The 288,358-nt window shown below is 37.2% G+C and overlaps 1 non-coding gene across 1 annotated transcript; it reads left to right on the top strand.

Moving 5' to 3' along the window:
- Window positions 1-157,531: 157,531 nt before the first annotated feature.
- Window positions 157,532-157,694, top strand: LOC117722099 (U1 spliceosomal RNA). Its single transcript, XR_004608498.1, has one exon. It is a non-coding gene; the product is annotated as a U1 spliceosomal RNA (small nuclear RNA).
- The last annotated feature ends 130,664 nt before the right edge of the window (window positions 157,695-288,358 follow it).

The following is a 288,358-nucleotide window of genomic DNA, read 5'->3' on the forward strand; positions in this document are numbered from 1 at the left end:
GTTTTCAAAGATTTCAAATGGGGCCTGAATCTAAAGATAATAACAAATCCTCCATATATTATGTTTGCTCCTATATAGACACATATATGTTGAAATTCAACTTCTCCACTCATCCAAGTAAAATATGGAAATCTACCAAAACTGGAAGAAGTCTAACAACATATTATAATAGCATTTATTTTAAATCTATTAAGTGCTTATTTCTCAAACTGTAATTTAATGTGTCACACTAGAGTGAATCACAAGTGTCTAAAATTTTAAAATTCAAAGGGCAGATAAAGAGGGCGACCGAACAATTCAAAAAGTAATAGCAATTACTACCAGTAATTCATTCGGTCTGATGTGTTTCATGTCTCTCATGTTTGTACATTCCAATATGACAATCGCTGTATATTTTTTTTTTTGCAATGCTTTACCAGCATCATTATTTTATAATTGATATACCATAAAATTAAGCACAGGAAGTTTAGAGTAGAATTTAAGTAATGTCACTGGTTTGTACCGGCATTATCACGTTCAGAAAAACCAATTTGAAACAAACCCCAAATCTTAAGAATCCACTCCACATCTGCCCTCTCCATCTCTCACAGTCTTGTTCTCTCTGTCAACACATTTTCTGCCTTAATAAATTTGTCTATTTAAAATCTTTTTATGTAAATGAAGCTGTGCAATGTGCAGATATTTGTGAATGGCTCCTTTAATTTAACATGCTTTCAAGGTCCATCCACATCACAGCCTGTAACAGCACTTCCTCCTTTTATCCGTCAGGGGACCATCTATTCTGCAGCTCTGTCATGTTTTATTTGCACCTGTGTATAAGGGATGTTTGTACAAATTCTACTTCATACAGCTTTGGAAAATGCTACTATGAGCATTCATCTAACAAACATTTGTGCGCACATGTTTTAATTTCTCATGGGTCTCATTGAAGCCAAGTGCATTTTATCTTAAAATCTCAATAGTGGCTTAACAGTTAAATTTATATAAATATGACATGTTATACTAGCAGAAATAACCATAAGATTATACAATCTCATGATAGATGTTGAATCAGATTCAATCAAATTCAGTACTCATTTAGTTTAACAATCAATAAAACTCTTAATCAGCTGAGAATCAAAGGGGGCTTATTCATCTCTTTCTCCTACATTCCCACAGTCAATTCATTATGCAATTTTCTGATCATAGTTCTTTTGTGATTCTAAACAAAATACTAGAGAAGGAAAAGTTCTTACATGACAGAAATCCATTTTTTCATAGTTCTGAGAATTTGGAAGACCAAGATCAGGGTTGTGGGTAGTGCAGTCTCTGCTTTCAAAATGGACCTTGTGCATTGTATTAGACCACTCAATCACTTTAAAACACTAGGATTACAATGAATGAATATAATTTGTACATGAAATGAGTTTTAACTGTGACATTTCCATACATCCACGTAGCACGCCTCTTATCCTTCTTTTTCTTTCCTCTCTCCCCTCAGTCCGCTTATTCCTTCTTCGTACTTGTACTTTTATCGTTGTGGTTTTATTTTCTTCTGATGACAGGAAGCATGTGATACCTGTCTTCTTATATTTGACTTCTTTTGTGCCGTCTACTTCCTTTCAAATGGAATTATTTAATTACTTACAATTTACTAATAATTCATTTGTGTGCAAATGGTATTTTCTCTAACAACTCATTTATTAACAAACTGATTCCATAATACACTTATCTGTATTGAACACCTCAAGTTCCTTTAGAAGACCTTTGATAAACCCATTCATGGGAAATCCATTTTCAGCATTTACTCTTCTAAAGTTGAATTCTTTAAATATTTCACAGATTATGAAGTTCCAATGCCTGAATCGTATGGCCAACTTTAGACTATATGTCTTGGCAGCTTCATTTTCACAATACATTTCAAACATATCAGCTCCTCTCTCCTGCCATTGCCTCTAATCAGGCCCCTTATATCTTTCATAGGCACATTCTCTAGACTTGTCCAGATTCATTTCTTTCTCCTTTCAACACCCACAAGGTTATGTAAATTGGAATTTGACCCTATTCTTTCCAATAATCTCAAAACATATTTTATTTGTCTTCTGAACAGAAGGAGAGGTACTGTGAGCTTCCCCTGCTCTGTGTCCATCATGTACGCTGACACCCTGACATACTCTTCAGTCTGTTTCCATTTGGACTTCTACAGACATACCAACTTATGAGCAGGAATATGGGGCTCTCAAATGTATTCTCCTCCACTTCGGGGAGGTGAGAGAAAGAAATTCTCTCAGGGCCGTTATAGTGCTGAGAATCCTAGATAGCTGACTCTGCTCTCTTGATTTAGATGACAGAGTTTTCAGGGCTATGAAGTAGACTAGGTTCATAATCTACAAAATAACTATTATAGTAAGTTTGGTAGTTTATGTTTCTTGGTTTATAAAATTTATATGTAGTGACTAAAAGTAACATGTAAATATACAAAGGTTAAAAAGACAGATAAAAGCCTGTAATGTCATCCTCCAACAGGAAGAATTTAGTACTATTTACTTATGGTAACCTATGACATCACAGTTCTTGTATACACTACCACAACCATGGTACTAAACCTATGACAGTCTATCATTAAGACACATCATAATATTTTCTTTTGATATAAATTATATTTTGACTTTTTCTGTTATAAATTATGTTCATGTAGTATGTTCAGCTGCTATTTCCTGGTTGCGTATACTCTAGTTCAAAACTACAATTTTTGGAGTAAGTTTTATATAACATCAGGTCTTTACATTAACATTAAAACTCCAAAACTCTTTTTCTGGAAGACTCAGCTACTGCCCATCTCTGTGTAGTCTTCCTAAGACTGGATTTCTTAAACTTTAAAATTACTTTTTTTGCTGTGTAATAGAAACCATGTTTCAATTTAGGGAAGAAAAACTCTATTTGCTTTATGACAAATATTTTCTATACAGTTTTAAGACTGGGCTGCACTTATTTTGTGTGAATAAATCTCACTATACTTCTATCATAAAAAACTGGTTATAGTTGATAAGCTTTCAGATCCTTGAAATTATCAACAGATGTTGACCCTAGAGGCAGCAGGTAATAGAGAGAGGGAGAGAGAGAGAGAGAGAGAGAGAGAGAGAGAGAGAGAGAGAGAGAACAGGGAACCATGGACATCACTTCTCTATGAAAAGCACTTGAAATGACCTAAAACATATTCATCACACAGTTTATGGACACACCTGATTTCTTCATTTTTTTAATCTTTTGCTACCCATTTCAAGGTACCATAAAATATTAGACAAAGTTTAAGTCATAAAATTCATAAGGCATGGTGTCTGTTCTGTACTGGGGAAAGGTTGCTGATAAGAATCATTAATTAGCAGCTTATCAAGATATCCATGTCATTGTGTATTGTAAAATGCCCATGGGCTGCACTTAAATTATTCATAAGTGAACACTGGAAAAAGCAAAAGCAAGATCAGCAAGTTGAAGGTCGCATTTACCTGATAGACAAAAATGCTAATCAGTGTATGATAATTAAACATGAATATAAATACAAATAATGGTTTCTGAACAAAGAGTAGATACAATAATCTAAACTGGATAGAACTATTCAAGGTGAATCACATTCTTCTTCTAATTCATCAAAATTTTAATAAAACCAACCTACAGGAAAAAAGTCAAGAGAAGCAAGTGTCACTGTCCTTACCTCTGATTTTTTAAATGCACATTTTCTAATTCTATTTCATTTGTGATCTTTTTCATGTAACTTTAGGATTAAAAAATTATTATAGGTCTCGAAAACAGCTACCGTGCAAACAAGAGGACCTTAGTTTAATTCCCACAAGGCTCCCAAGCTAGATGTGACACCAGGTTCTTTGTACCCAGTGCTGGAGGTGTGGAGACAGATCTTTGAACTTCTGACCAGTCTACCTTGTCTAATGAGCAGGCTTTGGTTCAACTAGAGATGCTGTTTTAAAGGTAAGGTGAACAGCATTCCTGGAAAACAATACCAAGGCTGCCCTCTGGCTCACAAATCATTCCTTTAGTATTACCTCAATAATTTTTTAAAATACTGTGCCCAGTTTCAATTTATGGTCAAATGTCTGGGGAGATATCTAAGTGGATAATTCTCTTGCCACATAAACACTCAGACAACTAAATTTTCTAGCAAGAAAGGTATTGAGTGTCATCTTAGTCTCTGTGGAAAAGAGTCTATTACACAGAAAGTTAACAAAGGTCACCACAGACCTTAATGACTATAGATTTGGTTCAGTTCAAAAGTTCCACTGTGGCTATGTCTGAGATCTGATTAACAGTATCCTTCAAACTTCATTTAATGTGCCTCAGATCAATAGTGTCAATTTGATTTTACACGTTTTATTGATGTATTTATTTGGTATATTTTCTGTACTAAATATAATAGGAAATAGTGTGTATGTATGTATAAAATGCACACATTTGGGCTGGAAAAATGGGTCAGTAAGTCAGGGCACCTGCTACACATTCAGAGGACCTATGTTCAGTTCCCAGCACTCAAGTCAGGCACCTTCTACCACCTCTAATGTCAGTCCCATGGGATCTAGGGCCCTCTTCTGGACTCCAGATGTACTGTCAACTCATACTTGCACTGCCTCTGCTTATATATACATATAATTAATAAAACATAGCTACACTTTTATCTGATAATGTAAATATGTTATTTTGTGAAGCCTGCCTACAGTAGATAAACGGGCTAGGGAGCCACTCAGTACATCAAGTTCCCCTAATTATTAAGCAACTTGTTGAGTCAGGTTTCAGGTCCATAGCCTGAGGACTTTTACCATTATGTGTGTCATATGTTTTTTTCAAGGCCAATTCAGTGATGCAAATGCCACTTAACTTCCATAGGCAGGAAGTAAAGGGTTTTAGTAAATATTCTCTATATGAGGGGAGTAAAGAAATCTCACAGGCTCCCAGGGAGTTCTCTAATTTCCTTGTGAACATGCAAAGCTATGGACTTTTCTCTCTTCATGCTGGCAACTGTTTCCTTTCTATTGTATATCAGCTTTGGTTAGGTTCCCATAAGAGAAAGAGGGAAAGACTCAGTTAAACAATAATTTAAATGTGGTGTGAAGTAAAATTACCAATGCTGTGGGGAAATGAGATCCACTTTAACAGTGTCAATACAACATTTCTGCATGCAGCATACATTTAATATTCATAGATTTGTTCAAATCATATTTCTAAAGGCATAACTATGCTCTTGAGAGTTTTTCAGACTTTCAATGGGACTCATGATGCTAAAATAGTTGGTTATTTCTTTTTATTCGTACTGAATTGGCCTCATTCAGCTAACAGGAAATGTATTTAGTCATATGATACCTAAGGCATATGACCGCTTCTGGGAAAGGATGACTCGGTATGGAAAATGAAGAGTGGGGATGAGACCGAGGATGGTAAGAATACTGCAATGTAAGCAAATACAGTGGCCAAGAAACACAATGAGAGTGGGTGCAGAAAGAAACCAGGCTTTCTAGATGAGCACTTGCCCAGAATCATTAGGAATCTCAGATAAGGAGACAAATAAGGCATGAGGTTTACAAAAAGCTCTCTTTTCCAAAAGCACTGACCCATTCATTCGTAATTGCTTTAAATAGACCAACCTTACTTCACAGCTAAGTCAATAAAGCTTTTATGGTCAATTATATGTCTTCAGGTGGGGACCGCCAAGCTAATTAGTGGTACCTGGGAAGACCTGTGCAAAGGCAGAGACCACTGCCTGAGTCCCTGATTCAAGCATCATTATGGCGATCCCATTTCTTCTATCACTATCGTCAAACAAAACGAATGATATCGTCAAACAAAACGAATGACTGGAGGTGAGATTTAGTTTTATATTTCATAAAAATGTAGTGATGATTCTTTTTTAACATGCTGTGATGTCAGTTATTTTTACAGTTGTAGAAATGTGTAAATTATTATGCAAACGTACTGCTTCTTCTGCTACTGTTGTTGGCTCTAAAGCAGTACTGTGTCTCACACCAAGCCCAGTGAAGGAATAGCAGTGGGTAAGTTCTCAAAAGGCACTCTTCAGCTTTTCATATTAAAACAAAATATTTAGTGATATTTTAAAATATTGTTAAACTGATGTTTCAGTCATTTCTATAGCTTGTTGCTGAATATTAAAAACATTTCTATGAAAAGATGAATAGATAATAACTTTTATAGTGATGGGCAATCAATCAAATGAGATAATAAGAAACCTTTGTAAAGTCCAATGTGTTATGCAAAATTAAAATATGGTTTTGATAAATAATATTAAAAGGAATAACAACCAACAGTCATGTACACTTTAATCTTATTGAAACAGGTATATGCTTCTTTGATTTATGTCTATGCCAAATGAAGAGCAGAGAGCATCCCATCCTTGCCCACCAGATGATGCAAAAATTCACATTCAGTTGCATTTTCCTGCAGCTTCAATAGTATGTCATGTTCGACTTCCAAGACTTTTTCCACCATTCTTGGAAACTCTAAAACTTAAGCTTTTAATTGAATGATTCTTTTCTTTGTTCTCAGCCCAGCTATTTTTTGAGAATGTGAATTCATGGGTTTGTGAATTTGGTAGGCCAGTGATGCCTGCTTTTCTTACAAACAAGACACAGAATCTCTTACCCAATCAGATGAACATAGATGCAACAATAAGCCAAGACACAAGTGAGCATGAACATGGATGTTATGTCCAGATTACTCTCTCAACATCTTCTTTATCATCTCCAGTGTTTGGGGTAAGGCCCAGAGACACCTAGATGAAAAGCTTCACTGGTCTGTGGATCCATTGACTTCTCTATCATAGGTTCATAGTCTTATAATTATGTTTGATGAACTCTCAAAACAAAAACAATTGCGTATATACTTATATGTATGCAATTACTTACATTTTCATATATATACATATATGTATATAGATATATGTATATGTGAAAATCATATATGATTATATATATATTATACATATGAAAATCGTGTTTATAGACAAAAGAACAAATAGTATGGCTGGAAAATAAGAATCTATAAAATGCTATCCTAAGATACTAATAATTAAAACTCAACAATATTACAGCCAATTTATTATAGGGCTCAAGTAGACAAACCACAGCATAAATAATTCAGTGAAGTGCCTGGACATGCCATTGTCCTTGTTAGCTTTTGTTTTAAAAGTTTCAAAAAGATTACACTAGTATTGGTGAATTAAATGTGAACAAATGGTATCATGGTGGTTTGAGTAAGATGCCTCCAATAGTCTCATGCATTTTCACACTTAGCTCCCAGTTGATGGAGCTGTTTGAGAGGCTTAAGAGGTGTGGCATTATTGGGGAAGTATGCACTAAAAGTGTGCTTTCAGAGTTCAATCAATGAATCACACCATGTTCTGGATAGTTTTGTGTCAACTTGACACAGATGAAGTAATCTGAGACAAAGGAACTTAAATTTAGAAAATGCCAGTGATGGTCGTCAGCTGTCAGTCATCCTAAAGCCAGGTTCAGAACTAAATGTTTTAGTTAGAATAGATGACAGAGGAGCTGGTTAGTTAACAAAAGGATGGACTGGGTATTAGGACTATCCTGTACCTCACTGGTACAAATTGGCATAATTATGCTCTAATTGTATTTTGAGAGAAAAGTTTCATTTTAACAGGAAGGGTGAGGTGTAGGAGGAGCTAAGGTAGGAGGAGTACTGAGAGGAAGAAAAGGAGTAAGAAGAGGAGAAGAAGAAAGAGAGGAGAAGCTAGGTGATGAAAGAGAGAAAGAGGGGGGAGACAGGGAGGCAGATATTCATGTATCTCCACCAGTCAAAGATAGTTGTTATATCTAGGTTGGTCAGTGGTTTACACCTCTGATTGAACAATTCCAAACTTATAAAGCCTATGATTAACATTATTTTTAAAAAATGTATAAATGCAAAAAGGAAAAGGGGACATGGGATAGGGGTTTCCTAAGGAGGGTGGGGAGGAATGGGGATAGGGGATGCCATCTGAAGTGTAAATAAAATATCTAATAATAATAAAAAAAGAAAATGCCAGTGTAAGATTAGGCTGCAGGCAAGCCTGTAGGGCATTTTCTTAATTAGTGATTGATGGGAGAAGGCCCACTCCATTGTGGTTGGTGGGATTTCAGGGAAGGTGGTACTAGATTCTATAAGAAAGCGGGCTGAGAAACCCAGGATGAGCAATCCAGTAAGCTGCACCCTTCCATGGCTGCTCCATCAGTTCCTGTTTCAAAGTTCTGGCCCTACTTGAATTTCTGTCATAACTTCCTTTGATGATTAATTCTGATGTGAAAGTAGAAGAAAACAAATCCTTTACTTCTCATTGCTTTTGTTATGGTATTTCATCACAGTAAATAGTAACTCCAACTAAGACACACCATTACCAGTTTACTTTCTCTGCTTCCTACATGCAGTTTAAGATGTAATCTCTCAGCTTGCTACTCCAGCATCTGCCTACTGCTTTCCTGCCTACTGATGAAATTTTAGTCTTCTGGAACCTTAAGCCCAGATAGTCTCTTCCTTCTATAAAGTGTCTTGGTCATAGTGTTTATCATAGCAACAGAAAAGTAATACAGGTATATTTGGTAATTCTATTCTCTCTTTGATGATATTTAAAGATGGTTTATTCTCTTACAACAGACATGGAGAGAAACTGTCTAGAGGAATGAAAAGATCCAATAAGAGGGTAAGGAGGATGGAGAGATGTGTCCAATGTATCATATACACTCATACCAAAATGTCCTTCTGAACCATAGTGCCATGTAAAATGATTATATACATTTTTATAGTTTAGTATTTTATTTTCATTTATTGCTTATATCATGTAAGTTAATAAATCTTGAATCATTTACCCTTAAAATGAGTTATGGTCTAGGAAAGCCTTGTGTTTTTGTTTTTTTTATTGAATATTTTATTTATTTACATTTCAGATGTCATCCCCTTTCCCCATTTTTCCTCCCTAGAGCCTCCTATCCCATCCTCTGTCCTCCTTTTTACTTTTATACCATTTTAATTACATGCAAGTATTAAGGTCAGTTCTAGGTTGAGGGACTAGCAATACAATAAATGCAAATAGTCAAGGAACAAGCAAGACAATAAACACAAATAGAGAAGAACAATGTAATTCACATAAACTAAAACATTATCATGAATGTTTAAATTAAAATTTTAATGAAAAGAATAAGTGCCCTTGTGATGTGCATTTCAGAAATTCATGCTAATTTTTTAGGAAAAGTATGTTTTATACAATCCCAGTAGTTGTACCTTGTAGAAAATACCTCGCTCTGATTCAGGGAAGTCAGAAATGACTGTAGCAAAAACTGTCAGAAATAGTGACTGTGCCAAAGGCATTAGCAGGATGTTTTGCTTCACAAAACTGATGAATTCTACAATTTTTCCCCAAACCCCCAGGCTTGGTGGAATTTTTAAAATTACAACTTTATAAAACAAAGTAGTCAGTGACTTTTATCATTAATGGGAGGGGTGTGGACATGACCCTGAAATCTCACCACCAGCCAGGGTAAAATTAACTTATGGTTCAGTATATTCTGCGTTAACAAGGTTCAATCAGAACCCCGAGAAGCACCTTCAGAACAAATAGTAGTGGTCTCCTCTGTGACTATTCTCCCAGTGTCAATTTGTGCAAGAACTTTGAAGTCACAAGAGCCAAGTTTCTATTAAGTCTCACTTCCCAGTAATTATGCGCCTCTAAACATCAATTAACATGTTCAAGCCTACATTTTATCTGTAATGGGAGAATAATTATAGTACCTACCTCACCCATAAGTGTATGTGTGATAACAGCAACTGCCTCACAGAGCTGCTGGGCTTAAAGAGAATAAGTGTAAAGCATTTAGACCAACATGCAGTGATCAGTGTCTTAATCGTGTTAAGATTAAGTAATAAAACTGTTAGGTTTTTCAATATTCAGACTTTGCAAATAAGCAAGCCAAGGGTCAGAAAAAGCCCATGCAAGAGCTGCAAAATAGGCAACTAGAAGGTAAACAGGGTGAGGATTAACACCCAGATGTACTTGATTACCAGGCACTTGCTTTTTACCCATCACCAGATTACAGGACTACCCATGGGTCAAAATAAAAGATTTTTAAAATGAAGATAGAAAAGAAACAGAAACAGAAAAAGAAACAACCACCCAGTAGCCCACTGTTCTGAGGAAAGTGATGGGGGCAGGGAGCTGATTAACTGTAGAATGGTGAGCCGAAGACTCTCGTCTACAGTTATTTGAGCCCATGACTTGATTTAGGATATGATTGTGAAAATGAGCAAGTTAAGAAAGCGTAATCGCAGTGGCTACATCTTAAAAGCTACTCCAAATTTCACTCTATCGTTGAGTCTGCGATATAGGATTACATACAAATCTTTCCACGCTCTATATCTGAACATTCTTGTTAACTAGAGACAGATCAAATTGTCCTTTAGTTCTTTTCTCATTTAAATCTTTGACTCAGTTATACACAATTGGTATACGGTTTCTATTTCACCTAAACTTCTCTCACACATTGAACGAATCCTTGATGACTTCTTAAAAAATATGTTTTTATAGTCTTTAGTAAGAATGTAAGCTAGAACAACATTCAAATATCTAAAAACACACACACATACACACACACACACACACACCTGCCATCCATAACTCTGCAGACTCACATATTATAGAAGGAAAGCAAGTCACTTAAACAAAAAATATTCAACAGAAACCACTTGTTTGTCTCTCTGTCTTTTGTTTTGTTTTGTTTTTCAAGACAACGTTTTTCTGTGTAGTCCTGGCTGTCCTGTAACTCACTCTGTAGACCAGGCTGGCCTCGAACTCAGAAACCCACCTGCCTCTGCCTCCCAAGTGCTGGGGTTAAAGGCATGCACCACCACTGCAAACAAATCTCTAGTTTGTTTGTTTGGTTGGTTGGTTGGTTTTGTTTTGTTTTGTTTCTTTTTTGTTTTTTTGTTTTTTTGTTTTTTTGTTTTTTTGTTTTTTTGTTTTTTTTTTGTTTTTTGTTTTTTGAGACCAGGCTGAGCTGGAACTTAGAAATCTGCCTGCCTCTGCCATTTGTTTCTCCTTTGAAGATACACATGACACATGAAATTTGTGCCTGAGTTTGGAATTGGAAGAGTTTTTCAGATCTGCTGTTCAAATCAATTACACAATTCACAGTGTGGACAGCAGAAGGGGGCAGAGATATTGTGATTAAGTTCAGAGAATATGAGATAAACAAACTGAAGCAGACTAGTTAGAAATTAGAGGATGTGAAAGGGGTAGAAGACAGGCTCCAGTTTCTCAGTAGTGGATTTTATTAAACACCAATCAGCCCTGTGGGGTCAGTGGCTTAGTTAATGACACTTTTATGCAGAATAAAACAAGCCAGAGCTATAAATTCATAAGAATATGTGCTATATGGATTGGAGGATAAAAGAAACATCAATTAGCCAGACAATTAGAAATTGCAATAACTAAATAAAATGCTGCATAGACAATTCAGCACCATTGATTAATTCACATATAAAGTGCCAATTGAAGGGGCATATAATAGCTTAATGTTAATAAAAATAGACAAATAGCTCAACCAATTCATAATAAAATGCAAAGTACTAAAATTGACAAAGGTTATAGCACTCCTGACAAAAAAAAAATATAATGGAATTACAGTAAACAAGTTAAAAAACAACAGTATGTTTCCCCATAATATAAGAAATATAATATAATACATTAAAATGTCTCCATTATTTTCAGAACATCCTTGTTTAATATTTTATTTTAGCTTATTTCCATAGATGCAATCAAGACTCTAATAAATTTTACATCTAAACTTGTGTTATGAAATATGATAGTCTGGCTGAACAATACTGCAATTACATGGGCTTGCAATATTTACACTAAATCAAAGAAAAAATTCCTCCTTAATTTGTCGCAAAATTAATTGATGATTCTTTCTGCAAAGTTTCTCCCCTGCTCCACTTGAGTGTGTATATAAAGGAACTGAATTATAATACTAGATGAAGTAAGTCATTTAAGCATTAATTAGCACGAGTCCTCATTAAAGTACCCTGCAAATAAAGACTCTACAAAGTAATATTCTTAATAGCTATTCTCTCCTTAAATGTATTTTCTTGTATTAGAGCAGAACACTGTTTTTTATTTGACCTAGGAGTCAGTTAACACTGCAGCTTACAGAACTGCCAGCTCTTGTGTCCTCAATGGCTATACAACTTTCCCTTTCTCCTTAGGCTTCTGGATAGATTTTATGACTTTTGTTAAGTGATCAACTATCTAAGGATGAAGGGGAGTTTTGTTCCTCAGAATGTCCTTTGGAACCAAAGAGATGTTGCTCCTAAAATCTTTCATCCACTCCAGTTTTCATATCTACTCTGATATCTAGAAATCAGAAAAGACAGGAGACTCTGGTTTTGAATGGCTTCCTACTTCTGCTCCTGTATAATCATAGCACCCAGTCAGAGACCCAGGAAGTACCTCCTAAAGTAGAAGGACTTCTTGTTCTCCTATCTTGTTCCATCAACACTTACCATTACTAATTATTCAAAAATTTTAATACAGTATAAAGTTATTAGAATTGACACTAGTATATCTTAATATTTTATGCATCAATTTACTTAATTGTTAATATTTCTTGAAGTTTCTCGGTATGGGTTGAGAGACTAGACATTCTTTTTTTTTTTTTTTCATAAAACCCACCAGAGTTCTAACATTTGAGGGTTAAATACATTAATTTTCCCCCACACTAGTCTGTTTGTCTTTCTTAGATATAATTTGTTAAATTTAATACTTACATTAGTATGTTTTTCAAAGCAAATCTGATGGAGAAATGACTCAGTTTCTTAGTCTTATTCTATCACTTCACTAAGCTCTTCATTAAAATATAAGAGCATTATTAAGCCAAACTAGAATATATTGGGTCGAGTAAAAAAGGCAAATAAAATCTGACAAGCATAGAACTCAAGCAAGTATTTTTGAAACTCAACACTGAAGATCAGACATTTAGACCTAACATTTACATCATTGAAATAATTCATAAGATGCAATCGCATTTTGATTTCAGTGATTTAAAATGCTGTTTGCTCATAGAAAGTACTTAAAATATTTTGTTATAATGTTACAGATGGGATAAAGGCAAATGTATCAGTATATAATCTTACAGATTATTTACGTATGTATATATTTTACTCACACTTTTATGAATGAGTGCACATATAAACATATTTTCACCTCTGTGTGAAAATTCTAGATGTCTATCCTCATTTTTTCAACCCACATCAACATATTCCATCCTCTCCATAGTGTTATAACCTGCCAAACCAGCTTCCCCTAAGTCTGATATAATTAAGGGACAAAGAACAGCTACAAATGAACAGTATCAAGTATTTCTTCTGCTCAAAAGCTTGGCTAGGGGGATATTACATCAGCTTTTTCTAAAGGTCTTGAGAGGCTGGCAAGTTCAGGTTGCTTAAATTACACAGCTGAAAAAAGCATTTGCAAATCACAGTCGCTGAGTGGGTCTCCATGAGAATTCCAGACATGAAAAATAAGTAACTAAAGTCTTGAGTTTGTAAGCAATCCAATGTCGCATGCTTGCTGAATTAGTTGACATGGAAATATTTTACATATTGTGGCTATTTAGGAGAAACAATCTGGTGTATATTCATCAAACAAGATTTTTCTTATATGGAATAGTAACTCATATACATTTGACAGGAGAGGCACATCAAGTATCATTTTAAGATTAATATTAAAAGAAAACATTTTCATTCATAAACAATTAAACCGTATCCATACCTACAATGTTCACATAAGTGTTTAACGTTGTATGGTTTATGATGCAAAAGTTTTCAGAATGCCAAGTATGTATAAATCACATGGTATTTGAAAATGAACCATGTTCTATGTCTCTAGTTGATAATTAAAAAATGTAGTTGTTGCAAAACATGGTGTTTCTGGTAGATAGACATTTAGCAATATCAACTATGTCAGATTCCTAGTTTACTTGATTACTTGGTAACCTGGCTCCAGACGCTTCTTATAAATCATTTTTGGAGACAAGCACATGAACAAGTAAATCTTTGAAATAAACCTCTAGGAGATATAAAATACAGACAAGATTGCACACAGCAGAAAATTCAAGATTTTACAGCTGAGGTTCTGTTCTAGTTGTCTATCGAAAGTAACAATGCTTATTTAGTATAAAGAAAACCAACTCCTGTTTCCAGGTAATGGTAACAAGGACTAGTATTGGGACAAGCAGTTGAGCATATTTCAATTAGCCTGTATCAACTTTGAAAGCTTTGTGAACTGCCATAGAAAAACTCTTCAAAATGGACTCAAGTGTTTAGATACTTTTTCAAGATATCGAATTTCTTTTCCTGACTTTTAGTCTCATGCATCAATGTGGAGATGTTAGAAGAGTCTTGCAGAACACAGTAAATCAACTGAGTTCCTTTCTCTTAGTTTATTATCGGGAGGGCATCTTTGTTAAGCATTACGAACTAGTTACCACCAAGGCTGATGCTTCCCAAATTCGTGTGTAGATTCTTCCTTAGACAATCCATGTAGAAAAAAAGAATTTCAAAGAATTTTAAACTCAACTTATCTTTTGTAATTCTCAATTGTAGAGTTTAATTGGAAGATGAAAAGAAAATAATGTTTCTCTCTCTACATCTGTCATCTGCCAGCATTTTGGAAAAGCAAATAGCTTTAATTCAGGTGCTTAGATTTCTCCCAGATACCTCCTGGAAATGCCCAACCTCATACAGACCTCATTCCTTTTCTTTCTCAATCTACTCCCCTTTTCTCTTTGGTTGTTCTTAAGTTTTAAAATTCCAAGCAGTTGGGAGATCCACGGTTACACTTCTCAAGGTCCGGGAAGTCAGAATTATGCTCGGACCTTTGTTGCGTATGCTGCTGTTAAATATAAATGCAAATCAGCCTTCTTGTTCTTCCACCAAGCCAGAGGATGTGGTTTTACTTAGGAATGTGGACCGGAGAGTGTGAAGGATGGAGTGAGAACTTCTCAAATTTAACTTGGAATTCACTCAAGTTTACCGTTGTTCTTCCTCAGCTCCTTAAAAACACCTCTGAAGATTTACTATTAGAAAAAAAAATGCTTTGCTGTTATCCTTCAAATTAGGTGGGATTTTACTACCACTTCTCCACCCTAGTGAAATATTTGCTTAAATTCTCCGATATTTTTTACATGTAAATATCGTATTTCCCTGTACATAAAGGTTAAGTCAAGAAGAAAGGCTTTGCTTTCGCAGTTAGAAATTTACATCTGGAATCTGAGAGTCAGATCACAGTTCCCCTTTATCATCATCCAGTTCAGTGGCTTCATCGTGGTGATGAGTGAAACCACTTTACAGCTGCCCATTAATGTCGGACACAATGTACCAATGGATGTGCTTGTCTGCTCGCTGGCTGAATGTGGCTCACCTGCTCGTTTAGCTGCGCTCATTACCTTCCTGTGGCTGGCAGCATTTATTAAGAACCCACCTCTGTGTGAAACAGCGTTAGATGCTAAGCTAATGGAATGGAAGCAAAGCAACCACAGGTGAGGCAGATAATACTGAAAATACGCGAGTCTATTAACGCTGAAAGGCTGCATATGGTGAACGTGGGAGCGCAGGGGCAGGTTCTACAGGCCTTCAGTGCAGCACTAAGATGGTCACCAAGCACGATACTTCTAGGAAATGGCAGTTTTGAGCTCATGGAACCTGCTAACCCTTTACAGTGAGTAAAGACCAATTTTGTTAAAAAACCGTTTGATTTTAGAAGTTCCGGGAAATATCTAGGAAGTCTCAGGACTTACTAATTAGGTTGTGTGCCGTTGTCAGCAACTGCTTAAGTATAGAAGCAATTGTCTTGGAAAAATGTCTTCTAAATTAGATTTACACTTTTAATTTGTTCTAGTCTTATATGCAGTAATTTCTTCCTAATTTTCAAATGTATAGCACGTATTCATGGTTGATAACCACAAACAACTTTACCTGAAGTTATATCTCCACCTCTTGGAAATATTTGATTAAGTAGTCAGAAACATTTTTTGTGTGAAATGAAATTCTTAGAATTGGTGATTATAAAATCAAAATATCAATCAAATTCTGAAAAACTTTGAAGATATTTTGTCCTCTAGTATCTAATATTCATCCACAACTTAATTCTGTATGTGTGAATAAACAAGTATGTATATTCATTTAAAAATTATTGTTCTCTTTCCTAAAAGAGAAACGTCTTCAAATGGTGTTCAGTTACAGCTGCCCGTGTGATGTATTTTGCTTCTGGAAGAAAAAAAGGTTTAAAGTTTAAAACGTGAAACAAGCGCCAATCCCTGACAATATTAATGATTCGCCGCTATGCTTGCAGACAGGAGCATACCGTAGCTGTCCTCTGAGAGGCTCCAACCAGCAGCTGACTGAAACAGAAGCAGGGACACACAGAAAAACATTAGACAGAGATGGGGGAGTCTTATGGAAGTGTTAGAGGAGGTATTATAGGACCCAAAAGAGATAGAGACTCCACAAAAAGACAAACAGAGGCGATTAACCTGGACCCTTGGAGTCTTTCAGAGACGGAGCATACAACAGCTGGACCTAGAGGCCCCTTGCAATTACATAGCAGAGCGCAGCTTGGTCTTTATAAGGTTCCTGCCACAACTGGAGCAGGAGCTGTCCCTGACTCTCTTGTCTGCCTGTCGTTCCCTTCTTCCAAAATGGACAGCCTTGACTAGCCTCAGTGGAAGAGGCTGTGCCTAGCCCTGCAGAGACTTGATGTGCCAGGATGGGTTGATACCCGAGGGGGTGGTGGTTGGGAGAGGCTGGCTCTCCATTCTCTGAGGAAAAGAGGAGAGGGAGGGGAGTAAGGGCTGTAAAGTGAATAAATAAGGGGACAAAGTGAAGTCAGACAGAACTTGAAGCAGGAGAGTGCTGTAGACTGACAGAGGACAACAAGCAGATACATTCTAAGTAGAGAATGAATGGCATTAACATGACTGCCTAGCAATGATACAGGCAGCACATTTGTGATAGAAACATAATACACTGCCTCTATAAATACATAATCAGAAAGATTTAAATAAAATGTACGTTAATAAAACTCAAACACCATATAAAAAGAAAATAGAAGCTGCATTTCTTACATTGTATCTGTAGTCCCTAGTAATGACATCAGCTATTAATGTTTATTTCTTTTCAAAAAAGTCCCAGGGTTGTCTCCATCTCTATTTCTGTACCGTGTGTGTTCACCCATTCATCAGCTCATCGTTCAGTCTATCAATGCATCTTTTAATATATGGTTATAGATATAATGCCGTTTATTTTAGGCTAATGAGGATTTTTTTAAGATATGAAATCATTACACAGTCAGCTCTTGAATTATCATTTTTGTTTTAAAGTTAACAACATGTTTTGGCATCTCTACAAACCCTGACATACATTTTACCTCATTTCCCCCCAGTTTCAAAGTGTACCATTCTTTGAGTATATTCTTTAACTAATAGCTTCTTTCCTGACTGACATTTACATCATTCCAAACGGTGCGATTAACTTCTGTGAACATTTATTTCTGAGATTTGGAGTGTTTCAAAGGCCCTTAATAAGAAGATTAAGCTCCACACTTTGTCTCTGTATGTCCTCCCATGAGTATTTGTTCCTCCTTCTAAGAAGGACCAAAGAATCCACACTGTGGTCTGTGGTCTTCCTTCTTGAGCTTTGTGTGGTCTGTGAGTTGTATCTTGGGTATTCCAAGCTTTTGGGTTATATCCACTTATCAGTGAGTGAATACCATGTGGATTCTTTTTGTGATTGGGTTACCTCACTCAGGATGATACTTCCTAGTTCCATCCATTTGCTTAAGAATTTCATGAAGTCATTGTTTTTTTATAGCTGAGTAATACTCCACTGTGTAAATGTACCACATTTTTCTGTATACATTCCTCTGTTGAAGGACATCTGGGTTCTTTCCAGCTTCTGGCTATCATAAATAAGGCTGATAAGAACATAGCGGGGCATGTGTCCTTGTTATATGTTGTAGCATCTTTTGGATATATGCCTAGGAGTGGTATAGCTGGTTCTTCAGGTAATACTATGTCCAATTTTCTGAGGAATGACCAGACTGATTTTGGAGCAGAGACTGAAGGAAAGGACATCCAGAGACTGGCCCACCTGGGGATCCATCCCTTATACAGTTGCTAAATCCAGACACTATTGTGGATGTCAAGAAATGCATGTTGATCCGGGCAGTGGTGGCGCATGCCTTTAATCCCAGCACTTGGGAGGCAGAGACAGGTGGATTTCTGAGTTCGAGGCCAGCCTAGTCTACAGAGTGAGTTCCAGGACAGCCAGGGATACACAGAGAAACCCTGTCTCAAAAAACCAAAAAGAAAAAAAAAAAAAAGAAATGCATGTTGACAGGAGCCTGATATATAGCTGTCTCCTGAGAGGCTCTGCCAGAGCCTGACAAATACAGAGGTGGATGCTTGCAGCCAACCACTGGACTGAGCACAGGGTCCCCAGTGGAGGAGTTAGAGAAAGGACTGAAGGAGCTGAAGGGTTTTTTAACCTCATAGGAAGAACAACAATATCAACCAACTAGCCCGGCCCCCAGAGCTTCCAGGGACTAAACCACCAACCAAAAAGTTCGCATGGAAGGACTCATGTCTCATGCCACATATGTAGCACAGGCCTAGCCAGGAATCAATGGAAGGAGAGGCCCTTGGTCCTGTGAAGACTCAATGCCCCAGTGTAGGGGAATGCCAGGGCAGGGAATCAAGAGTGGGGAACACCCTCATAGAAGCAGGGGGAGGGGAATGGGATAGGGGAATTGGGGGGGGATAACGATTGAAATGTAAATAAAGAAAATAATAAAAGAAAACAAGAAGATTATGGGGCAACCTAAGAGAAGCATATACCTAGAAGACCTAGAAGGAAAAAAAAAAAAAACACTCAGTAAACATGATTTTAACCTAACTTGAAATACTGAATGCAATCAGAGTCAAAATCACATTGCACAGAGAAGCAGGAATGTGAAATTCCTCATGATAAGGGAGTTAGTTTTAGTAAAGGCCAAGGAAACACTGAAATATCCAGCCAACACTGACTGTGTAAATCAAGCCATCTCTCCGTATGTTATGAGGCGTTAGGTTTAACAGAGTGAAAATGGATTATAGAGAGTTAGCCAGAGCCCTTTTGTCTGAGCAGAGCTTTCATGTATTTGTTTTAACATGAATCAACAATGAGTCTGTACAGAAATTGAATTCCATGCTAGTTTACACTCTACTTAACTGTTGGACAGAACATCCAAAACTATGAATTGTTTTTCACTTCAAGCTTGATAATTCCTGTTGATATTAGGACAAGGAAATTCCATTTGGGGTAATCCTTTCAATAAAATTATAGCTCATTCCAGATCTTAAGTTTAGGAAAAAGCTCTCTCATGTGGATATAGATAATGCTTAGACTATTGCTGTATTTATAAAAACCATTCATAGTAAACACATTTTATACTGATCCCACATTAGACATGATAGTGCACACCTATAATGCCAGCCCTCAAGAGGCAGAAGCAGTATAATTACTATAATTGCTGTAATTTATACACAAGCTTGATTTATGCAATGACTTCCATGCCAGCTGAGGCTTCATAGTGAGACACTATCTCAAACAAGAAAAAAAATAGTGACTTTGGTTATGTACAAAATGATAAAGGCAATCAAGGGGAAAGAAAAAATATGTTTTATTCTTCAGATTTTTAAAAATTATACTTTTCTTTATCTTTTTATTTTCTGCTTCTTTTCTCACACAACATAGTAACATAGTCTCATCAGCTTCCCCTTTCTCTACTCCTCCTAGCTCCTCCCGGCCTTCTCTCCCTTTTAGATGCCCTCCTCCTTCTGTCTCTCATCAGAAAACAAACAGCTTTCTGATGATAATAATAAAATTAAAATATATCCAATGGGATTTTTAAAAACTAATACATTGGAAACAGAATATATAAAACAACAGAAGAGTGTAGGAAAAGACACATGAAACAGATATAGGTGACATACACAACTGTTCAAGAAATCCCATAAAACACTAAATTCTGAAGCCATGATGTACATGCAAAGGACACTCTTTCTGCCTCCTATTTTCCAGGATTCTCTGATCCCCAAAGGGAGGAATTTGATGGGGATAACCAGTTTAGGCCTGAGAATTCCAAAACTCTTTTGACTCTCAGCATAATCTCTGGCTATGGGTCTCTGTAATTGTTCCCAGCTGAATGGCTGCTGAAAGAGAAAGCTTCTCTGATGATGGCTGAGCAAGGCACTGGTCTGAGTATAGAAGAATGTTATGAGGAGTCATTTTATTGAGTCAATTTTTTGTTTGTTTGATTTAGAACAGTAATCTTTAGTTTTACTCCAGGCCTCTTTGCTATTTAGTCTCAGGTTCTTGGTTACCCAAGCAGTTTTGGGTATAGATTATATTTCTTAGAGCGAGCATTAAGTCCAATATTGGTTGCTTTTCCCCTTCAGCTCTGTGCTACCGTTGCACTAGCATACCTTGAAGGCAGTACACCATTGTAAGTCAAAGGATTTGTGGCTGGAATGGTGTTTATATTTCTCCTTTGGTAGTATGCCTAGTACCTTCCTGTACCAAGGATGCTAGGATATAGGGATGAAGGCTCTAGGTAGACGCTAGCAAAACTTCTGTGTATCCCATGAGGAGTACAGATGCTATCTTCAGCAATGGGGCCTTTCTGTCAGTTTGTGGAGAGCTATATCTAACAGTCTTGACAGCAGTCTGGGTTGTTTGGAGATTCCTGTGGGACCCCTCTGGTGAAAAACTTAATTAGATGTGACCCAGTAGCACTACTGAAATCCCCACTGGGTGATAGGAGTTACCCAGTTGGGGTTCTGTTTCCTTATTTGTCAATTTCTTTTCGAGCCCTTTTATATATGTATATATTTTATAAAACTTCTATTTATTTGGTTTTCATACCAACCTTCAAATGACCTTAATTTTAGATATCTTTTTTATAGTCTCTTCCTCATCCCCTTGTCCTTCTCCCCACTCGATCCTTCCATTCCAATCCCTCCCACCCTCTATCCATCCTTAATTATTAGCCTTTCCTAGTGAGATCTATCTGTCCCATCCTAGTCCCTTACTCTATACTTTACTTCTGTGGATTTATTGATTATAGCTTGGTTACCATTGACTTAGCTAATATCCACAAATATGTAAATATATGCTTTATTTGTCTTTCTGGGTCCATTTTACCTCACTCGGGGTGATTTTCTTTTCTAGTTCCATCCGTTTACCAGTCAATTGTGTGATTCTATTTTTTAAACAACTAAGTAACAAATGTTCTATTGTGTAAATGTACCACATTTCTTTTATAGAGGAACATCTGGTTGTTTCCAGTTTCTGACAATATTAATAGAACACCAATGAACATGGTTAATCAAGTGTCTCTGTAGTAGAATAAAGTGTCCTTTCAGTATTTGTGGAAGAGTAGTGTAGCTTGATCTTGAGGTAGGCCTATCTCTAGCATCTTGAGGAAGCATAATATTGAATTTCACAGTTGCTACACAAGCTTCCAGACTCATGGGCAACTGATGTGTGTTTCCCGTACCAACACCCTTGCCATCATGAGCTGTCATTTGTTTTATTGAGCTTGGTCATTCTCATGATATAAAATGACCTCACAGAGTCATTTGCATTTCCCTTTTGGATAAGGATATCGCACATTTTTTAAGTGTTTCTCAGCCATTTGAGTTTTCTTTTTTGAGAATTCTCCATTTAGATTTATACCCCATTTTGAAATTGGGTTATTTGTTTTCCTGTTATCTAGCTTTTTACATTCTTTATACATATTTGACATGAGGATATAGATGTATAGTTGGTATTTTTCCATTTCTATTGATTATTGATCTATACAAGTGATGGTAGTTATGGTGTTCTTTGTCATGCAGAAGCTTCTCAGTGTCCTGAGGTCCCATTTGTTAATTGTTGATCTTACTGTGTGTGCTAACAGTGTTCTGTTCAGAAAATTTTTTTCCTGTGCCACTGAGATCAAGAATCTTCTCCACTTTCTCTTCTATTAGATTCAGTTTACTTGGTTTTATGTTGAGGTCCTTGACCCATTTGGAATTTGAGTTTTGTGTAAGGTGATAAGTATGGATCTATTTGGATTCTTCATATTGTCACCCAGTTGGACAATCACCCTTTATGGAAGACATTGTTTTGTGTTTCAGGGTGTGTATTCTGGCTTCTTTATAAATACAATCAGGTTTCCATAGGTTTGTGAGGATTCATATCTTCAATTTAGTTCCACTGATATATGTATTTGGTTTTGTGGCAATATACTGTTTTTATTACTATGACTTTATAGTAATATTTGAGGTCTGGGGTGATAATATCTCCAGAAATTCTAATGTTCAGAATTATTGTAACTAGACTAGGTTTTTGTTACCATATGAAGCTGAAAATTGTCTGTTCAAGTTATGTAAAGCATTGTTTTATTATTTTGGTGTGGATTGGTTACACTGAATCTGTATATTGCTTTTGGTAAGATGAACATTTTTACTACATTAATCTTACTGGTCTATGAGAATAGGAGATCTATACATTTTCTGATTATTCCTCAATTTCTTTCTTCAATGCCTCAAAGATTTTATCATACTAGTCTTTCACTTGCCTGGTTAGAGTTACCCAAATATATTTCATATTATTTGATGCTATTGTGAAAGATATTGTTTCTCAACTTCTTTCTCAGTTGCATAGAGAATTGAATAGTAATTTTGTGAGTTAATTGTTTGTCCAGCTTTTTTTGCTGAAAAAGTTTATCAGCTGTAGGAGTTTCCAGTGGAATTTTATGTATACTATCATATCATCATCAAATAAAGATACTACAACTTCTTTCTAATTGGTATATCTCCAGGTCTCCTTCAGTTTTCTTGTTGCCCTGGATAAGACTTCTAGTAGTATATTACGTAGTCATTGAGAGAGTGAACAATCTCCCCTTATTTCTCATCTTGGCAGAATTCTTTTGACTTTCTCTTCATTTAAGTTGATGTTGGCTATGGCCTTGCTGTAAATTACCTTTATTATATGTAGGTACATCACCTTTACCCCTAATCCCTCTCCAGGACTGTTACCATGAATAGTATTGAATTTTGCCAAAAGAAAAAAAAAAGTCTTCTCCACATCTTATGAGATGATCATGTGGTTTTTGTCTTTCATTTTGCATTTGGTTGATTAAATTTATTGATTCTTTTTTTATATTGTACCACTCCTGACTCTCTGGGATGGAGCCCACTTGGTCATAGTAGATGATCTTTTTGATGAGTTCTTAAATTTGGTTTGCAAATATTTTATTCAGTATTTTTGCATATATGTTTATAAGAAAAATTGTTCCGTAAATCTCTTTCCTTGATGGGTTTTTATGTGATTTGAGTATTGGGGTAACTGTGGTCTCATAGAATGAATTAGGCAATGTTTACTATCTATTTTGTGGGGTAATTTTAAAAGCATTGGTATTAACTCTTTTTTGAAACATCTGGCCCTGGGCCTTTTCTGGTTGGGAGAGTTTTAATGACTGTTTCTATTTCACTAGGGTTTATAGACCTAATTATGTTGTTTATCTGATATTGACTTAACTTTGCTTAGTGGTTCCTATTGAGAAGATTAGCTATTTGCTTTAGATTTTCATTTTATTTTTTAAGTACGCACTTATGATTTTCTAGATTTCCTCAGTGTATGTTTCGATATCTCCCTTTTCATCTTTAATGTTATTAATTTTAATGTTTCTTTCTCCACCTTTTAATTAATTTGAATAAGGGTTTGTTAAGTTGAATAATTTTCTGAAAGAAACAATGGCTTGTTTCAGCGATTCTTTGTATGGAATTTTATTTATCTCAGGCCTGAGTTTGATTATTTGTTTTCTTCTATGCCTTTTGGGGATGATTTCTTCTTTTTGTACTAGGGTTTCAGGTATACTGTTCCATTCCTAGTATAAGATCACTCCAATTTTTTCATGTATGCAAAAGTAAAGTATTGAAGTTTTCCAGGATCAGTGTATGAGCGTCCATATGTGATTTAAACTATAAAAGTGTTTCTTTAATGAGTTGGGTACACTTGTGTTTGGTATATAGATGCTAAGAACTGCAGTGTCCTCTTGGTGGATATTTTTCTTTGATGAGTATGTGGTGTCCTTCCCTATCTCTTCTGATTAGTTTTGGTTTAAAATCTGTTAGGTATTAAAATGGCTACACTAGCTTGCTACTTAAGCACATTGGAATATCTTTGCACATCCTTTTACTCAGGGTTGATATCTATCCTTGATGTTAAAGTGTGCTTTTTTGATGCAGCACAAAGTTGGATTCTGTTTTTAAATCCATTCTGTTACTCTTTGCTTTTTTATTGGGGAACTATGACCATTGATGCTAAGAGATGTCAATGTGCAATGTTTGCTGGTTTCTGTTATTTAGCAGTAATGGTGTGTGTGTGTGTGTGTGTGTGTGTGTGTTTTCCTTTTTGACTTGCTAGTCTATGAATATTTATTTTTTGTGTTTTCTTGGGTAGGTTAACCTTTTTGAGTTGGAATTATTTTCTAGTGACTTCTGTGGGGCTGGATTTGTAAATGGATATTGCTTTTAAGTTTGGTTTTATCATGAATTATCTTATTTTCTTCATTTATTGTGATTGGAATTTTTCCAGAATATAGTAATCTGGGCTACCATTTGTGGCTTCCCAGAATCTGTAGAACATTGATGCAAGCCCCTCTGGCCTTTAGAGTCTCCATTGAGAATTCAGATATTATTATAAGAAGAAACAAGCCTTTATGTTCCTTGGTCTGTTCCCTTTGGGGCTTTTAAGATTCTTCCTTTGTTATATACAATTTGTGTTTTGATTATTATGTGCCAAAAGCAATTTATTTTCTGGTATAATATATTTTGTTTTGTGCATCCTTTTTGTAACTTAGTAGGCACCTCCTTCTTTAAGTTACAGAACGTTTCTTTCCACGTTTTTGTTGAAAATGTTTTCTGTGCTTCTGCCCTGGCTTTCTTCCTCTATTCTGATTACTCTTAGATTTGGTCTTTTCATAGTGTCCCAGATTTCCTAGATATTCTGTGCTATGATTTTTTGAAGTTTAGCATTTTCTTTGTACAAGGTGTCCTTTTCCTCTTTCAGGTCTTTAATAACTGAATTATTTTTCTATCTCTTTTATTCTGTTGGTGGAGCTTTCCTCTGTTCAAGTTCTTAAATTTTTCATTTCAAGATTTCCGTCAATTTATATTTTCTCTATTGATTGTCTATTCATGTCTTGAATGTTATCCATTCATTTCCTTTCTTTGTGATTTTATAGATTTCCTTAATAGATTTATTTATTTTATCTTTAAACACCTCTATCATGTCCATAAAGGTTATATTAAGGTCTTTGTTTTGTTCTTCAGCTACGTTGCAATTCTCAGGGCCTACTGTGGTAAGGTTGCTGGGCTCTAGTGGAGACATATTGTCCAGAATATTATTGATTGTGTTTTCATATTGATATCTAGGCATCTGGTTTTGTAATTATGATTCTAGGTCCTTATATCTGGTCTTGTCTTTGTTAGGTGTTTTTAACTTGGTGTTTTGTTTTGTTTTGTTACCTTCTTTGATTCTTAGCAGAATGTGTTGGCTGGTGAGGAATTCATATGGGACCTTGGTAGGTGTCACTACTTGGTGTTCTTAATAAAACAAAAATTATATGTATTGAGGCTTAGCACTTAAGATTGGGGATGGGCTAGGACAGAATATTAGAGGGTCTTCAGGTGTGAGGAAATCAAGGTGTTCCATCAGGATTTGCTTAGTTCTCTGGAAATAGGGTCACTGGTCTACTTGCTTCTCTGGCTAGGTTGGCTGAAGGATTCCGAGGAAATGTCTGGTGGACTTTGTGGCTGGGATAACAGAATGAGTGGAGAAGAAGTTTGAAGAAGAAGATTTTCATCATCACCTGGAAATAGAGACAGAGAGGAAGAGAAGGCCACAGCATGTACAGTATAGTACAGAGTTGTGGATAACATTGAGGGATTGGATTTAGAAGAGAGGGCAGAGATCTGAAGATTGGCAGTAAGGATACCTGCTTCCCTGGCAGGAATGGATTGTGAGTTCCTATGGAAAATGAGCAGGAGTTGGAGTCTGGGATAACTGGATGAGAAGTGGGGAGCTAGTTTGTAGGGTAAGATTTGAGTGATCCACTAGAGGTGGGGGAAGAGAGAGAAGGGAAGCCATAACAGGTGGTCTATTCCAGAGCTGGTAGTAACACTGGGGGATATGGAGGAAAGTAGGGAGAGATAAAAATCTGCAGTTAGGGTACATTCTTCTCTGACAAGAGTGGCTAGTTTTCACATCTTAAAGCAATTGTTAAAACATATTATTCCTTTGAATGCAGTACCCTTCCAGGGGGCACATGGAACTGAATATAGTATATCTTTGTGATTATGAAATTTGTAACTGGATTCTTCACCTTGCCCCAGTGAAGGGCTATGAAAAAGAAAGGAGAAGGTGTAAATAAAGTCTTTCAGGAACAGACTTCTATTTATTCCTAAATGTGATGGCATATTACCGATTCGATACAATTCCTCAATGTTAAAAGTTTTTAAGTTTAGATTGTTTCTGACAAGAAAATTGACATATATTATATAGGACTATAATTCCTTCATATTTTGCCGTATCGTCTGCTAAAGCTACAACTAAATATGTCCTTTATGCTATGCCTAAATATCCATTAAGGTCTGGCATTTTACAGTTGTTGAGGAAGCATATTTATTAGCTAAATAAGACTCTAGAATTTGAAGTGCTTGCATTTTGAAAGGAACATAATTTTAAAATATATTGACTTAAAAATGTTCTGTTTTAAAAGCTTTTGTATTTTACATATTTTATTCATGTGTATTTTACAATTAACTTCTTCTTTTGAGCAAAATTTGATGAGTCCCTCCCCTAACATTACTTTTAACAGGAATAGATACCCCTGGCACTTTTGCTTGTAGTCAGATTCTAAAACCTAGACATAAAGCTTTAAATGTGAGAGACGATGTCTCTCTCTCAAGAGAGAAGCATTAGATAATTTAAGAAAAACAGGACCCTTTGCATTTTCAATATTCACAAGTCCTATGGTCTTGGACTCTCTTGGCAGCATATTGAAAGGACTTACACTGTTTCTACCTGTATCAAGAAGTTAAAATATCTAAGCTTAGAAATATACCAAAAACATCCTAAGTTTTCCCAATTGAGTTAGAAAGGAAATTATCAATCAACAACATTTATTGAGCTCTTAGAGTATTGGGGATAGATCATATGGGAAAGTGTTGAAAACACTTGGGCATGTAATAATCTAGAATAGCTGATTCTTTCACAAAGGGCAGAGTCCTTTAGATGTCAGTGAAAAACTAGGACAGGATGAGAGGTGAGAAACTTACAAAACACTCATAGCTAATGCAAAAGTGCAAACAGATAATACCTAACTTAATTATCATGGTGCTGACTAGTAAAAAGTAAAAGTAAAAATAAACTTTGTTCCCTGCATCCAGAAATCTAAATCAGAGAAAAAAAAGAGAGAGAGAGAGAGAGAGAGAGAGAGAGAGAGAGAGAGAGAGAGAGAGAGACACTAGCTATGAGAAATTATGTGATTTGGGAGGAGGGGTGCTATCTGCATATATACTTTCCTATTTGCCAGGTAGCTATCAAATTTCTTCTATTGACAATCAGAATCTAAGTACAGTCATATTTTTCTCCCAGCCTTATGACTTAAGAGGATTATCTCAATACAACTAATAATAATAATAGTCTAAGGAAGTTATTCTAGGGGTGGAGAGAAGTCTCAGTAGATGACATGATTACTGTGCATCATGAAAACTGAAATTGGAACAATCAGAACACATGTATCGTGGTCCACACATACTCATAACACTCTAGAGCAGTGGTTCTCAGCCTTCCTAATGCTGCTGGGACCATTTAAAACAGTTTCTTAGGTTTTGGTGCCTCCCAAATATAAAATTACATCATTGCTACTTCATAACTGTAATTTTGCTGCTGTTACGAGTCATAATATAAATATCTGATATGTAATCCTTGTGAAAGGGCCATTTGATCCCTCAGATGGTCAAGACCCATAGGTTGAGAACAATTGCTCTAGAGTCAGAGAAACAGGGATTTTCTGGGACAAGTAGGTTAGGTAAATCAGCAAAAAATGATGAGCTCTGGGTTCATTAAGAGACTCTGCCTCAATAAGCAAAGTAGCACATGATTAATGAAGACATGACACATCAACTTTGAGCATCATAGAGATGCAACCTACATGTATATAACTTTGTCCCCCTTCCCAACAAACACACACTTTCTACTCTTCAGTAGCATGGACACAGAAAAACTATAAGGCTACGCACTCTACTATCCTCATGTGTGAATGTCTATTTGAGAGTCATCGTGTTGAACATTGCTTTATAAAAAATAGAGTATTTTTTGTATTTTGCTATATTACTCACTGTAAAATTTCTATAGTTATAGTTCTATTTTACTTATTTGACTCTAGACATTTTAAAATCAATAACAAAATTATCTAAAATGCAATACAACTTGTTTTTGAAGCCACATTTTAAAAAATGTGTGGACAATATCGAATCATACTGGAAATACACAGGAAATAACATAATACTGCATTAGAACTCTGTGTATCTCTGTAAAGAGTTCACGATGTTTTGTTTTTATTGGTATATTTATTTCATTTCTCAAATCACCTCAGTACAGTATTAACAAGCACAATTCATGTGCAGGATTCTAAGTTTGTCTTCACATTCTCATCGGTTATCATTAGAAAATGATTAAAATCAACAACAACAAGTGGAGTTGGTGTTGGCAGTATTAACAGCTAAAATGATCTATATCACTAAGATTGATGCAGGCTAAGTAGTATTATCATGTTTCTCTTTTTTTTTTAAAATAAATAAGAACAGCATAGGCATGATGTTTACATAATAAACCGCAGGCATTGCTTTGTTCCTCTGAAGCACAAAGAATTTGTCATGGGAAAGCTATTGCTAAAATCTCTGGAAATACGCCAACAGCAAAGAATACAGAGAATTTCAAATTCTGCTCTGCTTGCTTCTGATTTGTTTCCGTCTGCTTAAGGCACAATCTAAATGTACTTAGAATTTTTGCAGAGTCATTGTCAAGCTTTGATTGTATCTTTATTACATTCTCGGATTTTGATATCTATGAAAAGTAAAAAAAAATAATTTAAATATAGAATCCTTTGACGTCTTATGTGAAGAACTTTACCTACAGGGTTATGATAAAATTGTCATTTATTTACCTTTTTTTTTTTGTTTTCATAACTATTTGCATAGAAGAGATTTTGCCTTCTGCAAAGAGATTAAAAAGGCCTTACATTAAAAACTGCAATGAAATTTTGTCAAGAAATGAGAGGTCATCTAATGTGAATTAAGAGGTTCTTTCTTCTTTCCATCTCTCTCTTTTTTCTCTCTCTCTCTTTCTTTTCTTTCTTTTAAGCACAATGAACAAAGCCATTTTGATTTATCTTTCAAAGGACAGGTAACATTTCTTGCAACATCGACTTGAATTCATAATTCCCTTCTGGAAAGTCAAAGAGAATTACTATAGGGAAACTATTCACAGTAGAATAGGTCCAAGAATGAAATCTACAGAACATGTCACTTCAGCCAAACCAGTAAAATCCTTTCATTTCCAATTTTTCTTTTACATTTCAAAATTGGTCTCTCAACAAAGATTTAATTCATATCATTTAAAAATAAGTCTAGTGTCTGCAAAGTATAAAATTTGAGCTGTGCTGTCAATGTTATGAGCGCTTCCATTTATGAGTCCAGGGAGAGCTTAGAATCCACAGACTGCCAAAGTTCCCGATTCTGTGGTAAAATTTGTCATAGAATTTATAAATCTTATTTAAAATATGCATACAAGTTATACTTGACAAAGAAAAATCACTGCATATATTTCATGGCATATTAAACAGTTTTAGCTCCATGCAGGATATATATTTAAATTAGGACATGTCCATTTTCTCCACTTCTATTCAATGCAGTGCTTGAAGCCCAAGTGTGATTACAAAGAGAAGGAAATAAAAAGATACCACTAGGAAAGAAGTCAAAGTAGTCATATTTGAAGGTTGATATGATTTCATATGTGAGACATAATTAAGAGTCTATAAAAGTCTTTTATACTTGAGAGACACTTTCAGCAATATAGAAAAATATAAAATTAAATTTAGACAACCAGTAAGTATCTTATATACCAAAGACAAGCACAATGAAAGAAAAATCAGGCAAACAATTTCATTGACAACACACACACACACACACACACACACACACACACACAACCTAGGAGACTTGAAAAAGAGACCTGAAAAGAGACTTGATTACATCAGCCTACAACAGCTGAGCACACTCTGATAACATCTTGCTTTAGATACCCAGGATCTTCCCTTAGGTGTGTGAGACTTAAAGCTGTGATTTAGAGCTGAGACTGAAGGGCATGACTTAGAGATCAGATTTAGAGATAAGACCTAAGGGTGTGACTTAAGGGCATGACTTAAGGGCATGGCTTAGAAGTGAGACATATAAAAGGCGAGAGGCAGACAGAAGAAATTATTATCAGTACAACTTGGAACTAGGAATTAGGTTAGAGAGTACAACTTGGAGTACAACTTGGAGTACAACTTGGAGTACAACTTGGAGTAGGAATTAGGCATTGAGGAAGAAGACACTTGGACTAGAGAACTTGGAAGAAGATTATTAGGTATTAGGCACTTGGCACTTAGAGGAAGAACTTGAAATTAGACATTAGGCACTTAGCACTTGGAAGAAGTAACTTGGAACTTGGAGGCACTAGAGACTAGGAACTAGGGACTAGGAACTCAAGACTTGGGACTTGGAGAAGAAGAGAGACTGAAGAATAAACGGGATTGAATCACACCCTGCCTTGTCTCCATTCCTCCAGTCCATCCTCACTCTCTCTCTTGCTGAACCCCGACCTGCAGACCAGAGCAGCCTGGAGCAGTGTGGGCTCTAACAACTTAGCCCCCAAGGCATTTGGCAGTGTGGGTTCAAACATTGATAGAGTGGTCCCCAACAAAACATAATCAAAGAAAGGAAAGAGTTCTACACTGAAACAATGAAAATTTTTTATATTGAAAAAGAAAGTGAGGAATCAGTGAAATATGGAAGTTCTCTGATGTTTGTAAGCAGGATTAAAATTATAAAATGTCTGCTCTAAGAAAACCAATCCTATAGATTAAGTGCAACCTCAATTAAAACATGAGGATGTTTCTTCAAAGATGAAAAACAAACAAACAAACAACCCTTAAAACTTGTATGGATGCTCAAGGGTATTCAAAGCAATCTTGACCAAAAAGAATACTACAGAAGTTACTACTATACCTGCTTTCTAGTTATTCACCAAAGCCATAGCAGTAAAGTCAGCATAGTACTGAAACAAAATCAGATATGCAGATAAACAGAATAGAGCAAAGAACCCAGATATAAAGCTGTGCAATTACAAATACCTGATTTTTGAAAAAGTGTCCAAAAGATAACAATACCATGCACTTGAGGAATGACAGCATCTTCAACAAGTGATATTAGAATAACTGTATGTGTACATACAGATGAATGAAGCTAGATCTGTGTTTCTCACCCTATACAATAAGTGGTACTCACGGATCAGTGGAAACAAACAGTTGTATACTTGGACTTAGGATATGATGTCTCACAATGGATAGCTAGCCAACTTTCTGGGGCTAGTGATGCTAGTGATGTCATTTATCTTAGCACTGATCTTGCTAGCCCTACATAATTCCATAGTACATTCTAAATCTTATGTGTATACCCTCAGATAAGTCTAGCTATGAACCCTAATCAAAGATGCATCTCCTTACAGTAAATGGAGAGCATTGCAGAAACCCACAACCAGACACAAGGTAGAGTTCGAACAGGGTGATCCCAGCTCCAGTAAGGGCACTTACAATACTGCTCTTGCATTTATGGCACTGAAACATTGGAAGAGAGGAGGTGAAAGGATTTTAAGAGGTAGAATACCAAGAAATCTGTTGTCAAGCAATTTCTCTGAGAAAAGGCTGCATACACCAGAGCAGAAAAATGGCAATATCAATGGACATGTTAAGACGGAAGGGGAGAGTTATACAGAGTCCAACTCCTACAAGAAACTACTGGCAACTAATGGCTGCTGAAAGAAAAATTAATCTCTCCCAGGCATAAACCTCCTTAGTTGTGGGCTATATATATTTTATATATATCCACAAATATAGGTATGTATTTTATATATTTATATATAATGTATATGTATAGATTTATACATGATATGCATATGTATAATATATATATATACATACAAAGTACATGTATACAAAGTAAGTCCTGAGACTTTAAAACTACTAGGTAAGAGAGATAGGTATTATTTTTTTTTATCAGATATAGGCTTATTTATTTATTTATTTATTTATCCATTTTGTGTGGTCTCTCTGCGTGTATATTTGCCCACCAGAAGAGGGCATCAGAACTCATTATAGATGGTTGTAAGCCACCATGTGGTTGCTTGGAATTGAACTCAGGACCTCTGAAAGAACGTCCAGTGCTCTTAACCACTGAGCCATGTCTCCAGCCCTTTTTATATGTTTATATACACAAATAATTGTATACATATATTTACAAACATACATGTAACAATTTTAAAGGGAAAGAGACTATCAACTTGAGCACAAGATTGTTGGAACATGGTCAAAAGACTGATGCACAATGAACAATGCCTTGAGGAACTATGAGAGAGTCTCCTGGAAAAAAGGCAGAGGGCCTTTACCTCAGGTACATTTTGTTTTCTTAGTTGTTCTTGGACATGGTTTTGTGTTTCATGTGTTAAAATTTACATTCAATTTATAAGACATGTTTATTCTTGTTAGATATCAAAACACAACTAGAGAACCCAATCTGATCAATGTACCCTGAATCTGGACATGACCTTCTGCCTCTGCCTTCCTGCTTTCCTAGATACAGTCTGTACTACATCTCAGACAATTGTGTTTAAATTGGTCTGTTCTGAAAAAAAATTCTAAGAAAGGACTGTTCTGTTAATATTTAGCAGGTGGTTACTGGCATTTATTTACATGTTTTCTGACCATGTTTTTCAGAACCCAGACAACTACCCTTGAATCATTGCTTTCTTTATTACATTCATGTATAAACGTACATTGAAACTGAAGTAACATTGTCTACAGCATCACACCTGAGTATTCCCCATTCTTTCAGGTACTCAGATTCCCAGTCCAACAGACAAAATCTGATTAGGTCAGCCAAAGTGGTCAAAGGGGATTTGGTTAGAGTTTCAGAGAAGATATGTGGGATGGTCTAGAGGGAGAAAAGGAGGAGTGTAAAGTGATGTAATTCTATTTCAATTAAAAACAGAACTCTAAAGAGATTAAAGATCTCAAAGTAAGTCCAGAGACTTTAAAACTACTAGGTAAGAGAGATAGGCATTTTTTTAATTAGATATAGGCTTATATAAGGAGTTTCTTTTTAGGACTGTGGTGTATTTAAAACACCACAGAAACATCCCTCATAGGCTCAGATATTTGGACTTGATTCTTATTTGATAGTGCTATTTGAGAAGGTTATGGAACTTAATTGGTGGAGCCTTGCCAGAGAAAATGTATCAGTGGGCATGGGCTTTGTGTATTTATAGCTTAGCTCTTCTTCAATCCTACTCTGTCACTTTCATGTTTGTGATAGAAGAAGTGACCATTCAGCTCCCAATTATGCCAGTGTTTCCACCTGCTGCCATTCCACCACCCCCAACTACCATTTGGGCTCTCTGATTGGCATAGAAGAGGAAATAAACTCTTTATTCTATAAGTTGCCATTGGTTATGGGTTTTTATTACATCAACAAACAGGAACTAGTACCTAATACAAGAACTCTAGTTGCCCAAGTAAATAAAGTCAACAGTTGACAAGATCTAATGAGTCTGAAAAGTTTTTGTACAGGGAAGAAGACAATGAGTGAAGAGGCTATTCACAGAATGGGAACTAATTTTTGGCAGCTCTATATCGGTACTGGCTGACTTTGTGCATCAACTTGACACGAGCTAGAGTCATCACAGAGACAGGAGCCTGCGTTGAGGGAATGCTTCCATAATATCAACCTGCAAGGTATTTTCTCAGTTCATGATCAATGCGGGCGGTCTAAGCACATTGTGAGTGGTGCCATCCCTAGGCTGGTAGTCTTGAGTTCTATAAGAAGGCAGGCTAAGTAAGCCACAGGAAGCAAACCAATAAGAAGCACCCCTACATGGCTTCTGCATCAGCTCCTGGTTCCATTTTGAGTTCTGTCCTGAGTTCCTTCAGTAATGAACAATATAGAAGTATAAGCCAAAAAAAATTATTTTCTCCTAAACTTCCTTTTTGGATGTTTTGCCCCAGAAATTAAAACCTTAAGTAAGATAATATCTAACAGAAGATTAATTTCTAAAATATATAATGAAGTCAAAGTACTAAATATCAGTAAAACAGAAAATGCAATTAAGAAAAAAAGACAGCTTATAGAACTTCCTCAAAAGAAGAAATAAGAATGACCAGTAACTTTTTAAAAACTATGCACAGGTCCTTTAGCCATAAGAAAAGTGGGCATTAAAACTACTTTAAGATTCTGTATTAGTCCAGTCATCCTCCAGAATACAAATGACACCAGATACAGTCATGTATGTGTGCTAAGGGGAATGAACCTTTATCTAGTTTAGGGAGCAGTAAGAAAGTAGTACAACCATGTTAGAAAGATGTTTGGGGGTTTCACAAAAACAAACAAAAAAATTCTAAAAGTAGAGCTAGCATATGATCTAGAATGTACTGGATCCTGACATGTAGCAACAGACTTTAGATCTCATCATAGGGACACTTGTTCAATTGTGTTCATTACTGTTCTATTTCAAGTTGACAGGAAATGGACTCAACTTAGACATCCTTCAACTGACCAATAGACAACAGAAATGAGTAGCTATATGCAATCAATTTTTTTTCACAAAATTAAATAATAGAATTTACAGATAAATGGGTAAAACTTGACAAAATAATACCCAATGAGACAACCTAAACACAGCTAAATAACATCACGTGCTCTCTCTCTCTCTGTCTCTCTGTCTCTGTCTCTGTCTCTCTCTCTCTCTCTCACTCTCTCTCTTATATATATGAACCCTAGTTTACTATATTTTGTTTTGTATGTTCAATTGGGAATCCATTTGAAAGCCAGAAATCTGGAAAGGAGCCATTGGATGAAGCAGATGCCATAAGGCAGAGGAGGCAATACGCTACACATAAAAGCAGGGAAGAAAAATATTGGCGATCCACATGTTTAATTGTGGAGGGAGATGGTATGTGAGAGACAATGGGTAGAGGCAGATATGATTAATCAAAATCAAGAGTATATGAAAATGTGTGTGGAAACTTCTTATCTCAAAACCCAGTTACAAATGGGGGTGAAGAGTAAACACAAAAAACACACAAAAAAGAATAAAAACAGTAAAACACAAGTGATAGAAAAGAAGAGGGAGGGGATGCTGATGGTTACAGGTTAAAAAGCGGGGAGACGAGGGAGTAAGGGAGATGGGTTTAAGTTCACCAAAACAAAGGATTATGAAAAAGCTTTGTGGAAAGTAACTTGTGCGTGGCTTTAAAAAAAGATAATTAAAAAATGAGGTGTTGAAACAGGCGCCTCAATAGGTAGGAAACGCTGCTCCCAGAAGACATGCTATTAAATAAATATCACAGTGGTAGGGATGGGATATGTCCTTTTGAGTCATAGCTCAGGGAGGTCCCAGGGTCCCTTGCCATTACTCAGGTGACTCCAATTGTTCGCCATAGCTAGATAATATGACTTTATTGCTAAAGACACTACATAGGGTTGTAGAATACTTAATAATGAATCTAGGACCGAGAGAAAAGCTTTCTCCATGATGGCTGGATTTCATAGTACAAAAAGGTACTATTCAGACCTTTAGAAGGTAGAAGACATCATGACACAAGTCTCTGAACAAGTCTCTGAATGCTTCAGTACTTCCAGGGAAGATGTACCCACTGGCACAATGATGGCATGACACTTATGGGAACAACCAACTGTTTTCTCATCAGACTTCATGCCTGATACCCAGGATAAAATTCACGTCAGGTTTAATAAACCTGGTCAAATGCCTAATGCTTTGGTGTTCACAGGCCAGAAAAGGAGAACCTGCTAAACTGCCATGTTGTCAAGCTTTATTTTAAATAAGCCTCTGCTCATAAATCTAAATTGTTCTCAATCTTGGTCAGAGGAGATTTTCTCTGCAGTGGGTATTAGTTAATGCAGACATGTAAAACCTTTAACTGTATACAGGAAGAAACCAAGGAAGAACAGAAGAGGAAAGGGATGGAGGGGAAGGGATAGAGAAGGGGAAGATATAAGAGAGAGAAGGAGAAAATATTGGGAAAAATACAGGAGTCAGTAATGGAACAGCAACAGCAACAGCATACCGTTCCATGGAAGTCTACCTAAAAGCAGCAAGGAGGCATCAGAATGAGCAGAGTGCAGGCAAGCAGCTCTTGATGCCTTTACTTTTCAGTCATAGTACCACTGATGAAAACACCACCATACTCCTCTACTGTGAAAGGATCTATGACATTTGCATATTTTGTGATGCTGCCTTTAAAAACAAAAGTTATGAGAAGAACTTTCCTGGATTGCACAGACTAGGCATCAGAAGAGGCTCCTTCCCAGAAAACAGGTTCCTTTGCCTTTTAACTAAAAGGCTTTAGAGGCAGAAACCTATGTTCATAGTATTAGGTTTTCATTCAATGGCAGTCTGTCAGAAGTGATCTTGCCTCCTTTTATTAACAAATAAAAAGATTTATTTATTTATACATATGAGTGCTCTACTTCCATGTATGACTGCAAGACAGAAGAGGGCATCAGATCCCATTATAGATGGCTGTGAGCCACCATGTGGTTGTTGGGAATTGAACTCAGGACCTCTGGAAGAGCAATCAGTGTTCTTAACTACTATGCCATCTATTTAGCCCCTATTTCAATCCTCTTAGTTCCGCCTTTTGTCAAACATGTGACTTTGTTTCTATGTGCTATGGTGAATTATATTCAGGTGCTATGGTGAATTAAAGATGAGGCTTGCAGTATCTTTCTCTGTTTCATAACAGCTAACTCTTTAGAAGACAAACAAATGGTCCACACTACAAGTTTTTTCTCTTTACTCTGCCAGTGTGATGATGCCAGAGAGTGAACATGGGGGCACTCTTTGGTTGTTTAGTTAATTCAGGCCTAGGTCTAGTCAAACCAAAAGACTGAATAAATACTGAGCGCTCAGGTCTTTGATAACTAGGCCATGCCAATGATTACATGTGTTTTGTATCTTCAAATCTTCTATCTAAGATGAATGTTTTAAGTGTTCTTCTAGAGAAAGATATACTCCATATTGTTCAAGTTTTCATCTAAAATCAAGCAGTAATTATATCCAGGCTGTTTAACTGATAAGTTCATGACTTTAAGCAAGATATTTTTTACTTCTTATGTTTATTTCATTTTGTCTTTATAATCCTATTAATTGTGCCCTGTTCTGCAATGTTCTTTGGCCAATGTTTTTAGCCTATGCATTGAGAATGTTAAGACTATCTTGTCCTATGCTAAAGTAACTGTTTCTTGAATTTATATTAACAAGGTTAGTTAGCACTTAACCAGCCTTTAGAATTACTTCATACACATGAAAATCAACAAGATATAAACCAGTACAATCCAGTCACAATTTTTAAAATTGCTATACACTGAAATCCTTTCAGAAAAGAAGAGATGGAAATAAAACCATAGTTTACATTCGGAAGCCTAGAAAGTAAATTCTTTTTGTAGTTATTGCAGCACTCCTTACAGCTAAAGGTCAGGAGGAAAAAAAAAAAAAAAACACTCAAAAGGAGCCTGCAACTCTGAAATGACTGAGCTGAAGAAGAGAATTAGGTTGTGGTGAAGGGTAGGCAGATAATAATGATAAAGATATGAAAAGGAAAAAATAAACAAGATAGGAGAGATGCAATATGGTCTGCTAATATTGGCAATTTCATCAAGAATTCTGCCTCAGAGGGTAAGCCAAGGCCACATAAATAACCTCCGATCTTAATCTCTTAAGGGTTTCTGGATAAAATATTCCACAAAGTAACATCTCTTTTAAAAGAAGAAAATTTATTATCTGCATCTGCCCCGAGGATGCTCAAATCCTCCACACTGGGAGCTGTTTTTCTTGAGTTTGAGAAGTGGGTTGTTCTGTCCATGGCTTTCCCATTTCATCTCTTGCTGCATCTTAGGCGCAACAATCGAACAGGTGAAGTGGAGCCGGGTGAATGGGAGCAGCTCCTTAGCATGAGAAGGAAAATTTCTTTTATGAAGGTTTTTATTCATGAGAAAGCAACCTTGTATTGTTCTTGTAATTAGATAGTAAACATTGAATTTGTATCTTCTGATATCACTGTGTAGTCTTTATCTTATGGCTGTTATTTATTTCTTGTTTAATTACTTTCTTATATTAAATTACTTTCTTATATTAAAATTGATTGGGTTTGTGTAAGGATAAGAATTACTCTACAAAACATGTCTATGCTCCATCTTGGAACATGTAAAAACAGTCTGTCACATTTGACGGGACATTGCAGGTATGTTTATGGATATAGACTTCAGATAGAGAATGGATCCTGGATTCTTCCTGTAGAGTATAATATAATCAATAAAATTATAAAGTCCCAGCACTTGCAGAGGACGGTAGCATGCTCCCATAATCCCTGCACTTTGGAAGTTCAGGCAGAAAGTTATATCATTCAAGGTTAGCAGTGGCCACATAGTAAGTTTGAGGTCAATTTGAGCTGCATAAGATCCCATCTCAACAGAAAACAAAATAAACCTAAGTAAATGAGTTAGATTCAATGTAGGAGAGATTAAACCTGCTACAGCTGGTTCTGTTGATGAAGGCACTGGTTAAGGGACAAGGAATGAGAGGCAAGAGTAACTTTTATCTGAGTATGACTTACATTACTTAATGCAATACTTTTCCTAATTTAAATGTTTTGTGGCAAGTATAATAATTTTATTATCTATAACAACTGAATACAATTTTATTACATATACATAATGACAATGTCATAAGTAGTTCTTATCCTTACACAAATCTCATTCATCTATTGATGGACATCTAGGCTGGTTACATTATTGCGGTAAGTGCAGTTATAGACTATAAAACCAGAAAGGACACTATAAGAGAAAACCATGTTGAGGAAGAATGGCAAGAACAGAGTGGTTGACCTGAGAGAGAATGTGAGGGATGAGTGGAAGGGATGAGCTGTGAGGGATGATTGGGAAGGTACCACAGGGAGATGGAGAAAAGAGGAGGCAGTAATAAACAAAAAACAAATTATGTTTTAAAATATGAGAGTGAAATATAATACTGTATATGCTGATGAATCTTTCAGTTACAAAAATCAGAGAAAAGAAATATAGCAGCCTTTCAAAGTCAAGAATGACCTTATGTCTGAGATTGACTTGAAAGCAGGTACTTGTGTCTTAGAACCACAAAGAAGTGAGAAAAAAAAAAGACTCTGTAACAGGAACTACAAATAGGAACTTGGCTATTATGACTTAGACTTTAAACGCTGAGAAAAAAAGCAATAACTCTGTGAGCTAAATAAAAAATAAGATTACCAATTAATGTTTAAGCTATAAAACTCATTTTTCAGTCTATAGTATAAGTAACTGAAAATATACACAGTTTATTTACTGTATCAGACTTTGTATATCCTATATTTTTAAAGACTTGGAAGTGATGTAAATATATACAATACTAATAAAAATAGCAATATGATTTATTGTTCATGCATTCTAGCATCTTAAGAACAAACACAAACAGAATCTCCAGTATTCTCATCCTCATACTACTGGTACAGGACCAGGGCTTAGAAAGTTCTTCCAGTCTTACTTATCTACGTATTTCAGTTTCCATTTTAGATTTTCAGTGCTACAGAAATCACTTCTGAATGTGTCCATAATGATACATCTAATTAAAAGACCTTTTATATAATACCGAAAGTCACCACCCACAGCTATGCTAACTGTGTATATATGAATTATAAGTATGTAAATGTAAAACAGAATATTCTTATCAATACTGAATTTAACCAGCTGATATAATTTATTTTAAAAGCTAAAGGCATTAGTTGGGGCACTTAAGATTAAGCTTAATAAATTAGTCATATTTTATGATGTTCACTCAGATCTAATTTATAATGCTAGTCTACTTCCTACACAATCAACATTTTACTTCAAACCTAAAAGAGGTTTAATAGAGTTATCTTACAATGGTGGTAGGGCACAATTTACCAGTTAAATATCTTATGCTATTGAATAAAACCCAAGTACTAGGCATAGAGTACCATTCTTTGAATGCTGGCCATGGGGCTTACATAGACCACCCCACACACACACTAAGATTATGGGTTATTGCCAATGTTTGTAGGTACCTCCCATAACTTGAGTGTACGATTCTATTGTTGAAGATAATACACACTTGAGTCACAGAATATGGAAAATTCCACCTGGTCCTTACCTAGAAGCTTCCTTCTTCCTGGCTAACTTTTATGATTCTGAAAGGTGTTAATTAGTCCAACAGAGCATAAAAGTAACCATCATTCTTATCCAGTTATGAGTCTTGCAAACTATAACAACTGGCCTAAGATAAATACTCATTTGTGTAAAAGTGGCATAAATGATATAGTGCAAGCCAACCACATCTCATCTCCATGAGATGAAATCATTCCTGATAAAGAACCTGGGAGGAGGTACTACTGCTACATGAGATGGAAGCCATTCCAGATACTGTGCCAAGAACCTGGGATTATGTATTACAATTATATTATAGTGGATATAGTACTAGTATGACTACTAATGATTTGTTAGATTACCTATAGCTCAGAGCATCCCTCAACTCTCATAGTTACTGAAGTAGAAATAAATTAACTCAGAGAACTTCAACTAGTCAACATACAAAAATTAGGAGACTGTGACATTCTCCCTAAATATGACACCCATGTCACATCACTTCCCCCAAGGCTTAAGGATATTCCTAGAAGAAACAACAAACAATTTGAAGAACCGTAAGTAGTGGGACATTTCAAGAAAATAGTGTTTTTCAGACAGAATAGGTTAATTGCACTCAAGGTGATTGTAATAGCCTGCGTAAGACCTGAGCAAACTCAAGCCAGAACAAAATTCCAGCATAAATGGGGAAAGGTAGATGCAAAATTCCACCAGTAATACAAAAGATTTTTCCTTCCTCTCTTCGTTCGTCCCTTCCTCCCTCCCTTTCTTCCTTTTTCCTTCCCTCTCTCCCTCCCTCCCTCCTTCCCTCCCTTCCTTCCTTTCTTTTCAATTTTTTGAGATGAAGTCTCTATGTGTAATCCTTGCTGTCCTGGAACCTACTCTGTAGACCATATTGTCTTCAAATTCAGGCGTTGACTTGCTTCTGTCTCCCAAGTGCTGTTATTTAAGGTTTGTGTCACTGCTGCTTGGCGAGAGCCTGTTTTCTTCTATGCTGTGACTCCTGGTAGGTTGGTCCAATTTTAGGGCAGGCACCATTCCCAAAATTAGGTAGGTAACACACAAAGGACTTGATGTGTATGGAAGTAGAACATTCAAACTTGGGTGCAAAAAGGATGGATGAATAGAGAGGTTGTTTATGGGAAGAGTTTGGGGAAAGGATGAATATGTTTAAAATATATATATGAAATTCTCAAACAAATGATAAAATATTGCCTTTAACTTGTATTCAATTTGAATAAATGTACATTGCCAACCTCATATCCCCTAATTCTGTTCATATTCCCTCTTGCATTGAGAATGTTGTGAAAGTATTGTTAAACAATACTGGAAGGCCTGCAATCCAATTACTGAGAAAACCTAAGGCAGGATCTTTTAGAAATACTATCTGTATGTTAAGATTGGTGCTTGCATAGGCTAACAGATATATTGAATAAAGAAGAAATGCAAGTTTTATCTAGTGAAGGACTGTAACTTGTGTGTGTGTGTGTGGGGGGGGAAGAACAGATGTGGCAACAGTAACACAGAACATCTCAGGATCAGAACACTGAAACAGAGAAGACTACAACAATCTACTACAATCGCACTGTGTGCTGATTTTTCTTTTTGGATTTCCCATGAAATTCAAGTATGTATCTTCAGCAACATTTTATGAGTCAAAATCTCGACAATGTAATATTGTGCTTATCATATATAGGCAAAGATAAAGCACAAACTCTAGGCATCAAAACCTATCAAACTTTAGCTTGGAGATAGCACAGCAGTAAAGAGTACTTGCAATTCTTGAATAGGACCTGAGTTTTATTTTCCCCACCCATGGAGAGGGGACTCACATCTGCAACTCCAATTCCAAGATATCAGACCCTTCTTCTGAACTGTACAAGCATATTCATTAACAGAACACACACGTACACACACACACTTTAAAATAATAAAATACATCTTTAAAATAAATTCGACCATCTCTGCATATTTCCAAATTTTATAGTGCCTCTTACTCTAAATGATTCTATCTTAATATTGCTTGAGATCTCTATTAGGGCAAAAACTAATTAACTCCGTTAGTGAATGACTAAATCTTACTTTCTGCTGCCTAGAAATAAAAAGCCTTGCTATGCTACTTAAATAAATTATGTTCTTAGAAATGCATTTATCACAATTGCTTTTAGTAAAGTCCTACATGTACTGTTTATGACCATTTCTGTAAAATAGTGAACATGTCTCAAAATAAAACATCAGATGTATTATTTCTAAGTTAATAATTAATATGCATTTTAAATAAAAATATGTGCATATGTATTTATGTGAATCAGTAAAAGTACATGAAGTATATAACTGAAAAACAAGTCAATGAAAGATATGAAGTTATTTACCTAGAGCATGTATATCAAGATTATATATATTTATTTTTACTTTAAAGAAAATACAGTATCTAGTTGTTTCCAGAAGTTTTATCTAAACATATTATTTAATAATTCAGAATCTTAGACTCCAAGCTCTCTACTGACCAATACTTCATTTAATATTTATTCACTGTTAACTGCTTATGTGGCTAATTTTGTTAACAATTTGGTTTTGAGACACATGTTCTGTACAATATTATATAAGTGCACTACTCTAGCAAGATTCGCCTCATATAAAACAAAGTTTGAGTAGCAAAACTCCAACACTCTCAACTGAGTTCTCAAGAATTGGATGTATGGGGGATGGAGATAGGGCCTAACAGTTAAGTGCATCTGGATAAGTACATACACTCTGGCAGAGGATCCAAGTGTGTTTTCTTTCATCATGTTGGGAAACTCACAACCCAGTAACTCCAGCTCTAGGAGATGTGATGCCCTCTTCTGAATACTGCACGCACCTACACTCACATGCATACACTCACACACCAAACAAAAGTACAGACAAACAAACAAACAAACAAACAAAAAAGGTATCAATTACGTTGAAAAAAAGAATGGGGTGATTTGAGAAAACAACCCACCTCCTTAAAATGCATAAAATACAGGTTTTAAGGAGGATTTTAAAATTTTGTTTTATTTGTTCTGTTTTTCAAGACTGAGTTTCACTACATAGCCCAGGCTACCCTTAAATTCAGGGTGCTCCTATAGCCTCTGGAATGCTAGGTGAGAATGTGTTACCATGCCTGGCTGTGATGAAGATTTTGCAAGAAATCCTGAACTTTTCTACTAGTATAAGACTTGTAACTATTTACAATAAAATACATAGACCAGATAAGCAGATTATTTCCTAATGTATATAAATATAAATATTTCTATAGAAATAGAATACTTCTATAGAAATTTATATATATTATTTCCTAATGTATATAAATATAATATAAATGTATATAAATAAAATATAATTTTTGATAAAATAAATGGAGTCAGACTGATATTCAATAATGTCCATATTTAAGTGGGCTAAACTAGTACAAATGTTTTGTCCAACTTTTGTACATTGTAATATAATGAGAACTAAGTGTTCACATTTAATTTTTACCTCAGTCAGTTATTCTTGACTGTTAAAACCCACTACTAGAAAATGCATGTAACAGAAAGTAAACCTTCTGTCTGATGTCTGCAGTGAGATGATGCTTTACTAAGAGTTCCTGGGGTTCCTTAGAGATTATTCATTCTCTTTGTAGCTTGGGGTTGTGGTCTCTCCCACCATGTTAATTTCCCAGGATAGCCTGAGAGTGTAGCATAGACTCAGTGCTTCAAAGCAACAAACATGTCTTCTCTTAGTTTACCAGGCTTTAAGTTAGAAATCAAAGTGTTAGGAGACTGAGTTTTTTCTAAAGATGAATGTTTCATGCCTCTGTCCTGACGTTGGATGTGTGCAAAAATCTCTGGAAACTCGTGGCTTACTAACACTCTACTCTTTGCTATGACTTTATTTCTGCTTCACCTTTTCTGGAACTCTGTGTCCTCTCCTCTAATTAGAATACCTGTAATTGTATCAGGCCTTACTCTAAATCCAGGATATACTCATCTTCAGATCCTTATCCTTGTTAAATCTTTAAAGACTTGTTTTCAACCAACATCATGTTCACAGGTTTTGGAGGTTTGGATTTAAAAGTATTTTTCTAGGGACCATTATCTTACTTTCTGCAGTGATAATTACAATTCTATAGAACCCTTGTTCCTTACCATGCACCCAATTATGGGACATTGGTTTTATGTGTCTTGCCTAAGTAGAGAAATGTGATTGTATGGATAATAAGCATGGGCTCTAGTGACAAAATAGCCTGTTCAAATCTTGGCTCTGCTGTTTTACCAGCAAAAGAATTTTAGAGGAATTCTTAGCCTGAGCTTCCTTCTCTATTACAACTGTGCATAATTACTGTACTTATCCCATAGAATTTGCATATTAAATTATTTTATATAGAAGAATGCATACACAAGAGTGGTGGCAGTTGACAATAGGAAACAAATTTCAAAAATTAGTAGCCTTAACAGGAGAAAAATATTCTGAGGTAATTTCATTGAGCTGAGAGAGAACTTCAAGAGAAAAGGTTATGGCATTGATTCATAAGGCAGATACTAGGAGTATGGGATCCTCACTGGAAAGTCTATTAGAGGAGAAATGAAGAAGGTATAAAGGATAAATGTAGCCTAAGGTAACAACAAAATCTTTGATGGCATACAATTGAATGAAAGAGAAAAAATATCCATTAAGAAAATAAAAATATCTTTTCAAATATAAAGTTCATAAGACAATCAAACTCTTAAAAATGGCATGTAGTTGTTGAGACATGGCAAACACACTAAGTTACAAAACAATACTCTCGACACATCTTAAAGATCTGATATTGGTAATTATTCTGTACTTAATCATAGAAATACATAAAACCTTTGCAGCAGAATTTATTTTTTATTAGTGGAAATAGATCCTTCTCTTATAAAATACATCGTGACCACAGTTCCCCCCTCCATTCCCTCCTCCCAGCACCCACCCTCCCCCCACCCATCTTTTCATTCCTGGAATCCACGATCACTCTTTAGAAAAGAGTAGAAAGAGTAGGTCTCCAAGAGACAACAATCAAACATGACAAAAATAAAATATGGTAAGAGAAGGCAAAAGCACTTACACTGAAGCTCAGCAAGGCAACGCAGCAGGAGGAAGAGTCCCGGGAGCAGGCAAAAGAGTCAGAGACATAACAGATCCCACTGTTATAGGAGTCCCACAAAATATGAAGCTAACAGCTAAGAGTTGTGGCAAACAAACCTCTGGGATTTATTCTCTAAAGCTCTTTGCATATTTGTAGATGCTGAAGATTAAGTTTAGGAGATACCAACGATAAAACAGAGAGGTACATTGTCTTATAGACTTGGAGGATATAGAAGACAAAGGACTGGACGGGAGGGAGATAGGACCCAAAAATTGTTCCAAATGTCATTTTGGACAGAATTTAAAGGGTTCTGTTGACCAAGTGAAGCATATGACCACACCTCTCTGTCTCAGGGGATGTTACTGGGCACATGCAGACCAAGAAGATGCTTCCTGGAGTAGAGCTTCTAGCTCCTTTTAAGTGTATTAGTGCAACTTACAAAATGACTAACCAGCTAAAGAATACTGAGGGTCATGTTAAACATAGGTCAAGATTGAATTATGCAGAAAGTTCAGTGTTCTTAACGTGTTAAACTTGTGTTCTAGCTAGTGTGTGGGCTCTTGACCTTAAGATCATTGGCTTTCAGAGCTAAACAATTCAGGGCTAGTTTTTGGTATCTTTTGATCTCAACATGATCTTAGCATCATCCCCACTAAATAGTGACAAATGTGTCTCCAGGAATTGTCTCCAAACTGCCCCAAGCTCAAAGTAAAATAGATAGCATGGGTGTCTCTGGAACCCAGCAAGTTGTGAAGTGATGAAGAGAAGAGAAAGGGCAGAGCAGTGTGGAAACTGAGAGAAAACAAGGGAAAGCCATGATGATAGCATCCTCTTAAGAACCAGGGAGGCAAAAGAAATGAATGATAACACCATCGCACAAAGCACCAGGCGAAATTTCAAGTTCAAGGACCTGTGCTCGAACATAGATTTTGGACTAGTGACTTGGAGTAAAACATTTGTCCACTGAGCCAACTTCCACTGGAAAAAAAATGAGGTTGCAGTTGTTTTGCTTTAGAGTTACATTTAAATACTTCAGTGTTATTTTATACAATGCTATGTGCCATGTTAAAAAAAAAATCACATTAGTCTAATTAAGGCTGAGAACACAAGAAAGGAAGGATGAGTAAGGCAAGACGTGTCAGCCATGGTTCCTGGCTGGCTTAGAGCATACATGCTAATTCCAAGGAGAGTTTATAAAGCCTAGGTGTTCCAGGCTTTGGCCATCTGTTTCTGAGACTTTCTAATGCTTTCCATACTCTCTGAACAATCATGACAGAAGACAGGTTTTGGACAAAGTAAGGCTGTGAGGTTTAGATAGTAGTCTAAAGTTTTGTATTCTTTTCATGTCCTGTGAGTTTTGAAACAGTTGGGACAGTCCTGGTTTATTTTAACATGCTGAAATGTGTGTAACTTGGTGTTATATTTAGGTCTGAGTGTCCTGTGTCCTACCATCCCTAAAGTATCTATGAACTAAAAACGTTCCACTTGTTCAAAAGAATATGAATTCTTACCTCTAGCCTGAGTTTTAGAATCTACTTGTAAAGTGCAGATTATATGGATATATGATGAAAAAGCTGAAAGTTCTTGAGTTCACCAACTCTAACGTTCTAGTGTTGCTGTGAAGGCCACGTGAAGTGACTGATAACTGGTATTCACCATGACCTTTCAAAAACAAAAGGTTTTGAAAAGTTGAGTTTGGGTCCATTCACATTATCCAAAGCAATATGTTTTGACATTTAAATTAGTTTAATACAGTTCTTTTTTTGGTCCTAACTCAGAATAAATGTCAACCTGCTTCTGGCTCTAAATAAGTCACATTTTCCAAATCAGTGTGAAGAAATGCTTTAAAAACCTTCCAAAATTGTGCATAAAAATGTTGCTCTCATTGTCTAAATCAACGTCAAACACCTGTGTGTGTCATTTCTCAGTGCTCTGCTGAGGTCAGATTTGTCTTACTTATCTCCCAGTGTGTTTTGTTTGCATTTCACAGCAGAGAAAAGGTCCTCTCGGGGCATACACATGGCAATACAATTCATCCCTTTTTATGTGTCATTGTCCTAAACAGACCTCTGTGCCTCAACCAAATCAGCAAAAAAATAACTTCATGAGCATATTAGACAAACATAATGCTGCTTTTTTTTTTTTTACTAGTTTCTTTAAAGCATAAAACTCACTGTGAGTACATACTGAACTTTTATGAATAAATCCAATAAATCCTCGGTTTCACATCATTACCATTAATACAAAATTTATTTGCTATTTAAACTTCAGAGTAGGCATCAGACTACAGTTGTTACCACTGTTAATCTTTTGCGGCATTGTGTGCATGGCAGAACTGAGCAGTGGGAGATAATAAATCAATACGGAATGGCTTGTAATATAATTTTCCAAACCACTTATTAAGATCTCTTTTATAAAATACCAAAGACATTATTTCTATGGAGCCATAAATGATGGCGATAATCATGTTTGCTAGTTTGTCTTTCTCGCTTGTAAAGTTGGAAAGTAAGCCACTTATTTGTCCATGAAATGACAGCAAAATCTTTACTCCTGTACAAAACATGGCTGCAAAAAGATTGCACATAAAAAGCAACAGGAAACACCGAAATAATTTTCTGCTCTACTCCTCTGACCCCACCCTAAAAATGGACCCAGGAGAGGAAAAAAGATATTGGGTGTCTTTGGTGAGATATTTTTCCCATTCAAGAAGACTCATTTTCTGTATACTTCATTTTCTCTTATCAAATGAAATTTGCTGGTACCTCAATATAGAGATTCTTTTTCAGTGATTTTGTTGGGGTCCTTATGTTAGGATTTGGTATTCTGTACACAGTGGTCTTTTTATAGACTCCATTCCCCTTTTTGAGTCTGCTGTATTATTCTGAACACTGCCTATATTGCCCATTGTTTGTTGGCAGATCTTGTGGGCATTTTCCCCAGTACCATCCATACAAATTGGATCCTAAGAGACTTTTCTATTGAATATCTCTTTCATTACTGCTTCTTCTATTTAATTTCTAAAAATGTGTTAATACTGGAAAGTGCCAAAAGATTGTGTGAGAGCCATCATGACATTGCATGAATTCATTATTTTTTTTTTTGTTGTTGTTCAAGGAAAAGATGCATTGCAATTTTTAAGCTAATTGTAAGATAGACATGGGGGTGCAGTGAAGTCAAGAAAGAGTGAATGATGGAAGGATGGCTCTGATTGTTATAGAAATTCTGTCAGTATTTGTGTACAAAGTCCTTTTGTTTCCAGATTTCCCTAGATACAACTATTTTATGGTGCTATTTACTTGATGAGTTCCATGTACCCCTCCATTTGTGTGTGTGTGTGTGCATGTGTGCGTGCTCACACTTATATGAGTAGTTGTGGATTGCCATGTATTTATGGAGCAGAGGTAAGACACTCAATTTCCAAGAACCTGATTTCTAGACCCATTGATAGTTGCTTCACCTCTGTCATTGCCAGCTGGCTTTACAAGGGCCTCTGTGGTTTGAGTGCTCATTGTCAACCTGGCTCTCTATTTTCTTCACAGAAGGAATTAACTGAGGATGAAAGCCCAACCCTAAGCATGTGTGGCACCATCCTCCATAAGGCAAGCAAGATAATAGGTTTTTAAAGCCTTAGAAACTTATGCAATGTTGACACATGCCTGGATGCCAGCCTGGAGATACAGACTTGCCGAATTTTAGTATTACTTTTCTGTCATTCCTCCCTCCTGTCCCCTGATTTCTCCCTTGTGTAATGGTAATTTTTGCTCTACACCATTGTATTTGGGGAGCATATATCTTTCCTTTTGATTTTATAGGTGCTGATGAAAAAATGTTTGCCTTGTGTCTCAGTAAGCATTTCATACTTCACTTCAACTTTTTTTTATAATGTTAAGAATACTGAGAATCTTGTTATGGAGAAACCCATGGCTCCAGCTGCATATGTGGCAGAAGATGGCCTTGCTGGACATAAGTGGGAGAAGCGACTCTTGGGCCTGAGGGGGTTGCATTCTCCAGTGTAGGGGAATGCCAGGGTGGGAAGGTGGGAGTGGGTGGGTGGGTGAGCCAGTATCCTCATAGAGGCAGGGGGAGGGATGATGGGATAGGGGCTTCCAGAGGGGAGACCTGGAAAGGGGATAACATTTGAAACGTAAATAAAGAAAATATCCAATAAAAGAAAAATTAATATTGAGAACCCTGGAAATGGGTTACATATGTTTCTCATTATAAGATAGACACAAGCTTTTTGAGGACATTTGTTACTGTGGAAAGTTACTCTTTAAGGAGATTTGCTTGGGCCTCAAGTGACAGGATGTGGATTAATACAGGTGAATACTATTTAGCCATTTAAGTGACTTGAGAAACACAGAGGAAATCAATAAAGCATATCTTTGTGTGTGCCTACGTGGATGTTTCTGGAGAAGGTTAAGCAAAGGGAGGAAGACCTGCCTTGGGGTTGACACCAGTCCATAAGCTGAGGATGGAGATGAATTTCAAGGTAGGAAAAGAAGAAGCTTACATACAGACACTCTACCTTACCTCTATGCGAGGATCAGCTTGTCCACACCATTCTTCTCCACCATCAAGTTCTCAAGCTTCTGGAACTGTTACCAAGAATACTTTTTGTTCCCTTTTCACTGCCTGGGGTATTCTGTTACAACAATGGAAAAGTGGTCAACACAGGCATTTTTTTCCCACTAAGTTTTCTACATTTCAAGATGTTCTTTAAAATGTGGACCTTCCACTCTTAGAATAATTTCTCTCTACTGCCTGATTCCAGGACTGTGTGTTAATGTGGGTTCATTACTATTGTCTACATTACAAACGCAAAGTGTTACTAAATATTTTACTGTGGTTTGTAGTATCTTTATACATCATGCTGCTTCTAAATTGTTGTCAATCATGTAATTTTCAACAATCATAACCCACTGATTTCTTGCAATAATACACTTGGCAAGACACAGTAACATGTTTCATTTATGTATTGCACTTACTACCCTGTTAAATTTATTCTTTCTGTCACAAAGCTCTCAATTGATTCTGTTTGTTGTTGTCGCAGTTGTTAATGTCAGCATTTGTATTTAAGCCCCAATTTTTTTTGGCATTTTCATTTTATTGCAAGTTGGAATTTGGTATAACTTTAACAATTCTCATTATATTATTTTATGCATACCAGTATTTTGCCTGCATGTATGTATACTGGATATTTGCCTGGTGACCAGGTTGACAGAAGAGGGCATCCATTGGATTCTCTAGAATTGGAGTGACATGTGGTTGTGAGCTACCATGTGGGATATAAAGATTGAGCCCAGGTCCTCCGCAAGAACTATAAGTGCCCTTAAACACTGAGGTCTTCCTCCAGTCCTAAAAATTGTCTTTCCCTCAGAACTTTATACATAATCACTGAGTCTACATCACTCCTCCCCACCCTGCTCCCCTTCAACTCTTTCTATACTCCACAAGATTTATGATCCTTTCTTTAGTTACTATCATCACATTTATTCATATCTACAGATATTAGATATATAGATTTGCTCATATATATATATATATATATATTTGCTCATATATACACACACTTATGTGTGTATATATATATATACACACATATATATGTATGTATGTATATATATGTATATAACACACACACACACACATATATATATATATACACACACACCTATGAGTCCATTTGGCTTTGCTTATGTGTATACATATGTGTTTGAGGATAACTACTTTGATTTGATAATCTATGTGGGAGTATCTTCCTTGAAAGGAAACTGATTTTGTTTTCATCCCTGGAGAACTGTTCTTCTGTAGCCCTTTACCTAGGGGTGAGACTATGTGGTAATTTTCCTGTATTTGTTGACATGTAAACTGGTATCATTACCCTGCTCTTGTACAGGCAGCCATCTTGCTGAGACTTTATAGGTGCACATTCCCTGTCATTTCTATGGGATAATCTTTCTGTCCCCTCTTCTATGATTTTCCTGATGAGTTAATACACAGATTGCAGTTCAGATGTTTCCATTGGGGTTGGGAATAGTCACTGATTCTCACACATTGATCTGTTATGCATCTCTGTAATAGTCTCCCTCTGCTGCTAAAGAGACCTCTTTGTTGAGGGTGAAAGGTTCAGTTATCTTTGGACATAAATAGTATTTATGGTAAGTATTTAGAAAGGAGATAGAAACACATATATTCAGGAACCTGGAATAGTAGGTTCTCTTCATAGACCTACAACATCTTCAGTAAGTAACAGGCTAACTTTGTAGTATCAGGGATGGATTCACTCCTTTTGAGTGAGCCCAAAGTCCAATTTGACAGCTTTTAGTTACACCACCCCAAGAGAAAACCATTATCATACTATTGTTGATATCTTGCTAGTCTTGTCTTGTTCATAGGCTTTACAACTGACTAGGACTACCAAGTGTCCCCTCACTTGGCAGCTTGCATAGGACCTTCTGATTCTGTACGATTCACTCTTCAAGGACAGATTTCAAGTTCATTTTCCAACTTGATTTTTCTATGTCCTCTGTCTAAAGTATATTGTTTCTTCAGTAATAGAGTCTTACCTTCACATTCATTTCTGTAAGGTAATCAGGGCAACAGCAATAGCCAGGATTGTTTTGGGGTCTCTTGGACTTCCTTGATCAACAATTGAAGAGCAGGTTTTTCATGCCTGTTACTGGGGTTCTATTAAATATTCTATGGCTATTGGGAGAAACATTATTTCATGACATATGCTTTAGTGACATAACTCTATTATTAAAAAATAGTGTGTACATGCATGCATGTGTACATGTGTGCATGTGTGCGTGTGTGTGTGTGTTTGTGATCATCACAGCAGGTGGAAAGAGGTCAGAAGACAACTTGTAGGACCCACAGATTGAACTCAGACCATCAGTGTTTTGCCCACAGCAAGTGTTTTGCCTACTGAGCCATCTCTGGCCCCACATTATTGTTCTACAGCTCATTCAGTTGTTGTGGTAGGAAGTCAGAGAAATTCAGCTGAAACTTGCTTTTATAGGAAAGGAACTTCAATCACTTGTGAGAATGATGAGTCTTATGATGGAGCAATTGTCACATTAGGGTTGTTGCAAAGGCTTTAAGTAGCTACATACAGAGGGCTAAAAGAGAATGTCACCAAGTCATCTTCCCAGAGAAGTATTTTATCCTTGCATTTTAGTATTATTGTAAAATGATGAAAAATAAGAACCATATTTTTCACTTCAAGATCTCCTTTTCTTGTTATAAACTTTTATTAATAATATAAACTATCTTCATAATTTTATATTTCCAAACATAAAACAAGGTGTATTCAGAGGAGCAGAATTTCCATCTTGTCTCACAGAATTTATTCCATTTCCCTCTTTTTTTCTTTAGGTGGTTACTGATCCTTCTTTAAGAATAAATTTTAATATATATGTATATATATGCATGTATGTATATATATTTGTATAAATGATGAACATACATTCATATAACACAGAACTATAGTATACATTGTTCAACGTTAATTTATATGGTTAGACTATTTGCATTTAACTTAACTAAAATTAAAATTTTATTTTATTAAGTATTATAGTAGCAAGTATAAATATATTTCTTTATTCCCTCCCCCACAAATACATAGAATAAGCAGTACTATGTACAGTTGTGCATAATGTTTGTTATAAATTTTTTAGTTTTTGTTTTTGAGACAAGATCTCACTGTATAGGCTTAGCTGTCCTGGAACTTACAGATACCTCACTGCCTCTGCCCCCTACCATATGTAGATAAATTATCTTTTCTATCTTCTCTACTATGCCTTTTCTAGTCAATATTATCAGAATATAAAGCAGCATGGAGAGCTTTTGTTTTTTCCCTATCACCAGACTAATGTTGATATCTGCTCAAGAAAACTGATTTTTTTTCAAAACAACCTTGCTTATAGGCATCGTTACTTGACAACTTTTGAACTTGTTTAATAATCACAAGGAAATACTGTTTAACTCCACAGTTCTTACTCATCACATACAGTTATCCATTGTGTCCCAAGCATGACACTTATGTCTCTTACCTGGAATGGTTTGCTCCTGTGTATTAATTTCTACCTTAGCACTTTGCCTACAATCTCTGCCAAATAAGCCAGTATGATCCTATCTGTCCTTTCAGGGATGCGGCTGCATGATTTTCCTTGACACTACTAGCATATTGTGTGCAGATTAATCATAGCCATTGCTCCAAGATATTAAACTCCCAATGCCTTCTTCTGAGATCCAAGATTCTCTGGGACAAGACTGAGCCATTCTATTTTAAAACCTTTAACACTTGACGGTCTGTTATTCAACTTGGTAAATGCATGTACCATTGCTGTGGGTTCAGCTGGCAAACTCTGTTACATTCTCTTCTATCTTCTCATCTACTCAACATGACGTGCAAATGCAGATAAGATGTGAGATATTATTTTTGCAGAAAAATGTGTGGCTATGTTCATGACAACACCAATGCCCTGTTGATTGATATATATATATATATATATATATATATATATATAGAGAGAGAGAGAGAGAGAGAGAGAAGGGAGAGAGCTGGTACAACAATAGCAGTGCATTTTTCAGAGATAGTGAGATTTATTTTTTTTAAATCTTCTTTTTCTTAGCCTGCAGTTAAGTATTCTTTCTAGGTCACTGGGCCATGCATTCAGAAGCATTTTTATTCCTTGAACTGAAAATGAATGTGGGACTTTTTTCTTTTTGCTTATAAAAATAAAGATTATTTCTTTAAAAAGCCCCCCTGAGATTATAGAATACCAACCATGCTTTCAAACATTAGAAAATAAAGAACAACAGGAAAACAAACTAGATTCTTAATAAAATGAAATTTCTGTACATTTTAATAAGACTTTCTTTAATTATTTAAAAATTAATTGTTTTGTTTTGCTTAAATGTTTATTATGCAAGAAATTTTATCACCACATTTATAAAACTGTTGCATTAAATTTTTCTACTTTGAAATTAACTTCAATATAAGCATACTCTATAGACAAATATGATACTTTCTTTGATAATTTAATGGTGAAAATTAATTGCATGGGTTTTTTTTTTCAAAAGAATTGAAGAAAACTAATTTCCTGAAAACACAGATAGCAATTTCTCCCAAAGAACACGTATCTTACTCAACACTATATTCAATAAATTTCTTATGTTAAATAACTAACCAAAATAAGAGTTCATAGTTTTTAGACAAAGGCAGTTTATAAAATTTGCTATTTATTTTATTGACAATAAAAATATTCATTATTTACATTGAATTAAGAATTAATGTCATTAGAATATTTTTGTACGACATTATTTTTTGAGATAGCCTCTGGATCTAAAATATGATTTGTTTACTAGAATTTGCCAAAGAAAAATGGCATGCCATCATAACGATGTTAGCCGTACACTTAATTTTACAATTAATAGACAATAGTATTGTGAGAGCTAGTGTTACTTGTCAACTTGACAAAAATCTAGAGTCATTTGGGTGATAAGTCTGTAGAAAGCCTTTGAAGGCTTATTCTAATGGGTTTTAATTGGTATGGGAAAACACATCTTTACTGATGGTGGAAATAGTCCTTGGGTTGAAACATTCTGAACTGACTAAGCACCGGGATGCCTGCACCTGTCTCTCTTTGCTTCTTCACTGTGGGTGTATGTGACTAACTCCCAGAAACCCCTGCTGTTCAACCTTTGCTGCCATGCCATGCTATAACTGGAGCTGTGGACTGGTACTACTAGCCCCTTCTTGTTTAAGTTGCTTTCGACAGAGTATTTCATCACAACCGCAGGCAAAGAAGCTAAGCCAGAAACACATGTAGCTTGCTGTCTGTGGTGTTTCCATACATTGCTCTTTTGGTTTTTTGAGTCCTTCTTGGGTTTTGTTTATATCCTGTGGTATCTACCTTCTTCATATTTACTCTTCCATATCTATTCACCAGTGCTAGCTTTCTTCCCCAAAGGGTCTAACTGACACAAACTAAATACAGATTCCTCTTCTCTGGCATCCTAGTCTGTGAGATCAATGAGGAGCATGGGAAGAAAATCAAGGTGAACGTGAGGTGGAATCAGACTTCTATTCTTCCATTTTCCCTGACAGATGCCCATTACCTGATGGCCAATTCAAGAGAGCCTGTGACTCACTCCAAGTGGTTCCCTACAAACAAAGGTCTCTTCAAAGTTGGACAACAATTACTTCTTGGGTACAACTCTGAGTTGTCAACTCCAACCTATTGTACCAGCTCTTTATGAATTATCTTCAAACAGTTTTCACCTTTGGAAACAGTCATCTATCAGGATCCCTTAAAACAACTAATTTGAATGAGCCATCTGTTTCCAGACAGGACCTTAACCAAGACATGCACTTTTCTACACATTGTCCATAAACACCATCACACGGTCCTTTAATTTTTATGGATATTTATTAGTGTTCATGCATATGGCATCTGAATAGACATCCCATAATGCACCTATACCACAAGTAAAAATGAGAGCTAGCCCTGCAAAATAAGCATGTCAGCAGTCACTTGTAGTCTATAAACTTTATTCAGATGCAAAGCGTCTCACTTGGAGTCACATTTCTCATCTTTAGAACACAATCATAATTAGCTTGTCTCTGTTTGCCCTACCTAACACATCTTATAAACTACAAATTGGAACATAAGAGCCTAAAAGCACACTAACAGCAAGATTAAATGACAGATGACAGCCCAACAACACAAAAGGTGACAGAAAATATAAATAGAAGACATAAGCCTTAAAAAAAAAAAAAACACAGCTGTCTAGAGCAAAAGTAAAAATAAACATTTGCAGACACCTTGGTAGGCTTTGGGGCATCATTATCTCTCATCCAGATGATAAACTCATGTATGCATTAGTGATCCCCAGGTGCATATATTATGCCTGTGTTTTCAGGAAGACTTAAAATGTATCATGAACCATCTTGTCAGTGATAATTGAATTTTGGTTAAAAACTATTTATAACTTGATGAAGCAGTATTTAATTTTCTGAGGAATGGTATAAATTATTTTACTGGAATTTTGTATGAATTCCACACGAAAAGTGAAAAGCACTTAACTGTTTACATTTATTCTTCTACCTCCTACTTCTGTTTATTTTCTCCGTCCACTCCTGGTTTAAATGTTGATTGTTTCAATACATCTGATACTATTCTTTCCAGCTGTCCGGCTTCTCAAATTCCTAACTTCTTGAATAATCTTGTTTTCTACTCCAAGTTAGCAAAAGACCAAACCTTGTGATTACCAATGAATACAAACCACACATATCTTCTATATTTTATGATAACATTTTTCTGACCACGCCCTTCTATATTCCAGCTGTCAGTTTATGATAATAACTCTATTAAAATTTAAATTCAATCTTTTAAATCTCTCTTTAATACATATTCAACTCTCATTTTTTTTTTTATCATTGTGAGGCTTAATTGTAGCCCCACTACGAATTGTTGAGGTGGTTTGAATAAGAGTGGTCCCTATAGGCTCATATATTTGGATGCTTAGTCAATAGAGTTTAGAACTGTTTGAAAGGATTAGAAGGATTATGAGGTGTGTGCTTGTTAGTATAGATGTGGCCTTGCTGGAAAAAGTGTTTAGCTAAGGTGGGCTTTGGGTTTTCTAAAGTTCATGTTAGGACCACTGTCTCTCTCTTCCTACTGGCTACAAATCAGGGTACAGAACTCTCAGCTACCTCTCCAGCATCATGTCTTCCTGGCATGATAAAGGACTAACCCTCTGAAATTATAAGCATGCCCCCCAGTGAAATGTTTTCTTTTATAAGTGTTACCATGGTCATGGTGGTTCTTCACAGCAACAGAATAGTGATTGCTCTGTAATTTTCATATTGCACATCAATCTATGAAACTATTATCATTTCTCGTGTTTTAAAATATCTTAAACTTCAGTTTAGATATGAGTGTGTCTATCTGAAATTTAAATCGAAAAATAAGCTATCCTCTTCATCATCAAACATGTAAATTTCATGCTCAAAAACAATGTAAGGTATGTCACTTATAATGTCAACCAATATGAAGTTAGATTTGACTTATGAAGAATCATGAAACATAGAGTTAGAATATCAAAGAAACAGAACTTCAGAAGATAATCATATTGAGTTTTTTAAATGACACTGTACAACCTTAATTTTACTATTAAAGTCATTTCATGCTCATTATTATGGTTCTTGTTAATCTTTACATGTTGCTTAATCAGATATCAGAACAGATCTGTCATTTGATTAGAAATTTACACTCACAAGAAACCTAGTTAAAAAAAAAGCAAATGTAAGCTACTTCAAGCTGATGCTAGAATAGAGAGACCTAGGACTCACAGAATCACACAACCCCTTCCCCACTGTGAGAAGCCATTGTGCATATGTAAGTAGGATTCTAAATTCAATTTCTTTTTTTAATTTAGGAAGACTCTTCCAAAAATGTGCATTCTCTTGATGGACAGACCAAAGTTGCATAAGTATGTTCATAGTAGCCATTTTTAATACCCAGTCTGGACATTCATATGTTCTCTTCTCCGCTTTAAAGACACTGTTGGCTGCTCCTCTCCCAGAACCTTGGCTAACTTCTAGCACATGACATAATCAAACACAGATGTGAACAAAGTGTTCCTCATTAGTAGGTCTGACGGGATCAATCACTGACTGTTGACTCTTCCAAGAGAATTAAAATGTGCACTTACAAAACAAGCATCCACAGAGCAGAGAAAAATTCTTATTATGCACAAAGGATGCAAGGCTGAAATGAGAAAGAGTGGACAGAGAAGTCTGACTGTATTCACAAAGTCATGAAGATTCTGTCAAGGGATTAAAAAGGTTTTAAATGATATAAATCCATAATTCACTCTTAATAATTGCCACCAAGAAAGTTTTCAAACAATTTGCTTTGTAGTCGGTAAATCACTGTGAGAAATTTGGTACACAGGAATGGGAGCTCCATGTTGAGTTATGAAGGCAGCAGTGTATGGAATCTCTGGCTGGAGTTTCAAAGGCTACAGAGAGCTAGAGAACAGCAGCCTGCTTCCACTCAGAGGCTCCTGGACTCTATCTGCAATTTAGATGTGATTCCCAATGTGTGTTTTCTCTGAAGCTGGCAATGAGGGATTACACATCACAATAAAGGGAACATTATTTTTCTCCAGGTTTTGATGACCTCAAAAGATTGTCTGGAACAATTATTCAAATACAAGCATTTAATTACTCTCAGAAATCAATGGAAGGAGAAATTGACACCCAAACAAAAATAAATATCATGTTTATCCTCATGTTTTCTCACAGTTTCAACTATTAATCATTATAAAATATCTCTATCTGGATAAGAATTTTGGTTGATGTTTTATCTTCAGTTTGTCATACGCTATGCTGATTAGCTTTTCTGGAGCAACATTTTTTTAATCTAGCATCTCTTGTGTATTTTTGCCTAACAAGGACTTTATTGTTGACCAAACAGAACTCATTTCCTTATGCCACCTTTCTCTAACAGTCTTCACAGTTGACTTGCTACATGTTTTGGCTTTCTGTCTTTATCTCTCTTATGTTTTCATAACAAAATACTTGTTATTGGGAGATTTATAGAGACATAGGATAATATAACAATGCCTTTAATTTCATTTTATTCACTTGTGCTTTCAATTTTTTTGTGAGGTTATATCATAACCAATAAATATCCCTGTTATCTGCTTATCTCAAAATATTCTTTTAAATCCTTCATTTAAAAAAATAATTATATTTCATACATAGGTACAAGTATTTTTACCTCATACATCTTCCATGATATCCTCAAACTCACCCCAAGACATATCACTGGACCTTACTCCCAAATTAATATTGTATTATTATTATTATTATTATTATTATTATTATTTATTACTATTATAATATCTATTATTCCTATTATTAGTCCACTAACCCAATTTAGTGCTAGTCATATGCACTGAAGTGATTTGTATATCTGCCAAGAAGTTTCCAAAACACAGCCTTTCAAAGCTCTTTTCCCCACTTTCAAAATAATTCAGCCTATTTTTATATCCCTTGGTTGCCCATCATAACTAAGTGGTAAGACCATATTGCTAAAAACACCATCCATTTTGATTATAAGACATCAAAAAACTCAATCTCAACTTTACAGGAATCTTTTTCCTGCTGGCTAGCTGTCATAGTTCTGGAAGTTACCATGCAGATTGCTTGAGGGAGATAAGACATCAGTCTTGCTACATCTGCTACATCTGCCTTGCTAGGCAAGCTGTGGCCATGTGTAATAGTTGAGTGATGGTTTGGAGATAACTAACTACTTTCTGGGTGGATGTGAGTCTGTTACACTGAAGGAATTTCATATCTGATACTTTGAACCTTGTCAAAGCCCATGAGTAGAGAGTTCACTGGCCCTATGGAAGAACCTACTGGTGAGTTGGCAAAGGATTGTGTTGCACAACTACTTTCTTAATGCTTATAAACACTACATTCTAGCTTTCATTGTTTATGATAGTAAATCAGTGTTAATCTTATCAAATTTGCCAAATATTTGATTAGTTGTTCTTCTCAATATGTCTTTTAAGATTTTTTCTTTAACTTTTTACATTTGTACATTTCTCTGTTTCTACTTTTAAAAAATAATACTTTATTTATTCACTTTATATATGAATATCAGCTCCCTTCTCAGTACTCCCTCATACAGATCCTTCTTTGCTTCATTCCACCTCCCCTTCTCCTGTTAGAACTGGAAGTCTCCCCCCCCCGACCCCCCCCCCCGCCCCAACCCCACACATAACCTCACTGCAGGACTATATCTATCCTCTCCCACTTAGGCCAGACAGGGCTGCTCAGCTAGCAAAACAAGATCCACAGGCAGCCAACAGATTTACAGACAGCCCCCATTTCAGTTTTGGGAACAATGGCATGAAGACCAAGCTGTCCTTCTGCTACATATGTGCAGGGCGTCTAGGTTCAGACCAGGTGCATGCGGCTGGAGCCATGGGTCCTTCCATGGTTTGTGGTTTAGTCCCTGGAAGCTCTAGGGAGTCTTGTTGTTGATATTGTTGTTCTTCCTATGGGTTTGCAAACCCCTTTAGTTTCTTCAGTCCTTCCTCTAACTGCTCCATTGGGGACCCCGTGCTCAGTCCAGTGGCTGGCTGTGAGCATCCACCTCTGTATTTGTCAAGCTCTGGCAGAGGTCCTGTGAAGGTTGATGCCCCAGTGTAGGGGAATGTGAGGGCAGGGAGGTAGGAGTGGATAGATGGGTGACGGAACACCCTCATAGGAGCAGGGGGAGAGGGGATAGGATAGGGGGTTTGGGGGAAGGGGGAAACCAGGAAAAGGGTTAACATTTGAAATGTAAATAAAATATTCAATAAGAATATAGAAATAACAGAGGGGAAAAAAAGAAGAAAACCCGGGTTTAGTAGAGCCTGTCTCTAATCACAATGTTTATATAGTGATATAGGATCCAGAGACAAATGAAATCCCAGAAGTTCATAGGGCAGGTAACTTATCACCCCAACAATAAATAATAAGAAATTCTTCTTTGTGTAAGTTAGAAAGTGAAGATGGACATCTGAGGTTGTCCTCTGAGCTCCACATGTGTATCTTGGCACAGGATGCTTGTATTCACGCAGAGAAACATGATAACATTCATAAACACATGCACATGCACACACTCACAAGTAACTCAAATCTGTTAATCTCTTCTACAAAATTCATATGCTATATTTATTTCCTAATCTCACATCTATATAAATCTCATTTTCCTACTTCTATAATACATTATAACATTTACTGAAAACCAAAAATCTTAGATTATATGTTGTTAACTTTTGGATGTACATTATTTCTACTGGGACTTTTTCTGATATTTTGTTAATTGACATATTTGAATAATTTTGTAATATTTTACATGTCTTTATGAAAAAGTAGAAATTTAAACCACTAGATAAAAACAACAATTTTAGCACTTACAATAATATTTGAAATCCAGGGATCCACTAGTGACATCATTCAAGAATTGAATTTTAATGCTAAGTTTTAAATAATATTGGCCTTGATTTTACATTGTGTATTGAAGTGCCTTTGGTATATAAATTAATTTAAGAATGATTAACTTAAGTTAAACCAGATAGTCATTTAGGAATAATTTACTCATGCTATGGATTTTAAATAGGTAATTAGATATATTGAAATACCCAAAGTAGCTAATCACAGCCTGTATCGTGAATACACATACAGAGAGAGAGAGAGGGAGAGAGAGAGAGGGAGAGAGAGAGAGAGAGAGAGAGAGAGAGAGAGAGAGAGAGAGAGAGTCAAAAACAAAAAACAAATAAAACAAAACCAACCAACCAACAAACAAAAACCAAGAAGGTAGGAATCATTTTATTCTGGAACAGAAGAGAGGTTTTGTACTTGTTTGTTACAGGGACTGTTACATAGTTGTCAAGCTGTTTTTGTTTCCTTTTCTATTGTGTTCTCCTCAGCTTCAAACTCATTTGGACAAAGAAAATGCACAGATAAATATAGAGACATGCAAAGGGTTTCAAACAAAAACTGTGTGAATATAAGAACATAAGCCAGTATAAACCCTTCCAAATTTCTGTAGACATTTAGAATGGATACAAGGATTACTTAAAAGCACACAAAGTTCATTCATAGCTGATTAATAGAGAGCACTCATGGAACATGAAAAACTGGTTTTATTTGGTAATGCTTCTGTTTATGCTATCTTTCTAAGTTCATCATACTCGTTTTTGTAAGTTCAGTCCCCTTATATTGATCTAATCCTATTATTTCTGTTTTAAACTGAAGCAGGACCTCATTTCTAGGCTAATATTTCTCCTTTGTTTTCTATCCCTTTGGTCTTCTCATATCTAGGTTCTTTATGGACAGCTGGTTAACTTATGTGTATCCTTCAATGCACATCATTATATGTTGCTCTATAATTCATTGACTTTGAAGATCTTATTAATATTAATCAGTAAAAATAGTTTTATCCTATTGTGTGGACTTTTTCTGCCTGGATTTACTTAAAGTTTTGGTTCAACAATTACATTTCATAACATGACTAAAATCCATATAATTTCTCTACGAATTTTCCCCAAAACAGTGTGATCTTGCTCTTTAAAACATTTCAAGCCGGGCGGTGGTGGCGCATGCCTTTAATCCCAGCCCAAACCCTGTCTCGAAAAACCAAAAAAAAAAAAAAAAAAAAAAAACATTTCAAATGAATTTATCCACAGGTCTAAAATTATTTCTTTGAAATGTGTGACACATTTGTTACATTGACATCCTCGAACTTTTTTCTTCATGTTGCTATCTGTGTGCCACTTGTTAGGAAACTCTAATTAATCCAATGTGGTAGTGGTTTGAGTGAGAATGGTCAAATGGTTAGTCACTAGGAAGTGAAACCATTGAGAAATATCAAAAGGTCTAAGAGGTATGGCCTTGCTGGAGGAAGTGTGTCACTAGGGGTGGGCTTGGGAAAGCACTCACCTGGCTCAGAATATCTTCCTCCCACTCCCCCCACCCTTCTCTGAATCAGGATGTAGCTCTCAGCTACTGTTGCAGAGCCATATGTACCTACTATGCTCCCTGCCATGATGGTAATGGACTAAGCATTTGAAACTGTAAGGACATGCCCAGTTCGGTATTTTCCACAACGAAAGTTGCTTTGGCCATGGCATCTCTTCACAGCAATAAAAGAATGACTAATAAAAATGTTCTTATCATTTTCCTCTGAATTTATTTAATAACTTGGTCTTCTCAAACCTACTTCCTTTTCACCTTATTTTATTTTTAATAGGAAAGGATCTTATCCTTCCTAACTTTTATTATGATGGGAACCCCTCTTATCGCTTGAGCTCACTGTGACTTTCCCATTGAGATAGCATTTGATTTCACCTGTATCAAATTCATTTCCCCCAAATTATTAGATGTTCTTTCTACATGCTCTTCTCTACCCTTATTCTGTATTGTCATAGACAAAAGAAATATATATTTTGAATGCTCTATTCTCTCTTCTTTAAGACAAAAACTAAAAAAAAAAAAAAAATTACTGTGGAATACTTGAAAAGTTACTGTTTAGCGCTGTTTCTTTGTTTTACTTCTGCAAGTCTTACGAAGGCAGCTTTGTCCAAAAATTCCAATTACAGCTATATAGTAGGAGGATTCATATCGATACCTTCAATTTTTTTCAATTTTATATTAGTTATTTTGGGCAAAAGTTTATGAGATTTATTGATTTTTTTTTTTAAAGAACCAGATGTCAGGCTGTTATTTTTCTGTGTTTTCTTTACATTTCATGATTTCTTTTCTCTCATTTCATGTGATTTTTTTTTGGTTTTGTTTTTATGTGTTTGTGGTTTCTTTTTTTGAATTGGGTGATTGGTTGGTTTTTGTTTTGCTTTGTAATATTTCTTTGTAATGTGATCTAATTTGATTATTTTCCTCTTGCTTTTAACTGCTACTTTCCTCCACCCACCATGATTTGCTAGTATTGAAGAATAGCTTGCTGCCCTTTTCTTTTTTCCCATGTATGCATTTTAAATTTCCCACAAAACACAACTTTTGCTACATTCCACATATTTTCTTCTTTATAATTGAAAATAGATTTAGATTATTTTCTTATAAAATATATCCTGGTTATAGTATCCCTTCCTTCCACACCCCTCATTTCTTCCCCATCTTCCCAGCCCTCTGGATCTACTTCCTTTCTGTGTCTCAATAGAAAAGAACAGGCTTTTAAGAGATACCAACCGAACATGACAAAATAAAATAATAGGATAAAAGAAAAAGTATCATATCAAAGTTCAACATGGCAATCCAACAGAAAGAAAAGAGGCCCATGAGCAGCCAAAATGGTCAGAGAACCACTTATCCTAAGAGGCAAGAGTCAAATTTTTTTTTTTTTTTAGACCAGTAGTGATTAGTTTTACCCTTGATCTCCTAGCTATTAGTCTCTGGTTCTTGGTTACCCAAGCAGTGTTGGGCATGGGTTCCCTCTCACAAAGTGGCCCTTAGATCAAATCAGACATGGGGTGGCTTCTCCCATACTTTCTGTGCCACTATTGACCTAGAATATTTTACAGGCATGATAGATTTTAGGTCAAAGGTTTTGTGGCTGGGTTGGTGTCCATGTTTCTCTTTCAGTAACGTGCAGAGTACCTTCCTACACCAAAGAGACTAGACTGTAGAGGTGAGGACTCCATGTAGGCACCAGTTAAACTTCTCCATCTTCAATTAGTTCTATGGATGTTGTCCTCAGCAATGGAATTTTACTCTCAGTTTGTTGAGAGTAACCTTTTGTTTTAGCCACAGTTTAGTTGTTTAGGGATTTCTATAGACTCCTGCCTTGGCCAACAACTCAATTGAACACAACCAACTTCTGCCACTGGAAGCCTTGCCTGGTTACAAGAGATGTCCAGTTGGTGCTCCATATTCCCTGTTAGTAGGAGTCTTCATTGGTATCACTCTTATAGATTCCAAGATGTTTCTACTGTGCTAGGTTTCCACACCAACCCCATGTTCCCCATCCCAGCTCCAGGTATCTTTCCCCACACTCTGCTTTCCCCATATCCCCTCCTTTTACCACCACACATATCTCTTCCCACCCATACCTAGTCTGCCCATAAAATTTATTCTGTTTCCTTTACTCAGGGATATCCTTGCATTCCTGATAGGCTGTTGGTCTACAGATTGTAGCTTGGTTATTATTTACTTAATGGCTAATATCCCCTTTAAGTGAACACATACCATATGTATCTTCTTGGATCTGAGTTACCTTTCTCAGGATAACTTTCTCTGACTACATCATTTGTCTACAAATTTCATGATGTCATTTTTTTAAGAAAACATCTTTTTTTTTTTTTTTTTTTTTTTTTTTTGTAAATGTACTACATTTTCTTTATCCATTCTTCTATTGAGGAGCATCTATGTTGCTTTCAGTCTCTGGCTACTATGAATGAAACCTCAGTAAGTGGGGTTGAGCAAGTTTCCTTGCAATAGGATGGAGCATCCTTTACATACATGCTCAAGAGTGGTATAGCTCAAACTTGAGGTAGATTGATTCCCAACTTTCAGAGGATGGACATATTGATTTCCATACTGGCTATATAAGTTTTCACTCCTACCAACAATGGGGAGTACACCTTTGTTTCATATCCCCAGTAGAACGAGCTGTCACTTGTTATTGATTTTAGCCATTGTTATTGATTTCTTAGAGGTGTCAGATGGAATCTCACACCCATTAACCTTTGTATTTCCCTGATGGTTAAGGATGTTTAACTCTTTAATTTTATTTTATATTTTATGAATGTATGTATGTATGTATTTGTCAAAATCATTCTATTCGTTTACATCTCAAATAATATCCCACTTCTTGGTTACCTCTCTACCAACCCTCATCCCACATCTGCCCTCCTACATCCCCTTTGCAAGTATGAGGGTACTTCCTCACTCACCCACATTCTCCTACCCTAATGTTTAACTCTTTTTCAGTGACTCTCAGCCATTTAAGATTCCACTGTTGAGAACTGTTTAGATATATACTCCAGCTTATTATTTGTCTTTCTTTTATATCTAGTTTCTTAAGTTTTTTATAAATTGTGTATTAGTCCATTCTTGGAAGTGGACTGGATAAAAATCTTTTCCCTTTCTGTAGGCTACCACTTTGTCCAATTTATGGTGTCCTTTCTCTTACAGAAGCTTTTCTGTTTTATATGATTCCATTTATTAATTGTTGATCTGTGCTATAGGTATTCTGTCCAAAAAGTTGTCTCCTGTGCTAATGCATTCAACACTATTTCCCATTTAATCTCCTATAAAGTTTATTTTGTCTAGTTTTATGTTGATATCTTTGAACCATTTGGAGTTGAGTTTTGTACAGGGCAATAAATATTGATCTATTATTTGTATTCCTCAACATGCAGATATCCAGTTTTACCAGCACCTGAAGATGTCTTTTTTCCAGTGTATTTCTGACTTTTTGTCAAAGATTAGGTGTTCATATATGTGTGGTTTTATGTCGGTGTCTTCGGTTTGATTCCATTGATCCATGTGTCTGTTTTTATGTCAATACCATCCAGTTTTCATAACTATAGCTCTGTAGTACAACTTGAAATCATGGGGGGTGACATCTTCAATAGTTCCTTTATTGTTTAGGATTGTTTTAGCTATCCTGGTTTCTTTCTTTTTCCATATGATGTTAAAAATTGCTTTTTCAAAGTCTATAAATAACTGTGTTGACATTTTGATAGGAATTTCATTGAGGAGGGGAACAGGGATGGCAATCAGGTGTGGTGCAGGAGAAAGCTGAGAGTGAGAATGAAAATCAGTGCTAGGGGGACATCTTTGGTGACTCCTGGGACAGGAAGGATACAGGAATTCTATGGAAGGTGACCCTAGACAAGATTCCTATCAGAGAGGCATATGGAGATTGAACTGGCAACCTCCTTTAGCAAGGTAGAACTCCCAGAGGAAGGAGGAGGACACCATTCCACTCAGAAAACCTTCAACCCAAAATTTGTTCTGCCTATAATACATGCAATGATAAAAATGGAGTAGAGACTTCAGGTATAGCCAACCAATGACTGCCCCAACTTGAAACCCATCCTATTCAAAAAAGCCAACCCCTGACACTATTAATGATACTCTGCTATGCATGAAGACAGGAGTATAGCATGTCTCCTGAGAGCTTCATCCACCAACAGGTGGAGACAGATGCAGAGACCCAGAGCCTAACATCCAGCAAAGCATAGGGAATCTTGTGAAAGAGTGAGAGATAGAAGTGAGCAAGCTGGAGGGGTCAAGAACACCAAAAAAAGACCCACAGAGTCAACTAATCTGTGACCATGGAGGCTCACAGAGCCTGGGCTAACAACCACAGAGCATACAGGAGCTTGCCCTAAGTTTCCTACATATTTGTAGCAAATATGCAGCTTGGTCTTCTTGTGTGTTCCATCACAAGTAGAGCAGGGACTGTTTTAGTCTCTGTTCCCTGCCATTGGATCCCCTTCCCCCTTCACCCCCCTCCCCCGCCAGGGACTGTTTCAGTCTCTGTTCCCTGCCATTGGATCCCCTTCCCCCTCCACCCCCCCCCCCACTACCTGGACTGCTTCTTTGGACCTCAGTGGGAGAGAATATGCCTAGTCCTGCTGGCTCTGGATGTCCCAGGGTGGGATGGCACTCAAATGGTCTCCGTTAGCATTCTGTCTAAACTCACCCCCACAGTTACCTGACAACAGCCAGGTAAGCCTGGCCCACTATAAAAGGGGCTCCTTGCCCCCTCCCCTCTCTCTTGATTTCTTGATCTCTTGCCTTCTTGCTCTCCTTCTGTCCCCTTGCCCTTTCCCCCTTCCCTTCCCTCTCTCTCCACATACTCATGGCTGGCCTCTACTTCTCTCTCTCTCTCTCTCTCTCTCTCTCTCTCTCTCTCTCTCTCTCTCTCTCTCTCTCTCTCTCTCTCTCTCTCTGCCTTTCTACCCTCTTAACCTCCACTCCTCATTCCCTGAACAAACTCTATTGTATACTATACCATGTGGCTGGTTCCTCAGGGGAAAGGGATGCCTCAGCATTGGCCCACTGAGACATCCCCTTCCCCCATACTTCACCACACACCCATAGAACGTATTCTATATCTCTTTATTTTTTTTTTATAAACACATCAGTCTCCCCTTTTCAGAGCAGGGATTTACAAGGCTGGGACTGGGAATAGAAGAAGGAGGGGGCTGTGATCAAAATGTAAAGTAAATAAAAGAGTGAAAACCTTTGTGTTTTAGTTGGTATGTTCAGATCATTTGTATTTAAAGTGGCTATTTATATATTCAAATAATGACCAACATACTTATAATTATTTTTATTTCCTCTCACTCTCTTCTACAAAGCAATAGCTTTGTCATTAACTTTACAAAGAAGTCAACATAAGAGCTTCTTAATAAAAAATTTTTAAGCACTTAAAATAATTTATTTTTTCCAAAACCCTGACAGAAAAGCTTTACAGAAAAAATATATATGTATATATAATCTCCTAAATTCTTATTCCTCTATCTTATACATTTATGGTATGTATATATTTATTATATTATCATATATAGTTATGATAGCTTAAGAAGAAGTGATGTGACTGTTAGAAATATCAAAATAATACATAATTACATCCACTTCACTAATGTTAACACTTACAGAACTAAATATATCATTGGTATCTTTCTCTTCCTCTATAGCTATGTCTCTTGTTCTTTTTCTTTCCAGCTGTGTGTGTGTGTGTGTGTGAGAGAGAGAGAGAGACAAAGAGAGAGAGAGTGTGTGTGTGTGTGCATGTGTGTGATATAAATATTTCAAATTCAGGTCAACAGACTTACATAACAAGAACATTTACCAATTCCTAATATTAACATTTTCAAGAAACTTCTTTTAGTTTAATTAATAATTAAAATAAGAGTTTATATCATCTTCATTAGTATATCTCAAAATGTTTTCCTTCTTATAGTATTTATTTTAGTATATATAAATATGTAACTTATTTTTCTTAATATTAGGAAAAGTGCATCTTATTGTTTCTTGTTAATATTAATACATGAAAGAAAAGACTTTTGTTTGACTGTGAAAGGAGAGTTTTCTTCTTCGTTTTACAGAAATGTTTTCTGATTACAAATTTCAGTGTTAGTGTCCTGGGTTTGTTTTACTTTAACATATTAAGTAAGTCTCTCTATTTTTCCTCCTGTCATAGTTTTGAAAACAGAATCTGTTGTACTTCTTATCCTTGCTCAGTTTTAAGCTGTCCCTTCATTATTCCTATGTTTTCTCTCATGTTTTATTGTGTCATTAATTTTGTACAGTTTGAATGTCATAATGCATGTGAATTTGTGTGCGTGTGTGAGAGAAAGAGAGGGGAGAGGGAGAGAGAGGGGGAAAGGGAGAGGGAGGTAGGGAGAGAGAGAGAGAAAGAGAGAGAGCTTTATTTAGTAATTATTCCTTACTAGCCAGTGAGGTTCTTATATATGGATCCTGTTAATTCTATCACTAATTTTGAAAAATTCTCAAGCAGTAATGGTTTAAATCATTCCTGTATAGTCTTTATTACTTCTCTTTCTTGGATTCCAATTATGTATAAATTACACATTAGAAATTGTTGTATAGTTGTTTTTCAACTGGACATATAAGGAGTGGCAAGCAGATCTCTAAGTTCAATGCCAGCCTGCTTGGTCTATAAAGTGAGTTTCAGGTCTTCTGGTCTATACCGAGAAGCCCTGTTTTATTGAAAGCAAGCAAACGAACAAACAAAACACAATAACAAAAATGTTTTCTCTCTTTGTAAGCTCCTGTGCCAAATATCTATTAGCAAATTTCAAACCCATTCATTTCTCCTTGGCCAAGTCTAGTTTATTGATAATCTCAGCAAAAGAATTTTTTAGCATTGTTAAAATGTGCGCGCGTGCGCGCACAAATGTTAGATGTTGACATCTAGTATCTATCTTCTTTAATACTTCACAACTTATTTTCTGACTAGGGTCTCATTAAACCTTGAGTTCATGGATTTATCTAGTCTGGTTGGTTAGCAAGATCAAGGATCATCCTGCCTCTTGTCTCCCAGAGCCTGGCGTTGTTTTAAATGTGTGTTCCTTGTATTGAACTCAGGTCCCTGGCTCATCCAATGTTTTCATAAATGTTTCATAATCTATACACAGTTAGCTCCTGTTTTTAATGTTGTCTATTATATTAAAGCCTTTACTATGGGATTCATAGATATTTTAAATTTCTTTATCATAACCATAATCTCTCATATGTGAATCTAATTCTAATGCTTTCCTTAACAGGTTATTTATTACAATATGTAACATAGCATGACCTGTGATTTTTATGAAATATTAGAAAATGAGAAGTGAGGCAAATAATCCTTTAGTGTAATATTTTATACTGTTCTATATAGGATTTCAGCTGTGTTTAATATTTCAGATGCATTCAGCTTCCAGGGACTTCTCAACACATCTAGTTGTACTTAAGTATCCCCTGTTGTCTTGGGGATTTGCTGAGACAGCCTTTAATGGAGTCTGTGTATTGCAATTCTTTCTGCTATGACAATTGTTATTATAGTGAAGACGTCCTGGAATGCAGAGAAAGTTTGGGACTGGCAAAAACACTCTATAATCCACCAGTACCCTTTGCGTCCTAGATTGGTTTTTAACTTTTTTTCCAACCTCTCTGTAGATGAGACTTTAAGGATTCAAGAACTAGACTTCTCAATAGTTTGTCCTGTGGAATCTGATAAATCTTTGGTCAAGTCTAGTCCCTTACAGAATATGTCTTTGTCTGTAAGAATTCTTTGGGTGTATTTCAAGAAAGATTCCCCATTGTTATCCAGAAATGTGTATGTGCATGTGTGTGTGTGTGTATGTGTGTGTATGTGTATGTATGTGTATGTATGTGTATGTATGTGGGGTGTGGGGAATCTTTGACTCTTCATTTTGAGAATCTAGTGATAAACTAGAGCAATGTTTTCAAAGACATAATCAACAGAGTGAGAAGTTCCCTGCCAGTGTCATGTCCAAGAGTTTCTCACAGTCTAGCCCCTACTCAGCCTCCATTAAGTTTTTAATTTAATAATTCAGTATTCATATCATTTGTTCTAATGCCTTTCACTCCAGGTAAGCTGATTTCCTCTGTGAGTTTCTGTGGTTACCTCTCCCTTTAGATATGAGTATCTATTATTGCCTATCCCTCTGAATTTTGGTGTTCTGTTTGGTCTTACAACCTCAATTTTCTGAAAGTTCAAGCAAGTCATTTACTTTCTGTTTATTCTCCTTTTTCTTACTGTAAGAGCAGGAATGACAATTTTCAAGCTGTTTATACACCTGAGATAAAACTAGGAATCTCAAAATCCTTCTCTTTGCTCCTGTGAACTGCCTGCTTTTCCTTCAAAGCAGGTTTATGCATACTGAGGCTAGAAAAGGCAGACTTAAGGAAGGCAAGGCTAAACTAAGAACAGATCTTTGGTTAATCCATTTCTCCTTGTTCTTTGAAGTTCTGTTGCTGGAATAAGTTTATTCTCTTGGCATTCAACCTAAATACTAATTTGGTGGGAAGCCCTGAGGTCTTTTTCCATAAGTCTGTTGATATTCCTCAACACTACCTGCCAAAGAGTGGAGTTAGTTAATGTAAAGTCCCCTTATTAAGTTCCTGTGTTCTACTTTTTTCCTCTATTTTTTTTCTCTTACTTCTCAAGACCTCCTCTTTCTCTTAACTGTACAGGCTGAGATTATTTTTGATTAGTTTTCTTAGTTATATTTAGTATATTTTCTCTTAATTTCAAATTATCATAACTAATAATAATAGTTGTTTCAGGAAATATTGCTTTCCTTTGATCCTTCTAAACCTCTATTTCTCACAATACTTCTGCACTTTCTTCTATTGCAGTGAATCATAATACTGTGGGGGGGGGGGTTATAAATATTCCATTTATGATGCAGTTTGACACATATTCTCTGTTCTTTGCCTAGTTGTGAGCGTCTGCATTAACATCCATTGAACTTCTCTGATGATGTATGAGAGTTATATAAATCAACTGGTAGAAAGACATGAATTTAGACAATAGTTTGACAGTATGCCCATTTTGCAGAACAACAATAGTAGCATTACTTCTTGGGACTGTATGTTCTCTAACCATGGGTTCTTATCCAGATTTACAGTATTCATTCTATGTTTTCATCCTATGGAGTATGCCTTAAATCTAATCCTAAAGCTGCTGGCTACCCCCAAGATCTTGCCACTCTTATACTCATGGTCATATCTTGCTAGGTTGCTCATAGCATTCCCAGGTTGGTAAGACTGTTCATGGCATATCTCCCCTTTGGCAACCTGAATTGAGCCTTTCATTACCATATAAGTCAGCAATCATGGGGGAAATTTTCTGGTCATAACAACTACATTTCTCTATGACCAGTATTTCTGTTGTTCTCCACAAAAAGTTCTAATCATGAAGGTCTTGTGTGAAACCAACTAAATGGCAATAGTCTGTATTTTTGAGTAATTTCTGGGACATATAGACCAACAATTCTAGGGACCAGTGGACCCTGGGCTTTTTATTTAGCAACCTCTGAGTTCTAGTATGATGACATCTGCAAAAAAAAAAATTGTAGAGAATATTTATAGTACAGTTAACAGTTGTTTGCAAAAGTTTTCATAATTTTCTATATGGTAAGCAAAAAATATAGATCTTTGCTTCACATTAAAGAAGAAAGCAAACGAGCCCAAGAAAATGGCCAAACCTCAGATTTTGTCATTAAGTGGCTTTTGATGGAGTTGTCTGCATGTATCAAATATTAAGTTCAGGAGAGATGGCTAAGTGGTTAAGAGAACTTGATGTTCATTGGCGAAGACATGAGGTTGAATCCCAGCACATAGATCACAGTGTGATTATGGTTTCACATGTACCTTAAACCCCATTTCTGTGGTGTACAGTAGAAAGATCACTGGGGCTTGCTGGATGCAGTATAATAAGAAAATATGCCTTCTGGGTATATACAGAGACCCTGACTTAAAGAAAGACAGCAGAGTGATATATAAATGGCATCCTTTACTCCTTTCTGACCTCTCTACATGTCTATCCTTACATTAAGTATTATTTTAGTGACTATTATATTCTTATCATCGTAAATGGTGGATTATAATTCAAACTCTTCCTCTTAAGCTTACAATAAAAACACTACAAAATAACAATTAAAATACATACTTTCATAGTCGATAAGTGTTTCTAGAACTTATTTTTTCTGGAGCAAAGGCTTGCTTAAAAGACTGGATCACCTTTAGGCCTAACATGTCTTGATTCTCCAAAAAGAGGATCATAGAAACACCAAATATATGATGAAAATAGCAAAGAATTCTGTCATAGAGAACCCATCCAGGAAACAGAACTCCTGAACCTTCACTTAAAATACTTTAAAGGAAGAGTAAACCCATCAGCATATCATGAGATGTCACTTTCTAAAGAAAAATTAATAATAATGTCACTAAAGAGAGCCATATAATTTCTGAATGTCCTTGGATTCAATTTGGCATTTACATGAAGCAATTTTTTATTATTTCTCCCATGTAATAAACATTGATAAAACTTTGCATTTAAAAGGTACTAAACCTGATACTGTACTCCATAATTCTCAGTTTTATAGCCATCGAAAGAAAATACTATAGAGATTGGACATGACAGGTAGACAAACGGTAAAAGAGATGTTATTAAATCTTCTAATTCAGGGACAAAAGAGCTGCTGTTCCTAAGGATTCTGCTGTCTGGATGGCTGAGTATCATATTCAACAGGGAGGATGCAGAATCAAGTTGTCTTTTCCTCCCCTTATTCAAAAGCTACACGTAGAAGAGCAAGGAATGGTGGATGGGGATTCTGATTATCAAATTTTCTAAGGATGATATGGGAATTCATACAAAATTTGTTTCTGACCTTTCTTGACCTCAAGTTTACTTATTTATTCTATACATGCTTCATTATCATCCCACTCTTACATAAAGGCAAACATCAAGTAGCCATAAGTTTCATCATAGAACAAAATCTTTCATCTCTTCCAAAGGCATTACAAAATGAACAGAAAATGCACTTTGGAGATTTGCTTGTCTGTGTCTCACATAAGGCTCATGCGTACAAACACTAGGATGCTTTGTCACAAAGATGCATGATTGAGAGATGCGGAGAGCAGCTTCTCCAGTAAAAGGAATGTATTTTTGTTAGACTATTGGGAGTTTTCAAATAGGCTGAGGCAATTCTTTAGGCTGGGCCTTCTCATGTTTAAGAGTCTTCTGTACTATCAGTACCATTCACTGTGAACATCTCTTCATCATCACTATCACACTATCACACTGTCATCAACATTGTCACTCCCATAAGCATTAACCATTGTGCTTTTTCCAGAATCAAGTGCTTTATATGTATTAGTTTATGCATGTGCCGTATCACCATGGTATGAGAGTAATTATTATCTTCTTTTAACAAATGAAATGTAAGAAAAGTAGGTGATTTATGCAGAACTATGCAGTTTAAAGTGGTTGAACCAAAAGGGAAATATAGGCATCTTGACTCTAGAGATCTTAGTTTTATTCACTATGTTAAGACTCCTTTTCAAGGCTAAATTTGAGCATCATATACAACACTATGCAGAGTTCTGGTTTTACCCAGGCAGATTTACACTCACCTATATGATAGCAAGCACAATGTGGTTTTGCAACAAACTAGCTCAGGAATTTAGCATGGAAATACCTTTCAGAATATGTAGGATCAAATCGTTTGTGTAGAACTCTTTTTTGTTTTTCAACTGAGATACTTTAAAATTTACCAAAGCATCCTAAAATGATACCAAGAAAAGAGCTGATCTCTTGGAAATAGAATAGAATGCTGGTTAATAAAGCCTGGTAAGTGGATAGATAAAGTACTGATTAGCACAGGCATTGAATAAGAGGAACAACTGCTGTCCTATTTCATGATGATAGAATATTTATGGTCAAAATAATTAATTATATTTTATATAAAATTGCTAGTAGAGAAGATTCTAAATGTTGCCAATACAAATAAATGATTACGATCTGAGATGAATACACCAGTTCCACTGATCTGATCATTAAACTTTCTATCTGGACATTGAAATGTCACACTGTACCTCATAAATACATATAATTTCTGTGCTAATTAAAAATATAAAATATGTCTTTCCAAAAGAAATGATGTCACAGCATTAGAAACCTGGCATCTACCTGAACCAAAGCACCTACCTGCAAAGGTCCCTAAGAGCTCCATAATGCTATCCTTCTATATCCTACTCAAAACCAGGAAACCTCTTTATAACCACAAAAGGCACAGTCTTCCCTTGGCTCTTTACTAGGATATAAACCTATTTAAATTTTACCAATCTATAACTTAAGTTTTTCCAAGTCTACTTTTAATAATGGTTCATAAACGATTTAACCTCCCTTTTATCCCACCACCTACCAGATGTAGTAGAAAAGAAAGAATACTGAAGCAGTGGACCTGTTTAGAAATTGTTCTTTGGAGCAACTCCCGTCTGTGTTGTTTGGAAATCAGCAGTTCAGTTCACAGGTCAGCAGTGGCGGCTCTATCCACTCACAAACACTTCACGGATACACCAGCAGTCCCGTTCATTAGAGTCTGGATAGCAAACAGGGATCTGCAGTAGTGGCACTACTTAGCAGAGACAGCCAGGTTTCAGCCTTAGCCAGAGTCAGCAAGAAGGACCAGGAGGAATGCCAAGAGTTCTCAACAGTGCCTCTCTCAGCAAACCAAAGACCAACAAGCCCTGGTCATACTCCCTCCAAACATCAAGTGTTCTCAGCACATGTGTCTGTCTCAGCTGACATCACTCTGCCAATCAGCCGGAGTCCAAGGAAGTGGCAAGAAACTGCAATACACATGCAGAAGTTTTTTTGTTCGGTTGGTTGTTTTTTTTTTTTTTTTTGTTTTTTGTTTTTTTGTTTTTTTTTTGATACATTTCTTTCCATGGAGTCTGGAAGAACGGAGCTCAATTACAAAATGTAAGGCAGACCAATACATGTGTCATTGGCAAAAAAAAAAAAAAAAAAAAAAAAAAAATGTTTTATCATGTGTCCTTTCATGTGCTTGCTTTGCAGAACATCCTTTCTCCTGTCTGCTTCAGTGAAATGTTTCTTTACCTGTTGGCCTTAGCAAAGCATCATCCAACACAACATACTTTCCAAAGTACCCTTAAGTTTCCACTTCGCCAATCTTTTATTGCTCTAAGGATAAAGGAAGATTATCTTGTTTCCAAGAAGAAGTAACAATATGTCATTTATTATCCTTCCGATTTAGAGTTTTATTATCTTACTTTTATTTATTGTGGCCGTAACAGCATGTTTCATTCCAAATATAGTCTTCTATTCTAAACACTACGTTGCCCACAGTAGAAATCTGTAAACACAGTTTGCAAAACTAAAAGCGTGATGAGTGTGAAGTCTCTGTTGATATGGAGCACTAACAACAAGATTTTATGGAAAGGCCAATAACAAGAAATAGTCATAAAACAACTGAGTGATTTGGCATTGTGTCTGTAAAGCAAGAAGAGTGACACTGAATTCTTGATGCTTATTTCCATAGAGTTTTGCCAAATGCATGTGAAACTCCTCAAATCCTTGTGGAGATGCTTTTTAAAATGTGGATCAATTTCACTGGAAGTATCTGAAAGTTTGATTCATGAGCTGGGAAGAAATAAAGCAAGGTTGGGTGGAGCATTTGGGGAGATAAAAATGCGTAATGTGGTTGGAGTTAGGTTGGGAAGCTATCCTGGAGAGATGAGACTCCTCAACTGGTTAGCCTTAACTCCAATTCTCAGTCTTTCTTTCTTATCCCGGGTTTGGGGAAATCCTAGCAGAGGATAGGATACTATTCTGGGAGAGGGGCTTAAGAGATGTCTCAGTGGTTAAGGGCATTGGCTGCCCTCAACAGAATGCATATTTGATTCCCAACACTCACACAGCACCTCCTAACAGTCTATAATTCCAATCCTCAGAGTACAATGCCATGCACTGACTTCCATGGGGATGTACTCATGTTTCACAATCACCATGCAGGCAAAACAACCGTGTGTGTGTGTGTGTGTGTACATATACATACACATACATGTACACACACACATACACACACACACATATATATATATATATATATATATATATATATATATATATATAACTTAAAATGCTATTCGGGGTCTTTTTGTTTTGTTCCCTTTTCTGGATATCCAAACATCACATAATCTAGAAGATAGAAATTTTAATATTAGTATTGGAAAATTAGATATAAATTAGGATGTAAGCATGTATTCTCTCTCTCTCTCTCTCTCTCTCTCTCTCTCTCTCTCTCTCTCTCTCTCTCTTTCTCCTTACCTCTACCTTATTACTCACTAATACAGTGAGTGCATACTCACTGATGCCTATCGAACTGTTTGTCAAAGACTTTTCATGGTCTTTTCCTAACAAGAAACAAGTGATGCATGTACATATTGTCAGGGGATAAGGAAGTTCATAAAGCATTCTGGTTACACAGACAGTAGTCTCCAGTGAGACTGGCAGATTCACTTTTACCTAGATTCTACTGGAATTTAAAAAAAACAAAAAAACAAAAAACAAAAACAAAAAAAAATTTTTTACTTGTGCTTATTTGGACTGGGTGGCCATCATTCTCCAGCTGACACATTCTTTCAATAAATGATCTTGACACTCTTTTTATGCCTCAGTTCCCATAGCCCCAAGAGATGGGTTCTATCTTCCCCTATCTACAGCCTTAAATAATATTCTCGTCAGCCACAAGAATGCTTGCCTCCAAATACTATGAAATTCACACACAGTGGGTTGTCCTTTTTTTTTTTTTTCTTCCTTCTTACTCTTTTGCTTTTTCATACTCAGTCAGGGAAGGTTATTTTTTATGACTCCTTTATTTTATTCCAAAGTTTAAACTTCTTTCCTTTCTTCCCACATACAAGTCTCCAGGGTTGAAATGAATCATGGCTCTTTGTTTGCTCAGCGTCTCGTCTTGTCTCTTTGGAGAGACCCTCAGAATCTCCTATCTTTCATAAGCTGTGTGAAATATGGTGACATGAAATGTCTTTCATATTTAACTTTCCAAATTTAATAAAATGCATCTCTTTCTGTTTTTCTTGCCTGAGCAACCAACTCCCACCTCACAAATAACCACACAAGTTGGAAATGTACTTAGAAACCTTTTCCTTACTTGGTTCTATGCCTTTGTTGTCCTAATAGTATGCACGTGTGGATAGATTTCCATGATGACTAAACAAAGCATAGTGCATGATTTCTAATGCACATATTTTTGCTTATGATTCTTGGGTATTTCTTCCGATCAGTCTATGGTGGCTCAGTTGGCTTTCTTTATCTTTTCTCCCTGTATAGATGTTGGAAAGCTCAAAAGCTATACCTTCTGTAGCCTCTTGATGTGGTGATTCTGCATTGGTATATTTCAGAAATTTGGAAGTCAGCAGTGACTAGACTAAATCTGACTGATAGTTGAGGATGGACTCACTAACAAGCAAACTCGTACATAATCAACTTTCTTCAGTAGCCACTCTGTGCCCAGTTTGTAGTCTCCTAGACATTGAGGTAATGGTAGCAGAGGATCCTATCTGAGTTTCTTATTTCATATTTTCTGTTCGACCATGGTGGCCTCTGAGGTAATTATGAGTACCTCTATCATTCTCCGTCATTTTGTGTGTAATTCCAAGACTTAAACCCAATCTACTTCCTGCATCATCTACAGATCTGGAAAATATCTCATTTACCATAATAAACATCCATCTATTTAAAATACCTAGAGCTATTTCTGGCCCCTACACTGAATGCAGGTTAATGTATTCCTTCATTGCTTATTTATAGAATATGAATTACTGGGACCCTATATGACATGTTTCTCTTACCAGGCTCTCACAGGCTCTGCAATCTCCGTTTTGCCAGCATATGCATCCTCATTATGCCTTTAAGAATCTATCCATCTTTCTCTATCACTGCCCCTCGGCTGTGCCATTTATGCTTTAATATGTTATACCGACTTTCCCTCTCTTCTTTATCTTCTTTGCTTCTCCACACGATTCTAATGTTTTCAGTTTTTTGAAGCTCTTAAAGCAAAACTATTTCCATTGCATTTGCTATGTAATTCTATTAATGTTCTTGCCATGAATTTCAAATGTGACTTAACCTCTCCTAGACTATCACTTCTTAACCTCAAACACTTTCTATTCCATTTGCTCTCAAATATGTAAAAAGGAAAAAACCCTAATGACAATTACATAATAAATGTCCAATGAGAGGCTCCTGATAATAGCACCTCTGTCTCCTTTCATTCACTCTCCAACAAACTGTAAATAACAAATACCTGTTGGCTTAAAATATTGTTCAGCAATGGCTATTTACCTATCCTCATATATACATTTATACATATTTCATGGATGTTTTAATGTGAGCCTACCATGCTTCTAGCACATATATTATGCATGCATACATATTTTCATGAACTCGCAGAGAGAAGAAACTGAATCTGGTCAGTTTATTTGATATGGGTATGAGATACGTGAGTGCTTTGACATCAAACAGGAGGGTAATAACTACTCCACTTGCATCCCTTGCACATTTGAGGCTTTTGTTCTTGACATGTTGCCTTATTTTCTACTCCTCATGCTCAAACAGCCAAGAGCTGCCTTCTGTTTTGAGAAGCAAACTTATAACATGTGACTATCATATTGTTTCTGAACATTGACATTTTTTATTGGGTTCAATCTTTGAATATGGCATGGTAAATTTCATGGCAAATCTTTGGATAATATAGAAAAATGCTATATTTCTCTATAAAATTTTGCTTTGTGATTTCTTATTCCTTCTGATTATTCCTTTTAAAAAAGAAAACAGGTCTGTAATTATGAAAATGCCAAACCAATGGATATATAAAAATTTGTTATTCTTAAATAGAATTTGAAGGAATCTTGGGTTTTTTTTTGGCAGTATGTATTTTTAACAATATAAAATTAAGTTCTTTAATATTTCTTTTCATTAGGAAAGACATTATTTCAAAGTAACATAAAAGCAACTTTTTTAAACTAAAATTTATAACTACCATTATATGCTTTTATGTTTTCTTTATATGACATCCAAAGCCAAAAGTCAGTAATGAATATGAAATATTTATTAGGAATGAAGCTATAAAGGTAGACTATAATAGAAGACTGACAGATTCTTATATTGTTTTTATAAGCATTTCCAAGCTCCCTGAAGACATACATTTCCTCTCAAAGAAACACATACCAAATGTGGTTTTGTAGATGTGCGATTTTCACATAAAGTACTTTCCAATTCATTTTTACAAACTAGAAATTATTACATGTTTGAATATGGAAGTTGGGCTTTCTCACTTATTAGATAGTGTTGGAAATATTTGAATCAATGAGTATAGTTAATTCTGGTATATTTGTCCTATGCCTTTATACATTTTATGTTCCCTTTGAAAGAGAAATTATTGTGTTTTAACATGAAGAAAAAAAATCTCCTTCAAAATATATGTGTTCACATTTAAGCATTCAATAATGCATTATCATTATGGCCACATTCAAGAAATACAATGGACCTCACAAACAAAATTTAGCCTGCATGTAGGGACTAATGGATGATATACCTTCTGAGGAATGAGATGTCTTGAGAAGAGATAAGAATTCCTCAAGCAGATTGATAAACAAGGAGAGTGTGTAGAAAAAGGAGACATGCTTGAGGTTTTAATTGTAGATGGAGGAAGTAGTGTAGGCAGAGAACTCTGGTGTGGAGAACCTCTTGTTGATATCAAAGAAGAGAATACCTAAACTTCTTATCAGCTACCCAAATATGGGGAAAGAGGGAGAAGAAAGATGGATATATCAAAGCAGACAGTGGCCAGCTATAAAATTTAAAGCAAGTTTAATACAATTAACTTTAGACTCGTCTCTCCTTACTGAGTTCACTTTGGGAATTGTAGTTGTATCCTATAAAGCATTCATTTTAGGTCAACATGATAGACAAAGAAGAGTAATATAGGATATTCTATGTTGTTAATATAATTTTATATTCCAAGCACTATTATCCATTGGCCACTTATGAATACGTTTACTCTCTTTGACTGTTGTTGTTTATTTGATTACATTTTTTCAGATCTATAATGAAAGACAGAACTGTGAAAATGCAGGATGTCTGCCACCCAGCAGAGGAAGAGTAGCTATTGCTGTATTTTACTTGAGATTTTCTTTCCCTTTAAAAAAAAATCTTCATTCACACATTACATCCTACCCTCAGTTTTCTCTCCCTCCACTGCTCCCAGTCCCCCACCTCCCCTCTCCCCCAGATCTACTCCTCTTCTTCTTCCTCTGTTTCATTCAAAAGAAAGAACAGACCTCTCTGACATGGCATAACTCAGTAACACTGAGTTCCTGCCCTTATATTAAGGCTGGACAAATCAACCCAACAGGAGAAAAAAAAAAGTCCCAAGAGCAGGCAAAACAGAGATACCCTCGCATGTACTTCCACTGTTAAGAGTCTCTCAAAATCACCAAACTACACAACCATAAAGTATATGCAGAGGACCTAGCCCAGATCCATTTAGGCTAGCTGATTGCCACTTCAGTCTCTGTGACCCCTGAATGAGGCCTGATTAGTTGATTCTATGGCCTGTGTTCTTGTGGTATTTTTGAACCCTCTGGCTACTAAAATCCTCCCCCTATCCTTTCTATAGGGTTTCCCTAGGCCCGCATAGTATTGTCTGTGGGTCTCTGCATCTGCTTTCATCAATTGCTAGAGGACACTGCGCTGATGACAATTGGCCTAGGCACTAATCTATGAGTATAGCTGAAAATCACTAGGAATCATTTCATTGACTGTTTTGTTGTTGTTTGTTATGTTTGGCCAGTAGTATTTTGTTCTATTCTGGGTCTCTGGGCTCTCCAGTCTCTGGTTCATGGCCATCTAGACAGTGTCAAGCATAGGTTCCCTCTTGTGGCATGGGACGCAAGTCAGACCAGTCATTGGTTGGCCACTCCCCCAACTCTGTCCCGTCATTACCCCAGAACATTTGCAGGCATGAAACGTTAAACCCATAGATACCCATGGCAAATGTGCATAATCCCAGATTGGATAAAAATGAAATGAAACTTGCATCAAAGGTCCACAAAACAAAATGGGGCTCAGTAATGTTAATCTGTAATCATTATTGAGATAAGGTAAAAGTCAAGAGAACAGAAATCAACTTTAAGTCAGGAAAATTAAAATTTACAAAAAGCAGGAGCAGAGGCATTGATTGATCAATGAAATGCATCTGGCTTTGCTGGCACTTACTGAATTTTAGGCTCTTCTTTTCACATAGAGACAGAAACTGTCCTGTATTTTCCAGAAAGGTAAGCTATTTTGGCAGATTTAGGTCTTCTCAAAGATACACTTAAAGAGAGCATAAGTTCATGAGAGTCACATCGCCATGAGCTACGAAAAGATGTGTCCATGCCTGCCTGTCAGAATCTGTAGAGGTCAAGGCTACAGGCTAGCAGGGCAAAGGGTTCAAAGGAACTGAATGGACTGCACTCAGGCAAGACTCTTTCTCTTCTAAAACAGAAATATTGGAAAAATTGTTCAGATGATTTATGATAAACTCGCTTAGATAAATATAAACATTCTTAAATTTATTTAGAGGCAAAATTCTTAACATATGTAGTCATTCCATCAAGTTTGAGAAACAACAGTTTTATTTTCTGGGTATTTTAGGAAGGTAATTAAAATCATCTTTATTTTAAAATAAATATCGACTCATAGGAAGTTTCAAAGAAATGCATGGAAGTATTCATACATAGTTCATCCAACTTTTCTCAATGGTAATACCCGAAATAACCATATAATTTTAAAACCAAGAAAGTGGCATTGGTAAAATCCAGAAAGCATATGGTGACTGCTGCTGAGACTTAGGTTTCTGTAGGAAACTTGAGACTGATTCCACAGTGGAAGTTGACTGCTAAAACTCATAGAAGAACCCACTTGTCATTATTTTCCCAGGGCGAGCTTGGGCGTGTACCCTGCCATCAGACTGTGTTGAGATCAACCACTCCCACACTGAACTCCAAGCTCATCTCTCTTCTTGTTCTTTTCTATCACTTTCTTTTCACTTTTGCCACAACATATTTCGGAATCACATGCACAAGAATTTTCCTACAGGAATTCGTATGTGTGCATAAATACATATATGAATGCACTTGGTGAAAGAAGAGGCCATAACTTTGAAGGAGAACAGGGATGGGTATATAAAAGGATTTGGATGTTGGCAAGAAAAGGGGTAAATATTGTAATTAAATTACAATCTCACAAACAAACAAACAAAGACAAAAAGGTTGCAAGAAATTTACAATGGGATTCTCATAAGGAAGTTACCCATTCTCCAAACAGTGACTTTTTCTCATGTCTATTTTACCCACCCCATCTATGAACATATATATATATATATATATATATATATATATATATATACACACACACATACACACTTACATAGAGACACATGCATTGTAACAAGTTAAAAATACTTCTCTTTCTTTTTAGTTTATAGCATAGAACTTTAAGAAGCCTGGTTGTTTCTTAAGTAAAAGGAATGTTTACAGTATCCAAACATTGAATTCTCCTAGGACAATGCCTTTTTATTCTAACAATGACACTCAAATGAGATTACTACTAGAATTGGTAGGGTGGCCCTGGATCCCGGCAGTGCTTACCAGCTAGGTCGCACCTCTCCTCCTCAACAGGACAGTTAAAAACACAGTCCATGGTGAAAGGGCCACGTTAGAAAGAAAGTCTTCAGTCCTATGCCCATGGCCTCAGCGCTGGTATTAGCTTTAGGCTCAGAGAGAATTTAGGTTGCCAGTACTGTGTGAAATCTCTTTCGGGGAGACCACTTCCTCTAGTGACTGGTAAAGACCTCTTGTACAGGTAGGCCTTCAGCCTTTTCGTTCTCCTAGGAGAAGATGCTGGGGGGAAATCCAATTTCCTAGCTGGAGGAAATTGGAGGGTGGTTTCATCATTACAATAGCCAGTAGAACTTAAGTATCTCGCCTTCACCTGCCAGGAAGGTTATGGGGAAAATCAACAGATGATTAGATGGTTGACTTACTCAGTCTCAGTTCTCCTAAGCAGGAATGGAAGAAAGGCTGGAGATTCCATAACTGTCATGTGTACATGAAGAATCCTTTAAATGATCACTTGCAGCAAGGACGGCCAGGCCCTGATAGAGGTGACCTCGCAACTGCAAAAGCAGCTCCTGCAGGAGGACCTAATTGAGCACTGGCTGAGAGACTGAGGATTGCTGGCACAGACAATGCCAGCCAATCGGGAAATGCTTTTTAGAAAAGATGCTTTCTTGGAACCAACTGGGCACAGGTGGAGGGTATTAAAGGAGTTTGCAGCAGTGTTCAGATGGGTTTTTCTCACCTGCTCCCGGAGTCTGTGTCCTTGACTCTGTGCCACCTCACCTCCAACCCCCAAGGGCAGGTAGGGTCAGCAGCAAGTAGTCCAGGGCACAGGCAGCAGCCACTGAATCACAAGGTTCATGAAGCTCCAGAAGTACCTGACACATGACAGTCCCTGGAGGATGGTGGCCTCATGAGACATAGACCTTTAACAAAGTTTCCCGTCCCTCTGGCCCTATGTGTCTTACCTATCTGGTCATTCATCTGTGCTTTTTATGGGAAACAGATGAACACACATATAGTGTTTCCTTGAGTTGTATGCTAGAAAAAAAAAGACATTAAAATCAAAGAGGAGATGTGAGCACCTGTAGTGATAGCTGGCCAGTCGGAAGTATGGGACCCAAACTGGTTCTGTGCTAAGTACCTGAAATAGAGAGACAGTGTTGTGGGGCTGAGTCCTCAGTTGATGATTCACACTGACTCTAGTTACCATCAGAACTGAGTTAAAAAAGAAATGCCTTGCCAGCCTTTCCCAGGAAGCCAGATGATGGGCAGAAAAGTTATGAGCGCAGACTAGACTCAGATACTGCAGTGTTTACCACAAGACAACAATGCTCCTTTGCTAAACCCAAAACAGTTTCTAAAATGAGGATAGCAGCATTGAGGCAATGCTATTATATACTCCATGAACTATTCAGTCCTGTCCATTGTAGCAAATGTATTCAGTGATCACAGTTATCATGCCTGTTTAATCTGCAGCAATTTCTCAATATTTCTTTTTCTTCCATGGCACTGACATTGTTTAAGAGAACAGGCTAGGTAGTTTTTCAAATATTTATCGCTTCAGGGTTGTCTGTTCCTTCCTGATGTGTAGATTCAAGTTCTGCATTGTTGGCAAAAGATACTACTAGAGAAGCGAACCCAAGTTCTCAGAGCTTTCTATGAGGAGAAGAAATTTCATTTGCTCCAGTTACTGAACATACTAAACTTGATCTGTTGGTAAATATTGCTTATAAAGATTAATGGAAATTTATTTTTATTTGTATTTGTTAGATGTAGAGCAGGGAGCTTCTAAGGGTATATGCTCATCTCGTTTCTTGGTTCCCTCCAGTCTTTAAACCTCAAGTATTTCTTCTTGTATTTATTTATAGCTGTGCTACTAAGAATTGACCCTTATTATATTCTTCATTATATTGAAAAGTATTGTCCCATTTTTCTTTGTATTCAAATAAATTAATAGCCTTTGTCAGCAAGGACTTTATCCTGTCCATCCTTGTACAATCTAGAAAAAAAAAGAAGTTTCTCAATAGCTACTAATTGAATAAGCCAGTCGATGAACAAATGAATTGTATGAGGAATAATGAAGAGTTATTATCTCCTCTATTTGATAAAAAATAATGAAGACCAGTAGCATGATTAAATGAGGCTGGCAAGTTCTAAGCAGAGCACAAAATGAGCATGATCAAGCTAATTTTATTTGAATCTAAGAGCCTGCTTCAGGTTAATAGAGCCCAAGAATGTAAAACAGAAAAAAAAATAACTTTTTATATCATGATGTAAAGTTCAAATCAGATTAGAAAGTATGTGACAAGGACCCAACGGGGATGACATTAGCCAAAATACCCAACAAAGGGGACATAGAGCATGTAGAGACCACCTCCAGTAGATAGGCATGTCCCCCAGTTAAGGGATGGGGCTACCCACCCACCTCAAAATTTTTAACCCAGAATTGTTCCTGTCTAAAGGAAATGAAGGGACAAAACTTGGAGCAGAGACTAAATGAAAGGCCACCCAGAGATCACCCCACCTAGGGATCCATCCCATCAGCAGACGCCAAAACATGACATGATTGCTGATTCCAAGAGCACTTGCTGACAGGAGCCTGGTATAGCTGTCCCCTGAGAGGCTTTTCCAGAGCCTGACTAATACAGATGCAGAAACTCACAGCCAACCATCAAACTGAGCCCAGAGACCTCAATGGAAGAGTCAGGAGAAGGACTGAAGAATCTGAAGGGGATTGCAACCCTATAGGAAAAACAACAATATCAACTAACTGGACAACACTCCCCACCACCACCACCCCGAGCTCTCAGGGATTAAACCACCAACCAAAGATCCATGGTTCCAGCTACATATGTAACAGAGGATAGCCTTATCTGGCATCAATGGGAAGGGGGTGGGGCTTGACTCTGTGGAGGCTTGATGACCCAGTGTAGGGGGATGCTAGGGTGGTGAGGCGGGAGTGAGTGGGTGGGTGGAGGAGCACCTTCATAGATGCAAAAGGGGAAGGGGAATGAAATGAGGAGCTTGCAGAGGGGAGACCGGGAAGGGGGGCAACAGTTGAAATGTAAATAAATAAAATAACCAATGAAAAATACAGTTAAAAGAATGATAGCGGGGAGGCCTTACACTGGCAGCTAGTGAAACAATAATCTATGAAACTACTTCAAATTTAGAGATCTCCAGCAGTATTGGGTATTCTCTGCCACACAGCTAGAATCAGCTGAGGTCCACTGATCTACCCTGGGCTCTGTGGGTCTGGCTCCCAGCCTCAGACTGGATGAAGATACTTTCTGCTTGTCTTTTAGTCTTTGTATCATCAGGGAATCTAAGACCAAAGGAACAACAGGGACATGCCATGCCATGCAAATCCTTCTCAAGGCTGATGTGTAGATCTAGCAAGCTGGAGCCATCTTCTCTCCACTATCCAGTGTAAAGTTCGGAGTGAAACCAAGCTTGATTAGAAAAGGCAAAGCCAACTCCTATAGGTACAAGAGGGCCAGAAAATCTGAAAGAAAAAAAAAAAAAAAAACCCAATGAGGTCTACCCCAGCAATACAAACGGGAGTGAGTATATGCAAACTTCAAGGGATATAGCCAGTCTGAAAATGCAGGAGAGACCTCTTGGGAAGCTGTGTGCCCACATGTAAACATGTAACTTTTCTTGGTCTGCTCTTCTTCAGTCTCCATAACCTATAAATGTCTTAACTCCAACTTAGTTGTTCTGTATACTCTACTGACCGCATAGATGTATAATCTCAGGCTTTTAAAATTTTTAAATTTCACCATATATCCAACTTATGTAATTTTAGGAATGAATACCAAGTGATACTCCTACCACTTGAGATGGTCGGGGGCAGAGAGAGAGAGTGAGGGAGTGAGAGAGAGAGAGAGAGAGAGAGAGAGAGAGAGAGAGAGAGATTTTATAGAAAACAAAGTGTTATAATTTATATCTTAAGTGTTAACTAAAGGCCCAAATATTAATATATTACCCTGACTGGGTGCTGTTTGTAGGTGATGTTGTCCCTAAGAAGTAGAGGTATCTGGAAGTCATGGCAAAGGGGTACTTGAAAGAATTAGGGTCCCAGAGCTGGTTCTTCTATCTTTAGTATCATGGACATGAGGTAACTTATCCTGAGATATTCTTCCCACAACTTGAGACCTGAAAGCATTACTTTTACCATATCATAACCCTAACACTGTGATATAGAATAAACCTTTTGTAAAAGTTGGTTATTATGGGGATTTGTGACAATGACAACAAGCTGATCAACCCACAAATACTTTAGGAATGAATTGCTAACATGTATTTTATGAGACAAATATGAAATACAAATGATATTTTCAAGGACAATGCAGTCAAGTAAAGCATGTAATAAATCCAGGCAAGGTTCATGAAAGTGCTAGGTGTAAGAAATGGATAAAATATTTTTCTCAGATATGGCCATGATTTAATATTTTGGGTCCCTTAGCCATGAAAGTTATGGTCTATTTTATAGTGATATGGATATTCTGGCAACCAAACCAAACATTTAAGTCTTTAATATGAGATTGTGTAATGAAGACTTTGCTTTCTCAAGTAGGCACAGCAGGTGTTTAGATCAAAATGAAAACCAACCAAACTAACATTTGACAGTTTTCTTTTCACCAAGAGAAAACATCATTTCTACATTTGACAGGAGAAAGGATAACAAAATTATTTGCTGAACTATGGAAGAAGAAAAACACACAAGAAGATCTGAAAATAGCTTCTACAAATCATAAATCCCCAGGAAAATGTTTTTTTTTTTTTAACCCTCTGATCTCAGCATCCACCATAAGAATGCACAGAGCTATCATTTTCAAATTAAAGATATGCTTTCTGCTGGGACAACATTCTGTTATCCTTATTACCAACCAACTTTTTGCGGCCAGCCTTATTATTGATGCTCGTTTCCTCAGTGGAATAAAGAATAGCAGTTTTGAAGCTGTTTCCATGGACAAGACTGGTCACCAGGGGAAACCAAATGTGTCTGAGCATGTGAGGTACTCACAGACTTACTTTGGGAGCAGCTCCCTTAAATTCTCTTACTCTAGAGCCTTTCCAACAGATACCATAAGCATATGTTCAAAGATTGACTCAAGACAGTTCCCCAGGTTTCACGTTAGCGATTTGCATTCCAAACCAAATGTATCTATCTCACCCAAATGTAACGGCGAATATAATGCTCTTGGTGTGTGAGATGATACTTCTTCCTATTGCTTCTCCAGCTTCTTTGCCTGTCTGAGAGTTAACACTAATTCCAATCCTCTTTACCATACACTATAGTTACTCTTTGGAGCCAAGTAAATCTCTGGGGACGTGTGGCATGAATCAGAACTGCCTGGTTCTCACTTGTAGGGAAAGAAATGCATGGGCTTCTGGAGCCAACCCTCAGGCCTCACAAAGTTTGTTTCTTGCTTTATCATCTTAACTTACGCATCATTTGCAGTACTGGTTTTTCAGGTGCCAGGCTGTGTGAGAATAACAAGAACGTTGCCAGGTTGACTTCAGGAACTGAGCTGTGTATTGAGACCTGATTTCCACATTTATTTCTATTCCTGCCTTCTCTCCCCATGGTAATTTTCCTCTTCCTTCATTTCTCCCCCAGATATAATTACAAGATGTGATTTATTGGATAAAAGATTTTCCTATGCCTTGCTAAGCTGATATTTTCCTTAAAATAGGTTTTCAAGGTTTTTTAATCACAGAAAGAAGGTGTCTTGAGAGTTCTGCCATTTTCCAGGTCAGGATAAAGTTATTATATTGTATCTGTTTGCACTGTCTTTTCTGTATATCAGTTTAAGATTGCATGGTGAGAATATGTTCAAGGCACCATTATTTGATAGTCTGATTCTCCTGAAGTAAATCTACATATATTATGAATTCCTCTAGGTGAGACTTCTCATATAATGATGTTTTAAAATAAAAAAAAAACCAGTAAATTTACTATTTTCACCCCTTCACAGTGGTAAAAATCATGTAATATAAAATTGATTATCTCCACTCTTTTTTAAAGCTCAGTTGAGAAGTGTTAAGCATATTCACATGTCTATAAAAATAGATGTTCTGGACAATTTTGTCTTGTAAAAGCATTCAGTAACAGTTCTTTTTGCCCCATCTTCAGTGCCTGATAACTTTTTCTGCTTTTTGGCCCTCTAAACTAATGGCTTCAGATAGCTTATATAAGAATAAGCATAGAATATTTGTATTTTCGGGACTGATTTACTTCATGCAACTGAATGTATTCAAATTCTATTCATTTTACAGCATACAACAGGATATGCCCACTTTTGAGGCCAAGTAATGCTCCATTGAAAGTATAAACCATATTTTGTTTCCAAATTAATTCATCTTTATCATTGGGCCCCTGCTATTAGAAACAATGCATCAGTGAATGGGCATGTAGAAGGATTATCTCATGAAAAGAATGAAATTCATCATGGGAACTTAGAAATGTCATCTGCACTAAATCTGGGGAAGAGCTTATCAATTTCTCCAGTGCACAATGGGGCAGAACATTGAGGACTGATTGAAGAGTTATACCTTTGATTAAAAATATGATGATTCACATGACTCAGGGACATTCTTGTAGTCAAATCAGAAGTGAACATCACTGAGGCACATATGAAGGGTTAGTCTTATGTCTTCTTTCCCTTCAGCAGCAGAAAGCTGACCTCTTGTTTCTAGGTCCATTGCCTGCAAAAGGCACCTAAGTGTTTTATGTGGACTCTGACAGTATGTGTATGTGTATGTATGTGTGTGTGTGTGTGTGTGTGTATGTATATATATGAATATTCTGTATATATATTGTATGTATACATATACATATATGTATATATGTAACATATGTGTGTATATGTATGTATATGTGTACAAGCGTATATGTATATATGTAATATATATGTGTATTATATATATTTGTATATTTGAATACATTATATGTATGTACATATATACATATATACTGATCACTCACTCAAGCAATGAGATGACGAATGTTCAGAGAGTGATTATACAGCACAGCACACTGTATTGCTTAAATCTGTTCTGTTGGTATGCTTGTCTAGACTGTATACTACATTGAAACAGTCTGTGCCTTACTCAAAGAATATCAAACATGTTACATCATCAAAACAAAAAAATAGCCTCTGGAATCTTTAAATTTTATTTTGACCCAGATAAGTAATGTGCATATCTAATTATAACAAACCATATACCTTAAAATGGTTCAAATATTATAGAATAGTGACATTACCAGGAAACATTTCTCCTGAGGACTCCTTACTATATTTCAAACTATAAACTACAAACCAGTGTGTTAATTGACAATATGCATTTTTATGTGTGGTTAATACAAAATTACCAAAGTTATTTTCAGACCATGCCTTTAGTAGTAACCCATAACTACTTGGGATCACATTTTCTCTCACAAGGCTGGGAATGTTACAACTTCTGTGACATAAATCAAGGAGCTGTAATGGGCTGAGGGAAGGGAGACTTTTATAAGAAAACAAATTTAAAGCGCACTTTGAAGGTAGCTTGTGAAGGTAACCAAATCCACTTATCCCTTAGATGAACCTCACTCATCCGCTGGTGTGCTCACTTTGTATCAGAAAACTAATTCCAGGTGTAACTTCTGCAATTTGCTTGCTATCACTGAATAGCAGCTAATGTCCAGCAAACACTACCTTCGTTATCTCGCTAATTGAAGGCACACAGCTCAAAAGGGATCTGTGCTTACTTTCAAAGTAATTAAAAGAAATGTCTGAAAGGATGGAGACTTGATAGCAAGCCGTCTGCTGTTCAGAAACACTGAATGACCTCCCGTTTCCTTTCAGTGCTTATGTATATAAATCCCAGAAAGCTCCGGACACAACAAATTAGATTTGTTTAGCTTATTAGTTATAAACACACACACACATGCTTATTAGTTACAAATATATACAGAAAAACACATGCTCAAACACACATATCTTCAATTTTCAACCCCCTTTTAATTGTATATTGAAAGAAATGTCTCAGAGAGAAAAAAATTATATCTTTAGATAAAAGAACATCAAACCAATCACTAAAAATCTGCATATCATGTAGCATATGCTTTGTTGCTTATCTTTGTTTTGAGATAGGATCTCAGCTTGTAGGCGGGGCTACAGTTCAACTCATGGTGATCCTTTTGCCTTGGTCTCCAGCAGGTATGAGACATAACTCATAGTTGGTAAGTGTGCTATGTTTAAAATGAAAACTCCTAAGCAGTCCAGGACAGAGCAGGGTGCAGAGAAGAAGAGAGAGGGGGTCGGAGGGAGTGTGGGAGGGAGAAGGAAGGAGGCAGGAGGGATGGGGGAGGGAGAGGGAGGGAGGATAGAGGGAGAGAGTGGGAGGAAGGGAGTGGAATGGAGGGAGGAAGGGGGAGGAAGGGGGAAGAAGGGGAGGAAGGGAGAGAGAGAGAGAGTGAGAGAGAACAAACTAAGCTCAACCCAAAACTAAACAACAAAAACAAACAAATAAACAACAGTAAAACAAGCAAGTAAAACTGATTCCTTCAGCAGTGAACCCAGAAAACCTTTCTGCCCAGTTACTAGAGCTTTGGGGTGGTAGTGGTATTTGAATTGGTTGCTTTACTGCTCTAATCCATTTATTTTAGAAAACTCTATGTTTAAGGACTTTAAACTGGGGGCTGGAGAGATGTCTCAGTGGTTAAGGGCACTTGCTGCTCTTGGGCAGAGGACCTGAATTCAGTTCCCAACACCTTTATGGCAGTTCTCAACATTCTATAACTTCAGTCCTAGGAGATCCATCCAACACCCTCTCTGGACTCTGCAGGCACTGTACACATGGTACACAGACATACATGCAGGAAAGACAGTCATATACATAAAATAAATATAAATAAATTATTAAAAATATTTATATTAGAGAAATTCTTAGGAAACACAAATTCAAAATCATTCAGCCCAATTTTCAGTGCAGCTATAATGAACATGGAGTGCCTGTAAACAGTCTGAATACTTTTCTAATAGAAAGAAGGCATGCAAAGCAAATAGGATTTCTTACACCTCAATGTGTCTGTGGTGTAAATTACCAACAGCCAGAATGTGGTCTATTATTACAGTTTCTTTAACAATCTTTTCAGCATCTGTACTGGAACATATATAAAGAACCTTCTGCCTCAAATTACTTTAAAATTCCAAGCTCATTAAGGACACTGCAAATCTGTCTTTTCAAATAATTTTAATTTATTTACAAATTCAAGAAATAAACTTCATTTACAGTTTCTATCATTCCTGTATTATATGCAGAAACTCTGAACAATGAATTAAATGGTGAGAGAAACCTTGTGAATGCAGAGTTTGCTGGGCATTAATTTATATTTTGCTCTTACAAAGAATATCTTTGCCATCATTTTGATATACTCTGGAGAGTTTGAAGGCCATCTCTGGACAACTAAAACACATGACAAATAACTAACAGGATTTTAATTATCAAGTTGTAACAATAAAATCAGTTGCACAGCATCCTTGTAGTTTTGGTAAATGGGTGTTGCTGAGAATTGATCCCGCTGCAGCTGCCCTAGCATAATTCACCTAAGTCATAGGGTGCTGCTTTAGAACATTGTCAGAATGTTGAATAATCATATGAGCAAGTATGATATGGTATATTCTTAGGATAAAGTACCTTTAGTTAATTCTTAACATTACCTAAAAACCAAGAAGGGCAAGCAGTAATATTGGAATTTGCCTTATTTTCTATGATTTAAACTTCATCCGTTCTTTTGACCTAAACCAGTCATACCCCCACCCCGCCAAAAAAAAAAAAAAAAAAAAAAAAAAAAAAAAAAAAAAAAAAAAAACATGGAAAAGAACTCTTGGATTGTGTTCAATTAAGGCAGGTGTTAGACCTACTTGGAAGAGAAATATAGTCCCTCAAAACATAAGTTGGTTTTCTTACAATTAGAATCTCAAGTTGCATAAAAATGATTTACAGGGAAATCACATGCTTAACTGGGGAATAAGGCATGGAGCAGCTGGAATAAGACCCCAGTCTTTGAATTATTCCTCTATTGTGAAGCATTTGGCTGTCTCAAATTTCTCTTCTAAATACAAACCCTTCTTGGATTGGGGTATATGTCAGTATATGAAAGCCTTTGATCTGTACCAAATTTTTACATAGAACATTTCCAGCCCTTGCCTCAAATCCAAGAATAGGTTTTTAGCACTATATCTGTCTTGAGGACTTAATGGGCGGTATTAAGAAAATGCAAATTTAAATGACAGAGTGACGTGTCAGATTTGGACTTTTTATTATCTTCATCTCCCATCAGAACACAAACAACAGTCCCAGTCAATTCAACTAAAACTTATAGCACATTTCCTGTGCTTTAGACCTTGTGTTCAGAGCTTTAAAACAGTTACTCTGCTTCTATCTAGCACAGAAAATGCATCATGAAGATCTGACCAGCTGAGACACTGTGCCTTCTCAGTACGTTTCTTATTAGAGAGGGATGAAATGATGTGAGGCTTGGAACAAAACAATCACAACAAAACGAAAATTCTTCAGGTCCCAACAAAGGACTATAGCTAGGTAGATAGATTTCAGAGGAGACACTGAGCGGGAGAGAGTTGTGAAGCACAAATGTAGAAGGCTATGATGACCTGACATTTTGCACACAGTATTTCTTAAAAGAAGTAAAATTATTCTTCTGTTTTGTCTATTTCCTAAGTAAAAGGCTGTGGAAGGCTCCACCCAGCAGCTGACATAGATACAGATACCCACAGCCAAACAATGGATGGAGCTTGGTTATTTTTATAGAAGAACAGGAAGACAGACTGTGTGTCACCAAGGGGATAGGAACATCACAGAAAGACCAACAATGTCAACTAGCCTGGATCCTTTGGGCTCTCTGAGTCTGAAACACCAACCAAAGAACATACAGAGGTTGGGCATAGGCATCCCACTCTTATGTAGCAGATGGGCAGCTTTGTCTTCATGTAAGTCCTGAACAACTGGAGGGGGGACTATCCCAAAAGCTGTTGTCTGTACATGGGATGTGTTCTACTAGCTGGGCTGCCTTATCTGTCCTCAGTGTGGGAGGGAATGCACAGCCTTGAATAGACCTGATGCCTTAGGAAGGAGAATAACCAGAGGCGCCCACTTGTCCAGAGGAGAAGGGGAGGGAAAGAGAGAAGAAGGGAAGGACTGTGGGAGTGGGTGATCAGGACCAGGGGGGTGGGGAGGACCAGTGAGCAGGATGTAAAGTGAATTAAAAATAAAAAAATAAATAAATAAAAGAAAGCTTTGGATTTCAAAGTCACATCGGCCCAAAGACAAGGTTAGACATTGAACAAAGAAAATAAACTGGAAAGTGTGGGACTGTTTGAATGAACAACTCAGCAGTTAGAACCAAGGAAGCAGGAGGCCAGGGTCCTTATAGTACAGAGGGAGGCACGAAGCCCTGGCTGGTTCCTTTTCCTGGCTGCCTTCATGCCTTCTACCTATGAAATCTTCCTGGCAAATCTCTTCTCCCTTCTCCCCTCCAGCAACACTCATAAACATGAACTTCAACATATTTTAGGACTGACTATTTGGATGGAGGATGGAGTTCACGGAAACAAAAGTGAGCATTGTTCTTGGACTACCTGGCCTTTCTGAGAGGTGTTGAAAGGATCCCCTGAAGCAAATGAGAAAATAAGACAGGACAGGAAAAGAACCCAAGGGTAAAAAACAGAAATTAGATTAAAAAGGCTCAGTACCCTCGGAAAATAAGAGTGCAGGGTGGACTGATTTGGGAAAGGAAAAAGAGAGTGTTGGAAACCTAGAGATGGTAGGAGTTCCCATCTGGGAAAAAAGTGAAGAATATTTTACTAGTTTGTAACACTCTTCAAACATAAAGAGAATGGCCATTGCCTTCTGGATGGGAATCTAGCAATGCTGCCTTTAAGCAGTGGCTGTTGCATCTGTTTTCTTAGTTGAAGATTAGTTTATTCCAACAAAGTTTGCCATCTCTTAGCTTTGGTTTCTTTTCTTCATTGAGCTTTGATAAACTTGGAGTATGTGTTACTTCATAGGACCATAAATGATGCATGAGGAATACATTGTTGAGATAAGGCCTAGACAGCTGCCAAGGAGTTCTGTAAAAACATAGGACATAAGACAGCTCTTGAAGTATTTATCTCAGTGATGAGTCTCTATGTTTTAAACCAATTCATCACAAGATGACACAGGAGGGATTGCAGGCTGAGAGAATGTGTGACCAAAAGGAGTAATCTATTTAAAATACCAGCAGTCCTAGTTCTCCTAGTTTGACCTACCATTTATTAGTGATGGGTATTTTCCATTAATTAATATGATGTTTTCTCAAAACCTGTATGACTTGAACACTACTATTCTCCTATGATAAATGAAACAACAAACACACAACAAAAAAGAAGTCCTAAGCAGTTATGGCTGCTAATTATCGTCATGATTTTATGCCGGTATTGTGTTTCTCGATTTGAATCCAGGATTGTGTGATTCCTATTTTACACCTTTCTTTTTCAAATATATGTGGGAGTCTAACAGAACATCTGAGAAGTTGAGAGGTAGTAGTCCTCCAGGCTTGACAGGAGCTACACAGTGCTTTATCTAACTGTGCCCCCCACTTCCCACCTCTGCAAAACTACAACTAAAACCCAAACCCAAACCAAACCAAATCAACAAACAAGAAAGAAAGAAAGAAAGAAAGAAAGAAAGAAAGAAAGAAAGAAAGAAACAAAGAAAACTGAAAAACAAAACACCCAAAATCTAAACATTAACTTTACCTAAAAAGGATATGAAAACACAATTTTTCATTGAAAGCAAGAATCCAGTGAATATATTATCACATGCTACTTCACTAGTTTGATTGCTCGAAAACTGTCCTGACCTTAACATAATTTAAAAGTGGCTTTAACATTAACGTGTCAAATAAAAGTCTATGTTTAACCTATTTTCTTTAATCAAAGTAAATGCTTGTCTACCAAGCAGTCAAGCAGCATTGCAAGCAGGCACACACCAATGGTGTCCAGTTTCTTCCCCCACTAGTAATAGCCTTGATAATAAGTCATAAGAAATGGTGGCTAATCTGAATTTGGCAGGAAGCCACAAAGAAATAAAATAGCAAATACCTTACATCTGATATTTCTACATTAAAAGCCATTTACAACCACCACCAGTTATGAGAAGCTGTGATGGGATACATACCAGTTTCCACATTGAAATCTTCTGCTTTTCCTGACACCCCCATTGCCCTGAGATATGATGAGGGTTCCAAATGCCGAGTAAGCCATTTTCGTAACAATCATCAATATTCACAAATCTTAGTTCAAAGCCAGAAGGAACAAAAACAAAAAAAAAAAAAAAAAAAAAAAAAAAAAAAAAAAAAAGACATAATTTTGCAGGAGTAGGATCTAACCAGGTCGTACAAAGCTCTCAAAAACTAGGAATTTTTTTTAGAAGCCTGGTATGCTCCTACAAGGCAAAGTGGGAGGTAACGACTGGTGGATCCTTGGAGCTTTCTGGCCAGCTAACTTTGCCTACTTGGAGAAGTTCAAAATCAATGGGAGACCCAGCTTCAAACAAAAGGTAGGAAGAACCTGAGGAAAAACACACAGTGTTTTCCTGTAACCTTTGGGTTGATATACATGTACCACTCTCCCATGAAAATACACATGCATGGGCACATGCAAACACACACACACACACACACACACATACACCTCAAACTATAAATAGGTACTTATACAAAAGATTCCTTTTAAAGTTGAAATGGGACTTTATTTACATATGTTTGACAAGAATGTTGAATTTATATAAAGATATCTAGTGTGTTCAATGCAAACTTAGTCCGAAATGGACACTTAAAACAGCAATACTCTTTTGTTCATATTCATGATCCATATTTGATTTCTTAGCCTTTTCCTTCAATTTTTCACAACTTGTAGAATATTTCACATTTACCAAGTTAATACCTTCCTGATGTTGCCATATTCTCACCAAAACACCTCCTATACTGTTTCAAGATGGTGCCACCAAAAGCAGAAAGCCAGTGACATCACTTCACTGTTGAACCTAGGGAGCTTTCCAAAGTCTCTTAGATACACCCACAGTATCAATAGCATCCATAGAATCAGGCCCCTTCATCTGATATGCTTGTCTCATTGTTTTTTTTTTCTTGATGACATCACATCCCCAAATGTATTCATACCACCCCGCATGCTATCCTTACTTTGCTCTTCCATCAGCATCTTTCATCCTCTGTGTCCGTCCATCCTTCTTCAACCCAGAAAAATGTAAGGAACCTGGAAAGCCTGCACATCCCTCAGTACACAGTTCGAATGTCTCCTCCTTCTTAAAAATTTCCTGGACCACTGTTATTTCTTCATCTTTCAATTCACAATTTTGCTAGGTGGTAATCCTGCATGGAGTCTTCCTGTTTCTACCAGTGAAAGTAAGAAGGACAGAGGGCATCTCCTGCTTTCCCTAGTGGTGTTTGAAAGTGTTCTAATGCCAGATTGTGAGAGGGATCACTAACGCCTAAGAAATTGGGCAAGCCATTTGGAAAATTGTTACTACTTGGAAGTCAAGTGCAGGAGCAGTTTTCGTTAATGGAAATGGAACAAGCGTTATATATAAAGACTTAACTTGGAAGAAGTCATTCATGAGAATAGCTGGTTTACCCACACAGTCAGGCAGAATCCCTAAAGTACTCAAAACCTCACTTTGGTAATAGATGTGATTTTAATTACCTGAAAATTGTTTGGGTTTATATGTAACAGAATATGCCATAGGAACCATGATAGAGTTTATTGACATAATTTGAATTATAATCAGATAATAATAAACTATGGATCTAAATTTATAAATAATTGTGTAGCCTGTTCTGAATATCATGAAGAATAAGGCCAAATGATGAGAGGCTTAAGTTCAAGCGTGTTGTCTGACTCATCTTCACGTCATTATATATCAGCTACAGTAGCTGATACTCATTAAATTATCAGCAAGCAAATTTACATGTGAAGACCATGGACTACACTTCTACAACTTAAGAATAGCCTAATTGCATTTATTCATCTAGAAATCACTGTTTAAAAACTGCCACTGGTCATACAGCGTTTTGTCGTTGTTCTTGTTTGAGCAGGAACAGAAATAAGCTCATTGATGGGGCTGGGCTGGGGAAATGACTGGATAATTCAGAGTGCTTGATGCTTTTCCAGAGGACCAGAGTTGAGTCTCTAGCACCCACTTGGGTATAAGTGCATTTGAGTGCCTCACAAATGACTATAATTCTAGCTTCAGGTGATATGATAGATAGATAGATAGATAGATAGATAGATAGATAGATAGATAGATAGATATTGAATAAAAGTAAATCTTTAATAGTGAGTGGAATTAGAGCCAAGTAAGAGATTTTTATGGAAGAAAATCTGAAAATACTTATAATTTCTTTAAGCTGTCAAGTTTTAAGAATGATTATTGATTTTGGAAAATATTGATTACTATGACACTGAATATGTTACTTGTAATTATAAATACTATATGCACACATTTTACTAACCAGAAACATGATATCTTACATAATGTACATCATATGCATACTGTGTCTAATTTCTTCTAAAGAACTGCTTATTTTTAAGAACATAAAGTTAATTATACTTTAATGAGGAAGCTTATAGGAATTCAGAATAATTAATTTTTTCTTAAATTTACATTTAGGCTTCTATACATTTCAAAAGTCATATATTTTATATTAGTTGTAAATTTTTTTCTCATTGATATCATTAGGAAAGCTGTATAGTAAAGAAGGGGAATGAAAGTGGTGAAAACTCATTATAGGAGGTAATCAAAGAATAACGACACACACACACACAGGTGTGTGCGCACACACACACACACACACACATATATTTCACAGAAAAGCTGTATAAACAAAGTGATACCCGTTTATAACACGGGGAGGCACAGAAAACCACATGCCAATCAGACTAAGGTTAAGCCAACAGTTTGAAATCAACTGCACAATGAATGCTTGGAAAATAGGAAAAGTATTGGCAAAGTAAGTTGGTATTATTTGTTCTTTATTTGAACAACCAATGGAGCAGCCAGGACTTTAGGTAGTTGGTTTTTGGATTGACTTTCTTAACTATATACTTATGTAATGTGTGCACATATGGATTGTAAGGGGCTATGGAGAAGCTAAGAATACTATCCAAGAATCATTGATGACTGAAGAACAAGAGAAGTAACATTTAAAACATGAATCTATAGTCCAGTCATGAGCCGAAGATGTGAGAGGAACAGCCAGTAACTTGAAGGACAATGTGGTACCCAGTCAAACCCACAGCTTTCTCAGAGGATGAGCCATCTACACCTTACTGCCTCTTTCATGTGCTTGGTGCACAGAACATCACTGTTCTGCCCACTGCTTATTAAAATTGCTGTCTGTCATTTCAAGTGTCTTATTATACTGTAGAAAGGTCACATTCTATATGTCTTACTTCTTGCCCATTTCATTTTCTTCTGATTTTTTCCCACATTAAAAAAAAAAAAAAAAAAAAAACTGATACTAAACACGTTTACTAAACCACTTTACCATTACTATTCAGCAAGTACTTGAAAACTAATTTCCAACACAGAAATGAGTTTAAAACTTGGAACTTGCTTCCTGTGTGTGTTCCATGTTTGCCTCACAGGATGCTTTGGAAAGCCTACTGCAGCCGAATCCATCAGATAATTGAAGCCGCGGAGAGGAGGGTATTTTCCACATATCTTATTTTGGGCCAAACCCTAAAATTATCCAAACATTTACTTTTGATTTGCTGGAAAGATTAAGATATTTCTTGCAACTTTGGCTAAATGCATCCCATAGCTCAAATTTAAATTGTTGGCTGAAGAATTCGGTTTTACCCAAGTGATGCATAGTTTATAACCAAGAAAAACCTGTTGTAAACACTCACAGTCCTTTGGATTAAGTAAGCTCTGTAACAATTTTTCTCAGTGGGATTAATTTTCTAATTCAAGAAGCAAAGTTGATATAAAAATGAAAACTGTTTTTAAGTTGTTTGTGAATGGAGAAACGACATTTATCTTTATTTTCTTATCGTTAACTACAATGCCATGAACAAAAACAGTTTTCCATCAGTGAGTATCAAACTGAATGTGATTTAGGAAACATAAACAGTCTAAAATCCAAACAAATTTCAGCTCTCTCATGGGATCCATATTGTATTTTCTAAACATCATTCAGCTTCTGCCCACATGATAATAATTTTAGTAGAGATTTATGTTATTGTTAGAATATAATTATGAATTTATTGATCCATTCACCATCAAAAATTAAAAATATAATGAAAAGAGTATTATGCCATTAAGAGCCAGTGCCTTGGTCAATCCATATCAGAAAAGCATTGTGAAGTAGACAGAGATTAACCCAAAAATTCACTAGACAATGTGCACAACAGAAGAGACTTTGGATCACTCACTCATAAAAGGAATTTCTTCATTAAACTCTGACCCTCAAGGCTCAGAGATCTATGCAGAAGAGGAGGCAGAAATGTCATAAGATTCAGAGGTGATGAATGATCCCAGGAAAATGGTGTCCTCCAGACACTTCAGGATCAACACGCGTATAAACTCACAGAGACTGGGGCAGCATGCAAATGTCCTACAAAGGGTTAAGTCAGAAAGGTACCAACACTGAGAGTGAAATGATTCAATGACCACGCAAGAAGCTGTTAGCAATGGAAACCTGTGACAAAGGGGAAATTCATCTTCTCCAAGAACATGTCACTGGGTACATCAACCACACTCCAGAACAGGCCCCATGCCCAGGAGCAGCTGGCCACCATGAAACAAACCTAACAGGTTTGTTTGCTTGCTTTTGTTTCATTTTGTTTTACTCCTGGCAGTTCTGTCTTATGGGTGTTTTGTTTTGATTTTCATTTTTGTCTTTTTGTTGTTTTCTTCTTATTTGTTTTGAATGACATAGAGAAAGAACACAGAATTGGGTGTGTAGAAAGTTAGAGAGGACCTGGGAGATGTTGAAGGAAAAAAAAATGATAAAAATATTTAATGAAAAATCTTTAAATAAAGAAAAAATATTGAATGAGAAAAATACAGGGTGTTATTTTTGACAATGAGCACTATTTAAATTTTTTTAAACAACTATCTAATATTAATTGACTTCCCCAAACATTTTTGTACATGCAAAAAATTTCCAGGGCTCAAAATATCCAGAAAAATAAATTAAGCACAATTAGTGTTTTATTACAAGACTTATACTGTTCTCCATATGAAAGGAGAGAAGAAGGCATGGTGATGTTCTGACTTAATTAATTTACATTCTTCTTTATCTTCCTCTCTCTAGAGATTTTTGTGAAATAATTAAGAGTGGAATTAAAGAACCTTCCAAAAGCCACTATGAAATACTCCTGTTTACTCTATTGGATTGGCATTTGTTTCTGTGACTCGGTAAATAACTAAATTAGACAGGTATGAAGAAAATGCAAATTAATTACCCTAAAATCTACCATTAGCTTACTAAAGAGAATTTTATCAACTACATTGGGTTATTAGCTTTTTTAATTCCTGAGACTGAGACAAATTTTATGCAAATTTATAAAATTATCATCATTTATTATGTAGTTTAATTTTCTGATCAACACCATCAGTGATAATGAACATCTTAAAATATGACTCAAGAAATGTTAATATTTTGATTATCTAATTATATAAAATGATGTATAGTTTTAATTATATTTATCTCGTAATTTTCCCAGTATCATTCCATTAAATTCAGTGCTGCGTTTGGTATTACATTGGGGTGTATTTTCAAATTATAAAATGTTTACATAAAGGTTCATCTTGATTTTCAGATTCTAATGAATATTTAATTCCTAAATATTTAGACACATTTATAATACCATGTAAGTTGCTCTGTAGTAAGAAAAAAATGCATTTAAATTGAAGATAGACATTAGCTGCCTATCTCTATCACAAATAGATTATAATGGCTTTTTAAAATGCTTAAAACCAGGAAGGTTTCAAGAAATCAGAATTTTCTCATATATGCTTTATAAATACTTAAATGGTGCTTTATTGAGCTGCTCAAATAGAACCTGAAATAAGCATATATAATATTGATTCTCTACAAAACACATGATTTGAAAGATGGGTAGATGGCAAAGACTATACCTTTTAGGTGCCTTCTCCCAAAAAGCGATGGGGAAACATAAAAGTTCATTTTAATAAAATTTCTTTAAAATGATATTTGCTTTGTATTTTTGTTTATATTTATAGTGACCCTAATTATATAATTATAATTATATAATTATAGTAACAGTTATAGGTAATTGCATGCAGTTGTGCTAGGGCTAAATGCTACACTTGAGAACTATCACTGAACAATTACGCATTATTTTTGGTATACGTTGTGGTTGAGGAAAGAGGAGTGAGCTGGTTTTGTTTTTGTCAATTTGACACAAATTAGAGCCACTAGGGAAGAGAGGCACTCAGCTGAGAAATTTCCTCTATCAGAATTGTCTGTGCACGTTTCTGTGGGACTTTTGCCCAGTACACTGTGATTGCCATCATGGGCAAGTAAGCTGGGCAATACATGAAAGCAAGCTGAGAAATCAAGCAAAGTCAGCCAGTAGACAGATTTCTCCATGCTGTCTGGTTTGGTTCCAGCCTCCAGGTTTCTGCTGCCCTTGCATCCATCCATAATGGAGGGTAACCTGTAAGCCATCTAACCTATTCTTCCAACTGCTTTTGGTCATTGTTTTATCACAGCAACACTGAATCAAATTACTATAGGGGAGAAATAATAAAATAATTGACACAACTAAGTTATTTATCATTTTGTAATGGTTATGGGCAATGTAGTAAAAAAGCATTTGGGAGCAACCTTGATTATTGTGGTTATGGAAGATCTCACTTAAGTAATTAATTTTTTTTTTTTTTTTGCTGGGGGTGGTGGTGCATGTCTTGAATCCCAGCACCCCAAAGGCAGAGGCAGGTGGATCTCTGAGTTTGAGGCCAGCCTGGTCTACAGAGCAAGTTCCAGGAAAGCCAGGGCTACACAGAAACCCTATCTTGAAAAACAAGCAAACAAACACAAAGAGAAAGTGGGAGGAGGAGAAAGAGGAGGAGAAGGAGGAAGAAGAGGAAGAGGAGGAGGAAGAGAAGGAGAAGGAGGAAAGGGAAGAGGAGGAGGATAAAGAGGAGGAGGAGGGGGAAGAGGAAGAGGATAAAAATGAGGAGGAGGGGGAAGAGGAAGAGGAGGAGGAAGAGGAAAAGAAGGAGAAGGAGGAAGAAAAGAAAGAAGAGGAGGAAGAAGAGAAGGAGGAGGAGGAGAGGAGGAGGGGGAAGAAGAGAAGGAGGAGGAAGAGATTTTAGTATCAACATGAGGATGATAGTCTTATGAATGTAAATATATTAAAACAGAATGGAAAGAACAGAAGTTGAGACAGTATCAAGGTACCAAGGGATATTCTAAGCATTACTAAGTTTGGTATGATTGGTACTAAGATGAGTAAGATGGCTATAGGAAAGTCGATGAAAAAAGGAGTATGGAGTAAGATGACTTATGCCTTTGATTGTGAGATATCAAGCTGCCCCAGGGTGGACTCTGGGTAGAAGAAAGGTATGGTTTGATTATTTTAGCAGGTTCATTCTGGGTACTGGTAGGAATGATAGCACATGAACAGAGTAGCTCATTGTGATTCTAATTCCTATAATCTCAATGTAGGAAGCTGAGAGAAGTAGATGATAAACTAAAGGCCAGCCTGGGTTTCATAGATTTTGTCTCAAAAACATAAAATTAAGAAAATCTTGGAAGATCATGGTTCCTTCACTCAAGGTGCTGACAGTGAAGGTCATGAGAAATACTATAATTCCTGATATATTTTGAAGTCAGATCCAGTAGATTCTTAGTTCATTATATGTGTGAGAGAATTTTAAAACTCAAGGAAGATCACAGTTCTACAACTAAACAATCATAGGAATGAGCCCTGACACCAATTGAGGTAGGAATGGATACTTGTGTGTTTGAGTAGATAGAGGTTTGGATAATTAAGGATATATGAGTTTAAATGTTTTTCTCTTTTAAATCAAGAAAGCAAAAATGTGACTAGGATAACATCTCAAGTTCATTTTGCATGTACTGGGTTTAAGCTGATGATACTTTTCAGATACAATGCAGTGGCCTTGCCAACTCTCAGATGGTTTCTATCATTCTATTTATGGAAGCATTATTCAGGTCCTCCCATCAGGACAAATTTACCTGACTCAGCTCAGAGAACTTTACAATACCCTCGGTTAGAATAAAAGGTCAGAAACAGCTTTCCTAGGTGGTATAAGAGGCAAAAGTTATTTTAAATGTCAATAATCTCAATCCTCAAGCAATTTGTCACTACCAACCTGAAGCTGAACAGAGGCAGAGGCACCTGGTACGTAGGTGTAATGAAAAGTGATTTCCCGATGACAAATGTGAAATATCTCACCATGAAGGGCAGTCAACCACACAGCAAAGTGTTTCCCTCTCAGAATAGCATTATTGAAATCTTATAATGTTATTTTTGCCTGCCTTGTTTTAAAATATCCTTGGACAGCCACAAATCTGTCAGTCCTATTCTTTAGTGCATTGGTTGCATTGATTTTTCTGAAGGTTGGGGTTTATGCTGTAGTGCGGTGGGGACAGAGGAGGCTATGGAGAGAATACCAATCACAATATGGACACAGTTTAATCCATATTTCTTAACCAACATCAGGATCTATCACTCAATAAAAACTGAAGTGATATATATGTATATATATTTCAAGTGTAAACATAAGTTTTCAGAAGATAATGTTTTGGTATTAAAATATTGGGATTTCCAGAATAATACTATAGTTGATGATGCAATAATATAAGACAGCATTTCAAAATATCCAGGATTGCACCAGGATACTAAGTTCATACAGTTGCCATGGATACAACGTATAGAGTAGAAGTTTACTAGAGAGTTTCAGTTGGTCTTCCCCCCTTATGATTTACAAGGAACAGAATGTTAAGGACTACGTAAGACTGTTGGTTTTAACAATGAAAAAGGTCCACAAAAGTCCTTTTATACCCATACTGGCTATGTAAAATTACTTTATGTGATTCACTAAAGAAAATGTGCTAATTTTTTTTTGTTGTTGTTCATTTGGAAATGTGATCCAAAGCCAAAGAAACAAACTGAAGGTAGTGATACAATTGTGGCACTAGAGGCAGGAGGATCATGGCCCACCTGGGCTATTCAGGAAACGACCCTGTCTCCAAAGTAAGGAAGGGAGAAGCACAGAATAAATAAATAAATAAATAAATAAATAAATAAATAAATAAATAAATAAAACTTCTTTACATTGCATTGTATTGGTCAAAAACAAATAAAATCAAAACATAGTAAACATTTAATCACATTTTCTACCTGCTCTCAGCACAATGTCCAAGTCATGGGGTTAAATGACATTAGGGAGAAAAGTTCTTGAGAGCTTCACAAGTTTAAAAAAAAAAGTGCTCCAGAGTGTAAAGCACCCTTCAGTGATTGGAGTGGTCCCTTTACATCACATGCAGGGAGCAAAATGACACCTCACTGGCAATAAATCTGTGATTTTGATTTTAAAGTCCTGTAGGGCAAGGCAATTCTCTTTGTGTGGCTCTTTGTGCAGCTCTGTGCACACTGGAACATTTAATCAGTGCTACTCAATAATGAATACGGGGTTTTACAGCACAGAGTGAAATTGGCCCTGAGAGAAAACTATCTGACTCCGGGCGCTAAGTGCTCTCTTTTTAGCTGCTGAGCAGTGTCTTTCTTAGGCCATCATTGTGCTCAGTCCTCAGGTAAAGAAACAACTTTCATTTACCTTGAACCATCCCAAGGTTAGGTCTAGATAGAACCAAAAATAGAACAGAGATTACATGCTCCATCTCACTGGAAAACCTGGGAAACTGACAATGGTTCTCCAAGGGTCACTCACTTCAGGCCAGTGTATCGGAAGGTCATGTTGCTCCCAGCCCACCACGCACAGAAGCACTCGAGGACCAAGGGTTCTTAAAGACATCTTCAGAAGCAGTTGAAAGGAGAATCCACCTCTAGCATCCAAGGCATATTTTCTTTTAGTACTGGACAGGGTACAATAAGCACCATATATATGCTCATTAGACTCTCAGCTCCGAGTGCAGCCAACAGCCAGACAAAGCCATCAGAGTCCAAGGGCGGCTAGAAAATGCTCAGGAAGGGGAGATGATGGGTCTGCCATCTGGGGATGTTAGCAGCCTATTCTGCGTTTTCCTGAGGTCCTGCTTCCATCTGTTTGTAGGTCAATTAGTCTAGAAATTGCCTAATATTTAATATTTCTTTATAGCCTTTTCCCCTTTCTCTGGGTGCTAACCACAAATTCTTTGTTTTCATTTCTGAACTCTAACTAGCGTAAGTAGGATCTTTGTAAGTGTCTTTATTCCAAAGGTTTAAGAAGGAATTTCTGAAATAATATCCATGAAATGACATCACTTTGCATGAATCAATGGATATGAAAAGGGACAGACATACAGAAAATATTTAATAATGTGTGTGAAATACTCTTGGAGTGTGAAGCCACAAGTATTTTTTGTTGCCAATTTTGGCATTTGTGTGTGAATTTTCACTTTTAAGCCAACATGCTCTTACTAAGTAAGAAATACAATTTCTTCTGACTAAAATAGCTCAGAGAATCAGAGTTTTTCTTCAATCTTCTACTGTTTTTTAAACAATTATGAACTAATCAAAAACAAAATTATGCAGATTAGTAGAATGTCATCTGGCATTTTGATAGATACACATTTTGTACATGCACTCAGTGACCAGGAAACCCACAGTGTACAGTGATCTACAAGAAGGAATATACTTCCTTCTCACTCTGAGAAGCTCACAAGTGACAAAGGAATCCTGCATGGATATTTATTTAAATATTTATTAAATATTTATGTAAATATCTATATGGATATTTACAAGAGTAAAGTTTGAGAATGTTTTATATATGTGTCACACACACACATACACACCACACACACACACACACACACACAGAGAGAGAGAGAGAGAGAGAGAGAGAGAGAGAGAGAGAGAGAGAGGATCAATTCAAATCCACCTACAGTACTAACTTGCAGAAACAAAGTTACAAATGTTGTCAGTTATCTACTTGAAAAAAAAATAGTTAACCTTTCCTCCAAAATTTTGGGTCATTTACTTCCATTCATCCATCCTCTTAGGCAGAACCAAAATGTGCTCCTGTGATCTCTGGTGCCTAGTTTGCTGTTTCTATCTGTCATTTCAGGAGCTGATGGGCCGGTGTGACATTTAAAAGAGCTTCCTAGGAACAGTAACAAGATACAGAAGGAGCCTCTGCCATCTGGGCTATCCTATTCAAGAAAGATATTGCCATAAACAATTTTGTTGTATATGGGTATGTGCCACGAAGCCTGTTTCTACTTTCTTTTCATTGAAAAAAAAAGTCATACAGTATATCCTATCATTGTTTTTTATCCCCCAGTTTCTCCAAGAAACTCCTCCCCAACTTCTCTCTCTCTCTCTCTCTCTCTCTCTCTCTCTCTATATATATATATATATATATATATATATATATATATATATCTGTGTGTATATGTGTGTGTATAAAAGGCAAACAAATAAACCATAATAATATGGAAAAATGATTATAAAACAAGATGTACATACACACACAAAACCCCAAACCCCAAAATCACAAAATTGGAAACTATAATATACAAGGCAAAAAGGCCAGACACGAAGCTCATGAAGAAGAAAGAACAAGTGAGGATGCCTAGGTCTTTCTTAGAAGGAGTAACTAAATAACCAAGGGAGCAAATATGGAGACAAAGTGTGGGTCAGAATCTGAAGGGGGGGTTGTAGGGAGACCATTGTGTCTGGGTATTCATTCCATAGGCAGTCACCAAAAATAGACGCTGATAGGGATGTCAGGATGGGAAAGCTGACAGCAGCCTGATAAGGCTGTCTCCTTAGAGGTCTCTCAGAGTCGGACATACCCAGAGACAGATACCCACAGCTGTCCATTAATCTGATCAAAGTTCCCAATGGAGGAGTTAGAGAGTAAATTGAAGGAACCGTGAACCATACGGGCTGCTGGCCCTGTGAGGAGAGCAAGAATACCAACCAGCCAGAGCTCTCCAGGGTCTAAACCACCAGCCCAGGTGCACATAGGGAGAGACACATGACTCCAGCTGTATATGTAGGGGAGGATGGCCCTGTTGGGCATAGGTGGGAGACAAGATCATTGGTACCCTGAAGGCTGAGCACTGAGGGGGGGAATCTGAGGGTGGGGAGGGAGGCTGGGGGTAGGTGGGTAAACACCTTCATAGAGGCAGGAGGAGGGGGGATGGGATAAGGGGTTCCTGGGTGGTGGAGGAAATATGGTAAGGGGATAAAATTTGAAATGTAAATATTATATCCAATAAAAGAGGGGAAAAATAGAAAAGCGGTTAGAACCAACATTCTTAATAAAATGTCAGCCCTCTTTAAAAAAAAAAAAAACTATCTTGATACTAAAATTTGTTTTGAGAATTGTATATTGCAGAATGATCAGCCTTGGTGTATCTACTCAACAAGCAAGCTGGGCAGACCTGCTCAAACCTCTGAGGTCCGTGAATTCCATCTGGAGGCAGCGAAGACACAGCATCAGAGGATTGTCAACTTGCTCCCCCCCCCCACTCCTCTTCTAACATCTCAACGCCCATAATCAGCTTGAAGAAGCTAATGATGAGTCAGCGCCCCTATTCCCTGGGCATTGGGACTAAGGTGGTAAATGTTGGGCTGTCTCCCTAGGGAAAAGTAGTGGTTTTGTCGGAATAGAGAGGATTAGCTAGGGTTTATTGCATAGCCATAACCTATTAGTAGAAATCTGTATAATTAATATCAAGATGAAGATATAAATTCTTAAATGGCACCAGTTTACTTTGTTTACAAATTTTAAGGTTTTCATTGGCATGAGCTTCTTAGTGATATAAGAGTGAGATGAATATTGTTACTCTCATAGGCATTGTACCAGTATAACACACTTAGGAATACAAAGCTTAGACCCAGTCCTTCTTTAACTTTTTTAACTGATTTGAGATGGTCAGCCTGTGAGTTAAGGGACTATAGCAAATTCATGACTGGGAGTTTATTATAAGGGTGTTCTCTATGTTTTATTTAGAAATAGCTGAGTGGAGTTAACAGGCAACAGTCCAGATTACCTTACATGGATAGCTGGTTTTCAAAACATCAGAAATCCTTAGAATTGACATGACAAACATTTCAGTATTAATGTTCATTTTCATTAGAGACCTGTCTGTTCCGGACAGCTTCCTATGTTAAATTCTAAGAAGAAATTGAGCATCCTTGGAGTTACTCCAGCTGTGGTGAGACAGCCACTAGGCAAGAATTGCCACTTTCCTTCTACAGACAAATTACTGTCCAGAAAAGGACACACTTGCAGAATAGTCGACTGATTATATCTGCCTAGACAGAGTAATCAGCCCTTAATAATTCTGCAGCACTAAGGTCTGTCAGATGATCCTGGGCCAGAAGGCAGAAGAACAGATGCTCCAACGTTTTGAAGTAGAGCGAGTGTCCAGGTGTTCAGAGGTCTCTATAAATTGGCTAAGTTTTAGAAGCTATGCTTTGTGCTTCCCACAATTATAGTCAACTCAGTCATTCTGGATTTCTGATGGGGTTGAAAATTTATAGCTATTTACTTTGAGAGAAAAGATCTGAGTGTATGGTCATCAGCTGACATTCATCCTAAAGCCAAGGAAAAAGCCAGGTTCAGAACTAAGTGTTTTAGTTAGGATAGATGACAGAGGTGCTGGTTAGTCAACAAAAGGATGGACTGGGTATTAGGACTATCTTGTACCTCACTGGTACAAATAGGCATAATTATGCTCTAATTGTATTTTGAGAGAAAAGTTTCCTTATAACAGGAAGGGTGAGGTGTAGGAGGAGCTAAGGTGGGAGGAGTACTGAGAGGAAGAAAAGGAGTAAGAAGAGGAGAAGAAGAAGGAGAGGAGAAGCTAGGTGATGAAAGAGAGATAGAGGGGGGAGACAGGGAAGCAGATGTTCACGTATCTCCACCAGTCAAAGATAGTTGATATACCTAGGTTGGGTAGTGGGTTACACCTCTGATTGAACAATACCAAACTTATAAAGCCTATGATTAACATTTCTTAAAAAAATGTATAAATGCAAAAAGGAAAAGGGGGCATGGGATACGGGTTTTCTAAGGGGGGGGAATGGGAAAACGGGATGGTATCTGAAGTGTAAATGAAAGATCTAATAAAAAAAATGTAAAAAAAAAAAAAAAAAAGAAAAGAAAAAAAAATCCAAACAAAGCATTATGAGACAAAAAGTCTACAAAAATACCATTGAGTTTTCTTTGTGTTAGCCGTCTATTACTGGTCATCGGGTGTTGGGGACTGCTCTGCCAAATGTTGGAACCTGCACTGCCTCAAGCTTTGGAGGCTAAATTGTCCCAGCTCGTACTGCTGCTCCGGCCCGCGGGTCAGGGTTCAGCAAGAGAGTGATCCTAGTCCAAGTCCCAAGTCTCGAGTTCCTAGTCCCTAGTTCCTCCAAGTTCCAAGTTTTCCAGTCCCTCTTCTGTCTGCCTCTCGCCTTTTATAAGTCTGACTTCTCAAGTCACACCTTTAAGTCATGCCTTTAAGTCACACACACCCATGGGAAAATCCTGGGTATATAAAACAAGATGTTATCAGAGTGTGCTCGGCTGTTGTAGGCTGTTGAAAACAAGTCTCTTGTCAGGGTATATGGCTCAAGATAGCTGCAAGGATGATAGCCGCCTTCTGTTGGCTCCCCACAATGGGGCACATCCTTAACTATGGTATACTTTCCCAGTGAGACTCCTTTGGGGAAATTCAATTTTTCCTTTGCAAAGCATAGCAATTAAAGATAGCTTCTTGATTAGGGATAGTAGTTCCTATGTCCTCTTTCCCCTCTTAATGCTGGGATCCCATCTGTCTTAAACCTGTGTAAGTCCTATTCATGCTTCCACAGTTTCTGAGAGTCTATGTGTGTATTGGTCATGTTGTCTGGAAGACAGTTTCTGTGGCTTCATCCATCACCTCCAGCTCTTCAAATTTGGCAGCTTCCAGGGGACTACCTACTAATGCTAAACAAAAATCACATCTCTCTGCTGAATGCCATTCACCCCTTCAATCCTGGGAGATTTATAGCCTTCTTTACACTAAATAAAGAAGTCCTTCCATTATCCCACAACTTAACAGGAAAGAGAGGTGTACAGTGGTTAAAAGGGAGAGTTGTGTTAGCTTTTTCTGGCTTTTAAAACATTTGCAGAAATCAATGTAAAGGAAGGGAAATCTAATTCAGTTGATCATTTCAGAGGCTGTCTCATGGCCTATTGGTGCTACTGCTGTTGGACTTTAATGAGGCAGTGTGTCTTTGAGGACACAATCACCAATAACCTAACTTCCAACAACCAGGCCTCATTTTACATCTGTGCCAACTCGCAATAACACTATAACATGGAGACCAAGCCTTCCATACACAAGAAGGATGGGAACACTCAAGATACAAACCACAAACGATGTTCATAAATGACTTCAGATATAACCACAATACTCAGACTAGGGACTCTAGATTTTCTCTCCTCCATTGTGATACTCATTAGATAGATGACTCAGTTTAAAGTACATTAGTTAAGTTAAGTGGAATAATTAGTGGTTGACTAAATAACTCTTTTCAGAGGGCATGCAGTTTGAGGGATCATGCTTGATGGGTTTTTTTTTTTTAATGCTCAAGCTGTTTTGGTATCTAGCCTCACTTACAGTCCTAGTTCTTCTATCAAATGGGCCACTTAGAACTGCACCATCTCTGTAGCTGGACAGAACTAACTGGTAGCCATGGAGTGATTTCATCACTCATGCTAAGCACATACTTATCATGTCACTCCTGAAGTGATTAATAGCAGTATTTAAATTCACATTTTCTGAGAAAAATTAGGAGTCACCTTGTGTTGAGAACCCTTGAGCTACAAATTCTCGGTTGAACATTGGGTGTTCTGGGAAGTATTCCTTAGCAGGTGTTTAGGACACAGGCTGGTCCTCTGTGAGAATTCTTCCCACTAGCATCAGTGGAAAGGCAATGAAGCGGCATGGAAGAGGGGGAGATGGTGAGCTGTGGAGCTAAAATGATCTATCATAATTGCCTCAGGCAGGGTCAAAATGTCTAAGAAGCTACACTCTCATTTTCATTAGCCATTAGATATGGACTGACACTTAGAAGGATCTGACCTTGAGGTGCAGTGGCTCAGAAAAATGATATCTGGGAACATTTGCAAATAGAGACTTGGTTCTGACAGTTCTAGTAGCATCTGTGGCACAATAAGACCTAACCTGACAGCATATCTGTGCAGAGGATCTCGAGTACAGGAGCCAGGACACTAACCAGTATCCTCTAAGGAAAGACATCCATCTAGATTATGTGCATAGTTAAGAAAGTGTTCTGAGCTGCTCCAAAGCTGACTTCAAGCTCTGCATGCAGAACCCAGAATGGCCAGGATGGAATATGCAGTCTCTTAGTAAGTTACTGGAAATAGTAGTAAAAACAAACCAATAACCCTTATTCCATTCCTTGTAGCTCACTACCTAATTTTCTAACTATATAGGATACTGCTATTTAAAATGTTTAATGCAAGCTAGATGCTACGTCTTCGATAGATTTGTAGTCCATTCTCATCGAGCATTGTCACCAAGCTAGAGCTTCATCTGTACTATTAGCAGACTTCAGAATCCTCTAATGCCTACAGCTCAGGAGTACAATAAGTAATATGATCAGTGGATTTTATGGGACACTACAGTTATTATTTAATCATGAATGTGCTCCAAAGGCTTATGTTTTAAACACTTGGTTCACAGCTAGTAACCCTGTATTGATAGTCATTATCGATCCTTTGGGACTGTATTCTAAGTAGCAGAAAAGGATTATTGGGGTAAAGCTTTGAAGAGAATACTAGCCTCTATTCAGGACTTCACTGTCTGGTTCTAGGTTGACCAAGAAATAATAATAGTTTACCACAATCAAAGCCATGCAAACCCTATGTCTTCCCCATGAAAATAGATTGAATCTATGAGCCAAAAAAAATCAACCTTCTCTCTCTTTAGTTGTTTCTCTCAGGTATTTTATCAAACAGAAAAAGAAAATGTAACTAATATACCTAATTCAAATATCCTTTGATGTAAAGCAGAAACACTTATCTGATATACACTATCCTATGGAATTCTATCCCAACAAATCTGTCCTTTGATCAGTTCCCAGAGGAAGAAAGACAGCCAAACGTGGACTCATGCCTACTTCCTTAGAAAAACAAACAAACATGTCTATCATGAGGAGAGAAAAATCTGTTCTCAAAGTGGCTACTGGACTTCTTGCAGTATGACACTGTGTTGGTCTTTGTTGTTTATATGTTTGACATTTGGTAAAGAGAAACAGCTTCTCCAGCCTTGGCACATGGAAGCCAACAAGTACAATTATTTCAGGATCACCATTTTGTACTTGAACTCACTGTGCTTATAAACAGTGTAGAATTGCTGTGCTTATAAACAGAAGTTGGCTCACACCGATTAAACAAGATTTTTATGCTTATGTGGTTAGTATGGCTCCTGTGGTGGATATTCTCATAAATTTTGTTTATTTCTTTGTTTGGGTGGGTCACTTGTTTGTTTGTTTTGTTTATTTGTTTGTTTTTTGCTTGCTTGCCTTCTTGACATTTCAGACTGGCACTCACTTTGCAAGCTGGCATCAAATTCTTAGCAGTCCTCCAGTTCCAGACTCCTGACCACTGGGATAACAGGCATGCAAGCACCATCCAGAAAGAACCAAACTCTCTTTTAACAAAATGAGAGTCATTGGATTATCTGCTCAGTGGATTTTCCTTTTAATGCTCAATGGATAAAGAGGACCCCATTTCAGGGTACACCAATGAAGATCCTCTTACTTTTTTCCAAGCCTGTTCTGGAAAGTTGGGGTTTATCACTGGTCCAGAAAGCCATAGCCTCTTCATAGGTTTTAATAAGTGACTTCATGGATTTTTATACTTGTATACTGTTTCATATGACCACTCACATGCCTTGTTCTGACACTGCCTCATTGCTGATAGCTTAGTCTTTTCCCCATGGCTTTCTTTCTGAATAGTGTTACCTGCCCATTTGCCACCAGTCATGTACTTGGGTTTCTTTCTCTGATTTCTCAAAGCTTTCCTCAGTGGGGAATATTTCCCATACCTTTCTCTTCCAAGAGCACTCTTGAATAAAGCTACTGTTGCTGTCCAATTGGAATGCACCGATGTTGTGAATACCAGTTTGTGAATCAGTCGTGGGTTTTCCTTTACACTTGCATGTCACATATTTATAAGACTCCCCAACTGTCCCGACCTGACCCCCCCCCTACCATACCACCCATGGGAAAAAGTGTGCACCATGAGGAAGAACTTTTGTTCTGTGATTGCAGGTAGTATTCTATCTGACTACGTACTATCTGACCATGAAGTTTGCTTGTGTCCTTTTTTTGGCTCGTGCTAAAATGTGAATATATTACTTCTGGCCTACAGTAGGCTCTTTTCAATATCCATCTGCCTTAGTTCCAGACACTGGTCATTTAATGTATCATGGTCAGCTCCTCTGTTTACATCAAGGCCTAGCCATGGGCAGACATTGTTTTTCACTTCATTTTCTGCTACAGATGGCTTGCCTTTACTGCAGACCATTGGAGCCTGCTGTTTTTTCATTGGAGCCTGTCACATAATTATCCTAGAATTTTGTGTATACCAGAAAGCTCTAATATCACAGGATCTTATGAAATGTATGACCCAAGTGCAAGGAATTCCTATTTTAGTTGGGACCTGCTATCACACTCTTTGTTCAGGGACCTAGTCTAAACTATCAACCTTGGTGTCACTATTGCATTGTCATTAAATACCAGGTGCTAGTATGAGACTTCTAATACCTGAAAAGCTTTATGAAACATTGTCTCATCTTCACGCCAAACCATCAAGATTCATCTGATCATATCTTTTACATTTTTAAAATTAGTATTCATGATAACTGACCATTTACGTTATCATGATACCAAAAGTGCCCTGAATATAACAATAAAGCTTCAGAAGTTGGTTTAACTATTTAGCAGAATAATAGTTATAAATTCTCTCTTTGAGCCTATAACCTGCCTTGCCATGGACTTGTGGCACTGCCATTTTTTATCTCGAAAGCCATAGATGAGTGCATTTCTCAACTCTTACAGTGAAGCCATTTATCTGCAGTTGAAGGTGACAGACACAGGGATCAACAACTAGTCTACATGAAGAGAAAAAGAAACTGAAGAGGGCTCAGGTCTTAACTGTACATCTGTCCAACATGCCCTTTAATGCCAAGGCTCAGGGATCATCATGGGAAATGAAGCAGAAAGATTGGAAGAGCTAGAACCAATGGGTAACTACAGTGAAACGGTGTCATCAAGACACAATAAGACAACTGAATGGATGAAGCCACAGTGGCTATGACAACTTGTGTAAGACCTATACAAGACTAAACTAGATAAAATCCAAGTGTGTATGGGGTGGTGATCACAGAACTGGATGCTTTCTAGGGAGTTACTACTGATTAATTACTGCTAAGAAAGGGAGAGTCAATATTTTGGAAGTTTTAATTTAGATAATGTTTTTTATTATTACTATTCACTTTGGATCCTGATTACTGTTTCCCCTTCCAAAGTCTCTCTCTCCATCCCCTCCCTTTTCTCTTTTGACAGATGGATATGCCCCCCAACACACCCTCTCTGACACATCAAGTCTCTGTAGGGCTAGGTTCTTCTTCTCCCCTTGAGGCCAGACAATACTGTCCAGTTAGTGGAATGGGTTCCATAGACAGACAACAGCTTTAGGGATAGCCCCTGCTCCTGCTGTTTGGGGCCTGTAGAAATAAATATTAGAAAATTAATCCCAGCGGCAGATTCACTACTCTCAATGCTTTATGTTCCCTAATGAAAGACACAGCCTTTATATTTTGATGTGCCTGAAACAGCACAATAGCTGGGCCACTGCCTAAACTCCACATTGTAAATCTCAAATTATCCCTAATTCTATGGTCTATTTTGGCTACTCTGGACCCAGAGGGCTGCCCAACTCTGGGTCTTGCTCTCCTGGCTCCTTCAGATTGCGACCATACGGTTCTGTACTGCGCTCTTCTCAGGCATGGTTTCTCTCCTCTCCTCCACACTCTGCAGGCATGGCTGATCTCTCCTTCTCCTCACAGGAATCCTGAAATTCTGCCTGTTTGTACTGCAGAGCTATTATTAGCTGGTGGCATCTTTCAGAACCAACTAGGGGCAGATTCCTAGGAACTACTTGCAGACACTCTCATAGGAACAGATTTGGGGGTGGGGGCATAATTAGTATTCATAATACAAGCAGCTACAGGGACCTATAAATCTGCTACATAAGGGTAGAAGGCCTTGGTCCAGTTCGTGTATGCTCTTTGGTTGATGGTTCAGTCTCTGAGACCCCCAAGAATCCAGGTTAGTTGACTTTTTTGATCTTCCTATGGAGTTCCTATCCCTTCTGGGCCCTTAAACTTTTCCCTAACACTTCCATAAGAGTCCTCAAGCTCTAGCCAGTGTTTGGCCGTGAGTCTCTGCATCTCTCTGAGTCAGCTGCTGGTTGGAGTCTCTCAGAGAACAGCCATGCTAGACTCCTGTCTGCAAGCATAGGAGAGTATCATTAATAGTGTCAGGGATTGGTGCTTACCTGTGAGATGGGTCTCTGATTGGGCCGGTTGTTGCTTGAGAATTCCCTGAGTCTCTGCTTCATCCCCGATCCCTGCATTTTGGGTCAGTTTTGTGGGTGGGTTGGTGTTTCTATCACTCCATGAGTTTCCTGCCTGCGTACAGGAGGTAGTCTCTTCAGGTTCTATATCCCCACTGCTACGAGTCTCAGCTATGGTCACCCCCATTGGTTCTTGAGAGCCTCTCCTATCCCAGGTCTCTGGCAAGTACTACAGATGCCACCCATTCTTCCACTCCACCAGCTGAATATCCCATTCATTCTCATGGCCATTAGGCAATCTCCCTTGTATCTATGCACACACAGGATGATATTCTTAAGATCCATCTATTTGTCTGCAAAATCTATGATATCTTTGTTTTTAATACCTAGATAGTATTCCATTGTGTAGATGGACATCATTTTCTTTATCTATTTCAGTTGAGGAACATCGAGGTTGTTTCCTGTTTCTGGCTATTATGAATAAAGCTGCTATAAACAGAGTTGGCTAGGAACCCATGTGGTATAGTAGTAGGGCATCTTTCGGTATATTCCTAGGAATGGTATAGCTGGGTCTTTAGGTAGAACTATTTCTCAGTTTTCTGAGAAAAAGCCAGATTGATTTCCAATGTTTACACTCCCACCAGAAATGAAAGAGTGTTCCCCTTGCTCCACATCCACTCCAGCATGAACTACCACTTGAGTTTTCGATATTAGCCACTGTGACTGGTGTAAAATAGATTCTGTTTTCACACCAATTCTGTTAGCCTGCATCTTTTTGTGGGGGAATTGAGTTCATTGATTTTCAGAGGTATTAATGACCAGTGATTGTTACTTCTTATTTCTTTGATGTTGGTGCAGTTGTGTGTGTGTGTGTGTGTGTGTGTGTGTGTGTGTGTGTGTGTGTGTTACTCTCTTTTTTTGCTGTTATAGAATTCCTTTTTTTTAAATGTGTTTTCGTGGATTTAGTTATCTTTTTTTGGATTGGAGTTTTTCCCTCTAGTATTTTCTGTAAGGTTAGATTTGTGGATAGATATTGTTTAAACTTGAATTTGTCATGAAATACCTTATTTTCTCCATCAATGGTAGTTGAGAGTTTTGTTGGTAGGCACTTGTGATTTTTTTTTTTTTTTGAGGTTGTAAGATATCTGTTGAGACCCTTCTAGCTTTTAGAATCTCTGTTGAAAAGTCAGATGTAATTATGATAGGTCAGCCTTTCTATGTTAACTGACCGTTTTCCCCTGCTACTTTTAATATTCTTTCTTTGTTCTGTATAATTTGTGTTTTATTTATTGTGTAGCAGGAGAATTTTCTCTTCAGGTCCAATCTAATTGGTATTCTATTCTTCTTTTATGTTTATAGGCATTTCTTTCTTTAGGTTGGGAAGTTCTTTTCTATGATTTTGTTGAAAATATTTTCTGGTCCTTGAAGCTGGGACTCTTAACCTTCTTCCATTCCTATTATTCTTAGGTTAGGTCATTTCTTGGTTTCCCAGATTTCCTGGATATTTTGTGTCATGAATTTTTTTTTTAGACCTAACATTTTTTGACTCATGTATTAATTTCTTCTATTGTATCTTCTATGCCTGAGATTTTTTTCATCCATCTCTTGTATTTTGTTGATGATGCTTGCATCTGTTTTCCATCTCCAGGACTCTCTCAGTTTGTGGTTTTTTTTATTGCTTCTATTTCCATTTTCAGGTCTTGAACAGTTTCACTTATTTCCTTCATCTATTTAATCCCTTTTCCCGATATTTTTAAGAGATGTATTTGTTTATCTCTTTAAAGTCTTCTACCTGATTCATTGTAATTTTTTTTTGTATTTCTTTAAGGGTTTATTCCTTTCCTCTTTAAAGGCCTCTGTCATCTTTATAAGATTGGATTTAAGGTCATTTTCTTGTGCTTTGGTTGTGTTAGGATATCCAGAACTTGTTATAGTAGGGTATCTGTGCTCTGAAAGTATATTGCCGTGATTTTTGTTGATTGTGTTCTTTTGAGGGCCTTTAGCCCTCTGGGTGGCTTTAGTCTCTGGATGTTCCTATTCTGATATATGATATGGGGCGGGGGGAGGTTAACCTCAATGATCCTGGTGTGTCAGTTCTCTGATGGGTATCCTGGGGCTGTATGATTCTAGATCAACAGGTCTCATGAAGATGGGTTAAAAGGTGATGGGGAAATGGGGGTCCAGTGGGGATAGCAAAAGCGGGGAGGGAAGTAAGTATAGTGTACTACTCAGTGTAGTAAGGGAATCTAACCTATATACTTTGGCATCCATAGATGTGATGAAGGTGGGTAGAGACGTATCAGAGTAATGAAGGTCTACTGGGGATAGCAGGTGGCACAGGGTAGCTAGGGGTTGTCCCAGAGGACTCAGCAGGCAGGGAAGGGAATCTAACCTGTATGCTTCTGAATCTGCAGATCTGATAAAGATGGGTAGAAAGGTGGCAGGATAATGGAGTAAGAGTCAAATTTTTACAGGGCTGTGACCCCTAGGAAGCTCACCCAGTAGATGGCCCCATATCCATGCACGTACTGACAGCACTAAGTGAACTTGTGATGCTAGAAGAGAAACAGAAGACATGACATCTTGAGGAAACAGTGAGGAGACATTGGAGGAGGGGAAACAATAAACCTATATTATATGCATATATGAAATTCTCAAAACGATAAAGAAGAACTCTGACTCTTCATCAGCTTTTACTCACACTCTCTGGAAACCACATGTCTACACTAGCTCTCCGACATGCTTGTCCTGCTTTTCACACATTTGACTTGATTCGCAGGATACATCTATAAATGCATTCTTCTACTTAATTTACAGACAGTTCATATCCCTGCAGATTTCATTGTGACAGAGGGAGGATAGATTATACACCGCTAGGGAAAAACAGTAAAGTATAGTTCTGTACATTAAGTACAAATTTTCTGATTTTTCTTTCTGATGAGAAGAGGGAAATCTCTACCAAGTCAAGAACACAGACTAGCGCTGTAGGCCATATAGTTTTAGTACTTGTAAAAGTACTGGCTCTGTTGTGGAAACTTCACTTGGAAGACTTAGGTTCTTTCTGCTCTCTAAGGGCTTCATATCCTGCAGACATGAAAAAAATGGCACTCAATTCTTCCCTGTCTTTCCTCACCCTGCATGTAAGCATAATTTTATTATTGTGGAGGTGTATATGTGTGGGAGGGGGCAGGATGACATTCAAAAAGTCTTCTCTGGTATTTCCATTGTAATAGCTTTTTTAGCTATAGGCAAATGACTCACTTTGAGGCTGTACCTAATACATGTCTATCTCAATTAGCATTGAAAGGAAGCTTACTCACTCTCACACATTTCTGTGACAGTGTAGGCTCACTCTGAGCCTGGCTTCTGGGGCTGAGCACCACTTTGAGTTGGATATTTTGTAAATAAATAGCTATAGGTGCTTTAGGTAAAAGACAAAATTATTATTGTACCTCTTGCCTTGATTCTGTAGGACCCTTGCTATTGGAGACCCGATTTCCTTTTAAAGAAGAGATTTAAGTTTAAAAATCTATCTCAGGTTCAGAAATCAGTCATCTCTCTTTATCACTTCAGCATGGGAGGCACCAAGCTTCCACTGTTTAATGCTAGTATACTCAGTGGATTGTTGTGTTCATGACACATTTTCCCTTATTTTTACAACAGAATTCTCATTGGGAAAACACATGAGTCCTAAGCAACTTCAATTAATACCGCCTTTAGAAAATTACATGAGGTTTAGTGAAAAGGGAGACAGAAAACAGACTCAGTGATTATGTCTGAGGCTGTGGTTTCACAGTGGCAAGTGTTAGATATCAATCCCCAAAACGCCTTAAAGAGCATCACTAAAAACAATGACTGAAGGATGATATTGTCAGATGAACAGTAAACGCATACAAAAGTAAAGAAACCAAAGAACCCTAATGCAATTGCGATGCCATGGGAATTGACAACTAGAGGGTTTGACTGTACATTCAGTGGCAGTATCTTATGCCCTTTTAAACATTGCTGCATCTCAAGCAGTGTCAACACAAGTAATAATCTTAGACTATAAAATCATCATCATCATAATCAAAGATGATTCAAGAAGTAACACTAGGACATGGAGTAATGCTTGTTCAGTAAACTGCTTGTACACTGTGAACCTGAATTCAATATTCAGCACCCATGTAAAAAAAAATCTGTACAACACATACCTTTCATTAGAACACTGGGAAAATGGCCATAGAGAGAGGCCTGGGCTTGCCTGCCAGATAATTTAGTCAAATCTATGAGCTCCAGATTCAGTGAGATACCTGTCTCTGAAAATATGCAGGAAAACAATTGAGGAAGACATTTGATGTCATATTCTGACCTCCCCATGGGACTGTGTCTGTGTGCTAGTGTGCTCAAACACACATCAGTGCTCACGCAGAGATACACACTTAGAAAGAAAATACCATCTGCAATAAACAATCTGTGATCATGATAAAACAGCTGAGTTTGCCTCCCAGTCTCCCCAGAGTGAGAGATGCTTTGTGACTGTTGTGTCTATTACGCATTCTCCTATGAGTAGTATGGTAGCAGCCACTCTGCACTGTTTTGTCCATGGGATGGCTTCCCAACCTTTGTCCTGAGACCATTACTAGTCTTCAATTATACAACCACATAGGTTGCCTTGACATAATCAGTGATGTCCTTCACTACTACTAATTCAATCTATGCAGAATCGAAGTGTTAGTCAAACAGTATAAAGAGCAACAGCAGTGGAGAATGGAATCTTGTAAAGTGTAAAGAAGAACTGGGGAGATCAAAAGGCGCAACGAGTGAGCTGGAACCTAGAACTGCAAAGCAAAGTTGGAAGAGTGTGTCCAACATGGCATTCCTTAAAACTGCATGCATTTTGCCTTTTTAAGCATTTTATTTTATGTGATACTTTGGGCCTCTGTAGATACCTTTAAGAAATTTCATTTGCTGGACAGTTAGCCTGTTTACTTACGTTTGTAAGAATCCTGTATACTTTAATGCTCTCCTAAAGCATTTATTCTTGGCTGTGTATTGTCCCAAAATACAATTAACACACTCCCAACTCAATTTACCCAGTATTTAATAGCAAAACTGGATAGAGTGGGATTGAAGGGGGATTCTGAGAGCATACACATTGTCATTGTGTTACTAAGAATAACTTCAACTCATATTTTAACCCCTCTTAAGATTGGAGTAAAATCAAAACTTTTATAGTATTAGCAATAATAACTGGTATTAGTATAGTGCACATGTTTTTTTTTTTTTTTACAAAGCTGGATCACAGCCATCCCTTACTTCTTTTTTCAATAACTCTCTGAAGACAGCTAAGCATTACCAAAGAAATTCTTGGTACAATATTGATCTGACTAGGGAAAAATGAAAAAAAAAAAAAAAAAAAAAAACAGTCATTTATCTTTGTAATACTGGTAAGAAAACCTAGCATGGCTAACCTGGCTTGTAAAACACTGAAGTTCACACTCTCGGCTTAATTTTTATTTTTTAGCATTTTCTATTAAACTTGATCACCAGGTTTTTCTTATCCTAACATATTCATCTTTTTATTTTTCTTATCTTATAGAAGCTGGTCATTCTTTACACAAATATGAAAAGACCGAAGTTGATCATTTAAATTTCCTGACAGTCAACATCTGCTCATGTAAAACCAAACTACACTGAGCCACCATGTCCAGCCCATGATCACCTGGCTCCCAGAAGTCACTATGTGTCTTCATCCCATTAAATGACTCATCTGTCATTCTTTCTTGAGAGCATAATACTTATTACTCTAGGTAGAGACCACGTATCCCAGAGGCCACATCAAGGATATGCATATGTCTTTACTGTGATTCCCTTGAATCTCTAGAATTCCGACCCATTAAATAAACCAAAAAAAGCATATATCATTATAATGGCTAAGTCAACATTGTTCAGTCAGCACACTTTATGTTACTCCTAAGAAGAAAGACTCAAGGAAACTCATTTAGAAGACTTAAGCTCAGTGTATTTAACTATACCCAGATTTGTTAAAGATACCATCATGCTCAAGTGATGGCTCCAAGGGTAAAATTATTCTCCAGACAAGACTGTCCACTTGAGTTACAATCCCCTGGAGCATATGTAAAAACACAAGGAAGTACTTCACATGGATCTGTCATTCTAACATGCCCCTACAGGGAGATGGGTAGTAGGAACAGGCATATGTCTACCTGGAGATACTGTTTCCAACAGGGTAGAACATTGTAGACATCTGAACATTGTCCATTGACCAACAGACCTATGTGAACCTGCATACACACAAGCAAACACACACACACCATATACATTTATACATCGGACACGCATTTAAAACATTGTTAACATAATAGCAGCATATATTTCTATTTCTCACCGTCACAGACTGACTATACTCTCAACCTATGAGGCAAGTAAACCTCCCTTCTTTAAGTTGTTCTCATCCAGGTATTTTAGCACAACACCAAGAAAAGACAACTCAAGTGTCTATTGAAGTTGTGAGCTTACACTTCTAGTCCTTATTTATTGAGGAACTCACAGTGGACTCAGTGGTATTTCATAACAGACAGCAATTGCCATAACACCTGACTTGGGGACTGCTGGACAAGGTTTGGAATCTTCTTGAGTTTAGAGTCCTCTCCCTTCTGCAGGTGCCCTCTTCACAGATGGCTGCAGACTGAGAAAACGCTATGTTCCAGATTTTGAAAATGTCTAAGAAATATTTGCATGTGTTGATGAATTCTAAGGCCCTGAGGAGCACACCATAAGGCTTTATCCTCTGAGGATATATTTCTCATTTCTAACCTTAAAACACAGAACTTCTCAAGACTCTGCTCAGGTTCTATGGAGATGAGCTTACGTTTTTCTGAAGGTTACATTGAGATCCTTAACTGAAGTCTTTATGAGAATATTAGTTCTTGATAAATTCCTTTCTATTTTCCCTTTCAAATTTTTGTATTGTTTGTTATTATCTAAAGGGCCCTTATTCTTTGTTTTTCCAATCAAAGATGAACAAATTGCCAGGTAAATGTTGGAACTATATCTATCTATATAAGGAGGTATATTCACTTATAACATGACCCAGATAAACCTTTCAATGCAAAAAAAAAGAGTTTAATTAGCATACCAAATACACTATGAAAAATGTTACTGTACTTATTTTAATTAATTTGGCAATAGACTAGAGTGCAAAGTGCAAACTAAATCCTATTATCATGTCTTAATTCAGGTCTCCCCTAAAGCGAGGCTATTATTTTATTAGCCAATGTAAACTCAGAGAGACAGGGATGTGTAGAAGAGAATAGAAAAGAAGAAAGGAGTAGAAAAAATGAGAAATAAATGTTCTCTTCTTAGTATCATCATTTACTTTGTATTACTGAGAACTAAGTCCAATGCCTTACATATGCTAGGCAATAGCTCTACCACTGATCTACATTTCCAGTACTCTTTTTCTATATGCTCATTTTGAATTAATTTATAACTTTTAATGAAAATATGCTTTCATAATTCCTCCTTCTCCTGCTTCAAACCCTCCCTTTCATGGGCACCCTTGCTCATTCTCAAGTTCAGAGCCGTTTTTTCTTTATTGTTTATTCCCTGTCTCTGTCTCTCTATCTCTCTGTCTCTCTCTCTCTTCCTCTCTCTCTCTCTCTCTCTCTCTCTCTCTCTCTCTCTCTCTCTCTCTCTCTCTCTCTCCCTGTGTGTGTGTGTGTGTTTACTATTGCTTATATGTATAATATTTCAGGACTGACCAATTAGTATTGAATTATCAATTAGAGGCCTTATCCTAGAAAGTTAATTCCCAGACATCTCTCCCTTTCAACAGTCATTAGTTGCATGTAGGGTTTTTTTTTTTTTTTAATGTCCTAGGATATGGATCCAAGAAATTCCATCTTCCACATCGTCATGTATATTAGTGTTGCCATTTGGCTTCGGCCTTATTCAGACAGCCATTTTGTTGCAGTATCTTAAATCCTTTTTATTTTCTAGAAGACACAATCTCAACACAATTCCTGAACCTCTAGCTCTCACATTCTTTCTCCCTCTTTCTGAGATGCTCCCTAGACCCTTATCTATGAGATATGTGTTGTAGACATATTAACTAGGACTGGGCACTTTATGATCATTTGTTTTCCAAATTTTGACCCATTATGAAGAGTATCTCAGTTTCTCAGGCTGAAATTTACATTACTCTACAGCTCAGGTTAGCCTTATAGTTACAGTCATCCTGCCACTGAGTCCAGACATTACTCATTTTTGATTGTTCAGCTTCCAGCACATATCTGTGTCCATAGCAATCTATGCTTACCCAGTGGTGATTAGTAATGATTCATACAACACGCACACATGCATGCACGTGCACGCGCGCACACACACACACACACACACACACACACACACACACAAACACACACACACCATGTGGGGGTATGTCCAATGGGAAGTAAATTATAGTTAGATGGAAGTTCTCTTGACTTACTGATGTTAGGTAACTATTGACAGTAATTATACATTTCAAAGAGGCAGAGAGTATTTGAAAGTTTTCACTGTAAAAGAATGGCCAGAATTTGAGAAAATAGATATATTTCACCTGATTGAAGAAACTGATGTTATTCTCATTTATATTGGTAATCTTTATATTCTTGTTTAATAGCTAAAAATAGACTTTGATTTAATTTTGATAGCATCAGGGCATAGCTCTTTTTATCTTTCAAAGCAATAAAATGATTAATATTTTTCAAGCTTGATGAAATCAATAGACTTGAATTAGTATCAGATTTAAAGCCAAATAGAGAACTTTCTGACCTTTTCCTGCATTTATTTAGAAACCTGTGCTCCTTGTGCACATGCTCACATGTGCATGTGAACACACACATACACCCATACATACACACACATACATACACATACATACATAAACACATACATTACACACATACATACACACACATACATACACATACATACACACACAAAAAAATCTCTTTGTAGTATGAGTAGAAAGCATAGGAAATCATACCTGCAATGTTTGTAAGAACACTGTATAATATCTATTTTCCATAAGCCCCAACAAAGTTTCCAAAGAAATTGAATATGTCATATGTACACACTAAGAAAATGATTTCATTGATAGATTCAATGCATCTCTGAATAGAAGGCTAAAATTAGAATCAGATAGAAGGCTGCAAATAAATTCTATTGAGACTCTGGACTTGCTTCACTGTGTGATCTTACTCTACCTGGTTATTTTACTATTCAAAGCTAGCATGCAATATACTTATCCTGTACTTATCCTCAGTAGTTAACACTTAACCTCACTTCTCATGTGTGTTTTTCGAATAGTGAAGCATCTGGGAATCAGGCATCACCACTGATTTCCCTGATTCATAATAAGCACTTCTGCTCTTTCAAAGTTAGGCTTCTCTACCCCAAGGCTAGATATGATCTAATGATTTGACCCCTCTTCCATGATTCCTTTCAAAGATGAACAGCAATACTCTTTCATTACATCCATAATTATGATCTAATTTTATAGAGAATTTGCAGACAACATGTCTAGAAGGAAAACCACACAGATTAATAGGTCTGATAAGAGATTATTTCTGCAAGTTTCTATACTATCAATAGCATGATACTGGCAAAGGGCAGTGTGATGAAGGAGGAGATTCTGAAGGAGTAACAATTAGGTAAATGGACCATTTACCTGAAGTGAAATATAGAGCAAGGCTTTGTGCTCCTCATACCATTGGGAAGGTGATATGTTAAGTAGCACAAGCAATCTTTCCTTTGGCTTTCTGAACAGTAAAACCTCTCTTTGACCCCATCCTTGTACTTACATCAGATATATATTACATTCACACATTTGTTTATTTCCTTCCGGTCTTATTTCCATTGAAGAGGTGTTGGATGAAGGAAGATATGTAGATTGAGGGATGGAGGAATCTGATAGGATAATTTGACAAAAATTCAAAGATAAATAACTCTGAAAACAAATGGAACTCTGAGTAGGAGTCTTACATGAAACAATTGTTTCCCTGTGTTCTGTTCTGCATGCTTATCCTTACTGGTTAATATTCTAAATGGTTAATGACTCTTGAAAGTTCTCACTCGGAAACTTAGCAGATCTACCTGAGGAAAAGTTCGGAAGACGAGGAGGGAGGGATCAATAAAAATCAAAGTGTGATACACTTCAGAAAAAACAAAGTACCTGACAAGGAGTGAATGCTCTTTAGAGACAGGGCAGGGTTGACTTCTAAAGGGTGGCTATAGTCTTGTCTCCCCTTGTTTCAGTGAATTCAGTGTTTCTGTGTTCAAAGGGGCAGATAAAATAGTGTTGTTTCTTGTTTTGAATATGATATTTTATATGTCATAGCATTAGCATACTATTTCACTGAATATTTCAAACACATCTGTACATCTCTTTTGTACAGTTAGAAGGAAAAAATTAACACTAATTCAATTCATGATTGCCAAGTCCTTTTCTTCTATGTGGTGTGCTTTGAAAAGATGTGTTTACATTTATTGTCAACTAAAGAGATCTAATGAGGGCTGATTCCATTGAGGATTATGTGTTAATTCCATACTTGTCATTTCATTTCTTTTTTTTCTCAAAAGGTTTTATATGATAATAATCTAAGAATTTAAAATATGATCAAATAATTAAATATGTTCTGATTAAATAGAACAATCTATGTCTAATGTAACAAAATTTAACAATATATAAAGGACTGTTTTATAGGTCTTTGATGTTTGCAATTTTTGGTTTGCTTATTTCTAACATAAATTTGAACTTTTGTGTCATGAGTACTGGATTATATCTTAACTATTAATGTTACCTGGACAGCACTAACAGGGCTGGTGATAGTTACATCCCTGAAAGTCCCATCCTCAAACCTAAATTAGAAGGCCAACTATAGTTAAGGCATTAAGTGAAGATTTATATGTCTATAAGTAGATGTGCACATACATTTATGTAGTGTGTTCACACATACATATTACTTATGCTTTCATGGGATGGGTGATTCCTAATGAGATTGGGAATATCTTCAGAAAGAGCTACAAGGCAATATTTCTTTAGCTATGTTACATCTCTGGTGACTGTAAAAAGTCAAAGAGGACAATGCAGAAAAACAGACAACTGTGCATACTTCAGGGACAATACAAAAAGACTAATAATAGTGATGATAATAATAATTGTCTTCTATTATTTGCTTGGGAAAAATTCATTGCTTCACTAATCAACAGCCTTGTGCTTGCTCTAGTCAGTGGTTCTCACCTTGTTAGTGCTGTGACCCTTTAATGCAGTTCTTCATGCTGTGATGACCCCAACCATAAAATTATCTCATTGCTACTTCATAACTATAATTTTGCTACTGTTATAAATTTAAATGTAAATAACTGATATGCAGGATAACTTATTTGTGACCCCAAAGTGGTCACAATCCACAGATTGAGAACCACTGAGTCTTAAGTCTAGATTGTGATGTTTTATTTTTTGGTTTTTGGTTTTTCATCAAAGGTTTGTTTGTTTGTTTGTTTAAATCAAATCTCCTATATTTTGTTGTACAACCTCATATGGTTTACTTGTACAGACTCCCTTGAATTTATAATGTTCACATGACACTAATAAAATAGTCTTGAGGGTTTTTTTTTCTGCTTTAAGTGTGTGTGTTTCTATGTACATATGCATGTCTGTATTCTTGTCAACTCCCTTTTAAGAATTCTTACACAAGTCTCTGATGTAATGATGGGATAATGAAGATACATATTGTGTCTCTCAATGATGTATCATCCTAATACCTAAATTGAAAACCTGAAATTCTCTGTTCTTTATTTCTTCTATTTGTCTGTGACTCTTATAGAAGAACAAACACATCTTAATCCACTGAGGGACAAAGATTAGATTAAAAACATTTCTTAAAATAAGGATATGCAAAAAGGGGATAAGAATACATTGGTTCAACTTTACCACCATTACAATATATTATAGTTAATGTCCCCCTGAAGACCATAATGCTAGTTTAAAACCTTAGGTGATCAAAGAAACTCATGGACATGATATGAAATGACTCCCCAACTTCTTCACAACTGCACTGCCAAAAACCATGATGGCCTACTTCAAATATCTGAAGGTTCTATACAAGTGAATCCACCATCATTCATAAATTCCTATGTATATATCTATCTATATAAAGCTTCTTTCTTAATAATAATTTCTTGTCACCTCAAACATGATTTAAAACATTAGAAACATCCATTTCTTCTATTTCTGTTCTCCCACTGTCATTCATAAAGCTTTATTCTTGTATGGCTACTATATTGCACAATTTTGTAGTCTAATTTATGTTTTTATGGAATACAAGTGGTGGTCATGCATTGTTATCACTAATGCAGCTTAATTTGACAGTGTACACTTACTAAAAGTAAGATCCTATTGTCACTAGAGCCTCTAGAGTAAAATTCTGGGACCTCAAAGTCTTCAAAATCAAGGCTCATCTGCCTGTGTTCAATAACTCAATTAAGGAGACAAAGTGCAAAGCAGTGGGCTTGTAGCCGCACTAGGAAGAGAAGCAAGAAAAGCAATCCAGTGACTGCCAAGTTCATCTTTCTCAATACTCACTGAGACTTAGATTTAGAGGACAATTATTTGTACAATTTATGTATAAATAAACAGTTCTGGTCACTGTGTGCTATGTTCGTCAAAATTATCTTTTACAAGATAGATTAACACATCTTCAGAACTATATATACATAATCTGGTCCAAGGAGACAAGTTCTGTCTCCCTTAACTGACAGCAAGACTTTGATTCTTTACTTCAGCAGCATCAGATTCTTAAGGAAATCATGATTCCTTGAGGTCGGTATGTCAGTAGTTTGATAACCAAAGATAAAGGAACAAATGTCTCTCTTTAGGATATCTTTGCCCCTGCTGGGGTAGGTACACTGTGATATAGTGAAGAGTTACGGTGTTTTTTATGTGACGGTAGAACATTCAGATGTTACTGTACAAAAGGGTAGCTTCCTACATTGGAAGCCATGGTGAGGGATAGTAGGGAAGGAATCAATAGCAAACACATGTGAAAGGCAAGGGCAGGAAAATGTAGCAAATGTTAAGTAGAAAGAAGGGTCAGAAGATGCAATTTCAAAAACATAGAAGATGAATATAGTAGATGGATATCTTTGAAGCCAAGTTCAGATGACCAAGCATCCTTGAGAATGGGCATTGCAGGGCTACAAAAAAAAAAAAAAAGAAAACTGTTTTTTTTTTTTTTTTTTTTTACACTACAGCAACTAGAAACCATAGAGTATTTAGTGGGAGATGACATCTGATCAGTGCAAAGAAACTATATAATAATTCAGTGTGAAAGCTGTATGATGCTTTCTGAACATCAACTGTATTTCTCCTTTCTTTTAAGGACATGAATAAAAAGTGCTTGGCCCTTATCACTCTGTTCTCCTTGCAAATAATTTACCTCATAAGTTTAACTGGTGCTCCTAAAAATTGCTCTTTAAAGAAAAATATAGCTCATTAATTCATAAAATCAGTTGAAAGAATCCTAGACACTCTTATGATAAAGGGGAATTTAATTATTTTATGCAAAGCATTGCCTTTTAGTTCAAATAGATAAGCTTTAATATTACTGCGATTTGTCAAAAAAGCATCCATGTAAAACTGTTGAAAAAAAAATATCCTAAGACCACGTTTATTTATTTTTCCTCATTTATCATGTCAAGTGTTAATACACATAATTAACATTTATGAAGGGCCATTCAAATTCATAACAAAAAGGGTCTTATTTTCCCTAGGAAGAACTTAACTTCATATCATTCAAATAAATCTCCCGGTGTCTCCCATCAAGTGGTTCAATTTTATTGTCTGTATCTGGAGTACACATTGATTCACATGTAAAAATAGCTATTATTATATCTACAAGCCTCAGAAATCAATGATTTGTAGTGTGGCTACTTAGTGTATTAAGTATCCCCAAGCACAGATACTGCTGACTTAGTTCTAAGACAACAGACAAGTATGAACATTGCCTGAAATTTGGTAATCATTCAAGAGTTCTCAAGACAATAATATCTTCATTGTGTAGCCATGGGACTCAAGGCAAGGCTTCCCTGAGATCCTTCAGCTGACAAGAATTCTCACCAAAACATGAAATCTGCCTAGTTTTACTATCTCTGCCTGTAGATGATCCATATGACAGAATGTTCCAGTTCGGCTGTAAAATGTAAATCCAGAGCCTTCTGTGATTTCTGATTAATGATTTATGGTAGTTTGAAGACATGAGCTGAGATTTTAAAAATTCACCCTTTATATTTTATCATTCATATTTGTGACTATCACGTTTTCACACAGTCTAAAGGGCCAACTTAGGGAAGCAAAGCGCTATGATAAATCTTAAAAAGGAAGATGTGTGTGACCTCCCAAATCCTGCAAATCGAGTTTCCACTTTTGTGGGCTTGTCTTACATTCCAGGATCTTTAATCCATTTGCTCATTTTAGGCCTAATCATTTGAGTCTCCTGCTTTTGCAAACGTTGGTCAAAGAAAGATAGCCTAACAAAGGGAAAGAAGTAGAGAATCTTTGAGTCTGTATGGATTCAAGCTGAATTTTTATTGATCACTGAGAGTCAAAGTACATTTTTACAAAACCAGAGTGAAAATTAAAAAAATAATGTAGACCACAAAAAAAGGTGACTTTTCTGTGTCTAGTATTAAATATCAGACCTTTGATTAATTATTGAGAATACACTTCCTGAAGCCACAGTGTATGTGTGTAGTTAAAAAATACATACAGGAGTACTGTTATGTCCACTCCTGGAGTTTTGTTTTCTTGTTAACAAACTAAGAAAAAGGAAACAGAACTGCATCTGATACATGTTTGAAAACTCTCATGCAGCCACTGAGAAATCTATCTTGCCTTGTTACATAACTTTCATTTTCTGCCAACAATATTACATTTCTATAACTTACCTCATTCTTAAAGACTTTGCAAAATGAGCCATAACCAAACTCAAGTATTTTTAAGTAGAAATACAGTATTTATGTATTTCTAAAAGTAGTAGAAATAAACAAAAGTCCAAGAAAGATAAAGCGAGAGGTTGTGTTTTATTGAGTCATGAATTTGATAATTCTTTATTCTGTGTTTACTATATGAATGTCAGAGAATACACTTGTATTCTCTGACAAGAAGCAGCTAATCATTTTAAGTACCCTATATTAAAATAAGTGAATAACATTATGATTGCATAGCATGGTATTCTTCTGGGCCCGCTAACAGCAGGAATGAGAGGTATCTTTGACTCTTTTGCCTCAGCTTGGGACACTTTTGCTCCTAATGAGTTACTCTGCCAATTTTTTCTATTATTTGCATGTCAACACAATATAATTCTTTCTCTAAAACATCACCATTCAGATCAAACCAGAAAGTACTTCAGAGAAATAAGGAATCACACCACCATCTTCTTAGCATCCATCAACAAGCTATCCAAGGAACCAAAGGCATATCGATGAAATGTTCTCACCTTTAAAAAGGTTTTCATGCACTGTATTTCCTGACTTAGTATGATCTTCTCTCGAGGGCCAGCAAGTGATATAATGCAAAAGAAAGTCAGCATATGATATGATTTTTATTTTGTGTGTCTTTTTCTTAAACATCATGACATCAGTTCTGAAAGGTATAGAAATTATGGTTTCATGATTGAGAAGAGTGAGACTTGAAACAGAAGTTGGGTTTTAGAAAATGGACTAGGTGTCTTTTACAAAGTAAAGAAAGACGAGGAAGTATGAACAAGGTAGTGTACACACTGATATATTCAGTTCAGTTAACACAGAGGGGAAAAACTAAAACAAAAGCTTTCTCCAGAGGTCCTCATCTACAGGCCGGCTGACATGAGGACTGTGTATGGGGGAAGAGGGTGTAAGTTCTACTTTACAGGTGCATTTCATCTTCTTAGGAACAGGGATCTTTTTCCAGGCACACAAATACATATCTTCTTTCTAGGCTATTCTAGGCTGTCCACTAAAGGATGACTTTGAATTCCAACTGAGAGCAAGCAAGTGGATAAAGCTGTTTTGGTTCACAATCCAAGAATAGAGGAGTAACTGGGTGGGGGAATCAGGATATCTCAGTGTCCCCTTTGGATCAGCCATTGTTGTGACATTTGGGGAATTGAAACTTCTGTCTTTTAGAAGATGGACAGATCCAAGTGCTCTGATGCGTAAGTGAGAGAGTGCAGTCAAAGAATTTTGCACTTGTGTACGCATCAACACTTCTTAGAATTATTTCAAAGGACCTTACTTATCTTGCAGATTTTCTGGCACAGTTGAATTGAGTATCTGTCCTCCTCTCTGTCAAAAAAGAATTTTGGTTTAATAAACTAAATTAATGACCTTGAACAGAAACATGCAAATTGGTTTTAACTAAGAGCTTCCAACGGTTGAGATGTATTTGCTGTCTTTGGAGCACAGATTTATAAAAAGCACCCTGAGCTGTTTTAACTACAGGATCCAGAGTGTTTCTCCATATTTTCTCTAAACACACAACTGTCCTTTAAGTATTTTAGGAATTCTGCAGGAAAAGTATAACACCACAAGGATGAAGCCATCTCTTTAAGACCCTGTTCTTTATGTTCAGTAAATGGTCTTAAAGTTTGCTCCCATCAAAATGAAAGGAGAATTATTAATGAACTCTTGAAAATACACATAAGGAGAAGCAAGTCCATGTTCGCATTTCTCATCTGGCCTCAAAGAGAGATCATTTGGTCACAGCTTGCAGCCAGCCACTCGCTCCACCATGGAAAGAAATGACCTATTTCATTTTGGTGCTTCTCACTAGAGATAAAAATATATAAAAGTTTAAAAGGTGGTATCTATTTGAGTGGGTCTACAGAAAGAAATCGCTATAAATATAAAGGCATATGTATCTGTATGTGTGTGTTTTGCTTTACAAAACTGTATAAATATTATGAAAAATGTTTTCATAAGCATGAATTTTACATAAAACTTTACATACTGAAACTGTATAAATACTTAATAATAGATTTCAGAGAAGAGATGTAATTTTTAAATATAATATTTTATTAATTCTTGAGAATTTCATATGCTCATTTTCACCCTCTGCTCTTTCCTCTATCTCATGCCAGATCAACTGCTCTTTCATTATCCCCCCAATTCATACATTCTGCTTAAAATGAGTATACACATATGTATTATGCACATAGTGTATATAAACTTATGTAAGCACACATTAAATATGCCTATCAAGTTCAGTCGGTTTAACCATCTCCTCCTGAGTATGGCGCCATCCACTGGAGCAGGGGCCAACCATTACAAAAATTAGTAATTCTTCTCTCAAGAAGCTATCATCTTCCCATTGCTTCTTGGTTAAGGCATGTGTTGTTAACTCCTTGCAACATCATGCAAGAATTCTGACTGGCTTTATTCAGTGCACCTCTTATAGAGGTAATATAGGTGTCATGAGCCTGCCATGTCCAGAAGATTCTGTTTTGCTCCAGTTGCTGCCATCATCTGGATCTTAACAATATTTCTACTTCTTTTTCTGAGATGATTCCTAGATGTTGAGTAAAGAGAGGTAGTATAGTTGCCCAATTTCTGGTTGAGCAGTCAACTGACATTTTCTGCCCTTAGATGAGTTGTGAGCTTCTGTGTTAGTGTCCATCATCTATTGAGGAAATAAATGCCCTGGTGAGTTCTGATAGCTTTACTAATTTATGGGCAGAAAGACCATCCAAATGATGCAGCCTACTGCCATTGACCTGGGTTTCCCACCAGAACGTGATGGTAAAACTCTATTCTGAAGACAGCATTTACATTGGTCACAAAACAAAAAAGAAATTGAGTTCGTACAGAAAGATTAACAACACAGACTCCAAAATTGTCCTTAAATGCAGCCATTTACTAATTTTAAGACAAGTGATGTCATATAATATTTGTGTTCGGTTTCTGCCTTGTTTTGTTTCACATGTTTTCTAAATTCATTTGCATTGTCAAAGTATCCTTCTTTATAATGTCTGAAAGAATTAAAGTACGTGCATATAAAGTCTTTTCATCAACTTGCTTACAGGTGAACACTTTGGCTCATTCTAGATCTTCAGAATGGTGATGTAATCAACAGGACCTCTCTTCTAAATAGTGGCTGCATTCATTTGTGTTTAATCTCAGTAATGGGATTACTGAATCTATGGGAGTTCTCCTGTCGATTATTGGCCCAAACTGCTTGTTTGCCATGGTGGAGCTGCACTAATTTGTATCCCACCATTGGATAGAAAGGTTTCCTTTTCATCTGAGCCAACACTTCTCTTATTATTAAAACCCAATCTCATACATCTTCTCGCCTTGTGACTTTAACTTATAATTTGTATAAAATTTTTCTTGCCCATGTTCTCACCCATATGTCTCCTTTTTACATGTATGTGTGGTATGTTTCATTTCTTATGTTCATTCCATGCTCTATGTAGGAACATGCTAGTTAAATAGATGAATGATTTAAATGTAAGCCTTAAAACCATGAAAATTATGCAGACACAAAAGGGAGTGGGGGTCAGTACAATAACATTGCTCTACAATGATACAGCTGAAGATTAATTATAAAACCTATACAATGGAAGCAAATCGGACAGGATGTGTTTCTTTGCCAGCTCTTCACAGCAAAGGAATAATTAATGAGATTAAAAGACAATTAAGGAAGAGAAGAAATTGTGTATAAATCATACAATCAAAAGAAGTTGAAACCCAGAACACATAAAGAACTCAAGCAACTTAGCAATCAACAAATTATCTGACGAGATCTTTCTCAAATGAAGCTATCTCTTTACCTGGGATTCTGGCATACACCATCTGAAAAAAATAAACCCCTTTTCATTATTGTAAACTCAGGGTTCTAGTGGTACCACAAAAGGAGAAGGAGTTAATAAAACGCTTAGAAAAATATGTCACTGAGGCAAAGTTGTGCCAGGACTCTGGTTCCTGAGCAGGGGATGCCAAGCAAAGCATGCATATGGGTGCTAGAATTAATTCAAGGCCATGAGGTGTAGATAAAGATAAAATACTAAATCTTTTGTGAGACTGACAAGAAAGGAACATCTTCCATTTTCTGTGAGGTTTTCTTCACCCGAGTATTTACTCAAAGAGAATTTCAGGCAAAAATATAAGAGAAGTAACTTTCTAGAGATTTTGATTTGGATTTGTATTAATACATTTTTAAAAATTTTCTAAGACAGCAAATTGTCATCTTTTTCATATAGGAATGGTTAAGAATAGCAATAAATAAAGAATACAATATAATCAAGTATAATACACATTATATATATTTCATTGTATCACTATATCTATGTACATAAACTTTTTACACAGTTGCTAGTCTCGCATTATATAGTTTAGTTTCATAATGAGAAGATGATTAAGATGATTTCCTGAATCACAATAAATACTAATGAGGATAATTTGTTTGTTGCACTTTCTATTATTTTCATGTTAGAGATAACAATTTGAGCTCTGTTCTATATTCAAAGCAACAATATTTGAAATGGTTGAGATTATTTGGTACTTTAGTGCTCATTCTAAAAGGCATATTTAAAAATTAAAGGCCACTAATATGCAGATCTAGAATAAAAATAGACCTTTCATTGTTAGTATGGAAAGATTCTATAATTGAGTTTTAATTAAGCTATTTTAAATGGATATTTCGAAGCCTTGAGTGGGTGTTTTAATCAGGCACTAATACATGCACCTGATAATGTCTTTTCTCCTATTGGATTGTCAGTGAATTTAAACTTTGATCAGACTTTAATCTGTCATCTCTTTATACCATTTTGTCTTGTCTTTTATCTCTAAGACAAGCAGTGTGATGGCTTCTTTGGTAAAGCCAATGACCAAGAGACAAATCCATAAAGCAATATTGTGGAGCCTCAAATCAAATCATCCTCCATTATCACTCTTCTCACATTGGATCTACATTTTCTAGGATACTAAAAATTATTAATGGCTCAGAAAACAGGAGATTGCCATATGATATCTGAAGCAAAAGAAAAATTCTAAGAACTCAGATCCTTGTGTTTAACATATGATCTACAGAAAACATATCAGCAGAGAAAAAATGAACTAGCAAATTCCAAACATTCTGCTCTCCAACAGAAGAATAGTCCCTTAATGATCTCATTCTTCATTTTCTTACTGAGTATCTTATAGATCCATGACTGTATGTACTCCAGATGTCTGAGGATGAGATCTGGATGAACAAAGATGATTCCCCAAGGATGCCTTGCCTCTAAACTATGATTAAAATATATGTGGTAGACTTCAATTTCTCATGCCTGCATCTTGCAACCTGGAGTAGCCACAGCAAATCTCCACTTCATTTGCCTATTTTGTCCCAAGGCTTTATGTGTTGTTCCTACTTCCACTATTTAAGTCAGCCATCTTGCACAATCAGCCCTCTCCTTATGGCTTGACCATAGCATCACTTACTTTATATTCAGCACATTCAAAGTTCAAGTGCATTCAAGACAAATTAAAACACTTTGATTTGGTTACATATCAATATTGCTATTCACTGGTATCTTAAAATACTGTAGTGGAGGGGAAAAAGAGCATGGCTGTAGTCCTCTTCATGGCACAGACCAAATTAGTTTCTTCAGGGTAGTACAATCATGTGGTCATACCTAGACACTACATTGGCATTCTGATAAATATATACTGTAGGTAGGAGTCAATTAGATATATAGCTTCAAAACATAAGACTATGTGTGGTGTCATAAATCTAAGCTTCAGACTTCAGACCAGTACTATGTTATTCCAACAGAAAAGTGTATAGTGTTATTTGGTATGACAAGGTTGTTAAGGGAAAGAATCCAAAGTCATTCTACCCAAGGCCTAATTATGTTTTTATTTGGTGTGTGTGACACTGAAAAAAATCTAATGCTTGCCTAAGTCTCAGTTTCGTGGATATTATGATATTCCTGATTTATTGACAAAAGGTCATAAGTGTTTTATGAGCTATGGTCTTGGAAAGCGCCCAGGAGATCCTACCTTTTAGTATTATTGATTATAGTTCAAACGATTCTTATCAAGTGTTTTGGCATGAATCACTACAAGTAAGTGACTTTGATACAGTTAATTACAAGTAAAATGCATGCAATAAAGATAAGTGTAGTCATGTTATCTTTAGAATAGGTAAGTCTGAAAAATATAATATATATATATATATATATATATATATATATATATATATATATATATATATCATAAATAAAAGAGTAGGACCATGAATTGAAAACACATCTGTACACTGCCACTCAGTAAGCTTTTATTGTCTGGATATTTCAGGCATTCTTTTTAATGCTTCTTCTTCACTAATTCTACAAAGGACCTTTATAAGCATCATCTTTTGACCATTAATGTAAAACTTCCTATATGTGCCAAGGCTGTAATGCCTATCAACCATTCATTAACCTATCTATCTGTGCTGTCTTACTTGCTTTATTCTTATGTCTTCTTTGACTTGTGAAGTTTAGCATCTACATTTACTCCAAACAAATGTTTCATCATGCTTTAGACTGGCAAGGTAAGTCAGTAGAAAAAAGTGCTTGCTACTGAGACCTGACAACCTGAAGTCAACCCCAGAATTCCAGTAGGTGAGAACTGACCTTGACCTTCTGGTCTTATTCTCTGCCCTACACATCCATTCCATGGCACACATGTTCCCATATAGGAACACTCCACTACACATGTGCATACACACAAACACACACACACACACACACACACACACACACACATTAATACCAATAAAAATGAGGCCAGGTTTTAACTCAGCCATTGAAAACATGTTCAATACCAGCACAAAGCCCAGAATAGACAAAAGTAAATGTGGCAGATTTAGAATTCAGAAACAGAAATCACTCAACATAAGTAACCACTCAAAAACAAGACTAAGTGCCTAAATTATTTGTCAAAGATTTGAGTTAGACACAACAGATGTCAGAGAGTGTCTTGAAGAATCTACATGTATCAGTTACTTAAGGTTTAACAAAGGTTTTACAGTCACTCACGATGCAGGACCAAAATACATACACTCACATGAGGGCAGATGTGTCTTTAGTCTTGATCAAAACCAGGGATCATAGGCTGGCAGTGTAGCTCAATGACAGCATGATCGCTAATGTGTGTAAGACCTTGGATGTGATCTTCAGCATTACAAACAGTCACAAATGACCAACAGACTACAGTTACTTTAAGAGGGAAACAGATACTTGCACAGCCATATTTTCATGTCCACCTTCAAGCCTCCATGTTGTCTCTCTAGCCTAGACTTTTGTCCCTAATTGGCCTAACATACCATCAGTTTGACTCCAAATTACATCTGCTGAGAATCAAAGGACACACAGCACCATACACACTGAAATTTTAATTTTCTTTACCCATCTGAATTATGCCAGAATAATTTCCTTCTACAAACAAATATGTAAGTGCTAGGGAGGTAGGTCCATTGGTAAAGTGTTTGCCTCACTAACTGAAGGAAGACCTGGAGTTCAGTCTCTAGAAACCATGTAAAAGAATGACATCCAAGATTTTTGTCTGGTCTCTATTTACAAGTATACACACACAAACACCAAAATGTATACTACTATTACATATGTATAAAATTACAAAATGGATATAATGTATATAATAATAATTACATATTTGTGATAATGTCCTCAGGCCTAAAAACACTAGACTAAGTGGTTTAAACAATTTATCTTACATATATGGAGGTAGGAAGTTCCAGACAAATGCTCATAGTAAGATTAGTAGGACTCTTCTCCTTGGTTTAAAGATGATGCTCTTTGTTATAATGTCATGTGTTCTGTCCTTTGCATATGCGTATGAAAACAATAGAACACAACTCCTTTTTTTTCTCTTCTAACACCAATGATCTTATAAGATTAACATTGACTTGAAGCTTCGCTTAATCTTAATAACTTAATAACTAAATATCACAGTTTTTCAATCCCATTATATTGGAGACTATAGATTTATCATATGGATTTGGGAAATATGTAACACCATAGCATCTGACAATACTACTATTTATTAACTATATATTATTTTAGTATATAGAGAGACATTCTCTCTTTTATTTCTAAACCTACCTCAATAAGCATGTGAGCATTTTTGAAATTGTGCTTTTCTTCTGGCTGGTTTAGTTCCCACCTATGGCCTCAGCAGTCATTCTATAACATTTGACTACATCCGCTTCTTACTTGTGTGTGCCTGTTCTATTTTGTGGGGTGAATGTGTAGTGCTTCTGCTATTCAGTCTTCTCCAGCATCGAAATTTCACACTAAGATTCCTAAACCTATTTTCTTTTGTCACTCCTTTGAAAGAGAAGCCATGCCATGGTGTTAGTACTTTCATGTCTATTCATGTGCGTTTCCACTGTGCTCTCAAACAGAGCTTCACATGCATTGGAATGATGTCAATTCATCAGGGGAGAAGAGAATGTTTGTTTCCTTCAAGTATGGTCATATTTTCTCCCTCACTCCCAGTTTTTGTTTGATCGTTTGTTTGTTTTGCATTTTACCAGTGTATCAGTTCTGCTATCCTTTATTGACACAAGATTCCTGTCATGCCTTCTTAACACCCCCACATCATACCATCTAACATCTCCACATCCACTACCATCTCATCACTATGACTACATACTCCTTCCCCCTACACAAGGGTGTTTTTGACTTGATTTCCCTACTTTCACCATGTAGTGATCTATTTCCAGAAAAATGCTATCATCCTTCTTAGAGCTCAAAGACCATTTATTAATGTCTATTTAGAAAGTCTCCCTGACCCCAATGTAGCATTTTAGCAAAGATGAGTATGTTATCCTAATTGTAGGCCACAAGGTTTATTCTCCTTTGAAAGATTTTTCAATAAAAGTTACTGCAAAATTTTCAATAGTAAAACAGGCTGTCATTATAATAGCAGACCACTAAAGTTTCTGGTTAAATTAAGGTGTAGATCAAAGATGTTAAGGAAGCTTAAATCAAACAGCAAGTTTAGCTTGTACTGCAGTGTGTGGGCACCTTAATCAACAACTTTGAAAAGAGTAAGGAACCGCTGGTTAACTTTCTGAATATTGTGGGTTTATTTAAAATATTTTGATAAGTTGAGTCTGGCCTTCTCTTCTAAAGTATCACCTGTCTGATCATGCAGCCATAGTTGAAGAGACTCATGACAGAAGCTTCTGAACTGTGGCACAATGTTGATTTCCTTGAGATTTTAGGATTAAGACTGAGTGGGGTCAGTCATGCTCTGTTTTCTCTTGACTTACAAGATGCCTGGATTTCTAGGCCTAAGAACTACAGCATCCTTTCCTGCCATGGGAGGCACAGGGTTAAGAGAAACTAGCCTTAGTGATAATGCTGTACAGATACAAACAGAGTGAGGATGCATGTGACCTTGAAGAGGAAAGGGAGTGAAGGAAAATTTACTTCCAAGGGAGCCAAAACCACTATTTCTAATTTTTTTTTTTTAAGACTCAACTGTCATTTCTTCACTTACATTCACTTACATACATAGCTTGGACAGTGAGGTTCAAAGTGATCTCCCCAAAACACATACAACTAGAACCATAGAATATGACTTTATTTGAAATGGAGCCTTCACCTCTGCAGATGTAATGAAGGTGAAGAAATAAGAACAAGAAGGAGGAGAGAAGACTGAGGAAGAGAGCAAAATGAAGCTTTGACAAGCCAAGGACTGTGAAGGATGTGTGGGAATCCACATAGCCTAAAAGCAGCTGGGCTACAATTCTTGTCTAGGATAGCAAGAAGCAGCATGGCCCTGCTGGCCCTGTGATTTTAGACACCTGTCTTCTAGAACTGTGAGGTGATGAATTGATGTTCTTTTAAACTACCTACTTTGATTTGTGATTTGGTATAACAGTCCCAGGAAACAAAAATGCTTCCTAAGTTGCTTGAACTAGCATAAGCAATGTTTAGTTTTCCTAATAAACAAAATGCATCTCACTAAGAGAGATGATTTACAAATAATAGGGTTATTTTACTGGAACAACTTAATAATCATTATATTTAATTTTGGAAAATTAAATATATTGCTCTAATAAATGTGAAAATATTTAATGAAGTACAATCTCAGTAAATACATAAAATACAGTGGTATAATCACCTCCTTACAGGTATATGTGTGGTTGTTTGCCATAAACTCACCATACAATCTGAATATTTGCCTACTATCCCCAAAAGGAAAGATTTTTACATGGACTTAATAATTTGAAGCTTTATTTAAAAAAAAAAATCTGTTTGCGGCAGATTTCTATCACGGTGAAAAACATCTTAGAAAATGAGAAAGATGACACGGTTGTTTTAGTTTGTGGTTTCAGAAAACTCAGTCAGTCCATGGTCAATGGCCCCATTGATTTGAGTTTATTGTAAGACTGATGATGAAGGAGGAGCATACAGTGGGAAAAATAAAATCTGTTCAGCTCACTACAACTGAACAGCAGGGAGAGAGATGAGAGAGAGAAAGAGAGAAAAAGAGACAGAGACAGAGACAAAGACAGAGACAGAGAGGAGGAGAGGAGAGAGACAGGGAAACAGAGACAGAGACACAGAGAGACAAAGACAGACAGAGACATTGACAGAGTAGGATCCAAATACCCTGTCCAAACCATGCCCACTGATGATCTAACTTCAGCCCAGGAAGCCTCACCTCTTGGACATTCTACAGCCTCTGAATACTGCCATAGACTGCCAATCAAACCCTTAATATATGAATCTTTTTGGAAACATTTAAAATACAAGCTATTAGATTCATCCACGATAATGAAAATTACCTTTTCTTAATTTACAAGGCCCAATACAGCAGAAATCTACATGCTAAATGTAAATGCCACAGGCACACACAAAAAAAAACCTTGTAGTAAGAGAGGTGGTATGAGCTAGAATCACCACACAGTCTCTTACTAACCAGCAGCCTGATGGTATTTTGACATACATGAAGAGATTTTTGCCTTCCCATAAAGGAACATAGGATGGGCCTAAAAAATACTCTAAATATGAGAGTAGGAAAACTTTATGTCCAACTCTCTCTGTTTACAGGCAAAAGCAAGGGCTCAGAAAGGGGATATAAATCCCTACAGGTTCTCAGTAGTTAGGGAATGACTAACATCCATAAGTTTAGGAATAAGATGTGGTAATAGGTTACTTTGGAACCCACAGCTATTCAGAAGAGAAAGGAGGGTGAAGAAATCCAAACAGCAGCAAAATCAAAACACTGCAAGACTTTAAAATGTAGCTTTGTGGTTACTGAAAGAAATTCTGAATTCTTCCCTCAGTTATATCTATGCAATCCCAAAGTGAATAAGAAACAGAAGTTCATACTTCTTTTGAAGGGTGCCTTGTCTGTTTAATAAAGTCAGAATAATCGGAAAATGATTCCGGCCCTGCCCTTGTCTGTATTTTTCAGTTGAGTTTCTATACCTAAGCAATGCCATACATCCGCAAGTAAATTAATTCAAACAAAAATAATATAGGACTTAGGTAAAGTTCAAGATATTTCTTGAGCATACACATTTGGCCAGCTGGGTCACTGATTCCATTTTCAGAATGCTGATAACGAAATTCATATATTTAAGCATTAAAAAAATAATAAGAGAAACCTTGTCTTTATTTTTCTTCTCTGTGGCATTTCTAAAGGGTGTAGGCATTTGGCTCTAATTTTATTTTCACTTCACTGCTTTGACAACTGAGCTGGATAGCTTGGCATTAACGAGAAAGCACTGTGAGTGGTTGAAATATAGTTTTTCCTTTGTTTAGGAAAGCTTACAAACTCTGGTTTCTTACTACCCAGCTATCCCTTTTGGTTGCATTGACAGGAAAGGTCATGCAGTGTTGTGAAATGAAGAAAATTTTAAAGGAGAAGGGATATAATTATCTGGTCTCATAGTCCAGTGGGGTAGAGACGGACGGGCAGGATAGCTCTAAAGAATTCTTCCTACTTTTTTTGCACTAGCCCAGATACAGCAGTGAGCTGACACTCCTGGTTTAATACTCTTGCTATTAAAAGTGAAAACCATCTTTTCAAACATGGACATTTTGTTTTCTGTACTTTTGGTAACAGATTGCTTCTAATAACCTCTCCAATCTGGAATGAATGTTCACATTATCTAAGAATGTGTTCTTCCGAGCCAGACCATGATTTTTATCAGCTTTCTGACTACTGCTATGTCTGGAATGTGTTCCTCCAAATCACATCTTGGAACTTCATCACCAATTGGATAGTGTCAGGAGGTAGACCATTTGGAGGACATGAAGTCAGGAGATCATCAGTCCGTTCATGGGATTGATGCCTACATAAAAGAAGCCAAAACTGTTTGGAAATAGCACTGTCTGTGGTATTTTCTTATTGCAGTAGACTAAGACAGAGAACGCCTGCTCGGGCCACTAAGTCAGAAAGTAAGTCGGAACAAATCACTGCCTACCTCAAGTCTCTTTGCAAACAATTTTTTAGGTGAGAGTTTTAGGTTTCAAGGCAAGCAAAAGTTCCTTCCTACCTCCTGTGGCTGTGTCTAGGCTTGCTGGTATTTCTCACAGAGAAACAGTCATGTAGCCTGAAATCCTTGACTTCTTGCAATAAAGTGTTGAATGCTGGCAAAATCTTTACTTATATATGGGAAAGGAAACAGAGCCTGGAGGAATTTAAAGTCCAAGAAGAATCTACTATATGGCTATATAACCACTTGAAAACAGTGCATCAACTTTTTGTTTTTAAGAGAAATGAAGACGCAATGGATCTGAGAGAGTGGTGATGTGGGAGAAAGGCTGCTGGGAAGAGTGGAGGGAGAAGGACGGAGGAACTGCAGTTGTGATGTAATGTATAAGAGAAAAGAATCAGAAGACAGAGCATCATATATCTCCCAGAAGCATCTTTATATGCTGAGCCCATAAACTGTGAATGAATTATAATTGTGATGGAAAAAGATACTGAACGCGTTAAATATATTTCCCTTAAAATAAGCAGAAGTCAAAGTGAATTGGTGTTGACATAACCTTTATTTTTGCTTTAAGACCTCATCAGAGCTGTATGATAGCTGTGGCGGGTGTGGCTCCAGGTGCCACTCAATTGGGCACAAATAATATGAATGGTTCTCACTGGTGCTCAATGTGAGAGCCACACCAAGACCTTGAGGGTACGTTGCCTAAGGGGCCACATGGGAGACACCTGCCCTTTTAACTTAAACTTTTCAAATGCTACAAAATATCCCAAACATCCTCAGAGTCAGAAATTACACATATAAATACTGGAATCAGGGACCTAGAGGCTGATCATTATTTCTCTCCAGCTGCTCAGTATATTCAGCTTTAACTGTACTTACTCAACATTTAGGACCCCCTTGACCTTATAGCAAAAGAATGAATTTATCCCTATTATTTATCTGATTTCTCCAGCATTCCGTGATGCCTATCTAGCTGAATATATTTGGAGGGTTCTATTAAAATGTAAAACTGGCTTCAGAAATGTCAAACAATATCATGGAAATGGTGAAATGAGAGAGAGAGAGAGAGAGAGAGAGAGAGAGAGAGAGAGAGAGAGAGACGTTAGCTGTAGCCATCTCCATATCTCTTTTTCTATGTGCCAAATGTTAGTTATTTTCTTTATATAGAGTGCCTTTATGGTGATATGGAAATGTCACTATTTAAAATGTACATCCTTCCTCCCACACAGAAACATATCAATTTGGGACAGAGCATCGACTGAGCTGTCATATTGCTGAATTCAGTCTGTGTTTGGTATCATCTCAATTTCAAACTAAGAAAGGGTTGCATGTTGTATATAGTGATGATATTCGATATCATCCAATATAAATTCAGTTTGATGGTATATCTTTAAACCAAAAGAGAAATGAAAAAGAAGCCAAAACTGGATTATAGCAACAATGTAGAAAGATACTGTTTTCTTCCAACAAGGAATGTGAGCAAGCATAGGTTACATTTCAAATATAACTTGAGAAAATAATGAAACATTAAATAAAACCTTTTGGTGCTAAAGAAATGTGGAGCCTTTGGATTTCTAACTAACTTTAAGGTACTAGGCAAAATCCTCAGCATTAGGGTATTCTGTTACTTACTGTGGGAACAGAAGACTTAGTATGGGCGATTTCCAAAGTATTCTGGAAATACATTCAGATTGAAAAATATCAGAGAGGGGACAAAGACATGTATGTAGAAACTTTCCTGATTACTTGAATAGGGTTTCTTTTTTAAGGCTAGCTACGTTTACACATGATAGGCTACTTTTAATTCCTGGCTTTATTTCCATGGGTGTCTCATCTTCTCTGCTATGTCACCAGAAATCCATAGCAGTTACACTATTAAACATTCACACAGAGGGGAAATTAAGGCATAGAAGTTTACAGGCTCAAAAGTACATGGTCTGATTTGTCTACAGCTTAAGTCAAATACAATGTTTACTCTTTCAAGTAAAGCAGCTGATCCAAAGAGTAGGGAGTAAAACTGACTTTTAAATGAAACATTTAACATATTTTAGTGCCTCAAAATAAACTTCAACAAACCTAGAAAGTAGAAAATAGTCAAAAAACGAGGTGGAAAGCTCCTTTTTTGAAAGCTGGAAAGGCTCAAAATATTACATTGTAAAAATCTCTCACTTTTTTTTTTTTTTTGAAAAAGTGGAACTAGATCCACTAGAGCTCCCAGAGACTAAACCACCAATTAAAAGAGTACATATGGAGAGACCCCATGGCTCTAGCCGAATGTGTAGCAGAGGATGGCCTTATCTGTCATCAATGGGAGGGGAGGCCCTTGGTCCTGTGGAAGATTGTTGTCCCAGTGTAGGAATATGCTAGAGGGGTGAGGAGGTGTGAATGGATAGGTGGGAGAGCATCCTCTTACATGAAAAGGGTGGGGGAGTGGAATGTGAGGTTTGCAGAGGGTAGATGGGGAAGGGGGATAACATTTGCTTCTGGACAAGATTGGTGATGATGTCAGTAATCAAGTCGGAAAATAAAATAACCAAAAAAAGAAAGAAAAAAAAAAACTGCAAATACACATGATGGGGGACTGTCATCAATGCTTATTATGAGTATAGTCTGGTTTAGGTAATTACCCTGAAACATATTTCACGGGCAATTGTAACAGGAATGACTCATGAAAGAAACAGAATCCAGCACAGGGCAAACATAATATGCATGCAACAAAGACCCAAGTAATTCTTCCAGGAACTTGGAGCTGAGGTCCTGCACAGAGCCATCTTTAATTGAGGTATGACAGCAGGGCTTTGTATAGAAATTTTGAGCTACACAAGATACTGAGACCTGTAACAGTGACTGAATAGCTACTTTCTGCCAACTGCAATTTCCATAGAAAAGGACTCTGCTATGAAACGGCAGCACCACTACATCACATCCAGTACACAATACATCTCCTGGTTATGTGTAGTCCCTTTTCTCTCAGTGATCTAGGACTCTAAATCTCTCTCTCTCTCTCTCTCTCTCTCTCTCTCTCTCTCTCTCTCTCTGTGTGTGTGTGTGTGTGTGTGTGTGTGTGTGTGTGTGTTTAGCTGAGCTCTCAGATTGCTGAATTAAGATTGTGTTTTGTGTTTTGTACCATTTCAATTACTATTTCTGTAAACTACAGAACTAGAAGAGCCTGTGGCTATTCAGACCAAGATATTATATATTCTAACTAGACTTATTAATTCCCTCAATCATCAAATGAGATTTTCTTTATGCTTTGTTATGGTTAGAATCTGAAACAGTTCTCATAGGTCCATGCTGGCTCCCCAGTCTGTGGCACCAATTGAAGGCCATGGAACTTTTAGGGAGGTGACCCTGAGTATCAAAAGCTGCACACAAAGGTGGGTCTTTGGAAACCATACTCGCCCGTAATTCCAGCCTGCTTTCTACTTCCTGGCAGCTACCATGTGACATTCCCACACTGTTCATTCCCACTGCTGGGGCTGGGAATTCTGTAATATGACTTACATACCATGATGGGCTGGAACTGTGAGCCAAATTAAATTAGGGGGATTTATTTTGCACTTAAGTTGCACCACTTAGATCTTTCATCACATTTTTTATCTTTATAAAAAGAAAAGTGAGGAATGTGTAGGTTTTCTACAAATTAAGAGTTCTCCTGTTTGTAAAACACTGGGGATTAATGAGGATATTTTTTACCCCCAAAGTATGTGGGTAAAATACACAGACTCCAATAGCTAAGTAGTAGCACTATCTTCTACTGTAGATGCTTGAATACATCCACCCTTTAGCTGCCTTTAATCCCATAATTCTCTCTGATCACTTTCTTTATCTTTCTTATCAAAAGCATTCTATGTACAAAACCATCCAGTCAATATTATTAAAAACCCACTATAATCTGTGTATAATATGACACCAAGGAATAAAAGATACATAAGTGCTGATTTTCACCCTGTTCCTGTATGCCTGTCTCTTAGGCAATGCAACAGGCAGCTACAACATGCAGGGTGACACAGCAATTGCATGATATGATGGTGTTTGGAGTGTCACCCTGACTAGACTAAGGGATATTTAGAATATTAGGTAAGTTACTTCCAAAAATTGCCAGTGAGGTTGCTTCCAGAGAAGATTGGGAATGATGTCAGTAATCAAGTTGGAAAGATGTATGCTAAATGTGGGTGTTACTGCCATCAGCATCTATAAAGGGCTGGAGGCCTTACAGGAGTAAACATCATAAGAAAGAAACTCACTTCCTGATGCTTGGTTGAGATTAGCCACTCTTCAGTCCAGAATTCAGCCTTCCACCTGCCATCGTCAGGGTGCTTCCTAGTGATGGGCTTTGGACAGTCTGTATCATTAATGTCTTTCTTTTGCTGGGATGCTGACTTCTTGGCATAAGCAGCCATAAGCTTTTCTGGTTCTGCAGTTTATAGAAAGCTATTGTGAGGCTTTTCAACATCTGGGACCATGCAAGGCAGTCTAATAAATCATCTCTTGCACACATCCTTTTTAAAATTAATTTATTAATTTATATTATATTAATTCATATATTATAGGCTGACTGAAGTTTCCCATCCCTCCTCTCCTCCCAGTCCTCCTACCTCTCCTCCTCTCTCCGTATCCACTCTTTCTTCATTTCCCTTCAGAGAAGGGCAGGCCTCCCAAGTATATCAACCAAATATGGCATATCAGGTTGTCTTGTTCACATTCTTTCATCCTGTTTCCCTGGGACCCTTGGATGGTGCTTACTATATAAGAGGATAAAAGAAGATAAAAAAGGAATCAAAATATGAGTGACTTAGCCAGGGTATAACACACAGATTGTATGAGAAAGAGTAAGAAAAATAAAAATAGGTTTGAAGTGAGATTATGCAGCAAGACTGCAGAAGGCTTTGAATGCTGAGCTAATAAATGAGAAAAGGAATGCCCAATGAGCCATGTCAGAAGTGTGCAAAAAAGACTGAATTAATAGAAACACCCAAAGGTTTGAAAACATTATGTACTGCGTCAAAGGCAGGTTGCCTTTCTGGTTCTGCAACTTGGCAGGTGTGAATAATCAGGTTGTTATGATAAGGGTATAGGAAAAAATTTGAACCATGAAAATCATATCTGTGTGTATTTTTATCTCCACAGGAGATATTATTTGTAATGTCTTTTGAATAAATAAAATCTTTTGATGTGTGCTTTCTGAAAAAGAAAGACTAGCAATTGCCCCATATCTAAATCTACATTGTTCATGAATTTCCCAACAAGGCAATCTTTCTTTCAAGTTTTCATGAAAAATAAAACACTCGGTGTAGGTTTGCCTAGACTATGTAAAGGGCATTTTAATATTTCTAAGACATGCTACCTTTGTTTAACTTCTAGTCATTCTGACAATTTTACAGCTAGCTGGAAATCTAAACATGTCCTTCCTTTCAAGAAATATGTTAAGTTGCAAAAACATGATATCCAGAGTTTGAACAAGACAAAACAAACCAACCTGAAAGTATTCGTGAACTTCAAATCATTTGAAATCCAACAAACCCGTATATGTTAAGCTGCAGGAATTTTAGCAATATGTGAAATGTGGCAGCTGTCTGCTTCACATCCAGGTAAACAAAAAATGGCAACGGTTTTGTGAACATTTTAATGCATAATCAGGTGGTTTGAGTGGGAAGCCTACTGCCAACATTAGGGAAGCATCCTATAAATGGCTTTTAATTTAAAGACCCTGTCCTTCATATCTCGTGCTACATATCAGCATTTTATTAGTTATTCAAGCAGACACTATCAACAGTTTCCAACAATGGGAAAACCTTAACATAATATTTTCAGTCACTGCCCCTTCCCACTTATGGATTCTATGCATTTAGCCTCCTTCTTTTTATTGTTCTATAATTTTAAAGTTTCTTACAGCTTCCTAGAAACTAGTTTATATGTATACCTATACATATATGTATATATGTGTGTATGTGTGTGTATAATATATGTATGTTGTATAATGTATGTATATAATGCATATATATATATATAAAATATGTGCCATAGCAGTCATGCACATCTATGAATGTAGGTACCATCTATAATTTGACCAATGTTAGTCATTTATCATAAGTTCATACTTTCATGCTAGATCCAGGATTACATGCACCTGCCTATTCGAAAACTATGTTAGATTATCACATAAATATATCAAATAGTTTGAGATATGCCAATACATTGAAAATACACTGTTTGGGTCTTACAGACATGTTCTGGGGTGAGTCATCCTCATGTCAGCCCATGGCACCAACATTTATTTAAGATAGGTGACAAGAATCAGAGTAGCTTTTCACCTCCTAATCTCAGCAGCCTCCTTTATCCTCCCATGTAATTCTAGTAAGCCTTTATCTTCTCCTATATATTCAAAAGCCAAATTCAGTGTAAAGTTTTTGTTTGTCTAGGTTATGTTTCAAACATACCTTACTCTATTCAGTCTCTCCTTCCACTGAAAATAAAATGATATTTTAAAAACATCAATTAAATAAACTGCAGATGGAGTTCTGTTAGTAAATAGCTTGTCCCATAAACATAAGACCCTGAGTGTGACCCCTAGCATACACTTTTAAAGGAATGAGACTGTGTTGACATGTATGTGTGATCTTAGTGCTGGAGATGTGGGAAGAGAAGAGAGACCCTGGAGCTTGCCAGCCTGCTAGTTTTGCCTAACCAATGAGTTCAGGTTCATTGAGAGATCTCCTGTCTCTGAAAAATAAGATGAAGAAGGATAGAGGAACAAAGTAGACTAACCTCTGGCTTCCCTGCCCCAACACACACACACACACACAGAGAGAGAGAGAGAGAGAGAGAGAGAGAGAGAGAGAGAGAGAGAGAGAGAGAGAGACAGAGAGAGAGACAGAGAGACAGAGACAGACAGAGACAGACAGAGACAGACAGAGACAGACAGAAACAGAGAGAAGGTACACCTGCAGAAACACATGTACACATACATGAATATACCACAAGGACACATAACTCACATAGCACAACTATCAGTCAGATCTATGAGGAAGACAATGCCAATCCCTTCAGTGACATCTAATGAAGAAGGGGACACTGCCCGGCGTCCCCCTTGCTTTCCTTTGTAACCATCCCACCTCCTACTCACTGTCACTCTACCAGTCATACACCAAATTTTCAGTCTCAGGATCTTGATGTTTTTTTTTTTTTTTTTCCATAGGACTGAACTATTTTGGCTTTTGAATTTCTGCTAAGCCTACCCTTAATGAGGGATTCATATATAGATTTTCTTCATTTCAAAAGTCAAATGTAAAAACTAAGACCCTTCCCTTTGCTTTCTTTACAAATAGGACAAATCCACACTCTGAGTTTTATGTTACTTATATGAATATTTGTTTGTCTTCACCCGTAAGAAGATAACTTGAGAGTCAGGATCTATTCAAGTAATTCTCCTATGTACAGGACAGAGGTGGATAAGCCTAAAATACCCTTCAGTGATAGAAGCCATGGGTGAATGAACTAGTAAATCTCACTTGAAAATGTGAGCAGGGCTAAAATTAAAAATTCCATTCTAGTCCTTTTTTGAGAGCTGAGTTCAATAATAGAACTATCAAATAGCCGCTGTCTCAGAACTAAGTTCTCAGATGAATGAATGAATGAATGAGTGAAATGAATGGAAAAAAATATGTATATGGGATAAAATAACTCCATAGGAAAGGAAGATCATTTGTAGTCAAAGGAGAAAAAGTATATGGGATAAAATATTTCCATGAAAAAGAGAAGACCATTTGTACCCAATTCACTGCTCTATCTGATTATTTTTAAAGGGACTACATTGTCCCGCTGAAGGCAAGCCAAATATTTCAACTAGAATGGGTATGGCTATCTCAGGCATTTGGCAAACCTGGAAGCAGACAGTTCTCAGATATGGCTTCAACTACGTTTGAGCTGGGTCATTTAGTTCTTTTCCCTATCAAGTGTGAAACGATTTACAAGTTTAACAAAATTAGTTCTTTATTGCTAAAACTTAGCTCTAATTTTATAATCCTCACATTTAATAAGGTGTGAATTAATAGTGCTTTAAAGTGATGTCATACATTGGAAATTTATGAAATGGTCCCTTTTTATTAAAATTTGCTACAAAAATCACTATTGTAATTAAATCCTGAGACATCACTAAACTTGGCATTTCAACAGAGAACTAACTAGTAGGGCATAGTTCTAATGTTACAATAAATGTATAAACCTTGGTGGTGCCTTTCATAATTTTGTAATTAAACTACATTTCTTCTGACCTCTAATGCAATCCAATTCTCTAGGGTATGAGTGTCACTGCCAAACTCCAGTCCCGATTCATATTAAAGATTGTGTTCTTTGCCTGGTGGAGCCGAGCTATGTGTCCACACAAAAAGACTTCTTCACAGTATTGCGGACAGACAGGGTCAGGATGCTTAACTAACCCTGTGCACACTGCTCGTGATTCATGCTATGCTGGGATTGATCCCCTGAGATCCTGCAGGATTCTCTCTCTACTGTTAAGAGATGGGATCATACAGTGAAGGTTTCTAAAGTTGTCATGGGAAGCTATGAGGAATAGAGCCTTTCTCCATTTTTTACATTTCAGATGCCATCCCCTTTCCCCATTTCCCCTCCCTAGAAAACACGTATCCCATACCCCCTTCTCCTTTTTGCTTTTATACAATTTTTTAAATGTTAACCAATGGCTTTATAAATTTGGTAGTGCTCAATATCAATCAGAAGTGTAACCTAATACCCAACCTAGATATATCACCTATCTTTGACTGGCAGAGACATGTGAATATCTGCCTCCATGTCTGGCCCCCCTCTCTCTTTCTCTCTCATCACCTAGCTCCTCCTCTCCTTCTCCTCCTCCTCTCCTTACTCCTCCTCCCCTTACTCCTCCCACCTTAGCTCCTCCTAAATATCACCCTTCCTGTTAAAATAACACTTTTCTCTCAAAATACAGTTAGAGCATAACTATACCAATTTATGTCAGTAAGGTGCAAGATAGACTTAATACCCAGTCCACCATTTTGTTGACTAAGCAGAACCACTGTCATCTCTCCTAAATAAAAGACTTAGTTCTGAACCTAGCTTTTTTTTTTCTTGGCTTTAGAATGAATTTCAGCTGAAAACCATCCTTTCAAATCTTTTCTCTCAAAGTAAATAACAAGGATTGGCTATGAGACTATTAAGTTTTCAACCCCATCAGAAATCCAGAATGACTGAGTTAACTGAAATTGTGGGAAGCATAAAGCATAGCTTCTAAAACATAGCCAATTTATAGAGACTGCTGAACACCTGGACAGTCCCTATACTACAGAACTTTGGAGCATCCAATCTTCAGCCTTCTGGCCCAGGATCATCTGACAGACCTAGTGATACAGGATTATTAAAGGCTGATTACTCTGTCTAGGCAGATATAATCAGTCAACTATTCTGCAAGTGTGTCCTTTTCTGGACAGTGATTTGTCTGTAGATGGAAAGAGGCAATTCTTGCCTAGTAGATGACTCACCACAATTGGAATAACTCCAAAGATGCTCAATTTCTTCTTAGAATCCAAGACAGGAAGCTGTCAGGAGCAGACAGGTCTCTAATCAAAATGAACATTAATACAAAAATGTTTGTAACGTCAATTCTGTGGATTTCTGATGTTTTGAAAACCAACTATCCATGTAAGGTAATCTGGACTGTTGTCTGTTAACTCCTCTCAGCTATTTCTAAATAAAATATGAAAAACACCCTAACAATAAACTCAAAGCCATGAATTTGGTATAGGCTCTTAACTCACAGGCTAACCATCTCAAATAAGTTAAAAAAGTTAAAGAAGGACTGGGTCTAAGCCTTATATTCCTAGATGTGTTATACAGGTGCGATGCCTATGATAGTAACAATATTCATCTCACTTTTATATTAATAAGAAGCTGATACCAATGAAAACCTTAAATTTGAAATCAAATTAAATTTTGTACCATTTAAGAAATTATAACTTCATCTTAATAACAATTATACATATTTCTACCAGTAGGTTATGGCTATGCAATAAATCCTAGCTAATCCTCTCTATTCCCACAAAACCACTACTTTTCCCTAGAAAGACAGCCCAATATTAACCACCTCAGTCCCCAAGCCCAGGGAATAGGGGTGCCGACTCTTCATTAACTTTTTCAAGCTGATTATGGGTGTTGACATATTAGAAGAGGGGTTGGGGGAGAGTAAATTGATAAGCCTCTAACACTGTGTCTTCACTGCATCCAGCTGGAATTCCAGGACATCAGAGGTTCGAGCAGGTCTGCTCAGCTTGCCTGATGAGTAGATACACCAAGGCTGTGTATTCTGCAATATAAAAATTCTCAAAACAAATTTTAGTATCAAGATAATTGTTTGTTTGCATTCTGGAATCTAGTCTTCTGGCGGCCTGCCTCTGTCATGTCTAATCCATATAATTCTGGGAGTTTCTATGAGGGTGTACTCCCACCATCCTCCCATTTTTGCCTTCCTGCTCTCTAATTTCCCCACATCAGGGAATCCAAACTTTCAGGCACCTAGGCCCTCCACTTCCACTGATGCCTAACCCCTTACCCCATTCCCCTGCTCCAATTACTATGAGGGTGTGCTCCCACCATCCTCTCATTGCCACCTCCCTGCTCTTGCAATTCCCCAACACTAGGGAATCCAAACTTTCAGGTACCAAGGCTGGCCACTTCCACTGATGCCTGGCAAGACCACCCTCAACTACCTATACAGGTGGAGCCATGAGTCCCCCCCTTTGTGTTCTCAGGTTGGAGATTTTAGAATGGCTACTCCAGCTTGTTTCTTAGGACCATTTGCTTGAAAATTTGTTTTCCAGCCTTTTACTCTAAGGTAGAGTCTGTCTTTGCACTGAGGTGGGTTTCCTGTATGCAGCAAAATTCTGGGTCCCATTTATGTCACCAGTCCATTAGCCTATGTCTTTTAATTGGGGAACTGAGTCCATTGATGTTAAGAGATATTAACAAACAGTGATTGTTGTCTCCTGTTATTTTTGTCATTAGAGGTGAAGTTATCTTTGTGTGGCTATCTTCTTTTGGATTTGTTGGAAGAGGGTTACTTTCTTGCTCTTTCTAGGGTATAATTTCCCTCCTTGTATTGGAGCTTTCCTGCTATTATCCTTTGTAGTGCTGGGTTTGTGGAAAGATATTGTGTAAATTTGGTTTTGTCATGGAATATCTTGGTTTCTCCATCTACGGTAATTGAGAGTTTTGCTGGGTATAGTAGCCTGGGCTGGCATTTGTGTTCTCTTAGGGTCTGTATGACACCTGTCCAGCATCTTCTAGTGGTGATGCTTGTGTCTATGACTCCTGATTTCTTTCCTAGGTTTTCTATCTCCAGCGTAGTCTCCCTTTGTGATTTCTTGATTGTTTCTACTTCCATTTTTATGTCCTGGATGGTTTTGTTCAATTTATTTACCTGCTTGGTTGTGTTCTCTTATAATTATTTAAGGGATTTTTGTGTTTCCTCTTTAAGGGCTTCTACCTGTTTACCTGTGTTCTCCTCAAATTCTTTGAGAGTGTTATTTATGTTTTTCTTAAAGTCCTCTATCATCATCATCATTAGAAGTGATTTTAAATCTGAATCTTGCTTTCCTGGTGATATGGATAATTCAGGACTTTCTAGTGTGGGAGAACTAGGTTCTAATGATGCCAAGTACCCTGGGTTACCGATGCTTATGTTCTTGCGCTTGCCTTTTGCCATCTATATCTCCTTAGTGCTACCTGCCCTGTCCCTGACTGGAGCCTGTCTTTCCTATTATCTTGGTTGTGTAGTAACTCTTTAGTCATCTTCTTTGCCTGTTTCATTTCATTGCTGTCTTATTTGGAAGAGTTCAGTTTTTGAACTTGAACAAGCATAGGTTAAATTCTGACTCTCTCAATATATCTGGTACTGTGAAGGTGAAATTAGCTATATAAAATGCCTCTTGTTCAAGATTTATTTATTTTATTTATAGGAGTACACTGTTATACTTACCTGACAGGGAGATACCATGATCACGAAGGTGGTTTTCCCAGGGCAAGGTTTATCCATTGCACTCCAGATGTGCTGACCCCTGCAATTTCCCCAAGTGTGGGAAACTCGACTGCATAATTTGTGGTAGTGGGAGACTGTGTTCCTGCTCTCCCCTGTTTAAAGAAAAAAAAAAAAAAGAGTACACTGTTGTTTTCTTCAAACACATCAGAAGAGGGCATCGGATCCCATTACAGATGGTTGTGAGCCACCATGCTGGGAATTGAACTCAGGACCTCTGGAAGAACAGTCAGAGCTCTTAAACACTGAGCCATCTCTCCAGCCCCATAAAATACCTTTTAATATTTTTAATATAGAGCTGTTGATTCCTTGGTTCTTATGAGAATTTAACAGAATTTAATCCAAAACAATAATATAAGATCAACATGTCAGACCTTAGAGACTTAGAAGTATGTGGCAGCAAGTATCGTCCAAGATATTGTATTTATTTCTTAAAGTATTTGCAAATCATATAAGAAAAGTGAAAATAAGAAAAATGCCACATGACCTTTTCATTTGTTTTATTGCAATGCAAGGAATAAAACCTAAGAAACATCTTCCATCTACTAGATGCGTACTGTATCAGTGAACAACATGCTTAGTTAGGCCTGGATGAATTTTTTTTAAAAGTCTTTTTGGTCATCTTAGTGCTATAATTGCAAAATCTTTGGCACTGAAAGAACTTTTCTAGTCCTATAATAATAAAGAATACTGATACATAAACAAGCACCGTAATATATAAATCTTCCTATGTTTCACATTTGCACATTAAGTATGATAGGAGCAGCAACAAACAAAGATCATGCAGCAGTCATTCAAATCGTATAGAGAATTTCCCAAAAGAAAAGACAAAGATTTAATGACACATTAGATGAGAAGAGACGAGGAAAATGACAAGTCATAAGGATGCAGCAAAACAAATACAAAATCAATGTAGACAAATCAGCTCTGTAGCTATTTAAGAACTGGCCTACTTTGGGGGTTTCTGCTGATTTCTCTAAAGATTAACTGTAACAAAAGACTACACATATCTCTGAAAGCCTAAGCTGAAATCATGATAACTAGGTATGGTAGAAAGAAGATGTACAATTCAAGGAGTATTTCAGCTACACAGCAAACCTGAGGCCACAGAAAAACCCGATTCAATAAACAAAACAAACTCAATAAAATAAATAAACTCAAACAAAATGAAGAAATAAAAAAATAAAAATAAAGATTTTCAGAGAAATTTTTCCTCCTCTAAGTCTACACAGACACAGATCATCTGAGTATTTGGTTTAATATTATGAGAGCATCCTGAGACGTGCATTCTTTCATATAATTCACTTTCTTTCCCCAATTAGTCCAGAGCAATCGTCATATGTGCTTTCATTGACTTCTTCTTTGAGAAACTTATCTCAATGGGCATTGAAGTTTCTTTTTCATCTTATTAAAAAAAACAAATGTAAATGTCTTAATTAAATTTTAATAAGATCATTAGTTCTATAATACACTGTGATCAAAGGGAATCTCCTTTCTTCCTCTTGACTCCTTCTACCCCTCCCCCTTTAGTGCATACACTCCAAATACTATTAATGATGTGTAGCATCAAGAATACTTGTGTTTCCAGAGAGCTTCCATCTAGTACCCTAGGGATTTGGGATCCAACAGTTCGTAGCCACTGCTATGATCACTAATTACATTCCTGAACTGAATTTAAATTTTTCCACTTTACTGGGGTGAAGTGCCTGAGAGGTGGCCACAAATTTCTAACAGCAGCACAAAGCAAGAAAAAGTAATCTAGAAAGTCAATACTCATCCTTTTCCCAGAGCAGTGGATGTTCACCTTCAGCCATAATTACAATGAAATGTAGCTCCAAGACTCTGGGGAACTAATTCCAGAGTCATAAATGGGAGAATTTCTTTTGTCTTAAGGTAGAGCCCCAAAGGAGCTCTCATCAGCTCCTGTCTCTGTGGTGTCTTATGAATCATCCTGTCTCTTGAATTAAAATTGTTTCTAAAATAGAACTATTCCTTTAAAAAAAAAAAAAAAAAAGGCTGTCTATGTTCAAATCTACCACCTTACAGATTTTCCCTTAAAGCTTCTATCAGAATTACTGATTTATGTGTACCACAGAGTCCCACAAGAAAACAGCATTTAAAAGATTTTAGTTGAAGATGTCCGTAACAGGAAGTTATAACAACATATATCATCTAACAACAGTGTGAATACATATCTGACTCTCATACACATATATACATACACCCACACACATGCAAATCTGGTAAGCAGGTACCTTATATAGAGATAAATATTTATCAAGACAAATTATATTGAAATAAAATTACTATGTCTGATCATCTTTATTACATTGGCTTTTATTTAAAAGTAGAAAAATAAAAGTTCTATTACGATCAAAACATTTTATAGTCTCTTTACTAAAAGAATTAGTGGTATTTGACTTGTTTTCACAAATGGAAAAGTTCTTGAAAACTTTCATTACAAAAAATAATGAAATACAAGCCAAAGCTATTTTAAAAATCTTTAAGTGTTTCCACCTGAGCTCTCTAAGCCACCGAGCTTAATAAAACTTTGAATAGTCGAGAGATTATATATTGCACAGGTTTATTAATTTTGACCTTAATAAGATCTAGAGTAATCTAAATGTATTGAAGCTGGAATCAACATGGAGCATCAGAGAAGAATCACAGAGGGGTGAGTAGTTTTCCAACAGCAGTTCCTATCATTTTGTAGGTGTCTGTTCTTTCAACCCCAAAGGGATGACCTACTGTCCCTGTCTAGGATGTGAGAATGGAGCGTCCACAGAAAGTTCCTTCTGCACAACACATGGGGATGACCACCGTCTGCAAAAGAGAGCCACATGTACTCACAGTGTTTGAACATCTGAAGAATGGATAGCTCAGCAGAGAGCTGAAAAATAAAATTAGGAACTTAATAGAAAAATTGGCTGTGAGGTAGATCCTCAACAGGCCGACATCACAGAATCCGCCTTAGGTTCCTCAGTTTGGGACTTGCTAGGTGATCATGACCCTTCCCAATTACAATGCTTCCAGTCTGTTACTGATAGCAAGGCAAACTGCATCTTTTTATAGAAGCTAGGGCCTGCATTTATCTTTCTGCATATCTTCCTACTACATTCCCTTTCTTACTTCTCATTGTATTTGAGGTGAGAATTAGGTTTGCCCTGCTATCTCTGCGAACACATGTTTCATCATACACACCGGTTGTCCCTCAGTGTCCATGGTATTCATGGTGGACTGGTCCTAAGATGCTGCACACCAAATTCTCTCTACACACAACTCATTTGTGTAAAGCAGCCTTATATTTTTGACTAACACTATCCTACCAGTGTAACCTTCTACTCCTGTATTTTAAGTCATTACTTATATTACTGTAACACTTGTATCGCAAAATACAACTACAGTATAAGACTTTGTATCTCCTTTTCTCCCCTACTACTCGTGTGTGTGTGTGTGTGTGTGTGTGTGTGTGTGTGTGTATGTGTGTGTGTGCCACAGCATGAATATGAAGGTCAAAGGACAATTTATACGAGTTTCATTCTCCCATGTGGTTATTAGAGATTGAACTCAGAAGTGAGACTTGGTGACAAGCGTCTTTACCCACTGAGTCATCTCATTGGCCTCTGTTTTGGTATACTGTTAAAGAAATACTAACAGTAGGCCAGAGATATGGCTCACTGCTTACAGGCACTTACTGATTTGTAGAGAGTTCATCTTAGATCCTCTGCACCCATGTGTTGGTTCCCAACCGTCCGTGACTCCAGTTCCAGATCTAACGTCCTCCTCTGCTTTTATCAGGCAACATATTCATGCAGTACACAAACATATATGCAGGGCAAGATATTCAGACACACAAAAATAGACAAATAAAAATAATGTCATGAATTAAAGATTTGTTTTAAATGGAATACTAATAAGATCTGTCTTTATGTGTTCAGAACAGACGTAGCCATCAAAAGTCTTACTACACAGTACAGAGCTGGAGGCAATGTCAAATGGCAGGAGGCTCCAGCAGGGTGTGCCCATACATCACCTCAGTCCAAGGGATTCATTACTGTTCTCAGCATGCAGAAAACCTGTGCTCTGTCTTTGCGAAACCCTAGAAATTTCAAACATTTTTGACCAAGGGTTGGTGATTCCACCCTTGGATATGAAAACCATGGTTAAGGAGAGCCAACTGTAATTTGAAATCCATTTTCTGAGACGACAACCTCAATTTAACTACTCTGCCTGAAAGAATCAGAGTTTATTTTCATGCTAACACACACACGCCAGAAATGTTACAGGTCTATTCATAGTTTGCTGATGTAGTGACTAAATATAGCACTTGGTAAGATTTAACCCATTGTATAAAAAAAATAAAATACTTTAAAATGTATACATGCCATTGTTATAACTTTCTCAACTCAGGTTTTGAAGAAAGCCAGCATACAACTGATATGAGCAAGATAAAACCAAGAATGACCTAACTTAGTTGATTATATTCTTTCTTATAAATATTTGTAACTAAGGGCATGAAGTAACTCTAACAGTGAGGATTTCTTTGAGCAACCAACAATGTACCTTGCTTGTGACTGAGGCACTATGAATACTCTCTAACTTAATGAATGTCCTAAGTTCTGTCACATGTTGAGTTAATTGTCAGAACCACAACCATGCTCTGGACCAGTGGTTCTCAACATTCCCAATGCTGTGACCCTTTCACACAGTTCCTTAGGTCATGGTGATGCCCAACCATAAATTATTTCATTGCTACCTCACAAGTATAATTTTGCTGTTGTTGTACACTGCAATGTAAATATCTACTACACAAGATATTTGATCATAGGGGGTCAGGACCCACAGGTTGAAATCCACCATTCTAGATGTTTGAGGCTTTAGAGAATGGAAATATCTAAACCACTGGACTCCAACTTCAGTAAGATGAACAGAATTTCCTGTCTAATTTAAAATGCTTTTTCTATGAAACAACAGATGCTCACCAACATTCATATTCAAAGAGGAGGGTCACATCATCAATCATGCATGAGAATGGGGTGGTTAAAAAGAAGCTGTTGGAAACAAATCGAATTCTAATGTTTGGACTCATGGTGAAAGTTTATGGACAAGACCTTGTTGCCACAGGTTATCCAGTGGGGAGGCATTTGCTGAATCACTTAGGGTTACCAAGCTGCTACAGTTAGTGAGATGCCCTGACATGTCAGGGAAGCATGATACGACTTGGCACATGTCAGCCTCAGGAGCTCTGTCCTGCCCAGAACCTGAAATAAATTCCGAGACTGTTAGCTCACTTCCTTTAAACTTGATCAGAATCTCTGGATTTGAAGTTAGGATCCTGGGCCTGTGAGAAGACATTACAAACACAGCTTGGCCTCAGACGGCCAAGAAAGGTGTGACAGACCCAGCCTAAGTCTGCTCATTTATAAACCATCACAGAGCATTCTCAGAGAGGAACCCTTTAGGCTCTAAACACTAAACTCCTAAAGATATGTGTTGAAGGAATCCCATACTGTTCACCTTATAGACATCAGGGTTCCAAAAAATTAAATCCCCTAACAACTAATAATTTGCTTAGGTTAGGTTTTCCCCCTTGAAATTTTATTTGAATCAATATAAATGAATTTGAATCGTTGAAAATTGATTTGAATCTCTGTAGTAAAATCATTAAGGGAATGCTCAAATGTAGCTTTTGTTGATCATTACTGAAATATCTTCTGGGGTTTTAGAGATAAGCACTTATTCTAAAACAAACAAATAAACAAACCAAATATTTTGTGATAACAACTAAGCAAAAAAACAAGATAATACAAAATTCACTACTGAAAAGCCAGAAGAGCTACCGATTCATCACTCAAATTGACTACGTGTTAGTACTTTTCCTTTTATATAATATAGATTTATACTCCCCACATATTTATATCACTATATGTGCATACATCTTGGCCACTTACTTTAACTAACTTACAGACTTCAAGACATTTCCCCCTCATATCTTCAGTATGAAATGAATTCATTTATATATGATCATAATAATGATATCATACCTACTGTTATAAGTTAGCATCAGCGGTCAGTGTGGTACAAACCTGGGAAGAGGGGATGTCAGCTGAGAAACTCTCTGGATCAAATTTCCTGCAGTTTTGTTTGTACAGCATCAGTAAATAGTGTAGGGGGGGCCCAGCCCATGGTGGACAATACTCTCCATAGGGATGTGAGCCTAGGCTATCGAAGAAGGGGAGCCGAGTAAGTCAGGCAAAGCCAGCCAGTAAGCAGCTTTTCCTACATGGCCTCTGCTTCAACTCTTGTCTCTGGGTTTACACTTTGAGTTGCTACCTTGGGAGTCCCTGGGTGATGGATTATAACATAAAAGCCAAATGACTTTCATATCAAAGGCATTTTGGTCTTGTTGGTCATGCAACAGAAGGCAGAAGGCACAATAGAATGCCAAAGAAAATATACGGCAGGTCCCACGTACCTTGAGTCTCAGTTCAAATCTAAACTTTCTAGTTACCTGTCATGTTTCGTCTTAAAAATCAAAGATTTTCATAAAAATGCAACTCCATTTGTTTATTTGTTATATCTCTTAAGATGTTTTAAAAAACATAATTTCTACTTTTTCAATTTTTCTGTTTTTACCATTGAGATTGTCATATAATTACAACATGTCTCTCTTTTTTTTCCTCCCTCCAAACTGTCTCATATATAGCTCCCTTCTCTACTTCAAATTTATGGCCCTTTTTTTCACCAATTGTTATTCTATATACATATATACAGATATACAGATATGAATACATACATATATACCAATATATTATAAATTATATATATTTCATGCATGTATATGCATGCATGTATATGCATGTATATGCATGAAATATATATAATTTATAATATATTGGATAGGGGATGCCATCTGAAGTGTAAATAAAATATCTAATAAAAAAATGTAAAAAAAAAAAAAAAAAGAAACAAATTGTCAATGTGAGGAACACTGAGCCTCACCAGGAACATAAGCACTTCTGGGTTTGGTTTTTTTTTTTTTTTTTCCAGTAAAAAAGGCTAGAAAGCATGGTTCCCAAAATTATAACTTCATTTTTTAGTAATTTATAGTACTTCTATTTTATTGTGGTATTTTACCTTTCTTGATTTTATACTTATACAGCTCTTGTCATCTGTAGTTTATTCTACTGAATCATATTCTTCCTTGATTCTTTTTTTGCTCTTTTTTTGTCATTTATATTTCTTTTTGTTCCATATGTTAGCACAAGAAATTTGGCGACTTATGAGCAAGTAGTTCTGAAAAATTTAAAGACAAGCATAGCCTTACTCTATAAATGTGTGCTCCTGGTTTTGTGATGTCCAAGAAATCTGTTAAAAAATAACTAGTATTATGTAAATATTGTTTCCCAATATTTTACCAGGAGAGGTTAGTTTTCATAGCAATTTCAGCCCCTAGATGTTTTACTGTAATGAGCTCAATACCCTCCTAATTTAACTCTCCCTTTTATGTTTACAGTCCTAGTAAGTAAACAAACTTTATCAATTAGAATCAGCATTTTAAAATTGTGACTGAAGTTCTTCCTAAAGTAAGCCTATGAATACTTTGTTCTCATGTGTCCATTGCTAACATTAAGAGGATGAACTTGGTATATTGTTTGTTTCTATTAAAAACTTACCTTGACTTGCGTTTGTTCAGTACAACTGTTGGCTCAATGATAAACATATTTACCATGTGCATTTTATATTATATTGCTATTGATACTTGAATGTTCTCACGTTAGGCTAAGGCAGGCCTTTCAAGCTGGGTTCTGTATCTTTTAAACATAATTCCACAAATTCCTGAATATTTGTTTTACAGCTGAGGTAACCTAACACCTACTCACACCTTCGTACTTCTTTATTTCAACTATTTAACTGTTTATTCAAATATTTCCCACCTGTCCCTGGATCCTTGAGTGTGAACCAAGGAGTAAGAAACAAATTGTTGTTGTGAGAAACACTGCGTCTCACCAGGGACACGAGCACTTCTGGGTTTTGGTTGTTGTGGTTGTTGTTGTTGTTGGTTGGTTGGTTGGTTGGTTGTTTATTTGTTTCAGTAAAAAGGCTAGAAAGCATAATTCCCAAAATTATAATTTCATTTCTTAATAATTCATAATACCTTAATTTATTGTGGGGTTTTTACCTTTCTTGATTTTATACTTGTGGAGCTCCTGTTTCTGAAGCCAAATGCCTTTAAAACATTGTATTCATCATACAGCACAATACCGTACCTAAGGACATTGTCACTCAAGTATCTCATGTGTTTAGTTGTTCCCCAATATCATCTTTGTCCCCCTCCTCACTCCCAGCATCTCCTTTTCTCAAAATGTGACACCTATACTTTAATGTCACATACATAAACATAGATTCAAACATATATACACACACACGCATACACATACTCACACATACATAATCTAGATTTGATATGTATGAAACTCAATTCTTGAGCAAAATAATTACCTTTAGAATAACTGACATAATTTTTTGATTTTTCTACATTTAGAAATTTTACACATTGCACCACAAAGAGTAAAACATGTATTATGTTGTAAAGTTATGTTGACGTCAATATTTACACTTTGATAGGCTTGCAAGCACAAGCAATAATGATGTATTAATTTTTTTTAAAAAATCATTCCTTTTGTAGGTTCCCTGATTCTGGTACACAGATGCATGTCAGTTGTGTGCTTCACAAAAAGGAAGTTAAAATATGCAAAGAAGAATGTTCAACTATCATGAACTATCGATGATACCATCTCCTAGGCCTCTTAGACCCTAGACAAAGAGAAGAAAAGTAATGTCACCTGTGGCTTTATGACATTTACGGTTTAATAGCTTTAGACTCATTCTCCTGCATTTACAACCAGTGCCACAGCATACACATTAAGTGCAGAGTAGTTGGGGGATGTCAGTACTCTCAGCATCTTCTCTTACCATCCCTATCAACCTTTATAATTTGTCTTGAAATCTCCTTTCTATTGTTTCAGTAGAGCCCATTCAGATGCTTCCAGTCACTATTAATATGAAGTCAGAATTAGACTCTCCGAACCATGATTCCACACTTTTGTAATTTCTCTCTGGTAATAGAATGAGACCTCTGGCTCTAATGAGAGAAGCGCTTCACCTTCTGCTCCTCCGTCCACATGCCTTACTCCTTTAATTCTTTCCAGGCATTTCTAAACTGACCCAAGATTTCCCTGCAATATTAACATGTTCTTTTCTGGTAAGACCAGGGATTATCTATTTTGAGAGATGGTTTATTATAATTTTAAGCTCCCTGACATATTTGCTCTGATGAGTGAGGGATAAGTCATCCTCAACCTATTCCAACATGGTACAAAGACACTTAGAAAATACTAGATTCCAGAAATAATCACATGTGTCTAAAAAAGAAAATCCAGTTTATTTTGCCAACTCAGATGTGAAAAAAACACAATGTACACATAACACTATTAGTAAAAAGTGAGAAGTTTGGCTAATATTGTCCAAATTAACTGCCTAATTTGACTGAATCCTCAAAATAACAAATAGGCTTAAATTTTTATTTCTATTTCATTTCATGAATTTTTTAAGTTGTTGACTTGTGGAAAATAATTCTATCACATATACATTCTCAGCATAAGATTCTTGGTACACTTTTCAAAACATATTTATAGAGTTTTCTTTGTGTAGTTTTTTTTTTTAATTTTCTACCCAATATTTAATGTGTTCTTATTGAAGGCATGTCTCTTGGACAAATAATTTTGGAAGTTATGAAGCTTGAAGTATACTTTGTCAACTTCTTCCATTATTTCCTTAAGTTCCACTCATGGTCTGACATTGTTCTTGTGACTCAATGTTGCCTGATGTTAAGTCTTTTTACTTCAGAACATTACCAAATATACTAGACTGCCAAGCATAAAATCAAGTGAAATGGATTATTCATTTTTGACATCACTGTTAATGGAACTTGCACTGTATATGCCCTTCTGGATCTTATAAAACAAAACTATAAAATATTAGTGCATTGTCTCTTATTCAACATTTGACTGTACTATTGTTTTCATATCAAAACATACACTTTTGCTCTCAGATGAAATAGATAAGACCAACTAAAAAAATATTAATAGATGTAAGTTTTGAAAAACATAGAGGCATAAAGAATTTAAGTTAATACAAAGTCTTAAACCCATATGTTTGTTTTAGACACTATTATATTACCTATAAACATGTTAAAGGTATCTAATTTTAAAGAAAACAGACAGAACTATGAGAGAAAATGAGAATTCTTTGCTCTCTAATATTTTGGAAGTCTGACCTTGGGGGAAATTCCTGCTGATATGGATGAACACTCAATTTAAGTTCCACATAGGAGTAAGGTTAAGTAATGACTCTAAATCTATCCCTTTAAAATCTTCAGTTGGAAACTCTTCTGCATAGTTATTAGTGGTAGACAGGAACCATTAGTCAGTCCGGAGAGGCTGAAGATCATTGATGGCATGTTTGAGAAATAGCCTTTAAGACCTTACTGATGGTAAAAGGAAAAATGAATTGAATTTGTATCTAATGTTACTCAGCAACTGAAGAATATAGGCAATCACATTTGCAGCCATGGGCATTCTAAATAAGAGCATCTATGTATGTGTGACAGCTGTGGTTGTTGGATAAGGGAAACATTGCGCAACAGTAGAGAAGTAATTTTCCTGCAACTTATTTATAGCAGTCACAGCTATAAAGGGAGTAAGGGAGAGGTGAAAGGACACAGAAAATCCAACATTGGACCAGCATTCAAGAGGGTATTATTTATTTTGTAACCATTATACACTGAAACAGTAATACTGTTATTCAACTTCATGTCCCATATTTTTGAGATATAAATCGGCCCAGGGAAGAGCTCCCGCTGCTGCCAAGAAGCATGTCTTGATCGATGTCAAATACTGTAAGACAACTGTAAAGTTGCTAAGACTCATTCAGTTTTAGCTGATTCTACAGACGATTGTGTTGACAGAATGATATTCATGGTGCATAGCTAGACTCAGTTGGAGTCTTTCCTGGGGATCTTGTAACCTTCTGGCCTGATGCGAATTCCTATTTGATCTCCCTAAAGAAGTCAAAAAGAGTTATTTGAAACAGTGTACTGAGACACACTGTCCCTTGTTTCTGATTTCCACTGGGCATTGAGCCAACACGCTGGGTTAGTTATAGCATATGACATACTTCAAATGAAGATGGGAAGGGGGGAGCTTTTACGGTTTGGTCAACAAGCTGTTAGGCCATCTTTGTGTGTTTTCTCTTCCCCAAGACCTCCTGGTGCAGCTATATGGACATGAAGAAGAATGAGAAACAAGTTTTCATCCTTTCTGTAGGGAAAGACTATGAAACCATAGGGGAAAAGGTTTTCTGACAAAACACACAATATAACCTCTTTAAAATGTTCTTTTATACTGAGTGCTTCAACTGTGAAAATAATATGCTTTAAAAATTGTAAAACATGTCTTTCAGGAATTACACTTTTAAATCACACTAGTTAAGATGCTCTACTTACTACCCTTGTTTCGTCTCCAGATAGATTAGCTTACCTGCACAGAAGAAAAATGAAAGCTATACAGTACCACTCCCAGAAGGACCTGAGCCTGATCCTACAATAACCACGCATTACACCAAAGAACGAGAATCAACCACCTAGCGGGACTCTAGGGTCAAACCTACAGATTACAGTTGCAGGTCAATTCACACCCTCTTGAGAAACATGAAGGCTCTGATGCTGCACCCAGTGCTGGCCATGTTCATGGTGACTTGGTGACGGTCCATGTAACTAAAGGAGACTTAAAGGTGTTTATGGAGAGAAGTGCTAAAGAATGAAGAGAGAAAATAAAACAACAGTGGAAAGAAATTCCATTCAATCTAGAATATATAGGATCAAAACACATAGAAAATTTGTGGAAAATGGGGGGGGGTGTATAATGATCAGTGTAAGACACGTGCTGTTTTTTCTACTTATTTCTTTGTAGGAATCTTTGAACTACCCTGACCTTAAAAGTCTTCCTTTCTCATTTTCTTGCAAGTTTAATGCCTGTGATGTAACATAAGTAACAATTTCTTCAGTCTCAGTCTCCCTGGCCCGAGGCATTTATGCTTAACTTTCCTCTTTCCCCAGGCAGGTGTCACACTATTTATCTGCCTGGTCTTATGAACTTATCCATGTCTGTTCTGTTTGCCTTAATAAGGCATAAAACGCTTGACCAAATGATCTTGTCTTATTCAAACTTCCTCCTTCAGAAGGCAACAAATCCTCAAGACAGTCCAAATTTGGTAAGATAAATTGTATGCATAAAAGCCTGGCCAGGCTTAAACAAAAGCTCATCCCAGGAATGCCCTTCTTCATCCCTTTCTCAGACATTAATGGCTGTTTACATAGGTAGACTATGAATATTGTGGTAAGAAGTTGAGTGAGAATAGCAGTAAGAATGAATTCCTTTTTTTTTAAAAAAGGCAGATTTTGACATTTTGTTTTAATTTTACTCTTCTTTCTTATAATTGCATATTTAGCCTAAGTTAGCAGGGTGACAACATACTCATAATTGTGCATATTTACAAACAAAATGTTACTTATTTTTTTTACAACATCTCCTAATCTTTCCTTCAGTATCATCTGACTAGGAAAAAGAAGATTGTTCATATTGGATCATTGTATGGGTAATTTTAGAGTTCAAATCAACAGGTTAAAAGGTAAAACATTATATCTGAATGCTTCTATGAGGGTATTCTACAACTAACCAAAGACTGTCTATTCCTCCTGAGATAGGCAGGTGGGATTCCATCTATTTAAGGCCTTACAGAAAAATGGAAATGGAAGGTTATCTTAGGTAGGGTTACTACTGCTGCTGTGGTAAAACACCATGACCAAGTGATTTGGGAGGAAGGGCTTACACTTCCATATTGCTGTTCCTCATTGAAGGAAGTCAGCACAGGAGTCGGGAGGCAGGAGCTAATGCAGAGATCATGGAGAGATGCTGCTTACTGTCTTGTATTCCCTGACTTGCTCAGTTTACTTTCTTATAGAACACAAGACCATCAGCCCAGAGATGGCTCCACCTACAATAAGCAGGGCCCCTCACACATTGATCACTAATTGAGAAAATGCTTTTCAGCTGGATCTCATAGAGGCCTTTCTTCAGCTGAGGTTTCTTTCTCTATGATGACTCCAGCTTGTGTCGAGTTGACACACAGAACCAGCTAGTACAATGGGTTAATTGGTTCACTCTTCTATATTCTCCAATCCTTGTGTATTTGTGTTCCTATCTCTTCAGCCTTCATACTCATAGACTTTCACTGTATGCCACTGACTTAAATTCTCAGGCTAGGTTTCCTTGTGGACTCATACTAATGCTGAGGTCTTTGGATTCCATCTGTGTTGTGTTAATGGCTTTTCTGGTTGTCCAGCTTGCAGACTTTACTGTGAGACTTTTTCCCATTGTTGTATAAACCAATTCTCCTAATGAATCTCTCGTATAACTACATATCCTTGGCTTTCACTTTTCCAGAGACCTTGAAGTAATAATTTATTTAATAATGAAAGTCATTGTTTTAGCATTTAACCAGCAATTGTTCATTAACTTCACCTGTTACAAATGAAGGCTGTCTGTCTTTTTTGACTTCAGCCCTACCTCCCCACAAGTACATACATAGCATATGTACATCAGCATGCATGCTCGCACACGTTTTACATAGATGTGTATTCAACTCATCCAAGAAATATATGCATATAGTTGAATACCGGAGACTCCTGTTCCTTATCAGCCAAAGAAGAAAAGAGTCTTGAATCAGTAAGCTGGCGTCATTACATCTTCATCTACCTTTGTTCCTAAATACCTGGTCAGAGTTGATACTTGTCCTGTCCTTTCAGTTAAGTTTGGTGGTTTTGCTTTGATGCTTTGCACCAGAGATGATGCTGAAACTCAGCTTCATCTAAGATAGGGACACCCTGTGAATGCTTGTCCAAGCAGTGTGTCTCTCAGTATGGTGGATCTGTGACAGACTTGACCCTTGGCTGCAGAACCTTCTGCTTCTGGACTTTTTTCATGCCACACAGAAGACTAAAGATGTAACTGAGACCCACTTCAGTTTAATTATATCTTGTCATTTGAAAAAATGAACAACTCCATGGCTCTGACTGTTTCTGAAGTGTCTGTGCCCAATCAATCCTTCTCCCAGTGTACCCTGCTCTCAAGATGCTGGTAGCAGCCATCTTGCAGCTGTTGTTGTTAATGTGGGGATTTCTTATGGAATATCAGTTAGGAAAAAAATGTTTCCATCTGAGAAATGCACATTGAGAAACAAGTATCCTGCCTGTTGTTGTTGTTGTTGTTTTGTTATAGTGGTTGTGGTTGTTGTTGTGGTTGTTGTTTTGTTGTAGTGGTTATGGTTATTGTTGTTATTGTTGTAGTGGTTGTGGTTATTGTTGTTGCTTGCCTTCTTCTTTTCTCTTTCTCAGTATTACTGAAGTTTTGTTCCATCCCTCTTCTCCTCTGTGATTATTTCACACATATGTCCTCTTTCTTACCACATCCATTTTTTAATTTTTTAATTTTTTTCTTTCTTCCAGACATCTCCAAGGTGATTAAAATACACAGAGTTACTGGATAGCTTTGCAAACATGCTTTGATTGTTATGCAACACAATGGTGGACTTTGCCACACCACCCCAAAACAAAAACACTTGGTAGCAGTGAACTAACTTTTGAACCACAAGGACGTCAGAAAGCATAGCAGACTTTGATGTAGTCAGTGCCAGCACTTTCCTATAGTGAAACACTTCATCCATGGGGTTGGCATAAATAATCTAGAATGTCAAGATGAATTCCACCACAAATCTTTCTTCAAAATATTATGATGGTTACATTACTAAAAGTGATTCATTTGACACTATCTGGAATGTTTAAGAGTAATGCTGAAAAATAACATTGGGGCATTAACTAAATACAATAGCTACATTTTAAACCCAGTAAAGAATTTAGTTTGAGTTGTATCCAATTACAGTATCATCAGAAAAATATTTGCACATGGAAAGTAAGAAAAACATCATTGTAATCCAGAAAGATATTTCCTAATAAACTTAACTAGGGCATGTTTTCAAATTTTAAAATAGCCTTTGATTTAAGATCAGGAAATAGTAGTAAAGGAGTGGAAATCAGTCTAATTCCAAATTCAGGACTGGCTTCCAGCATCCCATGCCAGTCAGCTAGCACCTGCAACATTACATGTATGCTTTTCCCCTGGACCTACACCTACTTCAGATACATATCCGCTGATTCCTTACTATATTTAGAATAGGGATATATAATAAAGATCCAACAGTACCCGATCCTGTATGCTTTTACATATATTGGGTAAAGGAGAAATGAACAATTACTAGTAACTCAGAATATGGAAAGCTATACATTCCAGAAACATTCTAAAGTATTAGCCTGCAAAACTTAGATTGATTTTTCTTCCCGAGTTCATGTATAATAAATAAGTTTGTGTGAATGTATTTTTAGCAAAGTCCTAACCAGAACTAAACAAGATTATACTACTTTAACAATTTATTTACTGGTAGATAATCTCTGAAAATAATAGCTAGTGTTATTCAAGAACAATGAGGTGAAACCCAGGTCCCATCAAAGAGTGTGCATGAACACACACACACACAAACACACACACACACACACACACACACACACACACACACACACCCAAACACTTATCCTTAAGTCTCCATATCATTACAAAGGAGATCAATAAGGCAGCCTTATTCCCCTCCCCCATAAGTGCCCACTACAATGCTCTTTACCTGTCTATAGCCTCTGTTTTCTTTCAAATGAATCCATATAATTTATTTTAACCCGTTTTTATCTGTGTTGTTTCAGAGTCATGATGTATCTGTATAACTCATATCTCCCTGTCAAAATTTTATAGGAATTAGTCTGCTCATATCCACTGTGATGATCTATGTAGATTTCTCTGCAAGAAAGAAAGAAAATGATTCAATGTCATTAGACTCTAATAACAGACTGTGAAGCAGGATCCCATTTCCCTCTGATATTCTTTCTTATTCTCAAAGATTCAAGATGCAGACAGCATCATTTCATTAGTACTCAGACACACAGATCTCCTTGCCAATATGCAATTCTTAGTTTTCTATTACCTCTCATCTAGGAATCATTTCACTTCTAAATGCATATGGTACAATTTGTACTAGAAAGTTGGGGCATGCCTTCCTATATAACTCTGACTGGCCTAGAATTCATTACGTAGACCAGAATGACATTGAGCTCACAGAAATTCTCCTGCCTCAGTCTCTTGAGTCCTAGGATTATAGGGCTGAGCAACTACGCTTGGCAATAATTTTTATAACAATAATTTTATGAGACTTTCTCCAACTAAGTATAAATTGCTTGATGGCAACTGTTCAACAATTCTTAGCATTACATTTAACATATTTTACAGTTGAGTATTTACATTGTGAAAAAGAAATAATATATCTCAAATGGATATGCAGTATTCTTCATTACCTACCAGAAATATTTCAGATGTATCCTTAAATTCAGGTGGACCAAATATGATATTAACATACTTTATACAAGCATACATACCCTCCATACTTATGATAAAGTTCAATTTATAAATAAATGGCAGTATTATGTGAACAATAATAATGAGTGATAATATTGTAATTGTAATATATGTATATATGTATGTATACATCTATAATATAACGATAATAAGGATTCACTATAATAAAAATGTTATGCATGCTCATGTTCTCAATTTGTTTTACCGTACTTTACTCACTCTTTTGGTGATGAGGTAAGATGACGTGGCACATAAGATATGGGATGCAGTATATCAAATGGCAGAAGCATTGCAGCACATACTGTATTTGGCACAGTGGAATAGGAGCAGGACCAAGCCAAGACAGTCAGTCTGAAGGCACACATGACTACCAAATGGGCAGCATACTCAGTATACCCAAGATATCTAAAAGGATGCCTCCTTTCTAAGTGAAGTAGATCTGGAGACTGAAACATTCATCATGCTACTCAGAACTGCACATGAGCTACAATAGTTAAATTGCTAATTTCTGGCACTTTCCATATTGTGGTTTTAGGCCACAGATGACCATGGGCAATTGTAATTGAAGTAAGTAAGCCCTCAGTGAAAGGAAGAGCTAGTGTGTACACACATACATACATGTATGCTTATGCCTGTGTTCATGTTTGCTATACATATTTATACAAAGAGAAACAGATATAGGTAAGATAAGTTGGAAAGGAGAGTACAAAAATGAACTTCTTAAGGGGAAATTAATTTTGAAACTGAAGACTGGAAAGGGAAGACATTGTAGGAGGGGAGGAATTCACAGAATCACAAAAGCCAAAGGTAAGACTTTGGGGCTTTGCAAATGGCATGGGGTTCAATGTGATGTCAAGATGTACATTAGAAGGGCAAATGAGGAGAACAGAGAAGTGGAAAGATAAAATATTCATTACTTTAATTGGCTTATAGGTGGTCATAACTCATCTGTTTCTAGATACCTCACTATCTCTACTCCAGAAAGGCACACTGGCAACTTCAGCTCATGCTATGATATGATCCCAGGGCACATTTGAATACAATCCTGGGTGATCTCCCAAACAGGACTGTGATTCATGTCTCTATGGTGGAGTGTGTGGATACAGATGAAAAAGAAGGAATTTGCCTCAGTGTAATTCTAGCAGAGTGCAGTTTAAAACTATGCATTCAGAAAGAGAATGTAAGTATTTGGACATTGTAATGTTCACCTCTGGAAAGTGGGTAAATGTCAGTGTGACTATCAGAAAAACAAGCTAATGTTGTGTGTATATAACTTTGAAGGTTGTGGTCAAACCAGGCCAAGTACTAAGAAGACTTAGAGACTTGTGTTTGACAGGAGGAAAGGAAAATTTTGTATCAGCCTGGATGATTTTTCTAGCAGATTTAGTTAAGAAAACAATACATGAGAAAATATGGATAGAACATTCCAGTAAACAAAGTATGTGCAACTCTTCACTAAGTTAAGTTGCAAATGTTCTTTAAAAACAGGCTCGGAATTATTATTAGGTGATAATTAAAAAGGAAAATGCTCGGCACAGGCCTGACTTACTGGGTGATTGTAAATTTGAAAGTCTTGCAGTTCATAAATATTAGAGTCATTTCTGTTTTAGAGCAGACTGACTTAGGCTAATGTATATTCCTTAATTGATTAAAAATGTCAGCATGTGAACTATCAATTCATGACTTTTTTTTCATAAGCATAATCATTGGTTTATCATGAGTAATGTATTAAAAATCACTAATCCCTTTTAAAATACAAAGTCAGTTTTTGAGAGAAAACAAAATTGAGCAATGTGCTAGCGAACATATGGGGAAAGGGCACTAATGGAGCCTTAGGAATGGCCTCCTTGAGAAGTTTAAACCAGATTGAAACAATTGTAGAGAACCTATCAGGGGGCAAAAGTAATTTTAATCTATACAAGTGAAACTTCCAGTTAACAAATACAGTAGACATATAGTAAATCCAGAGAACAATGGGAAAGCAGATCTGGAAACACCTGGGTTCTACTTTTGGTCTCTTTCCACTACAGGACCTTTGGAAGCAGCCCAGCCACCATTTGCCATAGCTTATCTTCTGATAGCTACTCTGGTCCTTGCCTTACTACAGCATTCTCTCTAGGCTCAATTCCTCACCTCCAAGAGGCTCTCCCACAGCCAGAGATGCAGAGAGGGAGCTCAAATTTGTGTTGTCTGATACCAGTAGAACCCTACAGGACATTCATGGCCAATGTCTGATCACTATTCTGTCACAAATATCATGACCAAGAAACAAGCTGGGGAGGGAAGGTTTTATTCAGCTTACACTTTCCACATTGCTGTTGATCACCAAAAGAAGTCAGGACTTCTCAAGCAGATCAGGAAGCAGGAGCTGATGCAGAGGCCATGGCGGGCTGTTACTTACTGGCCTGCTTCCCTTGGCTTGCTCAGCTTGCTTTCTTATAGAACCCAAGACTACCAGCCCAGGGATGGTACCACCCACAAGCAGCCCTTCACCCTTCATCACTAATTGAGAAAATGCCTTACAGCTGGATCTCATGGAGGCATTTTCTCAACTGAAGCTCCTTTCTCTGTGATATAACTCCAGCCTGTGTCAAGTTGACACAGAAGCACCCAGTACAACCAGTGTCATGATGTAGATAAAGTGCTACTTTTTGTTCAAGGGGATCACAGCTGCCAAGACATTTTTGGAAACTTTGCCTTGTGGGAGAAACTTAGAAGGCTATGTCTTGGTTGTCCTGACAACTTTCTAGTTCTGAGAGTGACATTTTGTTTTATAAGAAAGTTTGTACTCAGAAAACAGTACAACTAAACTTATTAAAGGACCAAGAAAAGACGATACACAAAGCAGAGCCTTTCAGGGTTGTTTGCCTGAAAGGATATGAAGAAACTCCACAGGGCTTTTACAGATCTTTCTAGAGATTGTACTGCCATGGTTAGGAAGCTCGTGTGCAGGAGTTTGCTATCTATTACTTCTCCTTCCACGCTCCCAGTGGGTCATGACAATTAATTCACCTACTAATGGCAAACTGTAGCAGGCTCTGTGATAATTGCTAGCAACCTCTCTTGGAGTCAGAATAATTCCTTGGGAGTTTCCTTTTCAGCCAAGGGGAGATTCCAGACAGAGACTTAATCTCCATCTACTACATTCCTCCTGAGACCTTCATGGAATGACTGAAGGACTCACAGGTTAGCAGCTGCTTTTTCAAAGCATGTTCATGAAAAAAAAAAAAAAAAAAAGAAAAAATAATTGGAGGCAGTCTGCAAGTCCTCTTATTTGAATAATAGATTCTAAAAAGATAAATAAATAAGAGGGCTTGTTAGAACTACAGTATTGAGTAATGCTGACTTTTGAGTGGCTTATCCATAACTAAAGTGATCTGTGGATTAAGGCAATAACTCAATTTGAATGTTTGCTTTGTATTTCCAAAACAAATGAAATGTGGAGCAGTTGTCAGGTGTTAGCCCGATCTTTATTGTAACTCTTTGCAAAGATTATGAGGATTATGCTGTTGAGCAATTGAAATAAGATTTGGATAGTGATAAATAGCAGATTACCATTCTCTGGTTTCAGCATCAATCAGGGAAGTATTAAATGATCAGATAATGTCTCAGGGGCCTTAATAAAGTACATAAAGCCCCATTCTAGTCTACACATGCTACTAATCATAAGGAAACCGAATGATCTATTTCAGAAAGCCAATAAGCAGCATACATGCAGCCACTCACAAATCGTGAACTCGGTACGCATAAAGAATCAAGTCTGTTCTGCTGCATCCCAGTGCCAGAAGCACACAGATGAAAAGTCTCTGGGGTGTGGAGTAGCATCCCTCTTAGCTTGTAAAATTCACTGTGGATCTCCATGCTTGAGGCCGGTCATTGTCTAATAATTGTCAATAGCCTTGCAGCCACCCTCCAGAACAAAAAGGAAACTATTGTAGAATCATGACACTTGCGATCCTAGTCTGAACTTCAAAGATGACATTCAGATAGAGTCCATGTGTTTAATAAATAAAAAAGCACATGGTTATAGGGTTCGTATTCCTCTGTGGCAGAAATCACCCTTTATTCTGGTTGTACTCTGTCACTTGGCACTGTCTGTGGCTCCACTTATGACAAGAAAATACCCAGAATAGTTTCAGAGAGCCACAGTCCTAAGTTCTGTGTCCACCAATGATGTGAGTACTTATGTGGATTCTCAGTGAGAAGCAAGGATTCCTCTTGACAAGATATCAGCATGTCTATTTCAGTATGTACTTGCAGGGAGCCTGAGTGACTTTGCTGCCCTCCCTGCCTTTCTTGCATTTCGGTTCTGTGGATGGTGACAACATGACAGATGGCTTCTTACTACTTATTGTTCACTTTTCTCTGCAGTTTGGTCTCTATCTTCCTACATTTTTACTGAGACCTGTGATCCTTCCAGTCTCTCAGCTGCCATGTGAACACTGCCTTGCAGCACACCGTGACCTTCTTCACACTCACACCCTGTCCTCTAGGATTCCTTCTTGAACTCACTGTTTCTTAAAAGTAAGTTTTAGACTTTCAGTCTGTTAACAAAAGTTAAAGATATTTATAAAATGATTCTGAGATCCTGAGACATTTCAGTGTGATATCACTGAAGGGGAAGGACTTAAGCACTTCTAAAGGCAAAGTCTACCAATGACCATGTAGCTTTTCTTGTGTCTTCCTCTACCCAGCATTCTGAGATTGACGTGTTCTTTTCTGAAGTCACACAAATGATATGCTAGAACTCTCCTCCTTCTTGGTAATTCTCTAGTCTATCAAATAAACCCTTTAACATTGGATTGTCTTGCTATCGTTACCTGAAAACTTCTCTTCATACTAAATCCTGACCTGGATATCCCCTATTTGCTTGCTTTCAGAAAAAAACACAAAACAAACAAAAACCAGAAAAATATATCTCACCTCTTCTCAGTATCTTTGGTGCTCTTTGTCCTTTCCAATTGGGGTTCTGTCTTTTCTACTTGTTGGAAACATGGTTTTCCTATTGCCAACATCCCTGACAACTTCTGTTTAACTTTTGATGTGGTATACTATTTCCTTCCAAAATGGATATTTTTTTCTAGATTCTCTTATAACCCCATCTCAGAGGGAATTGTGTCTCAGAAGCAGCCCCTTTCCCTTGTGTAGCTATTACAGTCTTAACTTTGTAGGCACAGCTATTCTTAACTATCTCACCCATAACAGATTTTCACTGTCTCGAGAATTCTTTAGCCTTAGCTTTTGCTCTGATATCCATATTCATATATCTCTTATGAGTAGCGTCTTCCTCTTGTCAAAACTGACACTTGACAAGGTCACCTCCACATCACATCTGCCTTAGTTTTCATCCTCTCTGTAAATGTCACCACTGTCCAGGGTAACTTAGAGCCAGTCACCATCACAGCTGTATTTGGCTTCCCATCCATCAGCGTGCCTTCTGCTCCCTATATCTGAACTATATTCAGAACACAAACACTCCTTCACCTATTTACTACTGCATGTTTAATGCAGAGCACCATGCTCTTTGATTTATAACAACATGTCAAGCTTCTAGTCTCCTGGCTTTTATATTACCTTGGCTTCCATCCGTGAAATATCCATGCAACTAAATACAAACCAGATTGTCCCTGGCAAGGTGGTACTTTATTATATCTCTCCAATATGGGTAAATAAAATCCATAATTTTTGCCAATATGATACTCTGGATTTTTTTTTTTGACCAATACTTGCTTCTTTATCATTGTCTTAGATTCCCCAGGTTAGTGAGTACCTTTCAAGGCATATTTCTAGTCTTCAAGTTTTAAGAAGATATTTCTTTCTCGGGATCTATAATTTTTCTGATTCTAAATTTCTGACTTTACTGCTGTCTTTTGCATTTGAACCTAAGTGTGATCTAATGACATATTCATTATTTTCAGAAGCTTTCATAAGAGTGTAAGCTTCAGAGAAGTGACCACCTCTGTGTAGTTTTTGTATTTCTTCAGGGATTTGGAATTGCTCCTGGATTTAATCTGCCTAAAAGAGCATCCAATACAAGCAGATGTGTTTGTAAAATGGAGCGTAACACACAGACATTTTGAACATGTAGCCTTGAGTACTGATCTGCATATAGAACTGTCTGAAATTATTTGAAAAGGTAAAAAAACAAATAAGGAATGAATTCTGTACCCAGGCTATTCATCCTGAAACAGATACAAATAAGGCAAATATAATTTAAGCATAGAGTTAATTTTGTTCAGCAGAGTCGAAACTGTAAATATAGTTAACGGCCATAGGGAATTTTGGGAGACTTTGACATAATCTGAAAAGTCAATTATGCAGTATTAGGCAGTACAAACAAAATAAATGTTTTCATATCTTAAGAGAACATGAAATAAAGGATGTGATGAAGAACCCCAATGAGTATATTGAATGCTGTGCATGATTACATTTTGGGAGCATACAAATAGGAAGAGGGAAATAAATCAAGAAAAGGTTGGACATACATTTGATAATGCTGAAGGATTTAGAAAGTATTTAGGAGAAATGATGAGTTGACGTTTCTTGAAAAGAGGGACAAAGTAATTATAAAAATGCAATGGAAATTTTCATATCTTTAGTCACATGCTTTATAGATATCTCTATTCTACCAGCACTCTCTGTTGTATTTTCTGTTCTTCACTTTTAGATGACGTAGTATTTATCTACTAATTTTAATTATTGTGTAATTTATCTCTACTCAATAGATTGTTGTGAACGAATGACATACCTCAACAAATGCCTTTCTTCCTCTTTTTTGCTATTTTATTGTTTCACTGAAGTCATCTGGGATTGGAAGCATTGTTCTCTTAGTGACACTATTAGACAGAAGTGGAACTTTTAAAAATTGACATCTTGCATGTGTCCTACATCTCTGATGGTTTGACACAGATCTCCGTAGATCCCTTCCCTGGGATATGTTGTTATAAAAGGAATAAGTTTAGCCTACTTCTTCCTTCCTCTGTCACCCTGCTTCTTCTCTCTTTCCTAGTTCAAGATATAATTCTCTTACAAGCCATCATCTCTGATGGGGTCAAAGAATGTAGCATGCCATTTTGACTTTCAGTGTCTGTAAAATGGGTTCATGCTCTCACATAGATAATAAAAACTTAACACACACAATACAAAAATGGAAGAATTACAAGCACAAAGGCATAAATAATACAAAGGAAATTTCATGCAGTTTCTCCAAATTCCCCATCTCGTTCTTCAGAGATGCTGAGTGATAATAATTTCTCAGTCATTCATACCATTAGTTTGGTTTCTACTCAAATACAAACAAGCTCTCCTCTGTGCTCTTCACACCCATGTATTTGGTTTGTTTTCATTTTCTTTTATCATCTTTTTTATATTCTTTGAAGACCTCTCTGTATCAGCATTTATATGCCTTTAAAGCTAGAGTTATCATACACTATTTAACAATTTCAGGGTTTGAGGCTGTGAGAATAGACTTTACTAAACCAAACATCTAAAAAATATCCATATACATGTAAAATAACATCAACTATGAAATATAAAATTGGTCTGAAAAATTGAATGATTACTTCAGAATTTTCTAATTCTAACCAAAATATCTTGGAAAAAATCGCAGTTTTCTATAAGAACATTGTATGCAATGCTGCATATTAGTTGCCTAGCACCTTATATAACTCCAGTTTTAAAATTAGGACAAGTTAAAAATAGAATCCTATTTTGCTTTACAAAAGCAGTGAAATTACAGTATTTACCTATGAACAACCTTGTCCATATTTTTTTAGATGTTATATATTTAATTTACATTAATTTTAGTAAGTTGTTTTCATTTTTAAATTATAAACTCATGCCAAGTTATTCATGAGGTTAAAAAAATTCTTCAACCTTCTTATATACAAAACATTCTGAAAACAATCTATAATGAAAGAAAAATAATCACAAAATATTATGATTTTTAATAAAACAAATAGTGATCATAATACTTTAGATACCATTGAGTCTTGGTCATTTTACAACAGGTTTTATATTTATCTTTAAATAACAATGTTTCCATTTTTAAAAAATGCTGTTCAAGAAATAGAAAGAAGTCACTCCAACTCTATTCAGGCTGTAGAAACATTTTTATTAAAACAGGCATCTCCAGTCCTAGGCATGACTCAGTTAAGAATATTGTGTGTGTGTGTGTGTGTGTGTGTGTGTGTGTGTGTGTGTGTGTGTGTTGCTAGCAATTTTAAAGCTGGAAACAACAAGAAGGGAACTTCTTTAGGCACTGTATAAAAGGCAGAGTCAGATTTATGCCCAAATAAAGGGAATACAGTTAGCCATGTCTCTGTCCTACATACAAGCAGATACCAAAACCTTATCTCAGAAAGAATAGATGGCACCCATCCTAAAAACCTAAGAAGTTAGGAAGTCTTTCCAGATAGAGTGTTGTACAAGTGAGTTTTTTTTTATAGACATCTGCTAAATGGAGATTACATATAGACTCTTGTCAAAGAACCAGGTACTAACAGGTAAAGCTCTGTGAGGCCCACAAGAGAGTAGCTATGTGGCACCTATTATTGGATAGAGATGCACGGATACTAAGATTCTGCATGATCACTTTCCATCTGTAGGAGTAAAGACCTTGTTGGAATCCATCGACATTCAACTTGAGCCTCAGTAAATCCATATAGTATGGGGAGAAATAATTCCCAACCAACAATTAAGTTCATGAGTATTTCTCATGGCAGAGATGTACTCTCTCTAGGATAAAGCTAGATCTCAAATTTTCAAGAGGCACTACTAGCCAATCATTACCTGCCTAGAAAGAAAATTTACTATTCCTTAAAAGCAGTTTTATCTAGCATTTACTATACATATATGTATAAAATTATATCATTAAATATAGATCTACATCACTAAATAATATAGATCAGTATGATATATAATGCATTTTGTAAGTGTATATATAATTATGAAATATATAATTAAATATATATGATTATGATATAGATCTTTGTGATATATATATATGTATATAAAACACATTATACTAAGAAGATTGTCCTTATGTACTTAGGATTACATACATACATTTATGTTTGTACAAAAATTAATGAAAGAAAGATCCATGAATTTGAAAAGTAAAAGGAAGGGTATATAAAGGGTATGGAGGTAGGGAAAGAAGGAGGAAATGGTGTAATTATATTATAATCTCAAAAAAAAATAAAAGAAATAATTTTCAAACTCTATATAGAACTAAAAATAAGAAATTTTGAAAACAGAAAACTATGTTCATTTTCATTAATCAGGAAAAATTTGTCAACAAAAACAGATTATAAAATCTCTACATCCTAGTAGACAATAATTTAAATACACTTTATTAAAATATAATTATATATTTTCATTTCATTTTTTCCTCAAGCCCCTCCAAAGTTTTCTACCTCCAACTCTTTCCATGCTCCCTCTCTAATCTTAAATTGATAGCCTCATATGGCCCAATTACACACAATATATAAACAAAACCTGCTGTCTATTTATGTTGCTTGAGTATCTATGGTTTCAGGGCTGACAACTTTGTACTGGACATTCAAATAGGAGCTGCATCCTTGAGAGAATCTCCTCTTCAGCAGTCAACATTTGCCTGTAGTTCCTTGTTCAGGGTTGGGGCTACATGAAAAATTTTCTCCTTCAGCATTAGTATGTCTATTCATTTTGCTGTTGTTCGGGTCTTGCTTTCGTGGTCATTTCTAACAGAGAGTCTTTCACAGGAGACTTCTTGGGATCCTGGTTTTCTGATCTTTCTATCCTCTCTTATGCAATGTTCCCTGAACTATGGATGCAGGAGTTGTGATGCAGATGTATCTACTGGGGCAGGACTCTATACCATTCACCGGGTTTTGCCCTGGGTCCACTGTATAGCAGTGGTTTTCAACCTTCATAACATTGTGACCCTTTAGTAAAGCTCCTCATGTTGTGGTGACCCGAACCATAAAATTATTTTTGGTACTTTATAACTGTAATTTTGTTGCTGTTACAAACCATAAAATGAATATTTTTGGAGAAAGGGGTTTGCCAAAGGGGTTGCGACCCACAGTTTGAGAACCACTGCTATGTATGTCTCCATTTTCTGTAAAGAAAAGCTTCTTTAATAAGCAGTGATAGCTATCTTTATGTCTTAGTTAGGGCTTGCATTGCTATGGAAAAACACCAGGACCAAGGCACCTCTTATAAAGGACAACATTTAATTGGGGCTGGCTTACAGGTTTAGAGGTTTAGTCCATTGTCATCATGGCAGAAAGCATGGCAGTGTCCAGGCAGACATGATGCTGGAGAAGAAGCTGGGAGTTCTACATCTTGATCCAAAGGCAGACAGGAGAGCACTATCCCCCATGTAAAGACCACCCCATAGTGACACACTTCCTCCAACAAGACTACTACTTCAACAAGGCCATGCTTCCAAATAGTGCCACTCAATGGGCCAAGCAACCACACTCTACCTGGGAATATAAGAAAAAGATTTCAACTGTAGTAAGGTATTACACTTGTCTAGCAAAAGTAGCAGTATCCAAACAACCACACTCTACCAGAGAATATAAGAAAAAGATTTTACCTGTAGTAAGGTATTACACTTGTCTAGCAAAAGTAGCAGTATTCAAACAACCACACTCTACCAGAGAATATAAGAAAAAGATTTTACCTGTAGTAAGGTATTACACTTGTCTAGCAAAAGTAGCAGTAGGAGATTTACTTCTAAATTCCACAAACTCACTCACCCCAGATACTTGGCTAGGTTTCTGGTTTCAGGCATGGTAGTAAACAGTACTTTATAGAGACTCTTAATAAATAAGTATCAGTGGTAAAAGAACAAGATTACATAAATGAACAGAAAGGAAATCTTTCCATGCCAGGTAAATAAACCTATTGCAAAACAACCAAGTAAAAATGTCCAGAATTTGAAGTTGCACTATTTTTCATCACTTAAATTTGGAATATCCCCTAAAGGCATATGCGTTGAAGTATGATTAGCAAGCTCATGGCGCCATGGCAAAAGGTTGAAACTTAAGAGGTGGAATCTGGTTATAAGAAGGCATCTGAAGGTTTGGCTTTGAAGGCACATCTATTCCCTTCCTCATCTCTTTCTGTCTCTCCCTTTTCTCCACTTCCTGGCCACCATAAGGTGAGCAGCTTCCCCTGCAGGGTACTCTTGATGCCTTATGCATAAACTGAACCCGCTATGCATAAACTGAAACCTCTGAACTAGAGGCCTAGCAAATCTCCTCTTCATTAAATTGTTTTAATTGGGAATGTTATTGCAGTAATAGAAAACTGACTAATATATTGTCAAGTAAAGATTCATCAAATGAATTTTGCATCAAATATTAGACGCTGGTGAAAATACAGTAATTACAGATAAAATGTTAGAAATTATCCAATCATCGTGGAAGGTAAAATTCTAAAATGCTGTAAAAACAAACCTTATTATGAGAAAATACTAAGCAAAATAAAATACATGTTTGCTGTACCAATCACAATGTTTAGGAAAATACTTAAAAATAATGGTAGGCATCATCTACTAAGATCCTAGAATTGAACAAAAGCTGGAGTAAGACAAGAACAAAGCAGGTATGTCATAATCCAATGCTGCCCAACCGTCCTAACGATGTGGTCCTTTAAGACAGTTCCTCATGTTGTGGTGACCACCCCACCCCGCCACCACCACAACATTATTTTCATTGCTACTTAATAACTGTGATTTTGCTACTATTATGAATCATAATGTAAATATCTGCGTTTTCTGTTGGTCTTAGGTGACTTCTCTGAAGGGGTTATTCGACACCCCCAAAGGGGTTGTGACCCACAGGTTGAGAAACACTATCGCAATCAAACTGCTGGAAATCAGAAGAAAAAAAACAAAACAAAACAAAATTTGTAAAAAGCAACCAGAGATAAAGACACTTGTAGCAGGAAATTGTCACTTAAATATGAGTTAGCATGCAATCAAAACAACACAGTCCAAAAGACAATCACTTAGAAAATCAGTTAAAATATACTATTCTTTCAAAAGCAAAAACCCTTCAAAGTGTGAATTAGATTGTGACAATTTCAAAGAAGCAACTTGAGGAAATCTGTTGCCAGTAAACTTGCACTCTGAGAAATAGAAAAGAGACTCTCCAAGATGACAGGGAACTATATTCAGGAATAAAAGTGTGTACCAGGAATAATAAAAAAGTATGTGATAAGAGTTCAGAAAAAATTGTGTGTCAATTTGATGGCTTATTTTTGTAGTTCACTCAGTGGCATGTATTTGTAGTGACATGAATTTCAGTATGCAAAATAGTAAAAGTTCTGTTGTGTACCTGGGCTGTGTCTCAGTCAAAAAGCTGAGAAAGGCCACCAGGGAACAAACCACAATACATTGTGATTTCTTTTCATTACATAATTTTGGTGCTGGTCGTTATCCATGTTCTTCAAAGAGTTGTGGATATTTATGATGTTTGTGTAGATATTGATGCCATCTATATCTATGAGAGAATCAATATGCATATTCTTGACGCTTCCTCCATGATTTGGAGAATAAGAAAACGTTGCTGATGGATTGGTTTATTAATATTAAAGGATAATCATTTAAATTAATAATTTAAGTTTTCATAGTAGATTAAGAACAATATCAAGAATAGATTGATTCTAAGTATAAAAATCAATCAAGTATATAAATTATTAGTGGTCATAAAGAGTAGGACCCCTTGTGGGGAGCCGACAGAAGGCGGCTATTATCCTTGCAGACCCCTAATAAGGGATAAAGGTTATAAGTCACCGTTAATAAAATGCAATTAGATTGCAAATCTTTTACCTCTATAAAGACTATAGTCACAGGAAATCTATATCAGGGCTAAATAAAATCTGTTTTAAATTTTAAAATTATGACCACCAAGTATAAAAATATCTGCTTGAAGAAAGAATAGGCTAGCTCTAAAAGGGGCCATTGGATTAGACACTTGTTGATACTAAACTTTAATAATGATTACTACATTCAAGACACTCTATAGAGATTTTTACTTATGAATTTTCAGCATCATCTATGTGTGATTATCTTGTTTTAGTCAAGAGATAATTGAACTTGGAAATGTTTCTCAATGTAACATAGTTCCAAGTGGTAGAGAAAGTCTCTAAACGAAGGGTTATCAAACTCTCATTTCCTCTTTAAATAATATCTGTGTATCTATTTTTTGACCAAAGGGGATATAGTGTGAGTGTTAGTTTCCTATATTTAAAAAGACTATCACATCTTATCTACTTGTTGCTTGGATGTACATGTGCCTGCCCAACTTGTATGAGTCTATTTCACCATATGGATCCTAAAGAATAAACTCAGGTCATCTGGCTTAATGGCAAGTTCCTTTCTCACATGGTCACATAAATTTTTGAGAAAGATATCAACAGTAGTTGAGAGCAAGTTTCAGAATTCTAAATGAAAGTAGAAGCTAATCCAACACTAGACATTTTCATATTTTCATATTGATTTCAATGTCTGAAGGTCATTTTGTTTTCAATCTCTGTATCATTTTCATAAAATTTGTCTATTTGAATGAATACATTCCTTAGCATACAAATATTATGACAATACTATTAAATGTAAGACTCGAATGTTGTGTGAAAGCTTAAGACAGTGCAGTATGTCAGAGTGAACATATGAGCTATCAAATGTTAAGGCAAGGTTAAGTATTTAGGTTAGAGAATATCTTTGTTGTTTCTTTTGGTAGAGTCTCACTAAGTACCATGTCCTTCCTCAATCTCCCTTCTGCCCCTGCCTAGCAACATTTGTATTACAGACATGCATGTCCGTATCTGGCCAAGCAATTCTCATCCAAAGCTTGGCTTTCCCCCCTGAGTGCCACACTGCATCTCCTGTTATTCTCACATTATCAAAGGACAGAAATGAGATTAATCTGTGTTTGTATGCACACTATTAGGGTGTGCAAAAGCAGGAATGTGTGCATATGCCCTGCTGGAAAAGAGAACCCATGTCCCAGGCAATGATGTTTCTAGGACAGAAGAATTGGAACCTTAGAACCCCCATTGCCTTCTGGGAAAATAATATGAATACAAAAGTGGCTCACTCTGGACTTTTGGCTAAAGTCAAATTCAATGGAGGGTTATTCTTCTCAACTGTGCATTTGTAGCCTTATAGTTTTATTTGTTTATTCTGTAATGCTACTGGGCTTTTCAGGATTTAAACTCTTAACACTTCTTAAGTGTAATTTGCCAAGGCTATTTATATATTCTCTTTCATGTACAGCAACAAATTGGGCTCAGAAACCCAAAGCAAGGGTATTTTCTATGTCCTAACCCTTAAAGTTAATGACTTCTAATTAGCCCAGCAAGAAGCTAATGACTTCTAATCACTTGCCAATTGATTCTGCGTATTTTCTTCATAAATTTAGTCTTGGTAAACTGGGAAGGCTTTGATGAAGTACATGCAGAGGAAGACCTGGGTCTGAGAAGCCAGGACAATGTGGAGGTGTCCCTTTGTGAAAACTCCCCTTCTTGAAACATGTGAGTAGCGTTGTCTTAGTTTGGTTTCGTTCCTATTGTCGGAATAAAATATTCTAATCAAACTCAACTTAGGGAAGGAAAAGTTTATGTGGCTTACAAATTAAAGTTCATCATTATAAAGAGTCAAGGCCAAACCTAAAGGCAAGAACTAAAGCAGGGAGATCATGGATGACTACTGCTTACTGGATTGCTTTTCCTGACTTGATTAACTTCCTTTCCAGTACAGCCCAGGTCCCTCCAACAAATATTAGTACCCACATGGGCTAGGCTCTCCTCTATTAACTAACAATCCAGAAAATGACCCACAGACACATCCACAGGACAGTTTAATGGACACAATGTATATTAATAGAGGTCACCTCTTCACTGGTATATCAAGTTGATAAACAAGATTAGAAATCAAAAGGTATTGAAAGTAAAGATAGGAGTACTGGTGATTGTAGAATAAAAATTGTTAGCCAATGTCAGGAAAGTAACCTTGGTGCTCATTATCTGCACCAACTCTGACACTAAAGGAAAAATTAACATACAAAATTATATAGCAAGTGACTGATCTGGTGAAACACTTCACTTACAGTTATATTTATTTTCCCAACTATAGTTGTCCTATTAGAAGAAAAGTATGTATAATTATAAATCAAGCAAACCTTTATTAAGAATCTGCATGTGAGCCAAGATTAAGAGAAAAGTAACCAATCACAATCTTTCTCTCCAGAAGACTACAATTGGCAGCCGAGGTTATTCTGCCCTAGATTAAAAAAACAATCACCTACAGTAAGAAGCAGAACAACCAAGTAAATACTCCATGATGGTGTTAATGTTTACAGTCTAGTCCTCTCAGATCTTTCATGTGACACATATATGTATTTCTTTCTCTTTTAATGTCTGCTATGTGCAAAATGCATTGCTTCTAGAAACTGAGAAGTCATTCTCATGTTGAAGAAAATTTTATAGACAATGGTAAAGGCTAATTTTGCTGCAATTGCATTCAGTATTCTAGGAGATCTTCAAAAAATGGTCCATGTAATGTCAACCATGGAGCAGCATATACATTTTAACATTTAAAAGTGTTATGCATTAACAAGGCTTATTTCTGAAAGCATTATCGGCTGTAGAAAACTGATAAGCAACTGGAGAAAAGATGCCCTTGTTACTCAATTGTTTGGATCAATAGGAAAATACACAAAAATCCTGATGTTATAAAATGTCGTATATTAATAGATATAGAAATTATCTATTATATAATTAAATGATAACTTCATAAATGTTCACAGTGTTTTTAATCACATCCAATCCTACACTTTCCTTTTATCCTACCCGTATCTCCCTCCCTCACCAACCCCCGACTTCATCTCCTCTTCTTAAAAAATAACCCTCATAGAAGCAGGGGGAGGGGGAGGGCGAGGGAGATAGGGTGTTTACAGAAGGGAAATAGGGAAAGGAGATAACATTGGAAATGTAAATAAATAAAATAGACAATTAAAAAAATAACCCAAGTCCAACTTGTGCTGCCTGTTATATATATATATTCACAGATGTAGGCCTACCCACTAGAGTATGGTGGCTTATCAGAGGCCACACTCTAAAAGAAAACTGATTCTCCTTTCCCCAGCTACAATCAAGTATCAATGTCACTTATCAGCTTCTCCCCCATCCCATTCCAGAATGTTGACTGGCTAGATCTTGTGTAAGTCTTATGCTTGTAACTGCTGGTGTCAGGAGACAGTGAATGCAGTGATCATGTCATGTCCAATAGACAGTGTTTCACTTCAGTTCTCTCTGACATCTGCCTTCTATAGTCTTTAGACCACCTTGTCCCCATGGTCCATGAGCCTCGGGGCATGGTGATGTGTTTCCCACCTATAACTGAGCACACCATTAAGATATAGTCTCTGTGCTTTGACGAGTTGCGATCTTCAGCGTAAGTCATCATCTACCACATAAAGAAACTCATTTGATAAGGTCCAGTTACCTTAATAGTCTATGGGCACTTAGGTAAGACTTTACAGGGCAATTTGATAAGATGTCGATTTAGCAGAACAATAGTAGTAAATTCATTCCTGGGGCTTGTGAGTACCCAACCACAATTTACAGTCAGATTTACAATATTAGGTAAGTGTTTCCTCCTGCACAGTAGACCTTAACCACAACCATAAAGTAACTCATTACCCCCTCCCCCTGTATTAATCAAGATTCCCTAGAGTAACAGACTTTATATAAAAAAAATCTCTATATATAAAAGGGATTTATTAGAATGATTTACCAAATACTGTCCAGCTAATCTAACAAAGGGCTGTGAGCAGAAAGTCAAAGAATCCAGTAATTGTTCAGTCTACAAGACTGGGTGTTGTTCTTTCATGTACTCTAGAAATCTGAAGAAGTAGGCTTTGAGGCCAGAGAATGAATGGACATGCAACCAAGGCAAGAACAAACAGGCAAAGAGCAAAATCTTCTGTCTTCCATGCCCTTACATCGGCGTCAGGCAGAAGGTGTGGCTCAGGTTTTCTCAGCTCAAATGGTCTGGATTAAAGATGTGTCTTCCTGCCTCAAGATCTAAAGTAAAGGCGTGCCTTTTCCCAGAAAAAAACAAAACAAAAAACAACAAAACAAAAAAAAAAAACCAGAATTAAAGGTGTGCCTTCCTACTCAAACTTCTTGATTGGAAGTGGATCTTCCTACTTCAATTTAAGCAGAAATCCTTCACAGGTGTGCCCTCCACTTTGGGGTTTTACTCAGTTCCAAATGTAATCAAGTTGACAACCATGAAGAACCACCACACTCTTATACTATCTATATTCCTATCACACCCATTATAGGACTGTTAGTGACGACAACACACCCTGGTTGCAAGACATGAAGAAATCAAATTGATGCTTATCAGGAAGTTTCCTGTGTGCTGTCTTTTTTCCTGGTGTGGTCAGTCATCAACAGTCTTATCCACCAATGACCTCTGTGAATGAAAATATGGCAAGAATAGTAAGTAATAAGAATTTGTTTTAAATTCTAATAAAGCAAAAACTTGAGTGCTTCAGACACTGTCTTCTTTTTCTCCTTATAAGATAATCAGAGAACAGTTGGTCCTTTAATATTTTGCCAACAGATAAACACAAGTTCAGAGTCACCAGCATCATGGGTACTCACTCAACAGTAGCCTGTTCTGCCTACAAGCATTGTCAGTAGCGAATTTCATCTCAGTCTTGTAGAAGAATCACGGATAGACCATTTCATTTTGATTTACCATTCTTCTTTTTACGTGTTTTCTAAAATATCCTAATTAAGAGCTACAGAATAAAAAAATGATCAAATTAGGAGAGCAAAGACAAAATCAGGCAGATTGTTTGTTCAGGAACATGCCATGCTGGCTTGTCTTCCTCAGAAGGGAGCCTTGAAATGAATTCACAGCCCAGAGTCTGGGATCCATTCTCACACTGTGCGTGAGCATGTACAACCCTAGGTAAACCTTTGATTGCCCTACTTTTTCATTTTCAGCTAGAAGACACTCTCTCTTCCTCTCTCTCTCTCTCTCTCTCTCTCTCTCTCTCTCTCTCTCTCTGTGTGTGTGTGTGTGTGTGTGTGTGTGTGTGTGATTGTATGAATTTTTGAGATCAATTAACCACCAAATCAAACATCACAAAATTTAGAGGAATAACTCCAAAAACTGAGGTTAAATAATCATATCTATTTACACATACAGTTGAGTATACACACACACATACCTATATACACATCTATGTGAGTATATACATATATATATATGAATGGATGTATGTATACAGAAAAATAACATAATGTGTATAGAATTATGTAAATGTATAGGCCACTGAAATGAATGAATGATGCTTTGTAATCGACCCATTCTTTAGTGTCGTTTTTATAAGTATACAGGTGAGTCTGAGAATGTTTGCTTGAATGGGTAATCAGCAATGTGTACTCTGGATGACTCAAGGAGCTCTTTCTAAGGACAGAAATGAGGCAACAATTCAGCCTAACATTTATACTCAAGCACTAAACAAACTCAATGATTTTCCTTACAAAACAAAGATCCAGCCAGGACAGGTTTTTTGCTGTTTTAAAACAAAGGCTAGTTTTTCTTCTGCTTTTTCTTCTCAGTCACTAGAGCCACTTTTTGAGCTGCTGCTCAATCTGTAATGACTCTCTGCCCCACTAATCCCAAGATACCTACTTTCGAAAATGAGAGTAAATTCAACTCTCTACTTGGATCTGTAAAACACTATGTGTGATCCCTCAGATAAATCCAGACAAGGGCCAACTGTTGTTCTTCTTAACTACCAGGCACCTTGAAAAAAATTAATAAGAATGTAAGCAAAGTACACTGATGCATAAGATCTGCATGTATGTATATGTATATATGCATGTATGTATACAAAAGCATGTGTGAAAATGTTACGGTGAAATCCATTGTTTTATACACTAAAATATGAATTTTACAAAGATTTCTATGAAAATTAGATGGATGCCTTATTAACTTGGAAATAGTATTTACATAAAGAACATGGGAAATGCAGAGCAGTAAATCACAGGTATAGGGTCATTGCCTGTTTCTAGACTCTGATAAGTTTCAGTCTTAGTATATTTTTGTATCATTTCTCATTGATGATTCAGTTCATAGAGCATCTACAGGGAACAGCCATCCCTCACTCTGGATCTTTGTTTATTAACTGCCTTTTTCTCCCTTTACTCTGTAAGCTGTACTAGGCTGAGAGCCTTCCTCTGAGTTTCACAACTGTGCTTGTAATACCTAGGATAATGCTTTTATACAGTAGACTCTGAATATCTAATCATGAAATGAAAAGTAATATGCTCATTTTCTTATTGTGGAAAAAAAAAAGGATGAAATAGAACGAAAGGGGCTACCATCGCAAAACCAACACTGAGTCTAATTGCACATGAAAGTGCTTAGGTTTTAGCAGATTTACTACACACTTGAATTTTCAGACCTCAGGCTATTAATCTCCCTGAAATTGTATGTATAAGAGCCACCTATATGAAAAGTACAAAAGATATTGTAAAGAGGACTACATAAATAACAATACCAAGTACAAAGAGAAGCAAGTCAACAAGTCTAAGATCCTTTAAGTAAAAACTGGCCCAAGGCGATTTCCTGATAAGCTGAATCAGGATCACTTCAATCAAAATTTTAGTAGAATTATAGGTTGAGATTTACTTGTTCTATCAGGGCCTTCTTCAACTACATACCAAGTCTGAAGTCAGGGTAAGCTACCCAGACCCTATTACAAAATAATAATGATGATAATAATAATAGTAGTAGTAGTCATTGTCATAGTCGTAGTAAAATTCACAATGTGGTCCCCTCATAGGTCATTTGTGAAAATTAATCAAATGATACAATGCAATGTGTTTCTAGTTTAGTATGTTATAGCCCTGTTAAGAACCGCTATTTTATTTTGTTTGGATTCTCATTTAAAGGAAAACTTTTAGGGAAAAAATATATTTTTCTCTTTCTTATCACCAGAGTATGAGTTGTGTTATTCTCAAAATGATTTTCATGACTGATCTATCTGCCATAAAACATGGTAAGAGTTGGGTGTGGTGGCACATGCTTTTAATCCCAGCACGAGGAAGCAGCTGCAGGTGGATATTCAAGTGATTTCTGTGATTTCAAGGCCAGCCTGGTCTACAAAGCCAGGACTACACAGAGAAACTTTGTCTCAAAAAAGCCAAAAACCCAAAGACCGAAACAAACTAAGTAAATATGGAAATTTATCATATACTTTGGAAACATTATATAGAAAGAAAATTAAGAAACTCTATATTGGGTTTTTTTTTATCAAATCATCTTTAACTGTATACAATTACACAAAGTGTTTTCTCTTCCCTCATATTTTAATGTAAAATACATAACAGAAAGCAAAGCTTTTCGGATTAGCTGCCAACTGAGGACTTCCAACTGTAATCAGTAAGAGGTGCCCTCACTCTCCCTAGTGTAGAATGACACCATCAGAACTTATTATATTTCACACTGGCAAAAGAGCAGAGAATGACAATTTTTAACTTCCATATACTGTGATTTTGCTATTTTGAGAAACTTTTCATTTTTATCTTAACCTATAGTGAGGAAGTTACGCGATTCCTTCTGAAATCTGTCTTCTAAAAGGATAAAACATGATAAAGAAATGTTAGAAACAGACTTTATTTCACTGTAGGGTGTGTGTGTGTGTGTGTGTGTGTGTGTGTGTGTGTGTGTGTATCTGTGTGTGTGTGTGTGTGAGTGATACATATGAGATGCAGTATAGGTTTTCTAAATTTAAATCTTTTCACTTTCTTTAATGTGATATTCTTCAGACAAATGTTTAAGAAAGATTAATCCTGAAACTCGAAAACAACTAGGCTAGAATCTTCTAATTTATACTAAAGCTTTCATATTAAATGTACATCTGGCATAGTTGAAGTTTTGGGGGAGACAATTAATCTGCTTAGAGAAAAAATGCCAATTTGTTAACAATCGATAACAGAATTTGTAAACTAAGTTGAATAATTATTAAAGAAACATAAATACCAGGTGTGAGGCCATCTGAAGTGATTGTGAGTAATCACAGTGTACCAGGGAATATCAGATATTTTCAGAGATTCATTTTTATGTTTTATTTATGTGTGTTTGTGTGAGTGGAAGTCATGTCAGCTGGAGATGAACAACTGTAGACAACAGAAGAAAATAAAAGATCCCCTGGAGCTGGAGTTACAGACAGTGTCCAGTCACCCAGTGTGGGTGCTGGGGACAAATATCTGCTCCTCTGGAAGAGCAAAAGGTGCTTATAACCAGAGAGCCACTCCTTCTGTCCTAGTTGTATAAGACAACTATCACAACTTAAGACTCTTAATGAATGAATGAAGCTCTTCGCAATTTAGTCACAAATATTTGCAACTCAGTAATATTCTGTAAGATAACCAATAAAGGACAATGATTGACTAGCATCTGATAGACAACATTGATGCCTTTTCCATCCAGAAGATCCTGTAAGCTGTTAACGCCTAGATAACCACTGCTTTTATGACATTACCTTACCTATTTTGAATAAAAACTTCCATTTTGAAAAGAGGTCAAATAAAGATTAAGTTCCCAAGACTTCCCTGGGTAACTGACATCCTGCTTGGCAAGCTGAGACATGAGCACTAAGCAAGTCACCAGCCACTGTTGAATAATCCAACCAATAGGAACAGGATAAATGTACCACAAAGATAGGTTTTTAAGGAAGTCCCCTATACCTAAATCCTGTTTGGTGGGATAACGTGGCACAGATGTTTGTGGATTTCAAGCTTTAAAGCTTCATAGCAATCTTTTCGGGCTCTCAGTCTCAGCTCCCAAGTCTGATCTGCATCCCTGATCAAACAATCATAGGGTGTATACTCAATAAACTAAATCTGCTTGACTGCAATCAGTGTCTGAGCAGTGTGTGAGGTGATGCCTGGACCCAACATAAGCCACACATGCCTTGCCATAAGATAAAGAATGAAGTATGAACATTTTTATGTTGATTGGATACTATAAAACACCCCTGTAATCTCAGCAACCAAGAAGATTTAACAGGATTAAGAGTTTGAGGTAGGTCAGTAGCACCTACCTTTAATCTCAACACTCAGGAGATAGAGTCAACTGGATACCTGTGAGTTCAAACCTAACTTGGTCTACAGAGCTAGTTCTAGGACAGCCAAAGATACACAAAGAAATCTTGTCTTGAAGGAAAAAAAACCATTTTGAACCAAGGCCAAGCTGGGGGGGGGGGATAAAAAATGAATATATTGTAACTGTCCCGCTGAGATTTTATGTAATTCATTCAGTCAATATAAATTCCAAGGAAAGAACATAAAGGTAATGAACATAAAGACCTGAACAAAATGAATGTACAGTATGAAAGACAGAAATTATTATTTGAGTTTCTAACAGAAATTTTTTCATTGCTTTAATTTTTTATTTTTACTTTAAATAGTAGATTCAAGCTTCTATTTTCTAAGTTTTTATATATGTTTCTCTCAGAATCACTGCTAGATATAAATTTACTCTTTTCCTCATGGAGTTCTGTTAAGAACATAATTGTTTGCCTCTCTAGATGTAGCCTGCTTTGTTTCAAAACAAATCTAGAAATGTTATTGTAAGGTCACAGTCTTATGATGCCTTGGCCATAATTCCAGAAATATTGAATAAATTAGTACCTTCAAATAATGAATATCAGTAACATGTTTGGAAATTAGGCTGTGTGGAATATTAATAGCCATCCTTAAAAAATAGGGTAAATAATATAGTATTTTTAAATTGTATACTTATCTCATGTTAATTTTATATTTTCTGTCAATCAAGTTAAAGTCAAGCTCACTATTCTCTTTTTCAAAAGTTTTAAATTAAAATAAAATTAGATCATTTTTTCTTTTCCCCTTTCTTTCTACAACCCCTTCCATTCTACCCTTGTTTTCTCAAATTTGTGGCCTCATATTTTTGTTCCTTTTACATGCATATGAATGAATAAATATATGAATATACCCGCTGAGAGTGTTCAGCATTGCTTATATCTATATGGTTTCAGGATTTTTTTTTTATCTTGAATTTTATCACAATATAAGATTAATAAAATTGAGAATCCACTGTTGGAAGAAAAAAAAAAAACACAGTGATAATGAAAATGCAAACTAAGATGTACAGCAACTGTAATCCACTTGCACTTCTGATGGGAACATAACATGATGCTTGGGAAAGTTGTATTTCCCCCACAGTGCTAAGCACAGAATTATTAAATCCAGAAATCCCTTGCCTACAATTTAACCCAAGAATAATAAAAACACACAAGAATAGTAGAGAAATATTACTGTAATCTTGTTCAGAATACTCTCAAAATAGAACTTACCAAAATGACTATCTACTAATAAATGCACATGCAAAATATACCACTGACAAAATACGCAGATAGCTAATTCTGAATGGTTGTGTAGTGCAGTAAGAACGGGAATGGAGTATAGACACATCCACAGTATAGCTAAAACTGAAAAGCCTTCTAAATGAAGAAACACCAGTAGAGGGAAGACCATTTATTTGTGATCTATTTCGATTAAATGTCTATAATGGACAAGAATATAAAGGAGATCATAGAGTTGTGGTTTCCTAGATTTGAGGACAGAGAGGCAGGTAGAAACGAGCCAGGGAACAGGGTATCTGTCCCGATGAACATAATCATCTACAGATAAAGAACATCCTAAGAAGGAAGGCAATCATAAATGTTACCCAGCTACCATCTCTGAGACCTACAAATGTTCTACCCGAAAGAGAACTAGTTCAACCATAGTGATACAAGTGCTATAGGTGTAACCAACTACACTTTTTATTGTAACTACGGCCTCCTTCATGAGATGAAGCCTGTAAATACAACTGCTAAAATGACCAAGAAGGAATGAAGATAGGGCATGGGCCCTAAAAAACAACCTACTACTGTTGGGAACAACCTACTACTGTTATTCTCCTAAAGGAACAGAGCAATAAAATTACTCCTAATGACATGGTGTTATATCTGTAGACCTTTGCATTGCTTGATCCTCATTAGAGAAACCATGTAGTAGATGATAATTAACACAGAGACCCACAAAGAGAGAATATGCTGGGAGAGAATTTGGAGCACTCTGGAACTAAACGGACTGTCTTTCTCAAACCCTCTCCTCGATAGCCTTGCAAAGAAAAGGAGGTGGGAATGTTGTAAGAGTCAGAGATGACAGATGACTCCAAAGGAAAAGCATTTTCCAAACATAAGAGGACCAGCTGTAACATGTATACACTGACAGAGACTGTGACCTGCACAAGTTCAAACCAGACAAAACCACAGCAAGGAGAAAATAGGATGAATACAAAATCCGACCCCTTACCAAGAAGCTATCTGCCACTCATACCTCTTAAAACACTATATGATGTGTGATGTTATAAAATAACAATAAAAATAAAATAGTCCTAAAGGATGTTTAAAGAATAATCGCTCACATGGTGGATGGAGGCAGAGAACTGACTCTGTGTATCTCCCGTGGTACAAAATTTTGAGGTGAATTTTAATAGGTAAAAGTTCTCTAAGTTCTTAAATTGTGTTAGGCAAAGGGGAAAACAAATAAACATAGAAAATATATTGCTCTATGTGCCACATGAATAACTAGGGAAAATGGTTCTTATGAAGGGAATGTGATAGAATGCTAGTTTGTTTAAAAAAAAAAAAAAAAAAAAAAAAAAAAAGCTAAAACAAGTAGAAACCAACACCAAAAAATGCCCTTTGAGCAACACTAAGGAATTATACATTTCCTTGTAGATGACAGAAAGCTATTAAAATTTTTAAAAGGAAAATTGGAAAAAATCATTTTTGTGTTTCCCCAAATAAAATTCAGAGATTTATATGTCTGACCAAAGTTGTCCAGGAAATCTAAAAATTAATGAGACACTTATTGGTTTGGTTTTCCAGCAATTACTTTGCCCTTTTAGTTAATAAACAAAACTCTTCCACTTTCTGGGAACTATTCCTTTTAACAGTGTGGCTGTAGATGGAGCCAGTACATACTGTGAATATATTGTGCCTGGCTATAAAAAGTTATGTCAGTTGCAGTAAACGAAGGCAGTGTCAAAAACCTTTGACTCTTTATCTTTGAGGTTTTTTTTTTTCTTCCCATAATTGGGACTAACAAATGAAAGCTCCTCTCTTTGGCATGGTTATCAACAACAATAGCAACAACATGATTTCACTTCAAGCATACTTATGTGTTTTAGGTGAGCTTAACAGATGATAATTGCTTAAGAAAGCAGTACAGCTCAGTGGATACAAGCATGTGCCCCACAAGTATAAGGAACACAGTTCAAATCCGCAAAATCCACAGAAAGAGCCAGATGTGGTTGTCTGTATCCATAATCCCGGAGTTTCTGTAAGGAGATGCCAGGTAGATGTGGAAGGAGTTTGTCCGGGGAATCACCCTGATGCTGCCTGCTGCCTGCTGCCTGCCTCAAAGTAGAAGGTAATAACTTACTCCCACATGTTGCTGATGCTACACTTGCGGCACATGCTTGCTTGCATTTACACGTATACACACTGTAAATAAACACATATCAAAAGCATCAAAACAGAAAAAGATATTATCCACAGTGGGGGGGGGGGGAAGCCTAGAGACTAAGAATCCAAAAACATCCTGATGGTATTCAAATCTCAGTTCTAGTAGTCTATAAGGACACACCTTCATCCTTTATGCAATTTGGTTACAAGAGGTAGTCGTATTTGTGTTCAAGCTGATTAAACTTGGATTTCTCTCACTTGTGGTAAAAGCATTTCTAACAGGGGTAGAGTTAGCCAGTTTCAGTAGAGAGGGGGAGAAACTTGCTGCCTTATTTGGTATGTCTATCAGCTATCTAAAAATTCATGGCTTTTAAAGTGAAGCTTTTTCTGGGGGAATGGTGGTTTAGATAGGGCTGTCCTACACTGGCTTTGTAGACTATACCGGCCACCAGCCTCTGCCTCCCACATTATTATTATTAAATTATTAAAGGTGCATGCCATCATGCCTGGTTTGTAACGGAACCTTTAATCTCAGCACTCAGAAGGCAGAGGCAGGTGGATCTCTGTGAATTCAAGGTCAGCCTGAACATAGTGATTTCCAGGACAGCCAGAGCTACATAGTAAGACCCTGCCTAAAAACATACAAATAAATATCATGATTAAAAGATTAAATCTATAGCTTTTAGTATCCCTGGAACTGAGGGAGTCAAAACAGTCTTCATGTACAGCAGAAAAGAAAACTTGAAGAGAAGAAATGAAAGTAATTATGCATCATTTTCTAGCCACTGTATGATGATATGGTAAAGAAACACATTGACTATTTAAGCCATTCGCAAGTAGCAGCGTAGGACATAGAGAGCAAAGATCTAACATATGTGCACCAACTCTCCTTGGACACACTTGGCATCAGCAGCCACATGACTCTAGACCTGTTTCTCAAACCTTGGACTATCCAAGAATCCTTCCTAAGGAATCTCCTAGGAAATAACTGGCAGCTAAGTTGAGTTTGTATGGAAGATAAAATCTGCCTGCCAAGTGTGTGTTAGGATAGTAATTACTCTGAGAAAATTCTTCCATCTCCAATTCTCTTTTATATAAAACTCAATCACAAGCTAAATATGGAAAGAAGACATCTCCCTCTCTGTCTTCTTCTCTCTGCCTCTGCCTGTCTGTCTGTCTGTCTCTGTCTCTCTGTCTCTGTCTCTCTTTGTGTGTGTCTGTGTGTGTTTGTGTGTGTGTATGTGTGTGTGTGTATGTGTATGTATTCGTGTATGTGTCCTGTGCAAAGAAACTGGAGGTTGACACCTGCTTTTGGCAATCACTCACCATTATATTTTTCTACAAAGGGTGTCTCAGTAAACCCGGTGCTTGCACACTTGGTCAAACAGGCTAGCCAACAGTAGCAGCATCCTCTTCCTTTTATCCTCCCAGATGCTCTGTCCAGATTTTTACATGTACTCTGAGGAATTGGAACTCGAGCCTTCATGCTTGCACATCAAACATGTTACCTAGTGAATCCTCTCCATCCCCAGGAAATTTTATTCATGTGTGCTACACTATCGCTTTGAGCTACGAGTCACTTTGCCCCATGTATGTGCAGTTTAATCCTTTACTGAAAACACTGGATAAATGGATTTTCTTCCAATGATAAAGCATCCCAGGCATCTGGGAGCAAATGGAACAGTTAGTTATTTTAGGAAGGCTTTTTCCCAGAGCCTTTGCAAGAACACCATGTGTTTGGGGATAATCCACCTTTTTCAGAAGTCACACTGCCTATATTCAATTCACTAGCCCTACTCTACACAGAGAATTTCAAATAAATCCTGAGGAGATTCATCAAAGTATAATACATGAAGGCAAAGATGACAAAAAAGCTCATTTTACAAGTCAGTTCAGAGACTATAACATCTTATTTCTATCTCTCTCCACATCCCAGACCTAATACTAAGGGCTATACATAGTTTTTCTACGTTAACAAGTGAATCAGCCAGCTATTTTGAAAGTTTATGCTTCAAAATCTTTGCAACAACTGTCAGAAGCCTGTCCTCTTATGAATTGATACAGACAGACAGACAGACAAACAGACAGACACACACACACACACACACACACATTTTATTACACACTAAGAAAATCATTAAATTAATTTAATGCACACTCTCAATTATATCATTGTCAAAAATTAGTGTATATGAAGGCAAAACATTGTCATTTTCTTCTTCCATCTCTCTTTCAATGATATTAAGAATGAAGGAGGGCGAGCTTTTATATGTTTTGTTGCCTAAAAGCTAGTAAGTTAGTTTGCCAAAGTTTCATGGAGTCTGTTAAAAGTCATGAAAGTCACAGGTCAGAGGTAAAGGACTACTGCTCAAGAAAGAGTTGCAGCCAGAGTGCTGGTATATTTTTTTTGTAGTTCCACAATAGAATTCCCAAAGGAGAACTCAGAGATAACTATTCAGGGACACTTGCCTCTACAGCAAGAAATGGGGAAGGAATCGTGAACTTGGGAAGCCCAGATATTTTATGCTTGGCAGTAAGCTTGCCTGCCTGTCATTGCTCTACAGCAGTGGTCCTCATCCTAATGCTGGGACCCTTTAATATAGTTCTTCATGCTGTGGTAAACCCTAAACATAAAATTATTTTCATTGCTACTTCATAACTGTGATGGATTATTGTTATGAATCATAATGCAACTTTCTGATATACAGGGTGTCTGATAGGCAATACCCTGTCAAAGGATCATTTGGCCTCCCACAGGTTGAGACTCACTGTTCTAAAGGATTAATATTTTATCTTATTACTATGATTTAAGCAAAAGCTACCATAAGCTCTGGAAAGTGACTCTTTATCTTCCAAAGAAATTTTCTAGGAAACAAAACAGTATGGGAAAAATTGCACTGAACAAAAGCATTCCGCTTCTGCACCCACAGACATGAGGCCGTACAGAGGCATAGGGAGAATCAACTCCTACCAGACATGTGGGATGAATTCCAGTTTGTTAGGCGGTGCGGATGAGTTCTTGGAGAGCCAAACCCTGACTAAACTGATACTCATCCATCTAGTTCATGAAAGTTGTTGTCAACAAGGATTTTCTAAATATCTGATTGATGATTGATTGATTGATTATTCTTGTGCAACTTTTAGAGAAATATTGACGATGTATAAACTAGAAAAGTCGTGTATTTCAGAGGGAAAATCTTGGCATTTTATTCCTGTTTCATTCCAAGTTAGTAAATACACTAAAAAGAGTCAGGGGACAGTTTTAAAGGAGCCTAATCCATTTAAACTCAGCCCCTTAAACACACTGTGGCATATATTGCTTTGTCTTTGTGAAAAACATATTATCGATATTTAAATTAAAATGTTAAGATAAATTTGTGCACCCCCCCCCAAAACTCGGCTTCATTATAGATAAAAATATGCAGTTAACTGAGGTGAATATCAGATGTTTATTTATAAAATAACAACTCATTCCATATTTACTCTTCCAAATCTATAGTTAAGTAGTACGGTGCTGCTAACAAGAATATATTTTGGAAACCTAATATATACATTAGGCTCAGTGTTTAACCAACCAACTGCAGTAGCTCTGACATTGTGCCTGTGACCTGGTAGGGTTTAAAAAGCCATCACACACACACACACACACACACACACGCACACGCACACGCACACGCACACGCACACACACACTTGACTTACATAGGATCTCTGCTATGGTTAGTTTGAGCAATGATCTCAGCTTCATACTCATTTCTACCTCTGAATGAATCTCACTTCTCACCCAGGGACTATTGAGCCCTTTATTTCCTGGCAGCTTCCGGGCTGAATTTCTTCTTGGTGGCCACTTTAACAAGAGATATCTTTGGAGGTGTGCTCACAGATTTAATATAAATATTTTAAGTTGTATACCAACCGTGAATCCAGACTCTGTTTGATCTGAGACTTTTCCTGGCATGCTATAGTGACTGGAGTGAAAAATCTGGGGACATATGTGCTCTTGGCTATCATTTATAAAGGCTCCTGTGTTGTCAACCCTTTAAAAATACCATGCACTCGGAGACTGCTTTGGATTCTGTGCTCCAAAATTGTCTAGTCCTTTCTGAATATAATAGGAAGGAACTCTATGTTCTTATGGTACAATGAAGCTCTGGTACAGTTATACACTTCTCTGGAGGCAAAGCCATGTTCCTCAGAGTAAACTGACATAAGCAAGCAGGTACTCAAACATGTGTCTCTCTCTCTCTCTCTCTTTCTCTTTCTCCCACTCCCTCTCACCAGTTCCCCTTACTTGTGAAAGGTGCTGTATGCTTATATTTTCCTATCACATTAATATTAAGCTTGTCATCACATCAACATGCCTTATCCTAGCGATTCCCTCACTCCTTGAACATTACCTATAAATCTTTGACGCCTCCAAATTGGTTCATTTCAAGTTATTCTTCTCGAGTTATTCTTCTGAATCAGCATGTTGCTGCCAGCTTCCCACATGAAGAAAAACACCAGGAAGCTGTCCATGCCTTAGAGAGAGAGTTGACAAAATGGCATTTTACACCTTTTCCAAAAGCACATGCAGCGTGCGGGCTGCCGCCCACACTTGCTTCTCTACTCTGTGTTCTACTTGTCTGGGAGACAGAAAAGACAGGGAAGGCAGGACCGAATGAACCCAGTTAACGCTGAGCTGGTTTGTATTTTCCCTCAGTGCAAAGTCATAATTACTTTAGAAACAAAACAAAACTCAAAATGAAAGATATGGATTAGAGCAGTTGCCTCAAGTAATTATGCAATTAAGATTCATGTTCACTTCTGAGTTCAAAATCTTTATGGAAATTCTTTTCTATTAAAGTCATGTATAATAAGCAATATTTTAACATTCAAAAAATTTCAGTGAGTGTTTATTTCCTGTAACCTTCAGAGACTTGACTGAACTAATAGACTACAAATTTTATTGTGTTTATATTAAAATTATAGTTGGCATGGAAATGCCCTAGGAACATTTACGATGGAGTTTGAAAATTTGAATTATCTCAGGAAAGGACATGTTCTAGTTGACTCCACACATTCACTGAAAATGTAAGCAGCAGCTCGAGATCCCTTCTTGTTTGAGCTTGTTGTGAACTAAGTGTATGTGACCTGACAGTAGCTTAATCTGAAAAATTGAAATTAATTACCTTGCTGGGAATATTCTTCGAGACACTAAAGTGGTCTTACCTGCACAACAAGCTTGCTTCCTTCCTAATAGAACTATTTCTAAAAACTCTCATTATGGTTTTCAAGATCAGCCATCATTACGTTCAGATCTATCTCCTTGCATTGCCACCTGTAGCCACAGTCATCCGGAATAATGAGGGAATTTGTTTATTCAAGATCCATACCTGTCATTCAATAGCTCTTATCTCATGAACCAGGAAGCATTCTAACTTACCACTGTTCCTGTGTCTGCCTTGTATTACCTCTGGAATCTTGTCAGCAGCCAAAAAACACATTACAGGGCAAAGACTAAGGAAACATGCAAATTTTTAGAAGGGGAGAAAAAGGAAAGAAAGTACCCACAGAAGAAGAGAGAGAGGAAGAAAAATGACAAACTGAGAGAGGAAGAATGAGCTCCAGATTTCTTATTAACAGCATTTTCCTAAGTTTAATATGAGTTTATCTGTAATTAAATAAGCCCATTATAGAAAGATTCCAGTAACCACAGCATTTTGATCTTGGTAGTGCGATCACTAGACCATTTTCTTACTTATAGACCACTTTCCCTTTCAAAAGCTAGAGATATGGATGTAAATATATTTTTCTAGGGACTATAATGAAACTGTTTTTTTTTCTCCTTTCAACTTCATTTTTCTATTTATTTATTTGTTATTTTTGCTTGCTTAATTGCCTGCCTAAAACAGGGTCCTACTATGTAGCCAAGGCTAGCCTAGAATCCCTTGTGTAGACCATGTTAACCTCAACTCACAGAGATCTGCCCTCTGTATGTGAATGCTAGAGTTAAAGGCTTGTATGCCCATGACAGGGCACCACACCAGGTTTCAAATGTCTAATGCTGTTTGCATCATTTCACCATGGGGGAGCCATCTGAAGAGATACTTGTTGACTGACACACTTGTCTGAATGTCCCAGGATATGCCTACACAAACTAAAATAGCTAAGATGTCTTTAGGAAATACACTCTCAGGAATAAATTTGCATGTGATCTGCCAGTGGTGACAATGCAGGTGCCTAGGTGTGTTGTAGGATTTGACACTCACTTTCCAATGTGTGTGTGTGTGTGTGTGTGTGTGTGATAAGTATGTTTTACCCAAATACAAAACTGCCCCACAACTGTTTACAAATTATCATGTACTTTTTTAAATTAGTGATGATCAAATCCTGTAAGATTTGTGAAATATATAAGGAACCACCCTCATTTTGCCTCCTGAAATTTGGGGGTCATTAGATTAAGAACTGTTTTCACTTTCTTCCTAACTTTGAGGGGTTTCTTTTATCTATTATTAGAGATTTTAATTGGATATTTTATTTATTTACATTTCAAATGTTATCCACTTTCCCGCGTTTTCTAACCTTATCTTGTAATTTCCACTTGGGAAATGGAATCTCCTATTTAGTATCAAAGTAGGTACCTCCCCAGCTCCAATTTATATTTCTTTTAAGTTGTCCATGTTTAAATATTAACCCAATCAATGATCTCTTCAACTGCCAGATCAACATTACAGCTAAAACAGTACTATTCCTAGAAACCACTAAGGCTAGACTGCAAAGGAATGGGACACTCGTACAAAGGAATATACAAAGCTCAAATTCAGTAAAAGGAAAGATACATTCATGTGTAAGAGAGTGAAATGCAAAGCAGGGAAGACAACAGAAAATAACAATAAAACTGAGGGCTCGTATTTTAAAGAAAAAATAACTTTAAAAACCATTTTCTAGACTAGAAAAGAGAGGAGAGATGCAGGGAGTGAAATCACAGGAGGAATTATAGCAAAGAAAAAGAATACAGAGGAGAAACCAAGTCAAATAATGTAAAAGACCAGAAGCTGTTTCTAGAGACATGCAATCTTTCAAAGCAGAATTATGAAAAAAATAGAAGGTCTGAGCAGACCCAAAGGATATTGAATTAGTGATGAAAAACTTCTCATGAGTGAACAGCTCAGCTCAGGACTTGATGGCCCCACTCCCTAATTCCACAAAAGATTTGTTTAAAAAAAAAATCAATCCTTGTCACCTTTTCAAAAGAAAATACTTAAAATGGAAGAACACTTCCAATTTAGTTTTTTCCAGGCTAGCAGTGTTCTGATTGTAAAACCAGAGAAGGATGCTCCAAGAAAAGAAAAAGACTTCACAATATCCATTTTAACTAGAAACATAAAAATTCTAAAATGGAATAGCAAACTGAATCCAGCCACACATTAAAAGGATCACTCATTATAATAGGAATGGGTTTATATCAGACGTGCAACAGTGTTTCAACACACATAGACCAATAAATAATATTACACATTAGATATTTTCTATATCTAATTTGTAATATATATATATTCTCAGCAAATTAGATATAGAAAAATGTACAACACAAGAAAGGCAATGTGAAAAACACCACAGTTAACATCAAATACAGCAGTGAATGGATGAACACATTTCCTCTAAGTTCAGGAACAAGACACCACCTCATCACTCCTTACTCAACGGAGTACTTGAAGTTCTGCCTAGAAAAATTGGAAATGAGAAAGCCATAGAAGTTACACAAATAATTCATACCTTGTCTCTGTTTCCAGATTCTATGAGCTCGTGTTTGCAATGCCTGTTTTAGTTCAGGTTATTATTGCTATGATGAGACACCATGACCAAAACCAATTTGAGGATGAAAGGTTTAGTAGGTTTACATACCCCTAATCACACTCTTTTGAAACCAAGGTAGGAATTCAAACGTAGGTGTGATCCTGGAGGCAGGAACTGTTCCAATTTAGTAACCCCATGGATGGGGTGTGCTTACTGGCTTCTTCCTCATTCCTTGCTTAGCCTGCTTTCTTATAAAACTTAGGTCCAGCAGCCTAGGGTGGTACCAATGACAATAGGCTAGGCCCTCCCACATAGATTACTAATTTTTTTTACTAAATTATTTATTCCTTTTACATCCCTCCTCCTCTCTTCCCAGTCTTTCCCTTTTGCCTCCCTTCCCACCCCATTGACCCCTCCTCCACTTCTCCCCAGAGAAGGGGAGGCCTCCCATGAATGTCAACCAGTCCCAGTTTATTGAGGTACAGGAAGACTCCCATGAATGTCAACCAGTCCCAGTTTATTGAGGTACATCCTCTTCCACTGAGGCAAGACAAGGCAGCCCTGGTTAGGGGAAAGAGATCCAAAGGCAGGCAATGTACTAAGAGACAGCCCACTGATCCTGCTTTAGGAGACCCACATGTAGACACAGCTGCACAGCTGCTGTATAGGTGCAGAGGGTCTAGGTCTATCCTATTTATGTTCTCTGGTTTGCAGTTCAGTCTGCATGAACCACCATAGACCCAAGTTAGTTGATTCTGAAGGTTTTCTTGTGGTGTCTTTGACCACTCTGGCCCCCTCAATTTTTCCTCTCCCTCTTCCATGGGATTCCCCAAGCTCCACTCAATATTTGGCTGTGGGTCTCTGCATCAGCTTACAACAGTTACTGGGTGAAGTTCCTCTGCTGACATTTATGCTCGACTCATACCTGCAAGTAGAGCAGAATATCAGTAGTGTCAGGGGTGTGCTCCCTCTCATGGGTCTGATGTTGGGCCAGTCATTGATTGGCCATTCCCTCAAATTCTGCTCCATTCCCCACAGCTGCACATCTTGTTGGCAGGACAAATTGTGGGTTTAAGGTTTTGTGGTTGAGTTGTTGTCCCAATTCCTCCATTGGAAGTCTTGCCTGGTTACAGGAAATGGCCAGTTCAGGCTCCATATCCCCCTTGTTAGGAATCTTATCTAAAGTAACTCTCATAGATTCCTGGGAGTTTCCATTGTCCTAGGTTTCTAGCTTGTCCCAGAGAAGCACTCCCCTAAATCCAGTTGTCTCTCCCACTAGTCTCTTCCTCTTTTTTATGACCAACTCATCCCTCTTTTCCCAACCCTATCCCCTCCCCATCAAGTCACTTCCTTCCATCCATGCTGCATTCCCCCATATCTAATCTATTTCCCCTTCTCAGTGAGATTCAAGCATGCCCTGTTGGGTCCTTGTTACTTAGCTTCTTTGTGTCTGTGCTTTGTAACATGGTTATCTTGTACTTTATGACTAATATCTACATTATAAGTGAGTAAATACCGTTTTTGTCTTTCAAGGTCTCAATTACCTCAATCAGGATGATCTTTTCCATTTCCATCCACTTAACTACAAATTTCATGATGCAAGAAAAAAAATTCATGATAGTGGTTTTTAAGCTGTGGGTTGTGACCCATTTGGAGGTAGTATATATATCAAATATTTACATTACAATTCATAACAGTAGCAAAATTACAGTTATGAAGTAGCAATGAAATAATTTTATGGTTGGGGGGGGTCACCACAATGTGAGGAGCTGTATTAAAGGGTGGCAGTATGAGGAAGGTTGAGAACTGCTACTCTACAGGTTTGCCTACAGCCCGATCTTACGGAGGTATTTTCTCAATTGTGGTTTCCTTCTCCCAGATGGCTATATTTAGGGTCAAGTGGACATAAAAGTACCCAGCAGAAGACCTTAGAACTCATCCTGCAAAACAAGTGAAACAATAAAAAAAATTTAGCAAAATTAAGAGACTATATTCAGTATTATGTAACATGTCTATATGCTAACAGTAGATGTTGTCCCACAAAAGCAAAAAAACAAAACAAAACAAAACAAAACAAAAACCTTCATTTAAGTAGCACCAAGCACCAAAGAGATTTAAAAAAAAAAAAGTTAGGAAGACACTTAACAAATGAGAGGAAGGACCTGAACATGAGACTATAAAACAGTGGCATACAGAAACACTTATTGTTAAATACTTATATTGTTGAAAATGATGATGCCTTGTTTCAGTAAAATTCTTAACAAAATCCCAATGCCATTTTTCACAGAAATGGAGAGAAGTCCAAAAATGTATATAAAGATACAAAAAACTACAAGAACCATCTAGAGCCAGAAGACCAGAACTAAAGCCATCACACTCTCTATTTCAAAAAACATACTCCGAAGCCATAATAAACAAAACATCATGGAAGTGGGATAAAATTAGATATATAGGCCAACGGAATAGAATACAGAGCCAAGAAATCAATCAACACATTTGCAGTCAACTGAACTTTGATAATGACATTGAGAACATTTATGAAAATCAAACAACACTCACAAAGTGTTGAGAAAAATTAGGCATTTTTGGAAGAATGAAACTGTATTTTTATTTTTAATTATATTCAAAAATCAATTGAAATGAATTTTAAAATGTAAACAAAACTTGAAAGTATAAAACCACCAGAAGAAAAATGTACAGAAAAACATCTTTTCCCATTAGTAATATTAATTGCATATAGTACTGAATTATTTAAAAACATATTTATGTAAGTATATGACATACTTTCAGTATATTCTTCCTATTTCCTCTACACTCCCTTCTTACCCACCCCCTTATTATTATTAACCTTTGTAGTCATAAACAGTTTTGTATCTACATTCACATTGTATATAAACACATGATTTTATGTATCAATGTGTATCTAGCAACAGGGAATGGAGAGATGGCTCAGTGGTGAGGAGCACTTGCTGCTCTTCCAGGGTATCTGAGTTCAACTCACAGCATCCACATAGCAGCTCATAACTACATGTAACTTCACATCCGGAGGATTGAATGCCCTCTTCTGACCTCCATGTGAGTTAATCACAAATATACATGCAGATAAAACACACATACATATAAAATGACAACAATAAAATACAGAAACAACTAATGTTAAAAAAAAATGAGTGATAACTGCCTTTCGGTGACTGATTTGCATGTTTAATATGATTGTCTGTTGCTGCATTCACTTGCCTGGAAGTGACCCAACTTTGTTCTTTAGGGCTGAACAAATTACATTTGAGTATATAGCATATTTTCTCTTTTCAGTTCTTTGTTGATAGATATGTAAGTAAGTTCCATTACTTTACTATTATGAATAATGTGGTAATACACACTTATACACATATATCTATGTAATATTTTGGCATGGGATCCTCTGTTTAAATATATAGTACCAAGTGTACTATGACTGTGCCATATGGTAGATTTGGGTTTTGGGGTTTTTTGTTTGTTCGTTTATTTGTTTGTCTGAGGAATCTCTGTACTGTTAGTTTATTTTCTCATTGGCAGTGTATGAAGAATTCCTCCACATTATCACCAGCATTTGCTGCTATGTATTTTCTTAGTGGCTGCCAATGTCACTGTAACTGGCTTTCCTCTGAGTTCTCCTTTAAACTTTGGAGTTCATAGTGTATTCTACCCAACAATCCATCGTTCAATGTATGGGTAGGAAAGATAGTCTCAAATTTTGTAGATAGCCTCTTCACTTGATTCAATCATTCCTTTGCTCTGTAGAAGCTGTCTAGTTTTTTTTGAGGTCTCACTAGTAAATTGTTGATATTATTTTCTGAGATACTGAATCCCATTGAGAAACTCTTTGCCTGTGTATCATTATGATACATTTTTTCCTGTTCTTTTTTCTAAAGTTTCAGACTTTCATGTCTAATGTTGAAAATTTTTAACTTTGTATACATTTGTACACCATAAACAATTGACATCTAGTTTCATTATTTTTTTATGTGGATATCTGGGTCAGGAAAATAATCTTGACATTGGACTAGGCAATGATTTTTTTGTTTTTTGGAAGACATCAAAAGTGTATGGAATAAAAACAGTCAAATAAGACTGAAATAAACTAAAACCAATCTACATAAAAAGAGAAAAGTTCTGCAAAAAAAAAAAAAAAAAGAAGAAGAAGACATGGTGAATGGAAAGAAATGGTTGAAACCAATTCATATGGTAATAGATTAATACCTAAACATGAAAGGGACTTAAGAAGATCTAAAGCAAAAAAATAAATAACCTGATTAGAAGATGGACAAAAGAACTGAGTGGACATCTCTCTAAAAATGACATAAACAAGTAAAGATATATGAAGAAATTCTTGTCAATAGAAATTATCAAGAAACTGAAATCCAGTAAGACACTTCTTCATACCTAGTAGACTTATTATCTATCACCATATGATGCCATAGAGACACTAAGTAGCTTAAGTTGTAATAATTTAATAATGTACATATGTACTAGATACTATATTGTAAATACTAAATAATTTTTTGCAACTCAAGTAATTTTTAAAAACGTATACCTCTGTAAATCTAGGTAAAAAATCCCATTTATGGAAGCATCCAAAATAAAGTAAATGGCATGTACAAAAAAATATACCTAATGGATGTGTTTTCTGAAAATAAGATGTGTACAATTGTGTTTAGGACAGCCTTATCAGCAATTAGAAACTAGAAGCAATCCAAGTATCAGAAGAGAGAATAAACAAGCTGTGGTCGATTCCCACTTGTCCCTTTAGCTCCCAGGATTTCCCTAATCATTCCTTCACATCACATGTGTTCCACTATCATATTTTATTATATTTTTCACTAGGGTCGAAAGAACATAAGTTCTCTGAAACTTCACTGTTCTGCAATCTAATTAAAGTGTAGTTTTAAAGGAATTTGAGCAATGGTATCCTACATAGGTACATGACACTGTTCCCAGAGGCATGAATTGTTAAAATTTTTTCAGTGTCAGAAAGGTTTCCTTCTTAGGAGTTTCTGGTCAGGGAGATCCCAGAAGTGCTCAAAAGAAGGCAAGCTGTTGCTACTGGTGTTGGTGCTCATCATTATTAGCTAGAGAGACCTTATTGTTAAAGATATCACACACTTAGGTTGCAGGGCACAAAGAAATCAATTTTGAGCTGACCAGGAAATTCACTGCTGCTGGCTTAATTGAGGATTCTATTGGTGTGACAAAACAAACTGGTCAAAAAGCAAGTTGGGGAAAAAAATGGGGATTTATCTGGCTTGCACTTCCATCTTGCTGTTTGTTATTGAAGGATGTCAGAATCCTCAAACAAACCAGGATCCTGGAGACAGGAGATGATGCAGAAACCATGGAAGGAGGTTGCTTACTGGCTTACATCCCATGGCTTGCTCAGTCTGCTTTCTTATAGATCCCAAGACTACCAGTAGACGGATGGCACCAACTGCAATGGGCTGGACCTACCAGCTCCAGAGATGACATCAACCACAATGAGCTCGGCCCTCCCTCATTGATCACTAATTAAGAAAATGCCTTATAGCTGGATCTTATGGTGGTATTTTCTCAATGAATTTCCCTTCCTTTCAGATATCTCTAGTTTGTGGGTCAGGTCGACACAAGACTAACCAGCATGACTCTCTAGCTTCAACAGTGTTGCTAAGTTCTATGAAGGCTGCTAGAGAAAAAAATGAATTAATGGTCTTACCCAGTATTGCAAGCTACAACAATGACCTACCATGCAAGACATGCCCACTGCTGCAATAGTAGTATATCTAACTGTGGGCATACTGCTCTGTTGACTGGATTTAACACTTACTCATGTCTGGTAACAAAAACAAGATCAAAACCCTTGGCTAGCAAAATCCTGGTTCCTAGGGGAGAATCTGTTGGTATTGTTTTGCTCCATGATCATATTGCCAAACTTCTTTCTAAATATGTACATTTATATCTGTATACATTTGTCAGAGAAGCTTCTTCTTCATTCACTCATTCATTCATTCATTAATGCAATAACTCTTAACTCTTCAGAGCTACGTTCTTGGCCATAGATAGAACATTGATATTAACAACAAAACTCTTTCTCCAGGCTCAAGAAATATTGTAGAAGAAAGAGCAGAAAGAATACAAGTCATACGATGGGTCCCCACTTGGTCATCCGCTCCTAACGGTTAATGGAAGAGTTAAGGTGAGTAATTACGTAGCTCAATATGAGGAAAACTTGCAAATATTTCAGATTTTTCTAGACTACCTCAAGTATTTCACAGAGAGACTAGATTTTGAAGATTCTGGGCATAAACTATTCCTACGTCCTTCATGCTGCACTGTGCCTAGTGTCTCTGTGTGGCCCTTAGTACATAGCAATTTTATTTGAGTCTTCACCTTCAATTTTCTAGGGACTTAATTCACCTTACACACACTGGAAACTAATGAATGTATATTTTTATTTTTTATAGAGCTCTCTAGATAATCTACAATCCTTTGGTGATGTTTGAAGCACAAACTTCACATTAAAAATAATTTTAGCTCCATAAAATAACTGTGATGGTTTTCCAAAGGCAATTCTTTGTCAATCATGTAGACAAATAAAGAACCATCATCTTCTTTGTCTTCATTTATTCTCATTCCTGTCCAAGCAGCTGGCTTTTGCTCTTTCAGGTTAAGGTAGGAAGGCTAAAAGTTGAAAAATGTTGTTTACTAGATACAAGGGTAGCCAGATTACATTCTGAGCAAACTGTGCAAATCACAGGTTTTCTGAATCCTTCCTCCTATCCTTTTTCTCACTTCTGTTCATCAGTAAGAATGTCTGAGCCATCCTTCCCCTCCATGAACCACTTGCTCTTTCTACAGCTTTTCAGAGTTCAACAGTCAAGATCCAGCATCTCTCTCCATGGGTGGGGACACAGGACTTGAAGCAGTGGACTTTGATGAACAGGAGGAATGTGTCTAAGCCATGCTCACTGGAGTGACTGTTCTTGCCATGTTCTGTTGATCTGCCAACTCAATTCTTCAACAGCAATGGGGTGAGATCCTAAGGGGATCAGAAGTAGAAATTAGAGTGAGAAAGACTCAAGAAGGTCTGTTTCCACTCAGCCTCTAAAGCAGAGAGGTATCTACATTTTAGTCTCATGAATTACACATACATTATCTTTCCTAAAATCTTAAAATCTCTAAAGTCTTTCGATCTATTTCAAAAATGGATCCTGTTAATATTTGAAGATTCTGTTTCTTCCCTATTCTGATTTAGAAACAAATAATTTTAAAACCCCAAACAATAGGTTTCGTCCAACTGTACTTAAGGCCTGACCTAACTTGCTCACTGTTAGAATTCTGTCCCAAACCCAATTCTGTCTGTTATATGGCATTTTTAAACTGAAATTGCTTAAGACCTTTAATTTGACTTCCAATCAACGGTGTGTAAAATCTCACAATGACAAAAAAATGTTGGCAGCTAGCATGGAAAAGTGAACATTGTTGGGACAAAAGGACAGACCTCACCCCTGAAAGTAATCAGACACTCTTCAAAGAAGGCTTCTAAAAATCAAAGCGTGTTCTGGCTGGGCAGAAACTCCACACCAACCATTTCTCCCAGAAGGTTAAAATTACACCAATTCAATATTAGAGCTTTCAGTGCAGAGTTGATATTGAAGTGTGATATTTAATTCAATGGGATAGAATTATCCAGTCAATTAAATCCAAAACTATGACTAATGTCAACTATACAAAGGACACTTGGTTTTATAAATGTCCTACTCAGAGAACATGCTTATTCATTCAAAGTGTTTGAGACACTCAGAAATGACTTGGTGATGGGAGGGAGAAAGGGGAAGATATGAGAGAGGGGGATTTAAAGAGAAATCTAGACCTCTTATTAGTTTCTATAATTTTCTGTTGATTTTTTTTTAATCCATGATAAAAAGCTGTTTGGCAGGATGCATATCCATGGACTCACCAGCAGCAAACACATTTTCAAAAAAAAAAAAAAAAATCCAATAGATTTTTAACTGCCTAACAAACGAAGTATCAATTAAATTAAAAAACAGCTTGTAGGAAATAATTGTTATTAATATTTGTATGACTGACTTTAGTCTTATAAAACTGTGAAGAAGGCCAATCTGAGCACATGCTAGCCAGAGCCAATTTCAAATCAGTCATGGCAGCTGGGCAGACAAAAGAGGTATTAGCAGAACTACATGTAAGGTGAGAAACACATTTATTTGTTTAATAATGGCTATTAAACATGTAATTAGGTATTAACAATGGTTATGAAATCTCTACATTCACATTATGTATATGTGTGTATGTGTGTGTGCATATGTGTGTGCATATGTGCATACATGTGTGTGTTTATGTTTGTGTGTGTATGAGAGAGAAAGAGAGAGAAAGAGAGAGAGAGAGAGACATCTATGTACTAGTGGTCCAATTTACTCTATCTTATTTTAAAGATAATCATGTTATGAACACTGTTACTAATTAATTTACTACTAATAATTACTAATTTTAGTTTCATACTATAATAAAAATTTAAATGCCTAGTATTCAGATGGAAAAACTTAGAACAGAGTTAGCTTTTTCAGTTAGTTTACCCCAGACCATCTACATGGCTACAGTATCAAGGGCAAAAATGGAATGTACATCTTATTGAATTCCTAGAGCAAGCTCAAAAGTACCATTGTTTTTTTTTACATTTCCTCCCTATAGTATAGAGAATCTTATGATTCTCAACTTTTCTGTATCCTATTGATCTGGAAACTCGTATTCTCATTAGACCTGCACAATGTCAAGGCAGCCAAAATTCCAAAGTGAATAGGGAAGAAGACTATGAAATCTCACCCAAGTATCTATTAGTAACTCATGTCTACCGGGAAAGGAGAATCTCTTGTTCAGAGATACAGCCCTGGCAGTTTGCCCATACTCTAATGAATAGCTCTACACCAACACACTGGAACCATTAAATAGACTTAAATGGGCTCAATGGGTTTTAAGAGAGAGAGAGAGAGAGAGAGAGAGAGAGAGAGAGAGAGAGAGAGAGAGAGAGAGAGAGAGACAGAGAGACAGAGAGACAGAGAGACAGAGAGACAGAGAGAAATATGACAGATGGAGAACATGATGTTGGGAGGCTGGGGTGTAGGTTGAAAGATTTGAAGGAGGCGGTGGAGATGAATTTGTTTGCTAAAATACATTATACACATGTACACAATTTTTAAACAACTTTTTTAAAAATTAAAAAACATTGCTATAACACTGACTGCTGAGTATTCCACAAGGGAATTGAAATTTTGAAATTTCACAAATGCTATCCAAATTTCAAAATATTCCGGACTAAGTCTCTCAAAGAACCTTCTACATGACACACTGGGCTTGGGGAACAAAGAAAATAATAGGGTTAGGTGTTCTCTACTGTAACATTATATAAAGAGCTTCTAGCTTCACCAAGAACTAAAGAACAGAACTACCATGGTTTCTCCTCACTCTTGTCCCAGCATTTATACCATTGAGGCACATGAAAAAATATTGGCTTTAACTCACTTCATATATAATCCTTAGCATTTATTTCTTAATTTAAAATACCTATTGCTGCATAAATAGAATAGAAATATTTTAATTAATTAAAGAATAAAATATATATTATGTCCACCCAATTTCTTCTATGGATTTCATTTCCAAGAACTATAAGCTACTTTCCTCAGCCCATTACCAAACAATCCAGCTGTCTTTCCCATACATAAGCCAACATTCTTAGAAATTTTAAAGATCTTGTTTATAATGTGTGTTTTAACTGAATTATTTTCCATATAACCTAAAATAAACTAAGGGTTAGGCTGTCATATTTTGTATAACATTGGCTTCCCTTCCATCAAACTCAGAAGTCCTTTAACCCTGTGAAGAGTTGCCACCCTTCCTCTGTTATCCAGTACCTGAAGGCATCAATGGACTGCTTCCCTGATGGTTCCCTTTGTAATCCATACTTAGGAATCATCTGTCTTTAATTTCTCCCTTTTATTTTTCTCTTACTCTAGTTTCAGTAAAATATCACCTGTCATACAGATGACATAAGCATAGTTGCAATGTTAGCAAGACCAGATTAAGAGTTTCCATACTTGGAATGCCCTCCTGGATTTACTCTTCTCTGGGAAATGCTGTAACTCCCAAAGCTGGTTCCCTGTGTCCCTTATTGGTGAAGTTCATCATAGTTGAAGGAGTCAAAATCTGCAGTGAGACCATTACATCTATGGCAGAACAGAATAAGAAGAATGAAATATTAGATGGAGTACCACATTTCTCACTTACTGAGAGTTTGCTGCATCCCAATGTACTGAGTTCATTTAGACCTCACTACATCCCAATAAGCATATATCATCGTCATAACTGCCAGAAGTAAGGCATTAGAGCAGAGAAAGCCCAAGTCATTGGTCCAATGCTACATAGGAGCAACCAGGAGAGTTTCATCCAGGCAGGCTGACTTCAGAACATGTTACTGAAAGCACTTTTAGTTGCTCATGATAGTTTCTTGCAATATAGTCTGTGCAATATGGAAAAGATGCAGCAATGAGAAGCAAGAAGATTGAGGATAGATAGAAAATCTCAAGAATATGTCTGTGTACATCCCAGATTCTATGGTAGTTCTGAAAAGTTGGCATGAAGGAGAAAGCAAGGATGAATGCTTTTAAGACTGTAAATTCATTTGATACAATCTAGGTGCACGAAAATACAGATGGCTGCATAATTTATAGTCGTCTATGTAAATGATTGGCAAAATAGCAAAAGCCCTTGGCTTTGTGGAAAATTGTCAGTATGGCTGCAGATGCTAAGATGTGCTCCCCAGACTAAATCAGGCGGGAGCCCCTGGGTGAATTACTACCATTTTGTGAATCACATCCCAAATTTGTAAGCTATGCACTGTATTTTTATTTATTAAGCAGCCATGAAAGACAATGCTGCAGAGAATCCCCGAAGCACCAATAAACAATGCGATAAAGCCCAACTGTTGTTTTGCTCACATTTCAGTTTCCCCACATGCCCTTCTTCCCAAACTGCAAAATCGCCATCCATCCCCATGTTGACTTTAACAGAACGCGATAATCTGTGGGGATCATTTTCTTTTACGAGCAGATAGCAATGAGGCTTGCTAGTTAAGTCTTCTTCCCATTGATACACTTGAGCATTTAAATTGCACAGTTAAAGGGAATGAGCACTTAGTAATGTTTCTCTCTGCATCAAACTGCTCTCTCCCATTATCTCAGACACGACATTTTATTCTGAGCTTCTCAAGTAAAAGAGAAAACAATTTTTACCTGTTTCCTTTTGTTCAATTCTTTTAATACCTTGGTTCCTCAAATCTTAGTCTAGCTGCCTTTTGTTGTGTTTTCATGCTTGCTGTAAAAGATAAACAGCTCCTTGGAATTCTCAGCAGTGACACAGTCTGCCTGCTGTAATAAAAAGAGCTGTCAAAATTACGAAATCCACTGCATTTGTTTCTCTTATCATACTTCTTCCAAATCGATGATATTAGGTGTGGCTGCCATGAGATTCTTTGCAAAACAGGAACGTTATGATTAGTCCATTTCTCTTGTAACTCAGTATGTAACTTGCTCTTCTGACAAGTCAATGATGGCCCATCGGAGGCATCACTATTAAAAAGCAATGACAAAAAAGAAAAAAAAAAAGTGTGAATGTTCAGTGACCAGACCTTGGAGTTCAGGACATGCCTCCATATTAATTCTCATCACTAAGAAGGATTCACCCTCAGAAATCTCAGCTTGGATGTCACACCTCATTTGTAATTGAAACACAGCAGTAAATATGTCTATGCAGAGTTGTGCCCTGTGTCAACAGGTCAGGGCTCATACCCTGTTGAACAGTGTTGATAGGGAATGGAAGTCTGTTGTGGTGCCTTTCAGCACTCGGCTTGAGCAAGGAACAATGAGATAAACATTCTACCACCCTCCTCCATGCAGAATGATAAAGCCCTACACAGGACATCTTTGACTTTACCTACGTCTACCCTCTCCCTTCCCGCCTATGCCTTAGGGTTCCATGTCATTGTAAATATTTTATCAGAGAAATCGGGATAAATACTGAATAACTTACTGTTTCTAAAACTAAATATCTTTACAGAAATTGAAAAAGACCTAAGAGCATGGAAAGGGTTTACTTTTAAAAAAGAATCAGTTTTGTTTTCAAGAAAGCTTGAAATCTTGCATATGATAATTTTCAGTAATTTGACCAAAATTGTGTGAGTTTATATTTAGTATCTTAAGCATAGGTGTTTTTTCAGTAGGGAGAAAAGGGAAAACTCACAGTTTGTCTTACTCAAATAAGAATTCATGCTTTAGTTTCATTTTCTCATATGTTTTTGTTATTTAAAAATATATGTTAAATATCCAAAAAATGTATTAACAGTAGCCAAATATTTATTTAGCTACCAGGGTAGATAATTAATATCGTTCATATTTTGTAGTGAATCTAATTTATTGATCTTATAATAAAATATCAATATTTCTAAGCAATTGTTATTCAGTTAACTTGATTTTTAGTTTATATGATTAAATCACATCAAATTTATGTGTGAGCTTACCTGTTATTTTTTTAATTGCTTAATAATGTGTTTTTGAGAGTCATGTTAAACGTATGACTTTTTCATGTGTGATGATCTTATTAGACACTAAGTTCTTTCCAAGTATTATTTTTTGTGAAAACACACATATAAAAAATTATTGTGCACACAGTAAGAATTTCTTCAGGTGGTAACACAAGGAGGATTCTTATGGGTAATCCACATGTTTGCCCTTGCTAGTTAATACAAAGCTTTGCTTCATAAATCTGCTGACTAATGAGCTTTTCAGTCCTGTAAACACTTAACACTATCAGATTTGAAATGTCTTCTTAGCATGTCCATGTCAAAAATCAGTTATGAACTGACATCATTCATGTATGAGCCAATCTTGACTAAACTCTAGTATGCTACCTGTTTATACTTTTGCACATGTTTCTGTTCATTTATTTCTTTTATATTTAATTTTATGTATTTTGGAACTATGAGTAAATGATAATGTTGTAGAATAATTAAAGTGTTTGAAAACATTTCTCCACTCAACTGCAAGTGTTTCCAATGGTCACCAAGGACACTGAACTGTTTATTTGGTAATCTCTCAGCTGGCAAACATAAGAAGACAGTAAGCTTAACGAATTTACACTACCAGTCTTAGAAAGTGAAACAGCCTTCACTCCACTTCACTTCACTTCACTTTGTCCTGTAACAGGTTTTTCACTTTTATTTATTGGATAATTGCCTAATACATCCTGAATATGTAGACAAGATTTTGTCAAACCAAGACACTTTTTTTTAATTGGATGTTTTATTTGCATTTCAAATGTTATCACCTTACCCCACCCACCCACCTAGGAACTCCCTATCCCATTCCTCCTGCTTCTATGAGGATGTGCCCCCAAGTACCCCACCACTCCCACCTCCCCACCCTCGAATTCCCCCCACACTGGGCATCCAGCCTTCATAAGACCAAGGATCTCCTCTCCCACCTATGCCCTACAAGGCCATCCTCCCCTACATATACAGCTGGAGCAATGGGTTCCTCCCTATGTGCTCCCAGGCTGGTGGTTTAGACCCTTGGAACTCTGGTTGGTTGGTATTGTTGCTCTCCTCATGGGGCTGCAAACACTTTCAGCTCCTTCAGTCTTCTCTCTAACTCCCCCATTGGGAACCACTTGATCAGTTCTATGGTTAGCTGTGAGCATCTGCCTCCGAATATGTCAGACTCTGGCAGACCTCTAAGGAGACAGCTATATCAGGCTCCTGTCAGCATGCACTTCCTGACATCCACATCAGTGTCTACCTTTGGTGACTGCACATGGGAGGGATACCCAGGTGGAATGGTCTCCAGACTGCCCTTCCTTCAGTTTCTGAAAGAAAGACTCATAAGCTAACTGTATGTCATAAGTCATTAATTATGATCATCACCTAACACGTTCTAAGGAAGAGACATTGTAGGGAAATCCATAGGGGAGTCTTTTTCTTAAATAAAATTCTAAACTTTCAAGTTATGCTGAAAACATGGGAACAATATGACAGTATTTAATTAGTATTCTATCTCCTTGCCTTACTTTGTGGGATAAAGACAAATGTAAATAGGGATAACACTTCTATGGTATGATTTAAAATATTATGTTTTTTATTTCTTTACTGATTTTAATTATTGGAGCTTTCTAATATTTTTCATATTTATGATTGACACAAAATATAGGCAGAGATATTATATATTATATATATTATATATATGACAAATGCAGACAATTTTTAACTTACAAAGGTAAAAATATCTCACAGGCATTACTTAATTGCATTTCATTCTCTGGAAGGAAACTGTAATAAGTTCTATAATCTTTAAAACATTTTATTCATTTGTGTACATACCTATGCAAATAGATGTGAAGTTCGAACATAAACTATAGTTTCTCTTAATATACATAAAACTTTATATGAATATTTCTATAATATTATTGCCCTATAATATCAGGATAAATATGATTCCATAATTATACATTCAGATATTTTATGCAAATGCCACACACTGGTTATTTGGATGATTTGGGATGCTATGTAACACTCCATCACCAATGAAAAGTATAATACTTACATAAAGTTCTATCTGTTTCTCTCATATGTGTGTATTAATGTCCTTTCTGCAGTAAACATCCTTATAAATGGCCCTTTTAAATATGAGTCAGCAATATCAAATAACAAAATTGGAACAAAAGCTCTATACTTTCACACTATTATGTTAACTAAATAAAAAGGACCTACTTCCTTTGGTGCTGCCCATCTTCTTCCTCAACCTACACATAAGCAGATTTATCTATTCTTTATCTTGAGTTAGTTCTCATGTCCAAGTACTGCCTTCCTCCATGTTCTCTTGCCTATATAAGATCTTGAAGTATGCTCTCTTCTACCCTCTAAGTTGACTAATACATCATGCAATTCAGAACTTATACAGTAGAAGAACGTTTCTTAAATTGTGTAATTACAGGTTGACTTAAATCTGCTATTCGATACACAATTGGTTCAAAATGAGTTAAATACAGAAACCATGTTTAAATGAATTATCAGCAACAAATGGTTTGTAAGGACAATCTATTGTCCTATTTAATTAGATACTACAATTATATTAATGCTAATGCAAATGTTCATGGATATTATGGGAGTAATCAACTATGTTCTGCTACCTAGGACAGAACTTATGCTTGGTACTGTTAGCTAATTCAAGAACTTGGGGCAAGATAGGTCAGAGATACTAATCAATAACCTACTACTATTTTCTGCTGAATGAACATAGTCTCAAACTGCATTCTAAATACTTATCTTCATACCCAATGATTGAAGCTACTCTCAAGCTTAGGCGGCTTCTTTTTTTCAGTAGATGGCAATCAGCACAGAGACTCACAACAGATATGAGAGTGTGGAGTTCTCTGGATTAAGTGGGACATTTATTTCATATTTCCTTTCACGAGGATGATTAATGGGCAAAGGGCAGAAAGATTTTAAGAGCCACATGTTTCTGAGGCCTGCTGAAATACAGTTTTTCAGTAAGGACAAGAACACTGCATATAACCTCAAGAGGTTGTGACTTAATGAACAAAAAAATGCATAAGACCAGGCCAACTAAAATTCCACATAAATTTGAGAATGGCTTATGAAATTCCACCCATGCTCCTGTGAATGCACATACAAGAAGCAGTAATCAGAATACAGAATCAGTGGGTCTAAAAAAGAAAAAACATGAAGTTGTGTGTGAGAAAACATGGGGTAGGGTGTAAGTATAAGAATAATTAAAGTGAAGTTAGTGGAGATTTAACCAAAGTACATTGAATGTATACATGTATGAAATTCTCAAGCATTAAAAATAAATTTATAGGAAAAGGGACATACTAAATAATAATAATAACAATTTAAAAGAAATGCATAGAAATGATGTGTTTTATTCATCTGAATCATCCATTAATATTTTATTGTCAATTTTTTATATTATACAAAATAACCTACATGACGTATTGTAATCTTATAACCTAACATCATCTACTTAGGCAATTTACTAAATGCTAGATATTTACTTTCTTTCAACATCCTCTTACGTTAAAACTATTTCAGGAATCATTTTAACCTGTACTCAAAACGTAAAGACTAGAAATGTAGAGCTGGCTCAACAGCTAAGAGCAGTTATTGACCTTACAAAAATTCTCTGCTCAGTTCCTAGCTCCAAAGTCAACTGCCTATCATACTAATTACAAGGGACCATATGCCCTCTTCAGTACACCAAGGGTACCAGCAAATATGTGCACATATACACACATAGACATACAGACAAACAAAATTTGTCTTTTCAAAAGTGTAATGGGGAGGGAGAGGGAAGATGGAAGAGAGTAACAAAATCTGGGGAAAAACAACTAAAATAAGGAGGGCTATTGGAGGGGTAATGTGGAAACCTAATTACAGGAGATGTTTCCTAAAATATACACATGGATGAAGGGAATCTAAATAATATTGCCAAATAATGAGGGAGAAAGAGCCCCAACTAGATATCTTTTGTCACCAATGAAGCTTCCAGTTCTGGTAATAGTACATGGAATCAAGTTGTTGGCCAAAGGGTCCCCATATCAACCCCTAAGCAACCCAGGGTATTGACAAGGCTGTTGGTTGCTCTCCACAAAGAGACCACAAGACCCTATTGCTGAAGAAGACACAAAAGTCTGTTGTTGTTGTTGTTGTTGTTGTTGTTGTTGTTGTTGTTGTTGTTGTTAGAAGATATTTAATTACTGCTTCTTTTTCACTAGGGGTTATAGATCTGTCTAAATTGCTTATCTAATTTAGATTTAACTTTGGTAGGTGGTATATATCAAGAAAATTTATCCATTTCTTTTAGATTTTTACAATGTGATGGAGGACAAGGGTTTTGGGTTTTTGTTTTTTGTTTTTTGTTTTGTTTTCTTTATGGCTCTCTGGATTTCCTTAGTGTCTGTTGTTATGTCCCCATTTCCATTTCTAACTTTGATAATTTATATATCCTTAGTCAACCTTTTAAATAATTTAGCTAAGGGTTTGTCAATTTTATTGATTTTTCTCAGAGAACCAGCCTTGTCTTCCATTTATTCTTTACACTATTTTTGTTTGTTTCTATTTTATTGATTTCAGCCTGAGCTTGAATATATTTTTTGTTATATACTCTTTGGAGTTGTTATTTCTTCTTTCTTTCTAGAGCTTTCAGGTTTCCTCTGAACTTACTAACATAAGATCTCTCGAATTTCTTTATATAGCCATTCAGTGCTATGAACATCAGAACCACAATCATAGTAACTATAAGTTTGAATATGTTGTGTTTTTATTTCAATCAATTCTAAAACATTTTAAGTTTTCTAAATTTCTGTCTTGACCTATGCTTAATTCAGGAGCTAGCTGTGCAGTTTCTATGAGTTTGTAAGCATTCTGTTGTTTCTGTTGTTGCCAATATACAGCTTTAATGCATGATGGTCCCATAGAATTCAGAGAGTAATTTTATTTTTCTTGTATCTGTTGAGACTGCTTTTTGTCTGAGTATATCATCAATATTGGAGAAAGTAACATGAGATGCTGAGAAGAAAGTATATTCTGTTTGAGTGGAATGTTCTATAAATCTATCATATATCTTTTTAGCTTATCATGTCAGTTAGCTCTGGTATTTCCCTGGGTCTTTTTGGTTTTTGGGGTTTTTTTGTTTGTTTGTTTGTTTGTTTTGTTTTGTTTTTGGTCAGGATAACCTATCTATTGAAAAGAGTGGGGTATTAAAGTCTCCTGCTATCAGTGTTTGAGGGTCAATTTGTGACTTAAGCTGTAGCAGTATTTCTTTGATGAGCCTGAGTTCCCTTGTGTTTTGGTGCATAGATGTTTATAATTGCAACCTCCTTTTCATGGATTTTTTTTTCCTTTTATGAGTATGTAGTGTCCTTTCTTATCTCTTCTGAAGAGTTTTGGTTTGAAGTATATTTCATCAGATATTAAGATGACTACACCAGCATATTTTCTAATTCTACTTGCTTAGAAAATCATTTTCTATTCTTTTACCCTGAGGTGATATCTATCCTTGCTGTTAAGATTTGTTGTTTGAATGAAGCACAGGGTAGAATCTATTTTTGTGTCCAGTCTTTTAGCCTGTGGTTTTGTTAATAAGAGAATTAAGAACATTGCAGTTGAAAAATACCACTGAGCAGTGTGTTTTTAATTCCCATTACTTTGTTCTTATAGTGTGAGTTTTCTCCCTCTTTTGATTTTTGGACTCAGATTATTTGTTCCATGTGTTTTCTTGGGTGTGGTTAACCTCTTTAAGATGACGTTTTCTTTCTAGTGCCTTCTGTATGGATTTGAAGATAGATGTTGCTTAAATTTGGTTTTATCTTGAAATGTCTTTTTTTTCTGCATCTACTGCGATTGAAAGTGTTGCTGGGTATAATAGTCTCTGCTAGAATCTGTAGCTTCTTAGAGTTTGTGTAGCATCTTTCCAGGCCATTCTGGCTTTCAGATTCTTCATTGAAAAGTCAGATGTCATTTTAAGTCTGCCTTTATATTCTACTTTGTCTTTTTTTTTTCCTCTTGCAACTTTTAATTCTCTTTCTTTGTTCATTACATTTAGTATTTCGATTATTATATGCTGAGGAGAATTTACTTTCTGGTGCAGTATATTTGTTATTTTGTATACTTCTCATGCCTTCATTGGCAGTTCTTTCTTTAGGTTAGGGACATTTTCTTCTATAATGCTTTGATAATATTTTCTGTGTATTTTATTTGGGTTTCTTCTCCTTCCTCTATTCCTATTTGTCGGCTCCTTGTTGGCAGGTTCAGGTGAGAGAAGAGAGATCCCTGTCCAGCCTGGTCCCTTCAGGGCTGAGCAGGATGGTGAGTGTCGACAGCCCAAAAGAAACACACCCAGCCAGGAGTCATGTTGAAACAGGAACTCAACTTTAATGTATCAGCCTCTCACTTATAAAAACTTGGAGCATAGGGAGGGTGATTTTTGGTGGGGTGAAATGACTTAGGGGGTTGAGAATGGTGATGGAGGGTATGGGATGACTGACAGGGCCAATGGCAAAGCTCTACATCAGCAACAGCAGGGCAGAGGCAGGGCCAAATGGGTCTTGTTGAGTCACCCTGGTATGGAAGTGACAGAGCTATGTTCAGGTTTGTCCACAAGGCCCAAACCAGGGCTCAAATGGGACCCAACACCTATTATTCATAGATTTGGTTTTTTCATAGTGCTCCAAATTTCTTATATGTTTTTTGCCTAGCTTTTTTTAGATTTAGTATTTTCTTTGACTGAGATATCTATTTCTTCTATTGTGTCTTTGATCCCTGATATTCTCCCTTCCATCTCTTGGATGTCTTGCCTCTGAGGTTCTTTCTACAGTTCCTAAATTTTTTTATTTCAATGTTTCCTCAGTTTGGATTTTTCTTTGTTGATTCTATTTCTACTTTTCAGTCTTGAACTATTTCAATCATTTTCTTCCACTATTTACGTTTTCATAGATAGATTTCTTGAATGGATTTATTTATTTCATCTTTAAGGACCTGTATCATTTTATAAAGTCTATATTAAAGGTATTTTTTTTTCTCTTCTTGTGCTTCAGCTTTGTTGCAATTCTCAGTGACTACTGTTGTAGGATTCCTGGGCTCCAGTGGAAGCATATTGTCCTGGCTACTACTGATTATGACTTTATGATACTTTCTAGTCATCAGAGTTTGAACTGATTGAAATTCTGTATGTTGATATCTGGTCTTGTTTTTTGGTGTAGGTTTTCTGGTCTTTGGTTTGTATTTTTCTCTCTGCATTTTAGGGTCTTAAGGTGGCAGCTGTAAGTTGCTTGATAGGAATTGCTTCAGAAATTCTTTTTGGGGTGACAACTCTGGGTCCCAGGTGGAATGTGTTTTTAAATATTGTGAGCTGACATGCAAGAATCCAGACTGGCTTGACTGGAAGGTGATGAGAAATTCCACAGTGGAGAGAAAAAAATTAGATTTGCCCTGAAGATCTGTGTACTGCACCACAGGGAATAGAGGAATTGAGGATAGAACAGCCCCAGCAGGTGGTCTGCTTCAAGGCTAGGGATGAGTCTGGGGAATTAAAATTGGGGGATTGGAAGAAAAGGGAAGATGTGAAGATTGCTACCTGAATCCCTGGCTGGTGGAACCAGAGGAGTTTTGAGAAAGACTACTTGGAGGGTCAGCATATGAGATGAAGGAATATAGCCTGAAAAGAAGGCTGTAAAAAAAGTTGTTTGGACTCTTTAGAATGGGGACAGAGAGAAGAAGAGAGCTCAATGTGTTGTCTGTGACCAAGCAAAGATTAAGACTGGGGAACTGAAATTGGAGGTGGGTGAGTGAAAATCTCCTAATGTTTTCCTAGCCTGCTGGTGTGGCTATCAGGTTCCAGGGAGAGAGTGCCTTGGGTTTCCAGCTGGTAAGAAAAAGGGTTGGGGTGAGGAAGAAAGGCTATAAAAGACAATCTACTCAGTTCTCTGGGAGTGGGGGCAGAGCCTGAGTGTTTTCTAAAGATAGAAAGGGTATGGACTTGGGTGGGTGTGAAAGAGAAGAGGATCCCAGAGGAGTTGGGGTGGGGGTTACCTAATCACAGTATAGTATATGAATATAATCTATTTTCAATAAAAGAAAACCAGAAGAAAGGTAGAACCGAAAGGTAAGAAATCTTGAAAAATAATCAATTCAATGTGAAGGAACAGAACTGAAACCATATAAATAATAAAAAGTAAAAAAAAAAAAAAAATAGCTGAAAATTATCTGGAAACTGAAAACAAATGCATAATATACATGAAGGTTTTTTATAAGGGTCCAAAAATCGCTGAAGGAAGACTCCAAACTCAGATAGTATACAAAGACAAAAAACGGTTATTCTCCAGAAACAACCAGTATGTGGGGGTCAACCATCATCCAAAAGGATGTATATGTGAGTGTGTGTGTGTGTGTGTGTGTGTAAGTATGTGTGTATGCATGTGCATGTGTGTGTATGTGTGTGTGAGTGTGTGTATGCGCAAGTTTCCTAAATTTGTACTTAGAGAAAGACAAAGTGAAAATCCCATAAATTCTCAAAAGCACACGTGGAACACTTTGTATGAGCAACAGGGTAGAATACATGAGCTTGAATTGAAAAAAAAAAATCAGTAAAAAAAATGCACCTTCAAGGCTCTGCAAAGTCCTCAAAGTATCAGTGTTTCCTTTTGATCTTGATGTTGCAGGTTTGGGGTCATGGAAGGACAAAGTTTATTTATATAATCTCTTGATCACAAGCTTAATACATTTTCTGATCACTTTCTTATAGGTAAAATTAGGATAAAAGCCATCCTCCAGCAATGCTAAGGGCTCAGAGAAAACACCAATCCTAAGGGCAAGCCTGTCCTTGCTGTGCTTTCTGCACCATCCACCTAACAGAAAGAGAAGCACCACCAATCACTAGATCTCAAACACCTTCTTTCTCAAATTCCTCTGTGATTCAGCTGTTCTTACTCTACCTTAACCCATGTCTGCCTGGCCACATCCTGTCTCATCAAGCACTGTTGTTCTTGCAAGTAGAACACAAATCTTTCATCTGAGAAGCTCTGTGGTCTTGTCGTAGAATGACTGGTTGATTTGCTTATCAAATTGCTTAGTTCTGTATAGACAATATGAGAAACAAATAGGTCTCTCCATACCTGAGGATCTTCGCTTTAAACCACCAGCAGAGCACTGGCTGGAGATAGCATCAATGGAGTAAGCCTGGAAACCTGTCCCCATGTGCATTTTAGATGTTTTGACAATGACACCAGATCAAGTATCATCCTTACAGAATATACTAAAAACAGAATAGGTGTAAAATGTTTTCACAAACAAGCAAATAAGACCATTTCCCATGTTAGTAATTGCTATAATGTAATTAAAATAAAGTAATTAGACAAGGAAGGCATTGGTGAACAGGCAAATCCACTGCTCTCAGGGACTTAGCAGGTGCTTAAATCACCACCTGTCACTACCAGGTGTGCCAGATGTTTGCTGCATTTAAAAGGGCCCCCAGCCATCCCAGATCTTTCTCTCCTTCTCTGCTCTTTCATTTCCCTCTCTACCCTCCTGTTTCTTTTCTTGTCCTGTCCCTGTTTCTCTCTCTGGATTCTCTCTCTGCTCCCTCTCTGTCTCTCTGTCCATCTGCCTCTATCTCTTCCCCACGTCTCCACTCCTCCCCGATTCCACAATAAACCTTTCATACCAGATCCGTTGCCTGTAGTAATTTCTCAGAGGTACAGATCTGTTGCCTGGTGCAATTTCACAGAGGTACACCTATGCATGGTATACCCTCACCTGCACCTTTATTGTATCAAAAGGATTTTTTAAAATATTAAAATACAATACCATCGACATATCCAAGTATATTTTGCTTTATAGCACATTCTTACAAACTTAAATTTTAGAGTTTTCCATGTGTCATATATTATTTTCATTTATAATTTTTATTGGATATATTATTTATTTACATTTTAAATGTTACTCCCTTTCCCAGTTTCCCCTCTGCAAATCTCCTATCCTAAGGATCTTAAAAAAAAAAAAGAAAGAAAAAGAAAAGAAAAGAAAAAAGAAAAAAGAAAAAAGTCTTTGTTTTTCATAGAATGGGATCAAACTTGAGGTTGCACACATATACCAGGCAAGTTTTCTACACTAAGTTACATCTTTAGTCACCTTTTAAAAGTCTTTATTTTGAGACAGGATTTCACTAAGTTTCTCAGCTAACCTTGAGCTCATTCTGTAGCTCAGGCTGGCTTTGAACTTGGAGCCATCCTGCTTCAACCTCTTAAGAAGCTGGAGGCCTATGCCTCTAGACATAGCTTGAACAGAGTTCTAAGAGTATGCATCCGTTAACAGGTGTACAGGAAAGGCCTTTCTGTGGAAACTTTAGTAAAGAAATAATTGAAGAGAAGCAAAGAGCCATGTATAAACCTAAGGGAAGATCATTCTTAGCACAGAAAAAAGTTCAAAGGCCCAGAGACAGGAGTAGGCTAAATGTGCTTGCTCTACAAACAGAATGTGTATGGAGTACAGAAGGGAGCTCCAAAGCAAGGTCTAGCTGACGGTGTAGAGAAATTTAGCCTCCAGAAAAGAGTGTTTTTATAATAACTTTACGAAAAGGATCATTAAAGAGATTTTAGGTAAAAGTGTTCAGTTCTGATGGATGCTCAGGGAGATCTCTCTTGGTGAGAGTCCATGGGTCACTCAGCCTGCAGCTAACCTCATATTCTGAGAGTCCCTGGCAGACTACCAGCACTTTTCTGATGAGGAATAACACAGACACTCATAATAGTTACATGTTAAAAACTCAGAGAGAAATTAAAAGGGCATGTAGCCTACTACAAAGACAGCATAAGTCAGTTCACTTCTCCCAAGTCCACATTTCAGTGACGATCGGGAGCCACATTGATGTGTGTGAGCTATGTTTCCATCAGAAGCCAAGATGACACCAGACAGGAGGCTATGCAAGAGAGCCCTTAAATTTTGTGACAAAGATGTTAAACTGCAGCTCTTCACAGAGGTGGAGCTTCTGGTGGGGTTGGTGGGAGGAAAGGTCTCAACTATCATTACCATTAAGGAACAGTCCACTGAAAGTTTGAACATGCTCCAGAGAGTATGTGGGCAGCACAAATTGGACTTGATGTATTTTTCTTTTGTCGGGGGAGGTCTCTGGGGCAGAATGGTGGACCCAGGAGGAATGGGAAATGAATCGGAGTGCATTGTATAAAATTCCCAAATAATCAATAGGGATATTATGTGGAAGAAAAAGAAAGTAAAGAAAAAATAATAAAAAGATTCTCCACACCAATATCCATTAGGAAACACACATTAGAAACCAGGTTAGAAACCACTGAATTCCCATCAGCACAGCTACAAAAAGCAGGCAGACAGAAGCGAAACACTCTTCACACATAGTTAGACCCTTTCATACTCTTCACACACAGAATTAGAACGCTTCATACTCTTCACATACAGAGTTAGAACCCTCTCTCACACACACAGGCAGTCTGCAAGCCTCCTCGAGATCTGTTTGGTAGTTTTCTGCTCTAGGTGCACAGGAGGTCTGTCAAGTAGCTGTATCATACAGCATTGGTTACTTGAAGTTTGCAAATACAGGCAGCTCGTAAATGTGGGAACCGCTATGTTACAAAAAATTGATAAATGCTAGATGTTGTAATTTTCCTTTTCACTAGAAAAAAAATGTAAAGGAATCACTGATTGAAGTCAAGTATACTGTGACGTCCAAGCTCTAATGCTAAGAACAGAGGAAGGTCATAGGAGGCTGGGTGGCTCAGAGGAGGAAGCCACTGTAATAGACTGTTAGGTAGGCACACTCAGGCACAGCTACTCACACAGATCCTGGCACAAAGGCTACAAGGGGGTAGGCAGACAGTCCTACTACAGGCAGACACATAGGCAAGCAGGCAAAGTTGAAAGCTAAACACCCCAGGTCACATTACATAGATTCACACAAAAGTGAAAGTTTGCAAGGAGCCTGTATTACTGCTTATTTTTGGGTCCCCTGGACATCAGGTGTCATCCATATTTGCTGATGCATAGCCTCCTTCTCCACAACTCCTATATAGTAGGAGCTAAGCTGGTCCGAGCCAGATACAAACTGTACTGCACAGCCCTGTCCTCCCTACACTCCACCTCTGTAAGAAAACTGGTTTTCATCAAATCAGATCCTTGGGGATATGGCTTGGGCCCCCAATCCACGGTAGCAGTAGAAAGAACAATATCTTCTGTTTTGTAGATTGTACAGGCACTGAGGTTTGATAGGTTTTCTAGGGTCTCAGGCCCTGTAGGCTCAAAGACCCACTATTAGCTCCAAGACTCACTCACTCTCTCTTTCTCTTTCTCTCTCTCTCTCTCTCTCTCTCTATATATATATATATATATATATATATATATATATATATATATTGCACTCCTTGCAAACTCCCAAATAACAAACCGAAGTTTGATTTTTACCAAAACTTGTCCTGTGGCGATCAAGGAATTTATTAGGGTTACTTACAAAGCATGTATGTAAAGTCATGATCAGGAGTGTCAGTGGTCCTAAAGCAGATGCACCCAGCATTGATAACCACTTCTGCATGGCAGCACAGATAGAGGCTCATTTGTACATTTCTTCCCTGCTATATACTCTAGCCTCTCTCTAAGCCTACATATAACTAGTTAAGAATTGCACACAAGTGCTTGGGAGAAGGAGCTGGATACTGTATACTCTACTGAGGGTCCAGTGACCCTCCCCATCTTCTCCTATGGGAGAACATCAAAAGTCACCCATTTCAGCCATGATTATCTTTGCAAGCAGGAACAGAGTATGAAAATGTCAGCTGTTGTGCTAGAGGATAATGTTGTGCAATGAACAGTAAATGGCATTCAATTGAGAAATAGAAATTTACGCAAACTGAAGTAAAATAAACGTAGAAATCGTTCCCTTGTATTTTGTAGGTAAAAGAACTAATTTTCTTTATTTCATAAATGTTGGGATAATATTAAAAAATTCAGGTTACTGATGTGGAAAAGGCCCTGATATTGTATTTTTAAGTATTGGTTGTTCCTTGTAAATGTTCTCCAATTTGCCCCCACGACTTTCATTATATTTCGCCTTTCTGTAATTATTAGAAAATGGAAAACCCCTGGAGTATTGGTTTTCATATTTTAGTATGCATAAGAAATCAACAAGGAAACTATTTATGAATTAAGATACCTGAGGCTGATCCATCACAGAAAAAAATTAAATAGATATGTGGGGTATAGGATTCTACATTTTAATAATCATCTCAGGATATGAAGCAAGTAAATGTGTAAGAAATAAGTAATCTAGATAAAAAATATTATTCTAGACTAGATAGATGATAGATACATACATACATATATATATATATACATAAAAGCATCCATACAATCATACATAAGCAAACACATAGATACACACATACATATGTATATAGATTCATAATACAAAAATACACAAATAGAAAGATAGATACATATGTATATACATACAGTCATACACATATATAAATTCATATATATATGAAGTCATGGGGATATTATTTTGCTACTTAGTTCACATAGATGGTGAGTACTCAGTAAATTACATAGTTTCATATTTGGAATCTACTATATTGAATGATAAAAAAAATGTACTTTCTCAGATATTAAAACTCATGTATTGAAGTACTCATACTCTTAATCTTGGCATAAAAGACAATTAAAGTCTTGAAAGATATATTATGCTTGAAACCAAAATAATTAAATGCTTATAGTAGACAGAAGTAGATACAAGAAATGTATATTTGTAGAAATATCTATTTCAGGTTTGGAGAGTAAACAATTGTATTCGTTTTTAAAATTAAAATGCACCCTTAAAATGAAAAATGAAGACTAAGGGCTAATGTAGTTTTGCCAATATTGTGGAGAAAATACATTATTCCTGTGTCCTTGCTCTTTGTGGATTGCTGTTCTTAATCACTATGGAGCCACAGACAACTGTTTTAATAAAGACTGTGTTGGTTGGGAAACAAGTACTGTTATTAAGGAAATGTATCATTACAAAAAGCAGCTAATGAATGTTTAAGTATCATAAAATGGAGATAAGTATCTGCTATAGACTTTAATGACATATGTAAATGAAAGGATATATAATAATAATAATCTGATAAAAGGCTTGATCTTGAACATATACACATGACTACAGAAGGCTCTAGTCATAATCTTCAGAATAAGACAGTTCTTGTAATTTTTTTTTTAAAAACTTAGTAGGAAATAAAAATTATAAATCACAAACTGAAAGAAATTGCACAGAAGCACAAATGCAATCCTGTTACTATCACATTCTGCAGTTAAGACTTCAAAAATAAATCTCAGCAAGACACAGTGTTGCCTGAAACCAGAGAATTAAATATTTCTCATATCCTATGCAAGACAAGCTGGCCCCACGCAGCAACACTGTTGAAAATCAGACTAAATGAAAAACATTATAACAATACACTATTTACAATGACATCCCTGTAAAATTATTGGTTATACTAGTATAGGGAAGCAGAAATATGATGTAAACGTTGGAAAGTCAATATAACAATATGTATTCCTCAATGGGTAAGCTATAAGGAGTACAATACTCTGTGCTGCTACACAGTAGGTTGACTATAGTGACAATGGACCCCGTGATTGAAAGCAGAAAGATGCCTGGTAAGACAGCTCAGCAGGGAAAAGTGTGTTGCTTTCAAGCCCAGAGTTCTGAGTTCCATCTTCAGAAGCCACATGGCAGAAAGAAAGACCTGACTCCTACAAGTAGTCCACATGTGTGCAATAATGCCCACATGCAAAAGAAGTAAATGAAAAAAAAACACCCCCATTTATTTATTTATTTATTTATTCATATGTATGTATTTATTTATTTATTCACTCCTACAAGTAGTCCACGTGTGTGCAATAATGCCCACATGCAAAAGAAGTAAATGTAAAAAAAAAAAACAAACCTCCATTTATTTATTTATTTATTTATTTATTTATTTATTCATGTGTGTGCACACGTCTTTAAGTGTGTGTGTGTGTGTGTGTGTGTGTGTGTGTGTGTGTGGTGTCTTTTTGAGTGTATGCCATGTGTTTTCATTGGCCAGCTGAGAACACAGAGGGCTCTGGACCATTGCAAGGTGAATATGGTACTTGAAGTGGCTACTGAGAACTGGAGTTGAATCCTCTGGAAGAGTAGAATGTGTTGTTAACTAGTGTCACCCTATGCTTTCTCAACTCTCTATTCTGTGTAGAAAGAAAAAAAAAAAAGGATAAGTAATGGCACATAGTCTTTGGATCCCTTCATTGTTATCTGTAGACTTGACTCTGCCTAAAGGCAGATATGAGCAGGACATTTGTACACTAACAGGCCATGAAATCTAAAGAAGGGGCTTTCACGAGGCTGGAGCCACAGAAAAAACAAATAGTGCCAGTAGTTGTCGGTTGGAAATTATATTTCTGGTATTTGTGTGATAATGCCCTGAACTGTTCTCAGAAAGCTTCTTATTTGTAAAGTTTCTCATCTCTGTCTTTCCTAGAACACAGACATTTTGAAGTGATTTTTCATGGGTTATTTAGACTTTTTTTGGTTTTTTTGTTGCTTGCTTGGTCATCTTAAGACCCAGTCTCACTCAGTATGACAGACTTACCTAGAACTCAGTGTGTAGCTAAGTGTGACCTGAATTATCTGGGGTCCTTCTGCATCAGCTTTGCAGGTTATAGGGCTATAGGCAAGAACACTATAAACTATAAGCTACTTTGTTTCTTCCTCCCTTCCTCCCTCCCTTCCTTCCTTCTTTCATTTCTCTCTCTCTCTCTCTCTCTCTCTCTCTCTCTCTCTCTCTCTCTCTCTCTGTCTCTCTCTCTCTCTCTCAGACCAGGTTTGCCTTGAACTCAGAAATCCACTTGCTTCTCCGTCCTGAGTGTTGGGATTAAAGCCATGAGCCACCACTACCACCTGGCATATTTAGTAACTTCCTGTACTAGCACATTCTAATGTGCTAAGACATTTCTCAAACTGTGGTAAAAATAATTTGTAACCTATCTAACTGGGACAAACATTAAGAGCAAAACTTGGAAATACTCATAAAAATACCATTTGTGTGAAAATTCTTAAAATATTATACTTCCCCCATACCGTTACAGCTGCGCTTCAGAATAATTTCTAGTTTGAGCAGAAGGAACAAGACATAGTGGATGGAAAACTTAGAACTGGGAAGACAAGTTATGACTTTGTACTAAGAGAAAATTAATTATGTCTCTCTTAATAAAATAATAAATGAAAATGGAAGTCTACAAAAGATAGTGAAAGGAGCTATAAAATTCTTGATACTTGAATAAGGCACTTTAACTCCCAGATGAGGAGCCAGTGACAAGTCCCATAAAATCATGGATGACCCAATAAAAGTTTGAGATGAGCTAGTTTCAAATAAGAATGAGGGAAAGCAGTGTGCCTAATAATTGCAGGTTAGGGGAAGATGTGTTTAATCATACTTTACTTTTTTAAAAGTTTCAGAGGTTGAATTATATATCATTTGTTCAAATATATATTATGTACGTACAGTAAGCAGTCTTCCATTAGATACTAAATGGAGTTCTTTTAAGCACCATTTGTTAAAAGACTAGGAAAAGGACATTGATGTAAATCTCAGTTAATCATGCTTGTAGGAAGCCTAAATGTTAACATGGAGACATAGCCCCGTTACCTCTGCACAGTGGAAAAATACAGGGACTTTATTCATGTGCCACCATTCCCCCCACCCCCCACTATCACAGCGATCCAACCATACTCCGCTGCTACGTCTGCTTAGCCTCTTTCAGATGGGATGCATGACTCCCTCTTGACCTGCCTTGCATAAAACCCTTGAGACCCGTGAATATCACAGGCCATTTCTTTTGTAGTCTGCCTTCGGATTGAGGTTTGCCTGACTTTTCTCAGGATGCGATTCAACAATTCTGAGCAGAAACATCGGAGCAGCGGTGATATTGCTGTTGTTCTTGCATTCCGTCATGTTGGAACCAAATTCAATTTGTTCCATCTTGGGTGAAATTAATCACAAGCACTTGTTTAAAGAATTATTTTCTGGCGTTTCTCACAGTAAAGCTACTCACTTGCACCTTTCTAATTTCCAGCTGTCCTGTGCAGAGATACTTTGCACCTGGCAGGCACTTTATACGTCATCTAGCTCTTCTCTACAGTTCTAATGTGTCCTGATGTTTCTGATATTTTCTGCTGATTCCTTTTCCTGATATTAAGACTATAAAGGCATTTCTTGAAACACTTTTAAGTAACTAGCTGACATTTCACTTTCTTTAATCACTTACTTATTTGCACATAGGTTTATGGATTCATCTTTTATTCAATATATTAGCCTCTGTTGTTGCTAATGTTAACAATCAGATGGTACCAGATTCAACAAGAGACAGTTCTTCATATTGGTCTGTGCCTTTTCCCTTTATTCCTTATTTTCTTTCATTTTTTTACTTGCTTATTTACTTTTATATGCATATGCAGTTGTGTGGATGGTGTTTCTGTGTGTACAGCTCTGTAGCACATGTTTGTAGAAGAGACAGCTCAACGACAGGTGTCATTTCATAGGAGTAATCCACCTTGATTTGACACTCTTAGCCTGAAGCTTCCTGATTAAGGTAGCATAAAACTGAGATCCATCTGTCTTTTGAGCCCTCAGTCTTAGTATTAAAGCGTACATCACTATGTGTGGTTTTTTTGCACGAGTGCTAGTATGTTATTATTTGCTTATTCAAAAGACGTTCTGGCCCATCCTTTGCTCTGCTTTGAAATAATTAGTTTCTCTAAGAAGTCATGGTTGCAAAATGAAGAGTGATACAGAATAAAATCTGAAAGAATGATGTGCTTTAATTGAGCTCTCTGTCCCTTACCCAAGGTCTCTAAGGAAACAAAAACTAGGAAATATAGAAATTATTTTATAAATGATTGGATTAACATTCTTTATACCTAACTATTTATCTAAATGAATATTTGGTAATTGAAAACTATGAGTCATCACTGATGTCTCCATTGCCAATTTTACCATCAAAGGCTGGTTGCAATTTTCTTCCTCTCTATATTTGTGAGTCTTTGTACCAGTAGGAATGAATGGAACTGAGGAACTCTCAACTCACAGAATTATTTGCTTGTTCCTTTTATGTGAATTTGCTATAGTTTGAATAGGAAATACCCTCCATACGTTTCTGTGCTGAAAGCTTCATCCACAGTTATTGGTGTTATAGATGAAAGAATTGAAAAATGGCAATTCTGACAAAATCAATGGTTTAATCTACTAATAGACTCAAATATAATTTACAATTATTGTAAGATTATGGAAATAAGGAAGAGGGACATAGAGAAAGTAATTCATTGTGGGTGAATCTTTGAAGGCCATATCTTATCCCTTCACTTTTCTGTTTCTTCTTGGTCTTCCTGCTTTTCAGATGGCAGATGCTGAGAAATGTGCTCCTCTATGCTATCTTCTGTTGCCTGGTTCTGCCTTAACAAAAACCCACGGTCAATGTGGACTTAAAACATCAGGCAATATATGTCTTCCTTGTGCATATTATTTATATCAGGTATTTTTCCACAGTGGTGTAAGGCTTACTAACACAGTACCCAACTGTCTGTCATCAAAGTTCACATACCTACTCATCCTACTCCCTGCTGTGAATGGACTTGCCAAATTGTTAGGTTTCTCAGCATCCTGTACTGGACAATGACCACTATCACTTCCTCTTTTACTTCTTTCAATTCCTGAAATGACACACTAGATTATCACTACACAGTGATAATCTATTATGCACTACATCAGTGCACCAGACATCTTCCCAAACTTGTTCTTGTCCTAATAGCCAGAACCAAGCTATTTCCTGTGTCATTTCTGACTCCTTCCCTCACTTACTTCTTGAATACCCTATTCTCATAGACTGCTGTTCCCATCAAAGTAGAAATGACAGTGCTCAGACCAGCAGTATGTGGCTTCTTGGCCAAATAAAGAAAACAAGAAAGAAAAGAAAGGAATGAAAAAAAAGGAAGGGAGAGAGGGTTTTCATCTAACCAAGAGACAAACTTATTACCCTTTCTCAATAGAGTCATAATACAGCATTTCTCTCATTTAGTTGGCAGTTTATTTGTGTGTGGGTGGTACTCGAAGAAATATATTTGTCTAAAATGTTCCAAATAGCCTGAAACTGATATCCTGAATATTAACTGAGTTGTCTAAACTTGACTTATATATATATATATATATATATATATATATATATATATATATATCCTCGGCATCCTCACTGTGTCCTCCTGCATGCTCATATATTAAAGTCACCAAGTACTTGATAGAATTCATTGATCTGGTATCCAGCAACTAGGCAAGGATTTGAATTTTACACAGCAGAAGTAAAAGCCAGTGATGTCTTAGATAAATCAGTATCCAAAAACTAAGTGCTCAGTCATCTTCATTTACTTCACATCTTCCTCTAGGCAAATGGTTTCCCAAATGACTCAGCTTCGTCTTTCTTCTCCATCATCCTTAAAGCCTAGCTCATGACTCAGTTCTTGACCTGTATGCTCCGGGGCTAATTCCTTGCTGTCACTATCACACTGAGTCCTTGATCCATTCTAAGTGATTCCCATAGTTATTTCTTCATTTTCTATTACCAAAAAAGATTTAAAGTAACGACTTTTCTTTGTACACTGACAAAACACTTAGGGGTAAAGAGTGGGAAACTAAATTAAGTTCATAATCATTCTGTTCTTTCTTTTGACACTGAGAAGGTCATAGAAAATTTTAGAAGAGAAACTCATGTGAGACAGATAGTCTGGCAGTGGCTAGAGGAACAAAGAGGCAGGAGACTCTCTACACAGAGACCAAGAAGGGACCCAGAGGAGTCCTCATTAACAACAGAAATATTTGCTCCTGACTAGACTTCTGCATCATACTGATAATCAGACATTCAAAACATCAGTCATGTTCACTTTAGATCATTTACAATTTCTATGTGACGAGGTGTTTTATTGAATGTCTAGAAGGAGCCGCACAGGAAAATGTAGTAAAAGCAGAGGAAATTAAGTAAAACGTGTCCAGTACAGTCAAGCACAAACCCTCTTTCTTGTTCTTTGCTGTTCTTTCCAGATGTGCAGAATTTTCTGGAAATGTCAGGGAGGTGGAGAATGGCTAATGGTGCCTAAAAATATGTAATTGGATTCAATGACTAGAGTGCTGGAAAGGTGTGTTTCAGATGTACCTTATGGAAAGAATAATCACTAGAGAAACCATGTCTTAGCTCCCTGGCAGGCAGTTTTCCTTCCCATCAGGAGGATTGTGAGTGTTATATCTGGCTGTCACACACTTTGCTTTACTGCACATTAACACACTGTACATACATTAAGGACATAGTGCCAAAGTGGCTGTACAATGTCTCCGTTTTTTAGCTCCCAGTTGGCTGGCAGATACTGTACATTTTAAAAAGTAAGATATATTGCTGTGGAACACAGGAAATGTTTTCTTTATAGATGGAGGCTACAGTGGGAAATGTGGAAATAAGGCGGTTGTGTTTCACGAAGCCTTTCCTTGGCTTTTAGCTTGCTTGGAATCACCCTGCCTTCATCAGACTGCTAGTTTTCACTTGTTCTTTACCTGATGCTCTTGATTGACAAAGCTCACCTTTCTAAAGGAAACTCTGTCTTCCCATGAGGTTGTATCTACAGACCTATCATGGTGAGGAACTTGACTTCATCTTACTTCTCTCTAAGCCCCCCATCATATACCCTTTTATGGCTACATGCCACTTTCTTTACCTATATGGATAAAAGTCTTTGAAAGTGTAAAATCAAATACCTGGAGTGAATTCCCCAAAATTCCACCCTATCTTGTTTTCCTGATCCTATGATTTTCCAGACCACAGTCTGTAACAAAGAACTATTTAGACTTATAAGGAAAAGGAGTGAGGGACCTTCCCACGAGGCAACCTCATCCTTTTTTCCTCTATTCAGATTATTCCAGTTGCTCATCTATCCATTCAGTATCTGTCTCCTAAGATTTACTACCTATGGAGTACTAGACACTTCGATGAACATAAAAATCTATTAGACGCCATTTCTGTGTGCAAGACTTTAGATTCTAGCAGGATAAAAAAAAGCGCTATTTCTTAAAGTAAAAGTATTAGATAGTAAAATAAACCAAAGCAGATGGATCCACCAAGCACTAAAGGAATACAGGAAAAGATACCCGAAGGATAAATAAAAAAAAATATATTTACTTTATGACCCGGGAAATTTATGGGGGAATGTTCCATTTAATTGGCAATAGGAAAGCTGGTCAAATTTCTGAGTGCAGAGATGGAGTGGGTGAATAAGAATTCAAAGAAGGAAGCAGGGCTCGACATAACTGCCCTAGCAAACTGACACAAGTTCTTTGCTTATGCTGTGGGTGTTTACGTACAGGGAACACCTGAGGCTGCTGAAGCACCTCGCCCTGCAGTGCTTGCCCTGCGCATGCTCTCAAGAGCAGATTCCACTCTCATATTGTTGAGCCTCCGACTCCTGGAGAGCCAAGAAAGTATAGAAACCTCCATTTGTGTTCCGGAGTGCAGTTCTGCATCCAAACTGTTGTCTTCTGAAACCTGAGATTGGCAGGTAAGGGGAGAGAATAGATACAGCTCCAAAATGAACTTCTGAAAACTGAAGAGAACTGGGACTTCCTGAGTTCTTTTCCATGTTTCCCCACAACTAAAACTACTGTCCCCAGTTGGCATGCTATAACCACATGGTGCTCAAAGCTTCTACACAGAGCCCATTACTCATTCGGAAAGCTTTGCCATTAGACTTCACCTACTCACACATGAATGCAAATACATATCTTCCACACTGTGACTTCTCCCCCACCAAGAGATCTCATGAATGGCTGAGCAATGAGGACAGACATTTTTGAAACCAATTCTGTTTTAAAATCAACTGTGGGCACTATAGAGTGAATGAGCAACAAGAGTGCTACTCAAGTTCAGATTATCAAGCCTTCCAGCAGATTTACAGGTGAAGTCATTCAGTAATGAACAGGTATAGACTGAATCATGATGGTAGCACCTGCAGGCAAGATTGGTGCTCCTCTGTAAAGGGGGAGATACAAAACATCTCTCCCCTCCCCTCCCCTCCCCTCCCCTCCCCTCCCCTCCCCTCCCTTCCCCTCCTCTCCCCTCCCCTCCCCTCCCCTCCCCTCCCCTCCCCTCCCCTCCCCTCCCCTCCTCTCCTCTCCACATATACCAAGAAAGACCATGTAAGCAGGGGAAAATCTTCAACATTAGCTCAAAGGAATCAGTATCATCCCATATACTTCCAGGTTTCAGAATTACAGGGGATTGTTGGTTTTGTTTTGTTATTATTATTGTTGTTTGACTTGTTTTGCTTTTTATTTAATTTTCCTCTACCATGTCTTTGTATTTGGGGATATCAATCACACTCAGAATATTACCTTTGAGCCTTTGATCTGACTCATGACTTAGAATATTGGGCTGGATTATCTTATATTTTTATATTTTTACAACAAACTAACAAAAACTCTCAGAAGTACTAAGTAAGAACATTGCATTTAAGAACACGTCATGGAGAGTAAAGAATAGATTCAACTCTCTTGGAAAAAAAAAAACCCTTTAACAAACCACTTTTCTTTATGATCCATTACCTTATGGAGCCAAGTGGCTTGGGTTTCTAGACCCTTTGCTTGGGAATCTTGCAATAGCTCCACATTTCTTGGAAGATGGCAAGGCAGTAATTAAGAGGCAAGAGTGGAAGGATTATTACACCTTCAGGAATTCTTTACCACAGCCTCAGCTGCCAGAGCCGATTTTGTGAATTCATATGATGTTGGTTAAGACACTGGGAAAGCCACAGATTGTCAGAAGTGTGGTTATTAAACAGAAAGGAAGCTAAACCCAGAGACCAAAAACCAAAAACATTCCAAATTTGGCTTTGGATATAGGAACATCTACATTACTCAATGCAATAAAATGTAAATATAACAGTTCCGTAGGTCTTGAAGCATTAGACAGAAATCTGCTTCTGCTGAGTGCTTTGCAGAGCTCCAGTCTACAGAACATTCCAATTACTTAGAGTACTTATGAGGTTATGTCCCTGCCCACCACTTTGTTTAATGCTGCAGGTGGATTCAGGGATGTCAGATCTACTGGCTTTCTCTAAAACCTGATCTTATTTGTGCATGGTTGGCCAAATTCTTTGAAGTTCATGATTCCTATTAAGTCTGAGCATGTTGAAGACAACTACCAGAATGAAGAGCTCCAGTGCTTGTGAAGCTAGGGTCAATGGCATCACTAGGAATCTCTTCACTGATATTGACAGCAGCAGAGATGTTTTCCTCTCGGATTAAAAAAAGAGGATGACATCATATCCTTGTACACAGACATCAAGGCGGATCGTGCAAGCCTGAAATTAAGAACTTCTTCGATCTCCTCTCAAACATATCCATACCCATTCATGGTTCCTATGACCTATGAGAAATACGTGCTTGTTAACTCTATGTTTATCTAGTGAAAGGGATGTGAGGTGTCATTTATCTTGGCTTTGTTGAGGAGAACTCTTGACCTCCCAACCTACTCCAGAATCACTAAGTACTATGTGGAATTGAGAAGCAACGTGTTTCTCCAACTTTGTATAAGAAAACTGCACTTATCTGGAGACTTTTAGGGAGTATGTTTAAGCCATGAGTACTTAATTCCATTCATCAAATTACATGTTGTATATAAATACTTGAAGGTGGCATAGGTCTCATTCATCCTCTAGGTAGCCTCGTTATCAAAAGATAAGGTAGAGATAAAGGGAACACAAAAGATTCTATGTTGAGATTATTGGTAGATGGGTATGCCAGTGTATATTATGACCAGAAGTACTTCTGTGGGGTTTTGAGGAGCCAAGGATCCTATATAACCAAGTGAAATTAAACCCAAAATTATCAATTCTGTGAGCTTCAAAGATGACTCAAGACATTCAACTATACCAAATATTTTATTTCCATTACTTATTGCCAGATAAGTATACCCATAAAATAAATGCTTCAATGAAGAAATTTGGGAGCTTGTATTATGTGCCATATGAAGCCATAAGAGCTGTAAATTAGGACAAACTAGTTAACACTGCCCTAGTGGCTTCCCTTTAGTGAAGCAGACAGTAAATAAGCAGGTTAATGAAAGAGTCCAAATTCAGGAGAAAGTGGCAGATTCTGTCACCATACCAACTGACGGAATCTCTGGGGGAAAGCCAGGATGGCTGGAAAGCATCTGTCCTGTAAGGTGGGTGACAGAGAAGAGACAATGACTAAAGCTTCAATAACAAAGAGATCAGGGAAAATTTGTAAATTAGAACAGAATAAAAGGGAATCTTTCCCAGTGTGGTCAGTCCTGAGCAAGTTGTGCCTAGCTCCTTGTGTAGAGTAAACTCAATTGAAGAGGGTGGGAACTGTTGGTCAGGAGACAACTTTCAGAAATATAAATGTGCTTTCATCACCAGATGATGTAGAGGGCAGGATGGCAAATGATGGAGAATATAGGAGACAAAGGCCTTGCAGCTGATGGAAAACAGAGACCAAATAACCAAGGATGAAGGCAGAGACTGTAAAGCACATTTAATATTGGATTTACCACTGTGCAGACTGCAGTCAAATTATACATAAAACTTTGGGGTCCCCATGTCATATAGATGCAGGAAAAGGTCTTTTCTTAGCACTTGACCAGAGCAGTGACAACAGGACAGTCTTTAAAAAATAAATAAATAAAAATAAAAACTAAAAAAATAAACCTGTTCAGAAAGAGCATGTCAATGGTTGTCCAGTATCAGTCAGCCCTAAAAACAACACTGGTACAAGTACACACGCAACAAGTTATATCTGAGAATATATGTATATACAAATACATATATACATGTAATAACAACTGACGTAAAAAGAGAGGCCAGGAGCAGGAGAGGAGGGAAGGTATATGAGAATATTTGGAAGCAGAAAGGGGAGGGAAAGATATTGCGAATAAAATAAAAAATCTCACAAATAAACAAGCAGAAAACTAGAATGAGGATGATTGTTCATAAAAGATATGTTTCTTCTTGATTAAAAGAAAAATGGAATGTGTAACTGTTCTGGATATATAACTGTGTGTAACTGTTCTGGATAAATAACTGTTATCTGGACACTTTATATTCTTTTCAGGGAATAAATATGGGGGTACTTGAGGGAATATGGATGGACAGATCTCTAAAGTTGTTCCCTAAAAGAGTAAGTTTTCTCTTTGTGTTGAGGTCAGAGAGGGGAAAATGTATTGAGATTGTGAACTTTCATATGATTTTTTGAGAATCTCATTCACTATTGATAATTTTATAACTCATGTGTAATAAATGTAACTGCATCTCAAATTATTCTGGTAGCCATGAAAGAGCTAACATAGTGATGTATTAATTTGTCAAAAGATCCTACCAGGACTATATTCTTATCTTTAATATTTGCAATACTAAATACAAATTTTGTTTCTGATATTTTCACATAGATACAAGCACACACAAAATAAAACGCTTGAATTTGTCTTTAAAAAAACAATCTGTGTAAGGCAGAACTCTCTTACTGGAAGTTCATTATAGGTGCACAGAATAAATGTCAAGAGACTATTCTCTGAGATTTGCCCTGTCAAATGCTTCAGTCTAGAGGGCAGAATATCTTAAGGCAAAATCATGTAGTGTTTCAAAATGTAAAATATGATATGAGTCAGACCAGAGTGAAGCTCTCTAGCTCCTCAGAAGATGGGAGAATGTTGGAAGCTGTTTGCAGGTGCTAGGGTCAAAGGCACTGTACCACAAATTATGTGTCATCAGAAAATGCCAAAGGCAACAAGCATAGGAGGCAGGGACTCTAGGTGCCTGTGTGCCCATTCAGGAAAGAGACATCTCTTGGGGGTAGGAAGTCAATTCTCTTTATCTTTTCAAATATACTTTTACATTTTTCTTATTATTGTAATTCTTTATTAATTTCCCATTTTGATTCTTATTAGTGTCCTCCTTTTGTCTTTTTCTTTTATTTTTTTTATAGACCTATGGATTTAACAGACATCCACAGACTATTACATTTAATAACTGCCAAACATACATTCCACTCATGGAATTTCCTCCAAAACAGACGATCTTTTAAGACATAAATAAAGCAAGTCTTGACAAATGAGATTTAAGACAATTTCCTGCAGTCTGTCTTATGCAAAGGAAGCTACAGAAAGTACAAATTCCTATCATTTAAATAATATATCATTGAATGGTGGGTGGGTTGGATAAGAACTCAGGAGAGAAAATAGCACTGGCATTGCAATCAAGTGTCCGCCGCAGCTGTGTTTGCCAGCGTTGCCCTGCACAGGCTGTGAAGAGTCAGTTATGGACAGGAAATGAGCTAATGGGACCCAACCTCCACTCCCTCAAATCATTGACTACTGATAGATTCTAGAGGAAGGGGAGCCACTATCTACAGATGTGTACCCACTCACCAGTGAATTCACCAGGCTCCATTGGAGAGCTTTCATACTAGTAGTCACACAGATAACATTAAATTCTAAAGGTAACAAAACAAAGAGACATGAACATGGGTTGAAGTGCTTTAGGGAGAAGGGGAATTGGTAGGGAGTTAGAAAGAGATAAGGAGTGAGAGGAAAATAATCAGAATACATTATGTATATTAGTAAAAACAGAGTGAAAAATTATCTTCAATTCTTAATTTCTTTGCAGTGATCTGTTACTTTCTATCTGTGAAATTATGTTGAAAGAAAATAACGTAACTCTTGCATATGTTTGACTAAGCAAATGGAAGCTATCTATGTCACAAAATTATAAAACAATGTCTTACAGATACCTTCTTTAGTAGATATGCCACAAAATATGGCCAGTATGAGAAAATAAAAATATAACATACCAGAAGTAATAGAATACAAAGAAAGAGGACCTACAGGGAAAGCCTATAGCTATAAGTGCCTGTATTAAAAATAAAAACAGATACCAAACAAATAACAATACATCTCAGTGTACTAAAATACAAGACCAAGCAAGTCAACCCCAAATCAGTAGATTAATCAAAGTAATAACATTCAGAGAAAAAAATTAGTGAAATAAAAACAGCAAAATAATTCACAAAGAATGAAATAAACAGAGTTAGTTCTTGAAAAGAAGTTAAACAAGATTAATAAACCCTTGTGTAAAGTAGCTAAAAGAAAGAAAATATTCAAATTAATAAAATGAGAGATAACGAGAAGACACTGCACAGATACCAATGTAATTCAGATGCTCATTGGCGTATACTTTGAAATATTATATTGCAATAAACTGGAAAAATCAAAAAGAAATAGGCACATTTCTACACATATATGACATGTCAGAATTAAGTCAAAAGGAACTAAACAATTTAAACTAGACTATAATGAGCAATGATACTGGGGCAGTAGTAATAAATCTTCCAACTAGGAAAACCCAGTCTGGTGTGGCTGAGAAGATAGCTCAGTCAAGAAAGTCTTGCTTTATATGCCAGAGAACATGAGCTCAATTCCAAAATTGCAAAAGCCAGCTGTTGTGGCAAGTGTCTGTCATCTCAGAACTGACAGGGCAGAGAAAGATGCAGGCCAGCCCCAGCCTAAACAGTGAGTTTCAGGTAATGAGATAACTTGCCGTAAAACAAAGCAAGAAAAGAAACAAGATGGATTGCACTCAAGAAGGTCCAACCCAAAGTGGGCCTCTAGCCTCCACATACCACACACACACATACACACACACCACACACATACTACACACACACACACACACACACACACACACACACACATCACACACATACCATAAACCACAAACCACACACACACTGTACCACACACACATACACCACACACATACCATACACCACACACACACCACACACATACCATACACCACACACACACATACCACACCATACTACTCACACATACACACACACACCACAAATACTGTACACCACACACATACCACACCATAACACACACACATCACATACTACACACACACACCACACACATACTGTACACCACACACATACCACACCATAACACACACACATACACACACACATCACATACTACACACACACACACACACATCACACACATACCACATACCACACCATACCACACACATACACACACACCACACACACACACCACACACCACACACATACCACACACCACACCATACCACACACATACACACACACCACATACTAAACATACACACATACCACACACCACACACACCACACGTACCACATGCCACACCATACCACATACACATACTACACACACACACACACACTACACATACACACATACCACATACTACACACTACAAACACATACACAAACATACTATACACACAGCACATCACACATACACTACACCACACACACACAAAGAAAGCAAGCGCAGTAGAATTCTATCTACTCTTAAAGAACTGACATCAATCCTCCTCCAACCCCCATGTTAAAAAAGGGAGGGAGATGGTTCCCAGACTCACCTTATGAAAGCAGTATTATTCTGATATCAAATAAGATAAGAATACAGTAAATAACAGAATCAGGTCAGAGGCCAATATATCCCTGATGAAGTCACTATTTACAGTGAATGCATACCAATAAAAATTAAATTTCTGATAATGAGAAGAGCTATAAAGATAAGCAAAGAAAATAAAGACTACCTGAGGAAAAGGGAACATAGTTCTACACATTAAGTTATTGTTTGCTCATGTATGTAAAACTCAATATAAATGACATTATACTACAAATAAGTTATTTTTACCCTATCTTCTAATACAGAGAGAGAGAGAGAGAGAGAGAGAGAGAGAGAGAGAGAGACATACATGTATATTTTGTAGGTTTTGTGTCATGTTTATGCTTTTTGAATGGTACCCAGTCATATGTATGTTATTTGCTTAGTTATTTTTTGCTTTCAATAAATATTTAGTCAGCCTCTAACATACTGTTGAATTTAACATCTTCGCCTATATCTAAGCAAAGTTTTTCCAGAGTTATTCCCAAAACTGTGGTTGTTTGCTCTGAGAGTAGCAGAATATTTTCACCAAATTATTTTGCAAAAAGTAATTTTATGATACATTGTTTCCAGTAGGATATTCTGGTTACTGTTCATCCCTGTTCATTACTTTTTCCCTATTTGATGGGTACAAGGGAAATTGTTTTATTTGCATTTTATGTACCCAATTAGGACTTCCACTTCTTTTTATGTACATATTACACTGTGACTTTCCGCAAAGTAAGTTACTTGTTCAAAACTGTTCATTTTCTATGAATTCTACTTCATGTTTTTATTTTTAAATTGTGTGTTAAGAGGGAAGGGATGCCACAGCTCATATTCAGAGGTAGAAAAAAAAAAACTCAGAAGAGTCTATTCTCTCCGTCTATCACACGGGTCCAGGGAGCAAACTCGGGTCTTAAGGATTGGCAGCAGGTGCTTTGTGAGCATGTAACTAGCTCTAAATTGCCTCCTTTAAAACTTTCATTTTATGCGTATGGATGGTTGTGTTCATGTATGTCTGTATACCACTTGTGTATCTGGTCCCCACAGAGGCCGGAAGAGAGTGTCAGATTCCTTTGGACTAAAAATACAGATGATTGTGAGATACCATATGGGGGCTGGCAATTAAGCCTGAACCTCTTGCAAGAGCAGCCAGTGTTCTCTACTGCTGAGCCATCTCCCACAAACCACCACTCTTGTTCTGTGATAGAAAAGTCGAACACAAAATTCTTCAGAGTGCACGCTTTTCATTCGCTTTGCCAGTTCTGTTAGCAGACAGTCCTCTGTGGGTCTCTCAACTTCTGGTCTCTTGTATGCAGAGTCACTAACAGCTTTGGATTTGATCATCATTTTACAGATATTTGTACAGTGAATAGCCCAGAAAGACACAGTCTTCCTCTGGGGGAAAAGGGAATATTTGATATCCAGAGTAATAAAGATAGCATCTCCCTCTGTCACAAACACTGGACAGGTTTGCTTGAAGCCTTCTATAGCTTGTTGAAGTTTCCCAAGCATGGGATTTTCTTGGCTATAATGCAAATCTACTGTTTGTGGAACATCTATCAAAGCCCATTTGCACTGCCCCCAGTGGACCATGGGAGACATATGGTAGTAGGGCAGACTATCAACGCAGATATAAAGTTCACACTTCCTGCTGTGCACTGAATAACCAAATCCCGTTGTCTTAGCCCCAGGAGTTTCCTGCTTTCTCACAGTGTCTGTGCAACTCCAGTCCATGAACCTACTTGCTTCAAGTAGCAGAAATATCTCAGACTGGGTAATGGTTTCCCTTACACAAAAACCTAACACTCATATGTTATAAAATATTCCTTTTAATTATTTCACAATCATTTCCCATTTCTTACATGCTGAACCTCAAGGATATTTTCCTATCTTTTCTCATTGTCATACACTTACATTTAGATCCAGAAACCAGGTAGAGTTTAATATGGCTATTATATTAATTGTTGTTGTTGTAACTAGGAATTGAACCTAAGACCTCAGGGCTAGGCAACTATTTAGTTGATATTATATCAACAGCCAAAAACCAAAACAAAAGAATCTTTTTCTTCTTGTTTTGATTTAAGACCAAGCCTTGCTAAATTGACCAAGCTGGCCTTGAACTTACTTTCTTGCCAATGCATCTCAAGTAGCTGTAATGCCTCTGTTTCATCTTCCCCAAGTAGCTTGGATTATATGATGTTACTACCAGCCTAAATTCAGGCTTGATATGTGTGGGGGAATCAAACTCTATTGTCTCAGTACTGTGAACCAATCGGCTTAATTTGACTTAACAAGTACTCTATTCTTTCCCATTGATTTTTGATGCCTGCTCAAATATTTTACTATTGTTTCTATATAAAAGCTGATCCTTGAGTGCCTTCATTTGAACAACTGGTCGATTTCTTTCTCCATGCTACCACTGTACCCCTTTGTTTAATGTGACTTTGTAATAGGTCTTTGTAAAATAGACAGGGCTTCCTTTCCCAATTGTTTGAGGTAGTTGTGGATGCTTCTTTGCTGTGTTGTTTAGAGTCAGTATTTTAAGTTCTTAAGTAAATTATTGTGAGACTTTCATTGGAAATACCAGTCTGTTGGCAAAATTATAAGTTGCTCTCCACAAACTGGCAAAAAGTTTCCAAATGCTGAAGACAACACCTGCATAACCCATTGAACTTGAAAAGCCAAGCTGGTGCCTACATAGAGCCTTAACCCCTATGTTCTAGCATCTTTGGTACAAGTTGTTACTCTAGACAATACCTAAAGAAAAATGTAAACATCAACCTAGCTATGAGACCTTTGACCTACAATGGTATACTACCTGCAAGATATTCTGGGGAATGGTAATCCAAGCCTTCTGGGAGTAACTAACCACTGTCTGATTTAACCTTAGGCCCACTCCACAAGATGGTATTCATACCGGACACTGCTTGAATGACCAAGAATGAAAGATAGATAGCTCATGGACCTAGAGTAAATCCAAATACTTCTGTTCACTATTACTGATGCTATGGTGTGCTTACAGACACGAGCCAAGCATAGCTGCCCTCTGAGAGGCCCAACAAGCAGCTGAAAGAGCCAGATGCAGATACTTACACCCAACCAATGGAAAGAAGCCAGGAACCCCTGTGGTTGAATTAAGGAAAGGCTAGAAGAAGCTGAAGAAGAGGGCAACCCCATAGGAAGACCAGCAGTCTCAACTAACTCCTGAGACTCCTGAGATCTTTCAGACACTGAGCCACTAACCAGGCAGCAAACACCAGCTGATATGAGACCCTCAACACATATACAGCAGAGGACTGCCTGGTCTGGCCTCAGTGATAGAAGAGGCCCCTAACCCTTGAGAGACTTGAAGCCCCAGGGAGGAAAGAGGTATAGTGGGGTGGAGGTGGGTGTGGGTAGGGACATCCTCTTGGAGACAGGGTGAGGGGTGAGGGGGAGAGAAGAATGGGATGAGGAACTGTCAGAGGGTGGGCCAGAAGGGGGCTAACGACTGGACTGTAAAAAAAGATTAAAGAATAGTAATTTTTTAAAAAGCAACAACAAAAACAAAACAAACAAAAAAACAGAACAAGAAAATGACATTCTACTATATGCATAGATTAGTGCTTTGCTTAGAGAAGCTTCCTCCTGCACCAAAGGGGAGCAAATGCAGAGATCAACAGCCAGACCTTCTGTAAAGATTGAGAGAGAGATCTGGAGACAGTCAGCCCTAAATGGTCTGTCTCTATCAATCCTTCCCACTCAGGGCACAGGGAACCCTATGGAAGAGGAGGCAAAAAGAATATAAAAGCCAGAGGGGAAAGAGGACACTAAGAAAAACAAGGCCCTCGAAACCAGCATAAACTCACAGAGACTGGAGCAGCATGCACAAAGCCTAGATAAGTCTGTGCCAGATCCTCTGCATGTAAACTGTGGCTCTGAGTTCAATGTTTTTATGAGGTTTCTGTGTGTGTGTGTGTGTGTGTGAGAGAGAGAGAGAGAGAGAGAGAGAGAGAGAGAGAGAGAGAGAGAGAGTGTGTGTGTGTGTGTGAGAGAGAGAGAGAGAGAGAGAGAGAACAAGTGGGTCTCTAATTCTTGTGCCTTCTCTTGGGCTCTTTTTCTTCCATTTGTTTGTCTTGGTGAATTCCAATGTGTTAGTTTATTATTTTTATCATATTTTATTTTATTAGTTTCCCTTAGATACCTGTTTGGTATATAATGAGAGACAGAAAGGGGATAAATCCTCAGGTACAGAGGAACTAGAAGTTGTGGAGTGAGGGGAAACCATAATCAAAATATATTACATGAAAAGTTTCTAATTTTCAATAAAAGAAAAATTGCTTAAAAAAATTATTGGGTCAGATGTGGTAGTACATACCTTAATCTCAGTACTCAGGATGAAGAGGCAGGTAGATGTGTGTGAGTTGACGCCAGCCTGATCTACATAGTGAGTTCCAGGACAGCCAGAACTATGCAGAAAGATATTGTTGCAAAAAAAAAAAAAAAAAAAAAAAAAAAAAAAAAAAAAAAAGGAAAAAGGAAAAAAAATTTATGCTATTTACAATTTTTTTTGAAAAAATTACTTAGCTGTTGTTTTTCATTATTCTTTCTTATTTTTTTTTCTTCTATTTTTACCTGGCCTAGATGGATAAACTTTCGCTTGTCCTTAAGAATATGTTGAGCTGGGCAGTTCTTTTATATTGCATTCGTTGACTACAAAATAATGCATGTTTCATAATAGTTACCCTTTAACATATAAAAATTTTGCATCATGTTTCTACTATACTAATGCCTATTTACTGTTCTATCCTGTGCAGTTTGGGCCCTGGAATCCTGGCTAGATGAGAAAATGGAGAACAAACACACAGAAACATGTAGAGCGAAGCTGGAATCAGCTAGGGCTTGGCTGATCCCTTAACCTGGAACCTTGGCATGATTGTTGAGTACAGCACAGAGGTAGCAGTTACCTAGTCTTGGTAGAAGGTCTCTCTAGGTGTACAGTCTCAGGCTGCAAGCATCAGGAGAAAGCTACAGTTGCTTAGTCTTTGCACATGCTGATCAATCATCTTCAGACTCTAGAAGAAAGCTTTGTCATTTATGTTGAGCCGGACCCATGTGGGTAATGGCTTTGCCAAGTTGCAGTGGTTCCGAGGTCTCAGAATCCTTGACATGGCTGAGTCCATGATAACAATGCACATGCACTCAGGACTTCAGCCCCTCAGAGCTTCCTTCACTCCCTATACACCACTAGTTTGTAAAACAGCTCCTGGGTCATTTGCTAATACTTAACTGACTATGAAAACTGAGAATGAAAGAATATTTGTCTTGCCTGTAATGATCCTGAGTATTTACTTTACAGGGATAAGTCTTGTTCTACTGGAAAATCATACATATGCTAATCCATGAAGAATGTTTTTCTACAGGGATGTACACGGTGGTGGAAGAATCATTTTGTAGCTCTGAAATCAGCCTGGATGAGTTAAGGGATCAGGGGATGGTTTAGTTCTTTACCTTCAAGTGCTAATAACCGAAATCAGTGTGTGGGTAAGTGAAGTTGTATACTTCTCTCTAAACAGCTACTGCTCAAGTGTGTCCTAACACGTCTATACACAAGGAAAATCAATATAATAGATACCTTGGGTATAGTTTTCCACATGTCCTCCATAAAACCTTCTTTTTCTATTTCTATATTTGCTGCCTTTAGCATCTGGCATAGTGCTTAACAGAAAATACCATTTCTATAGATAGCTATTGGTCAGAACTGTCAAATGTTCCTAAGCAATAAATATAGCAATACTCTTTGTTTTTAAAATACCACATTAAATATATACGCTAACAGCAATAAACTTATTCATGTTACTAGGAAATCCAAGTTTAGGTAAAAATGTCACCGAACAGGATTCTAGGAAAGCCCATGTACTTCCTAAGGTGTATTGAAAGTGTGGATGTCACAAAAACCTACAGGGTCCATTTGTGTTGACCAGGCAAATGACTAGCATACATGTGGGACCATAGATAAGAACATGAATTGACATGATTCTCTGAAGCTCAAGTGTGAGTAATAAGAAGGCACCCTGATTACAGTATAAAATGATGGACCATCTGGTAACAATCAGCCCTTACAGAATTCAGACACTGGAGTTCATTAGTTTCACTGATGAGAACACAGCGAGGCCCAAATCAAAGTCTTAGGCCCTGCAGAGACTGAATTACCTTCCCTCTGTAACTGAGCCCAATGCCTAAGTGCTAAAGCAATTCTGAATGGCTCATCTCAACAGGAGGAGTGTGAAGAGGGTGCTATTTTAAATTGAACCTGTCATTACAGCTAGGAGACAATCTCAGCTGTGATGCTTGTCATTTTGGACTATGGAGCCTTTCCTTCCATTACAGGTAATCCAGAAGAACACAACAGCACATTAAGCATCCTTTGAAATTCAGTGTTCACATGGAGCTTTCCTTGGTTACAGTTCAAATGAAAACAGATCCATCCACAACAAGTTATCCCCATTGAAGTCTGATTGCAATGCCTTAAAGGCATTGTTAGGGTCATTAGAAACTATTTAAGGTTCTGGTGACATATACAAAGGCAAAAGCCAACTGTGTTATTTTAATATATGATAAAATACAGACGTGCCACTCATGGCCCCTTTCAATAGAAATGCCAACCTGAGAAAGCTACGGGCTTGGTGAGCCCTGTTCTCTTGTGTTCCCTTACATCTAATAATAGCAGACTTGTTGCTGTTGGTTTTGTTTTTAGCTAAAGGTTAGTAAACAGTGATTTTTTTTTTTCATCAGGCAAGGTGGAGTTGTAGGTCCCAGCCTGGAACTTTAGCATTTATTACGTATAGCATGTGGTAGCGTGTTTAGCTGGTTTCAGGAGGAGGTCTCTGTAAGGGAGCAGTCTCAGGCTGTAAACATCTGGAAGCTGCACTCACGGGTAGGTGATTTGTAAACACTCTTACTTGCACATACTGTCAACATACTCACAAGAGCCAGAGGACAGCTTTACCAATACCAAGCCTGATCCGCATGGGGAAAATCTTTGCCATTCCTATGGATTTGAAACATCAGCTTCTTGACATTGCTGTACCCATGTTAAACAATATGCATCCACTCAGGGCCTCCTCGATTCCCAGACTCATCAAGTAATGTGAAAATGCAAAGCTACGATGATTTTTGCTAAGAAAGATATTCCCTGTTGCCTTGTAAAGTTAAGATATTCTACATTTCATATGCCTAATCCAAGGAAGAAGAAATGTTGTAACCAATTATTTGTTATTGTTAGGTTATTAGAATTCTTCACTTGGATATTCTATACTTGAAACATTAAGAACTATTGAAGTTTTCTAACACATATAGGATAACTGCATAGAGATTTACTTTCTATAAATATTCCTGGGGTGGTCTTAGGTCCTTATGGGAACTGACCACTATGGTTTTGCTAGAGTCATGTTACATGGTGGATCAGGCCTGAACTCCAATTAGACAGCTGTTGGCTGCCTTTGAGAAAAGTGCCGCCTTTATGCCATTACACACCTGGCTGAACTGGGCAGGGCTCCCAATTGTACCTCTCTTTCCCTCGGCAGCTTGGTTAGCATCTTCCAATTTTATGAGAAGCAGACCTTAAAGAGGATGTTTCCATGTTGGTTCAGCTCAACTCCTCCAAGCCCTGTGGCTGAAGGATGCAGCGTCTTCAGTAAACAGGGGCTTACCTGCAAGCTCTAGAAGGCAGGCAAGGGCAATGGTAATAGTTCATTTTGTTTCGGGAGTCTCTTCCATTCTCCATGCCTGGCACTAAGGATTTTGGTAGACAATCTTAAATGACCCATGTGATGTAAATGATCCATTAAACCTCCCAAGATATAGATAGATAAATGGATGGATGGATGGATAGATAGATAGATAGATAGATAGATAGATAGATGATGGGAGAGGGAGAGGGAGAGGGAGAGGGAGAGGGAGAGGGAGAGGGAGAGGGAGAGGGAGAGGGAGAGGGAGAGGGAGAGGGAGAGGGAGAGGGAGAGGGAGAGGGAGAGGGAGAGGGAGAGGGAGAGGGAGAGGGAGAGGGAGAGGGAGAGATATGTGTGTGTAAAAATTTATAAAATAATACATTTCCTTATATATTTTTCAAGTACCTTTATGTTATTTATCTCTCCTTCCTTACTTTTGTCCAGTATTTTTTTCCTCCTTCCACCACTAACCCTTAAGCCCCACTCCCAGTTTTTGCTATTTCTCCCTGCAGAGAACCCCTATCCTGCTATTCCCCTATATAGAGCCCCTTTCTTCTATGGTGCCTTTTTACCTTCCTGGGTTTTGTTTTGTTGTTTGTTTGGTTTTTTGTTGTTGTTGTTTTGTTGTTGTTTTGTTGTTTTTGTTTTTGTTTTTTTTTTTTTGGTTACTTCAGGTTATATGTTTAGATTCCACAAATAAGGTATAATATGGGACTTTCATCTTTCTGGGTCCGGGTTATCTCCAAATTCAGCCATTGACCTGAGAACTCCATGATTTATTTTTCCTTTACAGCTGACTAGCATTCCAATGTGTAAAAGTACCACATTTTTATTTTCCATTTTTCTTCTGAGTTGAAGGACATGTAGGTTGTTTCTATTTCCTAGCTGCTGTGAATAGAGCAACAAAGAATATAGCTGAGCCAGCATTTCTGTAAGAGGATATCCTACTGAGCATGTCCAGGATTGGTGGAGCCAGGTCATATGGCAGGTCTACTTTTAACTTTTTAAAAGTTCTCTGCACTGATTCCCCGAGTGGCTGCATTTGAAATCCCACAACAGTGAGTGGGGACAGTCTCTCCATCCTCACCAGGATTTGTTGTTGGCTATTTTCTTGATCTTACCCCACTCTGACTGCTCAGGATAATAATCTCAAAGTAGTTTGAATATCCATTTTCATAATTACTACTGATATTGAGCTCTTATAAAGATGTCAGTCATTTTAATTTCTTCCTTAGAGAACTGTTTTCAGAGACATACACTCCCCCCAACCACACCTTTTTAAATGAGATTGATTCTCTCCTTGATTTCTCTTTTGAGATCTTTGTGTATCGTAGATTTTCAACTACCCATGGCTAGACACCCTGGAGAAAAACCTAGTGATGCCATTTTTCCAAAAGTAAAATAATTGCTAATTGTATTTTAAAAACCCATCCTCATAACCACAGGTAAGTGTAGCCCCCACTTCTCAATACGGAAGCTTCATTTTGCGACAGATGAAATCTATTAGAGAGACTCACAACTATTAGAAATCTATTAGAGAGATCAAAATTTAGTGAATAAGCGACTGACTTTGGGTGCCCAACTCCTAGTGATACATCTGCAAATACAGTCTTTGCCCCGGAGGCTCAGGGAATATCACAGAAAGGGAACAGAAAGACTCTACGAACCAAAGGACCAGGATTCCTCATTCTAGGTAGCGTTCTCTACACAGGACAAGGAAACGGCACCCAGGAAATTTCAATAGCATGGTTGCCTAAAGAGGACCTGCATGTCAATGCAGCTGGGGGAAATTCTGCAAGCTCAGACCCTAGATGAAGAACTACTGGAGATCATTTGCACAGGTTGTCCAATTCCGTGATAAGCCCTGGACACATGGACATACAAGCAATGCTAAATAGACTCAGTAAATTGTACACACATGTATAAGTACTTACACATGTGTGCAAAGATAATGTACACATAGAAGAGGTCATGAAATGAAGAGGGAAGAAGGGTGGATTGTTGAGGCCCACACTCGGCCTCAATGCTTTGCCTCAACGCTTTTGGGGCTAAGTGCTCTGGTCAAGAGAGAGTGTGGCTCTTGGGGCAAGAGACGCGAAGAATGGAGACAAGACAGGGTGTGATTCAGTCTCTTCTATTTTCTCATGTTTCTCTCAAGTCTCTTTTCTATTTTCTCAAGTCTCCCCTATTGAAGGGAATTCTGAGGTATTTATATATGCAAGCAGGAGAACACAGGTGAAAACACTTTACCACGTGCACCATACAGCTGAGGTCACCAAACAGCAAAACAAGCTATGTGGGATAAACAATATATTTATCAGAGTGTGCTTCAGCTGTTATAGGCTTTTGACAACCAAGTCTTTCATCAGGGTATATGGTTCCAGATGGCTGCAAAGTTGATCTAGCCACTTTCTACTAAAGTCGGCTCCCAACAGTGGATGATTCACAGAGAAGGGAGAGGAAGGCGAGCAAAGAGAGCAAGACTTGCACAAGATTGAGGGGAGAAACATCCCGTGAGGCCCCCACACCATTCCAAAGAGAGTATCAGCATTTGATGTTTGTTGGACTAGGGGTATCACTTTCTGACACAAAAATAGCCACAGGTAAGTTGCTATTGAGCCACTGGATAGCTTTCCACCCATATTTAGACAAGTAACATTAATTAAGCTTGTTGGGACACACACACACACACACACACACACACACACACGTGGGATGTAGGGTTTGAGAAAAAGAAAGTCAGAAAAAGTTACAGAGGGAGATAGGTAGAAATGATTAGAATTCACTATATAAACTGTGGAACATTTTTAAAAGTTAATTATTTCACTTATTTACATTCCAAATGTTACTCCCTCCTTGTCTCCTCTTCCACAGTTCTTCACTCCATATTCCCTCCTCTTTGCCTCTGAGAGGGTGCTCCCCCCACCCCCTGCATCCCCTTTCCCTCCAGCCTCAAGTATCTGCAGGAATTAGACACATCTTTTCCTACTGAGGCCAGACAAAGCAGTCCTCTGTTGTATATGTGCCTGGGGCCTTGATCCAGCCCATGTATGCTCTTTGGTTAGTGGCTTAGTCTCTGGGAGCTCCCAGGAGTCTGGGTTAGTTGACACTGTTGGTCTCCCTATGGTGTCACCCTCCACTTTGGCTCCTTCAGTCTTTAAATCTTCCATAGGGGTCCCCAACTTCAGTCTAATGGTTAGCTGTAAGTATCTGCATCTGTTTCAGTCAGGTAGGGCCTCTCAGAAAACAGCCATGCTAGGCACCTGTCTGTAAGCACATCATAGCATCAGTAATAATGCCAGGCTTTGGTGCCTCACCCCACCTGCCATGAGATGGATCCCAAGTTGGGACAGTCAATGGACAGCCTTTCCTTCAGTCTTTGCTCCATTTTTGTCTCTACATTTCTTTTAGACAGGATGAATTCTGGGTCAGAAATTTTGACAGTGAGTTGGTAACCCTGTCCCTCCATTTGGGGCCCCACAGAGGTAGTCTTTTTAGATTCCCTCTCCCCATTGTTAAACATTTTGGCTAAGGTTACTCCCATTGAGTCCTGGGAGTCTCTCACTTCCCAGGTCTCTGGGACTTTCTAGAGGGTCCCCCTGCCCCACACCCCTGGAAGCTGCATATTTCCATTCATTCTCCTGTATGTCACCCCATGACATCAGCAGCCACACAAATGCAAACTTTTAAAAGATGTATTTATTTTCAATGTGTTTCTGTGTTTCTGGGTGTATGTAGGCACCTACCTAAGCAAGAAGAGAGCATCACATTCCCTCAAGTTAGTGTTACCTGCAGTTCTCAACTGCTAAATGTGGGTGAACGAATTTAAAACCAGGTCCTTGGAAGAGCAGCAAATGCTCTAAGACCAACTTTTAAGGAAGCCATTTAAAAACTAGTCTGGATACCTAGGGATAAATAAATATGTTTCTCTGTTTTATAATTTCTAATACTTATAATTCAGCCTAAAGTAATGTGCATTTTGCTTCCTTTTCAAATATTATGGAATTTTTGTTTCTCTATAATTTGATAAATGCTATATTTACTTAATTCCTTCCAACCAAGTTTCTGTACCATAACTAACTTTACAACTTGGCTATTATTACATATTCAGCCATTTCAAATGTTTCATTGTGTTTTGTTATTGAGTGAATAATATCTGTTTATATTGCACACTTTTCTCCAACTCTTAGCTTCCACTGATCGGAAGGTTGTAGGAAAACATTATAGTAATGTAAGCTAGTTTCTCAACCTTCAAATCTAGCCAGTCACCTAGTGGAAGACTTCCAACAAGCAGGTCTGGCAGGGACCGTGAGTGAATGAAGCATGCATCCATTCCAGGACTAAGCAGTAATTTAAACAAACTGTAATTGAAGAGGCTCACATGTGCTTGGCATAATTTTTTTTAAAGAAATAATTCACATGGAAAACATATGGTATGTAAAGGCTAAGTTTTACTCATTTCTTCTCCACTTTGTGTCTGAATGTGTGTGTGTGTGTGTGTGGTATATGTACAAGTTCATATATGTGTATTTGTGCATGTGAGCATGCCACAAGCATGTTTTTATTTGTGATGCGTGTGCATGTATTCAAGTCACAGATCAATAGTACCTGAATTCTTTCATTGCTTTTTGAGTCAGAATCTTCAAACCTAGCACTCATAAATCTGCCTGCTCTGTCTGGTCAATGAACTCCAGAAATCCTCCTGACCCCTCTACTATAGACTTTTGCAATTACAGAATGGAGGTTGTTTTTTTTTTTTTTTTTTTTTTTTTTTTTTTTTTTTTTTTTTTTACACCGAGTGCTAGAAATCCCAACTGAAGTCATCATGCTTGCAGGCATTTTTCCAAGCCTGCCTTCTCCAACTGTTGGACTAGAAAAGCCAATACCTAGGAGGAGTTTGTGCATAATTACCCAGATGGCATTTATGTTTACTCAAAGCAGCTCTTCTGTTGAATGATCAGAAATAGTCTCCTAACGAATGAGAAAGAAACGAGTGGAGGTGGATATTTTTGATCTCGGCTAAATACTTAGCCAGGTTGAGTGCATTTCTAAAACTTGTCCAACCAGAATCCTAATAAAGAGACTATCAGAGAATCAGCTCCCAGGTGGGAAGGAGTTAGTGTGGCTCTCACTAGTTACCTCAGCATTTAATTTGACCCTTCCCTACAGCTAGTCAACTCCTAATTATCTGTTCTAATGGGTCTCAGAGAGAGGGGTGGCAACCTATAGCTGTGACATAGATAATGCTGGAGACCAAAGAAAAGAAAATATTGTCTGTTAGGCTTTTGCATACATCATACTATGTTTGTCTTTGTAATTATGCATTGCTTAGGCAGTTATTTTTTCTTTAATTCCCACATCAGCAAAAAAAAAAAAAAAATCCATTTGCATGAACAGATAACAGGGAAACAACCTAGAGTTTCAAACATTCAAGTGAATTTCTTGACATTAGTAAGCTACTCACCTGAGTGTACTCTGTTTTCTGAAGGTATGTAAACATGCCACCCCGACTGTTGCTACTGCCTCTGTTCAGGTCTCCATCTTTGCTTACCAAGATTCCCATTAATCTCCTCATTCTTCATCCTCCTCAACTGTGTGTACACAAAGGAGCCTAGTCGCTGTGGCATGGGATGGTTCCCACACATGCTACCCTTAAAACCTCAGAAACTCCACAGTCTGAATCAGAAGTCTTTGTGGGCTTTAATCAGTTGGAGGGAATGTTGGGAAAGAGTACTGTATATAATGAATGTTTACCCAGTATCCATGTTTAGGTAGTAGCTCTTGCTCAGGACCATATCAGCTTGTCGTGTCCATTTTGGTTGAACTCTGATTGTTCTGGGCACTCAAGTAATTTGCAAATCTAAAACCAAAGTAACTTGTTTCTCTAGATTCTTGCCTTCCCTGCTTCATGGACTCCTAGTAATAATGTTCAACCAACAAGGATGTTTACACATCACTTTACCTGAGTACTCCCTCTTTATGCAACAGAGGACTATGGACCAAAGGAAACTTTTCTATCTGCTTCTGAGAAGGCTAGGCTGATTCCATGACAGGCTTCAAATTGGTAGTTTAAAAAAAAATAAAATAAAATAAAAAACAGGCTTCAGGCAGCTAGTAAGAAACTGCCCTGCTACCAAAGGCCTGAGGCAAGGACAATAGGTCAGCAACAGCTTCCAGACTTCCTCAGCAATAATTCCAGAGTGCCCCAGTGACAGTTTCCACACCTGGTAATAGTTCTGGAATTCCTAGAGATAGAGTAGGATGAAGCTCATCTACCTCAGAATTCCAGTGTGGTTTAAGTCGAGCCTTCTAACTCACTTGCTTGTCTCTCTATCTTAGTAGTGGGGAGAGCCCAGCATGCTGGACTTCTGCAGAATAAAACACTCTGCATTTACATACTATTTGGTATCATTCTTCAGCAAATTATGGACCCTTATGCAACCTGTTCCTCTTCCTGTGGACACTCAATTCTGCCTCATCCCTCCTCAGAGCCACTCCTATGTTGCTGCTGTCTGCCTACCTGATTATAGCATTCATGTCTTTTCTAGTAACTCCCTTACATAAAAAAACCAATCTGTCTAGTGTTTCCCTTGATCCCTAAACCAAAACTTTTCAGTAGCTTTCCCAAATACCAGTGGGCAAAAATAACAGGTAATAACAGGTAACAGGTAAGGTATGTAGTATTTATTTGCTCAGTCTGGGTTCTGTAGGTTCTTTGAGCCACAGACAAGCAATGCTTAAATTTCCCCAATGCCTCTATTAACCTACATATGACCAACTACCTACCCAGCTACGCCACCCCCACTCCTGCAACCAGCCCATTTCTACCATCTGGTACTAACTCCTTTCATTGCCTTCTCCAAAGCACAAGCCACTTGTACTGGCTGGATTTTTGTGTTAACTTGGCACAGGCTAGAATTACCAGTGAGAAAGAAGCCTCACTTCGAGAAATGCCTCCTTGAGATCTGTCTGTAGGGCATTTTCTAAATTAGTAATTAAGGTGGGAGGACCGGTGATCTTGGGTTCTATAAGAAAGCAGGCTGAGCAAGGCAGGGAAAGCAAGCTAGTAAGCAGCACCCCTCCATGGCCTCTGCATCAGCTCCTGCATCCAGGTTCCAGCCTTACTTGAATTCCTGTCCTAACTTTCTCCAGTGATAGAATACAATGTGAAAGTGTAAGCTAAATGAGCCCTTTCCTCCCCAGTTTGCTTTTTAGTCATGGTGTTCCATTGCAGCAATAGAAACCCTGACTAAGACACTGCCCCAATCCCCACTCTCAGTACTGGTTCTCTACCAAAAAAAAAAAAAAAAAAAATCTCACTGCGAATTTATTATTTTTATCATTAAATCATTGGAATGACTTTCAACAAAAATGTCTTTCACAATGAGATACTTTCATCTTTCGAAAGTATTGATTTGAGGAGCAAGCAGAGTGGGAAGACAAAAACATCAACTCTTACTTTTCTCTTCAAATTTATAGGTTAGCATTCCAAGACTCTCTGTGGAAGATGTCCTGCCATTGACCTTTAGGAGGTAGACGATCACCTACCACAAAGCTTAGAAAACAAAAACATGGGGATAAATGTTTAACCTGCTTCTTTAGCAGGAGGATTGTTCTGAAACAGATTCCCTGTGTAGACTCCTTCAGGGGCTACCCAGCATCCATAGCCCTACATCTGTATGCAGTGCAGTTTCCTGATTTCCAACTGCCTTTCACAGCTTAGTCTGGGTCATGCCCTTCATAGGGCTAAGCATGTCAAACTCATCTCCAGGTTTCAAAGGCCTTGTGCCTTCGAGTGAAGACACTGTTAGATGGATTTTTAAAAAGGAAAACGGAACTGGGAGCCTAAATAACTAGTCTACAATCCACCCACCGATACAGTATCTTGGTTAATCTGTAAAAGAAGAGTTTATCATCCTCCCCTGACATGCACACACCACAGAAGGGGGAAAAGGAGAGAGAGAGAAAACTTAATTTAACCTATTCACCTGTGCTTTTATGTTTCATGGAAGAAGGGGGTGGAGGTGGTGGTGCTGGTGGAGCAGGAGGAGGAGGAGAAGGAGGAGGAGGAAAATCCCTTCAGTTTCTTTATAATAAAGCACTGCCCCAAACACTCTGTTTCTATTGACTCCTGGGTCTGTGGTCATCTCTAATGAGGTTGAGAGGATTTGTCGATTGCTGCTCTCCATGCCCTTTATGATGGCCAAAAGAAGGATGACATTTGCAACAAATTAATTGATCTTTTCCTTTTGCTTTGATTTTAATTGAACAAAATCGTTGGATTACCTACCATATACTCTGGGGACAAGTTTGTTCAGGGGTTTTTAATTTCTTAAATTTAATTTTACCAGTAAGAATAATTTCATCTCAGTTCCAACACCGATAGATATTAGTTACTTTACCAATGTACGTGCATATTTTTTTCTTATTATGTGAGATATTTTGTATTATGTCTCTCTGCTGGCTTTGTTTTCTTAAAGCTAGTTGCAAAGCATAAAGTAGATTTTATGATCCATCCCATTTCCCTCCAAATGGCCACCGCTCCATGTTCTTTCTCAATCACTCCATGTGCCAACTCCTCTGCCTACTTCTAATGTCTGATTTACCTGGCACACATCAAAGAGCCTGCTGCCAGCATTATCATGGCACGACTTAGGCAAAACTAACTTAGACTGCTTTCTTCTTTTGTCTCTTCCCACATTACAAATCCATTTAGCTTCTCTCTAAATTTTACTGGATAGTTTTTGAATTTAAAATTTTATTTTTTTGAAAACTCCATCTGTGAGTAATATATTTACATTAGTTCCACCTCTCCTGCCACCTCTCCCAACTCTTCCTTAGACTTTGGATTACAAGCATGTAATCCACCATACCTAAGTTTCTCTTTATTTTTTATTTTTTTTTAATTTTTATTTTTTTGCGGGGTTTGGGAATCAAATGCGGGTTCCCATGCTTACAAGGAAAATTTTGTATTAACAGATCTGTCTCCAATCCCATCACTAGTATAATCTGAGTAACTAAAATAGCACTCAACTTTACCTATCACACAAAAGAAAACAAGTTACTCAGGCTTATTATATAGAACCTCAGGATCAGGCAACGTATTATTTTTCTGGAAGCAGTTCACTTGAAGATCAAATTTGTAGTATTAAGATTAGGAGAAATAAATGCACTGTTAGTCAATAAGACTTAAGCAATATGTAGTTCTCAGAAACATTTCCTTCCTGGTAAATGATTAAGTCTAACTTCTATGCTTCAGGCTCCACCATAATTGAGATAAATATTTAATAAAAGTTCAGTGCATGTTGTATAGAAAAAGAACTTCAAAGTGTCTGTTTAGATACAGTTTAGAAGCTCTCTTCCATACCACTAAAATCCTATGCCCTTTATGTCGAAGAAATATATAACATTTTAGTAACCAGGGGCACAATAAGGACCTATTTTCCATGTGAGAGCTTTTTCAAACTCTCCTGAGGCATTATGCTTTGGTGTTGCTCACTCAAAACTCTCAGGTGAGCCCATTCAAGACTACTCAGGCCTCAGTTTTTTAATTATTAAGCTGCAGATCATTGTTAAACTGGAGACCTTAAAGATACAGGGAATTCTTGAATACCAGTTCCCTACTCTCTCAGCAACTGTCTTCCCACTACTGCAAAAATCAACCATGTCATCAGCTAGAATTCAATTCAGTTTAGAATTAATCTCCAGTCTGTGTCTGAGCACGTCTTCTGTGGAACAATGCTCAGGATTGGCCGAAGCTGGATCGAAATGATCCAGAGCAACAGAGAGCAAGGAGACAGTTAGAAAGAACTGCCAAAACAAAGGCTGGCTCAGGAGAGGTACGTCTGCTTTATCCCTCTCCCATCTATAAAGTTCTGCAAGACTGGTTTATTTTGGAAAATTAATCTTTCCTTCAGCACACATTACATTTAAAAAAAACGGTTTACCTGAAAACATCTATACAAAAGTTGGCATGGTGTACTTTACAAGTACATATGTGTTATATAAGGTATGGGGAGAGAAATAAAATATGGTTAGTGTTTCTTCCCTTGGGCAGTTCTACCATACAACCCACCAAGCAATAAGTCATTTGACTTTAGCCTTGTTTCACTCCTCTGGAAGCAGAGAGGTTGGTGTGGGTGAGCTTTGTAGTTGTCCTTGGGTGGTCATGGGTAAAGTACTCTAAGGATCACTATTTTATATCGTCTGTTTCTAAGGCTTGTTTATTAGAGTAAGGCACCAACTGTAACACAGAGAGGGGGAGAAGCTCACTGTGACATCCTACCTAGGTGTAGACTTCTATAAAAAAGCGGAGTTTTAGGTCAGAGCCTGGGAACAGATACCTTCCCAAGTTATTCAAGAGACAAGACTGGGCATGTCACATCAGGCCATGTCCTTAGATTTTCCTTTCAAGGATAGCAGCATTGCACCTGTGAAGATATTTTAGGAATCAACCCAAATAATGCTGTGTTAACCTGATTAGGTTTCTATAGCAGACCATCACCCCTATTGGCATGAACAATGGAAATTCCTTTTGTCTTAAAGACACACACCAATTTGATCTCACTTCATCTTAATTATCTCCTCATAAACCCTAAGTTCACACAGATGCCTGCCACCCCGCTCTGCAGGACTTATTACTTAATGGCCAGAGAGCTTCAGTTTTCCAAGATGAAAAGTCTTCTGGAAATGGGTGGTAGTGGTGGGTACTTGATAATGAAAGTGTTTTTGAGACCATTGAAGTGCACACTTAAAAAGATGGCCCAAATGATACATAATAGATCCTATACAGTTCATTATTCTAAAGATAAAGAACATGCTTAAGGAATAGAAAAACCAGCCCGGTGGTGGTGCCCTTGGCACTCGTGAAACAGGGGCAAGCAGATCTCTGAGTTCCAGATCAGCAGCCTGTCTATGGAATGAGTTCTAGGACATCCAGGACCACATGGAATAACCCTGTCTTGGAAAAACAAAGAGACCTACAGTTCAAATTCAGTCATAGTGGAGCTCAGAGTTTAACACAGACATTTCACACATAATTCAATTCAATTATATGTAATATGTTATTAATACATACTATATACTATATACCATATACCATATACTATATATTATATATACATATAGAGTGACTATTATAGTAACTAGTGGCTTTCATTATGTGATATGCATTCCTTATTTATTGGACATAAACATGAGTATTAGTGCCAATATTTACCATTTTGCCTGGTTAAGATCCTTGTTTGTAAGAGGTAAACCCTAAAGCAATACATCCCAAGAACAACTCTTACAAAAGAACAGTGCAATTTCAGTTCTAGCATAATGATATATATACCTTGCCGGTTAATGCATATGAAAACTTTTAAAAGAGACTTCATTTTGTAATCTTATGTAGTCTTCCAGGGCTCAGTGTTGCCAAAATATGACCCATAGGACAAATGCAGTCTGTGACATGCCTCAGCACAACATAAGAACTAAGAATGTCGTTTTTAAAGTCTACCTGGTGACAGCCCTCTAATCATTGCTACCCAGAAGCTGGGGCAGGAGGATTTCAAATTGAAGGCCACCCTGAACCACAGAGTAGAAAACCAACCTGGCAATTAGTGAAACCCTATCTCAAAAGATAAATACAAAGAGAATTGGTGGTGAATCTCAGTGGTAGAAGACTTGCCTAGTGCGTGGAATGTTCTAGGTTCAATCCCCAGAACTAAAAAAAGGAAACAAGAATGCTTTGGAAATTATAAAGTATGGCTGCTGTCTCTTCATCTTTTGAAAAAATACAGCAAGTGCAGCCTACTTGTACCCATGTCCATAGTTATTGGGACTAGAGATGGCTTCAGAAGCTCCAAAGAATCCTGATGTTTTGAGTTATTTTGTCCATTTTGGTCTCTTCTGTTCAGCTAGAGCTGATATCTCTTCTGATTATTGCCCAATCCATCTTTGAAACCTCCTCCTTTCCCCTACTTTCAATCTGCACCAAGCTGGGAATAAAGGTGAACGACCATTGAGGAACCACCCCAGGCTAGAAGTAAAACATAAAGCGGGAGGAATACTTCCTGCGCATCCAGTTCCACTAGATCTTTTCATGTGTTAGATTTTGTAGCTCTCATAATACAACCACATGGTAAAATGTGATATTTTTTTCCCTCTTTCTACCGATTAAGAAAATGGATCTGGAAGAGTTCGTTGGCTTGAATTTAAAACCAAGTCTGTTTAGGCTTCTAATTGAGAGGTGCCTCCTCACATGGGAAAACACACTAGACAAAAAAAACCTTGGCTGACTTGAACGTCATGTACGTAAAGGGAAACAGACTCAAGTGAGGTTTTCCCAAACAAAACAGCCCCAAGGTTGGAGTGTGTGGAGACATCTGATTTGCAGTTTCTGGGCTCTTAGCTCTATTCCAAATAGTCAAGTCATCTGACAAACAGCTTCCAAATTAGCGCAGAATTGTAATGACACTTTCCTTATTCACGTACAGCCTTGGATGCCATTCATTGGACGGATCCTTTCTAATGTAAATACTGAGCAGCGATGTGTATTTATAATCCAAGCGAGTGTCCAAAAGGAAGCATAGCTACAGGATCACGACTGCTGCGTGTCTGCTGTTTATGAATGTGCACACATGCAGTTGATTCGAGCTGCACCTTGGAAACTGCCACACATCCTTTCTGCTGGCTTCTGTTTTCCAACACCATTCACTCCATGAAGCAGGTTTCAATCTAAGCTCTTAAGATGTAAGTGACTTTCATTCTTTTTTTACCTTTCTGAAATAAACATTGAATCATTCTTAAGACACATGATCATAATTAAAGAGGAACTCTAGGAGTAATAATAAACAACAACAACAAAAAACATTTTAGAGGTTTTAAAACAATTAGTCAGTACAAACAACCAAACTGGAAAGTCTTAATTTCAATATCATTGGAACAATTGCACAATATCAGATATCTGAGTGATAACAATACTGTTATTGATAACAATAACAGTAATGTGACTGCATTTCCATATTAAAATGAGATTCATCCTTAAGGAAGTGTCACAGAGAAGCTCAAAACTCTGCTTGTATATAGAAATAGGAGGCATGCCATGGTTTGGACAATTTGTTCTCAAAGGTCTTATGATGAAAACTTGATCTTCAGTGTACAGGTTTGAGATGCTGTGGAATTCTAAGTGGTGAGACTACTGAAAGTACTTCCTGCACTGAGCCCTCACAACAGACTGGAGCAGTTCTCATCGGGCCTTGAGTTACTTTTCCCAAGAACAAATTGTTCAAAATGCCCAAGCCAGATTCTATGATCTCTCCAGAATTGTGTGATCTGTCTCACTGAAACTAGGAGACACTTCCGGAGGAATGGAGAGACTGAAAGGGGATGGCTACACAGGACACCAAAGGAGGATGGACTCAAAGTATAATGTCTCCTAGCACCAAGAAAACTCCAGAACTAGTCGTATGAAAAGTCTCGGTGTAGAAGAGAAGGGGGAGAGAAAGAAGTGGGGCAGGAAGGAAGAGAAGAAGGAGACAGAAGGAATGGAGAGAAGAAGGGAGGGAGAGCCGATGGGAAGAAGGCAAGGAGGAAGAAAGGAAGGAAGGCAGAAAGGGATGGAAAAAGAGAGGGGGAAGAATGGAGGAAAGGAGGAATAGAGGGAAAAGGATTTGAAGGAAGGAGAAAAATTCCCATACAAGACTGCTTAACTGCATACAGAATCACACCAAAGTCTAATAATCTAACAAACAGCCAGTTTTACAAACTTAAAAACAAGTGCAGATATTACATGATACAATATAAATATGAAAATCCTCTCGGTGTTTAAAACCTATAGCTATTAGTATACTTATCTTGGGTTCAAAGACAGGAGGGTGTTCCAGTAATGAACGAGATGTCATTTCAAAGTCAGATCACTTAAATTCAAAAACAATAATGGTAGATCTTCTATGCTGGGCATGTAGACCAAATTTTCACACGGTCACTTAGGTAGCTAGGGTTCTTTCCACCTGTGCCAAACACAGGGCTTTTCTGACCTTTGATGCAGCCAGAGCTTCTGCTTCATGTTGTCAGCACTGCTTTGGACAGAGAAGGCAATTGTCGGGCTGGCAGGTGAAGCTGCAGGACTACCAGAAGCCCCCAGTCTATACTCGCCTCCTTGCTCTAGAATAACAAACTAAGCTTGCTCTTTTACGACTCATCTTTCCCCGTCACAAATTTGACATGATTGCAGAGGGCACTGTTATCAGTTTTTAATGCTCAGTTTACGAACTCTCTAGTCATGTAGGTAATGCTCTGTCTCCGGCTTCCTCCTATGTTTCTGTAAAGATATTTCCGGCATTACTTGCTAAGAGCTATTCATTGTTTGGGAAAGCTCGTTTATGATGGCGCCTTACTGCATTGGGAAATTTCACGTTCTCAATTTCGTGTTCACCCTGTCTAACATGATTAAAAGAGGCCAGATGTAATTATTTTCCCTCATTGTCATAATTTGTGAGTCTATAAATGGACTCATGAAAACAGCCAAACCAAAGAGTCTTTTTTAAAGTCATTTGTGTTATATGTGTGTGTGTGTGTGTCTACTTTTAGTCTGGGTACTTATGAAACATGTGCAGCATCTTTTACACACACATATCCACACACACGCACACACTGCAGTATGCAGCCTTTAAGAAGAGCCTCATAAAGAGGAGAATCAAAGACAGGAAAAACTGATGGTTTTAGCACTTGGCCTCAACCAGTTTTAGCACTGACGCCTGCCTCAGTAAAGTGAATAAGTAGTTTTCCTCAGTACCAATTATTTTGTAGATGAGGAATGGCTAGGTTTTGCTATGAACTGGAGTTAAAGTCTCATAATAAATAATATGAAAGGTATCTTTTTATCGTAATAAAGTTGTAACCAGGCATTCGGGAAGCAGAACTTCCTTGTGCCAGGCAGAGTATATGATTGTATATAGAGAATATTTTGAGCACCCTTGAACTATACCAAATTGCATCTCTCAGGCAAACAACTGGATTCTCTGACCCAGTGACAACAGTACTGACCCCGGCCCCCAGAAGCACTGGCCACATCAGATGTCAGAAGAGCCATTGGATTTGAGCCTAACCATGTAAGTCCTAGGAGACTTTGGTGTTTGAGCTAAAGGTAGAAGCTACATCATATGTCTTTACTGCGTTTAGATTAAAATGATCTGACTTTAAAAGTTCATCTCAGCTTTATCACTAAAGGCCTTCCACTGTCTCTGGGTCCTACATAAAACTGCGATATCTGAACAATAAAGACAGGCCTCTTTACATTTAGAGTGTTATGATGTTATACAATATCATTTTAGTCCCAATCAATGGGGAGTCTTGCTTAGCACCTAGGACCTTTCTGCTGCTTCGAAATTCAAAGACAGGTCTGTGAAAAACTATTAACATTTAAGGACTAAAATTAATCACAGTCATAAAATCATTTCTAGAGCTATGATTGATCTTTTTTCTCTATTTATAATCTATATTCCATCTAATTAGGTGAGTGGGAAATCCAAAAACATGTCAAACAAATAAACATTAATTCTTGTTACAGGTGCTCTTCCAGGAACTCTTCTTTAAATATATATATATATATATATATATATATATATATATATATATATATTTATATGTGTGTGTGTATGTATATATATGTGTGTGTGTATGTATATATATGTGTATGTGTGTGTATGTATACATATATATATATGTATGTGTGTGTACACACATGTATATATATGTACACATACAATTGGGTATACTATATATTATATATACATATATATACATACACACACACACACACACACACACACACATATATATATATATATAGTATAGCTGTCTTCTTAAACATTTCTTAAGACAAGTTCCTGGTGAAGCTTTGCTAACTAGAGTCCTTGTAAGGATGATAGATGGCAAGTGTCTATGTCTTTTTTAACTTGTGCCTGCTAGGAACTGATTTGGGACCCACGATGTTAATGCTTATAACTGGATTGCATCTTATGCTTATACATGTCTTTCTCTCTCTCTTTCTCTCTCTCTCTCTCTCTCTCTCTCTCTCTCTCTCTCTCTCTCTTACACACACACACACACACACACACACACACACACACAGGTCTGTCATGGTAGTGACTCAGCCCTTCTCCTGCTGAGTCACCTTGCTGAGAATACAATAAACAACAGTCACCTTATTTGGTTGCTATGAGAAGCCAGCAAGGTCACAAGTAGAATACTTAGAAAAATCCTGAGTCACTGCTATCAAATGTTGTAAATATCACCTATCTTCAATAGCTACAATAATGATTCCATAATAATAAAATACATAAAAATACATTTTCCCCAATTTCAAAGGCACCGAGAACCAAATCCTCTGATGTACTGGTTCTTTCAACCAGCAATTCTCAGCATGAGGGTCACGATCTCTTTGACCAATCTCTGTTATCAAAAATATTCATTACGATTCATAACAGTAGCAAAATTACAGTTATGAAGAAGCAATGAAAATAATCTTAAGGCTGGGGGTCACCACATGAGGAACTGTATTAACGGGTTGCAGCATGAAAAAGGTTGAGAACCACTGCTTGAAACCATGAATAGAATTTCACTTTAGAGAAATAGACTTCAAGTCCTTAAGAGGCAGAATTCGTGAGGTTGCACATCTTTAATAGACTACACATTTTATATTTTGTTTGCTAATTGGCTGTTTGTCAAAAGTGGCCATTTTTCTTTTTTCTTTCTTTTTTTTTTCTTTTTCTTTTTTTTTTTTTAACAGACATTTTCTAGGCCTCTGACCTCACTCTGGGTGACCTGAATAAGGGAAATGCCCAGGTAATTGGAACCGCCTGGATGTGGTCTAGATAAGAGTGCGATTTTACAACCAACACTGCCCAGTATAATCACCTGGGAGACCTTAAAAGCTGCTGATAGCTAGGCCTCACCCGTAGGGACTTTCATTTAATTGGTCTGATTTAATTACCTGGCATCAGCATTGTTAAAGGCTCTCCAGGTGACTCTAACATGGAGCCAAGTCCAGAGCAGTGGTGTAGGTGGGTACTGATTAATTCTGGGTCAGCTGGGTGTGTCTCACCACTTACAGGGCTGCTGAGAATTACTTTCAGAATCAGCCAGCCCTCTCAGGCACCTGGGTCTGTTGCCATAGAAGATAACACAGGCTACAAATTTTTCTGATAGCAAAACCAAAGCATGCTGCTTAGCTAGGCTTTGTGAAATCTTGAGAATTAACATTCTAAATGGTTCCTTTTTCTTTAAGAGTTTCTTTTCATCGAACACAAACCCCAGAGTTCTACCTTAAGTTTGGCGGTTGAAAAGAATATTCTGTAGCTAGCTCATGGTCTTTACTATGTTGTCTTCATGTTTTGCTGCTACTGATGAATCAGTTACCACAAAACATTAAACATATGCAAAAGAAATCCCAGATTTGCTGTGTGTGTATTTAACAGCTTTGATCTCCTATCTACTTTGAGTACGAGTGTCTTGAGTACTTGGGAAATTGTCCTTGAGCCAGGAATATTCAATCACAATGCATTTTCAAGTAGGAGATGTAAAGGCAACTTCAAAGAACTCAGAAATCAGGAAGATGCTGACTTGCTAGGAAGCCCACGAAGGAAGATATTTTGCTTCTGTGGCTTTAAAGATGTAAATAGAAACAACTACAGCAAAGGGTTTCTATAATTAGCTTTCATCCGCGATTCTGAAAGTTGCTTATTGCAGAGAATTTAATAGTATATGAAAGCCGCTGTTTAAAAACTTAAGTTGAGCTCTCTGAAACTTTAATGAAAAAATTAGTGTGTTCAGACTCTTGTGGTTTCTCTAAAGTCATGTGCTAATTCAGCAGCAGATCTCTGTCACTGAAACTTTTTGGAAGCGGGGAGGGTGGTGAATGCTCTAGTAATTTTCTTGTCTCCAGGCATAGTTTACTGACAGCAATAACATAAGTTTAAATTAGAAATTAAACGAATTAGTGTTCCAAACTGGGGGTGTGGTTATGGAACAAACACTGGTATTTTAGACCAACAAATGTGTCTTTTTAAAACACCGTAACTTTACCCAGTTGTTCTTCCAAAGCCACAACAGAGGACAATCTGATCGGCTAACATACCTCCCTGAAGAAGCCACAAGCTCCAAGGGTGTCTTTGCAGAATGCACTCAGCAGCAAGACCAGGAAACCACATCCTAACCTCAAGAAACATAGCCTCATCATCCTGGTGCCACTCCCAAGCTGCCAATCATCCACAAGTACTTCTGAGCTGGCCCACTGTGCTATTCCATGACTGGTTCCTCCCCCTTGATAAATACTTTGTAGAAACAGATCCTATGGGTGTGAGTCAAGTCTTGAATAAGAATTAGAATGAGCCTCTCCCACCACACCCACATTCTACCTGGGTGTTGAATAAACCAGAATCAGAGAAAGGACCTCATCTCTGCAGTTGAAAGAATTAATGGACTTCTTGCATCTTCCTGTACCATGTGAATGAAAAGTCTTACTCATGTTGATAACAATGGTGATTCAGCTTCACAGTTGAGAGCACTTACTTGTCTTGCAGAGGACCTGAATTTAATTCCTAGCATGTGGATAACAATGGTGATTTGGCTCCACAGTTAAGGGCACTTGCTTGTCTTGAGAGGACCTGAGTTTAATTCCTAGCATCCACATCAGTCAGCTTAGTCACAAATAATTCCATCTCCAGGGGATCCGATACCCTATTCTGATCCTCATGGGGACTGGACACATCTTTGCACACATACATACTGACATACACATACCTGCCTACAGAAAAAGGAAACACATATTAAAAACTAACAATGGTCATTGATAGTCATACAAACAAGTGATCATCTCAAACAACAAGGATGCTAGTGTTGACATTCTAAAGAAAAGTGCTCTTTCTACATCAGAGTCTTGGGTTTCATATGGGAAAACTCTTGACAAGCCAACCCTTGAACTCACACAGATGGTAATAGACTTGGATATATACATCACAGGAATTCCTAAATCTAGTTCTGGGCTCCTCCAATAATTTGGGGTTCTCTTTCAGGAGGTGTGTTAGATTATGTTCAGCTTAGTAAGATATCCAACGGGAGCTCAGGAAGGTGGCAGCACTGATACTCAAACTTTTGTTGTCTTTCCCAAACTATCTACACATAAATTTGAAATTACCCATAGCTAAGCATCACCTTATACCATATGAACAAAATCCTTGGCGGTACATATATGTAAGCATTTCTTATACATGGTGGTAGTGCATATATATATAAGTATTTCTCACACATGGTGGTACATATACATAAGTTTTCTCATCCATGGTGGTATATATACATGTTTCCCATACATGGTTGTACATATGTATAAGAATTTCTTATACATAACAAACTTGAGGCCCTCTGTGTTTAGAAGGACATATGCAAGAAGAAAAAACAAGATTTCTTTAAGAATGCACCTCTTTCTAAGGACTGTTTGACAAGAGAGTTATTACTCTATAGTTATTGTTTGCTCTTGGCCAGTCGTTCTCAACCTTCCTAATACTGTGACCCTTTAATACAGTTCCCTTTGTTAGAGTGAACTCCCCAACTATAAAATTCCTTTTGTTGCTGTTTCATAAATGGAATTTTGCTACTGTTATGACTCATAATGTAAATTTCTGCACATTCTAGTGGTCTTAGGCAACACTTGTGAAAGTGTCCCTACCCTAGCCTCAGCCTAGGTTTCTATATTAGGTTTGAAAAACTTGACCATTTGTTCAGTCGAATAATCCAAAACATACAGAAACACTGGAGTGGGGTAGCCTCATTTCCCAGAGAATGGCACTTGAACTGGAGATGAAACCGCAGAATGAAAATCACCTCCTGACTCAGCAGAGTTCTTAAGTGGGAGCTCAACTCCATAACTGCCTGAAAGGGCCTCTCAATGACTGATGTCCTACCGTGGATTTTATTCTCACATCGCTAATTTTCTACTTTAAACATTCTAACTCCTGGAACATTTCTCAATGTCTATGATTAGAGTTTAAGTGGCTAGGAGAGTTGTTGTTCTAAGTTGCTATGACTCTACAAAAGCAAAAGTAATTTTTGTAGTTGTTATTGTATTGGAAAAACAAACAGAAGTATGATATCAAAAATATCTTACATAGCACTTAGCTCAATCTAGGTATACCTTTATGAAGGAGATGCAGAGGCCCTTTCTCCTGGTTTCCTTTCCCAGACTAGCAATTTTATTTGGCTTTGACTCACACTACCTTCATTTTACATGTGTCTGCTGCATGCAGATTCCGGTCACATGGTAGCCCCTAGGTTGGGCTACAGTATGGGCTCAGGTTACATTGTCACTACAGTCATGTTTATTTACTTTGCCTTAGTATAAAAATTGAGATGCGCCTTTCTGTTTATCACATTACAAAATGTTTAAAGTGCACTTACCAAATCTAAAAGGCTTTGTATTCTACTTGGCGGCAAGTAACTTCAAAGTCTCCAGAGACACTCATGTCTGGTCTCCAAGGTTCTCCACTCACTCTGAGTGTATAAAACAAATCTGCTTCTCCTCTCAGCACACTTGGATGTCTCTCTCCTCTTTGTTCCCACTTGATTTAAAAACCTGCCCAGTTACTCTGCATCAGAAGAAAACAGTATTCTCCCAGCCAAAGAGTTTCTCGCTGACCACGCCTAATCAGATGGTTTAATTCATCTTCCAAAATTGGAAATAAAGTGTTCTCTCTCTCATCATTTCTTTCCACTAATATGAATGACATCAGCATCTTACTGTCCCAGAGATAAGCATAGGAATAAACACATAACTGTTTAAAAATAACTCCTTGGAAAACAAAGTATAAAAGGCAGCATATTATAGCATATGCCAATACAGTGGGAAACATAGGTCCCAAAAGGAAGAAGTGCATTTTGCTAGCCTAACATGAAGAGAACGGACTTAGTTAACATGCAAAAAAAGCTACATGAGGGACTTTTGATGCCAGAAGCAGGGGACATTTTATAACCCATCCTTGTCCAGCGTATATTCATTTAACATGACATCCACTGGGAAGGTAAGGCAAAAAGATGCTTCTTTGTAAATGGACCGACTTGTTACATTTTTTTCTAGTTGCTTTTGTGACCTCAACTGCAGTAAGACTACAAGGAAAGACTCAGTCAGTTTCTTCCAGGACCACGTGAAAATGGCTGGAATCAAAGTATTTTCATCAAGTTGAATGAACTCTGGCTAACGTCATCCTCTCACTGAGTAGAATTATGTGTTTATGTTTATATGTGCTTACAAGTTTGTGGGAGTGCATGTCCACACCATGTGTATTTGTATACACAAGAAAGCTAGACATAAATATCAGATGTGCTCTCTCACTGTTTGTCTTACCTTTTTTTTTTTTTTTTTAAACAGTCTCTCCCTGAATCAGGAGCTCACTAATTGCCCAGAATAGACAGTCAGCCACTCCAGCGATCTGCAAGTCTATTCCCTGCAACCTCCAGTGCTAGATATATGATGTCATGGTTGGACTTTTACATGGGTATTGGGCACCCCACAATAGGTACTTCACCATCTCAGCCATCTCCCTCCACAGTTAGGGTTCTATTTTTAAAGTTCAGTTGTTGATTCATTGCACCCTTATTTCTACATAAATAAACCCAGCCTCATAACCTGTGCTGGCAATCTGAAATACATTTTCTTAATCCCCCTATAACCTCAACCCCACCATTTTGGGCTGGGTATTTCCACATGCTTCATCCAAGAAAAGTAATGGAATTTCTCAGAAACTCTTAGAGAGCCAAAAGGTGTGCTAGATGGATTAGGCTTGTGTCCGATCAAGAATGGAAGGCAAATGACACTGGGAAAAGCTGAAGAACCATATCCATCCTAGGAGAACTCAGAAGTTGGATTGGTGCCTTGATGAACAACAAGAGTAATGTAGGAAGGATTATATGTCTCTCATCCCCCAATTAGATCTCATTTTCCCGGATGGCAAATAAAACCATGTCCCCACACAGCAGTGAAATTCATATTCCATCCATCAGTCAGGCTCTTTATTGCTGATTAGATTTCCTAATAAAGAATGCCCAGTAGTGGCCATAATGAAAAACACTCCAAACTTGATGGATGAAGAAAATCGAAACCTCTTTAATAGGAAAGTTTCGTTTAGGTCTTTATGAGTGGTGCCGATTTAAATTCTCAGCAGAGTTTTGATATATCCAGCCTCCCTACTTCCACAGCATCTGGACCTTTAGCCTGGAAGCTCTACTACCACAGTAGCCTTCTGCAGAAGGTCACAGAGAGAAGGATAGGTGGGAACATTATGTACATCTAGATATATATCCACATATTCTTAGTGACTTGTTTATTCTACTAGGTGTTTTTTGGGGGTTGTTGGTTTTTTGTTTATTTGTTTTTGTTTTGTTTTGTTTTTGATGCTCAGTTAAAGACTAGGTGCAATGATGGAACAAGAGCTACTACAGAAACAGAGCAAACTAAATTGTTTGCAGCCCAACTTCCCTCATGAAGAGAGGCCAGCCAAAACTCTACAGTAAAAATAGTGGCGCAACAGGTATGAACATAGAGGTGCCACCTTTTTTCCCAGCAGTGTCCCTTTCCTATAACTAAGAATTCCCTGGGATTTTCTATTTCCACCTATTCCATCTATTCCAGATGTTAAAGAAGCTTTGGAGAAGACAAAGACATTAGTAGGTTGAATTCAAAACCAGTTACCTGCATGTTAGACCAACAGTCCTCAACCTGTGGATCATGACCCCTACAAGGGTCACATATCAGATATTTACATTATGATTTATAACAGTAGCAAAATTATAGTTATGATGTAGCAAGGAAAATAATCTTATGGTTGGGGGTCACCACAGCATGAAGAACTATATTAAAGAATGGCAGCATTAAGAAGGTTGAGACTGGTAGAATTCTCTTGACAATGATATCAGCAAAATGAAGATGATAAAGGTAAAACTGCCACCAGAACTTCATGTTGGTTTTCCTTCATGCTCCTTTGTCTGTTGTCACTGAAGACCTCCAAACTCGGGAAACCCTTACTCAAGTCTCAGGAAATCACGGCCACCCCAAAATCACAAGACACCGTACCTGGATGCAATCAGCAGAGGTTTATTGGGGAGAGTTGGCTAGCCAAGGTCAAACTGCTCGTCCACGCAGGAACAAAGTTTGACAAAAGACCAGAGAGCTGAGGGGCCTTTTTTATAGCACAGGGTAGGGAAAGGGAGGGATTTTCATGTGGTTACACATGATTCGTTGCATTTACACATGGTTACACATGATTGGTTGTTTTACAAATTTTGAACATCAGCAGGCTGTAACACTGGGAAAACCTCAAGGGGGTGCGGGGGATTGGTATCCCAGAACAGTGGATAGTTAGCTAGTTCTTGGAACCACCCAGATGACTTGCATCTTTCTCTGTGGTCAGGAGTGTGTTTTCTTGCTTTGGGCCTTCCCCACCCTGAGGCTTGAGGGCCTGAAATCTTACATTCAGTTCCGCCTTCTAGAACCTGCATTCTCTTGCTCAGGTTTAGAGTAAAGAAAAAGCCTATATATATTTCATAAAATGGTCTTTATAATTTTTCAGTCTACATCCACGAAGAAAAGCTGTGCTTCTACAAACAGTCAGCACTTAGTTGATATTCTAAGTCTGGTTACTTGTTCATAAATTGTTTGTTATGAATACAGAAGAGCTAAACCCTATTTATCCTCATCTTTCTATGAGGTAAGGTAGAGTTCTAAATATTGTAAGACTCTGTCGAGCCTTAGCTTACTGGGGACCTCCTGAGTGAACCACATGGAGCCAAGAATCAATGCAAAAAGCAAGAGGGATTTATTGCTCCAACATGTTGGGATCATTCTGCACCAGAAGGACAGGTGGTGACCCCAGGCAGCAGACCTTTATACAGTTTCCAGGGGTAGCATAGAGAAACTGCAACTAGGCACAATATGATTGGCAGAACAGTGTGACTTTTAAACTGAATGGTCCTTAGGGACCAATGTCCTTGTCTGAGGGTGGCCAATGGTCCATCATGTGGAATGTGTTGCCCCCTGTGGCCTGAGGAATGTTAATTAGCCTCTCTCTTCTGGAGGGACAAGTGTTCCAAAGTTCCTGAGCTCGCTGACATCTTCAATACTTCTCTCTGATTGAGTGGCAAGCAGCAGAGATTCTGGTCAGCTCTGCTCACTGCTATTTGTCTGAATTGTATAATGACCAGCAAAAAGTAGGGCTCTGCATTATTTCCTGAAATGCACTCATCCGTTGAAAATAAACATGCTATTCAGAAATTTCTTAGTCACTGATTACAAGATAAAATGATTGGGGAAATTACTAGGATGCTTTAAAATCCTACATAGTTTATTACTTTCAAGTGACAAAGGACAGCAAATGAAATTACAACATATGTGGGATTGTTGTTACATTTTGGATGAAATCAACTTTAAAATGATATTTACAGCCTTTATCCCATTGGCAATATTTTTTCTGTGACAAATTGTTTAAGTTTTTAGCAATGACTATATATCCAATTCTTGAAAATGTAATTGAAAAATGTAGTGAGAAGGCTAGGCTGATTCCATGACAGACTTCAAATTGGCAGTTAAGGAGACTAAGCCTAAAATCTGGGCAAGTCTAGGCAAGCCCAGACAAGTCAATTACTAATAGAAAAACAAAACAAAACAAAACAGGCCCCAGCGTTCACACCCAGGCAATGGAATCTCCCAGCCACCTGACCTGAAGCAAGGACAATGGTTGAGCAGCAGTTTCCAGCCTTCCTCAGCTACTTTCTTAGTAACAGTTTCCAGTTCTCCCCAGGGGAAAAAAAATAGCCCCCACACCCCAGTAATGGAATGTCCATAGAGATGGACCCAATAGATTAACATAGAGGTCACCTACACTGGAATTCTCTAATGTGCTTTAAATCAGGCCTGCAAGCTCACTTGAGTGTCTCTCTTTTGTTGTAATGGAAGACCCCAGCATGCTGGGCTTCTGTAGAATAAAACACTCTTTGCATTTACATAGTATTTGAGTTCAGGGTATCATTCTTCAGTGAGTCATGGACCCTTATAGTAGAAGCTGACACAGCCCACATAAAGACCACTGGGCCATGAATGATTCCTAAGCCCACTTCCATTAAATTGTCTACTATTATCTAAACATAGGACCACGATGTGAAAACTATACTTGTTTGCTTGCCAGAAGAATATTCTACATGGCTCACAGGTTCTTGGGGTTGCAGATGGGCATGGCACTAAGCAGCACAGGGAACAGTTTGGAATGAGGCCCTGGGCCAGCAGGACACTGATTTCCTGTTTTTGCTGAAACACCCATACTCTGTGTGAAGTACTATGTCTATCCATTTTTCCTTGCTTCTTCTTTTCACTTCTACCATATATTTCAAGGAAGGATAAGATAAGCAGACACTTGGAAGTGGCAACTGTGTACTGCAAGCTCTAGAGCCAGTCTGCACCAAGAGCACAGATTAAAGCAGACAAAAAATGTGCTTCATTACAGCTCCTAACATCCCACCTGGCTGCTCTTTGTTATCCAAATGAAATGTTGATCTTTTTCAAGAAAACCTCTATGTTCTTCCCTTCGTAAGCAACACAAAGTTTTACAGATGTCAGTTCCCACAAAGTCACCTTCCTCCAGCACCAGGGACCAAGGCTCCCAACTGTACTCCTCTCTGTTTTTGTTATAAAAAATTCTACTCAGACATCTTCTGTCAGTTATAGGTGCTTGTGATTACAATAATTTGCCCATGAGGATATGACAATCAGCAGATGTTTGTATCTTAAAGGACATCTGGTGTTTGACTCAGGAGACATTGTCATTCCTAAAATGCATAGATGAGGGAGAGCAAGTTTCAAGACACCACAGTCAGATTCATCCAAATTCTCCAGCAGGGAGTGTAACACAAGGTAATAAATCAACCTAATTTTCTCATTTGATTTAAAATTTTCAGCGGTTAGGTAGTCTTTATTATTCTATTATTTTTAATGAACTAAAATCCAGAAGAATTAAAATTACTGAGGGCTGCTCCACACTGTGCAATGACTGGCAAAAAAAAAAAAAATGAAGCTCCACAATGTTGCCTGTAATTAATTAATATATTTTTAAAAAATCATGTTATTTGGGAGTTTAATAATAATTGATTACATGATAAAAAGAATGATAAAATTACTATGATGCTTTCAAGTGCTATATATTTCATTACTTTTAAATGATAAATAATCAATGAAAGAAAGTACAACATATATAGAATTGTAGTTGCATTTTAGATAAAATCAGCTTTTAAAATGATGCTTATAGACTACATTCCATTAGGCTCTAAACATCATAACTCCATATTTATTCCCATTAGTATACAATATTTCACCACACTGAAAATTTCGAGATGAATATTCACAAGCATTCATTTTTAAAAGAAATGTGTAACACCTTCTATGAATGAGCTTAGTACTCAGGACACTTTTATTAATAATAACTAATGTTTTCAAATGAGAATGGAAATTTGAATACCAGCTAGCTAGATGACAGAAAGAACCTTGAAATGCCCTGAGATTTCCTCTCCCATATGTAATGAGAATCTCTGAATGCTTATATGAACTGATGTGTTTAAATACTTCACACTGCTAGGAATGCAATCCTTGTCTAACATTTCATGGTTTTGAGAAGCAGAAAAAAGTACTTATTCTTTGGAAAAATTATACTTATATTTAAAATTAATAACTTAATCTTAAGGGTCCTATATTTTCATTTACAATATCTATTATACATTCAATATATGTATGTTAATTATAACAATTGAGTAATATAATTACCCTTAAAAGGCTATACCATACAAACATGCTGTTTTAAAAAAATCATCGTGTCTTTTTTATATTTTTCTTTCAAATAAAGGTAACCTTTTAGTCATTTAAATACAATGAAATCCCAGAAGCTACATGAAAGGGACTCTAGAGATTTTTTTTTCCTTCTCTCTTGAAGACCATAGATAAGATCTAACTTACTTTATGTGTGGCTTCTTTGCCAAAGATCCCCCACAAATGACACCAATTTATGTAAGTGTCTGATACCTAAAATTTCTGACTACTCATAAAATTTACTATTTTAGGAACTTAATTATTTAAATATAAACCATGGCTCCCTCATTTAAAAACCTAATAATTTAAGCTTTCACTCCTCTTAGCACATATATTTTAGTGTTTTCACTGTGAACAATTTTTGATAAACCTAGAAAAGATACCAAAAGAGAAATGTGAGAAACTGCAAGGAAGTCTCCTGTGTGTCTGGGGGGAAGTTAACCCACTGTGGTGGTTTGAATAAGAGTGGCCCATAGGCTCAGATATTTAAATGCTTAATCACCAGGGAGCAGAACTCTTTGATAGGATTAGAAGGATTAGGAAGTGTGGCCTTGTTGGAGAAATTGTGTCACTTGGGGTTGACTTTGATGTTTACAAAATCCCATGCCAGGCCCAGTAAAACTCTTTCTCTCTTGGCCTGTGAATCAGTGTGAAATTCTCAGCTACTGCTGTAGACCTGTGCATGCTCTCATGTTCATCACAATGATGACAACAGGCTAAACATCTGAAAGTGTAAGCAAGCTCCAATTAAATGCTTTCATTTTTAAGAGTTGTCTTGATCATGGTATCTCTTCGCAACAATAGAATGCAGCATACTGTGGAAAACAACTGCTGTAATAGCTGCTATAAACAAGGTGGTGAGGGGATTGAATCAGAAGAATTGGTTCCTTTCAGGTTAATGAAAAAGGATGTAGAATGAATGACATACTGAGACTTCAAGAATGTATAGAGTAGCAGTTTTCAACCTGTGTGGGGTCATGACCCCTGTAGTGGTCTAATGACTCTTTCATAAGGGTTGCATATCAAATATCCTACATATAAGGTATTTACATTATGATTCATAACAGTAGCAAAATGACAGATATGATGTAGACATAAAAATAATTTTATGATTGGCGGTTACCCCAACATAAGGAGCTGTATTAGGAAGGTTAAGAACCAATGGTATAAAGAATAGGAGTTGAGGCCAAAGTAAAGAAGAGGAAGCATAAACGTGAATGATGTTATGAGGTATCAACATAAATGTAAATTAGAACTCATGAGTTTGAGATCTGAGTTTATTTAAGTTGAAGTGAGGGTGTTCACTTGGGAAAAACCATGAATTTATGAATTTCAGTTGCCCAGATGCTTTTACAGTGGTATCTGGGTTTGTTTCTTTGTTTTGTTTGGTGCTGGGGATCAAACTCAAAGTCTCTTTGTGTTAGGCAGAGAAATCGCATGCTGATGGTGTCTGAGTGGTAATATCAGTGATGTATGCATGCTACCCTTTTTTTTTGCAAAGAAATTAAGACTGCCAATTAATTGTCTTACCTGTAGGAAAGTTTTGCATGTACATGCACCTAATATAATTAAATATCTTTACAAATAGAAGAGGAAGGCTGTGGTGGTTAGAATACTTATTCCCCCTCTTCCATAGAATCATGTATTTGAATGCCTGACCCTTGGGGAAGGAGACTACTAGAAGGTATGACCTTGTTGGAGTAGGTGTGGCCTTGTTGGAGAAATGGTGTCACTGTAGAGGTTGGCTTTCAAAACAGAAAGCTGGTGAAGATGTAATAAAACAATGGTGTCTTGTGTCAGCCCTAAGAAGCAGCAGAACTCAGCAGCTTTGGCCATATGTCTTTAGAGTCAAGAATAAGAAGGACTACTGGGACAACTGATGCTGCTTAATTGGAACTAAGAAATTAGTGGATATTAAGAAGAGACTACCATCATGAAGGTGAATCTTCTGGGAAGTGTTTTCTGAGACCACAAAGAAACTATGTTCCAGAGGTAAATACTCTTCTGGCACCCAGACTTAGGAATGTGTAAGAATCACTCAGGTACTACTGATATTGAAGGCACAAAGGAATCATGAAGAAGGGCTGAGACTTGGGACTGTGCCAAGCCATTGGTGAAGGTAGAGCCTCAGTGGTAGTTGAAATTGAGGCTTGGCACCATGACAACAGCCTATGAGAGGCTATTGATGAAAGTACGGTCTAGTTGCAGAGAAACTAGCATATTAGAGGTGACAGTACCATGGGATGACAACTAAGAACAGCAGCAGTGGTGGATTGGAGTCAGCCAGAGCCCAGAATACTACAGAGGGCAGAGCTAAAGAAGCCCTTTGGAATAAGCCTGAAGATCATGTGTGGATCTTAGACACTGAAACTAGAAGCCATGAAATTGAAGTTGCCTTAGAGACCCCAAGATGTTAGAAATGCCAGAGCTGTGGGATACCTGAGCAGGAAAGCTAACATGGAGTAGAGCCAGCCCAAGAGAAAGAATATTGTTTCAGTCAACAAAGCAGAAAGAAATTGGATATCAGACATGGAAATCCAGAGATTGGAGTTTGCCCAGCTAGCTTTGGGGTTTGTTTGCTCCATTATTTCCTCTCTTTGACTTTCTGGAATTGTAATGTGTATCCTGTGCCATGATACATTGGAAGTATGTGATCTGCTTTTACATTTTCATTTTATAGGGGATTAAAGTTTTGAGATTTCAATGAGTCTCAGAAGAGACTTTGAACTTTGGACTTTTAAACATTGTTGAGACTGCGATGGACAATGGAGACTTTTGAAGTTGGACTAAATACATTTTGCATTATGTTATGGCTGTAACACTATGGGAGCCAGGGAGTAGAATGTGATGGTTAGAATAGGTATGCCTCTCATAAACTCATGTGTTTGAATGCTTCTCCCATAGACAATGGCACTATAAAGAGGTAAGGCCTTGTTAGAGAAAGTCTATCACTGTGGAGGTGGTCTTTGAGGTCTTATATATAAGCTTAAGCTACACCAAGTACAAAAGAAAGTTTCCTCCAGGCTTCCTTTGGATCAAAATGTAGAACTCTCATCTCCTCCAGCACCATGTCTGCCTGTACACTACCTTGCTTCCTGCCATGATGATATTGACTAAACCTCTGAAACTGTAAGCTAACACTAATTAACTATTTTTCTTGGCAAGAGTTGCCTTGGTCATGGTGTCTCTTCACAGCAATAAAACCCTAAGAAGGAGGCATAAGAAATTAAAGTAAGAGTATGCAAGGACATAGATGCACAGCTATCTTTAAGACAGATGAAGGGCCTATTGCCAAGAAATACAAATGCCTCTAGAACTAGGTAAAGAAACTGATATTTCTTCAGGTTTCCAGGATGAAATTCAGCCATGATACCACCTTAATGTTATCTTAGGAAGATTTGTGCATGACTTCTAACATACAGTGTTTTCAGATAAGTTTGTATTATTCTAAGCCAGAGGCTGTTTGGTGGTTTGTTGTAGCAGCCATGGGAAACTAACACACACTTGCACACACACACTTGCACGCGCGCGCACACACACACACACACACACACACACACACACACACACACACAGAGGTATCTTTCTCTGCAGCTATAGTTGAAGGTTTCATGCAAGCTAGCAGTTTAACAGAAGCCAGAATAAGCAGTTATGTTCAGGAGGAGATTCTGTATACACAGGAAGTTCAGCAGAAGCTAAAATAAGTTACATGGAGCACCTTAACCTCATAGTCATGGATCAGTAGGATTAACATAGTGAAAACGGCCATTTTGCCAAAAGGAATATACTGATTTAATGCAATCCCCACCAAAATTTCCACACAATTTTTTACAGGGTGTGAAAAAACAATTCTCAACTTCATATAGAAAAACAAACACCCCAGAATAGCAAAAACAACCTTGAACAACAAAAGAGCCTTTGGAAGAATCACCATCACAAGCTCTCACAAGATCTCAAGCTGTACCTTAGAACAAACTCCATGGTATTTGCATAGAACCAGACAGGTTGATCAATGGAATAGAATTGAAGACCCAGGAATAAATTCCCACAACCTATGGACACTTGATTTTCTACAAAGAATCCAAAATCCTACAATGGGAAAACAAAAGCATCTTCAATAAATGGCAACAAATGATGCTAGTCTAACTCAATGTCTGAATGTAGAAGAATGCACATACACCCATAGTCATCACCTTGCCCAAAACTGAAGTCCAAGTAGATCAAGAACGTCAACATAAAACAAGATACACTAAACTTAATAGAGAAGAAAGTGGGAAAGAGCCTTGAACAAATTGGTACAGGAGACAATTTACTGAACAGACCACCAGTGGCACAGGCCTCAAGATCAACAATTGATAAATTGAAAACAACTGAAAAGTTTCTGTAAGGCAAAGGATACTGTCTACAGGACAAAACAGCAGCCTACAGATTGGAAAAAGATCTTCACTGACCCTACATCTGATAGAGGGCTAATATACAAAATATACAAAGAACTCCAGAAGTTAGACTCCAAAAAAACCACATAACCAAATTTAAAAATGGGACATAGAACTAAACAGAATTCTCAACAAAGGATCTCAAATGCACTTAGAGGAATGCTTATCATCCTTAGTCATCAGGGAAATGCAAATCAAAATGATCCTGAGATTCTACCTTACACCAGTCAGAATGGCCAAAATAAAAAACCTCAAGAGACAACACATGTTGGCAAGAACATGTAGAAAAGGGAACACTCTTCCATTGCTTGTGGGAATGCCAACTTGGACAATCACTTGAAATCAATCTGGCAGTTTCTCAGAAAACTGGAAATAGTTCTACCTAAAGACCCAACTATACCTGGACATATACCCAAAAGATGCCCCACCATACAACAAGGACACATGCTTTACTATATTCATAGCAGCTTTATTGGTAATAGCCAGAAACTGGAAACGACCCAGACGTCCCTCAACTGAAGAATGGATATAGAAA

This window comes from Arvicanthis niloticus, chromosome 16, assembly GCF_011762505.2.
Source record: "Arvicanthis niloticus isolate mArvNil1 chromosome 16, mArvNil1.pat.X, whole genome shotgun sequence".
Taxonomy (NCBI): domain Eukaryota; kingdom Metazoa; phylum Chordata; class Mammalia; order Rodentia; family Muridae; genus Arvicanthis; species Arvicanthis niloticus.